This window comes from Heterocephalus glaber, unplaced genomic scaffold (assembly GCF_053883595.1).
Source record: "Heterocephalus glaber isolate CG9 unplaced genomic scaffold, H.glaber_assembly_v1.0 deba00001451, whole genome shotgun sequence".
Classification (NCBI taxonomy): Eukaryota; Metazoa; Chordata; class Mammalia; order Rodentia; family Bathyergidae; genus Heterocephalus; species Heterocephalus glaber.
In genome coordinates this window covers 7,020,454-7,302,095 of record NW_028258301.1, presented here as the reverse complement: position 1 = coordinate 7,302,095, position 281,642 = coordinate 7,020,454, and the positions used below count along the sequence as shown (strand labels likewise).

General features: G+C 41.5%; 7 protein-coding genes, 1 long non-coding RNA gene, 1 other non-coding gene and 1 pseudogene across 19 annotated transcripts; 6 read left to right on the top strand and 4 right to left on the bottom strand.

Moving 5' to 3' along the window:
* The first annotated feature begins 26,120 nt into the window (after window positions 1–26,120).
* Window positions 26,121–27,251, top strand: LOC101697006 (actin-related protein 2/3 complex subunit 1A pseudogene; annotated as a pseudogene).
* A 38,472-nt stretch (window positions 27,252–65,723) lies between these two features.
* Window positions 65,724–66,599, top strand: LOC147827327 (uncharacterized). Its single transcript, XR_015452664.1, has 2 exons — window positions 65,724–66,138; window positions 66,275–66,599. It is a non-coding gene; the product is annotated as an uncharacterized LOC147827327 (long non-coding RNA).
* A 2,696-nt stretch (window positions 66,600–69,295) lies between these two features.
* Hpdl (4-hydroxyphenylpyruvate dioxygenase like) lies at window positions 69,296–71,023 on the top strand. The gene has a single exon (XM_004872924.4). The coding sequence runs from the start codon at window positions 69,486–69,488 to the stop codon at window positions 70,599–70,601; it is 1,116 nt and encodes a 371-aa protein (XP_004872981.1). The 5' UTR covers window positions 69,296–69,485; the 3' UTR covers window positions 70,602–71,023.
* A 344-nt stretch (window positions 71,024–71,367) lies between these two features.
* On the bottom strand, window positions 71,368–80,951 carry Mutyh (mutY DNA glycosylase). 3 transcript variants are annotated; one of them, XM_087214900.1, is made up of 17 exons: window positions 80,778–80,832; window positions 79,951–80,098; window positions 75,312–75,432; window positions 74,640–74,788; window positions 74,511–74,550; window positions 74,324–74,397; window positions 74,147–74,188; window positions 73,993–74,064; window positions 73,803–73,916; window positions 73,620–73,717; window positions 73,393–73,537; window positions 73,253–73,316; window positions 72,900–73,091; window positions 72,664–72,800; window positions 72,427–72,579; window positions 72,200–72,241; window positions 71,368–71,543 (listed from the first exon to the last, which is right to left on the bottom strand). In XM_087214900.1, the coding sequence occupies exons 2-17, from the start codon at window positions 80,077–80,079 to the stop codon at window positions 71,436–71,438; spliced, it is 1,680 nt and encodes a 559-aa protein (XP_087071026.1). In that variant the 5' UTR covers window positions 80,080–80,098; window positions 80,778–80,832; the 3' UTR covers window positions 71,368–71,435. The 3 variants fall into 3 exon arrangements, with proteins under 3 accessions (XP_087071026.1, XP_021106468.2, XP_087071025.1); XM_021250809.2 differs by lacking the exon at window positions 79,951–80,098 and having other exon boundaries at window positions 80,778–80,951; XM_087214899.1 differs by lacking the exon at window positions 79,951–80,098 and having other exon boundaries at window positions 72,427–72,800; window positions 80,778–80,951.
* Window positions 80,907–84,604, top strand: Toe1 (target of EGR1, exonuclease). The gene is made up of 8 exons (XM_004872926.4): window positions 80,907–81,086; window positions 81,955–82,100; window positions 82,187–82,227; window positions 82,376–82,472; window positions 82,600–82,758; window positions 83,026–83,285; window positions 83,459–83,618; window positions 83,702–84,604. Exons 1-8 carry the CDS (start codon window positions 81,035–81,037, stop codon window positions 84,320–84,322), a joined length of 1,536 nt encoding a protein of 511 aa, XP_004872983.1. The 5' UTR covers window positions 80,907–81,034; the 3' UTR covers window positions 84,323–84,604.
* On the bottom strand, window positions 84,507–223,657 carry Tesk2 (testis associated actin remodelling kinase 2). Of its 7 annotated transcripts, XR_015452663.1 has the most exons (13): window positions 223,313–223,657; window positions 201,186–201,496; window positions 155,339–155,460; window positions 125,334–125,382; window positions 95,217–95,363; window positions 88,415–88,497; window positions 88,108–88,192; window positions 87,777–87,860; window positions 87,476–87,562; window positions 86,572–86,689; window positions 85,439–86,143; window positions 84,986–85,099; window positions 84,507–84,659 (listed from the first exon to the last, which is right to left on the bottom strand). XR_015452663.1 is itself a non-coding variant. In XM_013068545.3 (11 exons), exons 2-11 carry the CDS (start codon window positions 201,405–201,407, stop codon window positions 85,443–85,445), a joined length of 1,698 nt encoding a protein of 565 aa, XP_012923999.1. In that variant the 5' UTR covers window positions 201,408–201,496; window positions 223,313–223,657; the 3' UTR covers window positions 84,507–85,442. The 7 variants fall into 7 exon arrangements, 5 of the variants coding, with proteins under 5 accessions (XP_012923999.1, XP_087071028.1, XP_087071027.1 ...); XR_015452662.1 differs by having other exon boundaries at window positions 84,986–86,143; XM_013068545.3 differs by having other exon boundaries at window positions 84,507–86,143.
* On the top strand, window positions 135,659–135,764 carry LOC147827326 (U6 spliceosomal RNA). Its single transcript, XR_015452682.1, has one exon. It is a non-coding gene; the product is annotated as a U6 spliceosomal RNA (small nuclear RNA).
* Window positions 223,658–227,792: 4,135 nt separating the features above from the next.
* Ccdc163 (CCDC163 homolog) lies at window positions 227,793–231,507 on the bottom strand. Its single transcript, XM_087214809.1, is given in 12 exon segments — window positions 227,793–228,078; window positions 228,257–228,587; window positions 228,590–228,844; window positions 229,068–229,135; window positions 229,417–229,484; window positions 229,613–229,764; window positions 229,767–229,807; window positions 230,314–230,395; window positions 230,489–230,586; window positions 230,589–230,675; window positions 230,866–230,899; window positions 230,987–231,507. Coding segments are annotated over 12 exon segments (1,413 nt in total). The 5' UTR covers window positions 231,065–231,507; the 3' UTR covers window positions 227,793–227,959.
* Window positions 231,508–231,597: 90 nt separating this feature from the next.
* Window positions 231,598–237,663, top strand: Mmachc (metabolism of cobalamin associated C). The gene is made up of 4 exons (XM_004872927.3): window positions 231,598–231,804; window positions 234,979–235,173; window positions 235,861–236,013; window positions 236,881–237,663. The coding sequence occupies exons 1-4, from the start codon at window positions 231,724–231,726 to the stop codon at window positions 237,289–237,291; spliced, it is 840 nt and encodes a 279-aa protein (XP_004872984.1). The 5' UTR covers window positions 231,598–231,723; the 3' UTR covers window positions 237,292–237,663.
* A 543-nt stretch (window positions 237,664–238,206) lies between these two features.
* On the bottom strand, window positions 238,207–247,937 carry Prdx1 (peroxiredoxin 1). 3 transcript variants are annotated; one of them, XM_004872929.3, is made up of 6 exons: window positions 247,791–247,937; window positions 245,444–245,561; window positions 243,540–243,693; window positions 242,599–242,721; window positions 242,132–242,262; window positions 238,207–238,527 (listed from the first exon to the last, which is right to left on the bottom strand). In XM_004872929.3, the coding sequence occupies exons 2-6, from the start codon at window positions 245,547–245,549 to the stop codon at window positions 238,442–238,444; spliced, it is 600 nt and encodes a 199-aa protein (XP_004872986.2). In that variant the 5' UTR covers window positions 245,550–245,561; window positions 247,791–247,937; the 3' UTR covers window positions 238,207–238,441. The 3 variants fall into 3 exon arrangements, with proteins under 3 accessions (XP_004872986.2, XP_012924003.1, XP_087071024.1); XM_013068549.3 differs by having other exon boundaries at window positions 247,755–247,902; XM_087214898.1 differs by having other exon boundaries at window positions 247,625–247,847.
* Window positions 247,938–281,642: the final 33,705 nt, after the last annotated feature.

Sequence of the window (281,642 nt, the reverse complement as noted above, 5' to 3'; positions counted from 1 at the left end):
AAAATTGTTTTTGATCATTAAAAGATTCCATTTCAATACTGTGGTGCATCATACACTATATTTTAGTTTCTTGAAGATTGAATGGGAGAAAAAATGGGAACATATAAACAAAAATACAAGATAGAATGTATACAGTATTAGAAAAAACATGCATTTTCTACTTTGCTACTGGCCTTCTGCCCACAGTCTGATGTCTGGTAGCTGACTTACATCAGTCAGCTGGCCTCCAACATATACAGACAGTGCTGTCTATGTCCTAACCTGCAAGGCTCCTTCCTTGTCCATTCAACAGAAACATCCTCTCTGTTTCCTAGGACCGGTAGCTCAGCAGAGGTGACAGGCCGCTAGATGCAGGCTTTTCTTTGATTCAGCCCTTTCCTTTCTAGAAGATGCAGGCACTCCAGAAGGAGCTGGAGAGGGCTGGATCACCTTATGGTCAGCAAAGACTCTCCCACACCTATAAATTCTACTGCAGCCACTCCACAGAGTTTGACATTTTCCAGCCCTTGTGCCAGGCATCATTTATGATGTTTTCCTCTCAGAAGCTATAGAACCCTCCTTCCAATCTTTTCTCAGCTGGAGAAATATATTTTTTTCCAGAATTCAAATATGAGCTAAGTTCAAGTTCTCTCCTAGAGGGTTTCTGGATTTAAAGCAAACCAAAGATTAGCCAGTACACATTTTTTTCAGTGCCCAATAGCAGATCATGGATAATATGGAGAAAAACAATAATAATTAATATAAATTGAATATTTACTATATATCTCACATTATGCTAACTTCCTTAGACCAGTGAAGAAACTGATTTAGAAGTTAAATAACTTGCCCAAAGTAGCATGGTTGGTAAGTGGTAGAGAGGTTATTTGAACCCATGTGGTATTAAGTCTCAAGCTATTGCTAGGTTAAGAACAAAGAATTAAACACTGAGAAAAAAAAAAGTACATTGTCTCTGCCCTCAATTATCCTTCTTGAACTGAAATTCTATTTAATAAAAGGACTAAAATGTGAATAAAGCAAATGCCAAGAAAGAACAAGAACAAAATACATAAAACTGGGTAACAAAAATTTAAACAAACATCAGTTGCAATAGATGCAAGCAATTTAAAATCTCACATTAAAAGACTAAGACTGAGAAATTCCATTTCAAGCTGCTAATTTGGGGAAAAGAATTCAACTTCAACTGCCATCAGTCAGAGTCTGGTAAGGAAACAGAAACCACACCAGTAGTTAGAATAGGGAAAATTTAATATAAAGAGTTGTTAAATAATAAAAATAGTTAACTAGTAAAATAGTAAAGGAAACTTACACCATACAAAGTAGCATGTACAAAAAGTAACTACTGTCTTTAAGGCTGAGGATGAGTGAAGAAGGAAAAGATAGAGACTTGGGAAGGATACTCCTAAACTAAGACTCAGACCTTTTTGGAGAAGGGTAGCTGCCACAGGAACATAAGGCCTATGGGCAGTGAAGGAACTTGCCAGAGACTGCAAACCAGCACTGGCTCATAGAATTGTCTCCCAGATGGTGGAGAAACTTCCCAAACTACGCAGCCAAGCTGGATCTGATCTGTAGGAGAAAACAGGGTAGTAGAAAAATTTGTTGAAGTGTGCCAGTTGGTTGTAGCTGGTCAATAGGAGCAGCCTACTAGGTGGCAGAAACATGCTGAAGGATGCAGTGTTACTGAGGTGAGCACTGCCAGGCCTCCACCATGATGTAAAAGATGAGCTCAGTAGAACCAGGCAATGAAGTATCTTTCTTCTCCTATGGCCTTGCAGGGCTCCTCCAGAACTCTGTTGACCAAGACTAATATCAAGCTAACTTACAATGTAGAAATATTTATAAGGTTCATCTCCAGCATCAAAAAACAAGGCAAGATGAGTGAGGTGACACATGCCTATAATCCCAGCATTTGGGAGGCTGAGCCAGGAGGATTGCCATGAGTTTGAGGCCAGCCTGGACTACATACTGAGACCCTGAAAACAAAAAAACAGGACAAAAAAAGCATATTTGGGTCTGAGAAATAATAAGTTATTAACTTGCATACTCCACCCCTTTGGCTTCTACATGTGTACCCTTCTACACACATTAGAACTTCCATACAACAATAAAACCACTCTGTTTCCATCATTCAGCTATGCTTCAAACAAGTGAACTTCTTAGGTTCTCCCTAATGTGAGGAGACTAATATTTAAATAGTTATTATGCTACATTAATTGTATAGTATAGTAATACTATGATTAATAGTATAGTATATAATACTAAATAGTTACTATACTATATTCACCACTAATTCATCTATTTCTCAGATTTAGATACATTCCGACTGAATATTCTGCACATATTCACAGACACAATCATAAAGTTAACCTCTAATTTAAAGTTAACCTCTAACAACTTACACATAAAATAGTGAGATGTCTGTATTATATTTTAGACCTAAAATATCCCCAAATCTCATGAGTTTTTGGGGTGGTGGTGGAAGACGATTGAATCATATAGGCAATCCTGAATGTGCTTCTAGGAGTGGGGTGCAGTTGGAGGAGGTAGGTCACTAGGGGTGAGTCTTTGGAAGATACAGTTCCCTCCTGGGCTTTTCCTGTTCTCTCTACCTCCTGGTTGCCATGGATTAAGCAGCTTTCTTCTGCCACACCCTTCTACCATGCCATTTCCACCTTGAAGCCACCCAACAAGGGATTGAACCCTCTGAAACTGTGAGTCAGAATAAACCTCCCCTCCTTAAATTGTGGGTATCAAATATTTTGTCCCCATGACAGGAAAACTGACTAATAAACTGGATGTGATCGTACATGCCTATAATCCAAGCTTTAGGATCACAAGTTGAAGCCAGCCTGGGAAATTTAGTGGGCTCACCTCAAAATTAAAAAATTTTGGGCCAGGGATTTAGCTCAGTGGTTTCGCTGCCTGCTGCATAAGCCCAAGAACCCGACTTCAATCCCCAGTACCAAAAAAAAAATTAAAAAATTTTTTCAAAATAAAATTTAAAAAGGGATATTGACATAGTCCAGTGATAGAGTACTTGGTTAGCAAGTGTGAGGTCCTGAGTTCAATCCCTAGCAGTACAAAATAATAATAATAATAATAATCATAGGAAAAAGCAGATATATATATATATTTATATATATATTTATATATATATATAAATACAGGCAAAACTACTATAGTTCTCATATCTGTAATTGGTCGTGCCTCCTTCTTCTACTAACCATACTGGTGTTTCATGTGATGAGAGTGATCTGAACCTTCATACCTGAAAAGTCCTCAATAGTTCTGCCCTTTTTAAATTGCTATAGATTTTCATAACCTTTACTTTGAGTGTGGAATTATTAAAGGTAGCCCCAAAGAACCCCCTGGTTCCAACAACATTCTTTTTGCTCCATTGTATAGTAATAACTCAAATTTCCCGTAGTACTCAGGAAGAAATCATGCAATAGAATAATTATTTTATCTGCTCAGTGAGACATAAGGAATTCAAATAATCAAATGGAGTTTTCTCTTTCAATACATTGTTGTATTCCCATTAGAAAGTCATCAGAGGAATTGAAAGGGGAAGCAAAAATCTTGTGAGTGGGTTATTAGGTGTAATAATGAGAAGAAACACTCTCATTTCCAGATTTCACAGTTCTTATTATAGAAGAGATTGTACCACATAATGGTCTCTCTGTTTCAAAGTATATACTGCATGCTATAAGACAGAATTCCATCCTTTCAGGGTGTTGTTTCCTAACCTGATAATTCACAGTCATTCTCTAAGTTCCACTCAACTTCTTCAAAGATCAAACAAGTATGTCAAATATGGACATGACTGATACAAGCATCTCAGCTTGTTTCAAGTCTTTGATGGTGGGATTAATATCTGTAGTCCCTGTAAAGAGCTGTATTGATTATGGTTTAATATTTTGACAAACAAAATTAGCCCTTTCTACCACACTAGTGCACATAAACATGTTTATTCTAATTATAAATTCAGAAGATGGGGAAATAACCACAGGTTATGTCTATGGACCAACTGGCCTGCCTTAACTTAGGCCAAGATTCCATCCATTACCTACCACTAGTAACTTTCATGTGAGTCACAGTGTCCTTTTAGATCACCAATAATTAGCATTGATTCGAAGCAGTATCTGTTAATACGTTAAAGGTCTGGATATTCCTTTTTTGTGTGTGTGCACATCCCTTCTAGCAAATGGCTGAAGGTCCTTTTGGAAAAGGCCTAGATGATTTATAGTAGTCTTTTGACAATGCTACAGGACCACTCCACAAGGGAAAGAAGGCTTCAATTCAATCAAGGGACTCTATGTTTATGAAGTGGTATAATTCTGTAAACTGAGTGAGAGGCCAGGCCCATCACTGTGATATCAAGTCAGCATTTTGGCCACCAGAAATAGAACAGTTTGCTCATCGACTTTAAGAAACGTAAAACCAAAGGTTCTTATGTATGGACCTACTATAAACTAAATGTTTTTTTAATCCCCTGAAAAATTCATATATTGAAACCTTAATCTCCAATAAAATGGTACTAAAATGTGGAGCTAGCTGGGCATGGTGGAACACACCTATAATCCCAGTACTCTGGAAGGCTGAAGCAGGAAGATCACAAGTTCAAACCCAGACTCAGCAACCTAGCAAGACCTTGTCTCAAAATAAAAAATAAAAGAACTAGAAATGTAGCTCAGTGCAAAGGCCCTGGGTTCATTCCCCAATAACACACACACACACACACACACACACACACACACACACATACACAGTGGAGCTTTGGGGGAGGTGATTGGATCATGAGGATGGAAACTCCATAAATAAGAATTAGTGGCCTTACAAAGACTAGAGAGCCCCTATACACACACCTTTTCTGCCACATGAGGACACAGCAAGAGAACAACCATCTGTGAACTAGGAAGTGGGCCTTGATTAGCCACCATATCTGCTGGCATCTTGCTTTTGGACTTCCTTGCATCCAGAACTGTGAGAAATAAATGTTGTTTAACCACCCAGTCCATGGTATTTTTGCAATAGCAGTCAAGTGGAATAAGACAGGGCCAAAGTATTCTTATTATTGATAACATCCCTACTGCCCTTGACAGTGAATTCTCTGCCTTGTCTTTCATGGTTAAGTACTGTCACTTGACCTCTGCTACTTGGGATCATATCATTTCTAGTGAAATCTGTGAGTCCATCTCAATGGCAGCATCTTTGTGGTCATAACTTTTCCCATAAAGGAAAACAATCACAGGTCTCTCCAATGTACTTCTCAATGCCTTAGTATTTTTCCTCTCACTAATGTATTTCTCAGTCCCTTAGAGCTCTCCAGGTCTCCACAGGAATTAGAGTGGAAAATTTAGTGGGCACATTATAAGGTCACTCCAACTTTTCTAACTTTAAGTTTTTGGATTTCCTTCTATATTTCATGCCAGTGAAGTGCTAGTATCTCATCCTCCTTAGATACATGTCATCACTACGTCAAAATTTTAGCCAACCTTTTAATCTGTTAGAGCCCCTTGATCTACACAAATTAACACATTAAAGCCAGGGATTTAGCTCAGTGGTGCTGTGCCTGCCTTGAAAGCACAAGGTCCTGAGTTTGACCCCTGGTACCAAAAAAAAAAATTAACACATTAAACCTGGAATCTCTAGTAAGTGTCCCCATATCAATGAATCCTTCCCAATCCAGTGTCATAGTCTGCCTTCCTTGGTATGACATCCTTAGAATCTACCCCTATATGTATTCTCAGGTTTCTGCTAACACTGTATATTTTGTATAATGCTGTACACAATTCTTCCTTATTCATAGTTTTGATATCTCAATTTACTTACCTACATCACCCAGGGCCCCGAAAATATTAAATGACAATTCCTGAAAAAAATCAATTCATAAGTTTTAATTTATATGTCATTCTGAGTAGCATGATAAATTTTCATGCCACCCTGCTCCATCCCACCCAGAATGTAAGTCATCACTTCATCCAATGTACCCATACTATATGCACTATGTGGTAGTCGCTTGGTAGTTGTCTCAGTTATCAGATTGTCACAGTATCACATGGTTCATGTTCAAGTAACCATTATTTTACTTAATAATGGCCCCAAAGCATAGCAATAGTGATACAAAAGAGGCACCAGGGCATATATATGGTTCAGTACACTCTGAGGTTTTGGGCATCTACTAGGGGCCTTAGAATTGATCCCTCTTGGGCAACAGGAACTACTACATCTCAAACCACCAGCAAATATTATACACTAATGTTAAAATACAGAAACATTCCTACTAACCTCAGAAATACAGATTATCACCTATATTTTAGCAAATATGATACTAGCAAAAAAAAATAGATTGTTAGTATTGAATGTTGGTGAGAATATGAGGACATAGGCACTTTTCAAGACTGCTAATGAAAGAGCAAATGAAACCTTTCTGGGCAGTAATTTGACAATCTATATCAAAAACTTTAGAATTATTTGTACCCCCTCAACTGACCAATTTCAGCTCTAGAAATTTATTATGAAGAAATAATCAGGCAAGTTCACCTATACCCAGCAACATTTGTTGTAGTACTAGTAGACTGTGAAATGGGAAAATCCAATTGTGCATTTGAGGATTAGTTGAGGCATAGTTGTACTTAGGTCAGAACTTCATTGCCTTGGCTTTACCAATCTCTGTACCAAAGGAGGAGGGAGATTGGGAGGAGGAATAACCCTGCTCAAGAAGTTCTGCTCTGTGGTCCTTCCTTCCTACCTACAGCAGGTAGGCCCCAGAAAGCCGACTCTGGCCAACACCAACACATACTATCCACTCTTGCCAGTTATGCCCAAGAGTGTCAGGTTATACTTTCCCAAGTCAATAGGAATTTTTGTTTATTCCTGAAAATATAAGGGGCATGGAGTTTTAGAAGAGAAAACCTAATAGGGTTCAATTTGTCTTGGTTACCCCATTTATAAAGAACACTCTGATTTGGGATGAATGAAAGCTACAATTTTGAAAAGAGGAGTTTAAAGAAAAGACAACTATCAAGATTACTAGCAGTCTGGCTAGGAATTTAGCTCAGTGGTTCCACCATCTGTCTCGCAAGTGCAAGGTCCCAAGATCGATCCCCAGTAAAAAAAAAAAAAAAAAAAATTTACTGGCAGTCCAATTCCAGGACTCTGGAATGCTGAGACAAGATCACAAGTTCGAGCCCAACCTGGGCAACTTAATGACTTAGGAAGGGCCTGTCTCAAAAATTTTTTTAAAAGAGCTAGGGAAGTAGCTCAATGTGAAGGTCCTGGATTCAATCCCTAGTACAACAAAAAAATAGCAATTATGTTTAGTGATAAGTAGTGGCCTCCTTAGGTCAAAGAGCATGGGAAAATAGCATTATGAAGAAAGCACCATTGGAAAAATAATCCAGTCACATATTGTATGAAATTTTTAAGAACAAGGACATATTTACAGTGAACTTCTAATTCTAATTGGGCTAAAGGGAGAGGTCTGAAGAAAGAAAAATAACATATTCATCAGAGATATATAATTTGGAATGAAAAGTACATCTGGAATCTATGAATTGAATATATTCATATTTTCTTTTAGCTGAAGCTACACTTTAATTTACCCATTAGAAGTTACATCTTCTCTGAGCCCCCAAACTATGTCATTCACCTTCCTACTTCCATCTAAAAGTAAATTACAAGGCCCAGGGATTTAGCTCAGTGGTGCCACGCCCACCTCAAGTGCAAGGTACTGAGTTCAATCCTGGTACCAGAAAAAAAAAAAGTAAATTATGAATTAGTGACGCTTCTTAAATTCAAACCACTAACTCTCACCATAACTTGCACAGGTGTCCTTTCAAACTTAGTTACTCAGGTGGCAGGTGGTAAGTGGAGTCTTGACTGAAAGGACAGTAGAACTCCTTACTAGAGAATATTTAGCCAGCTAATTACTTTTACTCTGTAGTTTTATCAAATGTAGTTGCTCTGTGTGTGTGTGTGTGTGTGTGTGTGTGTGTGTGTGTGCATGCACGCACTAGAGATTGAATACAGGGTCTCATGCATATTAAGCACACACTCTACCACACACTCTACCACTGAGCTACACCCCCAGCCCCATCAAATAGAATTGTTTTTATGCTACAAGTTCTATGAGAATGTTTTAAAATACAGGAAATTTATTGGTTGAAGATATATTCAGACCTATAAAAGGCAGCCATGGGCCAGGGATTTAGCTCAGTGGTTCTGCTGCCTGCCTCACAAGTGCAAGGTCCTGAGCTCAATCCCCAGTACCAAAAAACAAAAAAAAAACCAAACCAAAGGGATATCTGTTCTCGCTGTATTTTTTAAATACAGTTTAAACAGTTCTGGATAATGTAAAAAAAAGGATGGATAAATATTGGGCTAAAAGAAATATTTATAGATGACATTGAGATAAACTATTTAACTAGAAAAGCCAAAGAATCAGCTTAAAAACTATTAGAATAGGTAGGGCTGGGGATTTAGCTCAGTGGTTCTGTCGCCTGCCTCGCAAGCACATGGTCCAAGTTCAATCCCTGGTACCAAAAAAAAAAAACTATTAGAAAAGGGGCCAGGGATTTAGCTCAGTGGTTCTGGCGCCTGCCTCGCAAGTGCAAGGTCCCAAGTTCGATCCCTGATACCAAAAAAAAAAAAAAAGCAAAGAACAAAAAAACAAAAGGCAGTCACTATATGTTTCCTCCCAGAAACAAAAGCTAAGAACAGGTAACAACGTTGAAAGGTATTCATCATTGCAGAAGAATAGGCTTGGAGTCTTTCCTTTGCTGCCAGAGTGGTGCTGATTTCAGCATTAAGGCGCCCTTCAGTTGAAAGGCTCTACCACTCATCAATGATGTTCACTTTGGTTAATTAAAAATACTAAAATAACATGGGAATAATTCTGCTAGCATAAAAGAGCATGAATAAATTATATAAAAGCCATGAGGAAACAGAACATCCACATTAGCTTCTCATAATGGTTCCCATCTCAACTTCACAGACTTGACAAGACTCCAGAATTCAATAGAATGGAAAGTCAGAATAATACTCAACTGGGCCCAATCACACTTCAGATCCATAACTAGCTCTTGTACAACAGACAGCATGCTGCAAGGGTAAGGGATCAATTTTCCTAAAATGTATTTTGGCCATGCTATCACATATACTTAAATAAGGGGTAAATTTTTGTCCAAGGGTGAAGTGTGACCTTAGAATAACTTTCTCTCATTGACCCATTTCAAAGGTCACAGGTAGGGTCAGAGAGACAACAGTTAAAGACCCTTTGTTTTTGTTCCAGAAAGATATAGAGTGTAGCCATTCTCACTAGAATAGATGTTCTCACAAAGGGGAGAACAGAGCCCTCTTGATATGCTCTCTCTTTGCCTCCTCCCTTAAGGGAGACAACCAGAAGCCTGATCAGGACTATTGTTAGGAAGTGAAGGGTACTAGGGAAAAAATTTATAGGGCTCTTGTCTATACAATAATTCAATTAACCTAAAATTAGCATGTCAATATCATCTTAGTAGCCCAACTTTGTGCAATTTAGTGATATACAACTCCATGCTGGCTAGAGATATCCAACCTCCAAGCCACTTTTCTGGAACTGGTACCCAGCCATACATCCCTAGAATGACCTCACAGCATGAGTCCATATTTCCTCAGAAGATCTGATCATTCAGTTTTCAAGAATATAAAAAACTATGAAATGCTTATTTGTAAATTTAACAAAGTATAAGTAAAAACTGTACACTAAAAACTATAAAGCATTTTATGCGATACTAAAGAAGTCCTAAATAAGTAGAGATATTTATCACATTCATAGATCATAAGACTCAATATTTTAAGGTGACAATTCTCCCCAAATTTGTCCTATTGATTTGATCAGGGCTTTTTTTTTTTGACAAGTAGTTTCTTAAGTGTACACGGAAATTCAAAGCACCTAGAACTGACCAAGCAATCCTGAAAAAATAAACAACCTACAAGACTTATACTAACTGATTTCAAGCTCTGTTATAAAACCATAGACAGGCATGGTGGTACAGGCCTGTAATCCCAGCACTTGGAAGTCTGAGGCAGGAGGATCCCAGTTCAAGGCCATCTTGGGTTACATAGTGAGTTCAAGGCCATCCTAAACTACATAGTGAGGCCCTGTCTCAAAGCTGACCCCCCAAAAAAACAACAAAAAAACCCTACAGTATTAAGACTGTGTGGTTTTGACATAAGGAAAAACATATAGACCACTGGAACTGAATACAGAACCCACAAATACACTGATGGGTATATAATGAGTCAAAGGCACCAAAGCAACCCAATAGGAAAAGGAAATCCTTTCATCAAGTAGTGCTATAATAGATAAATATCCATATTAGAAAATGAACTTCAATCCCTACCTCACACCATAAATAAAAGTCAATTAATGACACGCTTAAAATTATAAAACTTTTAGGGAAAAGAAAAGGAGATCTAGAAATAGACAAATTTTCTTAGACATGACACAGAAAACAATAATCATAAAAGAAAAAAGTTGAAAAGTTAAAAGTTAAAAAAAATAAATTAGATGGGCCAGGGATTTAGTTCAGTGATTCCACCACCTGCCTTGTGAGCGCAAGGTCCCAACTTCAATACCCAGTATCAAAAAAAAAAAAAAATTTTTTTAAATAAATAAATAAATAAAATAAATTAGACTTCATCAAAATTAAAACTTACCTCATAAAAAAAATTAGTAAGAAACTAAAATACAAGCCACCAATTGGAAGACTATATTCATAAAACATATATCTGATAAAGAACTTATATTCAAAATATATTGAGATTTTTACAAGGACCCAAGTTTGATCCCCGGTACCAAAAAAAAAAAAGAATTTTAAAAGTTAATATACAGGGACCAGGGATTTAGCTCAGTGGTTCTGCCACCTGCCTTGCAAGCACAAGGACCCGGGTTCAATCCCCAGTACCAAAAAATTAAATTAAATTAAATTTTAAAATAAAAGTTAATAGAGAGATTATTAGAATAGACATTTTTCAAAGGCCAATACTATGTGAAAAATACTCAACATCATTACTAACCAGCAAAAGAATAATTCAAACCACTATGAGATCTATTTAACACTAATTAGGCTGGCTAAAATATTTAAAACTTGAGATGTGGAAAACTTTAAATATAGAATAAATAGAACTCTCATCTGTGGTTAGTGGGAATATAAAATGAAACAACCACTTTGGCAATTTCTTATATCAAACATAAATTTACCCTTTAGCCATAATTTCACTCATAGATATTTAACCAAAGGAAATTATAACACATAGCTACAAAAAGATGTATACAAGTATGTTCATGGACAGCTTTATTCAACAACAGTGTAATATATCAAATCACCGAAAAGTTCTTCAACAGTTGATTGTATTAAAAATGTGGCACTTGGGCCAGGGATTTAGCTCAGTGGTTTCGCCGCCTGCTGCGCAAGCGCAACGACCTGAGTTTGATCCCCGATACCAACAACAACAAAAAAGAAAAATGTGGCACTGTGTTAGCTTTTCATTGCAGTACCAAAATACCTGACATAAATAGCTTAAAGGAGGAAATGTTTATTTTGGCTCATAGTTTCAGAGGTTTCAGTTCCTGGTCAGCTGGCTCTGAAGTAGAAATACCATGATGGAAGGACATGGCAAAGGAGAACTGCTCACCTCGTGGCAGCCAGGAAGCATAGATTAGGGTAAGAGTCAAAAGGAAAGGAAATGGGCTGTGTACAAGAATATTCTCTTCCAGGTTAGGCGCACTGCCCATGACCTACTTCGTGCAACCAGGCTCCATCTTCTAACAGCACATTCAGCTATGAACTCATCCATGGATTGATATACTGATGAGGTTAAAATCCCCATGATCTAATCACCTTCCAAAAACCCAAGTCTGAACACATGAGCCTTTTGGAGGACATTTTTGATCCAAACCATAACAGGCATATTCTTAAAATTGAATAATATTATATATTAAATGCAATGAAATAAATTATTGACACATGCACCAACATGGAAACATCTCACAAATGATGCTAAGGAAAAGAAACTTCACACAAAAGAGTACATACTATTCAATTCCATTTATATGATGTTCTAGAAAAAGCAAAATTAATCTATAGTTAAAATAATCAGGGGCCAGGGATTTAGCTTGGTGGTTGTGCCACCTGCTTCACAAGCACAAGGTTCAGAGTTCGATCCTCAGTACCAAATAAAATAAAATAAAATAAAATAATCAGAAAAGTAGTGCTTTGGGGGTCAGAGGGACAGATTGATGGAAAAAGGACACAATGGAAGTTTCTATATCATGATAGGGATATGGGTTATAAATGTGTATCCACTTGTCAAAATTGTATAATTAACTTTTTATATCTCAACATATGTAAACTTTACCTGAAAAATAACTGCAAAAACAAAATAATAGTAAAAAGAATTGGGGGCTGCTGGCAAGTGCAAGGTCCTGAGTTTGATTTCTGGTACAAACAAAAACAAAAGCAAAAACAAAACAATTGAGGGTGAGTAGGTAGAAACAGATAAAACAAAATGGCAGAATATTAATAATTACTGGAGGTAGGTGATAGATACATCAAGTTCATTATATGATTCTCTTTATTTTGTGTATGCTTGAAATCTTTCACAATTAAAAAATCTTTTAATATCACCAAGTCTACACATTTCCTAGTTATACCATTGTGGTCCATCAAAAATTCATTTCTCCACTTCTAAAGACCATTTCAAACCTTCTTATCCTCTTCCCTCTAACCTTACATCTGTGTTCATTCTCACAATATGACCTAGTCTTCTATGTCACAAAGCAAATAGAGCAATCTTTCTCCTCTGTCTTCTCTGCTAGCTCCTTTCCTTCAACATTCAACTACACTCAAGTCTCTGTTATCCTAAAAACAAAATAAAACAAAAAACTTTGACTCCACATTTTCCCCTACCACTATGTGGTCTCTCTTTTTCTTTCACAGAAAAATTTCTTGAAATAATTGTGATACTAATTGTCTTAACATTCTATTTCACTTATTCTTTGGCCACTTCATTAAAATGCCTCTTACAAGGATTACCAATGACCTCCAATGTCACTCAAACAATATTTTTCAGTCCTTATCTTTCTTGGACACTTGGTACTATTTGACATTTCCTTATCAAAAACTCTCTCAAAATTTTTGTAACATTACATCTCTGGCCTCAGTCTCTGCTAACTTTATCCTTCACCAGAGCCTTACATGGCAGAGTTTCACAAGCCAATGTCTTAGACCTCTTTCAACTCATTGTGCCTCTCCCAGGTGATTTCATTTCCTCCTACACATGTCGGGGGGACAGTCAAATGGTACCTCCAGCCCACATCTCCCTTTGGACTCCAGAATTGTGTATTCAGCTCTTTACACTGTTTTTGGTTTTTGTTTTATGTGAGTTTTTTGATACCGGGGATCGAACTTGGGAACTTGCACTTGCGAGGCAGGAAGTGGCACCACTCTTTACAGTGTTTTTTGATGCCCTGTGGTATCTCAAATGCTCATGTCCAAAGTTAAACCCTTGATTCTTCCAAACACACACGTCTACTTCTTTCTGGGACTTTCTATACCAATATCTGTTACTACTTTCCATACAATCACTTAAGCCACTGTTCTTGGAATTGAGTTTTACATTTCTCTACCTGCATCCTGTTAACCACCAATTTTTGGAGATTCTACTTGTTAAGTAGTCCTCAAATCTTCATTGTCTTTGCCTCATCCTAGTCCAAGCCACTATCCACTCTTCTTAGACTCTAGTAGTAGCTTGCCTATTGATCTTCCTTCTTTCTCCCACACACTCCTTCGGGCCTTTCCCCACACCAGCCAGAGTGCTCTTTTGAAATTTCTACTTAATCATTTTCCCCACATCTCCCCAGTCTGCTTAAAAGCATGCAATGACTTCCAGCTATCCTAGTGATAAAGTAAAAAATACTTGGAATGGTCAAGTATGGTGGCCCACAACTGTAATCCTAGCATTCAAGAGGCTGAGGTAAGAGAATCTCAAGCTTAAGGCCATCCTGCGCTACATAGTGAGTTCAAGTCTAGCCTGTACTACTTAGCAAGATTCTGACTCATCAAAAAATAGCATCACCTCCAAAGCCCTGCATGTTCTAGCTGTGCTTACTTCTGCAGCCTTATTTCATGACTTTCTCCTTTGTCTCTATTCTAGCTACACCAAGATACCAAGACAACTGTAGCAACTGAGTCCTCTAGGAAGCAGACACTGAGATGGAGTTACAAAGGCAAAGCGTTTACTGGGGAGTAACACCTAAGAAAGGCAAAGAGAGGAAGGAGGATGGGGCAGGAGGATCCTTGAGTACATATCAGCCAAAGCCTTTGCCAGTCTAATGGGAAGCTCTGAGCAAAGATAGCACATTAAAGGAGGCCCACATTAGGCAGAAACAGCCAGGTCTCTGTACCACAACCTTAGTCACAGGTTAGGGAAGGCCGACAGAGGAGAGCACAGCCTCTTCTCAGGAGGTGAGGCAGAACTGGTGGAGTTAACAGCTGGTGTTGCTGGTTGACCTTACTCCCTGTGGTTCTTTCTAGAAGTGGGTAGTCATTTCAGTGCCTATCACCTGAGGTCACAGAACAAAAGCCCTTTCTGAAGGCTACGGGATTAGGGAACACTTCCTTCAAAAGTGACATTTAAACTGAGACCTGTTGGCTAGATTAAAGTTGGCCAGGAATGGCAAGAGTATTTTGGACCAGGGAACAGTATGTGGGAAGGCTCTAAGTAGCAAAGGTGTCAAACCCTTGAAGTAATGAAAAAAACAAAAAAAACAAAAAACCTGTGCATTTAAATATAAGGTATTAACCGTAATGTTGGGTCCAGTGGACATCCATGAAATGAATCTTTTTCAAAGTAAGTGTAGAGCTGGGTGTGGTGGTACACACCTGTAATCCTAGCACTTGGAAGGCTGAGGCAGGAGGATCACTGCATGTTAGAAGCCAGCCTAGGCTATATAGTGAGATCAAGGCCAGCATTGACATAGTGAGACCCTGTCTCAAAAAAAACCAAAAAGGGTCGGGGATTTAGCTCAGTGGTGCCGCTGCCTGCTTCACAAGTAGAAGGTTCTAAGTTCAATCCCCAGTACCAAAAAAAAGAAAAAAAGAAAAAAAAAACCTGTGTGTACATAAGACTTTCTTAAAGTCCTCTAATTAAAAATAAATTCTTTGCACCCACCCAGAGATTCTGACTCGGTGGGTCTCATGCGTAGCCCAATACCTGTGCTTTAATAATCACTTCCCCCTTGGAGACCCCAAAGTAGGTGGCTCATGAAACACACTTTGAGAATTGTAATAAACAGTAGCTACTATTATTATCTCTTGTCTTTCTAAAATACTGTAGACTGCAAGTTTCTCTCACAGAGTTTCCTAGCATCAGGTATAAAATAAGCACTTGATAAATTTTAGAGGAACACATAAATGACAAAAAGTGGAGGTGAGGCCATGTAATAAAAGTCCAGTATCTAAAAGTACTTTGTAAACTATGTATAAAATGCAACTCTTTTGACCACATCCCATGGTCACCTGGACATATTATCAAAACAATCTACAGATTCAGTGCAATCCCCATCAAAATACCAATGACATCATTCAAAGAACTAGAAAAGACAATCTCAATATTCATATGGAAACACAAAAGCCCCAAAATAGCTGAAGCAGTTCTGAGGAAAAGAGCACTGCCGAAGGTGTCACAACACCCAATCTCAAAATAGACTACACAGCCATGGTAACAAAGACAGCACAGCACTGGCACAGAAACACACAGGTAGACCAGAAGAACAGAATACAAGACACAGAAACAAACCCACACAACAACAGCCATCTAATTATTGACAAGGAGAAAACAAAATACATTGAAAAAAAGACAGCTTCTTTAACAAATGGTGCTGGGAAAACCAGGTATTCGTGTGTAGAAACTGAAACTATATCCCTATCTTATCTTGTACAAAAAGTACTTCAAAATGGATCCAAAACCTAAATATAATACCTGAAATTTTGAAACAACTAGAAGAAAACAGGAAAAATACTTCAAGTCATAGGTACAGGGCAAGGACATCCCCAAAAAAGACTCCAATAGCACAGGAAATAAAAGTGAGAACCAACAAACAGAACTATCAAATTAAAAGGCTTCTGCAGGCAAAAGAAAGAATTAATAGAGTGGAGAGACAGCCTATAGAATGGGAGAAAAATCTCTGGCAGCTATTCAGACAGAGCATTAATACCCAGAATATATAAAGAACTCAAAAACTTAACATGAAAGCAAATCCCAATCAATAAATTGACTAATGAACTGAATAGACACTTCTTAAGAGAAGACAAAAAGAGAACTATAGGGTCGGGGATTTAGCTCAGTGTTTCCGGTGCCTGGCTCACAAGCAAAAGGTCCTGAGTTCAATCCCCAGTATAAAAAAAAAAAAAAAAAAAGACAAAAAGAGAACTAAAGGCCAATCTCACTAATGAACATAGATGCAAAAATCCTTAATAAGATACTGGCAAATAGAATGCAGAAGATCATCAAGAAGATCATACACCATGACCAAGTGGGATTCAGAGATGCAGGGATGGTTCAACATATGCAAATCAATAAATGTAATACACTATATCAACAGAGCCAAGGACAAAAACCATATGATCATCTCAATGGATGCAGAAAAAGCATTCGACAAATCAAACATGCATTTATGATAAAAACTCTACAAAAAATTGGAATAGACGGTCTCTACCTCAATCTGATAAAAGCTATCTAAGAAAAACCAACAGCCAATATCATACTAAATGGTCAGAAACTGAAATCCTTCACACTAAAATCAGGAACAAGACAAGGATGTCCACTATCACCACTCTTGTTCAATATAGTTTTGGAAACATTAGCCACAGCAATTAGACAACAGAAAGAAATAAAAGGAATCAAGATAGGAAATGAAGAAGTCAAATTGTCATTATTTGCAGATGACATGATACTCTGTAGAGAAGACCCCAAGAACTCCACCAAAAGTCAGTAAAGTAGCTGGATACAAGGTCAACACACAAAAATCAATAGCTTTCCTCTACACCAATGACAGACTCACTGAGAGAGAAATAGGGCAAATAATTCCTTTCACGGTAGCATCCAAAAAACTGAAATACCTAGGAATCAACCTAACAAAAGAAATCAAAGACCTCTTCTCTGAAAACTATAGCACTCTGAAAAGAGAGATTGAAGATGATATCAGAAAATGGACAGACATCCCTTGCTCCTGGGTAGGAAGGATCAACATAGTGAAAATGGCCATACTTCCAAAACTGCTGTATAGATTCAATCCAATCTCAATTGAAATCCCATCAGCATACTTCATGGACCTTGAGAAAACAATCCAAAAATTCATTTGGAACAAGAAGAGACCCAGAATAGCAAAAGCAATTCTAGGCAACATGAGACATGGAAGGGGGTATCACAACTCCCAACTTGAAACTATACTACAAAGCTACTGTGATAAAAAAAAAACCAGCATGGTACTGGCAAAGAAACAGACCTGAGGACCAGTGGAACAGATTACAAGATGCAGAAACAACTCTAGACACAGTCAGCCACCTCATCTTCCACAAAGAAGCCAAACACCCTCACTGGAGGAAAGATAGCCTCTTTAATAAATGGTGCTGGAAAAATTGGGTTTCAACTGGCCAAAGACTACAAATAGACCTATATCTCTCATCATGCACTAAACTAAAATCTAAATGGATTAAAGAACTAAATATTAAAACAGAATCACTAAACCAGCTGGAAGAGAGTTTAGGAAGAACTCTTCAAGACACTGGTGTAGGAAAAGATTTTATGAACAAAACCTCAGTTGCCCATGAACTAGCACAAACAATCAACAAGTGGGATCTCTTCTTACTAAAAAGCTTCTGCACAACAAGAGAAACCACCAACAGTGTGAAGAGACAACCCACAATGTGGGAAAAAATCTTCACCTGCTGTTCCTCAGACAACGGTCTACTATCTCAAATCTATAAAGAACTTAAAAAAATCTGACCTCCCAAATTTAAAGATCCAATCCAAAAATGGGCATCTGAAATGAACAGACATTTCTCAGACAAAGAAGTAGAAACAGGAAATAAACATATGAAAAATTGTTCAACATCACTGGTCATTTGAGAGATGCAAATGAAAACAATGCTGAGATTCCACCTCACTCCAGAAAGAATGGCTGCTACCATGAAATCAACCAGTAATAAATGCTGGCGGGGCTGTAAGGAAAGAGGAACCCTGCTCCACTGCTGGTGGAAGTGTACACTGGTGCAACCACTGTGGAAATCAGTATTGAGATACCTCAAAGAATTAGGACTGGAAGTCCCATTTGACCCAGCTATTCCCCTGCTGGGGATCTTCCCCAAAGAATTAAAAGAATCACACCATAGTGATATATGTGAACCCATGTTCATAGCAGCACAATTTATAATAGCTAAAACTTGGAAGCAGCCCAATTGCCCATCAACTGGAGACTAGATAAAGAAAAGGTGGTTTTTAATAAAACAGAGTACTACTCAGCCATCAAAAATGAGAAATTAGAGACATTTATAGCTAAATGGATGCACATTGAGGCGATACTCTTAAGTGAAATAAATAGGGCATGTGTGTAAATACCTAATAGTTTCTCTAGTGTGAGAAACTGAAAGTGTAAATAAGGACTAAAAGGTATAATAGATAATGTGAAATAGGAAGAAAAGGGGCAAAGGAAGGGGAAGTGGGAGGGGTAGGAGAAAGGAAAGAAGGGAATGGAATTAATATGAGAAAATGAAAAAATGGAAACAAAGTCTTTGTAAATAGGGAGGGATGGAGGTGTTGAAGGGAGGGCAGGGAAATGGGGAAAAAATAAGAACCAAGAGAGATTACGTAAAGGTTCAAATTTCCAATGATGAATGTCATTATATTGTAGACCTAAAATGTACCAATAAAATTAATTTTTAAAAATAAATATGGAAGTGAAAAAAAAGAAGACATGAAAATGGCTAATAAGTATGAATATGAAAAAGTGTTCAACATCTTTAGCCATTAGAAGAATGCAAATCAAAACTACACTGAGATTCCATCTTACCCAGTCAGAATGGTTATCGTCAAAAATACAATACTAATACTAATACTAATAATAAAAATACTAGTGGGGATTCATGGGGAAAAGAATCCTTCTATACTGTTGGTGGGAATGTAAATTAGTACAACCACTATAGAAATCAGTATGGAGGCTCCTCAAACAATTAAAACTAGAGATACCATTTGATCCAGCTATATCTCTCCTTAGTATATTCCTAAAAGAATTAAATCCAGCATAACATAGAGATACATGTATACCCATGTTTATTATAGTCTAACACACAATTGCTAAGGTGTGGAATCAGTCAAGATGCCCATCAACAGTTGAGTAGATTTTTTTAAAGGGAGTACATAAACAATGGAATATTATACAGCCATAAAGAAGAATGCAATAATGTCATTTACGGGAAAATGGCTGGAATTAGAGATCATCACTTTAAGCAATATAAGCCAAACTCAGAAAGAAAAATATTGCATGTTTTTTCTCGTTTATTTAGAGATTCTAAAAAAATCCCCCAAAGCAGAGAGAGATTACATGAGAGTAGAAGGAAGACTAAGTTAGAGGAAAAAGAAGAAAAAAAGGAGGAGAAAGGAAAAAAGAGTATAGGGTAACGAGAGGGTAAAAAATATTAAAGTATGTTATGTGCATGTATGAAACTGCCAAGATGAAATCCATTGATCTGTACAAATAATATTCATTAATAAAAAGGAAAAGAAGTACATTTTACATGTTGACCAAGTACATGCATACATGTGCGTGTAAAATAACTAAAAAAAGAGTTGCACATGCCAACATTTACCCTTACTGAAAGCAAAAGAGCTTGATATTCCCTATTCTTTTCTGTTCTTTTTCATTCTGCTTCAAAACATGTATTGTGTAAATGACCTATTAATGGGTCCTATGCAGTTTAAAAATCAGTGGGAGGCCAGGCATGGTGGCACACATCTGTAATCCCAGCAACAGGGAGGCTGAGGCAGGAGGATTGCCTTGAGTTCGAGACCAGCCTGGACTACATAGCAAGATGCTGTCTCAAAAAAAAAAAAAAAAAGAGGCTCTTTCTTTGTCACTATTCCTCACCTAGGCCCCCTCTCTCCCATCTATAACTTGACCTTATGACAAATACTGGGAACACTTAATTCTCAAATCTTGTACATGCAGCTTCCTCTGACTCAAAGGCCCTTTTCCCTCTCCTTACTTGAGAAACTCTCATTCGTTCTTCCTGTACTGTGCCCCGGGAATCTTTTCCTCAAATGGGCCAAGACAGCATAACATCATTATCTCTGTCAGAGCAGGAACACTATGTATGGCAAATGTCAGTTTACCTGTCCACATTCCTCAGCATGCTGTGAGGCCTCAGAACTCAAGGACTGGACAAAATGAGCATTCAAAAAACTCTTGTTGCCTGACATGGTGGTGCACATCTGTAATCCCAGCACTTGGGAGGCAGAAGCAGGAGGATCGCTACAAATTCAAGGCCTCCCTGGATTACATAGTGAGTTCCAGGCCAGTCTGCACTACATAGTGAGACCCTGTCTCCAAATCCAAGGAAACAAACAAACAAAAGACACTTGTTGAATATCTGGGTTAAATGTGAACTATTCTTGCGTGTTATTTTTAGAGGGGGAAATCTGGTTGCTATGGAAGGCAGAGGGCACAAGCTGACTGATGTAATCAGATTGTTTAAAGCATGAAACTTCTGTAAGCAGTCTAGGAGAAACCTCATTTTTTTTTCCGGTTCCCTCTAGAGTTTATGACTCACTAAAACTATTTACTACTTTGGTCAGGTTTTAGTTTAAATAGAGTATAGGTTTCTATAGTGTGATTTTCTTATAGACACTAAATACTTAAGAATTTTAAACAGAAATATTGATTCATAGAGAGACAATAAAAGCTTTGGTGGTGAAGTCAAACCAGATTGGGTAAAGCTCAAGGATGTAACATTTAGAGGGCTCAGCATGGCGGCTTTGAAATGAGATGGACACACAGTGCTTAAGGGAGTAAATGGCTCTGTTCCTCAGCACAGCCAAAAGACACTTTGGCCAATATCCATATACAAAGTGAAAAGTTGAAACTACAAGCTTCAGAATACAAAATCAACACACAAAAATCAATAGTGTTGGGCTGGGGATTTAGCCCAGTGGTTCCGGCACCTGCCTCACAAGCACAAGGTTCTGAGTTCGATCCCTGGTACCAAAAAAAAAAAAAAATCAATAGTGTTCCTGTATACCAATAATAAACCTACTGAGAAAGAAATTAGGAAAATAAAACCATTCGCAATTGCTTCAGGGAAATTTAAATACTTAGGCATGAACCTACCAAAGGAAGTGAAAGACCTCTATTATTAAAACTATAGTACTCTGAAAAAAAGGAGATCAAAAAGGACAACAGAAAATGGAAAGCTATTCCCTGTTCCTGGACTGGCAGAACCAATATTGTCAAAATGATCATATTTCCAAAACTAATATTTAATGCAATCCCAGTCAAAATATCACCAGCATTCCTCATAGAACTAGAGAAAAAAACAGTTCTAAAATGAATATGGAACTAGAAGAGACCCAGAATAGCAAAAGCAATCCTGGGAATCTGGAGCAAAGCAAGAGGCATCACAACCCTAGATTTCAAGTTATATTACAAAGTTACAGTCATTAAAACCAGCATGATACTGGCACAAAAAACAGAAATGTTGATCAGTGGAACCGAAATGAGGAGGCAGAAACAACCCTAGGCACATTCAGCAATCTGATGTTTGACAAAGGAGTCAAAAACACATGCTAGGGCTGGGGATTTAGCTCAATGGTTCTGCCGTCTGCCTCACAAGTGCAAGGTCCTGAGTTCGATCCCCAGTACCAAAAAAAACACACATGCTGGAGGAAAGACAGCCTCTTTAACAATGGTGCTGGGAAAACTGGTTATACATAAGTAGAACATTGAATCTAGATCCATACATTTCATGTACTAAAATAAAATAAAAGTGGATTCAAAACCTAAGTATTAAAAGAAACAATCCACTGGAAGATAAAATCAGTAAAACTCTTGAAGACATGGGCATAGGTAAGGACTTTTTATACAGAACTTCTGCACTAGAAATAACATTAGGAATCAATAAGTGGGAACATATAAAATGTAAAAGGCTTCTGCCCAGCAAGGGAAACAACCAGCAGAGTGAAGAGACAACCTACAGAATGGGAAACATTTTTGGCCACCTGTTCCTTGAACAGGATTAGTGTCTAGAAGATATAAAGAACTCAAAAAAATTTGACCTCCCCCAAATAAACAACCCAATCAATTAATGAGCAACTGAAACGAGTGGAACTGCTCAGAAGAAGTATAAACAGCCAATAAATATATGATGAAGTGTTCAACATCTCTGGCCATTAGAGAGGTGCAAATTAAAACAACACTGAGTTTATGAACAAAACCTCAGTTGCCCGTGAACTAGCACAAACAATCAACAAGTGGGATCTCTCATTAAAAAGCTTCTGCACAGCAAGAGAAACCACCAACAGTGTGAAGAGACAACCAACAATGTGGGAAAAAATCTTCACCTACTTTTCCTCAGACAAAGGTCTACTGTCTCGAATCTATAAAGAACTTAAAAAGATCAGACCTCCCAAATTTAAAGACCCAATCTGAAAATGGGCATCTGAAATGAACAGACATTTCTCAGACAAAGAAGTAGAAATACCCCAGAAAGAATGGCTGCTATCAAGAAATCAACAAATAACAAATGCTGGTGGGGCTGTGGGGAGAAAGGAACCCTTCTCCATTGCTGGTGGGAGTGCAGACTGGTGCAACCACTGTGGGAGTCAGTATTGAGACACCTCAAAGAACTAGGACTAGAGGTCCCATTTGACCCAGCTATTCCCCTGCTGGGTATCTTCCCAAAAGAATTAAAATAATCTTACCACAGTGATATATGTGCACCCATGTTCACAGCAGCACAGTTTATAATAGCTAAAGCTTGGAAGCAGCCCAAGTGCCCATCAACTGGAAACTGGATAAAGAAAATGTGTTTTTTTAATAAAATGAAGTACTACTCAGCCATAAAGAATGAAAAACTAGAGTCATTTATAGCTAAATGGATGCATATTGAGGCCATACTCTTAAGTGAAATAAATAGGACACACATGTGTAAGTACCAAATAGTTTCACTAGTGTGAGAAACTGATAGTGTAAACAAGGGTTAAAATGATTAAAATGAATAATTGATAATTTGAAATAGAAAAAAAGGTCCAAAGATGAAGGAGTGAAGGGAGAGGAAGGGGAAAGGAAAAGAGGGAAAGGAAAAACTATGAGAAAAGAAAAAAAATGGAAATGAAATCTATATAAATAGGGAAGGGCAGAGGGGGTGAAGGGTGCACAGGTAATGAGGAAAAAAAATAAGAACCAAGATATATCATGTACAGGTACAAACACCCAATGATAAATGTAAACTAATTGTATACCTAAAATGTACCAATAAAAGAACTAAAAAAAAAAAAAAGAAGTAGAAATAGCAAATAAATACATGAAAAAATGTTCAACTGGGCCGGGGATTTAACTCAGTGGTTCCTTCACCTGCCTCGCAAGTGCAAGGACCCAAGTTCGATCCCCGGTACCAAAAAAAAAAAAAAAAAAAAAAATGTTCAACATCACTGGTCATTTGAGAGATGAAGATGAAAACAATGCTGAGATTCCACCTCACTCCAGAAAGAATGGCTGCTATCATGAAATCAACCAATAACAAATGCTGGCAGGGCTGTGGGGAAAGAGGAGCTCTGCTCCACTGCTGGTGGGAGTGTAGACTGGTGCAACCACTGTGGAAATCAGTATGGAGATACCTCAAAGAACTAGGACTGGAAGTCCCATTTGACCCCACTATTCCACTGTTGGGGATCTTCCCCAAAGAATTAAAAAAATCATACCACAGTGATATATGTGCACCCATGTTCATAGCAGCGCAGTTTGTAATAGCTAAAACTTGGAAACAGTCCAAATGCCCATCAACTGGAGACTGGATAAAGAAAATGTGTTTTTTTAATAAAATGGAGCACTACTCAGCCATCAAAAATGAGAAATTAGAGACATTTATAGCTAAAATGAATGCACATTGAGGCGATACTCTTAAGTGAAATAAATAGGACACACATGTATAAATACTGAATAGTTTCTCTGGTGTGAGAAACTGAAAGTGTAAATAAGGACTAAATGTATAATAGGTCATGTGAAATAGGAAAGAAAAGGGCCAAAGGGGAAGGAAGTGGGAGGGGTAGGGGAAAGGAAAGAAGGGTATGGAATTAATATGAGAAAATGGAAAAATAGGAACAAAATCTTTGTAAATAGGGAGGAATGGAGGGGTTGAAAGGAGGGCTGGGCAAGAGTGAAAAATAAGAACCAAGAAAGAATATGTAAAGGTGCAAATTTCCAATGATGAATGTTATTATATTGTATACCTAAAATGTACCAATGATTAGAATGAATAATCGATATTGCAAAATAGGGAGAAAATGTCCAAAGGGGTAGGGGTAGTGGGAGGGGGAGGGGAAAGGAAAGAAGGGAAAGGAAAACATGATGAGAAATGGAAAAAATGGAAATAAAGTCTTTGTAAATAGGGAAGGGTGGAGGAGGTGAAGGGAGGGTTAGGAATGGGGAAAAAATAAGAACCAAGATGCATCATGTAAAGGTACAATTCCCAATGAGAAATGTAAATGTGTTGTATACCTGCAATGTACCAATAAAGCAGCACTGAGATTCCAACTTACATTAGAAAGAATGGTCATCATCAAAAAAATCAAATAGTAACAAATGCTAGTGAGGCCGCACAGAAAATGGAACACTTCTACATTGTTGGTGGGAATGTAAACTATTGAACCACTATGGAAATCAGTACAGAGATTCCTCAAAAAACTAAAAATAGAAATTCCATTCAACCCAAGTATTTCCTTTCTAGGTATCTTCCCAAAAGAGTTAAAGACATATTTCCATTATAGATAGATAGATAGATAGATAGATAGATAGATAGATAGATAGATAAGATAGATAGATAGATAGATAAATAGATAGATAGATCCCTTCTTACCCTTTTCTCATTCTCCTCTATTTAATATGAGGTATTAATATCGATTAACCTACAATTCAATATATCAGTTTTTACAAGATGTGAAAGTGGGATTGTGTCTAAGGTTAAAAAAAAGGAATGGACACTCCTAGAGATGACTAATGTGGGATTCTGGGTCTTCTGTTTTGGGGAGAGAATGGAGATATCTTTGTTACTGGGGATAACTGTATCATGCTAGAATGAAGTATGTTTTATTTCCATTTGGAAGTTAGTGCAGGTAAAAAGGGTGTGGGTTTATATTGAATTGGTAGCATGTGCACTGTACCAGACCCTCTACTATATCTTATGCATCATATAAAGATAAGCCAGGCACTACATTATCCAGATTCCCTTCCTGGTTGGGCTGCAGGTTACAATTTACCAAAAAGATCCACTTGTGTGAGATCTGGAGAGCAGGAGAGAAGAAGCCATTCCTCCCTAGAGGTAATCGCCCCAGCTCTGCGGGCAGACATTCCCAGGGAGCCCTTGAGAAGGACCTGCTTCCACTTCACTGCCGCAGACTCCTAAGGCACTTGGCGGAGCTTCTCTGGTTCTTCCCAGAAAGCTCTTGAGAGTCACTCATTATTGGTGTTTTGGGGTGAGATTTTGGGCGGCACTTTTCTGATCTTTGGTGGTGGCTTTTCCAGCCTTTGTTCCCCTGACCTTCTAATTCTTGTTAGGCCCCCAATTTATGTATTAAATCTTTCATACCTGGAAAACAAAGAATGGTTTCTGTTTTCTGACACAGAAATTTTCAACTTCAAATGGTTGTATCAATTTATTAAGCTATAGACCATTTGGGTTCCTCTTTTAAGAATTAGTAATTGCCTCCGGCTATGCACACACACCGGAGCCTGTTCACGTCAACTGACCAGAGTTGGAGAATTCTCCAGAGCTCCTCCAGACCGCCCCAACTTCAGCTTTCTATGCTTTGAAAACACTAAGACTATGCCCCCGCGTCAGTTTTTACTAGAGCCAATCACCTGTCATGCCTGGAACAAGGACCATACCTAGTTTGCCCTTAGCCCCAGTAATCACAAAGTTTGCATCTATAAGAAGAATGGGAGCCAGTGGGTGAAAGCTCATGAACTCAAGGAGTACAATGATACATCACAGGTATTAACTGGGCTCCCAAGAGCAACCACATTGTCACTTTTGGAGCTGACCACAAGGCCTACATCTGGAGTCCAAAAGACGGCGCCTGGAAGCCGATCTTGGTGACCCTGAGGATTACCCACTCAGCCACTTTTGTGAAGTGGTCCCCTTTAGAGAACAAATTTGCTGTGGGAAGTGGAGCGTGACTCATTTCTGTTTGTTACTTCCAGTCTGAAAATGACTGGTGGGTAAGCAAGCATATTAAAAAGCCAATTCACTCTATCTATGGGCCTCAGCTTGGATTGGCATCCCAACAATATTTTGTTGGCAGCAGGATCATGTGACTTCAAATGAAGAGTGTTTTCTGCCTACATTAAAGAAGTGGATGAAAAGCCAGCCAGTACACCCTGCAGCAGCAAGATGCCTTTTGGCCAGCTGATGTCAGAGATCGGTGGCAGTGGCACTGGTGGCTGGGTCCATGGCGTCAGCTTCTCTGCCAGTGGGAGCCGCCTGACTTGCATTAGCCAGGACAGCACCATGTCTGTTGCTGATGCCTCAAAATGTGTGCAGGTCTCCACTCTGAAAACTGAGTTTCTACCCCTCCTGAGTGTGTCATTTGTCTCCAAGAACGGAGTTGTGGCTGCTGGCCATGACTGTTGTCCAATGCTCTTTAACTATGATGACCTCAGCTGCTTGACCTTTGTCTCCAAGCTTGACATTCCAAAACAGAGCATCCAGCTCAGCATGTCTGCCATGGAACATTTCCACAACGTGGACAAGAGGGCCACAACTGAGGACCACAATACAGCCTTGTAGATACTGCACCAGAATAGCATCACTCGAGTGTCTATTTATGAGGTGGACAAATAAGACTGTCACAAATTCTGCACTACTGGTATCAATGGAGCCATGACAACTTGGGATTTCAAGGGTCTCACTAAGTTGCCCAGACTAGGCTCGAATTTGTGATTCTCTGGCCTGAGCTTCCCAGAATGCAGGGATTACAGACCTTAGAGTGTTCAATCCAGGGCTTCCAAATAATGTGAAGGTGAGTGACCCCAATATCCAGCATGAGAGCGGTGGCTGAGCGCAGTCCTGCCATTTGCATAATGGTGAGGAAAGCCAGCCCAGGAAACACTGTAACACAACTGTGCAAATACTGTTTTTGTTTGAATATAATCAGTGAAAGTGTTGGGGTTTTTTTAAAGCAGCAGTGGTTTGGTTTGATTTTTACAATTTCATTCCATTCTTGACCAAAGCTTCTCTTTAAGTACTTTATTATGGAATTGTCACACTACCTTAAAGGAAAGGGTGAAGGAGGTATGTAAATTGCCTGCTAGAAAATTAAATAAAAATCCTGAAGGTTAAAAAAAAAAGAATTAGTAATTGTTCTTACTATCTACCCACTTTTCTGTTTAGTTGGTGTAATTGTTAGTTTTACTTTACTTGGCTAGGCTGTAGAGTTGAGTTTTTAAACCAAACATTAGTCTAGGTGTTGGTGTGAGGATATTTTGTAATGTGGTTAGTATCTACAGTTGATTGACTGTTTTGTTTGCTTGTTTGTTTTTGCAGTATTGGAGATTAGACCCAGGGCTTTCACACTGGCTATATCCTCAGCCTTTAAAAAAAATTTTTTTTTTTTAATTTTGAGACAGGGTATCACTAAGTCACCAAGTTGCCCAGGCTGAGCTCCAATTGTGATCCTTTTGCCTCAGTCCCCCAGAGTACTGGTATTACAGATATATACCATCATGTCTGGTTCAATTGATTGACTTTAAGGGATATTACATTTCATAAATTGAAAAATTATTAGATCAAAACCTAGGGCATCCCAGAAAACAAGAAATTGTCTTAGCATTATCTATCTATCTATCTATCTATCTATATATCCATCCATCCATCCACCTACCTACCTATCTATTTTCTATCTGTCTTTCTGTGTTTCTGGAAAATCCTGACTGATACAGATTTTTAGTATCAGGAAGTAGGCACTGCTGTAACAAATACCTAAAATTATGGAAGTAGCTTTAAAAATGGGCAATTAGTGAAGGATGGAAAAAAGTTGAAACACATGATAGAAAAATCCTAGATTGCCATAAAGATAATTTTTTAAAATATGGAGCCTAAGGTGTTTTTGGTGAAGTCTCGGATGGAAATGAGAAACAACATGTCATTGGACACTGAAGGATGGCTTTTCACATTACAAAGTGGCAAAGAACTTAGCTGAATTATGTTATTGTTAGGTATAAAACAGAAATTGTAAACATTGAAGTTGGATATTTAGCTCAAGAAATTTCTAAGAAAAGTGTGGAAGATGTGTCCTGGTTAATCATTGCTGCTTATAGTAAAGTGTGAGAAGAAAAAGATAACTGAGGAAGGAATTGTTAAGCAAAAAGGAGCAGCACTTGGCAATTTGAAAATCTGTCGATTCATTCAGAGAGTATACTCTGGTGGAGCTGGACAAACTTTTGCTGAAAAGATTAGATATGTGACTTATGGATCTAACCAACTATCTCTGTAGAATCCCGGAATAGAGATGAAGTTATTCAGGAAGGATCTACGAAGAACCGCTTGTGGAATGGTGTGTTCTCTGTGCCATCCACAAAGATCAGCAAGGTTTCTGAGAATATGAATATCAGCAGAAACACTGACATCTTGGACTGAAGGGAACAGCACCAGAATGAAAGGAAGGAGGGCAGTCAGAGATCAGGGAGAAATGAGATGATAGCATTACTCAGCTACACATCTGTCAAATTATTCAACAGAAAGGAAGAATAACACTGAGGGCAGAACCAGAGACACAGAAGTTGTAGCCAAAAGGCCTTGTTGGGCACAGAGAATTAGTCTCAGATCTTGAGACCTAGTGGGATTTTTCCTACTAGGTTTCAAATTTAACTTTAGACTAATGACCCCTTTATTCCTTCCATTTTTTCCCTTCCAGAGTGGGAGAGTCTATCTTATGTGTGTTCCACCATTATATTTGGAGGCAGACAATTTGTCTTGTGTTTTTATAGTCTAAAAATGGAGAAGAATGTTGCTTCAATATGGGCCACACAAAGAGTCTCATCTGATTTAGATGACGAGATTTTGGATCTTTTGAGTTGATATTCAGATGAGACATGGGATTTAGAGTTGATGCTGGAATGAGTTAAGACTTGGGAGAATATTGAGATGGGATGAATGTATTTTGCACATAAGATGTACATCAATTTGAAGGGTCAGAAGGCAAACTATAATGGGTTGAATAGTGTCTCTCAAAAATCCATGTCCACTGGAAGCTCAGAATGTGGCTGTACTTGGAAATAGGATCTTTGCAGATGAAAGCAAGTTAAGAAAAAGTCTTACTAAATCAAATTGGGCTCAAAATTTTACTGGCATCCTTCTAAGAAATCCATAGAGTGCCTAGAAAGAAAATCATGTATACACAGGTGGAGATTGAAGTAATGCAGCTATACACCAAAAAACAGCTACAATAGGTGACAACTGCAACCAGCTAGTAGAGAAGCATGGACCAACTGTCCCCTTAGAGCCACCAGAGCACTGCTGACATCTTTTTTCTTTCTTTCTTTGAGACAGGGTCTCACTATGTAGTTCAGGCTGGTCTCGAACTTGAGGGAATCCTCCTGCCTCAGCCTCCTGAGTGCAGGGATTATAGGCATCCACCACCATGCCTGGCTCTGCTGACATCTTGATTTTGGATTTCAAACCACTAGATCGGTGATAGAATAAGTTTCTACTATTTTAAGCCATCACTTTGTAGCAATTTGTTAAAGTGGCCTAAGAAACTAATATAGTCACATTTGTGAATAGATTAGAACTTCTGCATTGTATTCTAAATACATATCTCTTGTTGGACATCCAGGTCACAAGATCACTTCTTCCACTCTGCCCCTTAGCTTTTCACTTTGTCTATAATGACATTGTAATTTATGTAACATTTTCTTTTTTTGCCTTTTAAACATTTATTTTAACTGATACATAAAAACATAAAAATTGTACATATTAATGGAGTACTATGTTTCCAAAAATGCATATTTTATGTAATGTTTAAGGCAGGTTAAGCATATTTATCTACTCAAACATTTATCACTTCTACATGGTAATAACTTTCAAAACCCTTTCTTCTGGCTTTCTGAAATGTGCAGTACATGATTATCTGTGGTCACCCCACGTACAATGGCACACTGGAACCTCTTGCTCCTATCTGACTTTAACTCAGTATCCATGGATCCACTCTCTCCATTCCTCCCCTTCCCTACTCCCTCTGACCACTTGTAACCACCATCCCACTCTCAATTTCTATGAGATCAGCATTTTTAGAGTCCACATATGAGGGAGATCATGCATTATTTGTCCTTCTGTACCTCACCAAACACAATGGTCTCTAGTTCCATTCATGTTGGCACAAATGACATGTTTCATTCTTTTTACAGCTGAACAGTATCCCATTGTGTGCACGAATAATGTTTTCTTTATGCAACTGTCAGCTAATGCACACTTAGGTTGTTTCCATTTCTTGGCTGCAGGGAGCAGTGGAGTGCATATGTCTCTGATTTCATTTCCTGGGGGTATATACCCAGAAGTGGTGTTGCTGAGTTATATGGTAGCTCTGTTTTTAATTTTTTGAGATTTTTCCATAATGGATGTACTAATTTCCATTTCCATCAATATTGTGCAAATGTTCTTTTTTCTCCACATCCTCCCCAGGACTTGTTATCTTTAGTCTTTTTCATAATAGCCATTGTAACTCTGGTAAGGTGATTGATCTCTTACTGGAAGAGGTGGATTTGATTTGCAGTTCCATGGTGATTAATGATGTTGACTATTTTTTCATGCACTTGTTGGCCATTTGTATGTCTTCTTTTACTAGTTTTTTTTCTCTTTTTTTGGTACCAGGGATCAAACTCGGGACCTTGCACTTACGAGGCAGGCGCCGGAACCACTGAGCTAAATCCCCGGCTCATGATAGACAATTCTTAAAAGAAGACATACAAGGGGCCAATTCTTAAAAGAAGACATACAAGGGGCCGGGGGGCTGGGGGTTTAGCTCAGTGGTTCTGGTACCTGGCTTGCAAGTGCAAGGTCCCAAGTTCAATCCCTAGTACCAAAGAAAAAAAAAAAGAATTGTCTATCTACTGCCTATTTTAACATCAGGTTATTTGGGTTTGTTTGGGGTTTTTTGCTATTGTATATATGTGATTTTAATGTAAAATATATAACTTTTTCCTTCATGTTTTATGTTTCTTGTGTCCTATTTTTAAAATCCTTCTTACCCAGAGTTGGATGTGATGGGACATGCCTGTAATCCCAGCACTTTGGAAGCTCAGGCAGGAGGACTGGAAGTTTAAGCTCAGCTTGGGCAAAAGAACAAAACCCCATCTCAAGGTGAAAAGTTTTTAAATGAGCTGGGATGTAGCTCAAAGCAAAGGCCCTGGTTTCAATACCTAGTACCACCAAAAAAATGCACCCTAAAATAAAGATATTCTCCTGTTTTCTTGTAAAAGTTTTTATTGTGTACAGGGTTGTGTAAGTGGATAGCAATGTTCATGAAAAGACCAACAATTTAATCTCCTTTTGTTTAAAGAAAATACGTGTCATTTGTATCTGAATTAATAGCAGGAAGTCTGTGATGAAACAGCAGAATGAAAGCAACATTTCAACCTCACTGTGCCTTTTAGAAGTTTGGAATGAAGACCTACATGGTCATTAAGTTCTCTCTGTGGTAGCAGGATGGATGCGTTAGTCTCAAACCATCCACAATAGATGGGGGTCTTGTCTAGCCTTAGAAATCAACTCATGTGATGATCACTCCCAGCCTCCCTCGCTAGTTCTTAAGTGTTCCTAGAATTTTAATGTTTATTAAATCCAAACCTCATCAACTTATTTCCAAAGCCCAGACAATGCCAGGCTAAATCTTTTGTAATTGATTCATCACCTGTCCCTTGCCAGATGCTCATCTTAAATGCCAGGCACCTTCCAATGTCAAACTATAAACTACTTCCTTTCCTTCCTAATTGCCAGGCTTTCTTCTACATACTTAGTCTTATATCACCTCCTCCCTTCCTATTCTCCCTCTAACATCCTTCTCCTTTTTTAGGTGTTTAATTCTCAGACTCCTCTAGATTCAATTTTGGGAACACAGAAATAAATCTAAACTGAAATGAAAACCTGATATACTATAAGGTGAGGGAAATGATGAATTAGTAATAAATGATTTTTGGTAATTAGTTATCTATATGGGGAAAAAAAAGATCCCTACCTCACAGTATTTATAAAAAATTAACTCCAGGCCAAAGATTTGAATATGAACCCAGCCAGGAATGATGGTACACAACTGTAGTCCAAGTTACTTGAAAGGCTGAGGTGGGAGGATTGCTTGAGTTTATGAGTTCAACACAATGGAGCAAGTGCGTCCCCAAAGAATTCACAACAGAGACCCCATGACTGAAATAGTCAGATTCAAATGCCTGCCAAGACTGTATTTTGTACCTAGAAGACTACTGCAAGTGACCAGAAGCCAGGCCCATGATCCCAACACTTGGAAATGGGACATTCTCAAGGTTGAGCCCAACCTGGGTAATTTGTCAAGACATTTGTCTGAAAATAAAAAAAATAATAATTTTTTAAAAACGGATTGATCAGAAAAGTTAGAAGACTACTCTAAATTTTATCTAGGAGCAAGGGAAGAATTTTCTCTGCAGAATAAATTTAAGGGATCAATGGAAAACAAAAATGAGGGTAGTTGAAAATGACCCCCCAAATGTTGTACTTGTTCAAAGTTTTGGTTGCATTGGGAATGCTACACAGTAAGTAATATGGTTAAACCAAAGGATTGTATTTCAATATAGGTCAATCTTTAAACTAGAATGTTGAGGGCCGGGGATTTAGCTCAGTGGTTCTGCCACCTGCTTCACAAGAGCAAGGACCAGAGTTCGATCCCTGGCACCAAAAAAAAGAAACAAAACAAAACAAAAAAAACTAGAATGTTGAATGAAAAGAGAAAATTGCAGAAGTATAAGCATAATATGATACCATTTATATAAAATGTTTGAAAATACATAAAACACCACTGTATTAGGGTATTACAGAGAAACTATTTATCTATATACAGTGGTACCTCAGTTCACAAACTTAATTCACATACCAAGTTGGACAAAAACCAAATCAAATTCAGTTAGGTTCAATGTTGACCTTATGGGGAAATTTGATTTGGTTCTCATCCAATTCGGTTTGCAGCCAGAATCGTGGAAAGGACTAAGTTGGTGAACCAAGGTACCACTGTGTGTATGTGAGTATATATTATGGAAATTGGCTCACATGATTATAGAGGCTGAGCAGTGCCATGTTCTGCCACCTGCAAGCTGGAGAAGATAAAAGCTGGCTTTGTAATTCAGTCTGACTCTAAAGGCTCAGGAAGAAAGACTATTGATGTTCAAGGGCAGGAGAGGATGGATCCTGCAGCTCAAACACCTTCCTCTACCTTTTTGTTCTAGTCAGACCCTCCTTCAACAAATTGGACAATGCTCACCCCAATGGTGAAGATGGATCTTGTTTATTCAATCTACAAATTCAAATTATATACATATATATGAAAGAGAGAGAGAGAACCCAAAAATATATATAAACATTTCAGCAGTTTGCCACACTAATAAATAAATGTCTGGAAGCTAATGGTTACCACTTTGAGTGCCTCTCTTTTTTTATTTTGGGGGATTTTGGGGCCGGGGGTGAATTTTTTTGAGACAGGGTCTTACTATGTAGTTCAGCTTGGCCTTGAACTCACTGCACTCCTCCTCCCTCAGCCTCCAGAGTGCTGGGACTAGAGGCATGAGCCACCATGCCCAGCACCTCTTGTAATTGTAAAAGCCAAAGGTAACTTGTGTTAATCTCATGATGTCTCAATAAATTTAGTATTAAAATATTTATACAAATTTTATACATTATTTTGGTGGACTCTGATAAATTGCTGTAGCTGCCATTTTGTGACAGTTTGTAATCTAATCAATATGAATAGAACATCTATTATATGCCAGGAACATTACAGATACTATTTTACTTAATCCTTTTTTAAAATTTTCAGTGGTGCTGGAGAATAAACCCAGGGCCTTGGGTATGCTAGGGAAGCCCTCTACCACTGAGCTATACCCCCAGCCCTGTTTTATTTAATTCTATTTTATTAATTCTGACAACTGATTTATGAAGTAGGTATTGTTATTCTCATTTCACAAGTGAGAAAACCAAACTTAATGTCACCTTCAAGGTCACTCAGGAAATGATAGAGCTGGAATTTGAACCCAGGTCCATCTGATCCTAAAATGTGTCTTTTCATTACAGCAGCCTGGTCTGCCCTGGCAACCCTTAGCCCCACACTGAGCCCCACAGTGCTCAGCTTCTGTTCTCTGATGTAGTTCAAAATCCACCTGCTTCATCTTCGGGGACACAGCTATTCATCTGCCCATGTATTGAAGTTGTAACAGAAGGTACTGGTCCCCTACTTGTATGCTCTTGGTCTAGGCCCGAAGGCACCTAAAAATAGTGGATGGCTTTTCCTCAAACACCTGCATTGCTCAGCCTCAGTGCTTTATCTGGCCACAGGAGGCCTCTGCCCATGTGGAAGGCAGGCTGAGGTACTGGGAAACTAGCACTGTCAAGAGAAATTCTCTGCCAACACCAGGTGAGTCTTGGAAGAAAATAGTACAGCTTCCTCAACCCTTGATTGCATGATTCTGAGGTGCGTTCCTCAGAGGATTTCCTCAGAGGGTACCCAGCAGGATGGAGCCCTCTCAGTGCCATAACTTTATTGGTGTTCTTCACTTCTCTGTTTTACTTTTCTACTCCCTCACAGTATTTCTTGAGATCACCCTCAAACAGGCTACAGGGCAACAATTTGTTAGATTTAATTATTAATCTTGACAGTTTTCATTTTAAGTCTGTTCACATTGAGTGCTTTGATTTAGGGTGTGCAGATGGACAGAGGGAACTGTTGATTACAGTCATCCCTTGGTATTTTCAGGGATTGATTCCAGTATACTCCCTTAGGTATCAAAATATGCAGATGCTAAAGTCCCTTGTATAAAATGGTGTAATATTTGCATAGAACCTCCCATATTTGCACAACCTCCCATATACCTTCAATGAACTCTAGATGACCTACAATGTCTAACACAATGTAAGTACTATGTAAATAATTGTTCAACTGTATTATCTAGGAAATACAAGAAAAAAAATCTATCTTTTCAGTACAGATGCAGTTCTTTTTCAAATACTTGTTTTGTTTTGTTTTTTCAGTACTGGGAATCAAATTCAGGAACTTGTGCTTGCCAGGCAGTTGAGGTGCCACTGAGCTACACCCCCCCACCTCTAGTTCTTTTTCAAATACTGTATTTTCATGTGTGGTTAGTCAAATTAGCAGATGCACAACCCATTAATATGGAGGGCTGACTGTAATTTTTGTTTATTAATAAAATGCAAACTGCAGACATGTGGTGGTGCACACCTGTAATCACAGTACTTGAGAGGCTGAGGCAGGAGGATCACCATGAGTTCCAGCCTGAACTATATAGCTAGCAAGATCCTGTCTCAAACCTCCCCCCACAAAAAAAAGAAGACATATTGCTAAAATGAAGACAGTCCCAGATCCCAGAGATATCTAAAGAGAAATGTGTTCTATTGTTTTAGTGAGGTACCTGTATGAGGCAGCACAGAATGGTAGATAACAGTATAGGGTTTTTTTGGTTTCTTGGGGGGTTTTTTGGGGTTTTTTTGTTTGTTTGTTTGGGGTTTTTGCAGTACCAGGGATCGAACTTAGGACTTTGCACTTGCAAGGCAGGCACAGTGCCACTGAGCTACATCCCCGGCCCAACAGCATAGGGTTTTTTTGTTGTTGTTGTTATTTTTGTTTTTGAGACACGGACCTGCTATATTGTTCAGTCTGGTCTTAAATTCATTGTGTAGCACAAGGCTGGCCTCAAACTCTCAGCAATCCTCCTGCCTCATCCTTTCCAGGGCTGGGATTACAGGCCTGCACTGCATCTAGCTAAGAGTATACAGTTTTGAAGACAGCCTGCTTCTGTCTTCATCTTGGCTGTACCACATACGGCCCTGTATCTGACCTGGAATAATGTACCAAAGCCCTCTGCTTCTTAGTTGCCTTAATTATAACATAGAGATAACAGCACTTAGCTCATGTGGTTGGTGTTATTGAGAAAGCAAGCAGGGATGATGATATTGCTGTTGTTTTTGGTTCATTTCTGTTGGCTTCTCATGGCCATCTTCTTCCTCCTTCCTAGCAGGAAGCATCAGAGAGCATCCTACTCTGCCTGTCACCCACTTCCTGGATCCTTCCCCTAACGAGCCACTTCCTCAACCTCTTCCCTTTTCCCTCACTTACCTGGGTCCAGCACAACATCCTTCTCCATCACTCTCTTGCACCCCAGCCTCCATCACACTCCACGCCTCCCTCTGCCAACCTCATTTCTCTTCTTCAGTTGCAAAACACAGGTAGAGAGGAGAAGCATGTCACGAGGTCTAAAAACTGATGCACAAGAAAGTACAAGAGAATGGTTGAGGAGCAAGGCAAGGCAGGAGGATGGGGGTCAGTTGAGGGATGCATAGAACAGGTGGGAAGGAGTTAGGAAGGAAAGGTGAGTCTAGTGAACTCGATTTATGCTAAGAGCCACTTGCAGGGGGAAAGAACTAACTCTGACCCTTTTTCTCTTAGCAGACGCTTTTCTTTTCCTACCCAGGGCCTGAGGTACACCTCTTATTACAGATGTCTAGAAGAAGTAATTGAATTATAGTTACCTGTTTCTCTCACAGATAAAGGTGGCAGTTTTTACTTCTGAAGAGCAAATATTAGGAGAAAAGCTCAGCTCCTCTAGTTTTTCTCCTACCCCAGTGCTGCAGTATAATCTTGGCTGTATCTGGAAAGTGGGAGATAAGAATATTCTGTTACTTATCTACAAAACACTGGCTCTCTGGCTGTAGATCTAATTTAGATTGCAACTTTTTAGAATCATGTCTAGCAGTGTTGCATAGAAGAAAACATAAACTGTAGTGTCAGAAAGACATAAATTCAATTTTCAGCTCTGCCACTCATCGGTCATATGACTCTGAGTAAGTCATTTAGCCTCTCTGAGCCTCTGCTGCCTAAGGGAAATTAAAGTATCTACCTACGAGATTTGCAGAAGACCTAGATGAGATGCTATGCAAAAGATCCATAATACTGTGAGGGCTGTGGCTGTGTCAGTTCGCTCATGATCACCGACCTTCACTCACCTGGAACAGAATATACCCTCAATTAAATGACTGTATAAACATCTAACAGAATACAGCCAGGTGTACCTTTGTCCAGGCAGATGTTTAGTAAGAATTCTGGCTGATGGTAATGCTACTTTGTCCTGAGAATTTGAAAAAAAAATCACTACATCAAATTCAGGGATAGCAGCATGCTAATCTAACCTGCCTGGTGTATTGCATATGTCCCACAGGCTAAAAGGGGTATAAGATACTTCTATAATAAAGAACACCTGAAGAAATTCATGACCATCAAACCAGCACTCCAAAATGTTCTGAAGGATATTCTAGAAAAAGACAATGAAGACAACAATTCCATGAATCCCAATAGAATGAATCCACCAGGCAAGGCAAGCAATTAAACAGAGGGGAAAGAAAGGGAACAGACAATAAGAAAATAATATGACACGGATAAGTCAATACATATCAGTTATAACCATCAATATAAATGGTCTCAATTCACCAATCAAAAGAACAAGATCCAACAATATTCTGCACAGAAGCATCACATTTAACTCAAAAAGAAATGCATAGAATGAAAGTCAAAAGACAAAAAACAATCCTCCATGTGACTGGAACCTGGGGAAAAACAGGAGTAGCTACTCTATTTGCCAGCAAAGTGGATTTCAAGTCAAGACTGATCAAGAGAAACCAAGAAGGTCACTACATACTTGTTAAGGGAACAATCTAAGAGTAAGAGATAACAAATACAAATATATATGCACCAAATACTAATACACCCAATTATATAAAATAAACATTAATGGACATGAAAAATCAAATAAGCATTAATCAGTTGTAATGGGGGAACTTAATACCTCATTGTCACAAGAAGACAGATCAACTAGACAAAAAAATCAACAAAGAAATATCCGAGCTAAACAAACTTTTGAATAAATGGAATTAGTAGATATCTACAGAGTGTTCCACCCCACAAGAACAGAATACACATTTTCCTCAGCTGTACATGGGACTTTCTCCAAAGTAGACCACATATTAGCTCATAGAATATGCTTAAGTAAATGAAATTATACCATGGATATTACTAGATCATAGTGGAAAAAAATTGGAAATGGCAAAAGAAACCACAGAAACTGTATAAACACATGGAAATTAAATAACACCCTCCTGAACAACCAATGGGTCAGATGAAATTAAGGAAGAAATTAGACAATTTCTACAATTAAATGATAAGGCCAATAAAATATATCAGAACTTATGGGATCCAATGAAAGCAGTCCTATGAGGCAAATTTATAGTGGTAAATTTCCCAGAGAAATAGAATATGGAAATAAGGACTGAAACATATAATGGATGTTGAGAAATGGGGAAAAAGTGTTCAAATGGGAAGGGCAACAAGGAGGAGGGAGGGAGAAAGGAAGGAAGAGACAAGAAAAAAGTGAAAAGAGAAGAGAAACAGAGTGAGCTCAAATAACCTAATGTTGAACCTCAAGCTTCTAGAAAAAGAAGAGCAAGTTAAACCAAAAGTGTGTATGAGGGAGGAAATTGTAACAATCAGAGCAGAAATTAATGCAATTGAGACTAAGAAAACAATTCAATGAATTGAAGAGTTGGTTCTTTGAAAGATTAAATGAAATAAACCTTTAGCCAACCTTATCCAAACAAAGGAAAGAAAAGACTCAAATCTATGCAATTAGGAATGAAAAGGGTGAAATCACATGGATCCTGCAGAAATCCAGCTGATCACCAATACCTACTTTGAGAACCTATACTCTAATAAGATGGAAAATGCAGAACAAATGGACAGATTCTTTGATACATGTGAATTACCAAAGCTGAATAAGAAGATATAAAAATTTGAAATAATCTGATATCAGTTAATTAAATTGAAGGCATAATTTAATGCTATGAACAACAACAATAAAAATCCCACTGCTGAATTCTACAAGAAATTTAGAGAAGATCTAATGCCACTACTCCTCAAACTCTTTAATGAAGTTGAAAGAAAAGTAGTACTCCAAAACTCATTCCTGGAATGCTTGCTTCCAAAACCAAATGCTTGATACCAAAACCAGGGAAGGACCCAGTCCAAAAAGAGAACTACAGGCCAATCTCCTTTATGAACATAGATGCAAAAATCCTGAATAAGACACTGGCAAACAGAATGCAGCAAATCATCAAGATTATACACCATTACTGAATAAGATTCATCCCAGGGATGCAAGGATGGCTCAATATACACAAATCAATAAATGTAATACACCACATTACCAGAACCAAAGACAAAAACCACATGGCCATCTCAATAGATGCATAAAAAGCAGTTGACAAAGCCTAACACCCATTCATGATAAAAAAAACTTTACAGAAAATTGGAATAGATGGTCTTTATCTCAATCTCAAAAAGCCAACTACGACAAACCAACAACCAACATCATACTACATGGTCAAAAATTGAAAGCTTTCACTCTAAAATCAGGAACAAGACAAGGATGCACACTATCATCACTCTTATTCAATTGTAGTTCTGGAAACATTAGCCAGAGCAATTAAACAAGAGAAAGAAATAAAAAGATAGGAAAGGAAGAAGTTATATTATCCTTATTTGTGGATGACATGATACTCTACATAGAAGACCCCAAAAACTCCAACAATAGACTTCTAGATTTGATAACCAAACTCAGTACCATAGCAGGATACAAAATCAATACTCAAAAATTAAGAGCCTTCTGTACACAAATAACAAACTCACTGAGAGAGAAATTAGGGAAACAAGACCTTTAACAATAATATCAAGAAAAATGAAATACTTAGGAATCAATCTAATGAAGGAAGTAAAAGACCTTTACATTGAAAACTACAACACTGGAAAAGGAGACTGAAGAGGATATCATAAAATGGAAAGATATCTGTTGTTCTTGGATAGGCAGAACCCAATAGTGAAAATGGCCATATTTCCAAAACTGTCATACAGATTTAATGCAATCCTGATCAGAATACCAATAGCATACCTCACAGAACTAGAGAAAACAATCCTAAAATTCATTAGGAACCAGAAGAGACCTAGACTAGCAAAACCAATCCCCAGGGATTTAGCTCAGTGGTTTCACCAGCTGCCTTGCAAGCGCAAGGTTCAGTTTGATCCCCAGTACCAAAACAAAAAATAAAAAACAGAAACAATCTACTGGAAGATAAAAATAGGTACAACTCTTGAAGACATAGGTGTAGTCAATGACTTTATGAACAAAACCCCAGTTGCACAAGAAATATTTCAGAGAATCAACAAGTGGGATTTCATCATATTACAAAGCTTTTGCACAAAAAAAGAAAGCACCAACAGAATGAAAAGACAACCCACAGAATGGGTTTACCAGCTATTCTTCAGACAAAGGACTAACATCTGGAATACATAAAGAACTCAAAAAACTCAAGCCCCCCAAATTTGAAGACCCAATCCAAAAATGGGCATCTGAAATGAATAGACATTTCTCAGATGAAGAAGTACAAACAGCAAATAAATATATGAGAAAATGTTCAACATCACTGGTCTTTTGAGAAATGCAAATTAAAACAACACTGAGATTCCATCTCACTCCAGAAAAAAATGACTATCATCAAGAAATCAACCAGTAACAAATGCTGGTGGGGCTGTGGGGAAAGAACACTTTTCTACTATTGGTGTCAGTGTAAATTGGTACAACCAATATGGACATCAATATGCAGATTCCACAAAACTAAAACTAGAGGTTCCATTTGACCCAGCTATTCCTCTTCTTGGTATCTTCCTGAAAGAGTTAAAAGCATCATACCTAAGCAATGTACGCACACCCCCATGTTTATAGCAGCACAATTTGTAATAGCTAAATCTTGGAAGGAGCCCAAATTCTCATCAACAAATTAATGGGTAAGAAAATGTGGTTTTTATATACAGGAGTTCTACTCTGCCATAAGGAGAGATAAACTTGAGACATTTTTAGGTAAGTAGATGCACCATGAGACCATACTTTTAAGTGCAACAAATCAGATACACGTTTAAACATTACATTGTTTCTTTTCTGTGAGAAATCAAAAGCACGAATAAAGACCAAAATGAATGATAGATATTGGGAAGTAGGGAGAAAATATGGGAGGGGGAACAAGGATGCGGGGAGGGGAAAGGGAAGGAAAGGGAAAAAAAGAATTAAGATGTATTATGTACACATACCAACTCCCCATGATGAATGTAATCATTATGTATTGCATACATGAATAAAAATTTTTTAAATAAAATCCATTAGATGAAAATTTTTTAAAAAGACAAAGACAAAAGAAACAGATACAAAAAAAAAAGAAACAGATACAGTTTTAAAGAATTTCCAATATAAAGCAAAACAATAAACAAAACTTAACAAAGCCTGAGGGACTGAAGAAAATCTGATTTCCAGAGTCGCCATATTATTAGATTCAAATGTCCGATGTTTAGCAACAACAAAAAAATCACAAGGTGGGTGAGTATAATAGTACATACCTGTAACCCCAGCACTCAGGGAGGCTGAGGCAGAAGGATCACTAGTTGGAGGCCAGCCTGGACAACTTAGCAAGTTAGCAAGACATTGTCTCAAAATAAAAAATAAAAGAGCTGGGGATGTGGCTTGGTGTGAAGGTCCTGGTTTTAATACACGAGCTGCAAAAACAAATAGAAAAACTACAACAGAACAGACTGACAGAATGGATAAAAACACATGATCCAACTATATGTTGTCTACAAGAGACTTTTTTTTTGAGACAGGGTCTCACTGTGTAGTTCAGGCTGTCCTTGAACTCACTATGTAGCCCAGGCTACATAGAGAGTTCTAGGTTGGCCTAGAACTTGCAGCAATCCTCCTGCCTCAGCCTCCCGAGTGCTAGGATTTCAGGTGTGAATCACCACACCCAATTTAAGAGACTCATTTTAGATCCAAAGACCACAGACTGAAAGTAAAAGCATGGAAAAAAATATTCTGTCCAAATAGTAATCAAAGACAGCAAGAATGACTCTACCTAGACAAAATAGACCAAATTTTTAAAAAAGTTACAAGAGGACTGGGGACACAGCTCCATGGTAGAGCACTTGCCTGCAAGCATGTAGGCCTGAGTTCAATCCCCAGCACAGAAAACATAAATTACAGGGCCAGGGATTTAGATCAATGGTGCCGACACCTGCCTCACAAGCAAAAGGTCCCAAGTTTGATCCCTGGTACCAAAAGAAAAAAAGAGAGAGAAAATAACTTACAAGAGACAAAGAAGGATATTACATATTAATAAATACACATACAGTATTCAATGCAGAAAAAAGACATAGCAATTGTAAACATTTTTATACCTGTTGTGGCTTAGATCAACCATGTCCCCCAAGGCCTCAGGCACTACAGGTGGGTTTTGGAGGATAAATGGGTCATGGGCAGTAGAGTCGAAGCGTTCACCTCCCTTCCCCACTCCTCACTCTGCCTCCTGGCTGCCATGATGTGCACAGCTTTCCTCTAACCAGGTTCTTCCTCCATACCAGTTCTGTGGTTAAGCCTGACCAACATGGACTGAAATATCTGCAATGTGAGCCAAAATACACCTCTCCTCCCTTAAATTGTGGTTGTCAGGTATTGTGTCCCAGGGACAAGGTGAGTTACTAAGAAAACACCTAATGATAGATCATCAAAATAATATGAAGCAAAAACTAACAAAGTAAAAACAGTACCAATCATCTCCTAAATAATTGATTCCAGCATCTCATTCATCAACCACAATGCCCTCTCACTCTGACTCATTTATTTAAGAACCCCATGGAAGACATTCTTGGTCTCATCAGGACCTCCAGCTTGTTGGCTCTGTTCTGCTGTCCATCAGCATCCTCCTCATTGTGGTTTTCATTTGCATTTCCCAGCTAGGTGTGGTGGCACAAGGCTGAAATCCCAGAGGAGGCTCTAGAGGCTGAGGCAGGAGGACTGCAGTGAGTACCAGGCCAGCCTGGGCTACATAGAGAGACCCTGTCTCAGACTAAAAAAAATTGCATTTGTCTAACTTGTGATATTGAGTACATTTTTGTATGACTGTTGGCCATTCATAGGTCTCCTTTGGAAAAATGTCTATTCAGACACACATTCATGATAAAAACCCTGCAGAAAGGCCAGACATTTAGCTCAGTGGTTCCGCCGCCTGCCTCACAAGCGCAAGGACTTGAGCTCAATCCCCAGTACAAAACAAACAAACAAACAAAAAATCCATAAAAACCCTGCAGAAAATTGGAATAGATGGTCTCTATCTCAATCTGATAAAAGCCATCCATGAAAACCAATAGTCAATATCATATTAAATGATCAAAAACTGAAATCCTTCACACTAAAATTAGGAACAAGACAAGGATATTCACTATCACCACTCCCGTTCAATATATTTTTGGAAACATTAGCCACAGCAATTAGACAACAGAAAGAAATGAAAGGAATAAAGATAGGAAACGAAGAAGTTAAATTGTCATTATTTGCAGATGACATGATACTCTATATAGAAGACTCCAAGAACTCCACCAAAAGTCTTCTAGACTTAATAACCAAATTCAGTAGAGTACCTGCATACAAGGTCAACACATAAAAATCAATAGCTTTCTTGTACACAAACAACAGACTCACTGAAAGAGGAAATAGAGGATCAACTCCCTTCACAATAACATCCAAAAAACTGAAATACCTAGGAATCAACCTAACGAAAGAAATCAAAGACTTCTACACTGAAAACTACAGCACTCTGAAAAAAGAGATCAAAGAGGATATCAGAAAAAGGAAAGACATCCCTTGCTCCTGGGTAGGAAAAACAATATAGTGAAAATGTCCATACTTCCAAAACTGTTATATAGATTCAATGCAATCCCAATTGAAATCCCAACAGCATACTTCACGGACCTTGAGAAAACAACCCAAAAATTCACTTGGAACAAGAAGAGACCTAAAATAGCAAAAGCAATTCTAGGCAACAAAGACAAGGTAGGGGGTATCACAATCCCCAATTTGAAACTATACTACAAAGCTACTGTAATAAAAACAGCAACAGCATGGTACTGGCAAAGAAACAGACCCAAGGACCAGAGGATCCTCTGACCTTTTTTAACCCGGTTTTTGTTTTGTTTTGCTATTGAATTGTGTGAGGATATGTTATTTAATTGTTTTCCCTTCCAAATCAACACAAAATAAACTGAGTTAATAACAATGGGCATCCAAATGAGAATAAAAAGTCAGCATTTCCAGCATAACCTAATAGTAACTATTTTATCCCAATCATATGAGTTATAAGACATACCTTTTGTCATCACCGTTAGCATTTTTATTTTTCCATTTTTAACTTTTTGTAGAAGATACCAGTAAAATGCACAAAAAATCAAATAGTTGTATAGTCCCATAACAACAAAGTTTTTAAAACCACACAATTGTTTAGCACAGTATTGTAGGTCAAAATACTCACTTATCCCCAGATATACAAACATCCAAAGTGTTTTATTTAAAAACATTAAAGTGTAATGTATAAAAATACAAGTTGTAGGTAAGTCAAGAACCACTTCTGCTGGTCTTTTGACAATCTTTTCTAAAGTTAATATGAACAATAAATTTTGGCAACAATTATTCACCTGAGGCTATTAAGCAGACAGTGTGTGTGTGTGTATGTGTGTGTGTGTGTGTGTGTGTGTGTGTGTGTGTTGCAGATGCCATAGTAGCATTTGAGGCAAGTGTGCTACCACGGAGCTACATCCACAGCTCTGGGCAATTCTTTTTAATGATGCTGACATAAGGGAGCAGAAGAAACTACTGGGAAGAGGGCACTAGACACCAAGAGCATCATTTCCATAGCTATGAAGGATTTTTAATGTGCTCAGGCAGCACCAGTACATGAGGTGTGCAGCCATTCTAACATAAATTGGAAATGGATATTTCGAGGGCTAGTATGTGTAAATACCTTGTCTAAATTGAGGATTTTTTTGTTTTTTCCTAGAAATGTTTTTATAACAAAATTTTCCCAGACCTCACCAGCCTACAGCTACAAATAAGGTCACCTCAACAGTGATCACACTCTTCACTCAAGCCCACATGCTAGTCTGCAGGTAGCTAGATGGACAAAGGACCAGGAAGACTGGGTTCCCTGTGAACTTGACAGTTTATTAAAAGGTTACAGTTGGGCCATGGATTTATCTCAGTGGCACTGCACCTGTCTCACAAGCGCAAGGTCCTGAGTTCGATTCCCGGTACCAAAAAAAAAAAAAGATTACAGTAAGGACTCAAAGGGTAATAGAAAATTTAAGTGCAATGGCAGAAGCACAGGTACCACCACATGAGGAGGGAGGGCAGTTACAGCTTAAGTGTATGTTGCAAGACTGCAGACAGACAATTTCTGCAGCTTGTCTATTTGTGACATCCAGACTCCGATGATTCAGACATCCAAAACTTTAACAAAGGTTCAGGCTAATCGAATAAAACAAGTCACTCCAATCCAGGTGTAGAGGTGCATGCCTGTAATCCCAGCACTCTGTGAGGCTGGGACAAGAGGATCACAAGTTTGAGCCCAGGCTGGACAACTTAATGACTAAGCAAGACCTTGTCTCAAATTAAAAATAAACAAGGATGGGATGTAGCCCAGTGAAAAGGCCCTGGCATAGTGTGTTTTGTTTTGTTTTTGAAATGGAGTCTCCCTATGTTGTTTAGGTTGGCCTCAAACTCATAATTCTCCTGCCTCAGCCTCCCGGCAGCTGAGATTACAGGTGTCACTGCACCTGGCTCAAAGAAAGAACATTACTATTGCTTTTTGTTTTTAGAACAGGATCTCACTGTGTTACCCAGGCTGGCCTCAAACTCCTGGGGTCAAGCGATCCTCTTGCAACAGACTCCTGAGTATCTGGAACTATAGGCAGCATACTATTACCACACCTGACTAGTGCTTTTAAGGTACATCCAAGTAGTAGCATAAGAATAATATTCCATTATATAGATATGCCAAAATTTGTTTGTTTATTCATCAGTTGATGGACATCTAGGTTGCTTCTACTTTTTGGCCATTATAAACACTACCACTACCAAGCCAGGCATGGTGGAACATACCTGTGATCTCAGTCTTATGGGAGGCTAAGGCAGGAGGATAACAAGTTTGAGTCCAGCCTGGGTAACTCATCATTGTAGTGAGACTCTGTCTCAAAATAAAAAATAAAACGGTCAAGGATGTACCAAGCCCCTGGGTTCAATTCCCAGTACTGCAAAAGGAAGGAGGAGGAAGAAGAGAAAAAGGAGGAGGAGAAGGAGAGGAGGAAGAGAAGGAAGAAATACTACTATTAAATTTATGTAAAAGTTTTTATGTAGACATATATTTTCATTTGAGTTCATACTTAGGAGCAGAACTATTAAACTATATGTAACTACTTGTATATGTTTAAATTGCTTTTTGTTTGTTTGTTGTTGTTTTTTTCCCCTACAGGGGATCAAACTCAGAACCTTGTACTTATAAGGCAATCGGGACATGATTGAATTAAATCCCTGGCCCTATGTTTAAGTTTTTTGTGGGTTTTTTTTGGTACTGGGGATCAAACTCGGGTCCTTGTGCTTGCACAGCAGGTGGCAAAACCACTGAGCTAAATCCCCGGCCCTTATTTAAGTTTTTTAAGGTACTATCAAACTGTTTTTTCATAGTGCCTTCACCATTTTATATTCCCACCAACAATGGATAAAGGATCCAATTTCTCCGCTGCCTTGTTAAAATTTATTTTCCACTAAAAAGAAAAAATAATAGCGATCCTAATGGGATCCCATTGGGGGATCAAACCCAGGGCCTCATGTATGCTAGCCAAGAGCTCTATCCCAGAGGTATGTCCCCAGCACCCCGTATTGTGATTTTGATTTGTATTTCCTTAATAGCTAATGATATATTTTCATATGTTTGTTGTCTGTTTGTATATCCTCTTTGAAAAAAGTCTATTTAAATTATTTTCCCATTAAAAAAATTTGAGGTTTGTTGAGTTATGAAAGCTCTTTATTTATTCTGGATGCTAGGTTCTTATCTGATTGACAGATAGATAGAATTTTCTCTCATTCTGAATTATCTTTTTACTTCCTTAATTGTGTCTTTTGAACTACAAAAAGGGTTTATTTTGATGAATTTCAACTTATCTATTTTTTTTCTTTCATTGCTTGGACTTTTAGTGTCATATCCAAGAAAAAAATTGTATAATCCAACATAAAGAAGATTTTCATCTATGTTTTCTTCTAAGAATTTTACAGGTTTTTGTTTTTTGTACTGGGGATCAAACTCAGGACCTTGTGCTATGAAGCAGGAGGCAGAACCACTGAGCTAAATCCCCAGCAGATTTTACAGTTTTAACTCTTAGTAACTTTGGTCTTTTATCCATTGAATTAAATTTCATATAGTAAATGCTAAGGACTCAAATTAATTCCTTTGCATGTAAATAGCCAATTGTCCCAGTGTCATTTATTAGAAAGACTATCCTTTCCCTACTATATGGTCTTGACACCCTTGTCAAAAAATCACCTGACGGGCAAGGATGTAGCTCAGTGGTGCCGTGCCTGCCTGCCAAGCACAAGGTCCTGAGTTCCATCACCAGTACTAGAAAAAAAAAATCATTTGACCACAGATACACATATGGGGTTATTTCTGTACTCTCAACTCTATTCCATTGATCTGTATGTCTATCCTATGCCAGTAGTCCTTATTTTCTTATGCCACCTTACAAATGAAAAACACAAGCATTAAGCAATTGAGAAACTTGCCCAATTTCCTGCCGTGGTGGCACATTCCTGTAATCCCAGCACTCAGGAGGCTGAGGCAGGAGGACTGCTGTGAGTTTGAAGCCATCCTGGGCTACATGGTGAGTTCACAGCCAGCCTGAACTACATAGCAAAACTGTATCTCAAAAGCAACAAAGAAAGAAATTTTCCCAATGCCACATAGCTAATAATACATCGCTAGACTGAGACAGTCAGGAAAGGTATCTTAGTCACTTTCTCATTGCTGAGACACAATATCCAATACCCACAGCTTAAAGGAGAAGAGGTTTATTTTGGCTCATATTCTAGAAGTTTCAGTCCTTGCATGGTTGGCAGCATGGTGGAAGGGCCTGGGCAGAGGAAAGCTGCTCCCCTCAGGGCAGAGAAAAAGCAGTGTGTGAAGAGAGGAGGCAGGAAGGGAGATATACCCTATCAGGTTGCACCCTAGTGACCTGCCTCTCCCACCCAGACTCCACCTTCTAACAGCAAGTGAGCTATGCTTCCCGCATAATTCAATCACCTCCCAAAAGCCCCACCTTTGAGCACACAAGGCTTTGAGGGCACATCCAGACATAAAATATAACGCCATGTTCCAACCCTGGTCCCCAAAAGACTCATGCACATCTCTATGCAAAATGGAGTTAGTCATCTCTAAGAGTTGCCAAGCATTATTGAAAAGTTCAAGTCCAAAGTCTTCTCTGAGACACAAAGCAAACTTGCAGCTGTAAACCCCTGTAAATATAAAAAAGAAGTTAAACACTGCTGACATAAATAATGGCACAGAGTAAACATTCCCATTCCCAAAGGAAAAAGCAGGGAGATATAAAGGGATGCCACCAAAACAAGACTGAAACCCAGCAGTGCAAACATTAAACCCTATAGCTCCAAGTCCAGCACCCAAGGCAAGCTGTGGTGAGATGTGAACTCCAAAGGGCTCAGGCAGCTCTGCCCCTCCAGCACTGCCAGTGGTTGTGGTTTTTGTGGCTTCTCTTTTGAGTTGACTTTGCTTGCTTCCTGCAACTTTCCTCAGATGATCTGTGGGGTCTCCAACCTTCCGGGGTCTCCACTGCACTTGTGGCTTCACACTCACAGCTCCACACACTGCCCTCTCAGGGGCACATTCCCTGGCCTCCCAAGCCTTCTTCTGAAATCCGAGTGGAAGCCCCCCTGACCCCACAACTCTTGCATTCTGCATACACCTAAAACAAGCACCAAGTGAATGATGCCAAGGTTTGCCACCAGCTTGAACATTAACTGGGATCCCTTGTTTCATGGTTGCAGAGGTATCCAAGTGCTTGGATGGCTGAGTGTTATAAACAAAGCCTAGGGAACAAATTCCCTAGCCATCCCTTTTTTGAGCATGATGTCCTCAGGCTGTCTTCTCAAAGCAAAGTCTTTCACTTTTACAATTTTGAGTCTACGGGCCAGGGATTTAGATCAGTGGCACTGTGCCTGCCTTGCAAGTATAAGGTCCTGAATTCAATCCCCAGTACAAAAAAAAAAAACAACACAACAATTTTGAGTCTGCAAAGGGAGGGGTCTTGCTGATTTCTCACATGTATTTGTCTAACTGTCCTGTTGTAAAGTACTTGGCTTCTTTGTTGTTGCTGTTGTTGTTTATTTGCTTTTTCAGAAAGGATCTCACTATACGGTTTAGGCTGGTCTTGAACTCACTATGTAGTTTAGGTTGGCCTTGAACTCATGGTGATCCTCCTGCCTCAGCTTCTCCAGTACTGGGATTATAAGCATGCACCATCAGCCCAGCTGCTGGCTTTTTTTTTTTGATACTGGGGATCAAACTCAGGACCTTGCACTCTCAATGCAACTGCAGTGCCACTGAGCTAAATCCCTGGCCACGCTGGCTTCTCTTTAGTGCTAATCTTTTTAGCAATGGATCTCTCTTTTGCTTCAACTTTGCCAGCTTTCCTTCCTTTTTAGGGAAACTGAAAACATTTCAAATTGACATGAGCAAAATGTAGACAAATTTCTACTATCTAGAATATTTAAAGAATTGAAAAAAAGACCCCCCAAATTCAAAGACCCAATTCAAAAATGGGCATCTGAAATGAACAGACATTTCTCAGACAAATAAGTAAAAGCAACAAATAAATATATGAAAAAATGTTCAACATCACTGGTCAGTCGAGAGATGCAGATGAAAACAACACTGAGATTCCACCTCACCCCACAAAGAATGGCTGCTATCAAGAAATCAACCAATAACAAATGCTGGTGGGGGTGTGGGGAGAAAGGAACCCTTCTCCATTGTTGGTGGGAATGCAGACTGGTGCAACCACTATGGAAATCAGTATGGAGATACCTCAAAGAACTAGGGCTCATGGTCCCATTTGACCCAGCTATTCCCCTGCTGGGTAACTTCCCCAAAGAATTAAAAGAATCATACCACAGCGATATATGTGCACCCATGTTTATAGCAGCACAGTTTGTAATAGCTAAAGCCTGGAAACAGCCTAAGTGCCCATCAACTGGAAACTGGATAAAGAAGATGTGTTTTTTTTATAAAATGGAGTACTACTCAGCCATAAAGAAGGAGAAACTAGAGACATTTATAGCTAAATGGACGCATATTGAGGTGATACTCTTAAGTGAAATAAATAGGACACACATGTGTAAATACCAAATAGTTTCTCTAGTGTGAGAAATTAAAAGCGTAAATAAGGATTAAAATGATTAAAATGACTAATTATCCGGGGATTTAGCTCAGTGGTTTTGCCGCCTGCTGCGCAAGCACAAGAACCCGAGTTTGATCCCCAGTACCAAAAAAAAAAACAAAAAAAACCCTGACTAATTGATAATTTGAAATAGGAAAAGGTCCAAAGGTGTAGGTGTGGTGGAAGGGGAAAGGGAAGAAAGGAAAGAAAAAATTATGAGAAAAGAAAAAAAGTGGAAATGAAATCTATGTAAATAGGGAAGGGTGGAGGGGGTGAAGGGTACACAGGTAATGGGGAAAACAATAAAAACCAAGATACATCATGTACAGGTACAAGCACCCAATGATAAATGTAAACATATTGTATACCTAAAATGTACCAATAAAAGAATTAAAAAATAAAACATAGACAAATTTTCTGACAGAGCAAAACACACATGACCTAGAGCACAACTGCTAATGGAGTCCTTCTTCCCAGCTGAAACCTCCTGAGCCTGGTCTTTATCATCTGCCTCTTTATCAGTATTGTGATCCTCTGAGCTCTGACCAGAATCTCAAGCTTGACATACAGCATTCTAGGGCTGTTTCTCCAGCTAGCATCTCCAAACCTTTCCAAATTCCTTCCTCAAACCAGTTCCAAAGGCATCTAAACCACATGGTCAAGTATAGTCACAGTGATGACCCCACTCTTGGTACCAAAATCTGTCTTAGTCACTTTCTTATCACTGGGACAAACACCCAACACCAACAGCTTAAAAGAGGAGAGGTAGGGCCAGGGATTTAGCTCAGTGGTTCCATCGCTTGCCTCACAAGCTAAGGACCGGAGTTCAATCCCTGGTACCAAAAAAATAAATAAATAAAATAAAAGAGGAGAGGTTTATTTTGGCTCATGTTTCAGAAGTTTCAGTCCTAGCATGGCTGGCCACATGGAGGAAGGGCCTGGGCCAAAGAAAACTGCTCACCTCATGGCACAGAGGAAGCAAAGTATGAAGAGAGGACCCAGGAGAGGAGATACACCCTGTCAGGTTGCATTCCTTGTGACCCTCCTCTTCCAACCAAACCCCATCTTCTAACAGCAAGTCAGCTCTACTGTCCCCATAATCCAATCACCTTTAAAAAGCTCCATCTTTCAACAGATGAGGCTTTAGGGTGACCTCCAGATATAAACCATATCTGAAGGCTTCTTTGAGACAGTAACACTTGAGATGAAGAGTAGAAAATAGAATATTGCTGTAGTTTCAATATTTGTGTCCTCTCAAAAATAATGAAAGTGACCTCCCAGGTTTCAAAACTACAAGAAAGAAATTTCTGTTATTAACAAGCTACCCGGTATGTGGTATTTCATTATAGCAGCCAGAATGGACTAAGACAACTATCCTGTGTGAAGATACTGCAGTAGGAGGGGACCCGGACATTTGAAAGATAGTGTGGGTGGAGCAGAGTAAGGGAAGAATGGGATGAGGCAGGTGCAGGGCAGGCAGGGCCTTGGAGGCCTCACTAAAGTTTTGGATGTCTTTTGTTTTGTTTTGTTTTGTTTTGTTTCGTTTTTAGGTACGGGGGAATCAAACTCAGGACCTTGCGCTTGCAAGGCAGGTGGCAGAACCACTGAGCTAAATCCCCACCCCCCTTGAATATCTTAAGAGCAACAAAAAGCCATCTTTTTATTATCTTTTGTTTTTTCTGATACTGGGTATTGAACCCAAGGCCCTTGCATTGAGCTACATCTGCAGCCTTTTTGTTTGTTTTTAACTTTTTATGTTTGAAACAGAATCTCACCTAAGCCACTAAATATCCCACAGTGGACTCAAACTTGCAATCCTCTTGCCTCAGCTTCCTAGAGTGCTAGAATTACAAGCATACATCTGTGGGTTTTAAGCAGGAAAATAACAAATTTGAAGTCCAAAAAGATCTAAGGGCAGTATACATAAAAATTTGCAGGGACAGTGAGATACAGGGCAGCCAATGGGGTCTAGGGTAGTAAACCAAGCAAGAGATGGTGGAAACATGGATTAGGAGAGCAGGTGAGACAGGAGCGGAAACGGAAAGAATGAAGGCTTGTATGAATCTCTAAAAAGAAAAATCAACAGCGTTTGATGATTGGATATGGACACGGAGCGATGAAAAGATTGAGGCCCCAGATTTCTGGCTGGTGCAGCTAGCTGGGCAATGTACATTTCACTCAGACAGAGGACACTGTACAAGTAAAATATGTGAGGAAAATTATGTGCTCTGCCTTAGACATGTTGAATTTGAGATAAGATTTCCCCAGTGGAACTATCCAGAAGGCAGTTGGATGTGAGAGTTTGAAGATCAAAAGAGAGAGGAACATTTGAGAGTTGCATCCAGGGCCAGCCCCCACAACCAGGCCCAGGAGGCACAGTGCCCCAGAACAGCATTTTTAGAACTCACAAAAAATAATGCTTCAGGGCCGGGGATTTAGCTCAGTGGTTTCGTTGCCTGCTGCACAAGCGCAAGGACCCGAGTTCGATCCCTGGTACCAAAAAAAAAAAAGAGAGAGAAAAAATAATGCTTCAATGTCTTTTAAAATCAGAAGAAAAGGGCCAGGGATTTAGCTCAGTGGTTTCGCCGCCTGCTGCACAAGTGCAAGGACCCAAGTTCGATCCCCAGTACCAAAAAAAAAATCAGAAGAAAAAAGCCTAACTTTTAGGTCAAAAAAATGTCTTTTAATATATAATATTGGGCTGGGGATTTAGCTCAGTGGTTACGCCATCTGTCTCAAGAGCGCAAGGACCTGAGTTCGATCCCCAGTACCAAAAAAAAAAATATATATATATATATATAATATTAATATACTCACCTTTATACTAATCCAGTCATAATTTTTTTAATTTGGGGGGCTGGGGATATAGCTTAACGGTAGAATGCTTGCTTAGCACATGCCAGGCCCTGGATTCCATCTCCAGAACCCCAAAAAAATTATATAGGAAGGGTTCTGCAAAAGTCATAATGCCACCCTCATTGTGTCAGTAAAGATGGTTTCTACTACAGTAATGGAAACTCCACTCTTGATGTCTCCAGCAGAGACCATGTTTAACATCCCTTACCCTAGAAGCTCAGCATGAGTGTGGCCTCCGTGATTGGCAGATAGAGTGCTGTCTGGGACAAAGACTCTTTCCAGCTCTCCACCCTGTCATCATTACTTTCAGCTCATCCTCAGCTATCAGCAAAGCAGCTGAAGCAGTTCCTGGTACCTCCAAATTTGACAACATGCACAGGAAGAATACCGTTGCTTCCAGTGGTTCTCTCCTAGGAGTGAGGAAACCAATACCAGAAGCCCCCAGCAAAAGCCCTAGGTAATGGGCTGTTTGTTTCATGTGTTGAAACCCTAACCACCAAGGTGTTGGTATTAGAAGGTGGAGCTTTGGGAGATGAAGGGTGGAGCCCCTGTCACTAGAAGATTACACCCTTATAAAAGGCAACAGAGACCTCTTTCTGGCCCTCTTCCACTGTGTGAGGACCCAGCAAAAAGAGCCATCTACAGGACCAGGGATTTAGCTCAGTGGTTCCACCTCCTGCCTTGCAAGCACAAGGTCCCAAGTTTGATCCCCAGTACCAAAAAAAAAAGCCATCTATGAACCAGGAAGGGCCTCACCAGACACTGAATCTTTCAGTGCCTTAATCCTGGGCTTCCCAGCTCCCAGAACTGTGAAAGATAAATGTTTGATTTATCACCAAGCCTACAGTGTTCTGTCATAGAAGCCCTAAGATAGTCCTCAATCTTACTGAACAGGGTAAGAGCATATCCTCACTCCTAAGCCAATTATAGTCCAGTAGGATGGAATGGACACAATAGGCTCAGACTAGTCATCTGTGTAGTAGAGTAGGGAGCCAGCAGTGTGCCTGCTCTAGAAGTCTTCCTCCAGGAGGTGGGAAGAGAGCTGAAAGTATGCAGGAGCCCAGACAGCATCCAGAGCAAGAACCACAGAGGACCAGGAGCTGTAGCTCTCCAACTCTGCTGGGAGGCTTGAAGAGCAGAGACTGAATGCCTTCCTGCTACAGAGGGGCCTCCTTTCTGATGGAAGAGACATACCACTAAACTCAGCTACAGATACACCTGAGGTAGATCTGCATGAGCCTATGAGAGCAGACTGGATTGGAGTCCCCAATAACTGTGATTTTCAGCGGGTTACTTAACCTCTCTGCCTCAGTTTCCCCCCATAAAGGACCCAATACATAGTAAATATCAAATAAGTATAGCAGTTATTGTCTACATCATTTAGGTTGTGGGAAGCCATTGGGAGGAATTTAAGCAGGAAAGTGTGCTGATCAGATTTGTGTCTTAGTTACATGGCTTAGGCAGTCTATGCTCTGCCCTTGCTTGGAGTTGTGTCTTTCCTTGGTCACCTTGAGTGCATATCCAGCATCATCACAAAATCTCTCTGCTGATTTTAGCTAGGCTCCTGTGCCTCGAAATCAGGATAAATTACATCTCTTGCCTCACCTCTGTCCTCTTGCACTGTTGCTGCTCAAGAAATTAATCAGGTTGATTAAGCATGACCTCTCTTATGAGCCCTGCCCCCAGTCTGCTGATCTGTACCTGTCTGCTGCTCTCCTTGGCTCCAATCAAAGAGGCCTCTGCGTCCCTTAGTTCTCTGATGGGGGCAGGGACAGCCAGCCGGGTGGCCACATCTTTTGTTGTTTGCAGAGACTGACACACCAAGCTGGATCGGACAAAGGCAGGATGCTCCGCTACAGAGAGCACAAGGCCTTTTGTTGCCATGGCTATGGAATAAAATAGGAACGAAAGGGATAAATGTTGCATCCAAATACGCTAATAATTAACACTTAGCACCATGGATATAAAAAGCACTTAATGCTAAATTACAATGATCATAATAGCTATTCTTTATTCAGGCCCACTCCATATGGCACCATGGTTTGGCAGCTCAGTACAAGTGAGCTGGAGCCTATCTACCGGGGTCTAAATCCCAGCTCACTGTTTAACAACTCTGTGACCTTGGGCAGGTTACTTAAGCTCTCCAGTTTCAGTCTTCTCATCTATGCACAATGAAAATACACAACTCATAGTCATATGTGTTCATATTATACACATATTTTGTGTATAATATGAACACCAGATTTAGGGTTTTATATGCATAGGTCAGTATACTTAGACCTCAAAGCAAACTTGTGACATAGACATTATTATTATCTCTATTTATCAGTTGAGGAAATCAAGACTCTGAGAGGTTGAGTAACTGTCACAGATCACCTGGCAAGAAAGTAGCATAGCCTAATTGTGTCAGACTGGAAAGCCATGTGTGGCCATCAGAGCTTTGACCAGTGCCCATCCCAGTCAGGCCTCTGTAGCTCTTGTTTAAGTACTCAAATGCAACTTGGTTCCTAAATGACCACCTGGGAAAAATAAAACTCAGGCTTCCAATAATTCTGGGAAGGAGGAGAGTCTGGTCATATCACGAATTGCAGCCATTCACTGAATCCAAATTTTGGGAAAGGCATTGTCCTTCGCATGAGCCTTGTCAAAGCCCCACATATCTCCTTGCACCTCACTTGACCCTTCAGTTTATGGCTAACTCCTGATGACTTTTCCCTGTACCCTTCCCATGTCCAGATATCCAATTGCAATCGGGTAAGTGCTGGCCGGGTCCATCCTGAACTCTAGGAAACACAGCTTAGTTCCTCAATGGGGACACAACCTGGTTTCAGGATAATGACTCCTGAAGGGCCTTCCCTGGACATCCCCAGGCTATGCCCACACCTAGCTCAGTGAGGCAGAGCCCACTCAAAAGTAGACAGGCGAGCTATCAATCCTGTGTCCCCCACTGAGCCCTAATCACAGACCATTTCTCAATCCTTCCACCTGCACCTCCTCTTACCTCCCATTCTCATCCCTGGAATGGTTGGTAGATGAAAGTGTCAGATGTGGGAAAGGAATCTAGGCTTCCCATAGTCCTTCCCTGCTTGCTGGGTAGGTAAACCAGGCTGGACACCACTTGGCTTCCTGGGTCCCCAGCCAAGACCTGGTTAAACTGAGTCCAATGATGACACCTAGAGGTCATATGACAAACTGCAGTCTGAGTATCGCCCAGCTGGTCCTTAAAGGCTTAATTGGTTTATTAATATTTACTGAGCTCTGAACGCATGCCAACCCTTACTTTAGACACAGAGCATAATTCTCAGGGGTCTTGGAAGGCATCCCCAGGCAAATAAAACTTATCTTGAGGTCTACTGGTTGAGAAAATGTTAGGCAGGAGGGAAAGAGAGAGTAGGCCAGGCAGGATGGAACAAAAAAGACAAAAAGCTGTCAGTGGAAAGGAATGCAAAACTTTCCCCAGAAACTAAGTACGGTATGGGGAATAGTGGTGGCAAAAACCCAGACAGTATGTAAGGACTTAATCAGCAATGGGAGTGTTTTCTATCTTGATCCTAAGAACAGTCAGAACTTATTGAAGCGTTTGTGTTGGTTGGTTGATTGGTTGGTAGTTTTGCAGTAGTGGAGATTGAAACTGAGGCCTTCAGATTGAGCTAAATCTCTAACCCTTTTTTATCCATTTTTTTCCTTTTTGAGACAGGGTCTTTCTATGTAGTTCAGGCTGGCCTTGAACTCACTGTGAGGCCCAGGCTGGCCTTGAACTCATGGTGATCCTCCTGCTTCAGCTTGCCAGGTGCTGGGATTACAGGTGTGCACCACCAAGCCTGACAACTAACCCTTTTAATCTTATTTTATTTATTTTATTTTTAAATTTTGAGACAGGGTCTTGCTAAGTTGCTAACTTGCCTAAACTAAGTTTGAAATTGGGACTCTCCTGCCTCAGCCTCCAGAGTGCTGGGTTACAGGCATGCACCACCACACCCAGTTTAGTGAAGGGTTTTGAACAGGACAGAAACATAGGTAGATTTACCTTTCTCAATGCTAACCTTGGCTACAGGATGGAGGGTAGCAAGATAAAGCCAGGGAGGCAATTAGAAGATTATTAGAGCACCCAGTGACAGAGAGACAGCAGTGACCAGGATTTGGGGCCAGGACTGTTAGTTTAGAGAAGGTATGGAGATTGAATGGGTAGGGGCAGGGTGATTGGCTGGAGGGGAGAGCTGAAGTATAGGAAGGTATCTGGCTCCCTATAGGTTTCTGGCTAGGACACTGGAAAATAATAGGACAGCTGCTGAGAAGAGGAAGAACAATGTTGGGTATAATGGATGTGAGGGACCTGCAGGACACCCAAGTCAAGATGGCAAATAATGAGTTGAATAGTTTAGGAAGAAAGAAATAACTGACTTTCTGAAGACGGAGGGTCCCCTACATGTAAATGGTAGCTGAAGCCTGAGGAACACTAACATTTAACAATAGGCAGAGAGAGAACATGGCCAGAAGAAAACAGGGAGAGTATAACATTATGACAGCTGGTGCAAGACTGTTTCAGAAAGAACAGAATAGTCAATTGTATTCAACCTTTTGAGGAAGCAAGGTAAGATGTGAAATTATCCATTGGACAACATGAAAATCATTGGTGACCTTGGAGCCTTTTAAGATGGAGTGATGGAAAGAAGTCAAATTTGAATGGGTTGTACCGTAACAGGTAAAAGATGAAGAAAGCAAAATGCAGACAATCTGCATACATTTGGCTGAACTATCAAAAGTCACCAGTGGAATTGCAAGTAGGTACAATGTGTGTGTGTGTGTGTGTGTGTGTGTGTGTGTGTGTGTGTGTGTGTGTGTATAGAACTGGGAACTGAACTCAGGGCTTCACACTGAGCTACTTCCCCAGCCACTTTTAATTTTCTATTTTGAGACTGGGTCCCACTAAGTTTCCCAGTCTGTTCTCAAACTTGCAATCTGCTTACCTCAGCCTCCCAGAGTGCTGGCGTTAGAGGCATGCATCACCACACCAGGTTGGTACAACTTTTTTAAATGACATCAAGGCAGAATTTATGAAAATTTAAAATACACATTGTCTTTACCCCAACAATTCTACTTCCAAGAAAGCCTACAAATGTATTTCAGTTACCATCTACATACAAATGATCCTCATAGCTATGTGTCCCTTCCTAAACGTTATGTATAGAGGCCTATAGATATTTACTGTGGCACTTTATGAATGGCTAAAATAGAATACAACTTGCATGTTCAACAGAGGGCTAGTTAACTTAATTATTACACATGAGGATATTACATAGCTATTATAAATATAAAGATTTTAACGAGATGGAAATGTATCCAAGACTGGATGTATAAGGATACAGTAATGTATATGGTTTAATAAATTCATACAAAAATGCTTTAAAAGAAAACGTACATGAAGGGCAACCCACTTTCAGGTCCCTCCTGTCTCTCAGGAGCTATTCCTAGTCCCCATTCCTATTCTCCAGTAAATTTACCTACTCTTAAAAAAAAAATACATGAAGGCCAGGGATTTAGCTCAGTGGTGCCACCACCTGTCTCACAAGTACAAGGTCCTGAGTTTGATCCCCAGTAACAAAAAAACCCAAAAACATGAGAAATCTTTCAGATGTTGACCTCTACAGGGTGATCAGGATAAGAAGAATTTCACATATTTTCCTATGTTTGGGTTATTTTGAGCATGTACAATTAACTGTTTGTAATTTATCTATCTTTAAAAACAAATTTTTAGGGGCCAGGGATTTACCTCAGTGTTTCCGTCACCTGCCTCACAACTGCAACGTCCCAAGTTCAATCCCTGGTAGCAAAAGAAAAAGTTTTTAGGCTAGAGGAGTACCTTAGTGGTAGAGCACACCCTAAGCATCCCGGAGGCCCTAAATTCAACCACAGTATCAAACAATAACAAAATCCCCACTCATTTTTAGAAATTTGTCTATCAAGGTGAGGAGAAAAGTGAAACAGCAGGTGTAGGGTAAATAGGACAGAGGGAAGGATTTTGTTTTTGTTGTTAGGGAGCCTTGAAGATCTCTCTTAAAAAGTGAGAGTGAAAATATCAAAAGGAAAAAAAAAATCAGGAAAGTGTCTCATGGATGATGTGACTGGAGGTGAAATCCAGACCCCTTGTGTAGTCTTATCCAGGTGAGACTCTTCCCTCAGTGACTGGAGGAGGTGAGAGCGTTAGCACAGATCTCCACATCTGGCGGCAGGAAGTTGAAGCATTAGTTACCTGGGGACATAACATATTTTTTGTCATAAAGGTGCATACACACAGGTGTGTCAAACCCACGTTCATTCTTTAGAATATTTCTATTGAGTATTAAGGTTAATGTTATGCATTTTATTATATTTTAAATGAGTGCTTAACAGAAAAGAATCACAAAAATGACGAATTGCATTTTTAATGTTTATTGAGGTTATAAAAAAAAATCAAAGTTGTCAACATCAATTGGTATACAAAGTCTAAAAAAGAACATCAGTGCCGGGGATTTAGCTCAGTGGTTCCGCCGCCTGCTTCCCAAGCACAAGGACCCAAGTTCAATCCCCGGCACCAAAAAACAAAAACAAAACAAAACAAAAAGATAAAAAAGAACATCAGAAATAAAAGCCTATGTGAACTACAATGAAAATACCAATAGCACTCTACAAAAAAAAAAAATCTTCAATTATCACACCTAAGGCAGTCTTCATACATGACAACATTGTTCATACATAACAACAACTTTAAGGGTCGGGGATTTAGCTCAGTGGTTTCGCCGCCTGCTTTGCTGCGCATGTGCAAGGACCCGAGTTCGATCCCCGGTACCAAAAAAAACAAAACAACAACTTTATACACTGACAGCACATGTATTCTGCTTTCCTGGCCTTTTGTAGGACATACCTGACAACTCACGAGTCTTGCTGTTTCTGTCAGGAAGCTATTATATTATACAATGTGTAGTTAACAGGAACGTAAAAGATCAATAAACTATTAAATTCTTAATATGTATTGTGCATTTAGAATAAACATCAACATTTTCACATTAGCTGTTTACTTGCTTACAAAACCTAAAAGATAATATCGGAAATAAAAACCTATGTGAACTACAATGAAAATACCAATAGAACTGTAGAACAAAAATAACCTTTGCTTCAACTGTCACATCCAAGACAATCTTTACACATGAAAATTGCATGTTCCATACACAAGTATCACTTACACTGATAGCACGGATTTTTTTTCCTGGCCTTTCTTGTTGGGCAAAATTGACATCTTTTTGGTTTTCCTGTTGTTGTCATAGGTCTTTGGGATGCTGCACCTGCCTGCTCACTGGTCAGCTCACCAGTGTGCTCCAGTTTTTTTGTGTTTGTGTAGTTCCCTGGGCAGAAACATTTTGCTTTTTCTCTGCTGTAAATTGTCTTATGAGTTCCAGTCCCAATCCTCTGAGAAAATTTCTCTGTGGTATTTTGCACTTATTTTCTTTGTAAACTATCAAACTATTTATGCCACACATATCTAGGATTGAGCAAAACACAACCATTGACCAATGCTTTGTATTTCCAGTGACATCACATTTGCAGCATAACTCATCAATAACATCTACTCCCCCTTTGGTTTTGTTGTAGAAAATTTCCATCTCAGGCTTCTGTTTTGTTGAGGTTTCCCTATAGATATTTCCATCATGGTGCAATGTTGATGTCAGCAGTACCAGTTTATTTTTCTTTGCTATATACAAGGCCAATGTAAATCTTTCTCAAATCTAAAGATTTTACTATACAATTCTGTTTGGAAATTACAACATTTCCTTTGGAATTTCTGCTTTGTTCCTGCATACATTTCCTATGCTGGTCAACTTGTGCTCTGTTAGCAAATGTAACAACTATTGAAAACTGGTAAACTAATTGCTGAATGTCACATTCTGATTAGTTCGAGAGATGCGAGCAACAAGTCTGTTCACATCATCATTTGGTTTATTACTATATTAATAAGGATCTGGTGGCTGAGTTCCAGGATAAATTTCTAAATTGAAAGCATAATAAGTCTTCGCATCTACAAGGGCATAAATTTTTATGCCATATTTTGAAAGGCTTTTTGGCATGTACTGCCTGAAGCGACAGTGCCCATGAAATACTGCAAGATGTTCATCAATAGTCATGTATTCAGATGGTATGTAAATTGGTTGACAATTACAAATCTGTCAAACAATGACTGTTACCCTGGTTAGCAGCCAGATCATCAGTTCTTTTTCTTTCTTGACAGGTGGTGTTGCCATCAAATCTTAGGCAATTCTGAAGGAAACCAAATATCCTCAGTGTCATTGTTATTCTACAAACCTCAAGACCACAGAGGTTACTTTTCCATAAGTCATTTACATTCCTGTGATTACCATAAGAAAGTCCTGTTAAGTACAGCAGACCTATGAATGTTTTCAGTTCAACTAATGAGGTATCATAATAAATATATTTTTGAGTATGGCTATTGGTGCATATAGAATGTTTTACTTGCATTTCAGCCTTTGTGTATTTCACACCTTGTAACATTTTATCTGTCACAATTTTCAACATTGAATGGCAGTGCTGGCATTCTATCCAATAGGTTTCACCCCTGTCAAGACCCTCACTATATTTTCAGACCTAGTTCTAACTCTGGATCATTCCATTTGGTTGCATGACCATTTTGCAACATTTCAACTAGTCAAATATGCACTCACATTGCTCTTTTCTCTGTCATCTGAATCAAGGAGATCTGCATCCCCTGTGTCTGGATCAGTCTATTCTTGCTCCATTTCACTGTCACAGGGACTTTGGCTCACACTGATATAGGGTAAATAGATGTAACTCCCAAACCTACTAGATGTCTGATGTGCTGAGTTCATGTTCCCCAAAATCAAGAATGAATTCTGAGGAATGACAGAGGTTAAGAGTAAGAAATTTTAGGGGGCCAGGGAAGTAGCTCAGTGGTGCTGTGCTTGCCTGGCAAGTACAAGGTCCTGAGTTCAATTCTTAGTACCGAAAGAAAAAAAAAAAGTAGAAAATTTTATTGAGGGAGACAGCTCCTGAGAGAGACCCAGAGAGTGGGTTGCCTCAGACTCCACTTACAGGGGAGGTTTTATAGAGCAAAATCAAGGGGTGGGTAGAAGGTGGGACAAAACTACAATCAACCAATAGGATTACAAGTATAGTCTCTTAGGTAACATTGATCCAATGGGGAGGCAAGTCAGGTAGCAAGCATACATGGATGACAACATTAACCTTGATTGATAATCCATAGTTTTAGTCTTGTCTTTGTTTTAGTAGTCTTAGTCTTAGTGGGTAGGAAAAGATGGCCTACCCTTAATGAGATAATGGTTTTATTTATGGATCTCAAAAGGGTAGTGCTCAAGCTTTTGTTTATCCCTCAGAGATATGTGGGCATTTCATCTTAATCTTGAGGCCTGATATTCAACGGATACACCTCCAGCCACAGTTTTAATGTGTTATCTTCTGAACTAACGAGGGCCTAGCCCTGACTGCCTACAATGTTTCTACCTAATTTACCTGTCTCTATCAACATGGCCAACATCAAAGTTGTCCTTGTCGTCGTCATCATCATCATCATCATCATATACCCACACCATTCTTCTGTTATGAAAGCATGTTTCTTTTACTATAATGGATCATCATCATCATCATCATCATCATATACCCATACCATTCTTCTGTTATGAAAACATGTTTCTTTTACCATAATGGATCATCTTTATCATCTATGCATGAGTAATCTGATGACTGACTTTTAACCTCCTCTAAAACTTGCAAATCTGGTTTTTCATGTGCCATTGTAGCGAACCGAGGTACTTCCACCAGAAAAATCAAAAGAAAATTTTTTAAAAAAACAAATCATACAGCACCTGCCTCGCAAGTGCAATGTCCCAAGTTCAATCCCCGGTACCACAAAAAAAAAAAAAAAAAATCGTAGAAGCTGGGGATTTAGCTCAGTGGTTCTGCCGCCTGCCTCGCAAGTGCAAGGTCCCAAGTTCAAGCCCCTAGTACCAAAAGATAAAAATTTTAAAAACCAACATAAAAACAAATCCTAGAGTAGTGTATTATATCCTCTGTGATGCTCTAGTAAACATGAGCAAAACCTGTTTGACAGAGCATAATGTGAGTACACATCCTGGTTTGACACTTCTGCACAAGTGCACACACCTTGCCGTTCATCCTACCAAGTGGGTAAACATAAAGATTGCTTCCTGTATCCCTCAAGGAAACATACTGAGACACACAGTTGGCTATTATTACACTAAAGTAAAAATTTACAGTAGAAAAGGGATGGGTTTTTGAAACCCAATGTATAATGGTTCCCACCTCCCTTACACATTGAGCAAGGGCCCCACAGAGACTGATAGAAGATTCTGCTTTGGGGCTACGGAAATGAAAATCCACTTCTTCCCCCAAGAAATCCCCAGTCTAAGGAAGGATTTAATGACTGATCATTGTTAATCAGATTTCCAGGCTTTTACATAAGCTGTGCCCTTCCCTGTAACACATCACTCCAGGCCCACCTCCCAGTGTAAACAAGTTTTCACCTTGTCAATTCCAACTCAATCTGCTGCTCTTGACAGTCCTTTCCTCTGGGGAACCCTTCCCTGGTCCTCAAGACAATGTTGGCCATCACCTCCTCACTAGCCTCCCTTCTCTACCTGCTTCTCTCCAGCTTATTTTCAACACTGTCAAGGAGGTTCAGTAGAAATATGGTCTAGGCTCCCAAGTAGAGTGCAGTTCGAGGACCTGGATTCCAACCCAGCACCAGACCAAAAGAAAACAGGAGGGAGGGGAAGGAAAGGGGAGAATAAAAGGATTAAGATGCAATATGCATTTGTACCAATATGTATTTGTACTCTCCACGATATATTGTATATTGCAAACATGTACTAATAAAAAGGGGGTGAAATCAGGTCTGCCTTCCAATGGCGTGCTATTTCACTAAGGGTAAAAGTCAAGACTCAAGACGGGAATTACCTCAGTGGTTTCGCCGCCTGGCTCACCTGGCTCGAAAGCACAAGGTCCCGTGCCAAAAAAAAAAAGTCAAGACTCAAGATCTAATTGCTGCAAGATTTGACCTTACGAATACCACTCTCCTTACTCCTTACCTTCCTCCAGCTGCACTGACCTTTGATCTAGCATTCCCGGCACAGGCTTTTAGGCCTGTTCCTCTGCTGGGGAAGAAGTCTTTCTTTTTTTTTTTTGGCAGTACTAGGAATTGAACCCAGGGCCTGGTGCATAATAGGCAAGTGCTTTAGCACTGAGCTACACCCCCACCCCCAGAAGAAGTCTTTCTTACTGGCCATCTGGCTCACTTCTTTCAGGATAGAATAACCCCGAGGACATTATGCTAAGTGAATTTCTAAAAAGAAATACAGGATTTAGCTCAGTGGTTCCGCCTCGTAAGCCCAAGGTCCCGAGTTCGAACCCTGGTACCGAAAAAAAAAAAGAAAAAACAGAAATACAGTACTGGGGCTAGCTCAAAGGACCCCTGAAATTGATCCCCAGAACGGCAAGGAAAAGAACAACATATACTTTATTACTTTGGGATTCTACTTATATGAGGTTCCAGAATCGTTAAAATCAGAAAGAATGGTGGTTGCCAGGGACGAGGAAAGGAAGGGCCGTGAAGCGGGGAGCCATTGCTTAACGGGTAGTAAATACGTGTGTTTACCACACACAAAAATATAAATGTCATCTTTTCTAAGGCTTTCTGGGCTACCTCTTGAAAAAGGGAAAACTTTCTACAAGGACGCACAGAGACAGCCGACCGCAAGGGCAAACTCGGAAACGCGAGAGCTTTCCGGGTCAGCTTCCGGTGGAAGGGAAACCCTAAAGAGCTGGGGGCGGGACAGGAAGGGGTGGGTGCAGAACGGGGCGGGTTTCCGGGGTGGCCTGGAGCGAAGGCGGAAGGGCGAAAGGGCGTGTCCAGAGCAGCAAGTTTGGCCTGGCAGGGGAGAGAATGGAGAAGAGCCGGTTCTGATTTCCGACAGAGCGGAATGCGCCCCCGGTAGCGGCAAGGCTGAGGCTCCACCCCTGGAACTCCTCCCCTCCCCTTTTCGGACCTAGCGGGCAGAGAAAGCAAAAGTGGCCAGAAACTTCCAGCAGCTGCTCTGTCCCTCACCCTGGCCCCGCACGCCCTCCAGTGGCGTCCTCCGGTTCGCTTCAGTCTCCTGCCCTTAGCACAAGTAACTCAAGAGGAGGGCAGTCATGACCATGCTCCTAGGACCCATCTTGTGAAAGTTCCGTAGTGACTTGACCGTAAGGGAACAGGAGTCCGAGGTGGGTCATGGTCTGAACGTCAGCAGAGCTGGAAGGAGGTGGTGCAGAGGAAGACTGGCGTCTGCCCTCGCTCAAGGTCAACCACAATGCCCCTGCAAGGCAACACGCCCCAGCCCAAATTCCCCTTATCTTTCAGGCAGCCTCCACAAACCGTACCTACTCCGAGAAGGAAGTGAAGAACAATGAGCCCTGTTTCTGGTCTGGGGCCTAAGTAGAAACTCCTGAGGCTGAACTAACGGGCAGAGGCTCTAGAGCTGCTCACCTGGCCGTTGAGTATGAAAGGTCAAGATGGCCCATTCTGCCCAGCCCTCACTGAGAACTCTGTTCCCAGAGCCCCTTCCTCAGAATTCACCAAAATCCGGGCCCTCCAAGTGACTTCCCAGTGCTCAGACCTAGTGAGAAGTAGTTCTATGCCTGTTATTTCTGATAGAGTCTATTACAGCCATTTTTGTGACCCTGTTGCCTTTGCTGCTTAGTCTGCTCTGTCCGTCCGTCGCCGTCCCCCGTCCCCTTCCTGCAGCCAGGTCAGAGCCACCATCAGGCCCTACACAGGCCCAAGCTCACAGATTACAACCTAGGGCTCCTGCTAGGTTATAACTCTCCAGCTGCACACACTTTGTAACCTGAGAATTCAGCAGTCTATGATCTGATCGAGTAATAGACATACTTCCCTTTTGGCAGGGAGGGAAGATGAGGGCCTCTAGCTCCCTCCAGGATAGCCTTTCATTGGTCCTGCAGTCACTTAAGGCTTCAGCCCAAGACCATGGTTCAGTCTCATCCTGTTTACCATGAGGTATCCTGGAAAGGAATTCCTGGTTTGGCAGATGGGGACGCTAAGTGTTACTCAAGGGCATGTAGTTAGTAAGCAATAAAATGGGACTGGATAGGAGCTGGGCACCCTTCCACTATGGGTACCTGGGGCCAAGGGAGAAGTCTTGGGATGAGGATGAAGTAGGAAGGATAGGTATTAATGCTACCTGGAATTATCTGGAGTGAACCAAGGCTTCTTCTGAGCCATTACACAAGCTGCTCCTTGACAAGGCTGCCTGGCCTTTGACCTACATACTAGTGCAGTCCCTGCCCAAGTTCCTCCAGGAGGTCATATGATACTCTCAGGAGGTGCCACTGGCATTGTATGAGGTGTAATCAAAATATAAGATGTATAAATTTTTTAAAATGTGGCCAGGTGTGTTGGCACAGGTCTGTAACCCCAGCTCTTGGGCGATTTTGGCAGGAGGGTTGCCTTAAGTTCCAGGCCAGCCTAGGCTACATAGTGAGTTCAAGGGCAGCCTGAACTACATAGCAAGACCATGTCTCCAAAAAAAAGTGTTTTAGTAGGACACAATGCTCCTTAAATAACCACCACCACCACCACCACCACCCCCAGCTTGGAACACATTTATCCCATTGTTCTTCCCACTTTCTGAAGCATTTCTGAGTCCTCTTTTGTAGGTGTCTTTATGGGGTATGATCAAAAATACAGTGAATGCTGACACTGAATGCCATCCAACAGAAAGGCAGGTTGGTAAAAACATCACAGTGTGTTCTCATCCACCTTATTCATCAGATCTGGCACCGTAAAACTTCTGGCTCTTCCCCAAAGTCACAGTGACCATGAAAGGTAAACAATTTGAAATGATTCAGGACACCGGTGCACACTAAAGTCAATCACAATAGAGGCTTTCCCAGAACTGCATCAGAAAGTAGCAAGAATGATGGGATAAGTATCCCAAGCAAGGAAGAGTATTTTGAGGGGAATAAATGGCAATATTTCCTTTACTGTTACATATTTATTAAAACTTTTGGGGTTTTTTGTTTTTGTTTTTTGAGACAGGGTCTCACTATGTAGTTCAGGTGGCTTTGAACTCACTAAGTTGCCCAAGCTGGCCCTGAACTTAGGAAGATTCTTCTGCCTCAGGTTCCCAAGTGATGGCATCAGAGATGTGTGCTGCCACACCTGGCCCATTTTTTAAAAAATTTAAATGTTGACTGTATTTTTTAAAATCACATCTCATGTAATGCAATAGAATAAAACAATACAGTGCTGGAGATGTGGCTCAGTGGTAGAGTACTTGCTAACATGTGCAAGGCCCTGGGTTCCATCTCCAACACCACAAAAACAAAACAACAAAAATACAAGAGCAACAGCTACTACATATTTAGTGAGCATTTAGTCTCATTTAATCTCGGCAACCCTATGTGCTAGGGACCATTTTTATTCCAGTTTTTGCAGATGAGGAAACTAAGGCTCAGGAAAGTTAAGCAACTTGCTTAGTCATGCTAGTTAGAGTTAGAGGTGGATTCAAACCCAGGTGTCAGGTTTCAGAACTCATTCCCACATTCACTGATCTCCAGAGCAGAACTCAGTGTTTTCAGCAGCACCGACCATCTTCTGTATGTCTTTTCTTTTTTTTTTTTTTTTTGGTACCGGGGATCGAACTCGGGACCTTGTGCTTGCGAGGGAGGCGGTGGAACCACTGAGCTAATCTCCGGCCCAACTGACCATCTTCTGTATACTGACCTCCATCCTCAATTTCTCTGGACCACATTGGGGAGTGCAAATACGTAAGGTGAAACTTTTTTTTTTTTGGTACTAGCCATTGAACCCAGGGCCTTTGTGCTGAGCTACATCTCTAGCCCTTTTTTAGGTTTTTTTGGAGTTTTTGTTTTTTTGGTTTTTTGGCAGAGTCTCGCTAAGTCTCTAAATTCCCTAGGCTGGATTCAAATTTGCCATTCTCCTGCCTCAGCACCTCAGTGCTGGGATTATAGGCGTGCACCTCCACGTCTGGTTTAAACATGTTAAACAATTTAAAGAAATATTAGGATTTAAAGGAAAACTGAATTGTAACGTAAAAACATGAAAGTGCTAAGAAAGTCTGTACTTTTGAAAGGTCAATTCGGGCTCCTCCCCCAACTCGAGCCGAGCCCTTTGCTGAGGTCGCGGGAAGGGTGAGAACCCAGCGCCGAACGAAAGTGTCCCTTGTGAACCGCCCCCAGCAGGGCAGGGAGGCTCAGTGCCCGAGGGTGTGACCCGGCGGAGGCCCAGGGAAGGAGGCGGCCCTGGGGAGGCGGTTTAGGGCGGAGTCATGGGTCCCGCCCCTGCGGCGCGAGAGCCGGCTCCGCGTGGTTTTCGCAGCTCGCCGGGAGAGCTGATCGTCCAGAGGCCGCTCAAGGCTGGGGCTGCGCTGCAGGGAGACCCGAGCGGCTAGGGTGCGTCCGAGACCTCTCTCAGGGAAAGAGCTAGGAACACGCTGCTTGGGAAGAACTGGACTCCACTGGCTGCCAACGGCTTCGGGAGACCTCCAGCCCTCGAGTTCCAAACGACAAGGGTGGCCGTTCGGCCCGTCATGGCCGGGCGCGCCCGCGGGCTGTGCCACATCGCCTTCCACGTGCCCGCCGGGCAGCCCCTCGCCCTGAACCTGCAGCGCCTCTTCGGCTTCCAGCCCCTGGCGGCGCGGGAGGCGGGCGGCTGGCGGCAGCTGGCCCTGCGCAGCGGAGACGCAGTCTTTCTGGTGAACGAGGGTGCGGGGGCCGGGGACCCGCTGTATGGTGTGGACCCGCGTCACCCGGTGCCCAGCGCAACGAACCTGTGCTTCGACGTGGAGGACCTGGACGCGGCCGTCCGGGCGCTGGCGGCGCAGGGCTGCCGCGTGCCAGTGCCCCCAGTCAGCGTGAAGGATGTGCAAGGCACGGTCACCTACGCGGTGCTCAGCTCGCCCGCTGGAAACCTCAGCCTGACCCTGATGGCACGCGCCGGCTACCGCGGGCTCTTCCTGCCCGGCTTCCGACCAGTGCGCTCCGCACCCGGCCCGGGCTGGGTCAGCCACGTGGACCACTTGACCTTGGCCTGCACCGCCGGGAGCTCCCCTGCGCTTAGGCGATGGTTTCACGACTGCCTGGGCTTTCACCACTTGCCGCTGAGCCCAGGCGAGGATCCAGAGCTAGGCCTCGAGGTGGCAGCAGGGTCCGGGCGTGGGGGCCTGCGGCTCACCGCCCTACAGACCCCGCCAGGCACCGCCGTCCCCACCCTTGTGCTGGCCGAGTCCCTCCCGGGAGCCACCAGCAGACCGGATCAGGTGGAGCAGTTCCTGGCCCGGCACAGGGGGCCAGGCCTGCAGCACGTGGGGTTGTACACTCCCAGTATCTTGGAGGCCGCGAAGGGGATGGTGGTGGCAGGAGGTCGCCTCCTCACGCCCCCTAAGGCATACTACCAGCAGCCTGGCAAAGAGGGGCAGATCCGAGCTGCAGGGCACAAGCCGAGCCTTCTGGCCCAACAAGGAATCCTGATAGACGGTGATAAAGGCAAATTTCTACTTCAAGTCTTCACCAAGTCCCTCTTTGCTGAGGACACCTTCTTTCTGGAGCTGATTGAGAGGCAGGGGGCCACAGGCTTTGGCCAGAACAACATCCGAGCACTGTGGCAGTCAGTACAAGAGGAAGCTACCAGGGACCAGGAAACCTGAAGGGCAGAGCTGGGTACAACTCACCTGTCCTGGTGCTCTGGTGAGTCCACACAGGGTCTACTGGAACTGAGCCACACCCACGGAGGCAGCTAGTGAAAAGCTTTGCTCTCAGGGGCCCAGTGTGGCCTCCATCTCATCAGTACCTGCCAGCAATTGAGTCTCACTGGGCTCCAAAGAGGTGGAACTTTTTTTTTTTTAACTCTAAGACATTTCTTACAGTTTAATATCTAATACATATGCAAGATATAAAGAACAAGCAAAGATTACACAATTAGGTCACAGAACATAACCAGTATTTTTGAACCCTTTATATTTCTCTGATCACATTTCTCCCCTCCCCCACCAATTTTAATTAACTCTTTGCTTTTCTGTATTGTTGCACTACATATGAAATACATTCTTAAATAAAGATTTAATTTTTGAGATAGGAATTTAAGACTAAATCCTCCTCTGCTTCCCTTCTCCCTAGGGAGCAACCACTGCAGGTGGACACACTGAGCCTAGATTATAACAAATCACCTGCCCTAGAGTGATGCCTCGGCTCCAGTCAAAGCTGAGCTGAGACCTAGAATGGTGTTGGATGTCAGCCCCTGGCAGGTGTTCCCTGCAGCTGCCATCACTCTGCAGGGGAAAACAGATCCTCTGGAAGGAGCCCTATTTGCTCAGAGCTGTCTGGAAGCTCAGCCAGGGAATCAGGACTCACCACTTTCCCTCAGAGGTGAGAAGTGAAGGGGTTAGGGAGAGGGTAGAAAGCTCACCAAATGACTACAAAAATAAGCACTTTATTAAACCACAGGATTCTCAGAGGTAGGGTTCAGTAGGATTCCAGAGGCATTACTGGGCTGTGCTGCTAACAGGCTGGAAGTAATTATCCAGGACTTGCTGGCCCCTGCTGGGCTTTTTCCGGGTGGATGGAGTAGACACCTGGGACCTTTTGAAACCCTGTACAGAGGCCAAAAGAGGGAGCTAAGGAGGAAGCATTGGGGAATCCTCTCCCTTCTCCCTCCCAGTCTACTGATCTAGCTCAGGTTCTAGCCTGGAATGCTATCTACTGCCTCCAAATAACTGCCCCTTCAATCAACTCCAAATGGCAATACAAGAAAATTGTCCTAACGTGTATATCTCTCTTCTCCTCTCGCTAAAATGCATCAGCAGCCTGGTTCTCATACTCTGGCTGAGCTGGGCAGGTGCAGCTGACCTCTCCAGTCAAACTGCACACGGCTCCTTGAGGACTGCAGACTGCACTGTGCCCCACTTTTGCTCCTCTACTCTTGGGCCTGGGAAGAACATTCTTGCCAATTCCCCTCCAAAACTGGAGAAAATAACATTTCTAGGACCCCAATTAGCAACCACTTCCTCCAAGAGGCCTTTCCTAATTCTTTCCTCCCAGACAGAACTGATGGGTCCCCACTCCACGTCCCACAAAACCTAGCATGAACATTTCACACACCTCGAAGATGATTGCCTTGATCCCCCAATCAAGAACTATTCCTCTGTCCCTAATGAAGCCTGCAGAATGTGTGCCCAGACATGTGTCAAGAAATGACTGGAAAGTCATGGATTCAAGTATGGGGAGAGATGGCTGCCGTGAGACTCACCCTGCAGGTCCCAGGCTGATGGGCCTCATACACACGGAACACCTGGCCAAGAAGAAAAGAGAGGACTGGCACCTTCTCCAAAATAGCCAAATCCCCATGCTCTGCCCTCAACTTTATGCCCCAGCCCTTTTGTTTATGTCTTTTTCTGTTTATATAGTAAGTTCATGTAGATTTCGTTACGTGGAGGAAACACAGAAAGAGTTGATGTAGACAACCAAATGTAGTGCCTTTTTCATGGCAGTGGAGACGGCTGCAGTGTGAAATTCTTCCCGGGTAAGCCAGCGAGCGCCAGGTGGTGCAGCGGTCACTGAGGTCTGCCCTTCCAGGACCAGGCCGTATACTTGATAGGTCAGCTTGATGTGAGAGAAGGTGTGGACCACCTGGAGGGAGGAGTGAGGGCGTGAAACAGGCTTGTGACTGTGGCTGTAAAAACCATCATTCCTGGCCCCTCCAGGTTCACTTACTTCCCCAAGGTGCTGGAGGTAGGTGGCTGGGAGGGGCCCAGCCCAATTCTGTAGTTCCTGCAGCAGAGCCTTGCTGGGATGCTGTCCGGAGGGCTCCAGGCTCACGGTTGGGAATTCCCACAGTCCTGCCAGCAGACCTGAGAGAGAGAGCAGCCAGGCGTGGGTTAGGCCTTGGCTGCTGACTTCTCTGTCCCTCGTTGCTCATGCCACTGCCCTCCATGTCTAGTATCCTGTACCTGAGCTGGGCCTCTGCACCAGCAGAACTCGGGCACCCCCAGGGGCTCTGGGCTGTTCCAGAATGCAGGTGGCAGAGCTCTCCTCCCTGGGGGGCCTTCGGCTGGGCTTTCGGGGAAAGTTGGTCACTCCCAGGGTATGGTTCCAGGATTCTGTGTGAGGCAGGCACAGCTGGCACCGTCCAGTGTTGGGAGCTGGGGACAAAGATTCCCAAGCCCTGCTCAGGCCAGGGGGATTAGATGCCAAGCCCAGAGAGCAGGCTGGGCCTAGCTCCGTAGAGCCTCACTCAGGTTATAGGAACAGGCAGCTCCCTGACAGGGCCAAGAGGGCTGGGGTTAGTTAGGGCTGTCCTCACCGCACTCCTCCACGTCAGGAATGCCTGGTGGGCTCTGTGAGGCTGAGAGCTGCTCTCGCATCACCTGAGAATCACAGGTAGAGTGAAATGGGGAAGGGTCACTCCCTAGGACCCTGACTGCTTCTTCCCAGTGTGCTCACCCTCTGGTGTGCCCGACACAGGCTCTGCACAGGGCAGCTGCTGCAGAGAGGGTGCTGTGGGGTGCACACTGTGGCCCCCAGTTCCATGGCTGCTTGATTAAAGTCCCCTGGCCGGGCTGGGTCCACCAGCTGCTGGGCTAGGCTCCTACAAGAAGGGAATACTGCTAGGAGCCAAAGATTCTTTGAAGGGACCCCTCCTAACTTCCTCCGTTACCCTAAAATCCTACCAGAGCTGCTGAGAGACAAGGGTGCTGCTGGGATCAGCACCAACGGCTCGGACACGGCAGAGCACCCGTACTACGTTCCCATCCACCACACCAGCTGCCTGGTACAGAGGAGTCAATGAGTTAGTCTGGGCTGGGAAGAAGGTGCATGAGGACACACAAAGTGGTGGTAGGCTACAGACTCACCTGGCCAAAGGCAATAGAAGCAATGGCCCCAGCTGTGTACCGCCCCACACCAGGCAGGAGCTTCTGCAGGGTCTCTGCTGTACATGGCATGTGGCCCCCTAGCTCTTCTACCACCTGGTTAAGGTAGGAAAGCTCAAGGTTTTGAGACAAGCTTAGGCCCTTGGGCTCCTAGCCCCCTGCCACCCCTTACCTTTTGGGCTCCTTCTTGTAGCCGACGGCCTCGAGAATAGTAGCCCAGGCCAGCCCAGAGCTGGTTCACCTCCTGTGGATGTGGTCACAGGTCAAAGAAATCAGTGGTCAGTCCCTTAGTTGCCTCCATTCCCCTACCCAAGGGTAGCTCTCACCTCCAGGGAAGCACTGGCTAGGTCCTGCAGTGTTGGCCACTTCTACAGCCCCAAGGCGGCAAGAAGAAATGAGGTAAAGGATGAGGGTGATGAGGGAAGCCCACTTTATCCCCAATCCAAAGTATAGGCTTTTATCTGGGGTCTGGCCCAACCTTCCCCTCCCTCTCTGGGCATCACCTGCATCCATCGGGTATAGTAGTTGATCACTGTGGCAACCTGGGTCTGCTGCAGCATAACCTCTGACACCCACACTAGGAAGAGGGGTTGGCATGAGTGCACCTTGAAACTGCCCTGTTCCTGCCTGCAGCCCCCTGACGTGCAGACATCTAGGCAAAGCAGCCCCATTCTTGGAAGAGGTACTGACCAGCATATGCCCGCCTGTTCAGGTCCACCTCATCCTCTGCCTGTCAATGCAACCCCAGGTGGGAAGTCAGTGTGGAAGGGGTTGGGTGCCAGCCTCCTGCCCCACCGTCCCTGTCCTTTGCCCACTTACTCGTCTTCTCCAGGGTAGGTCCCGCTTCTCCCGGTCATACCAGCTCAGCAGGCTTCCCCGGAAGGCTATGATTTCAGCTGTGTCTCTGAATAGATGGTATGGGGATATGGGGGCCTGTGATACTTCCTCTTCCTGCTGTCCAGCTAGGCCTGCAGGGGACCCCACGATAGTCAGAGATCGTTCCTGCACAGGCTATGCACCAGGGACCTAGGACAGTGTGCTTCCACTTAGAGCTTCCCCCAGCTCAGCCCCTTGCTTCAGCTTTGGAGTGGAGTGAGACCAGATTCTGGTCCAATACCTGGCCTTAATTTTCTCAGTATGGTACAGCTGGCTCCATTGTTTCTGGGCCATAATGAAAACTCAACAGTTTCAGCCAGGCATAATATATAGCCATGTTGAGTTTCTTATTTACAAAACAGGTTCATAAACTCATGTGACATCATGAGAGCCACACAAGGGAAGAAATGCATAGACTACTGCTCCAGTTTCCTGGTAAGAAAGCAGGCAATCAGTATTTATCCCAAAGTCACACAGCAATACAATCAGAATTAGACCTTCAATTAATGTCTTGATGCCTTGCTATACACAATGCTCCCTTCCCAGCCTCAATCTGCCCCCTTTCATGGCCAATGAAACCAGCTTCCGAGCCTTCGGCTAGGCCCAGATCCTCACCATCAGGGGCAAGCGGCTTGGCCTGCCTGCTTCTGCGGGAATGTTGCTCCCTTCCCTCCTGGCTGGCTGCTTGCTTCCTGCGACCACTTCCTGCACCTGCTTGTGGCTTCCTCATGATGGCCTGGAACAGAAAGACCCAGACACAATAGTCACAGTGAGGCTGTCCTGGGTCCCCTCTCCCTACACTCCTCATATAGTGTCCACTTTTCCCTCAAGCACTCAAGATGCCCAGAGCTTTCCTCTTGGCTCTGATGGCACCAAAGTTATGACCAGGACAACTGAGTAAGTGGTCTCAGGGGCCCAGCATGAATACAGCCCTGGACATGCTCTGAATAAGACGCCAGGCCTCGGATGGGTCAGGGACCAAAGCCTCCCGGGAGGAGCGCTTGTGTATCCCTGCTTTTTTTTTCTGCTCACATATTAAATTTCTTTATTAGCAGTATATGTTTATGATGCATAAAATTACATTCATCTTGGGGAATTGGTACATCTACACGTTGCACCTTGATCATTTTTACTTCCCCTTTCCCCAGTCCTTCCTCCTCCTTTAGATCTCTTTCCCATCTCCGCAAATTCTACCTGTTTCCTACTGTCTTTTTTTTTCTTTAAATTATTTATATTTTGGGTTTCTCACATAAGAGAAACCAAGTCAAATGTCACTTTCTGTGTCTGATTTATTTCACTTAGCCTTATGGTCTCTGGATCCATCCATTTTCTACAAATGACTCAAATTTATCCTTCTTTATGGCCAAGTAGTCATATATATACATATATATTCATATATATATAATTTTCTTTATCCATTCATCTGATTCTACTTCCACCGTTATGCTTTCATTTTACTTGCCATCATTTTCTCTGCTACAGAAGAAGCTTATTCAACATTTCTTTTGCTATATTTGTGTTCACAGTGAATTTTTTCAGATTTTATTTCCTGAAAAAGTTACTGTTTGATCTATTTTTTTGAATGACATTATGCTGTCATTCAAAAGGAATTTTTTTTTAAAAAACCTTTTATACTGCACATTAATTTATTATTTTAATTGTGCATATATAAGGGTGCATGTGATAATTTGAGACATGTATACAATGTGTAACAATCAAGAGTAGTTATCATCTCCGTACCCCATAAATATGTAGTTATCATGTGTGCAAGGAGTTCTATGTTGAGGTTTTTTCTCTTTTTCTTAGTACCTAAAATATCATTGTTTCTACTAGTAAAAGAGAGATATTCACTAACTAAACCTATCTTAGCTAATGCAGCATATGTATTATTGAAACAATGAACCACAGCAACTCAGTAAATAAGAAGAGTAAGGAAAATGACTGGAAGATAAGAGAGAGCACTCCGAGGACTGAATAATTGGAAGTCTTGTAAAATTTAAAAACAGAGGTAGGGAGTCAGATGGGTAAATAATTCTAAAAGATAGAGGGATGGCACCAAAGAGAAGCTTGGATGGTCCTGCTGGAGGTGGGTGGTACTGAGCAGCCCTCTGGGAGGAAGCTGGCAGGCCATCTGCAGGTAGGTTTCACAGGACCAGAAAATACTTGATGACCCCAGCACTTGCTGGTCAAGAAGAAGAGAGCAGGTCATGGGTCTTGGTAAAATAATGAGTGGTGACAAAGAGGTCATTGTTGAGAATTATGAGGTTGGGCCGGGGATTTAGCTCAGTGGTTCCAGCGCCTGCCTCGAAAGCGCAAGGTCCCGAGTTCAATCTCCAGTACCAAAAAAAAAAAAAAGAGTCAAAAGGAAGAGAGAATTATGAGGAGGTGAAGAGTCGTATGGTTGTTGCAGTGACTGTGTCCGCCATTGTCATTTCTCTTTGTTCAGAACATACACAGGAGTGAAGAGAGGACTTTCAGCAGTGCCCACAGACTTGTAGCAGGACCCAAATTCTCCTCCGAAGGAAGTAAAACCCTTTTAATTACCATGAGGAATTTGTCAGAATATCTGTTTCTTTGGGGATTCTCCCACAACATATGTCGTTAAACCTTGGGATAGTACATCAGTCTCTTTTGGCTAACTGGTGCTTTATACTGGTTTCAGTCCATAGCTGGCTGGTTCCAAGGCCAGATGGCATGGCAGAGGAGAAGCAGCTCACATCATGGTGGCTGGGACACAGAGAGTGAGGGCTCCCTGATGCTTTTGGTGATCAATGTATGGATAGTGGTTATTTCAGGGTGTCTGGGAATGGGGCGTGGGGCGTGGAGGTTTCTCTGCTTACAGATGTAGCAAGGTTACACTACAAGAGCCTTTGATAGTCATCTAGTCCAAACCCTTCATTTGCTAGAAAGGAGAAACCAAAGATCAGAGTTGGGGAGTAGATGGCAAATCAGCGGGGAGACAGAGATAAGCTGCTTTTATTTCTAATCTTTTCTGGACCTAGTAAGTCATAACTGGTGACCATTACTAATGAGAAAACGTATCTGACTGATCTTCACTGCTCCCCAACTATTCTTTTGACTGCCTTTTCTTTTTTGATTTGAGTCAGGGTCTCACTATGGAGTTCAGACTGGCCTTGAACTCACTATGTAGCCCAGGTTGGCCTTAAACTCTCAGAGATCCTCCTGCCTCAATGCTGGGATTACAGATGTGCACCACCATGCCCAGCTTGGCTGCCTTTTTTTCTTTTGGGGGGCGGGGTGTTAAGACAGAGTCTCACTGTATAATTCAGGTTGGCCTCAAACTCGCAGCAATCTTCCTGCCTCAGCCTTTTGAGACCTGGGACTGCAGCTACGTAAAGCCTTTATCTCATTTTAGTCACTCATCAGACATCTGCAAGGCCAAATACAGGGTCAATGTTTTCAGTGAAAGTGGACTTCGGGTGCCTGGGAAGTCAGTAGCCCAGACAACACCACATGTCAGAGATGTTATCTTACAGCAAAGCTTGTGGGAAACTAATAATGTATTGTCTGGCTACGTCACCTCCAAAATTACTGATTTTTAAACAGACTGAGAGCAAGTGCAGCTAGAAAACTTAGATTTTCCCTTGGTAACAGTTCATTTCATTCAAACCTGCTTCTGTGTTTTATCAAGCTCACGTGACAGGTCTATTGAAACATGCCATGCTACGAAGGGTTTGTCAACCCATCAACACTGTCCTACCATGATGATCCCTATCTAAATCCTATTTGACTGTAAAAAAAACAAAACACAAAACTCCATGAGGGCCAGGATTCGGTCTCTTCTTTTAAGACTCTGAGAGGCTGCTGTTGCTGAAAGTCCTGACTCTTCAAGTGGGCCTGCAGATGCCCAATGTGTAAATAAAAGCAGGGTAAAAGCGTGGTACGGCTGTCTTCATTCTGCGTCTTTCTCCTTTACCACCTTAAAACTGTAGGTCGTGGGCCAAGGATGTAGTTCAGCGGCACAGCGCCTACCTGCCAAGCACAAGGCCCTGAGTTCGATACTCAGTACCAAAAAACCCAAAAAAAACCCTGCAGGTCAGTATTAGGAAGTACATGTTCAAATGGGAAGGGAAACAAGGGAGGTGGGAGGGGAAAGGAAAGGGAGGGAAAAGGGATTTAAAAAATAAAGAAGAATGGAAGGAAAACAATAGAAACAAAGTTTTGTAAAGGAAGAGGGGAAGAAGGATTGAAGGGAAGAGAAGGGAAGGGGAAAAAAAGAATTAAGATATAATATGTAAAGGTACAAATTCCCTATGATTAATGTGATCATTATTTGTCAAAAGTGTACCAATAAAATTAATTTTTTTAAAAACTGTGGGTCAGATTCCTGCTCAATTCTGCAGGTAGGCATGTTAATCATTTAAATAGTATTTACTGCTGGGTGTGGTGGTGCATGTTTATAATCCCAGCACTTGGTAGGCTAAGGCTGAAGGATCACTGCAAATTTGAGGCCAGTCTGGGTTACATAGTGAGTTCAATGCCAGCCTAAAAAAGACCTTGTCTCAAAAAACCAAACAAACAAAAACCCAGTGCTCATCTAAACTTGATAATCATCCTCCTTCAAAGCTGAGGACACCAAAACAAAAGTAACTAAGGGTGCTGGGCATGGTGGTACACACCTGTAATCCCAGCACTTGGAAGGCTGAGGCAGGAGGATCACTGCAAATTCGAAGCCAGCCTGGGCTACATAGTGAGTCAAGGCCAGCCTGAATTACACAGCAAGACCCTGTCTCAAAAAAAAAAAAAAAAAGAGTAAGGTATTTCCAAGACTGGTACAAACATCATAATCAACAGATTATCAAACACCAGCTTTTACAATGTCCTGTTTCAGATCACAGGGACAGCACCTAGAAGTCTCCAGTCATTGTCCTAAAACTGCCAGAAACAGTGAGTTTACAAGCAGATCACCCTATGATGAGATTGCCCCCCCAAACGGGAGCAATCATTCACCCCACGATGTGAACTGAGGCTGTGTGCGCCTCAGCAGGAACAATTATCCTGTGATGGGAACCCAAATGCATCAAGTGATAACCACTTCTCCAGCACCACCCCTCAGAACCAGACCTGAGAATGATCAACCTGAGGAGTTTGAACTATTTGTATCTTCTGCCCCTTGCCACAGTTCTTCACCCTGAAGCTCATGTCAGTACCCTCAAAGGCGGGGATGAGGACGCCAGTCCCCTATCTTCCCAGTATGGTTATACTAAATATTCCTTTCCCACGTTACCATTACATTTTCCGTTTTCTTTTGGGGCAAGTGGCCACACGTGGTTCTTTGGGACTCCCAGAAGTCAGACCCGCTCTGGCCTAGGCCTCCAGCAGCATTCTGCTCATTGCTGTGCCCTCTGAACCAGTCCTCCATAAACTGTATAAATCAGTACCTAGGGGAGGGTCAAAGGAAATGTTTCCCCTTCAGGATGGGGAAGCCCTGACAATTCTGAATGATGATGAAAAGGACTCAATAGAGAGAAAAGTTGAGGATGAAGTTAAAACAAGTGAGTAAACAAGGAGAAAGAATCGTGCTGAGAGGATGGGAACCAGGGCTCCTGGGGAGGGATCTGTCTCCAGTTCGGACACCTGCTTCACGGTAGCAGGAGTCATATTCAAACACCCCCTCTAGGTCAATTATACTTCCTATATCGCTATATTTTTTAGTACCGGGGATCGAACTCGGGACCTTGCGCTTGCAAGGCAGGCGGCGGAACCACTGAGCTAAATCCTCGGCCCTCCTAATCGCTTTATAAACTGTCCTTTCCTCAACACCCCTTCTACTGCAGCCCGTCGCTCTACACCCTATGCAGCCTCGTACTATGGGACGCTCCCTGGCCTCTTTAGCTTCGTGGAACGCCCTGCACGGCCCATCCTCCCGGGGAATTTGCTCCGACCCAGAACACTCTCCTCCATACGACCCTCTCCTTTCCTAATTTCTAGGTTAGCTTCACGCTCCGCTCAGGCAGCGCCCCCTCCTCTGGGATGCCTGGCCTGCTCATCCCCAATGGTGCTGATGGAGACAGCACACCACGCAGAGCCCTCACACCCCGGCGCGGGAACACAAATTACCTCCAGCACCGACTCCCGCGCGCGACGCCAGGGTAGCTCCAAGGAGAGCGGCTGGGCGGGAGCCGGACGCACCAGCCAATAGGCTCTCAGTGCGTCTGGCCGCTCCTCCCACCCGCTCCGGAACTGAAAAGAAGTCGGCTGGTACAGCGACCCGGAGCGGGATACCCAGGGCATCCGCTACCACGCGAGTCGATCCCTCAGACGAAGCGGAAGCCTTGCGTTCCCACAGACGACTCAGGCAAGGATCCTGGGGCGTCATGGCCGCGGGCAGTGAGGACAGCGCAGCTTCAGCTCCAGCGACCTCTGACGGTGAGCGGATTTCAAGAAACCGCCCTAAAAGCCTAGGTGCTGCGGCGGAGGGAAAAAGAGTCCGGCGCAGGGAAAAGAGTCCGGCGCATAGCTGTAGCGATAGGTCTTTTTCTTTTTTTGGTACCGGGGATCGAACTCGGGAACTTGCGCTTGCGAGGCAGGCGGCAGAACCACTGAGTTAAATCCCCGGGCCAAATCATTTTCTTTTTTTTTTCTACCAGGGATCGAACTCGCGTCTTTGTACTTTTGAGGCAGGTAGCAGAACCACTGAGCTAAAGCCCCGGCCCTATAGAGATAGGTCTTAATTTTCCAGGAACCTGTAGCTTCTTCCGCCAGAGCCAGCCATAAGGAGACTACAAATCCCGGTGTGCACCGCGTGTTGGGAGCAGTCAGGGCTGGTGCGGGCTTGTCGGGAGATGTGAAACGGATGGAGCGCCTGACTTGTGGTTTGGTAGAGTGTGGCAGGTTGGCCGTTATGGTCCAAAGGAAGTAGGATGTATTGGGAGCCCTGAGACCCATGAGGGGACCACAAGAACCGTAGTACAGAGCCTTATGGAATCTTAAGGGAGCTGAAATCCTCTAGACCTGCAAAACATTTCCTGCAGGGCGCGGGGAGAAAGAACCTTTAAAAATCTAGGAAATAATTTCCCAGAGTCTCACAGAAAGTCGCTGGAAAACCCTGGCTTCTGCTCTCAAATTCAGGGAACTGTCCACTCCAAGTCCTAAGTATAGAGCACTGTAGAATACATAGGCTTAAGGGAAAAGCTGAGTTTTCAGTGGTAACTCAGACTACCCCACCTTAGATTGGTGTCTTTTCTTGTGGGACCTTGGCAGAACAGGAACATCCATCACCTTTCTTTATCCCCAGGTGGTGTCAACAAAAGCCCGAAATCTAGGGAGGAGCTAGTACTAGTCCAGGTTCCTGTGGTGGATGTGCAAAGTGACAACTTCAAGGAGATGTGGCCATCCCTCCTTCTGGCCATAAAGACAGCTAGCTTCGTGGCTGTGGACACGGTGAGAGATGGGAAACAGGGAGAGCAGGTGGTCATGAAAGGGCTGGTGCTTGGGGCCCATCACAACCCTCCCTTTACCATCCATAGGAGCTAAGCGGGCTTGGGGACAGGAAGAGTTTGCTGAACCAGTAAGTACAAGCCTTCTCCTTAGTCCTCCTCCTGGCAGGAGAGACAGACTTCAACTCCAGAGTGGGTGTAGGGAGGTCCCAGTTTTGGCTGGTTTGGTTCTTCCATAAAGCTAACTCAGCCACAGGTATCCCCAAATGAATCCCCAAGGTGCATCGAAGAACGTTACAAAGCCGTGTGTCATGCTGCCAGGACCCGTTCTGTCCTCTCTCTGGGGCTTGCCTGCTTTAAGCAGCAGCCAAACAAGGTACGGGCTACCTTTCTCCCATTCCAGGTCTGTGGCTGGGGGAGGGAGGAAGGTTGAGATCCTGGGAGCACTGAGTGTGAGGTTTTTTCCTCTGAAATCTTAATAGAGCAAACCCTCTTTCTCTCAGGGTGAACACTCCTACCTAGCCCAGGTTTTTAATCTTACCCTGCTGTGCATGGAAGAGTATGTTATAGAACCAAAGTCTGTGCAGTTCCTGGTACAGCATGGCTTCAACTTCAACCGGCAGTATGCCCAGGGCATCCCTTATCATAAGGGCAACGACAAGGTAGGCCTCCGGCTTGCCTAGCCTTGAGGCTTTCATTTATGTGACTTCATTTCTTCCTATTCTAGGCTGTGTGGTTCGGGAGAATCTGCTTCTCAGTATGAGGAACACTTGTGCTGGGGCTGGGAAAACAAAACTGATACAAGTGTGGGTAGCATCAGGTTAGGTATCAAGGGAGCGCTTCTCAGGTGGGGGAGCCTGGGATAAGTGTCCTGCAGAAGATGCTCCTGAGGAACCGTTCTTCCCACTGACTCCTTTCCTTCCAACTAGGGTGATGAGAGTCACAGCCAGTCAGTTCGGACACTGTTCCTGGAGCTGATCCGGGCCCAGCGGCCGCTCGTGCTACATAATGGCCTTATAGACTTGGTGTTCCTGTACCAGAACTTCTATGCACACTTGCCTGACAGCTTGGGAACCTTCACTGCCGACCTGTGTGAGATGTTCCCTGCAGGCATTTATGACACCAAATATGCTGCTGAGTTTCATGCCCGCTTCATGGCCTCCTACTTAGAATATGCCTTCAAGAAATGGTGAGGGAATGATTGAGGGAAAGGGGTGAGGCCTGGTCATTCACTTAAGATATTTATTGAGCACCTACCATGTGCCAGGCACTGTTTTAGGTGCTGAGGATTCAGCAGACAAAAACCCCTCTTCTCATGGAGTTTATGTGCTAGTGGACCAATACACTCTTGCGCTATTGCAGTGAGCGGGAAAATGGGAAGCAGCGGGCAACTGGCAGCCCACACCTTACCCTGGAGTTCTGCAGCTATCCTTCTAGCATGAGGACCCATATTGACTACCGCTGCTGTATGCCCCCTGCCACCCACCATCCTCATCCCAGCAGTGTCTGTGACAACTTCTCGGTAAGAGCACTCACCCATTTCCTGGGGTGTGTGTGTGTGTCTAATATCCGGAACCTCTTTCTAAGCCTCTTTCCTACCTCTAGGCCTACGGCTGGTGCCCCCTGGGACCACAGTGTCCTCGATCCCATGATATTGACCTTATCATTGACACTGATGAGGCCATGCTGGAGGACAAGCGGCGACGGCGGCGACGTAAGGAAAAACGGAGGAGGGCTTTGTTGAGCATGCCTGGGACACGGACTTCTAGGGAAGCTGAGGATTGTCCTCCCACCAAGCAGGTCTGTGGAGACAGCCTCAAGACTGAGGAAGTTGAGCAAAAAGTAACTGAGAATGAAACTAAGGACCCTCCTGGCTCTCAGGAAAGTCACAAAAATGACTTGGAGATGGGGCTTCAGGCAATAGGCCCTGAAACAGCTGACATGCCTACTGTAGAAGAGCCAGGGAGTCAAGCCAGTCCTAATCAAGTGCCTGGGGATGGACTGCACCGGGCTGGCTTTGATGCCTTTATGACGGGTTATGTGATGGCCTATGTGGGAGTGAGCCAGGGACCCCAGCCCTGCAGCTCTGGACTCTGGCTACCTGAATGTCACAACAAGGTATATCTGAGTGGCAAAGCTGTGCCCCTCACAGTGGCCAAGAGCCAGTTCTCCCGATCCTCCAAAGCTCACAACCAGAAGATGAAGCTGGCTTGGGGCAGCAGCTGACCCAACTTCTACTTATCACTCAGCTCCGGAAGGAAAGCTGAAAAAACAGTTGTTTGGATCTCTAATCTGTCAACGTCACACTCTCAACCACTATAGAGTAGGGGGTGGGGAGTTCTGGCTGCATTGCCCCTGGACCTTTAACCAGAGGCTGAGGTATAAGGGTACAAGAAGGCTGACCAGCACCTGCAACACTGACTTTATTTATTTTTTAAATCTGAAAGTGTCTTGGGAAAGTTTTACAAAAAAACAGAAATGAGTTATGAAAATATTTGACCATCTTCATTCTTTGGTTGTTTCTTATTGCGGCTCTGTAAGGACAAACTTCCCAAAGCTCCAGCTATAGCAGGAAGGGGGAAAAAACAGTCCAAGTATAAACCATTTAATCACCTGCATGTATCTGTTCCCAAAAACACAGAGCAGGCCCTAAGGCCTACAAAACTAGCCCCACTCCCAACCACAAGGTTGAAAGTCTTATGAGGCAGAACATTAAGACTCCTTTATAAATATGAAAATAGATTAATCAACTGGAAAAGGTTTTTGAATAGGTTAGCTACGAGCCATGACCACCACACTGCCTTGCCCTCCCCTTGCATAGAAATGTAGTGATGTGGTCTGACTATGCAGTAAGTGCAAACAACAATTATTCAAGTGTCTTAGACATACTGGCAAGAAGCACCCCAGTCTTCAGGTCTGAGAAACAGTCATGCTCTTATGGCCTCGTGGTCAGCTCCACTTTCCATCTAGTAGCTTCTGTGCTCCAGAGAGGGCAAGAGAGATCTAGGGTAGTAGAAGAACTGGGTTGACAACAGCCTGCCAGCTCAGCCTAGAACTAGGAGTCTTCTGGTCCTGTCTGGGGAAGTGCACTGGCATCAGGTTGGTACCAGAGCTCCTTGCTGGATTTCATAGGCTTAGTATCAGCAGTTGGCCTAACTAGGAGGGGTTTTTGTTGCTGCCTCTTTTCATATCCAGCCATTGGACATTAAGAGCCCAAAAGTTGAGCATGGCTTGGCTTAGCCAGCCTGCACTATGGACTCCAGTGAAGAGTTAAGGCTGTGCACCAAGGGGGCTCTATGGCTTCAGCTGAATGTTCATCCCCAAGGTGAGGCAGGGACTAACCTCCTCACCCATCTTGCTCTCCCTGGGTTTGTAGGCCCATGCCTGAGATAGAGAAAGAGACTGGTGCCAAGCCTCTTGGCCTTTCTTCTACCTCTATCTCCTCAGAGGCAACTCCATAACATGGGCTGGGCCCCAAACCGTTTTCCTCCTGGGGGTTGCAGCAGTCCATAGCCTCGGCTGGAACAGCTGGCAGGGCAGATGCTTGGAATGGCGGGATCTCTCTCACTCTGTACTTGAGACTGCTGAGGCGTGGTGGAGGCCCATCCGATAGTGATTCTTCACAGCTCACAAATGGACAGACTCTTTGACGCAAGAACTCAGGTGAACCAGGCAAAGAACGCCATCTGCGAGCAGGTGGGGCCATGGGCTCCTGCCAGTCAGCTACAGTCACATTTCCAGGCCCTGGTGCATTCAGGTCAAATACCAGGGAGATGACAGACTTACTGGGGAGGTCAAAGAACTTGATCTTGCCACCCTTGAGGTCCTGCCGGGCACTAAAAGGGTTGATTTTGGGGGTGCGGGTAGCACCATCTTGTGGCCGGTAGTAAGGGTCCAAGACACTCACTGTACGTGGGGCCTTACGAGAGAAGATATCTGACTGACTTCGAGACAGCCAGATAGTACGTCTCGGATGAGGTGACTTGTGGGGAATCTTGTCATCCAGTGAGCTCAGTCTCTTCCCGCCAGGCACTTTCTCAAAGAGACCTGAAGAACAATAGTCAAGTCTAGGTTACTTACTAGTTACAGCAAAGTAGATAATCTTGTCCCATTTTATCAATGAGGACAGACTCAGAAAAAGGAAGTAATAGATTAAATCATAACTCAAGGGTCCAGTACCTTTTTCCCCCATGATCTCCTGTCCTTCCTTGCTTCCAGACCTGCTGTCTTGAGCCTCAGAGGGTAATGCCCCACAGTCATTAGGTTAGACTATTTGGGCTGACCTTTTTTTTTTTTCTTTCAGTGCTGGGGATTGAACTGAGGGCCTTCACACTGAGCCATATCCCTATTATTTTTGACACAAGGTCTCACTAAGTTACTAGACTGCCCAGGCTAGACTCGAACTTGGGATCCTCCTGCCTCAGCCTTCCAGGGTGCTAGGTTATAGGCATGTGTCAACACACCTGATCTCTTACCTTTAGTGGTAGTCTGCAGCTTCCTGTCTTTCTCTAGCTCTTCATCCTGTAGGTGGCTCATAATTTCCTCCAGGGTCTTCCCAATCTCCACAAAGGATGGGCGCAGTTTGGGGTCCATCTGTAGGCATCCATACTAGCCATGAGTCCTCCCCTCCATCTCCCACCCCAAAAACGGAGTTTGAGTCTCTGTCATCTTTTAGGATTCAGATGTGCAGCAAAGAGCTCTGTATTGAGGTCTCAGGCCATAAGGGTGATTCCCAGGGTTAAGATCAGGGAAGATGCTACTGTATATTAAACTTCACATCTCAGTCTTCTTTATATGTGTGTCCTATCCCCTTGTTTGGAACAGAACTCTCCAAAGGTGTATGCTCACATTGGTTCTTTTTTTGTTTATTTTTTGATACAAGGTCTTGCTATGTTGTTCAGGATGGCCTTGAGCTCACTATGTAGCCCAGGGTGGCCTTGAACTTGGGGCAGTCCTCTTGTCTCAGCCTTCCAAGTGCTAGGATTACAAGCCTGCACCCACCATGCCTGGTTCACAGTGCTTCTTGAGTTCTGCTGAATGTGATTTTGGGAGGTACCTGAACAAACCCTAGCTGTCCTTTGGTCATAACAGGTCTAGCCTCATAAAATGAAGGCTAATAAAGAGGCTTTCTCATGCTTAAGGATTGGCTGGATCCACAGTCCAACAATAAAACCTGACCAGAGCTCCAGCATCCAAGGCAAGGGGCATTAGGCGTACCTTGCAGGCAAAGCAATTTTGAAGGAAGTAAGGTTGGTTGTTACACATCCAGTAAAAATGAGGTCCCTCATGAGACTAATAAGCTCCCTCTCCCTATAGTCCTAACCAGGAAAAAAGTACTCATTTAGTCTCTGACTATAGCCAGGGGAGAAAGACACTCACATTACAGCAGTTGAAGGTGAGCTGCAGAAAGTCTGGGGGACAGTCTCCCACCATGTGCTGGAAAGCGTCATAGTCCAGCCCGAAATTCTGTGGATGGGTATGGCGGAGGGTACAGGACATATGGGTAGACAGGTCATTAATCCCCCCAACCATCCTGGCCTGCTCGTTAGAAGAGGCTGGAAGCTACCTCTAAGAAGTAGTCACAGCATGAGTCCCAGCAACTCTACCCAGGGACGAAACAACTCCGTAGCCTCAAACCAGCCCCATCCCAGCGGCACTGTTCCCCAGGCCTGCAGCTTACCTCTGTGCGGGGAAGATAGTCTGGATCGGCCTGGATGCGGGCAATGATCTCACAGAGGATGATACCATAAGAGAACACGTCTGCCTGGTGGGTAGTGAGACCTCGGTTTCCCTCTCTATAGAGTGAGGGAGAGGTATCTGCCCCCCATGTCTAACCACCCACATTTGGGCGCTCTTATTCAAGTCATTCTCTGGGCAACTGCAGATGCCAACCCTGCTCTTGGCAGGAAGGATGTCAATTCTTACTGTAAACATAGATGGTGATCTTAGGCACTAACTACTAGTGGAGTGGCTTCTAAAGAGAACCAGGCCTTGAGCTCCTCCAGACTTACCTTCTCATTATAAGGCTCATCTCGGAGAACCTCTGGTGCCATCCAGAAGGGTGAGCCCACCACAGCCAGCTTCTCACTCCCCATGCTGTGAGGCAGGATTATAAAAGTGAGCTTGCCACTGCCGGGCACAATAGGACCTTTCAACTGTTGGGAATTTCTTTCTCAAGGCTGGGTACAGATTAGGACTGACAAAATTCAGGAGGTGAGGATGAGCTGTGACCAAGTCCTGGGCTTTGAGAAGGAAGCTGGGTTTTCCCTCGCTTTAACTTCCCGCTCTGTGACCCTAGCATCCGTTAGGGCTGCTCACCTCACATCAGGGATCTTCTCAGCCAGGCCAAAGTCAGCCACCACTGCAGAGTAACCATTCTCATCTTTCTTTATCAGGCAATTCTAGGGTTCCCAAAGAAAAAGAAGATAGGATAAGGCTCAAAAGTGTGGTCAGCCAATATTAGAGTTACCACCATGTCTCTTTTCCTACCACGGGGCATCCTGTCTTCTAGTATTTTTGGTTGTTTTTCGCTTTTGTTTAGTGCTGGCGATTGAACCCAGGGCCTCATGTATGCTAGGCAAACACTACTACTAAGCCTTCCCCCTAGCCTTTTGCTTCCTACTGAATCACATTCTGAGGCTGACTCCAGTGGTCAGACTTCAGGGCCTTTTTTTTTTCTTTGGTTCTGGGGATTGAACCCAGAGCCTTCACACTAAGTTATAGCCCCACCCCACTTCCTTTTAATTTTTTGGTTTTGTTTGTTTTGAGACAGGGTCTTGCTAAGTTGCCTAAGCTGGGCTGGAACTTGCCATCCTCCTGCCTCAGCCTCCCAGAGTGCTAGGTTTAGAGGCATGTGCCACCATGCTTGGCTCAAACTTGGAAGGTTTAAAGATAGCCACGTGACGTGCCAGGGATTTAGCTCAATGGTTCTGCCGCTTGCCTCGCAAGCCCAAAGACCTGAGTTCGATCCCCTGTACAAAAAAATAAAAAATCCTAGGTTTCGTTCCGTCGCTTGCCTCGCAAGCACAAGGACCCGAGTTCAATCCCCAGTACCAAAAAAAAAAAAAAAAAAGTTAAAAATCCTAGGTTTCAATACAATTTTGCCAGGCACGGTGGTGCACACCTATAATCCCAGCACTTGGGAGGCAGAGGCAGGAGGATCGCCAGGAGTTTGAGGCCAGCCTAGGCTACAAAGTGAGTTCAGGGCCAGCCTGAACACAAAGTGAGACCTTATCTCAAAACAACAACAACAAAAAGATAGCCATGTGAGATGAGTTAGTTCTGGATCTTGAGTGGCTGTCCTAGGTTGTACTTCAGGCTCCAAACACAATATTTATGCTTACTTTCTAAGTACTAGGCATTTCCTCAGTGAACAAAACAGGAACCTTTGTCCTCTAGAAGCTTATAATCTGTTATAGGAGGACAGACTGTCAGTCCACTGGCCCCCTTTGCTCAGAGTGCAGAGACCCAACCCCCGGGCCTGACCTTGCCAATTGCTATAAGCATAGGGCAAGGATCCAAGCCTACACTTTCACTCCCCACAGATTCATGGAGTGATTCCCAGGTTTAAGATCTTCATGACAAATCTACAATTTGGCTAGGCATGTAGCTCAGTGGTAGGGTGTGTGCTCAGCATGCATGAGGCCCGGGGTTTGATTCCAGTACCACAAAAAAAATCTATGAACTGACTGCAGCCAATGGGCCCTACCCCCTACCTCCCTGTCCCTGTTGCCCCTATGCGCACCTCATTCAAACTTGTGACAAGGTTGACTCACCAAGCTTGAAAAAGCCCTTGGAACCTTTGCTTATACCATTTCCTTCTGAGTAGCATATTCACATTCATATTCATTCATTCAGTCCCCACCCCTTCTTCCCTCCCTCCCTCTCATGTTGGGGATTGAACCTAGGGCCATGCTTATGCTAAGCACCTACTTTACCACTGAGCTACATTATGAGCCCCATCAATTCTTTTTCCCCAAGAAAATTTTATGTCTTTTAAAGCAAGCTACCTTTTCAAACCTGTCCTCTCCAGCCCTCACCTTTATGTCTCCTTTTATTAACCCCTTTAGCTCCTCTATGCCACTTCCTCTTTCAGTCTAGCAGAGGCTGTAAGTGCCTGAGGAGCAGAGCAGGTTCTGGTTTGGGCTTTTCACACAGTTTTTGGTTCAGGGGAGAGATAGGACATGCTCACTGAACAAATGCTGCTGTCTGCACAGAAAGGATGAACTCAAGTGACCTATAAATAAATACAAAGCACCAACCAGTTCTCCCCAAATAGCTGCATTCAAAATAGCCCTACACCACTCTGACTCAAGACTCCTGCCCCTATCCCCTTCCTCCAGAGGTAGCAGAGAACAAGGCTTACAGAAAAATTTCTGGGGCCAACAAGGCTCTATTGAACCCAAACCAGCCCTCCCTTCTCCTTGCCAGCCTTAGCATCTAGTTGCCAAGTAACCTCCTGCTTACTAAACATCAGGTACAAATCAATTCCTTATTCTGACCTTGATGTGATCACACTATATTCCCTGATCTGGAAGGAGCCTATGATTGCATCACATCTACCCTGGATGAATGTGCGCTGCCTGGCTTCCAAGGACTGTCCTTGTGTTTGTCCTGGCTTTGGCCCTTCCATCAGTCCTGCTGGATCAGCAGCTCCCTGACTTTAACTGTGAGAAGATGGGCCCTAGGCCAACCTGCCTGTGAGCCAAAGCACTGGGTATAGGTCACAGCCAGTGAGGCAGTGGCGCCTCAGATCTGTCACCTCTTTCCCCTCCCCCTCCTATTTTACCAACAACTCAGACTCTGTCTCCAAGGCTCAGTCTAAAGTCCTATTTACTATTTGTTTTATGGTCCTCAGAAACAACCCTGTTAAAGTCAACTTGGGAGCAGGAGACTAAGAACAGAACATGGTCACTGTGCACTGCCCCTGTCAAAGCTATTCTATTTTTGCCCCACCTCCACATTCACGGAGGACTAATGTTCACTCATGCAGGCCACCCACTGAGTAGAAAGAGATTTTGGAGTAGCAACTCCACAAGCAGCTGAGAAATGGCCAAGGAAGGAACAATCAGGACCCTGCAATGTGGGGCAAGGCTGCCTAGCCTAGACTACCTGGAGTGAGACCACTTCCTCGCTCAAGGTTTCTCGTTCTATGACACTATGGTTTTGGTTTCCTTTGTCTACCTTTAAACTCTGTAGGCTTTTCATCATGATCTTCCTAAAATGTAAATCTGTGTTCTCCTCTATTTAAAAGCTGACCAAGGGCCAGGGATTTAGCTCAGTGGTGCTGCCGCCTGCCTCGCAAGTGCAAGGTCCCAAATTCGATCCCTGGTACAAAAAAAAAAAAAAAAAAAAAAAAGCTGACCATGACATATTATGTGATTCAAATTATATGAAGTATCTAGAATAAGCAAATCCCTCCCCCCCAAAAAAATTAGGTTAGTGGTTGCCAAGGCTGAAAGAAGAGAGGAATAAGGGATGGGTTTTTTTTTTTTGAGTGGTAATGAAAAAGCTCCAAAGTTGAATACTGGTAATGGTTGAAGATGCTAGAAACCATTAAAATGCGTATTTTAAAAGGATGAATTTGCTGTGAGTGTTGCTACACACCTATAATCCCAGAGACACGGGGCTGAGGCAGGAGGACCACAAGTTTGAGGCCAGCTTGGGTAACTTAGCAGGACAATGTCTCAAATTTTTCAAAAAAAATTTAAAGAGCTGGGGATATAGCTCATTGGTAAAGCTTGTCAAATGTGTGCAAGGCTCTGGGTTCAATACCCAGCCCTGGGTTGGGAGGTGAATTTTAGTATGTGCAAGACCCTGTGTTTGATCCCTAGCACTGTGAAAAATAAATAAATAAATAAATTTCATCCTAGGTGAATTATATCTCAAAAAAGCTGTTTCTTTTTAAAAGCTGGCAATGGTCCTTAATTTCCTATCTATAAAATAAGATCCAAGTTAGACAATATGATACAATCAGAGGTTTTTCTGTCAACCTTATCCCCTTCCACACTCAGCTCACAGCACACACCATACTGTTTATGGTCTCTATCTTTGCTTGCACCATTTCTTTTGTATAACCTAGAATATCACCTCTTATCTGCTGTATACTTATTAAATAGAATTCAATTTTCAAGATTCAGCTCAGAACCAGGTATGATGTTGTACACCTGTAATCCCAGTACTGAAGGAGGCTGAGGCAGGAAGATCACAAGTTCAGTCCCACCTGGGTGATTTAGTGAGTCCCTGTCTCAAAATTTAAAATAAACAAAAAATGGATTGGGGATGTAGTTCAATGGTAGAGCACCGCTGGGTTTGATCCTCATCACCGCCAAAAGGAAAAAACAACTGAGCTCAGGCATCATCTCTTCCAACAAAGCTTCTCTGCTCCCATGGGGTGGGGGTTGGGGGGGAATATCCTTTCCTCAAAGCTCTCTATGCATTCTTTCTCTTACCTTGCATTTGCTATATTACAATGAAAGTGTCTATGTTTCTATAGTTCTATCCTTTTTTTTTTTTGGCACCAGGGATCGAACTCGGGACCTTGTACTTTTGAGGCAGACGCCGGAACCACTGAGCTAAATCCCCAGCCCAGTGTTTCTATAGCACTGTACCCCCTAGACTGTAAGCTTTAAGAAAGCAGGAATGTCTAAAGGAGCCGTGGTCTAGAAAACACTTCCTAACCTCTTGGGAAGTAAAGTATTGCCTACTTCTGTCTGTGCAGTACCCAAGGACTTGTAAAACAATGCTATGAACCATTCTTTAGTTATTTCCCAAGAAGACTGTAAATACCTCTTTGGTCAGAAATTCTTTTTCTGTGGAGGATTTAGCTCAGTGGCACCACGCCTGCCTGGCAAGCGCAAGGCCCTGAGCTTGATTCCTGGTACCAGAAACAAACAAACAAACAAAAAAATTCTCTTTTTCTAATATTCCTTCATCCATGGAGTCAGACACAGGAGAATTCATTTAGGTGTGGGGGAAGTATCTGTGTGACTGATGCGTAACTTGTCACAGACTCCCTCTACCTTAGAAGAACTGATGGTCTAATGAGTAGGAAGCAAAGATTTTGATTTTAGTTGGATATCTGAAGAGAGACTATCAATTTAAGGCAGGCTTTGTTTAAATTGACACAGCTCTACCTATGTGCCTGGAACACTGGCAGTTTTCTTAGTGTTGCTTTTCTGAAACTTTTTTTTTTTTTTTTGGTACTGGGGATCGAACTCGGGTCCTTGCGCTTGCGCAGCAGGCGGCGAAACCACTGAGCTAAATCCCCAGCTCTGAAACATTTTTGAGGAAAAGAAAAGACTGAAGGGATAAAATACCACCTTCCAGGACTCAACTACCCAAATGTCCAACTCTAGAAGGTACTAATATAGATAAAGGGCTCCTTACAACCAGGCTCACTGGTTCCCCAGTCCTACTTGCCAATCTTGTGCTCCTTCAGAAATAGTATAGCTGAGTACAAATGGCTCTGCTACATGGGGCCCTACAATCACCTCAGCAATTTTTCTGTACAGCAATTTATAAACTGACGGCCAGGGTGCCTCAAGAACAGTAATGCTACCTAAAACACAAGAACCACTCCAATGTAAGTAGCCTCCCTGGTTCTGACAATACCAGCTGCTCTTGTTCCCTTTGGAATTTCTTCTTACGCCAGGCTCCCTCCCCCTCATCTGTGACAGGGGATTTAGGAGTATACATGCATGTATAAAGTGTGTTGGGGTGGCCGAGTGAAGGAACCAACAGCTGATTGGGGCAGGCACAAAACTCCGAGATAACTCCCTAGAAGTCTTTAACTTGGCTTTTGGGCAGAAGTCATATGAGATGTGTTAGTTCCCCCATCAATAATCAAACAATATTATTTGTAAGCCTGTAATGGTGTATACTGGGCCGTTTGGCCTTGAGTTGCCTGCTTTATAACATGGCCAACTTGCTCTGAAAGCAACTCTTTTATTAACCTGGTCACACAGCAATTTGGACAGGAAAAGAATACTACAGAAACCAGCTGATGCCAAAAAGGAACTGGCATGGTGGCAGAAACTCAACCACACAGACAAAAAATGGGCCAGTACATTCTGATTCACTGAGTGTTCAAAAACTGCATTCAAGTGACTAAAAATCACTGGACCCCTGGGTAAGAGCTACTTTTGGGAGGCCCTGGGAGAGAAAACTCATAGGCTTCCACAGCTCAAGAATATCTTATCTCTCCGCATGTTATCAAAGTCAAATGTAAAGGCTCTCATGATGTATGTATTACCTGGCTCAACATGGGAAAGTACCTGCTTTGAGCAGATACAGGCTTTCTCAGGACTAGCTATAAAGAATAGTAGATTACAGCTTTCAAGATGGTGCACACCTGTAATCTCAGCACTCAAGAGGCTGAGGCAGGAGGATCATTTCGAGTTCAAGGCCACCCTGAACAACATAACGAGACCCTGTCTCAATATAAACAAACAGAAAAGTGAATTATGTCCTCTGTGATTAAATGTTAAATTAATTTTTTTTTTAGACAGTTTTTCACTATGTAGTTCAGGCTGTCTTTGAACTCATGGCAATTCTCCTGCCTCAGCCTCCTAAATGGTGGGATTACAGGCATGTGCCACCATGCCCAGCTAAATGAATAAATGTTAAATGTGTAAGAGATCTCCATATTTCCAAACTCATTAATGATTGGGTTTATTTTGCTGGCGGTGGTAGTACTGAGAATTGATCCCAGGGCCTTTGCACCGAGCTACAACCCTAGCCCTTTTTAATTTTTAAAGCAGAGTATTAGCTGGGCTTGATGCCACATGTCTGTAATCCCAGTACTTGGGAGGCTCAGGCCGGAAGATCATCATGAGTTGAAGACCAGCCTGGGCTACATAATGAGTTCAAGACCAGCCTGAACTACAGTGAGACACTGTCTCAAAAAACTTAAAAGAACAAACAAACAAGAAAGAGTCTTGCTAAGTTACTAAGTTGCCCAGGCTGGGCTAGAACTTGCCATCCTCTTCCCTCAGCCTCCCATATTGTAGGATTACTGGCACATGCCACTACGCCCCAGTAATGATTTGTTTCTTAACACAGCTTTCTTGGTAAAAGAGGACAGTGTCTCTCAAGGGTTGCAAAAGTAAACCCTTCATACCTTTGATGTGAGGTCCCGGTGGAAAATGCCTTTGAAATGAAGGTAGCTGAGCCCCACTGCTATGTCATAGGCCAGTTTCACCCTCACGGTCCACGGCAAGTGTAGGTCACTGTCCAGCAACTGTTCCAGGTTCCCAGAGTTGATATACTGCAAAACACAAGGAAAAACCAGCTGGTATCTATCAGAAATGATTAGGCTGGTGGTAAAACCACTAGACAGTAAACACAGAAAACAGAGCTTGTGTACTTGTTTTTTCTTTTTAGTACTAGGGATTGAACCTAGATCCTTCTCACTGAGCCTTCATCTCTAGCTTTTTTTTTTTTTAAAGAATGAAAAACGAGTCATTTATAGCTAAATAGATGCATATTGAGGCCATACTCTTAAGTGAACTAAATAGGACACACGTGTAAATACCGAATAGTTTCTCTAGTGTGAGAAACTGATAGTGTAAACAAGAGTTAAAATGGAGTTGCGCGGAAGACGCCGAATCAACCCGCTGCAGACAGGCAGGTCCGTGCACGCCCCACCGAGGTCCCGAGTCGAGTCGCGCGGAAGATGCCGAACCACCCCGCCATGGACAGGCAGGTCCGCGCACGCCCCACCAAGGTCCCCAGCCCTGCGGAAGATACCAAGCCACCCCGCCACAGACGGGCAGGTCCGCCCATGCCCCACCGAGGTCCCGAGCCACACAGAGCACGCCGAACCAGCCCATCGCAGACAGGCAGGTCCGCGCACGCCCCACCGTGGTTCCGAGTCGCGCAGAAGACGCGGAGCCACCCCACCACAAACAGGCAGGTCCGCCCACACCCCACCGAGGTCCCGAGCCACATAGAGCACACCGAACCAGCCCGCTGCAGACAGGCAGGTCTGCGCACGCCCCGCCGAAGTCCCGAGTCGAGCAGAAGACGCCAAGTCACCCCGCCGCAGACAGGCAGGTCCCCCCCCCCCCCGCCCCCCAAGGTCCTGAATCGCACAGAACACGCCGAATCAGCCAGCCGCAGACAGGCAGGTCTGTGCACGCCCCACCGAGGTCCCGAGTTGCACAGAACACGCTGAATCAGCCCGCCGCACAAAGGAAGGCCCGTGCACGCCCCACCGAGGTCCCGAGTCAGGTGGAAGACACCGAACCACCCCGCCGCAGACAGGCAGCCACCCGGTTCCACACCACAAAGACGCAGAGGACACCAGACCACCAGACCAAGGCACCAAGTCCCGCTGCTCCCGGCCCAGAGGCAGGGGCCTCCGAGCCGTCGCCCCACAGCCACCATCCCCCCCCCCCTCCCCGCCGCTTCCAGCCAGAGGAAAGGGCCCCCGGGCCACCCTCTGTCCCGTCGCCCCTCGCTTTTTTTTTTTTTTTTTAACAAGTTCTTGCTAAATCTTAAATTGCTCAGGCTCAGCTTAAACTTGCAATCCCCTGGGCTCAGCCTCCCAAGTGCTGGGATTACAGACATGCACCACTATGTCTGGCTTTGTATACTTGTTTTAGTATACTTAGTAAATTGCTAAGGACTTACTCTGCACCCAAACATTTGGTAGGTGCTATACACAAAGATGCCTTCCTTTGAAGAGACCACAATCTATGACTGTATTACGTAGTGCTAGGGATAAAGTTCCTTAGTTTGGGCATGTCAGAGGAAATAAAGTAGTCAGAAAGGATGACTCAGGGCAGTGATGGCGAACCTTTTAGAGATGAGTGCCCAAAGTCCAACCCAAAACCCACTTATTTATCGAAAAGTGTCAACACTACAAATAAACCTGAATACTGAGGTTTTAGTTTAGAAAAAACAACTCACATTAACATGTTTTGTTTTAAAAGAAAAGCAAGACAAGAACCATACAGTCACACAGAGGGAGCAGCACGTGCACTTACAGCATTCAGGAACTTTATTCAATATGGCCAGAGTATATGGATAAGAGAGACAGGAAGTGAGGCTGATATGGTTGTTAAGATATATGGACTTTATCCGGACTCTTGGGAATAAAAGAAGCGTTCTACGCAGTAAAGCAAGATGGTCATATTTGTTCTTTTTTCATATTTGCTTTTTAAAAAAAGATTATTTTAGCAATGGTATGATGATAGGTGGATTAGAGCGCAGGATACAGAGAAGGGGACATAGGTTAGGAGGGTATTGCAGTAATCCTGGTAAGAGAAAGGCATCTGAGTTAAGATAATAGTGGAGCTATTGGAACAAGGGAAGGGTCAAAATTTATTTTGTGGGCAGAGTCAAAAAAAAGCCTTGATGATTGCAATGGATTGAGGGCTGGAGCATGGAAAGGTCTAGAATGACCCCAGGCTACTGGTCCCTGGATGTTATCATTAAATGTCCACAGATAGGGAGAAGAACAGGTTTTTAGGAGAAGAGGCAATGTTAAAAGATAGTGAGGTCAGCTAGGGTACAATGAATTAAAGGACAACTAAGGCAGAGATGTCCCTTAACAAGGTTACAGTTTAGGAAGAGTCTGGCAGGACAGTAACATTTAGGAGGCAACAACATTGAGCTGAAGGAGTCACTGTTGCCAAGTAATATAGGAAATTGGCCAGGAGTTAAGACAGAAGAGATTGAAACTCCAAGGAGCAGTAGAATTTAAAGAAAAAGGCAGGGGGAAAAAAGAAAGTCATCAAAAAAGGTAAAGAGAGGGCCGGGGATTTAGCTCAGTGGTGCCACCGCCTGCCTTGCAAGCAGAAGGTCCCGAGTTGGATCGCCGGTACCAAAAAAAGGTAAAGAGAAATATTCCGAAAAGGAAATGACCAACAGCATCAAATGCTACAGGTCAAGTGAGATGTGGCTGAAAACGTCCTCTGAATTGGCAACTAGAAAGTCCCTGGTAACCAAGGCCAGAGCAGTTTCAGTAAAGTGGTTAAGACCAGAGTGACAGCAATGTGAACTACAGAATAAAAGATAAGGCTGTGGGAAAGATGACGTGAAGATGTAGTCTTCCAAGAAATGTGGCTGTGCATCATTCCTATGAACCTATGAACACTTCTTTGTTTTGGAAATATATTTACATATCAATAATGATAATAGCTACTACTTTTGCAGCTAATGCATGTATTTACATAGTGCTTATATTGTGCCAGGCACTATTTTAAGAATTTATGTGTATTATCTCGTTTAATCTGTACAGTAACTCTTTTCTCTCTTTTTTTTTTGGTACTGGGAATCGAACTCGCGACCTTATGCTTTCGAGGCAGGCGGTGGAAGTACTGAGCTAAATCCCCGCCCAAATCTGTATAGTAACTCTATGATGTTAAGCATACTATAGGTTAAAGATCCCTTATCTGAAATGCTTGGGACCAGAAGTGTTTTGGATTACAGAGGGTTTTTTTCTAAATTTGGGATTGGTGCATAGCCTTCATCTGTATTATTCTCATTAAAGGTTAAACGTTTTACTCAAGGATACTCAATAAGCAGCAGAGAGAGACAGATAATACAGTCTGGCTCCAGTCACAGACTATTAACTACAATGCACTGGAGAACACAGCATCTGAGTCAGACAGCCTCATGCAGAAAGGAACTCAAAAATAAGTTTACTAGCTGGGCATAGTGGTGCATGCCTGTAATCCCAATACCTGGGAGGTAGAGGCAGGAAGATCATGGAGAGTTCAAGGCCACCCTGGACTACATAGTGAGTTCAAAGTCAGCCTGAAATACATAGCAAGATCTGGTCTCTAAATTAATTAATTAATTTACTTCCAGCCATAGTGTGCACACCTATAATCCCAGCACTCAAGAGGCTGATGCAGGAGCATTGCTGTGAATTCAAGGCCAGCCTGGGCTACATAATGAGAAGCTGTCACAAAAAAATAAAAATAAATAAATCCACTTAAACCTTATATGATATGTTATCTCCTCTTTCAAGAAATAAAAGGGGGAAATTTCTCTAAGTATAAAATTAATCTCAATACATTTTAGGGGGAGATGTTGAATTTACAAAGGACTAGGACACCTAGTAGAATATGAGGCAAGCGTTTGAATTATAGTCCAATTCTGCCTCCTAAGAGCCATTTAATTTTGGACAAATCAACTAAAAATGCTATATATATCCTTCAGTTTTCCCATCTGTCAGTTGGGTATGATAATCCCTGATCCCCCTAACTCACAATGTTATTATGAGAATCTAATAAAATACATGAAAATGCTCAGAAAAGAAAAGTCACAGGAGCTGAGATTTTTCTGACTTGGCAATATGAGCACCGAAAAGAACCAGCTGGGGGCAGCACCATGCAGCACATGAGATCCCTGTATAAGGTAGATCAGGTTTGGCAAGGCAGAGAGAATGGCTAAAAATACACCTTCTAACTTCTCAAAAGGGAAACCTATTGATTTACTTCACTCTGCTTGATAGTCCATCCTTGAAAATCTCAAAATAGTCCATAATGAAGCAGAAGCACAATGCCTTCTTTTTATTCTATTTGAATCTACCCAAAAGTTCACATTTGAGGTGTCCACTTGCTGAAAAGAAACTGAACTTGCAAACTCCAAGCCATATGGGGGCACCAAAACTGATCTTCAATCAGGCAGGCAAATTGCTTTAGCTTTGAGATTCAAAACATCAGAAGAGGCAGGTTCCCATCTTTGGCGTGGTGACTGTATGATATGGAAAGCTGGTCTTTCCCACCTGAGTGCCAAGTGGAAGCAACACCAGCAAGAGCACTTGTGTGGCCAGGGTAATTTAGCTCAGTGGTTCTGCCACCTGCCTCACAAGCATGAGGTCCCGAGTTTGATCTCCGGTACCAAAAAAAAAATAACTGTGGGTAGATCAGTTTCCTTACAAAAAAAAAAAAAAAAAAAAGAGCACTTGTGGACTCTCTGAAGGCCTTGTGTTGTGATTTGGAACTAAAATGTCCTGGGAAAGGCTCATGTGCTCAGAGATGGGGCTGACTGGATTGTGAAAGCTCTAACCCCATCAGTTACTCATCCATTGAACTGTTGAGCTTATTGAAAGCTCAGTGGGCTTCTTGGGAAGTGGACCTTAATTAGATGAGGTGGGTTTCCTGGAGAGTGTGGCTTTGAAGGGCACATTTTGTCCCTGGTTCCTTCCTGGTTTTGTCTGCCATGAAATGAGCAGCATTCCTCACCCATGCTGTTCAGTTGTAGTACTTCTTGTGCCTCACCATGTGCCTAAAGGCAATGGAGCCATGTGACCAGAGACTAAAACCTCTGAAACTGTAAGCCAAATTAAATCTTCTCAATTGTTTCTTTCAGGTATTTTGTCACAGCAACGTAAGAAGGCTGACTAACACACAGGTAAAGCCAACACTTTTGATTCTGGTGTAGAAAAACACACATGTAACCCAGGCATAGTGGCACATGCCTATAATCTCAGGACTCAGGAGGCCAAGGCAGGAAGCAGGAATATCATAGCAAGTTCAAGACCAGCCCGAACTACATGATCAGACCCTGTCTACACACACACACACACACACACACACACACACACACACACACACACACACACACCTGTTCAGCAATATCTCTGAAGGCCTAAGAAATCAATAGGCTCGGACTAATAGACTCAGGCTTTTGCAGGCAAGATAAGATGGAGAAAGCACAAACTAGTACCAAAGAGAGAAGCCAAATTTACAACCTGCTTTTTACAACCTATTTTTAAAAACCAATTTCTCTTACTGCTTTTGGTAAATACACTGGTACAACAAACAAGCCTCTGGACCCTCAGAAACCACAGCTTCTCAATGTCCCAAGACCTTTGCATGTATGAAGAAAGGAAGTTTGAAATCTGACAACAAGGAAGATTTCTAGGTTGCTACACGCTATGTGCCCATTAGAACAGTCACTTCCCCATAACTGACTCCCAGTGCAGACTCAGCTGTGTGGCCTCTGAACAAATCGCTCAGCAGGAAGCTGAAGACAGAGCAATTGTCCCAGCACATTCAGCTTTCCTGGATAACAGATGCTTCGCTTTCTATTCCAGTGTACTCCCTGGGGCAGTCCTGTGATAAAACCTAAGGCACTGGTGATGTTTCAATAATTTCGAAAAGTTTTAACATTTTTATTGTTATTTTAAATTTAAGTTAAAAAAACTATAACATAACAAAAACAAACAAACAAACAAACAAAACAAATTAAAAAACTATAACATCAGCCAATCAAATATTATGAGTAGGGCCGGGAATTTAGCTCAGTGGTTCTGCTGCCTGCCCCGCAAGGGCAAGGATGGAGTTTGATCCCTGGTACCCCCCCAAAAAAGAAAAAAAAATATTATGGGTACTTTCATACCTCTTTCATACCTAGTTACTGTTACCTATACCTATACCAACTTTACTCAGACCAAAACTTGCCTGTTTTCCTCCTGGTCTAAAGAAATATTATAACAGAATTTCTTTGATTTCATTTGTGTTTAATACTTGACTTCATTAAAGTTAATTGAACAATATTATGTAAATAAACCTTTACTACTAAAATATAAGAAACATGCTGTGTTGGTTACTTTTCTCTCATTGCTGAGACAAAATACCCAACACCCAAAGTTGGAGGGGAAGGGGTTTATTTGGCTTACAGTTCATAGAGGATTCAGTCCATAATCGGCTGGCTCCAAGGCAGGGATGACAAACAGGCCTCGAAGAGGAGAAACAACATGGCACGCACGAGGCAGCAAAGGTAACAGAGGGGTTAATAGCATCTCCCTGTCCCCTTTACCTTATTCAGACTACTTAGGGTGGGTAGCACTCACCCTTCATCCTAGTGCCCTTGAGCCTAGCATTGCATCATCAATCAATTCCAGCTTCACACACTCTAGATCAAGCCTATGACCACATGAGACTTTGGGGAGACATCTAGACCCAAACCATAACACATGCCAACATTCTAAAAAGAAAATCACAAAAGGGACAGCTAAGTGGATATTCAGTTATCTACTTACGAATATAAATTTGGGTCACTTCTACAAACATTTTGTTTTGTTTGAGATAGGGTTTCACTATGTTGCTCAGGCTAATTTCAAAGTTGTGGGCTCAAATAATCCTCCTGCCTTAGTTTCCTGAGTAGCTAGGATTGTGGACATACATCATCACATCTGGCTGCTTTTTCTTTTTCTTTTTTTTTTTTTTGAGATAGGGTCTTGTTATGTACTTCAGGCTGGCTTCAAACTATGTAGCACAGGCTCCTGCCTCAGCCTCTTGAATGCTACCACTCCCAGTACGTCTGGCTTATTTCTATAGAACAATTATTGAGCATTCTTTCCCTTACTGCTACCTCCATATGAGGATAAGAACCTCTCTGCAACAGGCGTGGTGGCACATGCCTGTAATCCTAGCCCTTAGGAGGGTGAGGCAGGAGGATTTCTTGGTGTTCAAGACCAGCCTGAACTACACAGTGAAACCCTGTCTCAAACAAACAACTTCTCTGTTTACATAAACATAATATCCCCTGTGTTTAAACACTGCCTGGGACATAATAAATGGGGGTATAGCCGGGCATGGTGGCACATGCCTGTAATCAAGCCTACCACTCTGGAAGGCTGAGGCAGAAGGATCACAGGTTCAAATCCAGCACTTGGAAGGGAGACCCTGTCTCAAAAAAACCAAGACTAAAAACAAAAACACCTGAATTCTTTTTTTTTTTTTTTTTTTGGTACCAGGGCTTGAACTCTGGTCCTTGTGCTTGCCAGGCAGGGAGCAGAACCACTGAACTAAATCCCCGGCCCTAAAAACAAAAGTAAACCCAGCAGTTGGGAGGCTGAGGCAGGAGGATCACTTAAAAAGTTCGAAGTCAGCCTGGACTACATAGTGAGCTCAAGACCAGCCTGAACTCCATAGCAAGACTGTGTCTCCAAAATTTTTTTAAAAGTCAAATACTGTCTTATTCCTCTTATATGATGTACTTGTAGTCAAAATCACAGAGTCAGAGAGCAAAATGGTAGTTACTAGGAGGTGGGGAAAGGAAGGAATGGAGAGTTGTTTAATGGGTAGAGTTTCACTTTTACAAGACAGTAAGTTATAGAGGTGGATGGATGGTGGTAACTGCTGCACAACACTATGAATGTATTTAATGCCATTGAACTGTACATGTAAAACGATGAAGACAGTAAATTTTATATGTATTTTATAGATGGGGGAAAGGAGAGGGTTGTACTAACAAAGGTCTGTGCATCCCTTTATCCATCTATCTACAGAATCACTGACAATCACTAGGTGAAAACACAAAGATAAGTGGCCCAGTCTCTGCCCTCAGTTCACAGTCCCCATCATATCCATAGAGGTGACGGATAATCAACTAACAACTTTCTCACACATGACAAAAACACGATCAGGTATGTTCCACAGAAACAGCATTCTAACTGTAACTGGAAAGGCCAGAAAGGAATTAAGGCTGGGGGAGTGGGCCAGCTTCTAGAACTGTCCAGGTGGGAGGTAACAAAGGCCTGAATAATGCAATGCAGCAAAAAGGGAAAGGAGGTTAATATCTGAGAGGCATCTCAAAGGTCGAATCAACAGGATCTGCTGTTTGACCAAAGGTAGAGTAATTAAAAAAGATAAGATAAGCAGCATCTAGCACAGCACCTGGCCCGCAGTATACAGATCACTCTGCTCACTGTCAGTATCTTACAGCACTAGCCCTCCCCTAGGTTATTCCACTTGCTTTCTAGTCTTCTTGCCCCCGTTGCATCTTGAAAAGATTCAGCTCTTACTTCAATTCATTTTCCACAACATAACCAAGAGGATCTTTCTGAAATGCCAATATGAAGTCACTCCTATTAAAAATTACTCAATGGGGGCTGGGGATTTAGCTCAGTGGTTTCGCCGCCTGCTGTGCAATCGCAAGGACCCGAGTTCCATCCCTGGTACCAAAAAAAAAAAAAAAAAAAAAATTACACAATGATGCTCTAGTATTATGTTATTAGAATAAAGCCCAGAATCCTGAGCATAGCATTCAAAGCCTCTCACTCCTGCTTATGAAAGTCTGAGCCCAGTTCACCCCACATTTGTTCACATTACCTGACACTCTTCCCCAACCTATGCCTGGCTACTACTCATTTTTGAGGATTTGGTGCCATTTCAAGGCAACCCATAGGCCTGGCTGGGGGTAAGAAAGACACTGTATGCAAAAGAAACACAAAGATAAGAAAGAGATTAGGAGTTATTTGCTTTTTGTTATTTTTTTAGTTTTTTCCTACATAAGTAAGGGAGAAAGGATAAAAGCTAAAAAGATAGGTAGTTACATACAGTAAGGCAGCCCAGACTGCAAAATCAAATGCCTACAACTGAATCCTATCTCTGACAACTATAAACTGTATAATTCTGGGTGGTTTATCCAATTATTCCCTCTCCCTCCCCCACCCCCTCTCTCCCTTTCTTCTGCACTGGAGATTGAACCCAGTGCCTTCACACTGAGCTACAGCCCCAGCCCTTTTTAATTTTGAGACAAGGTTTCACTAAGTCACTAAATTACCCAGGTTGGGCTTGAACTTGAAATCCTCCTCTCTCAGCCTCCCAGAGTTATGGGATTACTGGCATGTGCCACCATGCCCAGCTTACCCAATTCCTTACACATGTATGAAATGGAATAATTATGGTACCTAAACTACAGAATTGCTATGAAGGCTCAAGGAGTTGATGTATGTAAAATATGAAGAGCAAAGTCAAAGAAAGTTCTCAATGTCAGATTTTTTTTTTTTCTGGTGCTGAGGATCCAACCCTTGCATGTGCTAGGCAAGTGCTCTACCATTGAGTCACACTCTGAGCCCTGCTTTTTTTTGTTTTTGTTTTTGTTTTTGAGACAGTGTCTCACTAAATAGTTCAGGTTGACCTTGAACTCACTATGTAGCCCAGGCTGGCCTTGAATTTACAGCCATCCTCCTGCCTCAGCCTCCCCAGTGCTGGGAAAACAGCCATGCACCACCATGCCCAGCCCGTTGTTCTTATATTTATTATTAATGTAGAAGTTTGGAATACCAAGATGGAGCATCTATAGATTTGGTAGATCTTGAAGACTAATGAAGGTTTATAGGTAAAGATACAATATGATCTGAGGAAGGCTGAACTATGTTCTCTAAAAAGATATGTTCAAGTCCTAACCCCTAGTACCTATATAAATATGTGAGCTTATTTGGAAATAGGGTCTTTACATATGTAACCAAGGTAAGATGGGGTGTCTTTTCCCACCTCTGGGACACAATGCCCAACACCCACAACTGAAAGGAGAGGCGCACTTCAGCTCACATTCTCAGCCAAGGTTGGCTGGCCTTAAGGCAGGAAGGGGATGGTACAAGGGTCTGGTGGGGGAAAGCTACTCATGTCATGATGTCCAGGAAGCCGAGAGAGAAGGGAGGAGCCTGGGAGGGAGACACACCTTTCCAGGTCACTCCCTAGTGACCTGCCTCTTCGGCAGGCCCCACTTCCCACAGCACACTCAGCCTCTGAACTCACCAGTGGATGAATCCACTGCGTAACAGCGCCTCCGATCCAATCATCTTCCAAAAGCCTGGCCTCTGAGTGCATGTGGCTTTGGGGGTATGTTCTCAACCCAAAGCATAACATGAGGTCTTACTGGACCTCAAAGGGTGTGCCTTTAAACCAATACGACTGGTATCCTTATAAAAAGAGGGAGTAGAGAGACCCACGGGCAAATGTCTACGATGTGAAAATGTGATGATGGAGGCAGAAACTGGTGTGACACGTCATGAAACACCAAGGATTGATTGTCAACAACCACCAGAAGCTAGGAGGAGGTAAAGGAGTGTCTTCCCCGAAAGTCTTCAGAGAAAACATGGCCCTGCCCTGCTAACACTTTGATTTTGGTCTTCGAGCCTTCAGAACAGTGTTACAAATGGGGCCGGGGATGTAGATTCATGACACCACCCCTGCCTGGCAAGCCCAAGGACCTGAGTTCGATCCCCAGCACCAAAACAAACAAACAAAAAACAGTGTTTACGGGGCCAGGGATTTAGCTCAGTGGTTCTGGTGCCTGCCTCGCAAGCACAAGGTCCCAAGTTCGATCCCCAATACCAAAAAACAAAACAAAACCAAAAAACAGTGTTTACAAGTGACTCCTTTCCCCCTTTTCTTCCTTTTCTCCACTTCTCCCTCCTTTCTTTGCTCCCTCTACCCCATCCCTTCTTCCTTCACTCCCCTACCCTCCTTTCTTTTGGGATGTGGTCTCACAACCTCACTCAGGCTGGTCTCAAATTCCTGGGCTCAAGTGATCCCTAGGTCTCAGCCTCCTGAGTAGCTGGGACGACAGGTCCACGCCATCACACAGGCCTCTGTAAATCACTCACACTGAAATGTCTTGTTACAGAAGCTCTAGGAAACTAATACACAACCCAGACTGCATTTTAGAAAGATCATCTGGTAGCAGGTCACATGAGGAATTAGAGGCAGGTTTGAAGGGCACTGAAACAGCAAGATGAGATGTGACCTTGAAGTGATGTTATATGCATGAAAGAGAGTCAGAAAATGCAGAGGCAGAAGAATTTAGCAACTGAATGATAGATATGAGAACTGAAGAAAAAGAGTCAAAGGTAACTCAGAGATTCCAAATTGAAAAGTTGAGAGCAGTAATGAAAAGAGATCCCAGGAAGGTGTGGTGGTACATGCCTGTAATCCCAGCACTCTGGGAAGTTGAGGCAGGAGGACCACAAATTCAAGCCCAGTAGAGGCAATTTATCCACTTAGTGAGACCCTGTCTCAAAAACAGAAATTAAAAGAAGGGCTGAGGATGTAGCTCAGTGAGAAGGCCCAGGGTTCAATCCAGGAAAGAGAAAGAAAGGAGAGACAGACAGAAAGAATGACAGACAGAGATACAGAGAATGACAGTCTCTCTCTCTCTCTCTCTCTCTCTCTCTCTCTCTCTCACACACACACACACACACACACACACACACACACACACACAGAGAGAGACAGAAATTGAACTTTCTGTGCTACCAGTAAGTCAGAAACTGGCATCAATGTCCAAACATCCAAATCATTGGCTTGCTGGACCCCTGCTCTTTGCATGGGTCTTCTAGAGAGAAGAGCCTGAGCCAGACCTAGTTTTCACTGTAGCCCAACAATGTCTTTGTGCTGGCCACTGTCTGTTTGTTGGTTTGCTTCAAACACAAAGGCTACCAGACATCCCATCCTGCTGGCTTGTTTTAAGGAAGAAAAGAAAGCTTTGTTACTGCCCTGGGTAATTCCAGGACAGGCATCCCAAGAGCACCCTGTGGGAGGCTTGTGATCCAAAGGAGCCTCCTGTTCTCAACTCAAGGATCTGAAGCCACTATAAGCACAATCCATGCATCTGCCAAGGCCTGAGCTTGCCACTATACCACCTCCCCTCCAGGAAAGCCATTAGGGGATTTAGCTCAGTGGTTCTGCCACCTGCCTCACAAGCGCAAGGTCCCAAGTTCGATCCTCCTCTGTACGGAAAAAAAAAAGAAAAAGCAGACACTAAGTATACTACACAGTGAAGGTTTTTACTAATTCAAAATATGTTTCAGAATATCTGTGTTGTATACCTAAAATGTACCAATAAAAGAATTTTTTAAAAAAAGAATATTTAAGTATTTTGCTCTCCTTCCTTGCACACATGCTTACCTATGCCGAGAATATTCTTCCTCCCCTTCATAGCTTTAAACTTTTATTTGTCCTTCTAAACTCAACTGGGGCCTCTTTTCTTTTCTTTTTTTTTTTTTTTGGTACCAGGGATTGAAATCCCTGGGACCTTGCACTTGCTAGGCTGGCACCGGAACCATTGAGCTAAATCCCTGGCCCTGGGGCTTCTTTGCTGGGAAGCATTCCCTGATACTCCATCCCATACTTTATGCCACTTTTGCATCCTCTATGTATTTCTACTCTTGCTTAGTCATACACAGTGTACTTACTGTAACTTTGATGGCAGGAACCAGGTCTTTCCTTGGTAGGCCCAGTATCCAGTGAAGTAAGCAATAAATTGTTGAACAATTAAGTGCATAATAAAATGCATTTAAATAAATGAAGGCAAGTTTTAAGTTCCCTCATTTATTGGAAGCCCTTTCCCAATTAGTCATTAAAATGTAATTTAAGGGCTGTGGGTAGAACTCAATAGTAGAACACTTGCCTAGCACGAGCAAGGCCTCCCCCAAACCTGGAACAGTTGGTGGACAGTGACCTGCACTTGCCGTGGACTGTGAGGGTGAAACTGGCCTATGACACAGCAGTGGGCCTCAGCTACCTTCATTTCAAAGGCATTTTCCACCAGGACCTCACATCAAAGGTATGAAGGGTTTACTTTCTCAACCCTTGAGAGACACTGTCCTCTTTTACCAAGAAAGCTATGTTAAAAAACCAATCATTAGCCAGGTGTAGTAGCACATGCCCGTAATCCCAACACTCTGGGAGGCTGAGGCAGGAGGCTTATAAATTCAGAGGACTGCCAGTTTGAGCCCAGCTTGGGCAATTTAGTAACAGCAAGACACTATCTCAAAATAAAAATAAAATTGGGGGGCCAGGGATTTAGCTCAGTGGTTCTGCCATCTGCCGTGAAAGTACAAGGTCCCAAGTTCAATCCCCAGTACCAAATAAATAAATAAATAATAAAATTAAGAAGGACTGGGGCTGTATCTCAGTATGAAGGACCTAGGTTCAATTCCTAGTACAGCCAAACGAATACACACACACACACACACACAGAGAGAGAGAGAGAGAGAGAGAGAGAAAGGAGAAGTATGCCTTTAGAGGAATTTTTTTTTTCCTGGTACCAGGGATTGAACTCAAAACCTTGAGCTTTTGGGCCGGGGATTTAGCTCAGTGGTTCTGCCACCTGCCCCGCAAGCACAAAGTCCCCAGTTCGATCCCCGGCTCCAAAAAAAAGAGGAAAACCTTGAGCTTTCGAGGCAGGCACAGTGCCACTGAGCTAAATCCCCAGCCCACTAGAAGGATTTTTTGATAAAATACCATGCAAAAACAAATACTTAATAATGTCTATAATATAGCAGATACCTTGGTAGGTATAAGATATAAAGAGATATCCAAAACAGTGTGTCTAGCTGTTCTGTGATACAAAGTTCTGAGGATACTTCTACTACTACCCTATCAGCAGATTCCTCAAAATGGTCAGAATCGCATAGACTTAGAAAATATATGTGAGATCTCCTTTCAGAGACTATAGAAAAATATTTATCAGCAGCTTTAGCTTTAACCAAGCAGAAAGCAGCCATAGAGATACCTTCCCCTCTTTACTCCCACTTCCCACATGTGGATACAGCCACAAACAGACCCATTCATAGCTTTAAGAACATGTGTTTATTTAGTACACCTGAAGTAATACAAGTGTTTTTCTATGCATTTAAGCACTACAAACATCAATAAAGACCCTTTATGTAAAAGATTCAAAGAACACGATTGTGAACCAGGGGTACAGCTCAGTGGTAAAAAACTTGCCTAGCATGTGTGAGGTCCTGGGTTCAACCCTCAGCACTACAAACAAAACAAAGATTGTAATTTATTCCTCTCTCTCTCTCTGTCTCTGTCTCTCGGCAGTACTGGGGATTGAATCCTGGGCCTTTGCACTGAGCTACATTCCCACACCTTTTTAAATTTTAAATTGCTGAGTTGAAATTTGTGATCCTCCTGCCTTAGCCTCCCTAAGTGCTGGGATTACAGGCATGCACTATCATGCCTAGCCAGACTTAACTCTTGTATCAAACATTTCGCAATCAAAATCAAACGTTTAAAGTAAATATCAAAAGATAAATCTGTAGAACAAATTTTCTTAAATAAATGATCCAACAATCAATAGGCTCAGAAATTAATTATATTAATTAAATAATAATCTGTCTCTGTCTCTGAATCTTTCTCTCTCTGTTAGAGATTGAACCCAGAGCCTAATGCATACAAAGCACATATCACTGAGGTATACCCCTAGCCTCTAGATATGATTTAAACTGGGCCAGATCTCCTGATCATTCCATCTGGTCTATTTTTCTTCTCCAAAATCCACAGCAATTCTACCATCAACATGCTTGTTGAGGACTAGGGACTTATTCAAAATCACTCTCCTGGTTGCTGCCCACATCTGCCACAACCTGTACTCTCTGGATCTAGACAGGAACCTCTGACATCACTTAGTCGTGGAGCTCAAACTGAACAAAGCAATGTATCCTGCCAATGTATCCAACCCCCAGATTGGAGACTCCACAGTAGACAGAATGAAAAAGGAAACCAAAAGAGGTTAAAGTTATTTTGTTTTATTTGAGACAAGGTCTCACTATGTAGCTCAGGCTAGCCTCAAACTTGTGATCCTCCTGCCTCAGCCTTCCAAATGCACCAATGTGCCTAAAGAGGTTAAATTTTTAATCAAAGGAGATGCTGTCTTCAAATGAATTAATTTTTTCCTTTACCTCCTTAGCCTGTATCACCACACTACTTGGCCTCTCTATAAGGAAGTCCCCGGGCATGGTGGTGCAGGCCTGTAATCCCAGCACTCAGGAGGCTGAGGGAGGAGGATCACTGTGAGTCTGAGGCCAGCCTGGGCTACATAGTGAGCACAATGAATTCAAGGCCAGCCTGAACTAGTAGCAGACCCTGTCTCAAAAAATAAACAAACAAACAAAGATTTTTTTTTTTTTGGTACCAGGGATCGAACTCGGATCCTTGTGCTTTTGAGGCAGGCAGAGGAACCACTGAGCTAAATCCCTGGCCCGCAAATAAAGATAATTTTAAAAAGAAAAAGGTCAAGCAAAAGCTAAAGGCAGCAAACTCCAAACTCAAATGGTATTTTCTAATGGTAAAAGTAGCCATGGAGTAGAAGGGGACATGAAATTTCCAATTTTCCCTGGGCGAGACCTAGCTTCCCAGACCAACCATCACCGCAAGGACAGGCAGAAATCTTCTCTCAAGGCTAGAGGTAGGTAACCAGATACCCTCAACTTCATAGCAGGTCAAAAAGACAGACTACTTGGAATTATCTACACAAATGAAGGAGTGGGGACAGAGGACTCAGCCTCAACCAGCTCTGGTTCTACAAAAAAATAAATTTCAGGTCTGAGCACAAACAAATATCAGGAGGGGCCATCTACATCCTCAAGAGAAAAAAGGAAATTCTTTTCCTTAGTTTCGGACCATCTCAGGCATCAGAATGGTGCATCCTACTTAACGAGTAACTCCAGATGGACAACTCAGTGTGTGTGTAACTGAGGATCACAAGTGCCAGGTATGCACTTACCACTGAAACACACTCCCAGATGAATAAATCTAGATTTATTTTGGCATTTTTTTCAAAATCTTTTTTGTTGTTGTTACTGGAGATCAAACTCAGGACCTTGTGCTCGTGAGGCAGGCAGTCTTTTCCTGTCTTTCATTTGTACTAGGGATTTTTTTTTTCAACACTGGGTATTGAACCCAGGGCCTTTGCACTGAACCATATCCCCATCCCTTTTTTATTTTTTTTATTTTGAAACTGTATCTCACTGAATTACCTAGTCTAGGTTTGAACTACTGCCTCAACCTCCCAGAGTGCTGGGATTACAGGCATGTATTACTATAGCCAACCTTTTTTTTTTTGTACTGGGGATCAAACTCAGGACCTTTTGCTTTCGAGGCAGGCGGTGGCACCACTGAGCTAAAGCCCTGGTCCTATACCCAACCATTTTGAGGATTGAGCCCAAGGCCTTAAAATGAGCTAAGAGCCTGGCCAAACTTCTTTTGTTCTTTCTCACTTTTTTTGTCCTGGAAGTTGTAACCAGGGCCTCACCTCACACAGGCAAAACAAACTACCACTGAGTTACACCCCTGTCCACTAAGGCCAACTTTCAATTCTTGCAAAGCACCAGATCTGGATATAATGTCACTTAGAAGACTTTAGGGAATTTGAATTAAATTATAAATTTTTTTTCTAAATGATTGACTCTGAAGCCTTTTTTGTTCTTGTTTTTGAGACAGGATCTCACTATATAGTCCAGGCTGGCCTCCAACTCACTGTGATCCTCCTGCCTCAACCTCCTGAGTGCTGGGATTACAGCCATAGCCACCACACCCAGCTCAGAAATGTATTTCTATGACCTTTTTACATGATAAGTTAATATGACCTGCTACTTATTTGTTGCTAATGGTAAACAAAAAAGAAAATGATCCTAGATCCATGGAACTGACATACGAGAGACAACAAACAAATATTCGTATGAATTGAAAACTATAAACCCTAAAATAGATGGATCATAATGAAAAGGGAAAGAATGATATTTAAAAGAACAATAAGATACCCAGCTGGGTGTGGTGGCACACACCTATGATGCCAGCACTTAGGAGGCTGAGACAGGAAGACCAGGAAGATCCCCAGCCTGGGCTACACAGTGAGTTTATGACCAGCTTGCATAGTGAGACCTTGTCTCAAAAAAACAAAAAAAAACCCCGATAAGCTAAGGTCAATCTGCATGAGGGAGAAATCACTAGGAAAAGCAATTAAAATGAAGTGAAAATTGAAACTAAAACTTAAAAGTTAGAAAAAAGTGGGAAGAGAGGCTTTATTATTTAATCTAATTCTCAGTTTCCTCTTATATAAAATAGCAATAATAATAGCTACATCTCAGAGGGTCATAAAGAAAATGCTTAAATATTAGGTTTTTTTCTTTCATGACTCTACCTGATTTTATAATCAGAAAAAAAGTTCTTTTGAAAAAGTGTCCTAAACTGGGCATGGTGGTATACATCTGTAATCCCAGCATCTGAGAGGCTAAGGCAGGAAGATCACAAATTCAAACTCAGCCTGGACAATTTAGCAATTTAGTAAGACCTGGTCTCAAATTTTTTTTAAAAGGCTGGGGATATAGGCTCAGTGGAAAGGCCCTGGGTTCAGTCCACAATCCACAGTAACACACACACACAAAAGTATGCTGTAATAAAGGTGGGAATTTAGATACTTTGTTCATCTTTTTGGTTAGAAGGGGCAAGGAATAATATTCAGTCCTCCACTCATTTGTTTCCAATGCTGGAAATGGAAATGGCAAAAGTAGTCAAATTCATAGAGACAGAAAGTAGAATGGTGGTTACCAGGGGCTGGGGAAGGAGGAAATGGAGAGTTGTTATTTAATTGGTACAGTTTCACTTTTGCAAAGTAAAAAGGCTCTAGAGCCAGGCATGGTGGCTCATGCCTGTAATCCCAGCACTCAGGAGTTTGAAGCCAGCCTGGGCTACATACCAAGACTGTCTCAAAATAAATTAAAAAATAGAATAAATAAATAAAATAAAAGTATAGAATTTTTTTTTTTTTTTTGAGACAGGGTCTCACTATGTAGTTCAGGCTGGCTTTGAACTCACTATGTAGCTAGGCTAGCCTCAAACTCATGGCGATTCTCCTGCTGTGGCCTCCCAAGTGCTGGGATTATTATAGGTATGTGATGCTACACCCAGCTCCAAATATTTAAAATTTCAAACTATCCAGAATTTAACACCATATATGTTGCAATTTATTTTCTTGTCTAGTCTAATTCCTTTGGACTTCTTGCAATCCTTTGAATTACAAATGTAAACTCCATGAGAGGAAGGATTTTTATTATTCATTGTTATATTTCCAGTACCTGAAAAGTCCTGGACACATGGTAGGAGACAAATAAATATTTTTGGATTAATAAATGAGCCAGAAGAAAGCAGGCAAGCCAGGGGAAAACTGCTTTAAGGAGAAAGAAAATTAAATGAACTCTTCTAGTGGATTGGACTGGAAACTTCAAATTTTTGTTTCTCAAATGTCATAGGGAGTTACTAAAATAAGACCACAAAACATGTACTACTATATATTTAGAAATTTATCACTAAATAAAAAAAAAGAAAGAAAGAAATTTATCACTAAATGACCAAAGCAAAAACGCAAATAAAAGCTATCTTTTTATAGAAGTAAAGCAGATGCCAAATTGTATTTATAGGAACATTTTAAGCTATTTTTGCAAATAGAAATTTAGTTAAATAAACTTACTGTGAAAGGATTCGAAATGTGACATTTCACACTATTCTTGATTTCTGACTTTCCACCAGGGCTAATTCAGCTTTTCTAGAGCTGGGGCTGCACCAGACAATCAACTCTAAGTACACACTAGATACACACTATGGGGCCCATCACACGGCATGATTACAGGCCCTGTGCTGGAGGTGGGATTGCAGCACAGTGCCTGGGACTGGACACAGCTTAGGGGGTGGGGCAGCAAGAGGACAGCGGGGACAGTCCAGGCCTGAAAGTCGAGCCTAAAGCCAAGATGCGCATAAGAGAGCAAAGAGACCTGTCTACCAAAAAGGAGGATTTGTATTCTGAAACCAGATTACATAAGGTCTAGAATGCTAAACAGAAGTGTCTAGACAGAAGCATCACATTATCATTACTTTTGGGGGGGGGGGCGGTACATGGGATTGAACCTGGCTCTTTGCGCTTGCAAGGCAGGTGGCGGAACCACTGAGCTAATTCCCGGCCCCATACTGTCAATTATACCTGAAGATTATTCAGGCAGTAAAATATCAAAATGAAGCAAAGAAAGACTAGAGACATGAAAACCAGTTACAAAATATTTGTAGTAATCTAGGCATGGATAAGATCAGAGCAGTTGGAATGGAGAGAAAAGGATAATCAGAAAGATGCCATAACCCAAGGTGATGCACCCACCTATAATCTCAGCACTCAGGAACCTGAGGTAGGAGGAACACTGCCACTTCAAGACCAGCTGGGGATACACAGTGAGTTCAAGGCCACTACATAGAGAGACCCTGTCTCAAAACAAAAACAAAAAACCCAAAAAACACACATCACAAAGAAGAAAACAGTAAGACAGGACTAGAGACTGATTAAATTCAAGAGATGAGAAAAAGTCAAAACCCCTCATTTTTTACTTGAAAGTATAAGATTTTTTGCACACCTTTTAAAAAAACTAGTACCTATTTGCAGCACATGATTACATTTATTGAGGAGAAGTGGTATATATATATATATATATATATATATATATATATATATATCTCACATATTAAATCCTTTTACTTTTTACTTCTACTCCTTGCTCTCTTCATCTCTTGGTCCCCTTCCCATTTGGAAAAGATCTATCTCCATTTTATTTCCCATTTTCTATCTTTTATTTTGCTCTTTAAATTATTTACACTTTGACTTTCTCTTATAAGAGAAACCATGCAATATTTAGTTTGTGTTTCTGGTTTATTTCCCTTACAATCATGGTCTCAATGTACACCCATTTTCCTACAAATGGCTCAAGTTTATTCTTTTTATGACAGAGTAGTATACCATTGTGTATAAATGCCACATTTTCTTTATCCATTCATCAGTTGATGTATGTGTGTGTGTGTGTGTGTGTGTGTGTATATATATATATATATATATATATATATATATATATATATGCCATTTTTAAGATTTAGCTATTATAGAGGCCAGGGATTTAGCTCAGTGGTTCCACCACCTGCCTCGCAAGCACAAGGTCCTGAGTCCAATCCCTGGTATCAAAAAAAAAAGACTTAGCTATTATGAGTTGGGCTGCTATAAATATGGGTATGCATATATCACTGGAATATGATGTCTTTAATTCCTTCAGGAAGATACCTAGAAGGGGAGGTGCTGGGTCAAATGGAATTTCTATTTTTAGTTTTTTGATGAATCTCCATGCTGATTTCCATAGAGGCTGTACTAGTTTACAATCCTACCAACAATATAGAAGGAATTCTTTTACCCCATAGCCTCACTGGCATTTGTTATTATTTAATTGCTTGATGAGAGCCATTCTTTACAGAGTAAAATAGAATCTCAGTGTTATTTTAACTTGCATTTCTCAAATAGCCAGAGATGTTGAACATTTTTCCATGTATTTATTGGCCATTTGTACTTCTTCTTAGAAGTGTCTATTCATTTCAAGTGCTCATTTGTTGACTGGGTCTTTTATTTTTTTGAGCTCTTTATATGTTCTAGGTATTAGTCCTCTACCCAAGGCGTGCCTGGCAATTTTTTTCCCCATTCTTTGGGTTGTCTCTTCACTCTATTGTTTGTTTCCTTTGTTATACAAAAGATTTTTAATTTGATATAATCCTATTTGTTGATTCTTGATGTTATTTCTTGTGCAATTGGGTTTTTTGTTTGTTCACTTTTGTTTTGTTTTGTTTTTTTGAGACGGGGTCTCACTATACAATTCAGGATGGCCTTGAACTCACTATATAGCCCAGGCTGGCCTTGAACTCGCAGTGATCCTATCTCAGCCTACTGAGTGCCAGGATTACAGGTGTGTACCACCATGCCTGGCTGTGCAATTGGGGTTTTGTTCTGAAAGTCCTTGCCTATGCCTATATATAATTTTTATGCCTATGTTTTAAAGAATTTTACCTACTTTTATCTTCCAGCAGATCAAGCATTTCTGTTTTAACATCTAGGTCTTTGATCCATTTTGATTTGATTTGATTTTTTGGTATTGGGGATTGAAATCCAAGACCTTCATACTGAGATATATCCTTACCCCACTCCCCTTTTTTTGGTACTGGGGATCAAATTCAAGACCTTGCATTTGCAAGGTAGGCATGGTGCCACTGAGCTAAATCCCTGTCCCCCCCCCCCCCTTGGGTCAGGATCTTGCTAAATTATTAAATTGCCCAGTATGGACTCAAACTTTCACTCCTCCTGCATCAGCCTCCCAGAGTGCTAGGATTACAGGCATGTGACACCATGCCCATCTTGACTTTAGTACATAGTGAGAGATATGGGTCTAATCTCAATCTTCTGCACATGTATAGCCAGTTTTCCCAGCACTATTTTTTTTTCCTTCCTGGTACAGGAGATTGAACTCAGGACCTCGTGCTTGCGAGGCAGGTGCGGCGCCACTGAGCTAAATCCCCGACACAGTACCATCTTTTTTTAAACAGCAGCAAAGTTTTATTAAAGGTAGGAAAAACAAAACAAAACAGGCTCTTCAGAGAGCTTGGGCAAAGTAAAAGTAGCGAAAGAAGTATACTCTACAGTGTAAGGGTGGGCCACTGTGCAAGAGAGAACACGGTGGCAAAACTCAATGGCAGCCAGGCATGGTGGTACATGCCTGTAATCCCAGCACTCGGGATTGGTATTGTTTTTCCTAATTTCCTATGAGTTCATTATTGGTGTACAGGAAAGCTATTGACTTTTGAGTGTTGATTTTCTAAGGTGTGAAAACACAAGGATTCTAACAAGAGAAATAAAAAGATTTGAAAGTTCAAACAGTTTTAGAGGGTAACCAAGCTAATTGTATTTGAAATACTAATAAAATAATTAAGTGGGGGGGATATAAACTATAATAAATAACGACTATTAATATGTATGATGGCTGGGCATGGCAGCTTATAATCCCAGCACTCAGAAGGCCGAGGCAGGAGGATTGCCTCGCATGTTCAGGCCAGCCTGGGCTACATAGTGGACCCTGTCTCAAAACAATAACAATAAAAATCTATATATGTCTATGGATATCTCTCTCTACATATAGATATATAGATATATAGGTATAGCAATCTGAGAGTTCACAGCATGGGGTGACAGACTATATATAAAATATATATATAATATATATATCTATAGATACATATTCTAAAAGAGGGCACAGTAAGACATTTCTCGCTATTTCAAGCACAAAAATACTGAATTAATAAAAGATACCAGACTGGTCACTGAGATGGTTGGTCACTGAGAGAAAAAGTCGATTTCCCAACTCTTGAATCAGAGCTGGTGTTAATAACTTACTTGTAGAATGCAGCTTAAATGACATTCTGGAACATTCAAGGCTAGGACGTAAGGCATGCCAGCTCCACACTGGGTGGCCTGTACCACTTATCACATGTCTAATTATCCTGAGCTTACCCTGTTGTAGGAGGTCTAAGCCACATGGAGATGATCTAGAAGGAGACATCATGTAGAAAAAGAAGGAAGTGGAGGAGCAGCGTAGCACAGATGTGTGATGAAGATGAAATCTTGGAAGTGGGTCTGCCAGCTCAGCTACCCCAATTCACATATAGATCAAAGACCCAGTAAAGCCCTTCTGAGTGCCGGGGGTGGTGGTGCATACCTGTAATCCCAGCATTCAGGAGGCTGAAGCAGGAGGATCGCTGTGAGTTTGAGGCTAGCTTGTGCTATATAGTTTAAGGCCAGCCTGAACTACATAGCAAGACTGTGTCTCAAGCAGAAAGCACAACTAATGGCAATGTCACAGCACACCAAGAAACTGGATTGGGGTCTGGCTGCTTGATTTTATAAATAATGCATGAGTTTGGTCACTGAATCCATAGAGTTTCCTTTCACTGTAAAATGACTATGTAAGACTTCTTACAAGGCTAACAAAACCAACTCAGAAGCAACACACATATCAACTTACATAAACAAGAAGTTCCCAAAATAACTATTCCAATAAAGAAAGAAGGTTTATGGTGGGGCACAAATGGGGATTAAAAGGAGGATGAGGACCATGTGGGGGAAAAAAATACCTCTTGGTAGCAGCGTACCAGGCTGATCCATTCCATTACCTCATGAAATGAGAGCACTTCTTTCAGTACTAAGTATCTGCTTAACTGTGGGGTTTTTAAAAATTTGTGTGTTATTTTTATTTTTCTGAAGCAAAACCTTTATTGGTACATTTTAGATATACATAATGATAGCATTCATCATAGGGAATTTGTACCTGTACATGATACATCTTACTTCTTTTTTTCCTGTTCCCCCCTCCCTTCAACCTCTCTTCCCCTCCTTATTTACAGAAGTTTTGTTTTTATTTTTCCTTCTATTCCCTCTTTTTTCCCTTGCCCCTTCTTTCCTTTCCCCCTCCTCCTTCCCTTGATCCCCTTCTCATTTGAACATTTTCTTCCCATTTCCCAGTATCTATTACACATGTTGGTCCTTATTTACACTTTTGGTTTCTCACACCAGAGAAACAATGTTATATTTAAACATGTGTGTCCGATTTATTTCACTTTTTAAGAGTATGGTCTCAAGGTGCATCCATTTAGCTATAAATGTCTCAAGCTTATCCTTTTTATGATAGAGTAGTATTCCATTGCATAAGAAAACCCCATCTTTATTCATTCGTCAGTTGATGGACATTTGGGCTGTTTTGAAGATTTAGCTATTACAAACTGTGCTATTGGTTTTCTGATCAGGGCTGCATTAAATTGGTATAACAATTCTGAAAGTATGGCCATTTTCACTATATTGGTTCTTCTTACCCAAGAACAAGAGATATCTTTCCATTTTCTGATATTTTCTTCGATCTCCTTTTGACTGAGGGGGTTCTGCAGTAGAGACAGAATCACCCCAGAAGGCCAAAGGAACATTCTACAGTTTCAGAATTAGCTAAGTAGCTCTCATGGCCATAATGTGTGTGCATGGTGGGGGAGGTATTCTTCGTGGCAGAAAAGGCAAAACACACCTTCTCCCAAAATGTTCTACTAAGAAATTCATTTGTTGACTCCTTTAACCAGAGAGTATTGTCATTTGAGACCCACTGCCCCTATACACACACACACACACACACACACACACACACACATATATATCCACATATGTATATGCATATATATATCCCCACATATGTGTGTATCTCCAACCTATTTCTCAAATCCTAATCTTCTAACTACTAATAGTTTCTGCACTAAGAAGTTCTCAACTGCTTGATTATGAAGATATTTCCTTCTTTTTCCTTTCTTAAACTGAAAAGGAAAAACACTGCAAAGTAGGACATAATCTGTTTTGAAGCATTCTATTTATTCTTCTTTATCCTTGCCCACCTTGGTTTTTTCTTTGCAGTGCTAGGGATCAAATCCAAAGCCTTATACATGCTAGGCTAACACTACCACTGAGCTACACTCCCAGCCCTAACAGCTACTTTTTAAAATTATGAATAATAACCAACTTTAGGGTGAGGTTGACAAGATAGAGACAAGAGCAAAGGGATGGAAATAGCAAGGTGAATGGAGACTATCAGCTTATGAATTAAACCAACCCTTAAACTAATGAATTGCTGTAATTTCAGGTATATAGGTCATTTTGTTGTTTACAGCCACTTAACTATTTCTGTTGTTATATCTCAACATATTCTAATACACCTAACAACCAGGATAGAATACATAAAAAAGTCAGAATTCAATTCTACAAATACTAGATACAGTGCACATTAACAGAGTACCTGTGCTTAGTCCTGTGGGGAATATAAAAGGGAATTAAGAATAGCATACTGTAATGGAAAGGGTATGTAGACTTGCAATTAGATGAACCTAGATCCAATCCTACTTTGAAGAAGTTAATTAAATTTTTCTAAGCTTTCATTTTTTTTCATCTATAAAATGGAGGACATAGAACTACAGAATTTTTGTTGTTGTTGTTTTGTTTTTTGGTACCAGGGATCGAACTCGGGTCCTTGCACTTGTAAGGCAAGTGGTGGAACCACTGAGCTAAATCCCTGGCCCTAGGACTACAGAATTTTGAGAATCATAGCTGATATAAATGTACCAAGCATAACATCCCACCCACAGTGGGTGTTTGATATAGTCAAGCAAACTTGGACAAAAGCAGAGTCATGAGAAGCACTTATGCAAATGCGATGGAAAACAGTATACCCAGAGTAGCCCACTGGTCCCAGAAGGGATGACAAAAGCAAAGCGGTCCCAGCGAATCTAGCCTGGAGCAGGTCACCAGCTGACCTGCAGATTGTTGCCTGAGCCTGAGTCTAGCAGAACTGCCCAGTCTAGCTCAGTTCAGCTAACCCTGGAGATGTGCAAGAAATAAATGTTTTCTGTGTGCTTTTGATGTTTTATGGTTGGATAGTACATGAAAATAGCTGATTTATACACAGTGTTACATTTTCTGTCTTTAAATATCACTTGAACAAGTAAAAAAGTTAGATCATCTGAGTCAGGCATACTATGAGACATTTCTACTTAACAAAATATAGATTCTTTTTTTTTTTTTTTTTGGTTCTGAGGATCCAACTCAGGACCTTGCACTTTTGAGGCAGGCCCAGTGCCACTGAGCTAAATCTCCGGCCCCCAAATAAAGATTCATTTTTTTTTTTTTCGGTACCGGGGATCGAACTCTGGCCCTTGCACTTGCACAGCAGGCGGCGACTCCACTGAGCTAAATCCCCAGCCCCCAAATATAGATTCTTAATGCAACTCATTAAGCACAGAAGGTCCCATGTGATCTTTACCAGACTGCTTTTACTCTAACAAAGACTAGTTTGCTCAAAAACTTAGAAGTGGGGCTGGGGATTTAGCTCAGTGGTTCTGTCGCCTGCCTCAAAAGTGCAAGGACCTGAGTTCAATCCCCGGTACCAAAAAAAACAAACTTAGAAGTCTATCCTACTATAGGTAGCTTAAAAGCAAAAAGCTAATGCCAGGTTTTACTACAGGCAGCTTAAAAGCAAAAAGCCAATGCCAGGTGTGGTGGCGCACACCTGTGATCCCAGCACTTGGGAGGCTGAGGCAGGAGGATCTCCAAGAGTTTGAAGGCCAGCCTGGGCTACATAGTGGGTTCAAGACCAGCCTGGACTACATAGGGAAACTCTGTCTCAAAAAATCAAAACAAAACCAAACAAATAAACAAGCAAAAAATAAAGTGTCTGAGCGTTGGCAAATTGGGTTGTCTACAATTATAATGAAGACCCATGGAAATTGTTCAAGCCCAAAAAAGTCCAGATCACCACATATATGAGAAATATCCTCCCAAATACTGTCAATACTCCACAGGAATTAAAGAACTATGCTTATCTACTATAGTAGTAATAATAATAACAATAATAGGGCCAGGGATTTAGCTCAGTGGTTTCGCCACCTGCTGAGCAAGCACAAGGACTCGAGTTCGATCCCTGATACCAAAAAAAAATAATAATAATAATAATAATTGTGCTAAGGATTGAACCCAAAACCGTATGCATACTAGGCAAGTACTCTACCACTGAGCCATACTAAGCATCCCTACTGTAATTAGTGACAAATATATTTGAAGAGAAATGGGGAATGGTACTTGAAGGACAGGCATTCCACCAATTAAAAAAAATATTTGCTGAATGTCAGCCAAGTTTCAAGGGGTGTGTTAAATATTATTAATAATTTACTTTTATGATCTTTGATGAAACCAGCAGCTATGCTGCCAAGTCAAATTGTAAGGTAATTAAACCTAGAAGTCCCTAGAGACCTATGTCATCATGGCCTTTGCTGATTTCCTTCTGAAAATAAATATTTAAATATTTGGGCTTCACTGCTACAACTTATTAATATAAAAATTATTAATCTTATAAGCTATGTTAATATCTCATTAATTATACTAGTAACAGAGACAATATTGGAAACAGAGCCAGGGATAGTGGCACAGGCCTATAATCCCAGCACTCTGAGGCAGGAGGATTGCCACAAGTTCAAGGCCAGCCTGGCTACATAGCAAGATCCTTTCTTAAAAAACCAAAAACAAACAAACAAGCAAAAAAAACTTGGAAACAATAATAATTATTTCAAAAAGTACACACTGTATGTTGCATATGCCTATAAACAAGTATTTTTGGTTTGGTTTGGTTTGGTTTTTGAGACAAGGTCTTGCTATGTAGCCCAGGCTAGCCTTAAACTCATGGTGACCCTCCTGCCCCAGCGTTCCAAGTGCTAGGATTACAGGCCTGTGCCACCATGAAAGGGTTCCCCATCAACAAGGTAATAATAAACAGCAGAAAATATTATTTAAGTACAATATGGCAAGAAAAAATTGCATTATGATGACTCATTTCTGCTATTTCTACTACACTACACTTTCTTTTTGTTGTTTTTTTGAATCAGTGAGATAAGGTCTTGCTATGTAGTTCAGGCTGGCCGTGAACTCACTATGTAGGTCTAGGCTAGCTTTAAACTCACAGCGATCCGCCTGCCTCCACCTTCCAAATTCTGGGGATTGCAGGTGTGCACCACCACACCTGGCTACACCTCAATTTTAAATTTGTGACATGATTAAAGATCTTTTTTTTTTTTGAGACAGAGTCTCACTATGTAGTTCAAGCTGGCCTTCAACTCACTTTGTAGCACAGGCTACAAACTGTGCTGAACTTGCAGCAATCATCCTGCCTCACCCTACCGAGTGCTGGGATTACAGGTGTGTGCCACCATGCCCAGCATGATCAAAGATTTTAAAGAATGTTCTGTCAACAAAACTAAGAAAGAAGCCCTTCCAAAGAATTTGTATTTCAGAGGATAATCTAATTTTTTTAAATTTTGAGACAAGGTCTCACTAAATCACTTAGTTGTCCAGGCTAAATTCAAAATTATAATCCTCCTGTCTCAGTCCCCAAGAATGCTGGGTTTGCAAATGTTTGCAGTCATCCCCACCAACAGATACTTTTATACTTACTAGTGTCAGAGAGCTGATGGATAGAGGCTTAAGTGAGGGAGAGTTTATCTTTAATGAATTTATAGAATCATTTCTGAAAACAGAAATACAGGGCCGGGGATTTAGCTCAGTGGTGCCACCGCCTGCCTCGCAAGCACAAGGTCCCAAGTTTTATCCCTGGTACCAAAAAAACGTGAAAGACTCTAGGGCTCAGCTCCTAGCCCTCTCCTTTATCTACACTCCTTATAATAGGTCTTATTACTATTCTCCCCATTTTGCAGATGAAAACATTGAAGCATAGAGAGTCTAACTATGCTTTCAAGACTTCAGTGCCCATGTTATTAACCTTCTCACCATTCTACCTTTTTTTGGCCTTCCAAAAAAGAGGCAGGACATACATGTTATATATATTCCACATTGCAGTGCCTTCATTAACTGAGAAAACAGACACAGAATGAGGCATATGGAACCCTAATACCAGGTACCATGTCAGTGGGAAACAAAAATTCTGCAAATTCTGTTAAACAAGTTTTCTCTCTAAGTTTCTTCACTTTTTTTTTTTTTTTTTTTGGTACCAGGGATCAAACTTGGGACCTTGCTCTTGCAAAGCAGACAGCGGAACCACTGAGCTAAATCCTCGGCCCCTAAGTTTCTTCACTTTGTACTTCAGTACTTCTCAAGGAGAAATGTAAAAGCCGTAGATTCTCAAATCTAGACGCTTATGAGAATAATCTTTCAAGACTCCAGATGCGATCTGGATGTGGTAGTGTATACTTATAATTTCAGCTACTCTGAAAGGCTGAGGCAGGAAAATCACAAGTTCAAGGCCAGCCTGTGCAACTTAGTGAGACCCTGTCTCAAAATAGAAAATAAAAAAAGAGCTGATTTGGTGGCATGTGCCTGTAATGCCAGCATTCTGGGAGGATGAGGCAGGAAGATTGCAAGTTTGAGCCCAGCCTGAGCAATTTAACGAGACACAGCCTAAATTAAAAAAAAAAAAAAAGTAAAAAGAGCTGGGGATATAGCTCAGTGAGAAGGTCCTGGGTTCATTCCCCAGTACTGAAAAACAAACAAATGCATAAATAAACTTGATCTTAGCCAAAAGGCTGAGAAGCAAAAAAATAAAAAATGCCTGGGGATGTAGTTTAGTGGTACAGCACTGGCCTAGCAGGCATAAGGCCCACAACACCCAACACCAAACAAACAAACACAAACAAAAAACAGATGGTATCTATGCATCCCTATCAAACCTAGAAGATTCCAGGAATCTGTGTCTCCAAGGAGTATTCAAGCACATTCTGAAACTCATAACTCTATACCTCAATTTGGAAAGCCTTTGCTCTATGGGTCTTTGGTCCTCAGAAGATGAGTAATGAGGATCATATATTTAACTGCCTACCAAAGGCTGAAAATGAAATGTGAATGGAGATGTTAACAGATTCCAAAGTAATAGGACCAATCAGGAAACTGGAGCAGTAACTGGAATTGTAGATGAGGACACCAAGCATTTCCGAGGTGGTCCAGGAATTTGTTGTCAGGAAGAAAAGCAGTCCAGTAATGCCTTCCCTTGGCTCACGAAAAGAGTCATCCAGGGAGCAAGAAGCAATTTACCATCTGAATACTCATATTCTCAAAGCATTTACCAAGTGTTATGAGGGAATACAAGGGTATTAAGAGATATGGGCATTGTCCCATGCCAACAGAGAAAGCATCATTAATGCTGTCAGTTTTGTATAAACATAAACACACATAACATTTTACTCACATACACAAATAACTCTTACTATGGACCCATACATGCTGAAACTCAGGCACAGCAGTCACCTCCACACGCCTGCTGAAGGCTTACCTCTGTAAGCGCATGCAGCTGTCCTTGATGTACACACACGCCCATGAACCTAAAAAACAAAACAGATTTTTTTTGGTACCAGGGATTGAACTCAGGACCTTGAGCTTGTGAGCCAGGTGCGGTGCCACTGAGCTAAATCCCCAGTCCCCAAAACAGATTTTTAAACAAATTGAAAAAGATATGAATATAAATTCCATGTAGAGAAACTAGCTGAGCTACCCAGGTATTAGAAACAATCCAATACCTGTGAAACCTCCTGAGTTCCTGTTTGATTAGCCTGATTAAGAAGCCACACTGATAAATTTCTAAGTTTACCATGAAACATCTGGCAAAGGAGTTTGGTAAACCTTAAATATAGCATGGTAGCTGGGAGTGGTGGTGCATACATGTAATCCCAGCACTCAGTGGGCTGAAGCAGGAGGCTTGCCAAGAGTTCCAGGCCAGCCTGGGCTACATAGTGAGATCAAGTCCAGCCTGAACTACATAGTGAGACCCTGTCTCAAAATAATAACAACAACAACGAAAAGACTAACATCTTTAATTCACAAAGAACTCTTCCAAATATATAATAAAAAAGATAACCCAATAAAAAATTAAGCAAAAGTCATATACATGGTTTACAGAAAAATAAGTGTAGAGGGCTAATAAAATATCAAAATGTGCAGCTTATGGTGGCACACACCTGCAATCCCAGCACTTGAGAGGTTGAGGCAGGAGAATCACCATGAGCTCAAGCCAGCCTGGGCTATATAGCAAGACACTGTCTCAAAAAATAAAATAAGTCAAGTGTGGTGGTGCACACCTGAACTCCCAGCACTAGGGAGGCAGAGGCAGGAGGATCACTGTGAGTTCAAGGCCAGCCTGCACTACAAAGCGAGACCCTGACTCAAAAAAACAAAAATAAATAAAATAAAATAAAAATGTTTTCAAATTCACTCATAACTAAAGAAATACACACTAAAACAAAAAGCAACCACTTTTTAAATCAAATTGACAAAGATTAAGACTGATGATGCCCTGTATTGTCCAGAAGATGAGGAGAAAGGACATCACATAAACTGTACAGTTCTCAGTCTAACTTTTTCAAAGGATAATTGATTACATCTAGCAAAAATTTTAAATGCTCTAATAATTCTACTTCTAGGAATTTACCTTACAAATATATTCAGTTCAGGTGAACAAAAATATTTGTAAAGCTATGGTCTGAATGCTTGTGTCCCTCCAAACTTCATGTGTCGTAACAGTCCACAGGATGCAGTGGGATCTTTGGGAGGTGATTAGGTCGTAAGGACTCTGCCCTCATGAACAGTATTAGTGTCCTTACAGAAGACTGTGCCTAAGGGAGAGTGTTTGCCCTTTCTACAAAGCAGACACACAGAATCCAGGGGCTATAAAGCAGAAAGCCCTCAAGAGATTGTGAATCTGCTGGCATCTTGATCTTGGACTTTCCAGCCTCCAGAGCTGTGAGTATTTAAGGTATTATATTAATACCGGTCTAAGGTATTACATTATAGCAGCCCAAATGGACTAAGACAAAGAACATTTGCTTCCAGTAGTGTATATAAACCTAAATATCCACCAATAAAAGACTGTTTAAATATTTATGGTATATTCATAGGGTGGAATGCTATATAGCCATTACAAAAAATGAAGCAGATATTGAAACAATAATATGGGAAGAGACAGAACATATAGCGTTAAATGAAAATAATGAACTATAAAACAATACAGCATGATTCCATTTGTAGAAAAATATATTTTTATATTAACCAAAAATGTCTGGAAGTATTAATGGTATTGTACAGGAAGAAAAGTTGATTTTCATTTTTTTAGTTTACACACTTCTATTATTGTTGGAGTTTTTTTCTCAACCAATAGGTTATATTTATAGATACATTTTAACAGGCCATGGTGACATACACCTATAATCCCAGCACTTGGCAGGCTGATTGCTGTGAGTTCAAGGCCAGCCTGGGCCACAAAGTGAGTTCAAGCCTAGCCTGTACTACAAAGGAGACGCTGTCTCCCCCTAAAAAATTTGTTTTTCAATAAAAACCATAAAGCCAGGTGTGGTGGTGCATACCTATAACCTCTGGGAGGCTAAGGTAGCATACCACAAGTTTGAGCCCACCCTGGGCAACTTAGTGACTTAGCAAGACCCTGTCTCAAAATAAGAAGTTGGTTTTTTTTTTCCTGGTACCAGGGATCGAACTCAGGTCCTTGCACTTACGCAGCAGGTGGTGAAACCACTGAGCTAAATCCCCTCCCCCTATATTCCCTTTTTAAAACTTCTTATTTTGAGGGCCGGGGATTTAGCTCAGTGGTTTCGCCGCCTGCTGCGCAAGCGCAAGGACCCAAGTTTGATCCCCGGTACCAGAAAAAAAAAGGGAATATAGGCAGGATTCCAGTGTGAAGGTCTGGGTTCAATCCCTAATATCAAAAACAAACAAACAAACCACACACCCCCAAAAAACCTATGATTCTGACTGAGGAAGATCATAAGGAAAAGATAAATGTCATAAAAGCAATAACATGGGCATTTGGGCTGTTGAAAGAAAGCCTCACAGGCCGGGGATTTAGCTCAGTGGTTCTGCCACCTGCCTTGCAAGCGCAAGGTCCTGAGTTCCATCCCTGGTACCAAAAAAAAAAAAAAAACAACAACAAAAAGAAAGCCTCATAAACAATACCCAAGTCCCAGATCAGCTGTAAATTATGAGGGGGAGAAAGGGGAAGGAGCTAACTGTAAGGCAAGTTCAGGCATGGTGGTGGCTACGCTAGTGAAGGTTGTATCTCCATGAGGCACAGTCCATGGATACTCATTCTCTGCCGTGTTCACAGGCCTAGCAAACAGGATGCAAACTCAGCACAGTACTGTGGAATGAAAAGAACTGAGTAGGGAGGTTGTCTGGTCAGCTGTAACATTACAGCAGAGTTTGGAAGACATGCTGCTTCCAAATTTTAACTAATGTAGAAATATTACAATTTCTTCCAGTGGTGGTTTCTGGACTGCTAGCCATCTGTAAGTTCATCCTGAAACTTGAGGAAGGAAAAGAATCTGAGGCAAGATCTAGGTAATACTGAAAACAAGATGCAGGCTCCAATGACCGGCTAAAACTTACCTCCAGCTTGGGAAGAGATAAACAAAATAGCAGAGTAGTTAAAAGGCTCTGAGGACTGGGGATTTAGCTCAGTGGTTCCGCCGCCTGCCTTGCGAGTACAAGGATCCAAGTTTGATACTCGGTACCGAAAAAAAAAAAAGCTCTGAAGTTAGAGGGCATGGGTTCAAATTCCACTTCCACTTTTCACTAGGTGATCATTAGTTTCCCACTCTGTAAAATGGGGTAATGTTGTCTGTAACATAAGATTATTAGAGAGACCGAATGAAACAATGAATGTGAAGTGCACAGACAGTGCTGGCTCAGAGTAAAAGTTTTAAAAAATGTAAGCCATTAGAATTTAGGAGTGAACCACCTAAGAATCAAAGTTGGTCCCAGGTAGCTGGGAAGAAGCTGATTTCTATGTATCCATTCTCTTCTCTGTGCCATAACCATTGTCTGTACAGACTTCTACTCCTTGCTTTGTAAAAGTAGGACATTTGACTGTTTTCATCTGTTACTTTAATTATGAAGCTCACCATCTAGAGATGGGTGTGGTGGTGCACGCCTGTACTCTCAACTTCTAGGAAGGCTGAAGCAGGAGGATCACAAGTGTGAGGCCAGCCTGGGCAATTTAGAGAGACTGTTTCAAAACAAAAAGGGCCACGGATGTAGCTCAGTGGTCTGGTGCTTGCCCAGCATGTGGAAGGTCCTGGGTTCAATCAGAAAGAAAAGGAAGGGAAGGGAAGGGAGAAAAAACAAAAAGAAAAAAAGAAAAGAAAAGAAAGAAAACTCACCACCTAATATGGAAGAGAGTGAATCAAAGGAATGTGGAGCTGGTAAGTCTAATAAACAATGACTATAAGCAACACAGAACTCTGAAGGACTGTGTCTGGGATGCTGCAGCTGTTTCTGGCAGGCAAGGCACAGTGTCTGTGAGCACCTAAGAGTTTCAGTTAATGCCAGAAACCTTAGTTGAGTAAAGGAAAGAAAACTGTACCCAGGGATGGTGGTGCACGGCTAAATCCCAATGCACTGGGAGGCTACAGCAGGAGGGTCATAAATTCAAGCCCAGCCTGGAAAACTTAGGGACTTAATGAGACACTGTCTCAAAATAAGAAAATGATGGGCCAGGATGTAGCTCAGCAGTGCAGCACCTCCCTGGCAAGCACGAGGTCCTGAGTTTGATTCCCGGTACAAAAAAAAAATTCAAAATAAGAAAATGAGTTGGGATATAGCTCAGTGGGAAGGCCCTGAGTTTAATCCCCAGTACCACACACACACACACACACACAGACACACACAGACACACACACACACACACAGACACACACAGACACACACACACACACACACACACACAAAGAAGCTGCACTGGAACAAAGGAAATCCAGACAAGATGAATGAGAAGTCAATCTGGAGGAACTACATTTGCACAAGAATCTTTAAAATTAAGAATAGGTATCTTTAAAGGTTCACACAATTCTGAGCCATTATGCCATTCATTTTTCAAACAATTATTTACTGAGTAGCTGCTACATATGTACAAGGCATTAAGGATAAGAATGTAGATAAAACAAATTCCCTGCTTTCACAAACTTTTATGCTAGGATCATTCTGTTGGAAGGCAATTATAATAAAAAGATAAGTGGATATTACATAGCTATTGCATAGTTAAACTACATACAGAAATTGCTGTTTCTAATTAGCCTCTTTAGGAAAGAATGCTTCTGCCAGGCATGGTGGCACATACCTGTAATCTTAGCACTTGGGAGGCTGAGGCAGGAGGATTCCTGTGAGTTCAAGGCCAGCCTGGGCTACATAAGGAGACCTTGTCTCAAAAAAAAAAAAAAAAGGTATTTCTGCCTAGGAATAATTCTAGTCTCATTGTCTCACCATAGCAGTAAGAGTTAAATCTCACATTTTGTCCTCCATTAAAGCCTTCCAAACCATTACAGGCACTAGCAGGGGTTGGCTAACTGTTTTTACAAACTCAATCTAACTAACACCTAACTATGGCACTGTTCATTGCCGCTGTGGTGTAACACTGCCATTGGTGAGTAGCTGCGACAGACTGCATGGCTTCCACAGACTAAAATGTTTCCTGTGAAGCCCTTTACAGAACAAGTTTGCTGATCTTTGCCCTACAGCATAGGGATCTTTCCATTTCCACCTTGGAGACATTAAACAAATTATCTAATCTTACAAGTCTTAATTTCCTCATATGCAAAAGTGGAAATAAAAATACTATCTTAAAGGATTCTAAAAGCTGGGCATGGCGGAGTATCCCAGACTGGGCAATTTAGGGATTTGGGGAGATTTAGGGACATCTTCTCCTAAAATTTAAAACAAAATAAAAAGGGCTGAGGATATAGCTCAGTGGGAAGGCCCTAGGCTCAAACCCCAGAACTGCTCCCCTGCAAAAAAAAAGGAGGGGTATGGGTATTAAATGGAGTATTTCAAATAAAGTGCCTAACAATTTTCCAATGCATGTTCAAATAACTGTTAGTAGTTTTATTTTTTTAGTAGTTTTATTTTATTATTAATCTTATCAGGGTTACCTTTTCAAAATACAAAATATGTCACTATTCTATTCTTCATAACCTTTCAATGGCTGTCTTCTGCTTATGGAAGACTGTCAAAATTCCTTACCACAGCAGTTAAAACTCCACAATGAGCTAGGCATGGTGGTGCACACCTATAATCCCAGCACTTGCAAGGCTGAGGCAGAAGGATCACTGTGAGTTCAAAGCTAGTCAAGCCTACACAGTGAATTCCAGGCTGGCCTGAACTACATAATGAGATCCTGTCTCAAAGAACAAAAAAATTCCACAGTGTGCTCCAGTTTATCTTTGAAACCTCACATTTCCCCATGGACCTTATGCTTTATCCATCTCTCCATCTCCTCTGGTTCTACCCTTGTAGCCTGCAAACATACCTAAATTTCCCCCATTTTAAAAACTCCTTCCTGGCTATCATGCCTTTCCTCATGATAGCCCACCCTGCTTCCTCCAGGGTATAGTTTTTATATTGATTTTTCCTCTTTTACTCTGCTGGAGCTCATTCTACAGAGCAAGTTTCTCCTTCACTCTTCACTTCTACTTTTTCAAAAAAACTTTGCCACTGCTTAAAAAAAAAAAATCCTTCCCTGCATGCTCCCTTATACATGACCCTAATCCACACTTCATCTGTTACCAAACTTTAAGTTATATTCTGTCTACAGTTCTTTAACTTTCCCTCATTCCTAAACTCATTATTATCTGCCTTTTGGCCACATCATTTTTTTTTTTGTAACTTTCATTGCAGTACTTTTATTATAATCTTCTCTATGATGCTGTTTGCTGTGGAAAAAGCTTTTGTGGCAGATCACACAGCTCTTGATTAAAGTCCAAATCCCTCAGCATGTTATTAGAAATAATAATCACCAAAATAAGCTTCTCGATGTAAGCCTATTTAATAGGAAAGAACATTTACAGTACAAGACTGGAAAGCCAAGAGGTACTATTTGGTTTTATTTAATCAAATATTTATAAAGAACCCAGGCAATAGGGTTCCATTATAAAAACAATGGGTATATTTCAAAGTATGGGTCTTCCAGAAGCTGAAATCTGGCTTGGCTGTGATATGCCCTTGCTTCTCTTCCTCCCAAGCTTACCATGATCATGACCACATACTTCAGAGGTGTCACAGATAGTACATCTAAGCAGGCTGGCTTCATATGGCAATTTTCTGTTGGGCCTCTTCTCTACTGTCCCCTGCTGCCATCACCATATCACGGTTGTGTCACACACTCTACTTCTATGTGCAACTTTTCTGCCTGACCCATCCCACCTCACTCCTTACACAAACAGCCACCACCACCATGTCCAAAATGGTGTCAGAGAGCTGGGAAGCTACGAGAGGCATTAGCTTTATACTGGCAGAGGAGCTTGAGAAGGGTTAATCACGCCAATTGCTATAAACAATGTATTTTAAAGGGGAAATATCACTCTCCCTTGATAAGGAATTAGTAATGTGTCTAGAAAAAAGCATACAATATCAACAGTAAATTTTTACTGCAATTACTACTGCTAATTATGTTAAAATCTAAATTGTGGATGAACCCTCAAATATTTTTTAGTACAAGATAGGACTTAAAATATCATACCTGTATTCTGAATGATTCTTATTCTCCAACCCCATCTCCAAAATTATAATCGCTAGAATTACTGACTCAGGAAAGCAGTGCTTTTCCTTCTTTCCTTTCTGTCTTTCTTTTTTGGTTTTTTGAAATTGGGTCTTGCTATGTAGTTTAGGCTGAACCTGAACTTACTATTAGCCTAGATTGGCCTTGAACTCATGGCAATTCTCCTGCCTCAGCCTCCCAAACATTGAAATTATAGGCATGTGCCACCCTGCTAAAGCTCTTTCTAATCTAAACAAAATACAGCTCATCACTGCTCTAAAATAAGCCCAACTTTCAACTCTGATACTACTGGTACACTAGACTTTGATCAGATACTTCATTTGCCTCAATCTTTCCTGCAGCACAATTTACTGTTCTGCACTGATTATCATTCTTTTTTAAAAATTTATTTTATTAGTACATGTTTGTACTACATTAAGTTTACATTCATCTTAGGGAGTAGGGACATGTACATGATACATCTTGATTCCTTTTTTTTTTTTTTTTTGGTGGTACCAGGGATCAAATTCAGGACTTTGTGCTTCAGAGGCAAGTTCCTGCCACTGAGCTAAATCCCCGGCCCTCTTGATTCCTTTTTATTCCCGTTCTCTTTCCCTTCTTTTTTTTTTGGTACTGGGGATTGAACTCGGGACCTTGCACTTTCAAGACAGGCACTGGAACCACTGAGCTAAATCCCTGGCCCTCTCTTTCCCTTCTCCACTCACCTCCCTTTCTCCATCCCTAGATCCCCTTTCCCCATTTTCATTATTATTGCTAATTTTTTTTTTTTAGTTCATGTTTGCAACATACAATGTTTACATTCATTGTAAGTGTTTAGCATGTACATGACACAGCTTAAATCTTTTTATGTCCCCTTTCCCTTGCCCCTCCCTTTACTCTCAGTCTCTTGGACCCCTTCCCATTTAGAAAAGATCTATTCTTTTCCAACCTTTGCCTGCTCTCAAGCTGTTTCCATTCCCCAAAATGCTTCTCTCCTTATTTTCTTTTTTTTTTTTTGGTACCAGGGATCAAACTCAGGTCCTTGTGCTTGCACAGCAGACAGCGAAACCACTGAGCTAAACCCCCAGCCCTTTCTCTCCTTAATTCTATGCAGTTAGATTCTACCCATCCTTAATGCCTCGTTCAAATACTTTCTTCTCACAAACAAATTTGGTTCCTTCCAAATGATTTCTGAACTCACATGCTTGTGAGCTGGCGAAGCACTCCATCTACCACACACCATAGCATCGTCATTTCCTGCCTTTACTAGGTTTAGCCACACCTCCGATCTCTTCCTCTAGACCAATGCCTCCTAATTAGCAACAATATAAGCACTTGCTGGGGAAACTTAAAGCAACTCTGATCTTTCCGAAATTTTTCAGTATCTAATGTGTGCCAGGCACTGGTGATGATGATGACAAAGATGATGATGACAGCTAACTCTTTTTTTTTTTTAATTATTTTCAACTTTTAGTTTTTTTGTTCTTTGGGGGGGTTGTTTTATTTTCTTGAGACAGCTAATTCTTAATGAGACTGACTATGCAGATACTGTTCTAAACAATTCATATTATGTTAAATCATTTAATATTCACAATAACCCAGAAAACTAGTACTTTTATTACCTCAATCATACCAATAAAGACCTTGAGACACAGAGAAATTGAATACCTTGCCCCAAGTCATATAACTAAAAAGCAACAGTGGGCTGCAGTCTGTGCTCTTAAATTATGTGACATTACATCTCATGCAATTATAGAAAGGATATAAAGATGAATAAGACAAGACATAGATCTCTTCCCTATGGAGCTACTGGATACTGCAAAAGCTTTTGTAGCAGATCACACAGCTCCTGATTAAAGTCCAAATTCTTTAGCATGTTATTTAAACATCTGAACAATCTCATGCCTATCTTACCTCCTTTTATATCCACCTGCATCTCTGTATTTTATATAACTTGCCACTCCTAAATATGTCCTGAGTTCTCCACTTTTGTATCGTTGCTAGAATAAGTTTCTTTTTCTAACAGCTATTTTTCAAAGCTTTACCACTCCTTAAAAACTCAAGAATACCATCAAATAATAAGCATTTGTAGAGGATTTACTATGCCAGACATGGTTACATATTAAATCATTTTGGGAGCTGGTTATAATCTCTAATTCAGAGACATAATTTCAAATATTTCTCTGATCCTTCCAATCAAAATCAATTTCACTCTTCCATAGACACTCATATCAGCCTATTTTGAAACCTCTCTCGTAGTACTTACCAGGTCTATCTTCTAAATCCAGTTTGATCTATCCCTAGTTCTTTGACTAAATTAGGTTCTTGGGCCAGGGATTTAGCTCAGTGGTTTCGCTGCCTGCTGCGCAAGCGCAAAGACGCAAGAGCAAAGACGCAAGCTCAAAGACCCGAGTTCGATCCCTGGTACCAATAAATAAATAGATAGATAGATAAAGTTCTCAAGTGCAGAGATCCATGTGTGGAAAAGAATGTCTACTTATTCATCAAATTACTTCCCTTTTCCTTCTGAAGTAGATTGTATTTCCCAGTGTTCATTACAGTGGGTTATAACCATAACACTGAATTCTAGCTAGAAGTATAGGGACAGAATGAATGCGATCTGTCGAGTAAAACCTCAACAATGTCTTCCACACCCTTTTTTCATCTACCAGTAGATGCAGAGATCCAGTGGAGCTGAGTGTGGTGGTACACACCTGTAATCCCAGCATACGGGAGGCTGAGGCAGGAGGACTGCTGCAAGTTCCAGGCCAACCTGGGTTCTACAGTGAGTTCAAGGCCAGCCTGAACCACACAGCTAGACCCTGTCTCAAAAAAGAGAAGAATCTGAGATCTTATCCTGGATGACAAACAGCTCCCCTCCCAGCTCCATCCAATCTGCATTTAAGTGAGATAGGAGTAAGAAACAAGCCTTTAAACCCATGAGATTCTGGGCTGCCTGCTGCAGTAGTTAGCCACCTACACTAAAGACATTGCAGTTTTGCAACTCTCTATATACTTAAAACATTGCCTTCTTCACAGTGCTCAGTAAATAGTTACTGAATTTTGTACTCACTTCAGCAGCACATATAATAAAACTGGGAGGATACAGAGAAGATAAACATGGCCCTGCACAAGACTGACATGAAAATTCATGAAACGTTCCATAATTTTAAAAAATATTTACTGAATTTAATTAAAACTGAAAATTTGTATTCTAAGGTGGGATCTTTCCTAGGCCCTACTATCAACCAGCAGTCTCAACAAAGGGAATGAGCAACTTTATGTATTGGAACATGGGAGGAAAATTACATTTAAAAGAAAAGTTTAGCTTTTATTAATTATGAATTAATAGTGACAGGCAGGGATGTGCTAAAAAAATGTGTCCCTATGGAGATACTGTGGTAGGGTGACTAATGGCCTCCAAGAGATGTTCATATCCTAATCCAAGAAGCTGTAAGTGTTGTTATAACACAAGGGGAATACATGAGAGTTGCAGTTAGAATTAAAGTTGCACATGGGGAAACAAAGCTGCTAGTCCGCTGACTGTAAAATAAATTATCCTGGATTATTAAGATGGTTCTTTGTACTCTAAGGATCCTCACAGGTGAAAGGGAGGCAGAAGACTCAGATCAGAGGTGCAAGGTGCCAGTGCTGGTTTGGAGGATGGAAGGAGGCTACAGCTAAGGAACGGGAGCAGCCACTCACAGCTGAAAACAAGTAAGGAAAGAGCCTTTGATTTTTTTTTTGGAGTGGGGTGGGAATCAAACTCAGGACCTTGCTCTTCCCAGGCAGGCACAGTGGCTCTACTGAACCAAATCCCCAGCCCATGGAAAGAGCTTTGGAAAGGAACATAGCCCTATAGACATCTTCACTTTAACCCCGTAGACCATGTCAGACCTCTGACCTACAGAGTTGAAAGAGTAAATTTGAGTTGTTTTCAGCTACTAGGTTTGTGATAACTTATTGTAGTAGCCACAAGGAACCATAAAATTGTATGGGTCACTATCCTGTGTTATAACATTCTCAGATCTAAGGTAGTTTTTGGGCTTTGACTCTTTCTAAACAACCACAAGGGAAATAATATTAACATGTTCCTTGGTGGCATTCACATTGAGGCAGATATTTATTGAGCTCACAGTTCTATATACAGTTCAGAGTTAAACAGTAAAGTTTAAGTGTTGACCAAACTTGATTAACCTAAACAGCAAAGTGAAGAGTGGGGTATGACAGGAGGCTAAAACACTCAGCTGCCCTCATTCTGATTAAACAAACAAATAAACACTAATGCTACTGTTACCACTGTTCGACTTGTACCTACAGTTCTGTGGCCACTGTGTCAAAAATGTCAAGAAAGGGGCTGGGGATTTAGGTCAGTGGTTCTGGCGCCTGCCTCGCAAGTGCAAGGTCCCAAGTTCAATCCCCGGTGCCCCCCTAAAAAAAATGTCAAAATGATTATTTATTGCTCACCTATAATCACGTGCTCTATATGAATCACCTGAGAGGAAATTGCTCTGCTTCTATCATATAGGAAAATGAGGTTCAAAGGATTTAAGTGACTTAACAATGATTAAAGAGGATACTGGAATCTGGACATTTAGCTCCAAAGCCTATGTTGTGCCTATGACAATAAGAAAGAAAAATGGCCAGTTGTTCGATAATAACTATTTTTTATTCATTTTTTAAAAGTATTCAGCAGGGTTGTAGCTCAGTAATAGAACACATGCTTACCATGTGTGAGGCCCTGTGTTCAATCCCCAGCACACTCACTAAACTCATAACAAAAAAAAACCTTACCTATGAATCAATGAAAATTTCACTGATTTGCTTTACAAGCTCTTCTGCTACCACTTTCGTGCAATAAGCAGCATCCATATTATAAGTGTTCTTCTCGCCTGTACCGGTCTTTCTAGAAAAATGGTTGACTCTAAAGGTTATACTGAGCCAGGTGTGGTGGGGAACGCCTATAACCCCAGCACTTTGAGGCTGAGGCAAAAGGATTGCCCAAAGTTTGAGGCAGCCTGGTACATAGTGAGCTCAAGGCCAGCCTGAACTACATAGTAGACCCTGTCTCAAAACAACAACAAAAAAGATTATGGTGAAGCTGGGGATTTGGTTCAGAAGCAGAATGGTTGTCTAACATGTGCAAGGCCCTGGGTTCTTCCCTGGCACCACAAAAAACAAACAAAATAAAGGTTACAGTAATAACAATTAAGAGGTTTGAAATAAACCTATAATAGTGTATTAAAATATGGACAGAATTTTGATACTAATAAGTTTCCAAAAGGCCTACATCTAAAACACTGAAACTTAAACTGGTTTATCTTTACAAAAAAAAAAAAAAATACCTGGAAATAGTGGCACACACCTGTACTCCCAGAACTCAGAAGGGTAAGGAGGATCGCCACAAGTTTGAGGCCAGCCTGGGCTACATAGTGAGTTCCAATCAGCCTGAACTACATATATATACAGCAAGCTTCTGTTTCAAAAAAAAAAGTTTAAAAGTAGCTGGGCATGGTGAAGACTGCAGTCCCAAAACTGCAAGAGGTTGACACCAGAGGATCACAAGTTTGAGAACAGTCTGGACAATTTAGCAAACTAGTGAGACCCTGTCTTTTTAAAAAGTGGGGAGATGAACCAAGGATTTAGCTCAGTGGTTCCGCTGCCTGCCTCAAAAGCCCAAGGTCCTGAGTTTGATCCCCAGTACCAAAAAGAAAAAAAGTGGGGGTAGAGGATAGGGTTGTGGCTCAGTAGGAAGGTCCTGGGTTCAATCCTGAGGAGGGAGTAAGTTTGGGGGGTTTTTTTAGCCAATTTCCTCCTATAATTTTGGAAGGGATCTGTAACATACTCCACCAGACTCTACTAAGCTTTAGCATGTGGTAAAATGAACCGCTTTTCATTTTACTTCCAAATAAAGCAAAGATGCTATCACTTCAACTAGAAAAACTTAACCAATATTAAAAAAAGAGAGAGAGAATGTGCAATGGCACAGATCTCAAGTTTCAAAAGAACTATGAATTTAGACCCATAAAAAGGCAGTAAGAGCCTTCGTAAGGCTTGCTGGAGTTCAAACATGTTTTATAACTATTACATCATGGAAAACTGGTTGTGCTAGGTCCTAGATACGAGAACTCATGAGGAAAATTCAGCTTAACAGACATTAACCATTAGAGCTTCACATCAAGTGATACTGAACTGAAGGGGCTCAGTCTAGCTTTCTCTTTTCTGTCCACAATTTTCATAGTCCAACTTTAGCATCACCAAAGGCAGAATACACAATCAGATTGCTCAACAATCAGATCCTGTCGATAGCACTACACATAATAACAAGAGGATCAATCAAGTTCTTGGTTTAATTTTACATTTTTTTAGTGAGGCAATACAAAGATCTAGAGTCAGTTACGTAGCTCAGAGGTAGAGTGATACCTAGGAATGTAAGGCGCTGGGTGGGATCCCCAGTGGGGTGGGGGGAGGGGAGGGGGGAGAGAGAGAGAGAGAGAGAGAGAGAGACAGAGAATACATATATATATTGCCAAAATGCCTTTTTAAAAAAATTTCAGGGAGTTCATAAGAGAAATAATATTCACAAACCCAAGGATCTAAGTTGTGTTCCCCAAGCCTTGAAAAGCTTCCTCTTTCCCAAATTTATTCTTTATTCTAACATCACTTATAAACTCACACCAAAATAGCAATTTATATGAACATACACTCACTTATGTAAAAATACTGTCACAATGATTACTACTTCTCCCTCTCCCAAAGAGAAAGAAATGTATAGAAGGAAGAAACTTTCAATTTAATGAGCATGTATCAAGTAATTGCTATGAGCAAGACTGGACTCTCCATAGGAAAACAATTTTTTTTTTTGGTGGAGGCTGTTGAGAGAGAATCTCTCTACATAGTCCAGGCTGGCTTTGAATGCACTATGTACCCTAGGGTGGCCTCAAACTTGTGATCCTCCTGACTCAGCCTCCTGAATGCTAGGATTACAGGGGTGCACCACCACACACAGGAGAATTAAACATTTTTGTTGTTGTGGTTTACAGTGCTAAGGATCAAACTCGGCCTCACGCATGCTAGGCAAATGCTATACCAATGAGCTACACCCTAGGTCTATTTTCGGTTTTGTTTGATTTTTTGTTTTCATTTTTACTGCTTGTCTCATATATACTAAGCACAGTACCAGGCAAAGGGGATTAAGAGGGCAGTAAAAAAATAAACAGGATGGTTCCTTTTTCAGGAAGTTCACAGATAAGCCAGGCACAGTGGTGTGCATCCAGAATCCCAGCAGCTGAAAAGCTGGGCCAGGAGGATTTCAGTTAGAGGCCAGCATGGGCTACATGGCAAATTCAAAGACAGCCTGGATCTTGTTTCAGAGAGGGGGTGGGTCACAAAGAATGAATGATGTGATACAGAACATTTACCAAGCACTTAAGGATGTATCAGACACAATAAACTTTTAGTGCTTATCTCATTTAATCCTTACAAAAACAGTTGTGATAGGTATTATTCTCTCCATTTTAAGGACTGAAGAGAGATTAAGTAGCTTGCCAATGAGCACACAACTGGCAAATGGCAGGGTCGCGATTGGACCCTTACTTGGGGGCGGGGGGGGGGGGGCTTGCGTTTGCCAGGCAGGCAGCAGAACCACTGAGCTAAATCCCAGCCCTCGATCCTTACTCTTAAACTTCAAACTGGCAGTGGTGGCTCACAGCTGTGATCCCAGCAGGAGGGGTGAATGGCGGAGGGGGCTGAGGCCAGAGCAGCCTGGGCTACATAGTTAGTTCAAGGCCAGCCTGGACTACATGGCAAGGCTGTTTAAAAATAAATAAATAAACAAAACAAAAAACCCACAAAGATATTTAAAGCTATACAGCCTCAATATATGATGCTTCAGATTATAACAATAAAAATATTTAAGGCTGCCAGGTGTGGCAGTGCGCCCCTGGAATCCCTGTATTCTTGGAGGCTGAAACAGGACAACCACAAGTTAGAGATCAACCTGTGCAACTCAGTGACTTAGTGAGACTCTGTCTCAACATAAAAAAGGACTGGGGAGGGCTGGGGATTTAGCTCAGTGGTGTCTGAGCCTGCCTTGCAAGCCCAAGGTCCTGAGTTCGATGTCCAGTACCAAAAAAAAAAAAAGGACTGAGGATGTAGCTCAGTGCAAAGGCCCTGGGTTTAAACCCCAGCACCGATGGGAAAGTGTAGATTTAATGTGTTTGTACTGCAATGAACTCTTTATGTTCATTATTTCACTTAATCTTCCTGTCAATCTAGTACACTATATTATTATTACTCTCTACTGAGAAGAAAAAACTGAGAATATAGAGGTTATACAATTTGTCCAGGGTTCCCAATTATTAATGGGCAAACCATCATGGACTTGTTGTCTGAATTCCAGACACACTTATAATTGCCAACTTGCTATCTCCTGATCTCTCAGTCTTAAAACCTGTTCTTCACTAAGTCTTCCCCAGCGTAGTTACTGGCAATACAATTCTTCCAGTTTGTTCCAGGCAAAAACCTAAGCAATAGTCATCTTGACTCCACCCCGTCTTGTGCTAATATCCTACAACCAAATTCATTGGGAAATCCCAATGCCTCTTTCAAAAATATTTAGACTCCAACCCCTCCTGCTCACCTCTACTGCTACCATATGGCCCCAGCCTTAGTTTTCATCAGTCCCATATGTATATAGTTTCAAACAGGCATATAATGAAAGTAACAGTCCCTACCCCACCCAAACAACACTGAATCCTACTCCACTACCACTTTCACCATTTTCACCTGTTTCTTTCTTTTCTTTTTTTTTTTTGGTGCTGGGGATCGAACTCGGGACCTTGTGCTTTCGAGGCAGGCGCCAGAACCACTGAGCTAAATCCCTGGCCCTATCATCTGTTTCTTGTTCTTATCTGTTTCCATCTAGCTATCATCCTTATACCACTATTTCTGATCTTCACTACTGACTTTTCCCTTGAAGCTGAAGAGGTTAACACTCAAATTATTTCCTTTCCAGTACCGTCAGAAGACAAATTTGGGTAAGATCAATATTCAGGGGAAAAAACTGAGACTCAGCATTTATATTATCATGACATTATTAATCACTATTAGGGCACATACTCTACGATTATATTTTATTTTTTCTACAATTTTTTGCTTCTTCTTTCATTTGCTTTTTTTTTTTTTTGGTACCGGGGATCAAACTCGGGTCCTTGTGCTTGCGCAGCAGGCAGTGAAACCACTGAGCTAAATCCCCGGCCCTCATTTGCTTATTAAATACCTACCAGTAATTCTTCCCAAAGCCTCCAAAAGAATTGTAAAATTCTTCTGAATATGGATTTCCACCCTGCTAAACACATCAGGAAAGCTCTACCTCCTTTGCTCACACTCTCTCTCCAACATCTCTACTTACTCTCTTGCACAACAATCATCCTGGGGCTTCTTGTTACCTTTCTACTCTTTCTTCTAAATATCATGGCTTCCTTTATATTTTTACTTTGTTGTTCTGATGGGACACACCCTACAGTAGCTTTGTAAGGAAGAATACATCAGACAAAAACATTTTGAGACCGTGCCTGTCTAAAAATCTCTTGATTCTACTCTCAGTTTGTCTGGATATAGAAGTCTTAAATAGAAGGCTGAGGATGTAGTTCTGTCAAAGAACACCTGCTTAGCAGGTGAATGCCTTGAATATTCAAGTCAGTCTCTCTCAGTAGCTCTCTCTTCCTCCCTCCTGCTCTCTAACTCACTCTCTCCTTATGTCTCTGTCTTTGTCTCTGACTCTCTCTCTCTCCCTCCCCTCCCCCACCTTCCTCCCACCATCAAAAATCCTTTTCTCAAGGGCCAGGGATTTAGCTCAGTGGCACTGGCACCTGCCTTGCAAGCATAAGGTCCTGAGTTCGATCTCCAGTACCAAAAAAAAAAGACAAAAATCCTTTTTCTGAAATCTCTGTTCCACTGGTCTAACTTCCATAGCTCATGTTGAGATCTATCTAATACTACTTTGATTCTCAAATATTTGTATGAATCAGTCTGTTTCCCCACACACACATACGGGATCGAACTCAGGACCTTGCGCTTGCCAGGCAGGTGTGGCGCCACTGAACTACATCCCTGGCCTATGTATGAATCAGATTTATTTTTCTCTGTGCAAGTCCTTAGACTCTTCCTTTTATTATCTGTATTCTAAAATTTCATAATGATATCCTCTGAGATGGGTCTTTTTCATTCATCATGTTGGGCACTTAATAGGCCTTTTCTTTCTTTCTTTCTTTCTTTCTTTCTTTCTTTCTTTCTTTCTTTCTTTCTTTCTTTTTTGGTACCAAGGATCGAACTCAGGACCTTCCACTTGCAAGGCAGGCTGCGGTACCACTGAGCTAAATCCCTGGCCCTTAATGGCCCTTTTCAATCAGGAAGCCCCCACCCCACCCTTCTCTCTCTCTCAGTACAGAGGACTGAACTCAGGGCTTTTGCATTGAGCTACATCCCCAGCCCTTTTATTTCCCTTTATTTTTTTATTTTGAGAGAGTCTTGCTAAGTTGTCCAGTCTGAGCTCAAACTTGAGATTCTCCTGCTTCAGGCTTCCACAGTGCTGGAATTACAGGTGCATAGAACCACTGTGCCAGCTTAGAGTATGTTCTCTTATTAATTAAAAAAAATAGGGCCGGGGATTTAGCTCAGTGGTTTCGCCGCATGCTGCACAAGTGCAAGGACCTGAGTTCAATCCCCGGTACCAAAAAAACAAACAAACAAATAAAAAAATAATTTTAAATAAATAAATAAATTAAAAGAATAGACTTCCTAGATTAGTCTTTTAATTTTCTTAACTTTTATCTATTTTTATTTTTCCCTGTAATGGGGGATTTTCTCCAACTTTTATCTCTTTGACTTACTGAAATGGCTTTATTTATTCTATTTTTTTAATTTCTAAGAAAAATAATCATTGTGGTTCTCTATTCTTATTTTGTAGATGAAGTATCTTCTCTAGCCTCCTAAAAGATAATAAGCTTTTGGCCTTTTCTTTTTTTTTGAGACAGGGTCTCCCTATGTAGATCAGGCTGGTCCTGAACTCACTACCACATGTAGCCCAGGCTAGCCTCAAACTAGCAGTTTTCCTCCTGCCTCAGCCTCCAAGATTTCTGGGATTTCCAGTGTATCCCTCCATGCTAGCTTAGACAATATTATGTTAAAAAAAAAAAAAAAAAAAAAAAAAAAGTAGAAGCCTCTTGTCTCCCAGTTCCTTAGGAACCAAACTATACAAGAAACGGGCTGGCTGGGAATTTAGCTCAGTGGCACCGTGCCTGCCTTGCAAGCACATGGTCCTGACTTTGATCCCTGGTACCAAAAAAAACCCAAAAAAACATAACACTACTGGGATTTAGCTCAGTGGTTCTGCTGCCTACCTCACAAGCTCAAAGACCTGAGTTCAATCCCTGGTACCAAAACCAAACAAACAAAACAAAAAAACCCAAACAAACGAAAAACAGGGGCTGGAGGTATAGTTAAGTAGCAGAGTGCATGCCTAGATGCATAAAGCCCTGGATGCAATCAGTAGAGTGGGGAGGGGAGGAGGGAGAAAGAGGAAAAGGAAGGGAGGGAGGGAAGGAAGGAGAAGAGGGGATGGAGAAGCAGGTAGGGAGGGAGACTGGAGTGAAAGGAAGCAAAGACTGGCATAAACTAGTACTATGAGAATTTGGGAGGATAGTTTCCCAGTCTCAGTTGTTAGAATAACCATCTTCTCATAACCTATGCAGAAAATACCCAAAGTCATCTTTAATATTCTTTTTTGGGGGTTCCAGGGATCAAACTTGGGACCTTGCATTTGCCAGGCAGGTGGCGGAACCACTGAGCTAAATCCCTGGCCCTCTTTAATATTCTTTTATTCCTTGCTTCAGATTAGAAGTTAAGCCCCGCCTCCATACCGGAAACTGAACTCAGGACCTTGCGCTTGCCAGGCAGGCACAGCGCCACTGAGTTAAATCCCCTGCCCCACAGAAGTTAACCTTTGATTCTAAATCTTCAAGGACTTTTGCATCTGTTCTTTCTCATATATCTCTGTAGTGGGGCCTCTTTACTTTTAACTGGACTGAATTATCTTCCCTATATCTTTGCCCCTTTTTTTACTGGAGAAAATGAATAGGTCCAAATAAAGGAAGGCAATTTTTAAAAATAAAAGCCAAACCAGGAGTGTTGGTGCACCTGCAATTCCAGCACTTGGGGGACGCTGAGACAGGAGGATTGCTGAAAGTTCAGGGCCAGCCTTGGTTACATATGGTAGTGAGTTCAAGGTCAGCCTGAACTACAGAGCGAGACCCTATCCTAGAAAACAAACAAATAAACAAACAAATCACAATAATGTCTAGCACAGGGCAGGACTGGGCAGTTCTAAGTAAGCATTTTGTGAATCAAAGGCATACACTCCATTTAATCAAATGACAATAACATTGTTACAAATGCATTTTGAAGAGGACCTGAAGTATTTTGAACAAGAATTAGTATACAGAATGTGGCCCCCAAAAAAGTAAGGAAGAGAATATAAACAGCCTAAAAGAAATATTAAATTTTTCATGGCATGAAAAATAACGAGAGATGAGAACAAATCCTAGTGCAGGTCTCAGAAAGGCCATTGGGGAATGGAAGTGAACAGGGAGTTGAATTGGGTCACAGATCTTGGACGCTTCCTGGAGTAAACAACCTTATCCACAAGAGGCCCACACAATCAGTCCCTGCACTCAACAAAGTATTTCATTGTTCTTTAAAAAAAACAAACTGATAACTTAGAGCAACTGATAGTTAAACAACCAATCTTAACTGTACCAATGTATTTTTTTAAAAAGACATACAAACAAAATTTACACTGCTTCTGTAATGTACCAGGCCCACTCTTTTCCTTCCAAATAGAAATCTTAGGAGGGAGAGAGATAAAAGGAAAAAGGGAAGCAGAAAGGTTAAGGTCAAGAAAAAGAAAAAAACACTGCAAATGTCTAGCCTGCTCTCCTGTGGGCACACAATAGCCCTGGGCGCAGAGGAGAAGGGTGTCCCGAGGATTAGATGCCCGCCAGCTGGCAGCGCACACAGCCTCTGTCCCAAGTCGATTTTCCATACCACCAACACAGGAATCTTCAACTTCTCTTTTTTTAATCAAGAGACTATTTCTTCAAAACTCTTATACAGAAGTTCAATATAAAACAGATAAAAGGTGGAGCTGCTCTGGCTACATAAAGCCAAGGAGGAAAGAGAAGCCCCATTTGCTCACAACATCCCTCCCCTGGCCAGCTCCTCAGGAAGCAAATCTAAAAATAATAGGGTTCCAGGAGGTGGACGGTTCCCAATTTAGATCCAATAATCTTACTTTGGAGGGAAACTCTGCCTTATACTTCTGCTCCAGCTTCTATACCTGTAAAGGAGAGGTTAGAGGGGCCAGGGATTTAGCTCAGTGGTTCCGCCACCTGGCTCAAAAGGCCAAGGTCCCATGTTGGATCACCAGTACCAAAAAAAAAAAAGAGAGAGAGCTTAGAGTATGTATACTGCTGACTAAAAAACAGTAAGAAAAAGTAGAAGTAAAGTGTTATCAGTAAATTGCTATGACAACTAGGAAGCATTTAGGAAATACAAATAAAGACGTTGAGATTGGATCACAGTCATGCTTAGTTTGCTACTACAGGGTCCTAGAGAAGTATAATAAATGTTTCTACTGCTATTATTCCTCTGGAAACAAAGCCAAGAGGATTTGTTTGCTCTAAGTCACTGGTTAAGAAAACTTCCTTTTGCTATATTCAAAATATACAATAAGTAAAGACACAGATACAGGAAAGATATAAACAATTAGGAACATCTTTTTAAAAAGTCATCTGCAGGGCCAGGGATTTAGCTCAGTGGTTCCAGCACCTGCCTCGCAAGCGCAAGGTCCTGAGTTCGATCCCCAATACCAAAAAAACCCAAAAAACAAAAAACAACAACAACAAAAAAAGTCATCTGTAGGCAGCATGGTAGCATGGTGGTGTACGCCTGTGATCCCAGCACTTGGGAGGCTGAGGCAGGAGGATCTGCCACAAGTTCAAAGCCAGGCTGGGTTACACAGTGAGTTCAAGGCCAGCCTGAACTATATAGCAAGACCCTGTCTCAAAAGAAAAAAAAAAGTAATCTGCAGGGTATAATAGTATGTGCCTATTAACCCAGCACTCTGGGAGGCTGAGGCAAGAGGATTCCAAGTTTGAGCTCAACCTAGGCAATGTAGTGAGATCCTGTTTCAAAATAAAAAATTAACCAGGCCTAGGATACAGCTCAGTGTGAAGGCCCTGGATTCAATTCTCAGTACTGGGAAAAAAAAAAAAAAGTAATCCTCTTCCAGGCTTTTAAACTGCTGTATATTCGAGACAAATGGCTGATGAAGAACAAAAGTAGTCAATATCAGAGCACAAACCCACCATAGTTAAAAGTAATTATAATTTTTTCATATTATACATACAGGGCCGGGGATTTAGCTCAGTGGTTCCGGCACCTGCCTCACAAGCACAAGGTCCCGAGTTCGATCCCCAGTACCAAAAAATTAAAAAATAAAATAAAATATAACCTTTCATATTATACATACAGTGTGACAGTTCCTGTGCTAGAGGCTTTATATGCATTATCTCATTTGTTGGCTTATTGTGAACATTAAGTAGCACTATCTTTTACACATTACAAAACTCAGCTAAGAGCAAAGAATATTACTTTTTGTAATTTAAAGGTAGTGGAAATAATTAATTAATAAATTAATTAATTAAAGGTAGTGGGATGAGGATCATCCCTAAGCAATGGCGCCAGAAGAAAATAAGCTAGAAAGTACATCAAGGAGACATAAGAGTAGTAAGAGTAACATTGGTCTCAAAACTAGGCAGGAACACATATGTCTACGAAAACAAGGGTGAAGAGATAAGTGGGCTGTCACACAGCGCTGTCCAATACAATAGGTCACTAACTTCATGTGGTAAATTTAAATCAAATCCAACAAAAAATTCAATTACTTGCTTGCACTAGCCTCATGTCATGTTCATCAGCCATTGTGGTTATTATGCAGCACAAATACAGGACATTTCTATGACTGCAAAAAGTTCTATTGGACAGCATTGCTTTGGCAGAAAATCCTTGAATATATTAAAAACAGAAGAAGACACTCAAGTAATGTTTGGTGACCATATTAATCAGCTTTCCTATCACTGGACACAACACTCAACATCCACAACTTGTAGGAGACATTTACTTTGGCTCACAGTTTGGGGGGATTCAGTCCATGGTCAGCTGGCTCCATGGCAGGATCTTCATGGTTGAAGGGTATGGCAGAGCAGGGGAACAGTGGCAGAGAGAAAGGAGCCAGGAACAAGACAGAGGCCATGGTGCACCCCCAGACACACTCCACCACTCCCCTGGGGAGATCCAGAAGCCAATCAAGTCAACACAATCAAGCTTAACCATCACATGGAGTGAATGAATGAATTAAAGAAAGACAGACTTCAATAGACTTTTAAAAGAACAAGCCAGAGGAAAATAAACTAACAATAATAACAACTTACCATAAGCCAGATACTGTTCTAAGTCCTTCATATGTACTAATTTAAGTAACACTAGATAACAATACTATATGAAGTATTTACTATCATTACCCTCATTTTATAGATAGGAAAACTAAGGCTTAGAGAGGTTAAGTCATTTTCTCAAGATCCAAGATTTGAACCCAGGCAGTGTAATCTAGATTCTAATGTCTTCACTTTTAATAATCATACTATATTACTACTTTTTAAAAAAAATACAAGTGAGGCCAGGGATTTAGCTCAGTGGTTTCACTGCCTGCTGCGCAAGCACAAGGACCCGAGTTCAATTCCCGGTACCAAAAAATAAATAAGTCAATAAATAAATAATTTAAAAATTTTAAAATACATGTAGTAACAGTATATATTTATGGTGTAAAATGTGATGTTTTGATATAAGTATACATTGTAGAATGAGGTAATTACTATATTCATCATGTCACATCATTTTTTGTACAAGACATTTGAAATTTAGCAATTCAGAAAATTTATTTTTGGTGGTACTAGGGACTGAACCCAGAGTCTTAACACCAAGCTTCATACTCAGCCCTATTTATTCATTTGTGAGTTCATTTGTTTTTGAGACAGGGTCTTGCCAAGTCCCTAAGTTACCCAGGCAAGGCTTAAACTAGTCTTCATTCTGGGATTGCAGGCATTTGCCACCATGCCTAGGTAATTATTAATTATAGTCACCATTCTGTGCAATAAATCTCAAAAACCTATTCCTTCTGTCTAATAAAATTTTGTATCCCTTGGTCAACATCTTCCCATTCCTTCCTCATTCCTCCAACCTCTGTTGACCCATTACCATTCTAGTCTACTTCTACAAGGTCAACTTATTTAGCTTCCACATGTAAATGAAAACATGTTATTGTTTCTCTATCCCTGTCTGATTTCACTTAGCATAATTTCTCTGGATTCATCCAAGTGTAACAACGGACAGAATTTCCTTCTTTTTAAAGCCTATGGTATTTCTTTGCACATATATATCATTTTCTTTATACATTCATCCATTAATGAACACCTAGGCTGATTCCATATCTTAGCTATTATGAATACTGCTGCAATGAACATGGGAGCATGACTATGTATTACTGAGTCAGATGGTAGTCCGTTTTCAGTGTTTTGGTTTTTTTTTTCTTTTTCAGTTTACTCGGGACCTTGCATTTGCAAGGCAGGCAGCAGCATCACTGAGCTAAATCCCCAGCCCCATTTTCAGTTTTTTGAGAAACCTCCATATTGTTTTCCACAGTAGCCGTACTAACTTACTTTTCCTTTTTTTTTTTTTTTTTGGTATCGGGGATCGAACTTGGGTCCTTGCGCTTTTGAGGCAGGCGGTGGAACCACTGAGCTAAATCCCCGGCCGTAATTTACATTTTTATCAACAGCTTACAAGGGTTCCCTTGCCAACACCTATAATCTCTTGTGTGTGTATGTGGGTGTGTATCTGTGTGTGTTAGTAGAGATTGAATCCAGGGCCTTGTACATGCTAGGCAAGTCCTGTACCACTGAGCTACATCTCCAACCCTCATCTTTTTTTTTTTTTTTGTACCAGGGATTGAACTGAGGACCTTGCGTTTTCCAGGCAGGCGTGGTGCTACTGAGCTACATCCCTGGACCAGCCCTCATCTTTTTTATTTTTTATTTTTATTTTTATTTTTTGGTACCAGGGATCAAACTCGGGTCCTTGTGCTTATGTAGCAGGCGGCGAAACCACTGAGCTAAATCCCCGGCCCTTCATCTTTTTTAATAACAATCATTCTACAGGTAACAGGTGATAATCTCATTGTAGTTTTAAATTCATTTCCCTAATGACTGGCTGAGTATTTTTTTCATGAACTAGTTAGCCATTTACATGTCTTCTTTTAAGAAATGTCTATTAAAGTTTCCCCTCCCTCTTTTTTTTTTCTATGCTGGGGATCAATCCTAGGGCCTTGTGGATGCTACCAGGTAAGTGCTTTATCACTGAGCTACATCCCTAGCTTCATTCTTCATTTTAAAATCTGCGTTGTTTCTTGCTACTGAGTTGCTTGAGTTAGTATATATTTTGGAGGTCTGCCCCTTATCAGGCTGGGCTCAAACTTGCGATCCTCCTGCCTCAGCCCCTCTAGTGATGGGACGACAAGCATGTAATACTACACCTAGCACATTTTAAATATCTACAGCAGGAACTGGGGGGAGTGAATCTCTCAGAGGTACAGTGCTTATCTAATATGTGTGAGGCCCTGGGTTCAATCCCCAGCACTTCATTAAAGACAAACAAACCAATATATATATATTTCTCTTCTTAATTCCTTTTTCCCCACCAAAAACTCCTAGGAAAATGGGTAGCAGGTATGTGGTAACCAGGTGCTTTGGTCACTGGCTCTATCAGGATGGAAACACACAGTTCTACACAATCTGTACCTCTGTGGAAGTTTTATGTGGGCAGGTCTTGGTCCTAGAATTTTAAAGATCTGTCCTGGCAAAAATAATCAGTCATAGGCCAAGGATTTAGCTCAGTGGTTCCACCACCTGCCTGGCAAGCGCAAGGTCTCAAGTTCAATCCCTGTACAAAAAAAAAATCAGTCATGCTCATTAGAGAACAATAGGAAATACAGAAAAGTTGGGGAAACAAAAACACCTGTAATCTTATCATATAGACATATGTACCTACTAGCAATATTCTGGTATATTTACTTTGTCTTTTTTCCCCTAACGACAGAAAAACATACCCAGTGGTACCTCAGTTCACGAACTCTATTCTCTCCACAATTCTGGTTGCAAACCAAGTTGGATGAGAACCAAATCAAATTCAGTGGTTAGATTCAATGCTGATCTCAGGGAAAATTTGATTTGGTTCTTGTCCAGTTCAGTTTGCAACCAGAATCATGGAGAGAACTGAGTTCATAAACCGATGTACATAAATATACAGAGTCTCCCAAAAAATGTATACACACTTTAGGAAAAGAAAAATACTATGATTTTTTTTCAACAGATAGTGTTATCTTTTTATGGGGGACTGTAAAGGATGTCATACATTGCAGAAAAACCAGCACACTGCCAGCCATTAAAGAAGAAATTGAAAACACATGGGCAGCAATTTACCATACTACTAAATGTCTGGAAGCTAATGGCCACCACTTTAAACACCTCTTGTAATTGTAGAGGCCAAAGGTAACTTGCATTAATCTCAAGATGTTTCAATAAATTTAGTATTAAAATATTTATACAAGTTTTTCTTTTCCTGAAGTGTGTATACATTTTTTTGGTGGCCTCTCTCTCTATATATATATATACACAAATATACATGTGTGTGTGTGTATATATATATATATATACACAAATATACATGTGTATATATATGCAGTTATATTGATTATAGAATTTGAGATCCTGGTTTTTGTTTTGTTTTGTTTTGTGGCACCGGGGATCGAACTCAGGACCTTTCACTTGTGAGGCAGGCACTGGAACCACTGAGCTAAATCCCCAGCCCATAGATCCTGGTTTTTTTAAATTGAATTAAATAGTATTCAGCTCTTTCCCTTCCTTTTATTTATTTATTTATAAATAACACAGAATCTCACTCTGTTGGCCTCAAACTCCTAGGCTTATAAGATTTTCCCAAATCAGACGTCCAAGCAGCTAGGGCTACAGGCATCCACCACCACACCTGGTTTCCATTTATATATTTTAAATTCCAAAAAGATCTTTATTAATGCTATTCATAATTTGATTACTCTTAAAGTTTCCTTTTGCATATTTCTATTTAGTTATTTCTTGCAAATATTTTCTATTACTCTATGGATTGTCCCTTTGCTCCATTGTTTCCTTTGCTGTACAGAAGATTTTAGTTTGATACTGTCTCATTTATCTAATTTTCTCTTGTTGTCTATAACTACAGTTGTTCAGACAAACGTTGTGGAGCTTTTCCTCTGCTTTCTTCTAGTAGTTTTACTCTCTTAATACACTAGTTCTATTATATAACAATTATATTTAAAAATTTTGATGTAAGAATAAAATTTATTTAAAGCAAGGTTTGGGGTTTTTTTTTTATGCCTTGTTCTGTTTTGTTTTTGCAACAGGATCTCACTATGTAGTTTAAATTGGTCCTCCCTCATTATGGAGGGCTGGCTGGTCTTTAACTCACAGTGATCCTCCTGCCTCAGCCTCTGGAATGCTGGATTATAGGCATGTGCCACCACACCCAGTTTTAGGGTGAGGTCTGACCCCTAGCATTCCCTTCCCAAATTTTTTGTAATTAAAAGTCAACCTTCCATGTGTTTGTCAACTCAATTCACAAGAGAATAAGGAAATGTGAAATAAAAAGACTGGTAGGAAATATACCGAAATGCTAATAATAGTTTTATTCCTAAGTACTAAAACTAAGAGCAATTTTATGTTGTTTTTAATAATTCTATTTTGTGCTCCCAAAGTGATCATGTCTCACTTCTGTAATAATAACAAAATAATAATGATTTTTAAGCTAGATGAAAATAGAATCATCTTTAAAATTCCCAGCAGAATATCAAATTACATGCTATCCATCTCAGTCTCAAATATGACAGAAACTCCCTAACTATCTCTGGGCCCTTAGTCTCACTAACACTAAGCTTTTTTGTATCTTGTCATCAGTTGCCCTATCATCCTAATCCCTGCTCCAAATCTAATATACAGAATATAAAATACAATCTTCTTGGCTTTAGACAAAGCATTTCTAAATAATCTGGCACAATTGTATCTTTCCATATTTATCTACCAATACTATCTTTTTTTTTTTTTTTTGGTACAGGGGATTGAACTCAGGACCTTTTGCTTGGGAGGCAGGCGCGGAGGAACCACTGAGCTAAATCCCCAGCTACCAATACTATCTTATCAAATCCTCAGCTCTAGCAGAAAAAACCCAGGCCTGAGAATTACAGACCTTGGAGAATACATAATCTCTCAGCATTAGTTCCTTTAATGGAGAGAAGCTGTGAAGATTAAATCTTTAAATAAGTAAAGCACCAGCATACAAACCCTCAACAAGTGGTGTTTCTCAACCAGGCATGAGGGTGCACACCTGTAAAGCCTGCACTCGGGAGGCTGAGGCAGGAAGATCACTGCAAACTCGAGGCCAGCCTGGACTACACAGTGAGTTCAAGGTCAGCCAGAACTATATATCAAAACCCTGTCACAAAACAAACAAAAATCCAAAGCAAGGGCAGGGGATTTAGCTCAGTGGCACCGTACCTGCCTCACAAGCACAAGGTCATGAGTTCAATCCCCAGTACCAAAAAAAAAAAAAAAAAAACCACAAAACAAAAAGTAGACAGTATTTCGCATTAGCAAATGAGATTTTCTTCACTGGGTCCTCAGAAAGCTTTGTACTTTTACATATACACTTCATATTGTAGGACTGCATAACTCTGTAATCATAAAACTCCCCTAGCCCTAACTGTGATTGAATGTGAGTAAATAGATAAAGATGCTTCTTAGTTCCAGGACACTAGATAAGATCCGTATCAGCCATAATTATCCAACTCTTTGTTCGGACACCACTATCTATAGAACAATCTACAAAGCATCTGCTGACTATCAGTACATGTCAGGCTAATTAACATACAAATGTAAGACCACTAAACCTTTGTAAATTTCGCCTGTTAACTCCCCTGCAAGCCCCTATAAAAAGAGCCTTTGGACTCTGGACTACACTTCTCTAAGCTACTTTGCTTTGGGAGTGCTGTCTGGCCAGACTAAGGTCTGTTTCACTTTCCAAATTGTCTGGTGTGTTCCGCTCCTTGGAGCATTTGGTAAGGCCTTTGGTCTTACATTCTGGAGGCACCGCTGGGATCCCTGGGTGTGCTTCACTATAGTCAGCTCCTGGGAGCCTTTGGTAAGGACAGCGGTCTTACAATATGTTGCCATTTTGTTCCTTTTGAAATTTATTCCTCATCTTCTCAAAGCCTATTAAAATTCAAAGTCTAGCTCAAGTCCTCTCCTCTAAGAAGCATTCCCTGACTCTATCAAGTCAATACGGCCTCTCACCCTATGAACTTCTACAGCACCTGGAGTTTATTCTACCAAGTAGTGGTGTCCTAGTTCCCATTACATGTATGTAAGTCCTAGATTCCCAGGTAAGAATGCAAATTTCTTGCTAACAGCCACTCTATTTCATATAACCCTGTATACCTTTCTGCTGTCTGACACTTTACCAGGCATATACTATATTCTCAAAAAATGTGCTAAGTGGCAACGTGCCTGCCTTGCTAATCCAATTTATAGATTTAGATGAAAATCATTAAAATAAAAATACTGGCTGGATTTTTTTATAGTGGATTTGGAAGCTAATGATTCTGTATAAACAGCAAGTTTCAAGTAAGCACATAATTTCATAATTTTGTACCACCGACAAGCCATACATCAGCTATATTCTCTCTCTCTAGTCCAAAATAAGCATATTAAATATTAGCAATAGATGACCCTAAGAGAACTGCCCTTTTATCATCTCAAAGCCTCTTACATGTAAGTCCTAATTATATATTGAACTAAACTGGGGTTTTTTGTTGTTTAATTTTTTTTTTTTTTTTTTTTGGTACCAGGGATCAAGCTCCGGTCCTTGTGGCTCGCGCACCAGGCGGCGAAACCACTAAGTGAACTAAACTGTTTTATTTCATCTCAATTGGAAATATACTTGCTTCACTAAATTATTAAGATAATTAAAGTGAGAAATACATACTGATTACTAGAAAGTGATTATATAATTATATATAAAAATAATTCTCAAATGCAAACTGTGTCTCAAGTGAGTGCTAAAAGTTTAGTGTAGATAGCTTGAAGGTATACGTTTGCTTTTATTTTCATTGATTTAACTACATTTCCTCATAAAACAATTAGGAAAATGAGATAACCACATAAAGACCAGTCTTTTCTTTTTGATAAATTACTAATCAGCACTAGGAAACAATCACTCTAATGAGCTGTTACCAATGTTCTAATGAGAATAAAGCAACTTGAGTGACAGAGGAAGTTGCCTTCTTAAATCCAGTTAATTACTTGGAAACGAAGTCTCAGTGGAAAAAAAAAAGAGACCTAGAGCACAGCTAAACCCCAGCAAAATAGATTCAGCAAGATAAATCGTGACTCTCTTTCCAGCTGCCTGAGCCTTCCGTAATGTTGCAGCTTTTTCACCGATCCCCAGAAGGAAAGAAGCACCATTACCTAAGGATGTTGGGATGGGAGAGTCTGTTCATGAGCTGCACTTCTTTCAACATGTTCGCCCGGTTACTGCTCAATGTGTTCATTTTAAGAGCCATCACCTGACCAGAAGCTCGATGGCGCACCTAGAAAATTAAATAGAATAAGAAAACAGGGTCAAGGGGAGCAGCTGTATATGAGGTCAAAGTCTCCACACATAGAACTTGCCACGGTTAGTACCCATTTTTTAAATTTTTTTATTAGTAAACATTTTTGGGGGTAGAAGAGAAAAACATTTGTGATACATAATGAATACACTCATTGTGATAGGACCAGCTTAGATAAAATAAGTAATTACATTGGAGTCTTGCTTTCATTAATGAATTTATTCCATTCCAGACCAAAATTATTCTACATTGAGCTGGACAGAAAAATATTAATACCTTAAGAAATCAAATCCTTCTTTTGCAGGGCAAGGGTATTTAGTCACATAATTTTAATACATTTCTTTCCACACAAGACTGAATTTAAGTCTCTATAACATTTCCAGTTACAATAATAACACATTAATATCCCTTTTTAAAAACTTGAAAAAACCAGGGGAAATATTTTAGCCTAACTTCTGATGGCTGCCATTGGTAAGTCAGGATACAAACAGGAAAAAGTCCCTTGGTAGAATTTTCAGAGTCCACAAAGAAGACATGCAGCAGATACAGAATATATAATGGTTAATGAACTATAAAACTGTCTTTTTATAAGACACTAAATTCACAGACTTACAGCCTCCCTCAAGCACCATAAAAATGTATCCATAAGATAAAAGCAGAGGCTGGGGGTGCAGCTCAGTGGTAGGCATACTGGCCAGGCAGGGACAAAGCCCTGGGTCTGATCTCCAACACCAAGGGCTGGGGATAGAACAGCACTGCATGGTGAACACAGAAAGAAGTCAGTGAACTATTCAGAGCTAATATTGTGTGTAGTTTTTTTGGGTTTTTTTTGGTCCCGGGGATCGAACTCGGGACCTTGCACTTGCGAGGCAGGCAGCGGTACCACTGAGCTAAATCTCCAGCCCCTACAGAGCTAATATGGTAGTAACCCAACCCAAAACACCTTATAATCATTCGTTTTTTTTGTTTGTTTTTTTTTGGTACCAGGGATCAAACTTGGAACCTTGTACTTGCAAGGCTGGCAACAGAACCACTGAGCTAAATCCCTGGTCCTACCTTATAATCATTTAAACACATTCAAGTTAGATACAACAAACATGGGCCACACTACTATTATTTTTTTGCTTGTTTGTTTGTTTTTCTTTTTGGTTTTTTGAGGCAGGGTCTTCCTTTGTAGTTCAGGCTGGCCCTGAACTCACTAGGTAGCCCAGGCTGGCTTCAAACTCGCAGTGATCCTTCTGCCTCAGCCTACTGAGTGCTGGGATTATAGGCATGTGCCACCAGGCCTGGCTCACAATACTATTCTTATACACAAAGCAAAGTTTATTACTAAAAGTTATTCAACCTTTATAGAATTCAATCTATTTTATATGTGTAAACATTATTTTCTCATTTCAGAGCACACTTTACAGGTTTTGAAAACTAATACAACTGATCATAGTGGTGAATGCCTGTAATCCCACTACTTAGGAGACTGAGGTAGAAGGATCATGTGTTTGGGGCCAGCCTGGGCTGTGGCGAGACCCTATCTGAAAAAACAAAAAGCAAATCAAGCAAACAAACAAAAAAAACTGTAACACTTTACTTGAATATTAATTATTTTCACTTTCTTAAACACAGTGTCAGTACTAGCAAAATGAGACTGCCAGAAAAAATATTTTTCTTACCCAAAAGAAGCTCAATTATTCACTGGCATGTAAGTTTCCAGCTGAGGAATTAAGAATGAGGCAGCAGAAAAATCATAAAAGTCTCAAAAGACCTCACTTCTTTCTGGCTTTAAAACAAATCACTTCAGATCTCACACAACAGGGACATGTTATGCAAAATGTTACCATTCTATGGACTTCAGGAGTACTCTTTCCACCTTATACTTCACTGGCTAAAACACTCCAATAGAAAATATGACAAGCTAACTTTTCAGCCCCCAATAACAGTAGCCCCTTAGAAGTTTAATGTTAACTACTAATGCAGGACAGACCTCACAGCCTATCAACAGTGTTTCAGAGGGGCCGGACCAGAAGAGGGAACGCTTGGAGCCATAGCATCCTTGAGCAGAACAACTAAGGCAGGAGCTGGAGATGTAGCTCAGTGGTAGGGCGCTTGCCCAGCATGTGTGAGGCCCTGGGTTTGATCTCTCACACCACACTAAAAAAAGAAAAGAAAAGAAAGGAAAAACTGAGGTGGAGCCCTGACAGCCTCTCCTAGATCACTTGGTGAGATCTGGCACTTCACTCTCCCACTGCATCAATGATCCTGTTGTTGTGGACCTCGTGATTGACCAGAGAAGTGGCTTTCCTTTCCAGATCCTGCATGGATAAGTTAAAAGAAATACTGAACTCACTGACAGTATTTTTCCAACTCTATTTACACAAGATATCTGAGTTTTAAGGGCTCTCCACCTGAAAGTCACTTTTCCCACCCCATTATCAGAAAACAAAAAACGTTCACTCTTAAGAAAGTAATTAAGCTCCCCCCCCCAAAAAAAAAAGAAAGAAAGTAATTAAGGGCTGGGGATTTAGCTCAGTGGTTCCAGCGCCTGCCTTGCAAGCACAAGGTCCCGAGTTCGATCCCCAATACCAAAAAAAAAAAAAAAGTAATTAAAACAGTGTGTAAAATTCAAGCATAACCAGTCTGCTTGACAACCAATCAGATAAAAGTCAAACCAATCAGATAAAAGTCCATTTCCTCAAAGAGATAAGATGTTGAATATGTTTACAACTCATTCTATTTTGTGTTTCATCTCCATAAAATATTTTTTCTTTCCTTCTCTCCAGCCCCACAGCTACCCCCATTAAATTCTACTTATCTTTCAAGGTCATGTTCAAATATCCCTTCCTCTCTGAAGCCTTCCTTGACTTTCTCTAGAGACTATTTGTGCTTCCTTTCTTTTTTTTTGATATCAGCACTCAAACTCAGGACCTTGCACTCGCCAGGCAGGCACGGCACCACTGAGCTAAATCCCTGGCTCTGTTTCCTTTCTTTATACTATTACCTCAGCACTACATTCATAACACCAGTACAACACTCACTATATAACTGTGTATAAAAATATCTTCTCACTGGGCTAAAAAGCACCTCAAGACCGGGATGTCTCCATCCGGTATTCATCTTTCCCTTGCAATGCCTTCCCTTGTAATGCCAAGAGGGCCTGACATATCTTACAGCAGCAGCATTATAAAAACAATGGCAACAACAGTTACTTGATACTTCTAATATACTTTTGACACAACAGGGACTCATTTATTTATCCATATATTTTCTTGAGGGGGAGGATACCTTTTTTTGTCTGTATTTGGTAGCAAAGGTAAGGGGAAGGATATAGAGAAAAAAATTCTAAAAGATCTATGATTATAACACCATTATTCACAATAGCCAAAAGGAGGAAGCAACTCAAGTGGCCCCTGACAGATGCATAAACAAAACTGTGATACAATACAATGTTATGTAGCCTTTAAAAGGCAGGACATTTTGACACATGGATGAACTTTAAGAACATTATGCTGAGTGAAAGAAGCAAGCTACAGAAAGACTATATAATTCCACATATATGACATATTTAGTCAAAATTATAAAGACAGAAAGTGGAATGGTGGTTACTAAGGAATGGGAGAAGAGGAATGGGGAGCTATTTTATGACTAGTTCAGTTTTACATATGAAAATAGTCTGGAGGTTACTCAGACAACAATGTGAATATACTGAACTCCACTAAATTGTGCACTTAAAAATTGTTAAGATGGTAAATTTTATGTTATGTACATTTTAACACAGTTAAAAATAAATAAATGTCACAAAACCACCTTGGCTGGGATGCAAGTCATGGTAGAGCTTGCCCAGCCTGCATGAGGGCTTGGGTTGGGGGCAGGGGAGAGAGAGGGAAGGCAAGAAGAGAAAAAGCAAAAGAGAAAGAAAAAGAAAGTGAGAGGGGGAGAGTGAGAAAGGGAGGGAGGGAAAGAAAAAATCAGTAAGGTAGGAAAATGAGTCCTTAACTGTTTTTTGGGTTTGTTTTTATTTTTGCTTGGTTTTGGTTTTTGGCTGGTGGGCGTTTGGGATTGATGCCAGGGCCTCTTGCATCCTAATCACACACTTTCTCCACTGAGCAACATCCCCAGCCCTCTTTGACTTTTAAAACCAGCTGATAAAACCACACCATCTCCGGGACAGGGGATGTAGTTCAGTGGTTTCACCGCTTGCTGCGCAAGTGCAAGGACCTGAGTTTGATCCCCAGTACCAAAAAAAAAAAAAGAAAAAAAAAACACCACAGCATCTCCAAACCCAGGGTCTAAAGAGGAGCACAGCTTAATACCAAGGTCAAGGCTGAGTGGTGGACAAGGCACCACCGAGAACAGCTGACCTGAAAGGTGTGCTCTGTTCTGAATGTTCTCATTCTGAATCAATGAGGGTAGATCAGAAGTAGAAGTCTTCAATAAGATCTTTCCTAGAAATTGAATGTACTTGTAATGTTAGTGGCTTGGGGACTGAGACACTGTGAGACCTGCCAGTTTTGTCCCTCAAGTGTCAAAGAGGACAGTTTGATAACCACTGGAATAGACTATCCCTAATTTTAAAATACTGAAAGCTGGGCATGTGGCTCACTCCTGTGATGCCAGCACTTGGGAGGGAGAGTCAGGAGGACTGCCCCAAGTTCAAGGCAAGCTTGGGCTACATGGTGAGTTCAAGACCAGCCTGAACTGCATAGTAAAACCTGTCTCAAAACGGTAATAAAATAAAATACTGAGAGTCTGTGAATTTAATTAATATTTTAAGATTCACTTTTTTGAAAGTTTGAGATTCTACTTATCATTCACAAATGTATTTTATGTCAATTCTTTCTCTGAGATATTATTTTTCATGTCAACAACTAGTATGTGAACAAAAGAATATTTTCCATACCCTGAACTTGTAGGGTGAATTAGCCCTGAAGCTCTCTCTACAACCATTATTGTATTTGTCCCACATTTCATTCTGATGGAGAATGATGAACACCATTGGACCAAACAAAACTGAGGGATTAGGTAATGTCTGGATTAAATAATTTAAGTGACAGGCAGAGAGAGAGAGACAGAGAGAGAGAGAGAGAGGCAGAGGCAGAGTGGTAAAGAGCTCCAAATTTGGAGCTAAGAAGCCTGGATCCTACTTTACACTTAATCAGAGTGAGTTCACTTTGAAGTCTTCTTGTATAAAATGAAGGTAATAATTAAGTTTCTATCTCATAGAACTATTGTTATAAAATTAGAAAAGTGAGACAATACAAAGTAGTTAACATGGTGCCTGGTATATAACACATGTTCAACAAATAGGTATTATTTTAATAAAAATAAGAAACTATAAATGCATAAAAATTTAGCATATCAGATGAATATGTTACAGAAAATGCATATTGTAATTTTAAATGAAAATAGCAACATTCAAATTTGTATATGCCAAGATTATTTATTTTATTATTTATTTCTCATCTGTTCTGAGACAGTCTCTCTATGTAGTCCAGGCTGGCTCTGAACACACTATGTAGCCCAGAATGACCTCCAACTCATGATGCTCCTGCTTTAGAGGAACAGGATGTACCACCATGCCTGAAATTTTCCCCATGTTTTATTTTTTCTTTCTTTCTTTTGCTTTCTTTCTTTTGTTTTGTATGGTTTGATCTAGGGGTTTTTTTAAAGACAGAGTCTCGCTATGTAGTAGGCTGATTTTGAACTCACTAAGTAGCCCAGGCTGGCCTGGAACTTGTGGCAATCCTCCTGCCTCAGCCTCCAAGTGCTAGGATTGCAGGCATGTACCACCCACCTGGCTTTTTCTTTTTCTTGCCTTGACACAAGCTATGCTCCTTGACTTGGTATAATCCTTAATCCCTAAATCCCCTCCCAGTCTGAGATTGCTTTTAATTATCCAAGATATAGGAAACATCACTTTCCCTAGCAACCTCACTTCACCTCAAGGAAAAGTGGGTGACTCCACTGTATGTTCTCTTGCTACTCTGTCTGCTATGGTTTGGATCTAGAGTGTCTACTAAAGCCTCATGTGTTGAAGGCATGATCCCAAAGCACCAGTTTTCACAGCTAGGGCCTAGACAGGAGACTAGATCACACAGGCGCTACTCTGGGTGAATCCACTAACCAGTTCATACAGTAGCCAGCAGGAGTTAGGGTCCAGCAGGAGGAAGTGGGTCACTGGGGTGTGCCTTCAAAGAGTGCATCTTGCCCCCATCCTACCTCTCTCTTTTTGCTTCCTGTATGCCATGAGGTGAGCTGCTCTGCTGTACCACATGTTCCCTGCCACAATATTCTGCCTCACTGTAGACCCAGAAGAAACAGAGCTAAGTGAACATGGACTGAAACCTCTAAATGAGGTACAGGACAGTCTCTCACAGGGAAGCACTCTCCTATGGACTATATGAAATGCAAATGTCTTGCCAGACATTTATGTAAATGAAAAACATTTATTATTACCTAACTTGGATTCCAACGCTATTTTACATAAAAACAAATCCATCTTGATAGTTTTAATTTATCCTGAATTTTCCAGGAATGCAACTACAATATATATATATATATATTTTTTTTTCCTCCCTATGTATTTCAGGGTGTCCTTGAACTCACTACATAGCCCAGGCTGGCCTCAAACTTGCAGCAATCCTCCTGCCTCAGCCTCCCAAGTGCTAGGACTACAGGCATGCACTACCACATCTGGTTGATTGTCTTTTCTTAAATCTAAACATACAGTGGTACCTCAGTTCATGAACTTAATTCTTTCCATGACTCAGTTGCAAACCAAATTGGACAAGAATGGAATCAAATTCCATGGTTGGGTTCAATGTTGACCTTATGGGGAAATTTGATTTGGGTGTCATACAATTGGGTCATTTATAAGAGGGAAGGTCTTCCTTTAAATCTAAACATAGTCATTTATAACAAGATTTTAAAAAGCTGGGTGTGGTGGTACATACCTGTAATCTCAGCACCCCAGGAGGCTGAAGCAAGAGGATTGGAAATTCAAACCTAGCCTAGGCAGTTTAGTGATTTAGCAAGACCATCCATGTCTCAAAATGATTCAAGGCCAGCCTAAGAACTACATAGCTAGAGCCTGACTCAAAAAAAATTTTTTTTAAGTGCTGGGGATATAGTTCAGTTCAAAGATTCTAGGGGTCATTGGTGGTGAACCTATGATACATGTGTGACAGCTGCAGGCAGAACCCTTTCAGCACGTGAGCCAAGTCATTCCAGCAGCTGAGCATCGGATAACGGTTTTTTTCTAAACTAAAACCTCAGTGTTCAAGTTTAATTGCAGTGTTGGCACTTTGCAATAAGTGGGTTTTCTGCTTCATTTGGGCACTCTAAAATGTTTGCCATCACTGCCAGGTTGAACATCTAGTACCACCAAAAAAAAAAAAAAAAAATCTACTGACTACTTCAGTATGTCTTATAAAATAGTCATGCTCCAAATTTTGAAGATGAAAATCTATATTTTTACTAACAATTTTCTTTTGTTTTTCTTTACCATATAGTTAGGGTATCACGTTCATCTTTTTTAAAATTATGAGCAATAATAAACTAACTTACATATGAATTTTTCAGGGTAGTTAAGAGTTTGTTAAAAATGTTATTAGCCGGGCATGGTGACGCACACCTGTAATCCCAGCACTAGGAAGGCTGAGGCAGGAGGATTGCCATGAGTTTGAGGCCAGCCTGAACTACATAGGGAGACCCTGTCTCAAAAAACTAAAAATAAAAGTTATTAAATGGCAAAAATATAGCTAACATCTATAGTATTTGTTACATACTAGGTTTTGCTATGTAACTGCTTTGTATGTTTTAATCCTTTTTTTGTGTGGTGGAGGGGACTGGGGATTGAATTCAGGGGCTTCATACTGAAGTACACCCTCAGCTCTTTATTTTTTATTTTGAGACAGGGTCTACCCAAGTTGCTAAATTGCCTAGGCTGGGCTCAAACTTGCGATCCTTCTGCCTCACTGGAGTATTGGAATCATAAGTATGTACCACCATGCCCATATTATATTAACCCAATTAATCCTCAAAAGAACCTTGTGAGGTAGGTATTAGTAGTATCTTTTTTTTTTTTTTTTTTGGTACCAGGGATCAAATTCGGGACCTTGTGCGCTTGCGAGGCAGGTGGCAGAACCACTGAGCTAAATCCCCGGCTCTGTAATGTCTTTATTTTATAGCTGTGGAAATTGAGGCACAGAGACTAAATTACTTTCACTCTTTTTTAACAGTAGTAAAGCTTTATTAAAGGTAGGAAAAGAGCCAGGTGTGAGTTTGAGACCAGCCAGGGCTACATAATGAGTTTAAGGCCAGCCTGACCTACAAAATGAGACCCTGTCTCAAAGAAACTCTAAAATAAAATTTTAAAAAAAGCTAGGAAAAGAAACAGGCTCTGCAGAGCAAGTTTGGGCCAAGAAAAAGAACTACACCCTATCACATAAGGGTGGGCCACCATGGAAGAACAAACACAGTGGCCTAAATGGCTTTCTCAAGATCATACATCTTTTTGAACTTAGATAATCCAAAGAATATTGGGCCTGACAGGTATGGTCAACCAATCTGAGGAAAAAAGTACTGTGTGGACACTATAATTACTCTGTTAAAGAATAATGATCTTGTATGTATCTATCAACATAGCCTTGTAATACATAAAACAAAAACTGATAATGTAAGGCATATTTGACAAATCCATGATCTTTATGAGACGTTTTAATACCACTTAAGAAAGCTCTAGAAGACAGGAAATGAATAAAGATATGGAACATTTTGTTTTTTGTTTTGCTTTGTTGTTGGGGGAGGTTGGTTTTGGTTTTGGTTTTTTAGGTAATTTTTTTTTTTTGGTACCAGGGATTGAACTTGGGACCTTGCGCTGGCAAGGCAGGTGGCAGCAGAACTACTGAGCTAAATCCCCGGCCCCTTGGTTTTGGTTTTTTTTTGGATTTTTGACAAAGGGTCTCACTATGTAGTTCAGGCTGGCCTTGAACTCACTATGTAGCCCAAGCTGGCCTCAAACTTACGGCAATCCTCCTGCCTCAGCCTCCCTAATGCTAGGATTACATGCTTGGCTCAGGATATGGAACATTTTAATAATAAAATTAGTATGTTTGACCTAATATTGCCTCAAGCAAGATAGGGTTTTATTTCAAGTATATATAAAAAATTTACTGAAATGCACAGATACTACATCATAAAGAAATTCTCAAAAAACTTTATGGTATCAAAGTAATGCAAGAACCTCCATGGAGGTTCCCAGGCCTCCATGAAACAAAATTAGACAAAAACAACAATAAGAGGGCCGGAGATTTAGCTCAATGGTTCTACCACCTTCCTTGAAAGTACAAGGTCCTGAGTTTCATTCCCGGAACCAAAAAAAAAACAATAATAACAACAACAACAACAACAAAAACCCTGATTGCCTGAAAGCACAAGGCCCTGGGTTTGGTCCCCAGAACTGCCAAGAAAAAACAAATAAAATAAATAAAAATAAGCTTATCTATTTGGAGACTAAAACATACAACTGTTAAATAACTCAGAGGTACCTGGGTGTGACAGCAAACACATGAGGTCCCAGTTACTCTGGGAGATGAGGCAGGAGGGTTGCTCGAATCCAGGAGTTTGAGGCCAGCTCAGACAACACACAGAGAGAACTCATATCAAAAACAACAAAAACAAAACTACAGAGGCTTAAAAAAAAAATCACCACAAAAATTACAAAATATTTAGAAGTGAATGACAAAAGTATACATGCCAAAACATTAGTGACAGCTAATATGATACTTAAGAGGTAGTTTATGCCCCTAAACCCATCTATTAAAAAGAAACACACACAGATGAGGGGATTTAGCTCAGTAGTTCTGCCACCTGCCTCGCAAGCACAAGGTCCCAAGTTTGATCCCCGGTACCGCCCACCCCTCAAAAAAAAGCACAATGAACAATATTAACCCAACATCTTCTTTTTTTTCATAGATCAAACTCTAATTAGTGGCAAGGGGCCCAATTTAAACACTGAACAATCTGGTAATCTTCCTTCAGGCCAGGAGAGACCGGGTAACAGTCCTAGTAACAGAAGATCCAAGTGGGAATTGCCATGTGCGGGTGTGAGAATGCCATTATTTTTCTGATGAGTTTGTCCTTTTTCCTTCCTCCTTTTTACAGCCTACACTAAGCAAAGATGTGATATTTACATCAGGAGAAGTGATCTTGTGCTGTGGTTTAGGTGTGGTTTGTTAGGGGCTTAATTGTCAGATTGGTGATGAGAGAGGCGGTAGGATTTTTTTTCCCCACAGTGAGCTACATCTTAGCCTACCCCACCCCATTCCCCTTTTTGAGACAAGGTCTTGCTAAACTGCCCAGGCAGGGCTGGAATTTGTGATCCTGCTGGCTTAGGCTCCCAGAGAGCTGGGATTACAGGCTTCTGTCACTATACCCAGCACAGTAGGGTTTTTTTGGGGGGGAGGGGTTGGTACTGGGGATCGAACTCAGGCCCTTGTGCTTACGAGGCAGGTGGCGGAACCACTGAGCTAAATCCCTGGCCCCCAGCATGGTAGTTTTGAGGCAGGAGATTAGGGCATTGCAGAGTGACTAAAACACAAGATGTAACTTGTCAACTACATCTGTACAACAGGAAGTGACCTGTTTAATCACAGCCAGAATACATGGCCAGGACAACTTCAATGGGACTGGATCTGATAGGATATAAAAGATGGTAGCCATTCACTTTGCCAACACTGCCATCTTCCTGTTTTGCGGTCTTCCTGCTTCTGTGGTGGCCTGTCCTGAGTGTGAGATGTATCTTCACTTTTCTTGCATTTCTCCTTTTTCACCTTTTCCCTTTTCTTCTTTTACTTTAAATGAAAGTTCCTTTTACCTTCTTCCACTTTAAAATAAGTTACATTTACCTGTTCATTGGATATCCTGGCCAATTCTTTGGGACAGACAAAAAGAGCCCAAAATCATTAGACAGCACGCCATCAGGCAACAGTATGCAACTTTTAAGAAATGGTGCCTAATAGAGCCTAATAGGAGGTCCTTAGTTCATTCTGGGGTGTGGGGAATAAAGTAGTGGTTCTTAGGGATCCCCTGAGCTGTTTCTCTCAAGAGTGAGTTGTGCCAGGCATGATGGTGCACACCTGTAATCCCAGCACTCAGGAGGCTGAGGCAGGAGGATCGAAGTGAGTTCAAGGCCAACCTATGCTACATAATAAGTTCAAGACCAGCCTGAACTATATAGCAAGAATCTGTCTCAAAAACAAAAATAAGGGCTGGGGATTTAGCTTGGTGGCACTGAACCTGCCTCACAAGTGCACAGTCCTGGGTTCGATCCCCGGTACCAAAAAACAAAAACAAAAACAAAAAACAAAAGTGAACTGTTACCAATGCCTGAGTCTGACCTGTGAACCAAGTTGTTGCAAGCGGCATGCCCTTGAACCTCCAGAACCACGAGTGAAATACATTTCTCTTCTTGTTGTTGGGGGGTTTTTTGTTTGTTTTTTTGGTATCAGGAATTGAACTAGGGACTCCACTTGTGAGGCTGGCGGCAGAACCACTGAGCTAAATCCCCAGCTACATTTCTCTTCTTTACAAAGTGGCCTACATCAGGTATCTTGTTATAATAATGAAAAATGGACTAACACATTTTGTAAACAAAAGGACAAAGACCACACACTACAGATAGAGGAAGCTACCAGAAGCTTGGATTGTGGATAAATTCCTCAAACAACTGGGGTTTTCTTCCCCAAGATTTTCTTTTTTTTTTTTTTTGGTGGTACCAGGGATTGAACTCATGACCTTGTGCTTGTGAGACATGCACAGCCCTCCCCAAGATTTCTTAACAAAAATTAATCTCTTATTTGAATAAGGCTCTGTGTTCAAGTGTCTGTAACATACTGCCAAAGACAATACCAACTCATTGCAAAAGACTAAACACAAACGGGCCAAAGGACAACCATAGATAATAGAAAAAGAGTAAACCTAAGGAAAGTTTACTAATAAAGATAAAATCAAAATAATGAAGTAGAAAACAAATGATTAATAGAGAGGATCAATAAACCAAAAGTTAATTTTTGAGAGGAAAAAATTCATAAATAGCCACAACACTAAGTGACTCTCACCAAGAAAATATCTTCTATCTTCTGGCCCCCACCTACCCTTCTAGACTCATGACAGGCCTGCTAGTCCTTCATATGACCCACCAGGCTTGAAGCAAATCCAGTCTCTCTCCATTCCTAAAATATTCCATGTTGTTCCTCTGTACCTCTGCACGTGTGTTACACCTGCTTGGGAGTGTGATGTCCTTTCCTTGCTTGTTCTGCCTGACAGGTTCTTTATCCTTCAAGGAAACTCAGGGTGATCTCTGGAAAGCCTTCACTGACCTTTTCAAATAAGATTTGTATTGGCACCCAGTCCTATATTCCCTGCCACCCTAGGCATATTTTCGTACATTTAGCAACTATCTATTGAACAATTTTGGGCCCTTACTAAATGCTCTGTTTTAACAGATACTGCATTTTTAATGTATCTCCTGTCATCAACCCCAGGCAAAGAACTCTGTTAGGACAGGATTTTACCTTATTTCTCCATCCCTAACACCTAGCTCAATATCCTACACCTAATAAGTATTATTAACTAGATACCTACTGAGTAAATAAATGAATTGATGAGAGCAAATAATTACAGTGTTTATTACATGCTGTAATACAGGTCATGGGCACAGTTCTATGAGATTACCAAGGGAATGAACCAACCCTCTGAGTCTTCTCATTGAAAAATAATTCAATTCCAGCACAGCTTTTTGTAATAATCTTTCACGTGTCTCTACACGTGTCATCTACAGAAAAAACTTACAGGCACTGAATGAATCCAAGTTTCCTACACAACTTGGTATGCTTCCAGTTTTTGTTTTTCCAGCTGAACAATCAACAAAAAAACAAAAATGTGCTCAATTCATATAGACTGCATTTATGTTGACATAACACTTGTATTGTACAATTAAGATCTTCCTCTGCACTGTTTCCTTAGCCCCATTTTTTTTCTTTTTTTTTTTCTTTTTTGGTACCAGGGATCGAATTCAGGACCTTGCACTTGTGAGGCAGGTGGCAGCACCACTGAGCTAAATCCCCGGTCCAGCCCCATTCTTGATTTTGCAGGCTACCTTAATTCTCTGCCTACTTGAAGCAGTTTAATGCTGAAATGGCTGGTCTGTAACAGGAGAGTGACAAGCCCATACACACTAGCGTTGCTCATGGATATCTTGTGGGTTAGAGATGGTTCTGATCAATTCCAGAACTCACTACTTCACCCTCCAAATACCCTTAGTATATTCTGACATTCAGCGACAGCAAACTTGAAGTCTGGTATGTCAGAAATGTCAAACTGGCTTTCTCCTAACCTTTACCCTCATGTAGAACACCTACTACCTCACATCATTCTTATGCCAATGCTCAGCCTTCTTACAAAACCTGCTTTATATACCTCTAAGACTGCGGGGCTGACCCTGCCATAATGGCTATTAGAACCCTGCAGCATACACAGTACTGACGAAAGCACTCAGAGAGTCATATCGAGAAGCACAAATACAATCATGTGAGAAAACTCCTTGAGTATTTTATAGACTCAGGCTGCAATAACAGTCACATTTAAAAGAGAAAAGAAACCAGATATGGTTATGCATACCAGTAATCCCAGCAGTCTGGGAGGTTAAGGGAAGAGGATCTCAAATTGGGCAACTTAATGAACTAGCGAGACCCTGTCTCAAAATAAAGAAATTGAAAAAGGACTGGGGGTACAGCTCAATGCAAAAGCCCTTGGTTCAATCCCCAGGACTGAAAAGGGAAGGGGTCACTTTTTGCAAATGTAGCAAGTTACAGTTTGGAAGGTTTAAAAATATTTCCCAGGCATGGTGACACACGTCTGTAATCCCAGCATTTGGGAGGCTGAGATAGGAGGATCACTTCGAGTTCAAGGCCACTCTGGGCTACATAGGAAATTCAAAACCAGTCTGAACTACATACTGAAACCCTATCTCAAAAAAACCAAAATAATAATAATAACAATAACAATGATTACACTAAGCATGGTGGTGCATGACTTTAATCCCATCTCCTTGGGAGGCTGAGGCAAGAAGATTGCTTGAGTCCAGGAATCTGAGGCCAGCCTAACCAACATAAGGAAACCCATGTCAGAAAAAAAAAAAGCCAGCGTGGTGGCACACACCTGTGATTCCAGCACTCAGGAGGCTTGGGAGTTCAAGGCCAGCCTCAGCTACATAGTGAGTTTGAGGCCAGCATGGGCTATAATAGAAAGACCTTGTTTCAAAAAACCAAAAAATAAAATAAACTTTAAAAAGATATTATCAAGTTTTGGTATAATCAAGTCACTAAGGCTATCATAACAGCACTAGCATTTGGAAACTCAGCATCTAAATTTCACACAAAGCTACCAAAAAACATAAAACTTCAACTTCCTCTTCCCAAGCACAAAAACAAAACATCCTGGTACAAAATAACACTCACTTCCTAAAATGTCCCCCTTACTTTCCTTAAACCACAGCTGTTGGTACTACTAATTTAAGAGTTTGCATGACAAACTGCATGGGTACTAAATAATAAATGCATAACCATGAACATAAATCAATTTTTCAGTAACAAACAGATGGCAAATATCAGACACTTTTTTTTTTTTGAGCTCAAACCCCAGGGGCACTCTGTCACTAAGTTATATCCCCAGGTTTGTTAAAATTCTGAGACAGGATCTCACTAAATTGCCCAAGCTGCACTCAAATTTGGGATCCCTCCATCTCAGCCTCCCACGTAGCTGGTATTACAGGCACCTCTGCACCTGTCCTATCGGACTCTTTTAGGTTATGGTGTGTATTTTATTTTTTTGGTACTGGGGAACGAACTCGGGTCCTTGAGCTTGCAAGGCAGACATCGGAACCACTGAGCTAAATCCCCAGCCCTTCTTTTAGGTTATAAGTTAACCGATTCTTACAGTGTGGCATTCCCAAATGTAATGCTGCCGATTCAAAAACACGTAACAGGAGAGAAAGTAGGAACTTCAACCTCTATCTTATAACTAGTTTGATACTTAACAACACAAAATAAATCAGAAAAACTCTGTAAGTGAGAATACATAAATTATCATATTCTACATCCAGCATAAGCAGATAAAAATTAATAAGGCAGTATATTCCCTTCTCGTATACTGAAATAAATTAGATGAAACTTGCCATTCATCAATTAGGGGGGCTGGGGACTTAGCTCAGTGATTCTGGCGCCTGCCCCCGCAAGCACAAGGACCTGAGTTCGATCTCTGGTACCAAAAAAAAAAAAAAGGGAAATCATCAATTAGGTAGCTAGGAATTCAAATCCTAGCTGTACCATCTTTACTTGTTGTGGTACATCTGGTAAGATACCAAGTATCTTTGAACCTCACTTGCTCATTTATAAAACAGAAGTATAAATACTTCCAGGATTGTTATAAATATTATACAAGATAATATATATAAGTTCTTAACATAGTGCCTAGCACAAAGAAACAACTCAATAGATCTTAGTTGCCTACATAATAGAAATGAACTACCCCTGAATGTGTATATATTGTATATTTTAGCTATTACTCTAAGGCTTTACATATACTACCTCATCATATCTTCTCAATAATTCCAAAGGTAGTTACTATTACAATCTTCATTTTGCAGATGAGGAAACAGAGGAAGAGAAGTTACTTGCCCAAGGTTAGAAAGTTTACAAATAGCCAAGATTCAAACCAATTCAGTCTGTCTCAGAGTCCCTCTGCTAGTTGCCTCACAATGTATTTCTATACTTCACACACACACACACACACACACACACACAAACCACGTGCACACATATACATGCACACACACACTTATGTATATAATGCATAGATAATTTTTCTCTCATGCAACAAATTCTTAGTGTTCCCTATGTGGCAGAGTCTGCTCTGGGTCCTAAAGACACAGAGATGAAAGACAGAGTTTTGCTGGGTGTGATGGTGTGTGACTGTACTCCTGCTACACAGGAGGCTGACCCAGGAGAACAGCTTAAATCCAGGAATTCGGGGCCAGCTTGGGCCACATAGGAATATCTCATCTCTTAAAAAGAGGGAAAAGTGGCTTCTTTTTGTTTGTTTGCAATACTGGGGATTAAACTCAGGGCTGGGATTACAGGCATGGACTATCATGCCCAGCAAGAGTTTTGATCTAGGGTCGGGGATTTAGCTCAGTGGTTTCGCCGCCTGCTGCGCAAGCACAAGGACCTGAGTTCGATCCCCAGTACCAAAAAAAAAAAAAAAAAAGAGTTTTGATCTAACAGAAAAAGACACATACATAAACAGTGCCATTAAAAATGTATCAATGTTCTGATAAAAGACTGTATAAAATATATAGGAGGCACAAAGGAAGAAATGGTCAATTGTGCTATGAAAAAAATATGGTAATAGTAAGAAATCAAGGTATCTTATTTCACATAACCATCAAAATAAAACCACATCTAAAAAATAATGGTACCAAAAAAAATAATAATAATAATGGGTTGACCTATATTCAATTTTAAACTGTCACATAAAACTGAAAGAGAAAAGTAACAATATCAAAAAAAATTTGAAGGGCTAGGGATTTGGCTCAGTGGTGCTGCCGCCTACCTCACAAGTGCGAGGTCCCAAGTTTGATCCCCAGTACAAAAAAAAAAAGGCTGGAGGTGTAGCTTAGCATTCCCTGAGTTCGATTCCAATAATAATAATAATAATAATAATAAAATAATAAATTGTTAATTATAATTATATGATTATATTTTATTACTTATAAATATAATGTATAACAAATATACATAAAAACATTGTAACATTATTTTATTTTTTATTATTATTATTATTGTTGCCAGGTGTGGTAGTGCAGGCCTCTAATCCCAGCACTGAGGAAGCTGAGGCAGGAGGATCATCACAGGTTCAAGGACAGCCTGGGCTACATAGTGAGCTGAAAGCCAATTGGAAAAAAATAAAAATAAAAGAAACCCAGTTGGACCACATAGTGACAGTGTAACTGTGAGTGGGAGTGTAATTCAGTTCCTGCCTAGCAAGCACAGGCCTGGGTTCAATCTCCAGCATTCCAAAAAGTGGTAATAATAAGCTTGGCATGGTGCTGCACGCCTGTAATCCCACCACTTGGGCAGCTGAGGCAAGAAGGTAGCTGTGAGTTCGAGGCCAGGCTTAGCTACATAGTGAGATGAAGACCAGCATGAATTACATAGTGAGACCATGTCTCTAAACAATAAAAGAGTAATAATGAAAGTTATTACTTGTTATAGAGTACAGTAAAAAACAGAAACTATGCTCATTCATCGTAGGATCATATTTCTTCATCAAGACTCTCACGTACAAGCACAGACACACACCTGCACACTGGTTCTCTCGCCTCTCCTGTTACTCCTGTTTAGGCTCCCCTGCCAGTCTTCCTTTCCTCTTCAACCCTTAAAGGTTGGAGTTCCTCAGTGTTTGGTCCCAGGCCCTCTTATATTCTAAGGCTGGTTACAGTCCCTGTGTAATCTCATTCACATCCATAGTGTCAGCTACTCCATGTTAGTGGCTCACAAATCTACATTTCCAAGCCAGATCCATCTTCTGAGCTTCAGAATTTTTTTTTTTTTCTTTTTGAGACTGGGTCTCTCTGTTGCCCGGGCTGGCTCTAAATGCCTATGCTCAAGCAATCCTCCTGCCTCAGACTCCCAAGAAGCTGTATGCATGACCACACCCAGCTCTGAACCCCAGATCTTTATGAGCAACCATTTATTGATCATTTCCAAGTATAGGTCCCATAAGTGCCTCACACTCCAGTCCAAACCTGCAATTATCAAATATGCTCCTTCTCTAGGGTTCAAATATCCAGTGCTCAAACTGAAAACATCTTTGATCCCTTCTTCTCTTCATCATCATATATAACCATCCACCAAGTTACAGACAATACCTTCTAAATATCTCAGTTTTTACAACCATATGTAAATTGGTAAATTTAAAACTATGTTTAATTGCCAAGGATTTAGCTCAGCAGCACTGCACCTGCCTTGCAAGCACAAGGTCCTGAGTTCAATCCCCAGTACCAAAAAAAAAAAAAAGTCATAAAACTATGTTTAATATTTTGAGCCATTTCATTCTCCACCCTCCACATCATTGCTCCCCTCTCTCCTGAGTTATACACACGTCTTTCACCTGGACCTGTTCTTACCTTCTCCAGTTCATTTGAAGTCTTGCAATCTGAGCAATCTTTTTATAAAGCATCAGAATACACAACCCCTGCTTAAAAGCAACTCCTGTAAGATAAAGTCCAAAATCTTTATCCCTGATGACCTGTGTGGACGATGAGGCTCTCAATAACAAACTGCTCCTCGCCTCCACAACACCATTTCCTCAGGCAGCAGTCACCCTGGATCATTTGCCCCAGCCAGTCGGGACTTCTCTCAGATCCACAACTGCACTCAAAGACTTCAGCATCCAGACCTATGAATACACTGTGCATTCTGTCTGCAAGCTTATCTTCAACCTTCTCCTTGCCTGGCTCGCTCCTCTCACCCTCCAGCTCTCAGATGAAGCATTGCTTTCTCAGGAAGACCATTCTGCCTCCTCAGGTGAGAGTGTGGCTTCTGTGTTCCTTCTGCAGTCTGCACAGCAACCGGCTCTAGGTTACTCTCATGATTGCCACCTCCTGGTGTTCATGCTCTCATGTGACCCCCTCCCTCTGAGCAGAAGCAGGATCTGTAATTGACTTCTAACCAATATGGCAAATGTGACTTTAAATTAACTTAGAAATTAAAGCTGGGCATGGTGGCGCACACCTGTGATCCCAGCACAAGGGAGGCTGAGGCAGGAGGATCACTGAGTTCAAGACCAGCCTGAACTACACAAAAAGACCCTGTCTTATTGCTGACTGTCTCATTTGCTGACTGTGAAGAATCAATAACCATGTTGTGTGCTGTAATATGGAAAGGGCTACATGGCAAGGAACTAAAAGCCTCTAGCAAGAGTCTTGTGCTTTCTGCCTCAAATGAGACAGCAGACCTGGCTGATACTTTGACTGTAACTCTGTGAGATTCTAAACTGGGGGACCCAGGGACATCAGCTTTGGGACTCCTGAACTCAGGGTGTGGTGGTGCATGCCTATAATCCCAGCACACAAGCCTACCCTGGACAATTTAGGGACCTGGTGAGACTCTGTCTCAAAATTTAAAATTTTTAAAAGGTCTGGGAATGTAGCTCAATGCAAAGGTCCTGGGCTCAATTCCAGTACTACCAAAAACAAAACAAAACAAAAAGACTCTTAAACTACAGAAACCAGTACATTCATGGTAACATTACTATATAGCAATAGACAACTAATACTGTTTCCCTTTGTGTTGTACTCCTTACTCATAATTAAAGTTAAGTATCATGAGATTTACCATCGGTATTTTCTTTTTATTTTTTTTTTCTTTTTCAGTACCAGGGATTGAACTCAGTACCTTGTGCTTGCGAGGCAGGCGCAGTGCCACTAAGCTACATCCCCAGCTGGTGCCATCAGTATTTATCATTAGATTATAAACTCCATGAAGGCAAGAGTAATAAAACAATCGCCACTATATCTAAGCATCTATCATAGTGTCTGGCATAGAAAGGAACTACAGGGTGAGGCTGTAGTTCAGAGGTACAGCACCCTGGGTTCAAAAAAATAAAGAAATAAATGAAGGAACCACAATACAGTATACTGAATGAATAAATGAATGCCTACTTTTTGCTGGGCATATTTCTATACTCGGAGAAACAAAAGTAAATGTAGAAAGACACAGAAAGTAAAAAGACATAGCTCCTGCTTTTTTTTTTTTTTTTGGTATTAGGGATCGAACATGGGACCTTGTGCTTATGAGGCAGGCAGTGGCACCACTGAGCTAAATCCCTGGCCCTCTAGCTCCTGTTTTCATGAAGCTTAAAGTGAAGTGATAATTTCAGCACAATATGACAAAAGTAACACAGAATATGGGCATTTAACTCAGTATATAAAAGTCCAGGGAAGGTAGAGAAGAAAATCTCCCAAGAGCAGTAAGACAAAAAGGTGCCCCTGTAATCTCCAACAACCCAGGACACTAAGGTGGGAAGATTATGAGTTAGAGGACAGCCTAGCTCCTTAACAAGACCTCATCTCAAAAAAAAAAGGGGGGGGGGCGGTCCCGGGATTTAGCTCAGTGGTTCCAGCGCCTGCCTCGAAAGCACAAGGTTCTGAGTTCAGTCCCCGGTACCAAAAAAAAAAAAAAAATCACAAAAAGATTTTTTTGGTGAACAAATAGTAGTACTCATAGTACCATTCTCTCAGAGTTGGTTTCATAACTATACTCCCTTTTAAGTATAATCTATTTCCAAAATGACAGAGTATTTTAGAATGCTGAGTTTAAATATAAGCAGCCATACTTCTTGTTTTGTGGGAAGATGCATTTTAAGGACTGTGTGGCTTGGTTAACAAAAAAACCCTGAGGCTTTAATGAAATTCAGTTAATCTTCAGTGTCTGCAGATGGATTCTTTGGAGAGTACCTATGCAATCCAGATTTACATTGATCAGAGGACATGATCTTGTACATAGAAAATTCTGAAACGTTCACACACAAAAAGTGACTAAAAATAATAAGTCTAGCAAAGCTATAGGATACAAAGTCAATATATGAAACTCCATTGTGCCAGGTGTGGTACCACACACTTGTAAACCCAGCTACTAAGCAGGATGAGGCAGGAGCATTCCAAGTTTGAGGCCAGCTTGGGCAACTTAGCAAGACCCTGTCTCAAAATGAAAAATAAAAAGGATTGAGTTTGATTCCCCAGTACCACAAAAAGCAAAGAAGGAACAAGGGGAAGGAGGAAGGGAAACACAAAGGGAGGAAAGGAAAGAATGAAAATACAAATTATTCTAACTGTAACTTATGTGACCCACAAAATGCATAGTACAGACCATGAGGACTTTGCTAGTTATGGTTTTTCATCTTTTATAAAATACAGTATAATAGTCTCTGTTACTTTTGTAGAGCCAGGCTTCAGAACTAAATGAACAGTATAAACTAACAGGTAAACTAGGCATAGTGTCGTACACCTGTAATTCCAGCATTCAGGAGGCTGAGGCAGGAGGATCATTGTGAGTTCCAGGCCAGCCTGGGCTACATAGTGAGTTCAAGGCCAGCCTGAACTACACTGTGAGACCCTATCTTGAAAAGAAAAGAAAAAAAAATTAAGCAGATAATACAACTAAGGTTTATTTTTAAGAATGAGTGGAGGTCCTAAAATTCCAAACCCAATTATTTTAAAGGAATACAAATAAGCGACATAAATCTATACTCCTCAATGTAAAGTCATCTATCAACCCATCTTTCTTTTTCTATCAAGGGCAATTCAAAGTCCTTAAATTCTGCATAATTTTGTATTTCCCACAATAGAAGTCAAACATTTCCTTTCATTGAAATTGATACATATTTTATTTAACCTGACTTTTAAATATTTGTAAGGTTAAAGAAAAATTTAATTTTCTCTGTTAGAAGACTGTTGGACTAGGTGAGCAATAGTTTTCAACCCAGGGCAGTTTTGCCTCCCAGGGGATATTTGGCAATGCCAGAAGGAACTTCTGGTTGTTATGACTGAGCAGAAGGCTCTCGTGGCATTTAGTGTTTGAAGGTCAGGGATGCTGCTCCACGTCCTAGAAGGCACAAGACAGCTCCCCTATAGCAAAGAATTATCTGGCTCAAAATGTCAAGAGTGCTCAGGATATGAAACCCTGGCCTTAGAGGCATTAAAAAAGATGAAAGTAGCTTATGATTAATTGGGGAGGAAAATGTACTTTTAGAGGTAAAATACATTTGGTTTATATTTAAAACATTTTTGAGCTTCAAATATTTTCCTTTAGTAATATTTTGGTTTTCATTTTTAAAACCAAGATTATAGTAATTTCCTTGTTTTTAAGAACACTGTTTCTAACAAATGTTTCTGGAATGTGTTGGATGTTAGAGAAGTATATAGAAGAACTGAGGCATGTGTAAATGCTACCTGAGTACATTTGTTTATTTATTTATTTTATTTTTGGTACCGGGGATCGAACTCGGCTCCTTGCGCTTGCACAGCAGGCAGCAAAACCACTGAGCTAAATCTCCGGCCCTTACCTCTTCTCTTAACAAATGTACTCAGGCCAAGGATTTCGATCCCTGGTACCAAAAAAAAAAAAAAGAAAAAGAAAAAAAGAAGAGGTAAAACCAAATGTCTTATGTCCCCACCCCTCCCTTCCAATAAAGGAAAAACTGATCCAGTTCCAGACCAGGAGTGGCTAACAACTTGTATATAATTTGAAATTTAAAATACTGGGATGGGGGCCGGGGATTTAGCTCAGTGATTTCACTGCCTGCTGTGCAAGCACAAGGACCCGAGTTTGATCCCCAGTACCAATAAATAAATAAATAAATACTGGGATAAAGGATCTTCTTTTCTTTTTATACCAGTCCTTGTTTTGTTTGGGAGCCTGATAAAGTCTAATTTATCTACTTTACTGTTGTTGCTTGTGCTTTTGGTATAATATCTGCAAAATTTGCCAAATCAGACTTAGGATTCAACTATGTACTACCCATGCTGTACAGAAAGCCTGAATCAAGAAATCAAAATAAAGCCTTTAAGTTCAAATTCAGAACCTATATAGTGTGACCTAAGCAAATGCAAATGTGAGACCACTGTACTGGAATGCACCCACAGCCTGATGCATATCCGTGCTCTAAAACATAAGAACTGTGGGGTGAGGCTTAGTGGTACAGTGCCTGCCTGTCATGTGTGAAGTTCTAGGTGCAATCCCAGCAGAGAGGGGCAGCAGCAGGGGCAGGGGCAGAGGCAGAGAACATGAAAAAGGACCAGCAAACACAATGAGCAGTGGGATCCACACTCAAGAGTTGCATTCAGGGCCGGGGATTTACCTCAACGGTTCTGTCATCTGCCTTGCAATCAAAAGATCCCGAGTTTGATCCTCAGTACCAAAAAAAAAAAGAGTTGCATCTAATTTGTGAGGGATTTAAACAACAACAAAAATCTTAATGGTCAAATTCTACTTAGCTTTATGTAAGTGTATTAGAAAACCTGGGCTGGGGATTTAGCTCAGTGGTTCCACTCTCTGCCTCAAAAGAGCAAGGTCCTGAGTTTCATCCCTGGTACCAAAAAAAAAAAAAAAAGAAAACCTGTAAGAAATAATAATTTTCTAGTAAAAATATAATTTAACAAAACTGACTTGTAAAGAAATAAAATTCTCAATAGACCAATTACACTAGAAGAATAAGAAAATTTGTCAAGTACTTGGCGCAAAATTTCACAGTTAAATTCAAACAAATATTTAAGGAATAAATCATTCTAATACTACCTGTTCCAAAGCATGGGGGTTGCCCAAATTATTTTTACAAAGCAAGCATAACACATACCAAAATTTTAAAAAAGCATAAATAAGAAAACCACAGAACATTTTCAAAATACCAAGGCAAAAGCACCCTACCCCCTACCAAAAAGAAGTTGACAGACACAATGATACACATCTGTAATCCCTTCTAATTGGGAGGCTGAGGCAGGAGGACAGCAAATTAGAGCCTAGCCTGGGCAACTTAGTGAAACCTCATCTCAGAATACAAAAGGGCTGAGGATGCAGCTCAGTGAGCCAGGTGTGGTGGCACATGCCTGTAGTCCTAGCATTTGGCAGGCTGAGGCAGGAGGGTCGATGAGTTCAAGGCCAGCTTGGGCTATACAATGAGTTTAAGGTCAGCCTGAGACCCTGTCTCAAAAAAAAAAAAAGGAAGTAGAGTACCTCTGGGTCCCCAGTACCAGGAAAAAGGAGGAAGAGGAGAAAGGGGATGGGAGAGAGAGTGAAGGGAAGGAGGAGGAATTTTCAAATCCATTAAATAATATATCAGAAATGCAAGCATGGCTTGTTCTTAAAATATCTAATACACTTTACTAAGAGATTAAAAGAGAGAGAGTTCGGGGGGGGGGGATCAATAAGATACAGAGAGGGAAAAAAGGATTTGTTAAATAGAACTGGCTCACACAGTCACGAAGGCTTAAAGGCCCCATGCGCTGTAGTCAGCTTGTGCAGACTGAAGTGAGGTAAGGAGATAGATTCAGTTCAGTCCAGAGGCCTGAGAACCAGGATGGCCTATGTCAGCTCCAATCAGACAGCCAAAAGCTCAAAGCCCAAGAAGAGCTGATTTTTCAGCTCTATTCCCAAGGCAGGAAAAGAGTAAGGTCCCACCCAGCCCAAGCACTCACGCAAGAGGAGTTCCCTCTTACAGAATGTTCAGCCTTTTGGTTCTGTTCAGGCTTTCAAGAGACTGGCCGAGGGCTCCCAAATGAAGAGCAGTGTTTGACCAGATAACTGGGCATCCTAGGACTGGATTAACCTGATACATAAATCAGTTCTTCTGTTTTCTTTTCTTTCTTTTTTTTTTTTGGTACCGGGGATCGAACTTGGGACCTTGTGCTTGCGAAGCAGGCGCCAGAACCACTGAGCTAAATCCTCGGCTCAATCACAATAATTCTTAATGAAACAGAGACTTGTTAAGATTTTGAAGATCTCTGAGTAAGAAATATCTATTTCAGCCCCCAAATCATGTCTTGTTTAATTAAGAAACATTACAAGTATTCCAACTAAAGGCAGGAACAGAACAAAAATGCAAAATGTTAATGTGTTAGGAAATATCACTCAATGCAATCTGCTAAGAAAAAACTGAGTTATAAAACCATAAAATGATAAATGTAACATCATTCAGAGGTGATAACTGAGGCAGATTAGGTAGTGGCCAAGTGCCTGAGCAAGTGGGCGTGGCCTGTCAATCACGGAGATCCTGGACACATGCGTAGAACATGGTTCCCAAGCCCTGTATCTGGGACCAATCAGAAAGTGCTATCTTCCCAAGTTCAATCCCCAGTACCAAAAAAAAAAGAAAGAAAGAAAAGAAAGTGCTATTTTCAATTCTTCTGGTGCAAAATCAAGCAGGTTTTTGGTTTTTGTTCGTTTGACTGATTGGTTGGTTTTTTTTGAGATAGGGTCTCACTATGTAGTTCAGGCTGGCCTTGAACTCACTATGTAGCCCAGGCTATTCTGGAACTCACAGTGATCCTCCTCCCAAGTGCTGGGATTACAGGCTTGCACTACCACACCCACCTCAAGCAGGTTTTAGATCTGATATCAGCCTGAAGAATGAGCTACCCAAAAGACCTCTACCACTCACCTCGTGGCCACTGTGAACCCTCTCAGTGACTTGCTTTCACTCTGCACAGCTTACTTCTTTCCTATCTTTAATAAATGTAAAACCTCACTATCTTTTTTGAGTATCTTGTTCAGTTCTTTGTTTGGGACACCAAGGACCTGAAAGAGTCTAGAGAATCCCAGAATCTGATAACAGACTATAAAGATGAAAAACTAAAGCAAATCAACTGAAAATCTATTGCAAAAATTAAAGAAATTCACTACACAACCCATATAAAAAATTAATGTATAAGCCAGGTGCCACGATGCCCATCTGAAATTGCAGCTACTGGGTGGCTGAAGAAGGAAGATCACAAGTTTAAGGTCAGCCTTGGCAATTCAGCAATACACTGTCTCAAAATAAAAAGGGCTAGACATGATTGTGCAAGACCACAGTGCCTATGCTCCCAGCACTCTGGGAGGCTGAGGCAAGAGGATCCCAAGTTTGAGTCCAGTCTGGGCAACATGGAGAGTTAATGAGACCCTTCCTTGTCTCAAAATTTTTTTAAAAAATTTTTTTAAAGGCTGAGGATGTAGCTCAGTGTGAAGGAGCTGGGTTCCATCCCCCATACCAAAAAAACAGGAGAAGGGGGATATAGCTCAGTGGTAGAGCACCCCTGGGTTCATTTCCCCCAGTAGCAAGAAGGCCACCAATGTGTAAAAATCAACAACCTTTGTATATACAAAGAACAACTAGTTACAAGATGTAATGGAAGGTGGTGATGCACAACTATAATCCCAGCACTTGGGAGGGTGAGGCAGGAAGATCTCTATGAGCTTGAGGCCAGCCTGGGCTACATAGTGAGTTCAAGGCCAGCTTGAACTATATAACAAGACTCCTGTCTCAAAAAACAAAAAACAAAACAAACACACACATATATAATGAAAATTCCCATTTATAATTGCAACAGGAGAGAAAAAATAACAATAAACATCATAAATGCTTATAAACATGTTTTTAATATCTACCAAGAGACATAAGCTATTAGAACAGATATAAAGGCATGCCATGTGCTTACATAAAAATTACATCGTGGGCCAGGGATTTAGGTCAGTGGTTCTACCACCTGCCTCGCAATGGCAAGGTCACAAGTTTGATCCCCAGTGCCAAAAAAAAAAAAAAAAAAAGAGAGAGAGAGAAAGAAAAATTACATCATAACGATCAATCCCTCCTAAAAACAATCTTTATTATAATATCATTTACAATGGCAAGAGTCTGTTTTTTTGAAACCTGGATTCCTAAAAAAATACATTTAAAAAAAAAGAAATGCCAAGAAAATTCTAAAAAAGAATAACAATAGAGAACTAGACAAACCAAATATTTTTGGGGTTTTTGGTACCAGGGATCGAACTCGGGACCTTGAGCTTGTGAGGCAGGCACCGGAACCACTGAGCTAAATCCCCAGCCCAGCAAACCAAATGTTAAAATAAAGCTAGAATGATTAAATTATTATAACAGTGTATACTGGCACAGGAATAGACAGATCAATGGACTAAAAGTTGAGAAAAAGGCCAAAATATACTGTACAGGAAAATTTTAGAATAAAAGTGACATTTCAAATAATTGGGAAAATGTATTAAGTACATAATAAATGTTGCTAGTACAGCTGGGTAGCCATCTAAAAAAGTGAATTCCAGGTAGAGGAAAATTTAATAATAAAATCATTAAAAATTATTAGAAAAATGGCAATGTCATTTATAATACAGTACAAGAGTACAGAAAGCCTTTCAAATAATAAAAATATGAGCTAAAAATGAAAAGATTAAGATAGTAAACAACAAAATGAACTGTCTCTATGTTGCAAAAACTGCTACCAGCTAATTTTTAAAAATTGAAAAGTTTGGAAAATATGTACAATTCATACATAGATGATTAATTTTCCAAAATAAAAGGGAATCCTACATATCAGCAGAATTACAAAACAAGTTTGTAGGAAAATGAGTACTATGTACCACAGTACTGTGCTCTAGGCACAGTACACAAAAAATAAAAAGAGATAAAAGTCCCTGTCCTGCATGCTTTGGCAGACAGGCTGCAGGTGCTGGGGGCTCTGTTCCTCCAGGACTGCACCTGACTCGTTGCTGTTCCTGCTCACAAAGGAACTTGGCAAACAGGAAGCCGTGCAGCAACTCTGGCTCTCAGATCCCAGAAGGACACTCACGGAACAGAGATGACAAGCCACCAAATTCGAATTACTATAACCAGCTACAATTTAAATGCTAGAGAAGAAAAATGCCTGGTTCTAAATTATTTTTCTCCCAGACATGGTCTCACTATGTAGTTCAAGCCGCCTTAAATTTGATCCCACCTTCTATAAAAGCATTAATACATAGGATTGATAAGTAAATAAACAAATACATGGAAGTGATTCCAGATGAGAATCTACAAACAACTCTGAAGTGCACAGTCCTTCTAAAATTGTTAAACAGTTGAGTGTGGTGGTGCATATCTGTAATCCCAGCACTTGGGAGGCTGAGGCAGGAGGATTGCCAAGTTTGAGGCCAGTCTGAACTACATAGTGAGACTGGCTGAAAAAGAAAAACACACACACACACACACACACACACACACACACACAAGACTGTTAAACGGATTACTTCTACCAGTATTTGGGGGGGGGGGGGAGTTGAGACAGGGTTTCACTATGTGGTTCAGCCTGGCCTTGAACTATGTAGCCCACCCTGGCCTCAAATTCACAGTGATCCTCCTGCCTGAGCCTCCCAAGTGCTGATTACAGGTGTGCGCTACCATGCCCAGCACTTCTATCAGTATTGAGCTAGGAATTAATGTTGAAGTCCCTATTGCAGATGGCTGAATCAACTATTTTAATAAATTATCAGTTGTTTAATAAAAAAGTCAAGTATGTTGGCAAACACCTATAATTCCAGAGCTCAGGAGGCTAAGGTTGGAAGACTGCTGTGAGTTCAAAGCCAGCCTGGGCTACACAGTAAGTTCAAGGCTAGCCTGGAATACATAACAAGACCTTGTCTCAAAAAAACCAAAACAAATTAAAGAAAAAAAAATACAAAAAAGAAAAAGAAAAAAAATGCCTACCTTCACAGAACTTATACTGTAGTGCTGTGTGCTCTTCTATCTTGACATAAATAAGTAAGTAAATAATAGGTATTTTAGGGGCAGGTGCTGGAACCACTGAGCTAAATCCCCGGCCTATAATAGGTTTTTTTTAAAAAAAAAATCAAGGTGCAAATCAGATCCTTTACCTTTCTGCCAGGAAAAGGTTCTTATTTATGCACACAATATCTAATAATACAATACATATAAGAAAATGTTAGTTAACAAAAGAGGAAAACTGGAGGGAGAGGAACAGATGAAGGTAGATGACATTTCATCTAACCCTTTTATACATTTTATACCTTTGAGTTTGTACCATGTTGTCTTAGTCCATTTTCTCTTGTCAATCACACCACACCACAATCTGAGTGAACAATAAAAAGACTCCTGATTCTGGTCCAAGGTCAAGAGGCTGCATCTGGTACTGGCCTTGCTTGCAAGAGTCCAAAGGCAGCACAGCGTATCACATGGAGAGACAGGGAAGGTGCACATGTGTGTACCTGCTGGTCTTTTTTTTTTTTAATGGTACTGGGGATCAAACCCAGGGCCTCACATGTGCTAGGAAGGCATTCTTTTACTAAACTACATCCCCCCGGCCCTTCTTTTTTTTTTTTTCAATCCCCGCCCTTTTAAAAAATTTTTATTTTGAGGTAAAGTCACATTAAATGTCCCAGGTTACCCTGAAACTATCAGTCTTCCTGCCTCAGCCTCTCATGTAGTTGGGATTACAGGTGGGCCCCACAACTTCTGGCTTCTCCTTTCCTATAAATCTACCAGTATTCAACAAAGGGGGCACCACTCTTATGACTTTACCTAGCCCTCATCACTTCCCAAAGGCCACTTCTTAAACATTATCATGGATTGTTTCCACCCTCTCGGCCTCACAGTGAGGATTAAAGTCCAACGTGAGCTTTGTTGGGGACAAACCATATTCAAATCACAGCACAGGTGAACATGGCTTTAAAAATAATTTCAACTAAAACTAAACAAAATTAGATACTTGCCTGGCATGATGTCACATACCTGTGATCCTACCTCTCCAAGAAGCTGAGGCAGGAGGGTTGGAAGTTTGAAACCAGCTGGGCAACTTAATGACTTAGCAAGACCATGTCTCAAAATAAAAACTAAAAAAGGGTTGGGAATGTAGCTTAGTGTGAAAGCCCTGGGTTAAATCCCAAGTCGTGAAATAAAATTAGATACTCAAAGCAAAACAAAAGACATTTTAGCCAGGTGTGGTGGTATACCCTGTAATCCCAGCACTTGGGAGGCTGAGGCAGGAGGATCTGGGTGAGTGAGGCTACATAGTGAGACCCTGTCTCAAAAAAAAAAGACATTTGAAAACAAGAGAGATATATTTGGTTTTTTGCAGTGCAGACTGGCCTTAAACTCACTATGTACCCCAGGCTGACCTCAAACTTGTACCAATCCTCCTGCCTCAGTCTGTCTAGTGCTAGGATTACAGGCATGTGCCACCCTGCCTGGCTCAAGAGAGATATATTTCAGAACAACAAACAGAAATCTAGAAAAGAAAAGTATAGGAATTAAAATTAAACAACAGGCTGGTCATGATGGTGCATGTCTATAATCCCAGCACTCAGGAGGCCGAAGCAGGTGGATCACTTTGAGTTTAAGGCCAGCCTAGGCTATATAGTGAGTTCAAGGCCAATCTGAACTACATAGAAAGACCCTGCCTCAAAAAACAAAAAAAGGCCGGGAATTTACCTCAGTGGTTCTGCTGCCTGCCTCAAAAGCTCAAGGTCCCAAGTTCAATCCCTGGTACCAAAAAAAAAAAAAAAAGACAAAAAAAGAAATTAAACAACAAAACCCACAATATAGGGCAACCCACTACGGACCCCTCCTGTCTCTCAGGAGCTATTCCTATTCCCCCTTCTTATTCCCCATTCCTATTCCCCAATAAATTTATTTACTCTTTTAAAAAACCCCACAATATATAGTTAAAACAATACAGTAGACCCAAATGAAAAGAGAATTAGGAACACGAGCTGAAAATCACCCTCTCCCTCCAAAAAGAAAGAAAAGGTACAAAAAGGCAAGGAAATTTAAAAATATGAAAAGTAAATTAATAGATGTGAAAGATAGCACAAATAATCTAATATGTATATAATAGGACTTCAACAGACCAGAGGAAAAAACAGAATTGAAAAGATAATGCTCAAGAATCCTCAGGCTGGGGATTTAGCTCAGCAGTGCTGTCATCTGCCTCACAAGCTCAAGGTCCTAAGTTCGATAGCTGGTACCAAAAAAAATCCTCTAGAATTAAAGACAGAAACGAGATCTTAAGCTTAAGGAGTATACCAGTTCCTAAGAAGAAAGAAAAGGCTGGGGATTTAGCTCAGTGGTTCCGGCACCTGCCTTGCAAGCGCAAGGTCCCAAGTTCAATCCCCGGTACCAAAAAAAAAAAAAAAAGAAAGAAAGAAAGAAAAGGCTGACTACTCCCCACAATGAATGTAATCATTATACACTGCAAACATGTACTAACAAAAATAAAAATTAAAAAAATAAAAAGACTGACTAAAAACAAGTAACAACCCAGGTGTGGTGGTATATGTCTATATTCCCAGCACACTGGAAGGCTGAGCCAGGAGGATCACAAGTACAAATCTAACCTGGGCAACTTAGTAACTTAAGAAGAAGAACCTGTCTCGGGAAAAAGAAAAAAGTGGGGGGACTTGGGATGTAGCTCAGTGTGAAGGCCCTGGGTTCAATCCTCAGTACCAAAAAAAAAGTTAACATAAGATAGATATAAAACACTCTATACAGACAAAATCAAAACAGAGGTAAGACATACTGAGAAAATACTAATCAAAATAACAACTGGCCAGGGATTTAGCTCAGTAGTTTCACCGCCTGATGCACAAGCATAAGGACCCAAGTTCGATCCCCGGTACCAAAAAAAAAAAAAATAACAACACAGGCAAATACTTATAATGAGGAAGAAAATATGTGATACTAGTAGAAAATAAAATAAAATAAAAGCAGAACATAGACTAAAGACATCTCATATACATGAAGTGTATAATTCATTTACAATATACAATATAATAATAATCATAAACTGCTAGGTTTCTTTTCCCCCAGTACTGGGGATTGAACCCAGGGCCTGAGCTACACTGAGCTACATCTTCAGCCTTTTTTATTTTAAGACAGGGTCTTGGTACATTGCCTGGGTTAGGCCTGATCTTGTGATTCTCTTGCCTCTGTCTCCCAGATAGCTGGGATTACAGTGTGCCTTGTGCTCAGCAATTGTGAGCTTCTCTTAATACATATAAGATGCCCTATAAACAAACCAAACATTCACAAAACACAGGGAAACCCATGAACACACTGGGAAATTCTTAAACCAAAATAAAACCACTGAACATCTGAATACCAGGGATTTTTTTTTAAAGACCATTTAATAGAGATGTAAATGAACAAACAAAAATAATGATGCATATTCATTTCAACCACATTTGCAGCATTCAAAAATTCTCATCATTCATTAGGGCAAAACAAAACCTAAATATATTCCAAAAGCCAGACGTCATAAAGGCCATTTTCTCTGATGATGTGGTACTAAAATTAAAAGTTAAATGTCAAACTAATGAAAAAATTCACCATGTGGAAATTTTTAATAATTTTTATTAGTACATGTTTGTACTACATACTAATTACATGCATCATGAGGACTTGGTATTTGTACATAACACATCTTTCTTCTTTTCTGCTTAATCCCTAGCACTGCAAAAAGAATAATAAAATGGGGGTAGATATAGATAAAGTAGGTAATTAATACATGAGTTTAAATTAGATTTGGCCACAAATAACAAATATCAAAAATTTTTAAGTCTTAAACAAATTTTCCCTTTCATGTGGTGCTACCTTGAGATGCAGGCATAAACGACTTTCATTCCCAGGGTCACCTCGTGACCCAAGATGTCCACATCCAGCCCAGTATGAAGGAGAAAGGGGCAGAGAAGATACAAAGGAACATTTCTAAAAGCTGCCGTATAACACTTGGCTTACATCTTACTGGCTTAGCACTAGGCATACTGTTAACCCTACCCATAAGGAAATCTGGGAAACGATACCCATATGCTCAACTGAAGGATTTATTAACTTGGAAGAAAATACAGTCATTTGGAAAACTAGAAATCTGAACAGCAACCATATCATCTTTCTGCCTTTAAATCTGAAAATCTCAATGAGATTAATTTTACTCTAAAACATAAATTTAGGGCCAGGAATGTACCTTAGCGGCACAGTACCTGCCTGGCAAGCATGAGGCCCTGAGTTCGATTTCCAGTACCAAAAAAATTAAAAATTAAAATAAAAAATAAGCCAGGGATTTAGCTCAGTGGTTTCACCACCTGCTGCGCAAGGACCCGAGTTCGATCCCCAGTACCAAAAAATAAATAAATTAAATAAAAAATAAATTTAACAAAACGTAAGGAAGAGAAAAAAACCTGAAAAAGCTTATAACCAATGTGTTGTTGTTGCTGCTGCTGTTGAAAAGGCTCTAGAGAATCTACCCTACAAGGTCCCAAGCCCAGATGGCTTTACACCAAAATCCATTAAATCTTCGTGAAATTTCTATGCAAGATGAACTATTTCAGGGCCAGAGATGTAGCTCAGTGGTGCCATGCCTGCCTGGCAAGCACAAGGTCCTGAGTTCAATTCTCAACACCAGAAAAAAAAATGAACTATTTCATTATGTAAGGGAAAAAAAAAAAAAACTAGAAGGCTTCCCAACCCTCTCTACGAAAGTAGCATAATTCTAATACCAAAATTAAATAGAATGTAAATTAAAATTAGCCAATCTCTCTCTTGAACCTAAACATAACATCCTAAATAAAATTAGCATTTTTCCTCCTTGATCTTGTTGCACTGATATCTAACACGAAGTTAAACGGGGCAGATAAGGAGCTCAGGCAGCTTTAACTTTACTAAGTATAATAACTTGCACCATCTTACTGGAATGGTTTTTATATTTTATATTTACTAAGTATAATATTGGGAACCTGGTGTACACCTTCATTACATTGAAAAAAGTTCTTTTTATTTTGGGGGGTTTTTTTTTGTTATTTGGTTTTTTGAGACAGGGGTCTCACTATGTAGTTCCGGCTGGCCTTGAACTCACTATGTAGTCCAGGCTGGAACTCACAGCAATCTTCCTGCCGAGTGCTGGGATTACAGGCATGCGCCACCACATCTGGCTCTTTTGTTGTTGTTGTTGTTGTTGTTATTGTTACCAGGAATCAAACTCGACCTTGCAGCTTTCGAGGTAGGCGGAGGAACCACTGAGCTAAATCCCTAGCCCTCTTTTTATTTTTTGAGATAGTGTCTCGTTACACTGTCTGGCCTCAAATTTGTAATCCTCTTGTCTCAGCCTCCCAAGTCACTGAGATTACAGACATGTGCCACTGCACCCAGCTGCATTTTTTGTTTGTTTGTTTGTTTTCTGTGGTACGGAGATGGAATCCAGGGTCTTCACACTAAGTTATATCCTCAGCTCTATTTTAATTTTTTATTTTGAGACTAGGTCCTGCTAAATTGGCCAGATTGGACTCAAACTTTCAATCCTCCTGCCTCAGTATCCCAGAATGCTGGGTTTCAGGCATGCACCACCATACCAATCTTCCATGTTACTTCTGTACCATGATAAAGTAAAAAAATTGTAAGTCAAGGCAGGCATGGTGGTGCACACCTATAATCCCAGCACTGAGGAGGTTGAGGCAGGAGAATTGCTCCAAGTTCAAGGCTAGTTTGGGCTACAAAATTAGTTCAAAGCCAGCCTATACTACAAAGGAGACCCTGCCTCAAAAAGCAGAAAGTTGTAAGTCAACCCATTGTAAATTGGGAACCATCTCTATATTACAAACACTAACTAGATCAACTACTAAAAACCTTTTAAATGTAAAACTGATATGCTAAGAAAGGAGAAAATGTAATCATGTGAAATGTTCAATTAAAACCAAAGAAGGGGGCCGGGGATTTAGCTCAGTGGTTTTGCCGCCTGCTACGCAAGCGCAAGGACCCGAGTTCAATCCCTGGCACCAAAAAAAACCCAAAAAAACAAAAAAACAATAAAACCAAGGAAGGGGCCAGGGATTTAGCTCAGTGGTTCCGTGCAAGGTCCCGAGTTCGAGCCCCGGTATCAAAAAAAAAAAGGAACAAAGAACAAGGGCAATAAAGATCAAACAGTAAAAAATGTGGAGATATTAAACTACATCAATAATCACTTTAATTGCTGCTATCAAGAAATCAACCAATAGGGCTGGGGATGTAGCTCAGTGGTGCAGCGCCTGCCTTGTAAGCATAAGGTCCTGAGTTCAATCCCCAGCACGGCAAAAAACAAAAAAAGAAATCAACCAATCAACCAATATCAAATGCTGGAGGGACTGTGGGGAAAAAGGAACCCTTCTCCACTGCTGGTGGGAGTGTAGACTGGTGCAACCACTGTGGAAATCAGTGTGGAGATTTCTCAAAAAACTAAAACTAGAGGTTCCACATGACCCAGCTATCCCTCTTCGTGGTACCTTCCCGAAAGAATTAAAAGCATCATACCACAGTAATATATGCACACCCATGTTTATAGCAGCATAGTTTGTCATAGCTAGATCTTGGAAACAGCCCAAACGCCCATCAACTGATGACTGGATAAAGATGTGGGGGTTTTTTATGCAATGGAGTACTACTCTGCCATAAAGAAGGATGAGCTTCAGACATTTATAGCTAAATGGATGAACCCTGAGACCATACTCTGAAGTGAAATGAATCAGACACACATCCTTAAATACCGCATTGTTTCTCTGATGTGAGAAACTGAATGTGGAAATAAGGACTGAGATGCATAATGGATACTGGAAAATGGGAAGAAAGTGTTCAAATGGTAAGGGGAACAAGGGAAGAGGGGGGAGAAAGGAAGGGACAAAAAAAAAGTAAAAATAGAAGGAAGAAATGGGAACAAGGCTTTTGTACATAGGGCGTGGCGGGGGCTTGAAGGGGGGAATGGGATAAAACTTATTTTAAAAAATTAAAAAATGGTCCAGGTATTTAATTCAGCGGTTCTGATGCCTGCCTCGCAAAAGCAAGGTCCCAAGTTTGATCCTTGGTACCAAAAAAATTTTTTTTAATTTTTTAAATTAAAAAATAATAATCACTTTAAACATCAATGGTGTATATACACCAATTAAGGCAGAGGTTGTCAAAATGGATAAAAAAAATCAAGATCTAATAAAGACTTATATAGTCTACAAAGGAAAAAAATATTATATGCTAACAGCAAGAAGGCAGGACAAAAAAAACAAGTCAGGTGTGGTGGCATGCACCTATAATCTCAGCACTCTGGGAGCTGAGGCAGGAAGATGCTGGGGATGCAGATTATTGTAAATCCCCTAGGTTCAATCTCCAGTACCACAAAAAGGGGGGCGGGTTCAGGAGTAGTCATATTAATTTCAAAGACAGCTGACTTCAGAGCAAGGAATATTTTATCAGGAATAAACACAGGCTTTATATGATAAAGGTATGATACTGCAAGAAGACATAACAATCCTTAATGTGTATGCACCTAAAAATAAAGTGTCAAAATACATGAGGTGGCCGGGCATGGTGGCGCACGCCTGTAATCACAGCACTCGGGAGGCTGAGGCAGGAGGATCACTGCAAGTTCAAGGCCAGCCTGGGCTACATAGTGAGTTCAGGGCCAGCCTGAACTACAAAGGGAGTCCCTGAATCAAAAAAACAAACAAACAAGGGCTGGGGATTTAGCTCAGTGGTTCCGGCACCTGCCTCGAAAGCACAAGGACCCGAGTTCGATCCCTGGTACCAAAAAAAAAAAAAATATATGAGGTGAAACACTAATAGAATGTGGGCTGGAGATGCAGCTCAGGCCTAGAACACTTCCCTAGCATGCACAAGGCCCTGGTTTCAAAATCACAATATTATGAAAAATAAATAAAACTATTAGAATCCAAAAAGAAATGGATGAATCCATCCTCTATCAGAGATGGCCAGAGACAGCAGACAACTAGAAAAAACAGAGTTGACTCAAGAGTACCACAAATCAACTGGATGAAACTGACATCTATAAATTTCATCCAACAACAGCAGATTACACATTGTTCTCATGCTCCCATGGAACACACCAAAACAGAACACATTTGTGGCCATTAAGCACAATTTAGCCAATTTAAAAGAACAATAATCATACATAGTATACTTTCAGACCCAAAATTAAACTAGCAATCAGTACCAGGAAGATAGTTTAGAAATCTCAAAATACTTAAAACAGCACACTTGCAAATAAAACAGGTCAAAAAAGACTCAAAAGAAATTTTATACTATATTACACTAACTAAAAATGAAAATAAAACTTTTCAAAATTTGTGGGATGCAGTAGAAGTAGTGTTTAGAGGGAAAATTATGGCATTGAATACATATATTAGAAAAAAAAAAAGAAAGCTTGATGTGGTCATATATACCTGTAATCCCAGGACTCTGAGAGGCTGAGACAGAAGGATTGCAAATTCAAGCCCAGCCTGGGCAACTTAGTGACTTACCATGATACTATCTCAAAAAAAAAAAAAAAGGCAGAGGACGTAGCTCAGTATGAAGGCTCTGGTTTTAATCCTCTTTACTGAAAAAAGAAAAGAAAAAGGACAGTATCTTTATTTACACTCTTGTGGCTTCTCTGACATTCTGAGTTAATTTCAAACATTTTGGTCATTTTGACTTTGGGGAAGAGTCAGACACACATGGTGCCAGATCCAGTAAACAAGGTCGATGAGGAAACACAAGCCTACCTTTCCACTGGAAAGGTAGCATTGCAGCAGCATTCACCATATTTTTGATCCCTTATAAGACACTCTTTATTACAGAGGACTTCCAGAACTGCTTCAGAAAGTGGCAAGAATGATGGGATAAGTGTATTCAAAGTGAAGGGAAACATTTCAAGGGAGATTAATAGCAATGTGTCTTTTACGGTAATAAATTTTTTAAATGTAAACATTCATCATATATTTATATTACATGTCCTATGTAATTCAACACAGTATCAATGTTATGATTTAGATCTAAAATGTCCCTGAAAGTCTCACATGTTTGGAAGGTGACTGGATTATGAGGGCGCTGTACTCACCAGTGAATTAACCCACTGATTACTTCAGTAGCTGAACGTGCTGCCACAATGTGAGTCCTGGTTGAAGGTGGTCACTGGGGACAGGATCTGGAAGGGTGTATTCCTGACCCTAGCACCTCCTCTCACTCTGCTTCCTGGCTGCCATAGGTTAAGTAGCTTTCCTCTTAACCCATGCTGTCCCATGATACTATTTCTTCCTCAGACCCAGCCAATCATAGACTGAATTCTTTCCTCCTCCAAATTGCAGGTATCTGGTTTTTTGTTGGTTGTCTGTTTGTTTGGTTTTTTTGTACCAGGGATCAAACTCACACCTGGCACTCGAAAGGCAGACATGGTGCCACTGAGCTAAATCCCTAGCTCTTTATTTAATATTTTGAGGGCCTCTCTAAGTTACTAAATTACCCATACTGGGCTCAAACTTGCAATCTTCTTGCCTCAGACTCTCACTGTATTGTGATTACAAGCATGTGCTACCATACCTGGCTCCAACAGCATTATAAAGCTAAAGTAATCAAGACAATGGAGTATTAGCAAAAAAGATAGATAAATAAATAAATAAACAAATAAATAGAACAGAATAGTGTCCAGGTATAGACCCATATTTATAAAGCTACATGATCCTTGACCAAGTAGAAAAGGCAATACAATGAAGCAAACACAGTCTTCTCAGCAAACAGTGCCAGGACAACTGTACATTCATGTGCAAACAAATAAATAAATTCAGACATTGATCTTACACTGTTCACAAAAATTAGCTCAGAGTATCTGGGGATTTAGCTCAGTGGTTCTGCCGCCTGCCTTGCAAGCACAAGGTCCTGAGTATCCCTGGTACCAAAAAAAAAAGAAGAAAGAACTCAGAGTGAATCATAAATCTAAATGTAAAATGTAAGCCAGGCATGATGGTGCACACCTATATCCTCAGCACTGGTAGCCTAAAGTAGGATTACAAATTCAAGTCCAGCCTGGGCAGCTTAGTGACTTATCAAGACCCTATATCAATATAAAAAATAAAATACCTAGAGATGTAGCTCAGTGTGAAGGCCCTGGGTTCAATCCCCAGTAACACAGACACACACACACACACACACACACACACAGAGTAAAATATAAAACTATAGCCGAGGATTTAGCTCAGTGATTTTGCCACCTGCTGCGCAAGTGCAAGGACCCGAGTTCGATCCCCAGTACCAAGAAAACCCATATATATATATATATATATATATGAAACTATAAAACCCTTATAAGACAACTATAAAATCCTCACAAGACAACATTTCCTACATAGTCTTGGAATGGCAGTAACTTCTACAATACAACACCAAAGAAATGATCCTTCAAAGAAATAACTGATAAATTGGACTTCAGCAAAATTAGAAACTTGGGCTGGGGTATAGCTCAGTTGTAGACTGCTTACCTAGAACATGTGAGGCTCTGGGCTCAATCTCCAGCAATAAATAAATACATAAATAAATAAAAAGTTGTGCTCTATGAAAGGCAGTGTCAAGAGAATGAGATGATAAACCACAGACCAGATAAAAATATCTGCAAAGATACATCTATCTCAGGAAGTACTGCTACCCAACACATACAAAGAACTTTTACACTCAATAATAATAAGTAATTTGACTTTAAAATGGGCTAAAAAATCCAACAGACCACTCATTAAATATGATATTCAGATGGCAAATTGAGCACCCCTCATCCAAAAATCGGAAATCTAAAATGCTCCAAAATGCAAAACTTGTTAAGCACTGACAACACAAGTAAAAAATTTCACACTTGGGCCGGGGATTTAGCTCAGTGGTACCACCACCTGCCTTGCAAGTGCAAGGTCCCGAGTTCGATCCCCGGTACCAAAAAAAAAAAATTTTTCACACCTGATCTCATGTGACAGATGATGGTAAAAATGCAGGTCCACTAAAAACACTGTATAAACTTAGCTGTAATCCCAGCACTCTGGGAGGCTGAGGCAGGAGAATAGCAAGTTTGAGCCCAGCCTAGGCAGTTTAGCAACTTAGCAAGACCTTGTCTGAAAATAAAAAATTTTTAAAAAGGGCTGGGGATGTAGCTCAGTACAAAGACCCTGGGTTCAATCCCCAGTAATGAAAAGACATTGTATAAAATTACCTTCACACTAAGTACATAAAGTATATATGAAACATATATAAATTTTGTGTTTAAACTTGGGTCCCCCTCCCCAGGACATTGCATTATGCACAAATAAATATAGTAAAATCCAAAATCCAAAGCACTTCTGGTCCCATGTTTTTCTGGTAAGTCATACTCCACTTGTATTACTATATACAATTAAAAACAGCCTGGTGCCGAGGATGTAGCTCAGTGGCACCATGCCTGCCTTGTAAGCGCAAGGTCCTGAGTTCCATCCACAGAACTGGACCAAAAAAAAAAAAAACAAAAACAGCCTGCTGGGCATGGTGCCACACACCTGTGATCTGAGCACTCAGGAAGCAGAGGCAGGAGGATCACCACGAGTTGGAGGCCACCCTGGGCTACATAGTGAGACTCTGTCTCAAAAAACAAGCAATAGCCAGCATCCAAAACACTGGTAACACCAAATGCTGGTGAGGACTCAGTGCAACAGGACTGAACGCTCATTCAGTGCTGGTTGGAATGTAAAACAATAATGTGGTTTTACAAGTATGTGAACATACTTTCACCCACCATACAGCCCAATAATCACCCTCCTTGATAGTTCCCAAAAAGAAATGAAAACTGTGTTCATACAAAAACCTGTGCTGTAATGTTCACAGCAGCTTTCTCCTGTACCACGAGTACTGGGGTTTGAACTGAGGATCTTCACACTGAGCTACAACTCCATCCATTTTCAATTTTTTTTTTTATATTTTGAGACAAGGTCTCACTGAGTTGCCAAGGCTGGGCTTGAATTTGTAATCCTCCTGCCTCAGCCTCCCAGAGTGTTGAGATTACAGGTGTGTGCCACCACAACCAACTTGTGACTGCTTTATTTATAACTGCCAAAACCTGGAAGCAACCAAGGTGATTAGATAAATAAACTGTGGTACATACAATGATTTTTTTTTCAATGCTAGAGACGGAACTCAAGGCTAAGCACATGCTTAACCACTGAACAATTCCTCAGACAATGAAACATTATTCAGCACTAAAAAGAAATGAGCAAGCCATGAAAAGACAGAGGAAACTTAAATGTGTACTATGAAGCTAAAGAAACCAATCTGAGGGCTGAGGATGTAGTTCAGTGGCAGAATACATGCTCAGCAGCCACAAAGTCCTTAGTTGATCTACAGTACTGCAAAAAATAAATAAAATCACTGGGTTATACCCTTAGTCCTTCATTTTTTTTTTCTTCACTTTTTGTTTTAAATGAATTGTCACTGTGTTACCCAGACTGGTCCTGAACTGGGGGGCTCGGGCAATCCTCTTGCCTCAGCCTCCCAAGTAACTAGGACTATAAGGACATGCTCAGAACTTGTAACAAATCATACCTTTATAAAATTCTATTGCATAGACTGAAGGTGTAGCTCAGTAGCAGGAGCACTTGCCTGGTATGCCTACGGCCATGGGTTTGATCCCCAGCACTAAAAATACACCAAAAAAAAGAAAAAAAAAGTTTGGGGAAATCTTCATGACACTGGATTTGGAAATAATTTCATGAATATTATATCAAAAGCAGCCGGGTATTTAGCTCAGTGGCATAGTGCCTGCTTCACAAGCGCAAGGTCCTGAGTTCGATCCCCGATACAAAAAAAAAAGGATTTCAAAAGCAGAGGAAATAGAAGAAAAAATAGATAACTTAGTCAGAACTAGAAACTTCTGTGCAACAAAGAACATTATCGAGAGTGAAAAGCCAGGCATAATGATGTGAGTTTATAGTCCCAGCTACTCAGGAGGCTGAGGCGTGAAGATCACTTGAGCTCAGGAGTAACAACCCAGCTGAGGTAACACACCAAGACTCTATTTCAAAAAAAAAAGAGTGAAACACAAACCAGAGAATGGGAGAAAGTATTTGCAAATTATAAATCTGATAAAAGTTACATAAATATTGCTTAAATATAAAATATATAAACACATCTAATTCAAAAATGCAAAAAAGCCTTGGACATTTCTCCAAGATACACAAAAGGTTAATAAGCATATGAAAAGATGCTTTGCATTGCTAGTCATTAGTGAAATACAAACCCAAATCATAGTAGGATACCATTTCATACCCACTAGGATGGTTATTATAAAAATTTTTATATTGGGCCAGGGATTTAGCTTAGTGGCACTGTGCCTGCCTGGCAAGCACAAGTTCCTGAGTTCAATCCTCAGTAACAAAAAAAAATTTTTTTATAAAAAGAAAGACAAGGGTGAAGGGCGCACAGATAATGGGGAAAAAATAAGAACCAAGATACATCATGTACAGGTGCAAGCACCCAAAGATAAATCTAAATGTATTGTATACCTAAAATGTACCAATAAAAGAATTTAAGAAAAATAAAATAAAAAGAAAGACAAGTATTAGTGAGGATGTGTGAAAACTATAAGGAGCATTTATGCATAGCTCACAGAAATGCAAAATGGTACAACTACTGTGGCGAACAGTTTGGGGGTTTCTTAAAAAATTAAATGAAATAAGGTAGTCGTAAAAGGCAAATACTCCGCTTTCATATACATAAGTTATCTAGAGTAGTCAAATTTCATAGAAACAGAAAGAATGGCAGTTGCCAGGTGTTGGGGGAGGGAGAAATGAAGTACAGACTATACAGTGATAGAAAGTTTCAGTTTTAAAATATGAAAAAGTTCTGGAGTTTGGTTGTACGACAATGTGAATACACTTAATACTACTTACCTGTACACTAAAAAAATGATTAGGATGATAAATTTTGTTGTATATTTTATCACAATTACTTAAAATCAAAAAGTTAAGCACAAAATTACCATTTGACCCAGCAATTTCACTTACAGTTTTGAAAGAACTGAAAGCAGAGACTCAAAAGAACTGAGAGACTCAGATACAGTACTTGTATACCAACATGCATAGCAGCATTATTCACAATAGTCAAAAGATAGAAATAACTTAAATGTTCATAAATGAATGAGTGGATAACAAAATACAGTAAGTGCATATAGTGCAGAAGTATTTAGCTATAAAAAGGGATGAAATTCTTTTTTTTTGTACCAGGGATCGAATTCAGGACCCTGCGCTTGCAAGGCAGGCACCGGAACCACTTAGCTAAATCCCCGGCTAAAGGGATGAAATTCTGATACAGTAAATGATCCAACACAGATAACCCTGAAAATGTTATGCAAAGTGAATCCAAACACAAAAGAACATTGTATAAACCCACTTAAATGAGGTTCTTAGAATACATAAATTCACAGAAACAGAAAATGGAATAGAAATTACTAGGGGCTGGGAGAAGAGGGAAATGGTGAGTTAATATTTAATGGCAGAGAGCCAGACATGGTGGCACACACCTGTAATCCCAGCACTCGGGAGGCTGAGGCAGGAAGATCTCGGCAAGTTTGAAGCCAGCCTGGCTACATAGTGAGTTCAGGGCCAGCCTGAATTACAAAGGGAAAGCCTGTCTCAAAAAACAAAACCAAAAAAAAAAAAACATTTAATGGTACAGAGTTTCTGTTTGGGATGATGGAAATGTTCTGAAAACAGGTAACATGGTTGCATAATACTATAAATGGAATTTATGCCATTGAGTTGTACACTTAGAAATGGTAAATTTAGCTGGGCATGGTGGCACATACCAGTAATCCTAGCACTTGAAAGGCTGAGGCAGGAGGATTGTCACAAGTTCGAGGCCAGCCTGGGCTACAAAGTGAGTTCAAGGCCAGCCTGTACTACATAGTAAAACCCTGTCTTAAAAAATAAATAAATAAATAAAGTGTATGTTATGTGTCTTTTATCACAATAATTTTTTTAAAGACAGAGAGACTAGGAGAATAAGGAACTGGAGATGGTACGCAGAGACAATTTTATGGAGTCATTTTGGTTCAAAAGGTAACAAGACATAGAAAAGTATAGTGAAAGGGAATATTCAAAATAAGCTCTTTTTTTTTCATTAAAAGAATATTTTTCAGGTATGGATGGGAATAATTTAGTAGAAAGTGAAAATATAGGAAGGATGGGAGAATTCTTAAGTAATTTTAGTAATAAGTAAATGGAAATAGGAATGATAATACCAAGGGAAACAAGGACTTAGGAGCATGGCCAGTGCATTCACAGTAATGAGGCAAAGGCTGAGCAAGTGTGTGAAGAGGTGAGCCAGTAGCTGCCTGTAGCAACAGGAGTCCATGGAATTCTCTTCTGCGTTCTTCAGTTCTCTCAGTGAATTAGAAAGGACATTCCTCACTGAAAATGAGAACTATAGAGGAATACTGCAATTTGATGAGAGAAGAAAAAGTATGAAATAAGCTGGGAGAGTGAAGGAACTAGAGGAATATGATTGCTTGAGAGTACTAAGGGCTCCATATTATAAAAAAAACAAGCAAACAAGCTGTGAGTGGTGGCACTTGCCTATAGTCCCAACTTCCTGGGAGACTGAAGCAGGAGGATTGCTCCTGATAAGAAGGACAGCTCCAAGCCACAGTCAGATGGTCTCAAGTAAATAAGTACATACATACATACATGCATGTGCATAAACATACATACATACATACAAACAGGCTCAGAGCATAGCTTAGTGGCAAGGTGTGTGTTCAGCAAACATGAGGCCCTGGGTTTGATCTCCAGCATGACAAAAAAAAATAAGCAGGCAAAAACTATTGTGTACCTGTATGTGCATTCAGGTACAAATATATGTAATTTAAATATATATATATGTGTATATATGTATAAATACAGAAAAGGGTCTGGAAGCATATACATCAAATGACAAATAGTGATATTATTGGAGAAAATATACACATACACACACACACACACGAACATACATAGATATATACATACGTGAGGGAGACGGAGAAAAGAGAAACATCTCTTTAAATTTTTTTGTAGACAGTATGATTATATATTTGGAACAACCAAAATAACTGAAAAAACATATACCAAGGGCCAGGGATGTAGCTCAGTGGCACTGCACCTGCCTGCCAAGCGCAAGGTCCTAAGTTCAATTTTGGCACAAAAAAAAAACATACACCATAGGAAAATTCAACAAAATAAATATAATATAAAGAAATCTTAGGGGCCAGGGATTTAGCTCAGTGGTTTCGCTGCCTGCTGCGCAAACGCAATGACCCGAGTTTGATCCCCGGTACCAAAAAAAAAAAGAAATCTTCTATATTCTTTAAATTTTTAGCAGCCTGGTTTAGTTTGGTTTTTTTTACACTTTCCATCACATTAATCTGTACTAGGTTATCCTATTTTTTTGGTTTTGCTTTGTTTTCTGAGGCAGAGTCTCACTATATATATAGACCAGGCTCCATTCCTCTTGCCTCAGCCTCAGGAGTCCCAAGATCACAGGCTTGTACCACCGTACCTGGCAGTAATATTCCTTCTTACATGTATCAAAACTCATACTGGGGCCGGGGATTTAGCTCAGTGGTTCCGGCGCCTGCCTCACAAGCACAAGGTCCCAAGTTCAATCCCCAGTACCAAAAAAAAAAAACTCATACTGAACAATGAATTCTGGGTTGCAAAAGAGGATTTATTTTTTGCACTTCTCCAATAAGTCTTAGTCCACAAAAGCCTGGTTTAGTTTAGTTTAGTTTTGTTTTGTTTGCAGTACTGGAGAATGAATTTAAGGCTTTCACACTGAGCTACATCCCCTGCCCTTTATTCTTTCATTTTGAGACAGGGTCATGCTAAGTCACTACATTGTCCAGGCTGGGCTCAAACTTTCAATCTTCCTGCCTCAGCCTTCCAGAATGCTGGTATTACAGGTGTGCACCACACCTATTTCAGCATGGTTTTTTTTGGGGGGGGGGGGTGACGGGGCAGGGCAGGGGGTGTTGGTACCAGGGATTGAAACTTGCACTTGCGAGGCAGGCGGCAGAACCACTGAGCTAAATCCCCGGCCCAGCTTGTATTATTTTTACAATTAAAACAAATTATCTCACAAGTTAAGAAAGAGCTTGTGAAGATTAGAACAGTGTTCAATATCCAGAGCACTTTGACTAAGCAAAACCTATGTTCTATTTAAACACAACTATTAACTCTTCAGTGAATCAGACATCAGCAAGACAATAAGAAAATTGCTGAGGTGTCACTCACCTTGAACACTTCAGAGAAGAAGCCAGACCCTATTTTTTCACAGGTGAAGTCATCCAAACGTGTCAGTCTGGAAAAGGCACTTATAAGAGCTCGATAGGAAGACGGCCAAACTCTTCCTGCCTGGATTGTGTTCCCATCCCCTCCACCACCTCCTTCAAACTCTTCGAGACGCTCCACTCGGGGGGGAAATCCTGCAATTGAATTCCGCTTGCTCCGATCCATAATCTAGTAATCACGTTTTTCTTCTTTTTAAGAAAGAACTTCACACATAGTAAGTTTTTGTTGAATTTTACTTCTCTTCCAGTTTGACACTAAGCAAGAGACAAAAAAGTCCATTAGAACCATAAACAAATATATGCAAATCAAAAAACTATCAATATAAAAATATTTCCTTTCATATTCTATCTCCTGATTTTCATTATCTAAAAAATACTTTTATGTTTTAAGCTTGAAAAAACACTGATATACTTAAAACTCAAAATGTAGTCACTCTTTATATAAGTAGAGTATAATGAAGATCATCAGTTACAATCTAAGTAACAAAATAACAATGATAGCATCTCATTCATTAACCACCTACTTCCCAGGAAACATGGTAGAAGAGCATGGGCTGAGGCATACCTCAGTGGTTGTGTGCATGCTTATTCTAAGAGCTTTACCTATATCATGTCGCATGATTCTCAAATAAACCATGATAAAGACTAGAATGTTCATTTCATAGAGAGATCACTAAATGTTAGAAATAAAATTATAATGCAGCCATGCACAGTGGCACATGCCTGTTATCCCAGTTACTCTGGAACGTGAGCTGGGAGGATTACAAGTTCAAAGCCAGCCTGAGCAATTTAGTGAGATCCTGTCTCAAAATAAAACATAAAAAGGGTTGAAGATGTAGCTCATTGGTCCTGGGGTCAATGACCAGTACTCCAAATTTTAAAAAAGAGCAAGACTGATTCAAAAATCTGTGTTCCTACTAGTGGTCTTTACAGGCTCACATAATTTTCTCCTAATTTGAAAAATTATTAAGTCCAATATAAATCAAATATGACAAAGATTTCAAAATTATGTTATAAAATATTGGAAAAAAGCTATAAAATATAAAAAACAGAATAAAACTATATCTAAAAGTAATCTAAAAATTCACTATGGAATAAAGAACACAGGCAAGTAGAAATGACTACAGAAGACACCACCCCATCAGTATTCACATAACTAAGAATAAAACTATAAGCTCATTTTTTATTTTTGGCTATCTCTCCTATTTCTATTTTTTCTATGATAATCATAAAGGTCCTACGCAAAATACAACATTGTTTTTATTTTGTGTTGGTGTGTATGTGCACTTTTTTGCTTTTCATTTGCAAAATACAACATTGTAACTGTTTAGTGAGATGGTTTCATAAATATATGAACACCTACCCAGCCTACCTCCTCTCCCTCCAACCATGGAGAACTGTAGCAGGGCTCCCAGGGCTATCTTGACAGCCTAACCCTGCCTCTTTTGTCACAGCCAGAAACAGAGCTCTGCCCTATATGGACCAATCACCATTGCTTTTTGGCAATTCAGAATTGGAATTAAGACACTGAAGCCTCAATATAAGTACTTTCTAAAACAGAAGTTGTGTACGGGCTGGGGATTTAGCTCAGTGGAACTGCACCTGCCTTGCAAGTGCAAGGTCCTGAGTTTGATTCCCGGTACCTCAAAAAAAAAAAAAAAATTGAAGCTGTGTAAACTTAGGAGCTGTTGGCCATAACCATTTTCTCCCACAAAGAAAAAATGAACAGACTTGAAGTCAACTTGCAGAGAGATAGAGATAGAAATAGACATAGACATAGAGATAGCGTTAGAGACAGTGATCAAGAGAAAGTCTTGATTTTCCTGTTATGCTATAGTTCCCAATCTGAGGCTTAACTGCATTCTGGCTTAAGGTTCTATGAAATATCTGTCTTTAAAATAAGTGATCGGGCCAGGGATTTAGCTCAGTGGTTCCGGCACTTGCCTCGCAAGTGCAAGGTCCCAAGGTCGATCCCTGGTACCAGAACAACAACAACAACAACATAAAATAACTGATCTTTGCTTAAGCTAGTTCTGCCAGTCTTCACAGAAAAAATGATCCAAGCTCCCAAAGAATAAAAACATTTAAGTACCTCTATTGAAAATCTGCCAAAAACCGACATTAGGACCACTAAACCAAAAATTTAAGATCACAAGAACAAAACTTTAGGGCTATAAAGCCAAAAGTTTTCATTTTATAGCCAGTAGAGATCATCAAGTACAGTCACTTATTTTATATTTGAGGAAACACAAGGCTCATAAAGTAGAAATGCTCAACCGGTGTGATGGCACCTGCCTAGGGAGACTGAGGCAGGAGGATCAGAGTTCGAGGCCAGCCTGGGCTATATAGTGAGTTCAAGGTCAGCCTAAACTACATAGCGAGATCCTGTCTCAAAAAAAAAAAAAAAAAAAAAGACAAAAATGCTATAAATAAATGTTATATAAACTATTAACAAAGCTAGCCTTAGAACCAAGGAACCAAAGCAGTGCATTTTTCAAGGTATGTCTGTTGATCACTTGCTTCAAAATTACCTGAGGAGACTGTTTAAAACCCAGAGTTCTAGCTGGGCAGAGAATACAGGAAGATCATCAAGTTCAAGCTCAGCCTGGGTGACCTAGCAAGACCCTGTCTGTTATGGTTTGTGTCTAGATGTCCCTCCAAAGGTTCGTGCAATCATAGGGCTGAATAGTGGCTGAATCTGGAGTGTGTGATGCTGGGACTAAGGGTGTGTGATAACTAAATTAGTCCATTGATTGATTTGGCACTACCCTAATCCTGGTAGTCTGGATAAAATAAAAGAGGCAAAAAGAGGCTGTTAAGGTCCCTTGTTGTGTTTGCTACTGTGTGGGCACCATGAACTGCTTCTCCTCTAAGATGCCCCTCTGCCATGTGCCACTGGCCTTGGAGCCAGCCGATTATGGACTGAAACCTCTATAAATTGTGAGCTAAATAAACTCTTTCCCCTTTAACTTTGGGTGTCAGGTATTTTGTCTCAACAACAAGAGAAAAGTAACTAAGATACTGTCTCAAAATAAAAAATATAAAAGTTCAGTATGAAGGTCCTGGGTTCAATCCCCAGTACAAAAAAAAAAAAAAAAGTTCTGGGACTCACCAATGACCTACTAAATCACTTGGGAGGAAGCCTGAAAATCTGAGCTCCACAGTGATTGTTACATACACTAAAAACTGATGATCCTATACAGGAGAAAAGTGGAATACTAATAGCTTTTTTTTTTTTAAAGCACCAGGAACTTTACTAGCATGTTCTCTTTTAATCTTCAAAACATACCACCAAAGCAGGTGTGATCACCATTGTGGGATGGAGGGGACTATTGCTGGGGACTGAAGCCAGGGTCTCACACACAGTAGGCAAGCATTCTACCACTGAGCAATATCTCCAGCTCCTTTTATTTGGACAGGGTCTCACTAAGTTGTTCAGCCTGGACTCAAACTTGTGATCTTCCTGCCTCATCCTCCAGAAATGTGATATCCACTTTACAGAAGAAGAAAAGTAGGCTCATGGTTTTAAGTAACCTGTCTAAGCACACACAGCTGGTAGAACAAGGATTGGAACTAATCTCTACCCAGCCCCAAGGCTTAGAATTTTTCTATTATTTCTTAGTTCAGTGTTTTTCCATGAGTTGTAAGGAGTTAAACTGGTCATCTGGGTAGAAAAGAGGACAGAGATAAAGTACAGAAGACAGCCAGATTGATTATAATTTGGATGGAGACAGAAAGGAAGGAAAAAGAAATAACTTCAGAAAAAACCATATTAACATGAAACTGAATACATAAAACACAGTTGCCTGCTAAATTAACTGTTCACTTCGACAGGTTTGCCATCTACTGACTTTTTTTCCAGTAATGGAGTGTGAATCCAGGAGCGCTCTTCCACTGAGCTATACTATCAGCCCTTTTTACTTTGTGTTTTGAGACATGGTCTTGCTAAACTGCCTCAAACTCAAGATCCTCCTTCTTCAGTTTCCTCAGTACCCAGCTTACATGCGGTTTTCCAGCCCACCCAGGACCATCTACTGACTTTTTCAATGTTTGAGATTCAGTTTATTTTTAATGAAATACATTATTAATCTCAACGCCCTCAGGGTTAATGGGGATGCCAGGTCCTAGTTCTCTACACTGAAGGATGGAAGACAAAATTGTTGCAGCTCAACAGTCTGGTTTTACATTCACAGGTGGGCAGAAGGAGGTAGAAAATTGCTAATTACAACTGAACTGGTTTGATAGGAGTCCTGTTACAAGTTTTACAGTACCACAACTGAATGACAATTTTGATATTTTGATTTTGAAAAATAAATAACATTGTATCTTTGCTCACAATACTTTTTAAGATGGAGAAAAAGTATTTTTTAAGCTGTACCTAAGGGCCGGGGATTTAGCTCAGTGGTTCCAGGGCCTGCCTTGAAAGCACAAGGTCCCGAGTTCAATCCCCAGTACCAAAAAAAAAAAAGAAAAAGTCATACGTTAAGAGAACTCCTGCTGCTAAGTAATAGGAAACCTAAACAAGGATATTCATTTTATTTTACCATTGTATGTACTGGGGGGGGGGGGGCAACAAGCTGAACTTCATCTATAGGAACAGATAAATTGAACTATACAGCATTTACATAAATAAACTATATCTAGCAATGACATATCTAATGACATAAATGAATTGTATCTACCAATGTGGATATATTTCAAAAGCAATGTTGGGGGAGGGACAGCAAGTTTAGTTGGTGGTATTGTTAAAATTTCATTCAAATCATCCCCCACCCCCACTGGGGACTAAGCTACACCCCAGCTATTTGAGACAGCATCTTGCTAAACTGTTACACTGCGTAGGCTCAGCTGGATCTATACTCTGCCTTAGTCTCCCAGGGCACTAGGATTACAGGTGTGCACCACCATACACAGCTCAAAAAAGCTTCTAAATTGGGCATGGTGCCACACACTTCAGCTAGTTGGGAGGCTGAAGCAGGAGGATTTCAAGTTCAAAGCCAGCTTACGGAGACCCTGTATTTTTTTTAAAAATGTTTAAGGGGTTAGGGGTATAGCTCAGTAGTAGAGTGTCCCAATACTAACAAAAATAATTTAAGTTATAAAAAAATTTGCATGATCACCCCCCATAGTATACTACATATATGGCCTCTAAAATAAACAGTTTGAGTTCAATTTTCGCTCCATTAATCTGCAGTTGTATGAACCCAGACATTTATTTAACCTTTCTACATCTCCAGTTAACCAGCTGGAAATAAAAACAGTAGTAACTCAATGGTAGAGCATTTGCCTAGCATGTGTAAGACCCTGGGTTCAATCCCTAGTACCAAAAACAAAAACACTACCTACATTACACTATTTTATATATTAACTCATTCAATCTTTATAACGATGGGGTTATTGATTAGATTAAAAGCAACTGGTAAGCAGTAAATCTTCAACCCCTGTCATAATTATCAAAGATATTTATAGTGAATACTTAAAAGCATGAACTAAAAAGATGATACATTCATAGTATAATTGTGTTGGTGGGAAAGAAAAATGAGAAACAAAAGATTTCAACTATAGCAATAATCTTGTTTCCTTTTATTATAAAATAAACCCACATGGGTCCAGGGATTTAGCTCAGTGGTTCTGCACGAGGACCTGAGTTCGATCCCCGGTACCAAAAAAAAAAAAAAAAAAAAACACCACAGCAAACACAAAATGATGTTTGCTATTTGTTATTTTTTTAAAATTAATTCTTGTTAATTCTAGATGGCAGTTATATTGTACTCTTCTACATTTTAAAATTTTTGAAATTGATAGAAGTTTAATTTTTAAATAAGCTTATTGTTAATACAACAGTTATGCAGTATGCTTAGGCCAAGAAACTGAAAACAATTTGGCAAATAAATAGCATCCCAGTGGCAGGCCAAGCCTCCAGATTCTCAGACTTTTATTCTGCAAAGTTCCACTATAGTTTTTGGTGCAAGGAGTATTTATATCTTAGGCTAAAACCTCAAAAGCATTGGGGAATTTTTTGGATAGCCTTACTCATCGATAAATTCAAAATAAAAAGAGCTTATAACAAATATGATATATACTGTAGAACTCCTCTTACACACAAAAGTCATACTAACTACTGAAAAGCTCAGATGAGAGGCAAAAAGTACAGTCCCCTTTGTGGAAATAAGAACTTTATTAATACATATTGGAGAAGTACTGAGCAAGGGAAAACTTCCAAACCATGCCTTCTGCTCCCTTGGACAGCATACTAAATAACAACATTTTAAATGAAAGCAACTAAGCTAAGCTAGAAATAGCATTCATTATGTCTGGCAAATTTTAAGCAGCCATAAAAGGGAATAAAGTTGTGCATTACTACATTCTGAAACCACACCCTACTTTTTAAAATCTGAAAAAAAAATTTTTTGTTGTTTTTTGAGACAACCTCATTATGTAGTCCACAGTGACCTTGAACTCACTATGTAGCCCAAGCTGGCCTTCAACTCATGGCAATCCTCCTGCCTCAGCCTCCCAAGTGCTGGGATTACAAGTGTGCACCACCATGCAACCAGATTATTTTTAAAATCAGAAAATACATTGTTTGAAATGTGTGAGACTAGCTGGGCATGGTGGCGCACGCCTGTGATCCCAGCACTTGGAAAGCTGAGGCAGGAGGATGGCCATGAATTCAAGAACAGCCTAAAATACATAGTAAGACTCTGTCTAAGAAAAAAAAGAAAAAGAAAAAGAAAGAAAGAAATGTGTGAGATTATAAAATGTTTTCTGCCTCTGGATTACCTCTTAGTCTTATTTATGGAATACTACTTCTGATACTAGTAGTGCCCCTCAAAGTATACATTTTTTGTGAACAGAGACAACTAGTTACTCTTACATTTACTAGAAAGAGATAATGATTGAAAAAAATGAAATTTTATCTGTAAAGAGTACTTGGCCCAAGAGATTATACCTAGTTGATCAAGAAAAAATGGTTAATTTTAAGCTTGCAAAAATTTGGATTATTAAAATGAAAGCCAATAATACTTGATCAGCTTCACTAAAAATATTTCAAGTGGAGTCCCAGTGGTTTGTGAATTTTAGCGGGAAAAGTAGGAGAATGTGCTCAGGGAGGCATCATCTTCCCAGCAGTGGAGGTGCGGGGTAGGCAATACTGGTATTTCAGTAGGCGGGGGCCTGGGAAGCCAAATGTGCTACAATGCACAGAACAGGACTGCACAACAAAGAAATGTCCTGCCCTGAATGCCAGTAAAGCCCCGGTTACAACACTGTGGTAGAAAAGCTTAATCACTTTTGTTCTTAAACTAGGAAACAGACTTCAGCGGTCCTTCAAAAATGCCAAAATTTTGTGTAACTTTCAAGGACATATACAAATAATTCTGTAGTAACTGTGTTTATAAACTTGAAAGTTCAGAACTTTTCTTTCTCTTCTCCACAGACAGGTTTTTGGGGTTTTTTTGTTTGTTTTTTTGGTACCGGGGATCCAACTCTGGATCCTGCATTTGCATGGCAGGAGCCAGAACCACTGGGCTAAATCCCCAGCCCCCAGACAGGTTTCTTTTCCCAGGTTATTTGTCACTTATATTGGGGTCGATTTGTCCTGCACAAAGAAAATACAATCAAAAGTTTCTGTTTTTGTTTTATCCCTGGTACTGAGGATTGAACCCAGGACTTTCACACTCAGCTACATCTTCAGCCCTTATTTTATTTTTGAGACAGGGTCTCACTAAGTCACTGAATTGCCCAGGCTGGGCTCAAACCCAACTCACTTAAAAGCTTTGACCAAAAAAAATAATTTGAAAGGTTATCCATTAAAAAAAGTTAGTGAGGGCCGGGGATTTAACTCAGTGGTTCCGCTGCCTGCTTTGCAAGCACAGGGTCCTGAGTTCGATCCCCGATATCAAAAAAAAAAGTTAATGAACTAGGTGTGATACCACACACCTGTAATCCCAGCACCAGAGAAGCTGAGTCAGGAGGATCACCACGAGTTTAAGGACACCCTGGGCTACTTAGTGAGTTCAAAGCCAGCCTAAACTACATAGTGAGACCCTTGTCTCAAGAAAACAAAAAGTTAATGAACAAAATACCTTATATCCAGTGTTATATATTTTATTTTTCCAAAGTAAAAAGAATTCCACAGGTCATTTTTCAGAGAATTAAGGAGATTTTAGAACTCTCAGATCATATTCTTGTCTGAAATATTTCTGGAAATAACTGCAGCCATCCTTCTGTGGCCCATGCATTCTGCCAAGTGTTTTATGTATGTTACCTCTAGTCTTTGTGACAACTCTGCAAGGTAGGTGTTATTATCTCCAGTGTAAAGAGGAAAAAATTAAAACTTTCTCAAATACAATAATGAGTGACCAGCTCAGGATTCAAATCTGGTATTCCCAAATGTAAGCACTTCCCACTGTAACACATTACCTCCAGAACAACAGGTAATACCTGTGAAAAAGTATGAATCAGCTATAGAAAGCTACTACTACTCTCCACCCTCCCTTCATTTGATAACTTCAGACAGGCCGGGGATTTAGCTCAGTGGATTCGCCGCCTGCTGCGCAAGCGCAAGGACCCGAGTTTGATCCCCAGTACCAAAAAAAAAAAAACTACAGACATAAAAATTAGCACTATGCAGACTTTCTAAGGAATGGGTTCCAAACAGGAAAAATGTGCCAAATCACAATCATTCCTACTTTTCCATTCTAATGTACAGTATTTGTTTCTTACAGCTTCATTTCACAAAAATGCAGTAGATGAAACTTCACAACTGTGTAAACACAAACAAAATCCTGCAATGCATGAAAAAGTTATCAACCAATAAATAGCAGGATATGGTAATACAGTATCACCCAGTGACCAAAAATCTTCAATGTCCACCCAAATATGGAATCATGTGTGTACAAAGCTGGTAATGAAGTTTCACAAAGTAAGTAAAATGGCTATCTAAAATTTCAGTGAACTTTTACACCCTATGTATAAAGAGAAGGAAAAAACAAACATAATATGCTCCTATTTTTTCTATAATCATAGAAAGTTTCCGGAATGGTGGCTCACGTTTATAATCCCAGGACTCGGGAGGCTGAGGCAGGAGAATCACCATGAGTTTGAGGCTAGCCTGGACTAGTGAGTTCAAGGCCAGTCTGAACTATATAGCAAGACCCTGGTTCCCACCCCACCCCCCAAAAAAAATCAAAGAATGTCCCTAACCTAATCCAAGATGAAATAAGGATTCCTTATGAGTGATATGTAGTTCAGAAAACTGGTCATTCATTTTCCAGACTAAGAACACTATCAAATCTAATAATGGTGTATCAAGACCAAACACATGGCAACTCTACATGACAGGTCTGCTCAGTGATTACTCTTTCTATAGCCCAACACAACAAATACAGACACATTTCAGGATGATTGCCTAATTAAAAATAAAAGCACTGTTGAGCTTGCCATCTTCCTGTGAAATAAACTGTGGTTTCCATTCAAACCAAAGGCATTGTAGCATAAAGATTGGCAGCCCCTAATTAATTAGCCATGAAAATTCACAGTGCCTTATATTAGTGCCAGACTGATCAAAAGCCAACTCTTAAAAGTATATTGGCTTTTTTGGATAAGCATCCTGGTTGTTATGAACTAAAATCCCAGTGGCTGGGCCATGACATAAAACAGAAACTTAGGTTGAAAGTTGTAAAGGCAGTTAGTGGTTAACTAGTTCAATTTTTTGACCAATTCAGGAATCCCATCTTTTAACTCACTCAGATGTTAACTAGGTTCCTACTAGGTGCAAGGTATTACAATAGGTTCTATCATATTTATTAAACATTTATTATAACCTAGATACTTTTCTAAGTGCTTTTTATTTAATATTCATAACAGTTCTATAATAATACTACTAACCCCCTTTTACAAATGTGGAAACAAAGCCATGAAAGAATTAATTAACTTGCCTAATCTCATAGCCAAGAAGTGCTAAGAGCCAGAATTCAAACCCAGTGCGAGGCATGCTGGCACATGCCTGTAATTAAACCCAGCACTCAGGAGGCTGAGGCCAGAGGAGTGCTGCAAGTTCCAAGCCAGCCTGGACTACATAGTGAGTTCAAGGCCAGCCTAGAATATATAGCAAGAGACCTTGTCTTAAAAAACTAAAAACAAAAAGAAAGAATTAAAACCCAGCCTGGCATGGTGGTGTAGGCCTGTAATCACTGTGAGTTCAAGGCCAGCCTGGACTATATAGCAAGACTCTCAAAAAAAAAAAACAACAAAATAAAATGGCAACCTGGGCATGGTGGCACACACCTGTAATCTGAGCACTTGGGCAGGAGGATGACAGCGAGTTGGAGGCCAGCCTGAACTACAAAGTGAAACCCTGTATCAAAACTATAAAAATTTTTTTAAAAATACAAAAGTAGGGCCAGGGATTTATCTCAGAGGTTCTGCCGCCTGTCTCGAAAGTGCAAGGTCCCAAGTTCGATCCCAGGTACCAAAAAAAATTAAAAATACAAAAATAAATCCAACAGTAACAAAAGCTACAATGGTAAAAAAAAAATTGCACTGGGTGTGGTGGCACAGACCTGTGATCCCAGTACTCCGGGAAGCTGAGGCAGGAGTATCACAAATTAAGAGCCCAGTTCAGGCAACTTCAAAATCTTGTCTCAAAATTAAAAATAAAAAAGGACTGAGGATATAGCTCAGTGAGAAAGCCCTGAGTTCAATCCCCAGTACTCCTTCAAATTATATATGTATATATAGTTACATATATGATCTACCTAGCACACAATTCAGTAGAACTATTATTTCTCACAAACTGCAAAGAATATAGTTTCTGATCTTCAGTGTACTCTAAGTGTATCTATTACTTATATGCTGGAATATAAAATGACATAAACTGGTACTGAACCCTATTCAATTGATTTGACATGCTAAAATACTAAGGAGATGTAGAATTTTGAGGATATCTTTTTTTTTCGTACCAGGGATCGAACTCAGGACCTTGCGCTTGCAAGGCAGGCGGCGGCACCACTGAGCTAAATCCCCAGGCCTGAGCATATCTTTTTTGATCAATTGTCTTATTTGAATTTAAGAAGCTTTAAATGAGACCACATTGAGCAGATAAAGCAACTCACTTCTAGCTCTTTTTTTTTTCAGAACTGGGGATCAAACTCAGGACCTTACACTTGCCAGACAAGCTAAACCTCCGGCCCAACTCACTTCTATTTCTGATGTTAGAAGGCTATATCAGAGCCCGTGGGAAGAAAGCAACCAACAAGAAAATAGTTAGGTTCCTGGGGTTAGGGTGGGCGGTTGTATAGTTTACATTACACTGATTAAAGAAGAAATTAGAAAGGTAAACAAAATCAGTAATATGAAGGATTACCTAAAGTTCAACCAACAGTATTTTTCAACCTTCTTTTCTTTCTCAACTATATTATTTCTGCCAAAGGGACTATCTCATAGCTATTAAAAGTGACAGTATGAGGACCAGGGATTTAGCTCAGTGGTTCTGCTGCCTGCCTCACAAGTACAAAGTCCCGAGTTCAATCCCCAGTACCAAAAAAAAACAACAACAAAAGTGACAGTATGGGGCCGGGGATTTAGCTCAGTGGTTTCACTGCCTGCTGCGCAAGCACAAGGACTGGAGTTCGATCCCCGGTACCAAAAAAAAAAAAAAAAATCAAAAGTGACAGTATGGGGGAGGAGTGACAGCACGCACCTCTAATCCCAACACTAGGAAGGGGCTGAGGCAGAAAGATCACTGAGTTTAAGTCCAGCTTGGGCAATTTAGTGAGACCTTATTGCAAAATAAACATTTTAAAATAACTGGAGATTTAGCTCAATGGTACACCACTTGCCTAACATGCACGAGGCCTTGGGTTCAATCCTCAGTATCTCACACCAAACACACATGCACGTGCACATGCGCACACGCGCACACACACACACGTCATTTTTCAGTTCAGAATTTCACTCCTTTTTAAATACAATTTTCTTTAACAATATTTCTACTATTTCATAGGCATGAAATATTTCAACACAATTTCACACTAACCAGAAGGAAGTAAACTGCAATCTTACCAAGTTTCACATAACAAATGACAGTTTAAACTCTTCAAGGATATTTGCTGCTTACAAAATTCCTGAGCCTGATATTCAAGGACTTGGCTCTACTTAAACAACCCTAGCTGACACCTAGCTCTTTGATGTGTTCTTTCTGGATTCTTCCACTAGGCTCTTCCAGTAATCATCTCCTATGAGAAGTATTCTATGACCCCTCAGTCCTTTTTCTGTTCTTTGATAATGCCCTGCTCAAATCTCCGTTACTACCATTATCAAATAGCATTTTAATTACTGCTTATCTCTTTCATTGGACTATGAGCTCCATGAAGTCTTGGTTTAACTTGTTCACCCTCAGATAATTATGGCATATAAATTTTTTTTTTTGGTACCAGGGATTGAACTCAAGACCCTGCACTTACGCGGCAGGCGGTGGAACCACTGAGCTAAATCCCCAGCCCTGGCATATAAATTTTAATACAGTGATATACATCAAAATTTACAGTGCAAGGGCCAGGGATTTACCTCAGTGGTTTTGCCACCTGCTGTGCAAGCACAAGGACCAGAGTTCAATCCCTGATACAAAAAAAAAAAAAATTTACAGTGGAAGGGCCAGGGATTTAGCTCAGTGTTACCTCGCCTGCCTCACAAGCACAAGGTCCTGAGTTCAATCCCCCCGCACTGCAAAAAAAAAAAAAACTTACAGTGGAGAAAAAAAAGAAATAAGGGGCCAGGAATTTAGCTCAGTGGTTCCAGTCCCTGCCTCGCAAGTGCGAGGAGCCGAGTTTGATCCCTGGTACCAAAATAAAAAAGAAATAGGAATTGAAATTTTGTAAAAAAACAAAACAAAAAACCTTCTTTTATTCACTCAGTAACAAATATTTATTTAGCACAGCCCAGGAGCCAACCACTATGCCAAGCCCTGGAAAGTTGGGTTTTAACAATGTAGACACACACAGAGTAAGAATTCTGAGAGGATACTGTCCAAAGTGCTACATTCATTATTAACTCATTGATTCTCGGGCAGGTTATAAAAATGTTTTAGCTTTTCCCTTGAAATCTACTCTATTTACCAATTCTTCCTTAATGAATATGCAATACTTTGATGATGACAAAACTTTTTTGAGTTTTCCCTAATTATAAATTCCTGCCAATCAGGATTAGTACCCAAAGTAAATAGCATTCAAATTTATGAACCACAGCTAATGTGAATGCAGAACAACTGAGAACTGCTAGTCAGATTCTAATGCAAGGAACAGTAAGACTAAAATATGCAAAAATGGGCCGGGGATTTAGCTCAGTGGTTCCACTGCCTGCCTCGCAAGCGCAAGGTCCAGAGTTCGATCCCTGGTACCAAAAAAAATAAAATAAAATAAAATAAAATATGCAAAAATATTTCAGGATTTCCACAGTGAAATCATTGTGAAAATCATTTGAAAAAGATCCCTTGCAAATAGTCCAAGAGAAACACTAGCCATAAGATCAATACCATCTTACTTTTCCACATCACAGAAAATTATATCATTCTGTTCTATTAATGCAGAGGAAGAGAGCTGCTGTACAGCTTGTTTAGAAGACAAATTAATAAATAACACATTTCATCTGTATAATGATTTACAGTTTACAGTTCACAAAGCACTTTGACCTTCACAATAAATTTTGTTTTCTTATTCCTGTTGGACAGATTAAGAAACTAAGGATTGAGGGCTAGGGCTGTAACTCAGTGGTTAGACAGCTTGCTCAGCATGGACAAGGTCCTGGGTTCAATCCCCAGCACACAAAAAAAATAAAAATAAAAAAGAAAGAAAGAACCAAATAAAATAATAAGTAAAAGAAACTAAGAGTTGAAAGAAATGTAGACAGCCTTTCTAACTAAAATTCAAAATCCAAAAGCGATGAAAAAAAAGATTGCAAAGTTTGTCTTCATAAAAAAGAATAAAATAGCCGAGCATGGTGGCTCACACCTGTAATGCCAACGCTTGGGAGGCTGAGGTAGGAGAATCACCATGAGTTCAAGGGCAGCCTGGATGACATATGGAGACCCTGTCTCAAAAAAGAATAAAATGGGGCTGGGGATTTAGCTCAGTGGTTCTGCCACCTGCCTCACAAGCACAAGGTCCCAAGTTCGATCCCCAGTACTAAAAAAAAAAAAAAAAAAAAAGAATAAAATAAAAGTCAGCAGACAAATACAAAACTAGGGCTGTGAGTATAGCTCAGTGGAATTGTGTGATTAACCTGTAAGAGGCCCTAGCTTCCCTTTTCAGCCCCAAAAGAGGCGGGGAGAGGAATACTTGTAAAACATCAGACAAAATATTTCACTTTTTACACATAGAGAGTCTTAGAAATCAATAGGAAAGAGATTTATGACTCAACAGAAAAAATAGGTAAAGAACTTAAACAGGTAGTTTACAAAAAAGGAAATAGAATGACTCCAACATATAAAAAGATACACAAACTTAGTGTAATTTTAAAAAATTAAAACTACTCTGAGGTGGGCTGGGGATTTAGCTCAGTGGTTTCACCGCCTGCTGCGCAAATGCAAGGACCCAAGTTTGATCCCTGGCACCAAAAAAAAAACAAAACTACTCTGAGGTATCATCTCTCACTATCAGATTGGCAAAAATTCAAGTTTGACAACAGCAAAACATAATATTAACAACATGGATCCTGTAGCCAGTATTTAAATTTCTGCCAGTTTGTAGCTGTGTGATTTGGGCAAGTCATTTAAATTCTCTATTTCTTAGTGTATTTACCTGAAAAACAGAGATAATAATAGTACTTACTTCAGGGCTGGGAATTTAGCTCAATGGCACTGCGCCTGCCTGGCAAGCACAAAGTCCTGAGTTTGATTCCCAGTACCAAAACAAACAAACAAACAAATAATGGTACCTACTTGAAAGGGATTTTACTAAGGTTAAATAAGATAATATATAAAAAAATCACTTAGTATCCATGGGACATAATAAACACTATAGAAGTATTTGTTGTGATAAAGCCAATGTTAGTGTGTAAATAGACACTCATATTGGAACAACCCCTAAGGAAGGCAATGTTAGCAATATATTTCATAGTGATAAATGCATATGTATTTTAACTTAGAAATCCTGCTTCTGTGAATTTATCCTACAAATCTTCTTGCACAAATGTAAAATGACATGATCAAGTCTTCATTACAGCATTGCCTATATTATTCAAAGACTGATGTCAAAAGAAGTCCCATACTGTATTTAAAAATGTCCAAAATCTTAATCCAGATAGGGTGGCACAGGCCTGTAATCTCAGTACTCAGGAGGCTGAGGCAGGAGGATCACACCAATTTTGAAGCCAGCCTGAACTACACAGTGAATTCAAGGACAGCCTGAACTACATACCAAGACCTTATCTACAAAAAAACTAAAACTATGGGACCGGGGATTTCGCTCAGTGGTTCCAGTGCCTGACTTGCAAGTGCAAGGTCCCAAGTTCGATCCCCGGTACCAAAAAAGAAAAAAACCAAACAAACTAAAACTAGAAGTACCATTTGAGTAGCATATGGTGGCACATGCCTGTAATCCCAACACTGGGAGGCTGAAGCACAAGGATCAAAAATTCAAGCCAAGGGCTGGGGATGTAGCTCAGTGGTTTCGCCACCTGCTGTGCAAGCACAAGGACCAGAGTTCGATCCCCGGTACCAAAAACAAAAAAAAGTCCAGGGCTAGGCATGGTGGCACATACCTGTAATCCCAAACCCAGCTTGGGCGATTTAATGGTTTAGGAGACCCTATCTAAAACAACAACAACAAAAATTTAAAGGACTAGAATTGTCAGTGAGTACAAAGCCCCTGGGTACAATCTCCAGTGAGAGAGAGAGAGAGAGAGAGAGAGAGAGAGAGAGAGAGAGGCAGGGGAGAGGAAGGAGAGAGGGAGAGAAGGCAGGCATGCATGGCTATTTGATCTTGCTGTACCACTCCTTGACATATTCCCAAAAGAATTAAAGACAAATGGGCCAGGGATTTAGCTCACTGGTTCCAGCACCTGCCTCACAAGCTCAAGGTCCCGAGTTTGATCCCCAGTACCAAAAAAAAAAAAAGAATTAAAGACAAACACTATAGTGATACATGGATACCTGTGTTTATTGTGGCACAATTCACAACAGCTAAGCTGTGCAAACAGCCTAGATACCTGTGAACAGATAAATATAGAAAACTATATATACATATTTATATATATATACACACACACACACACACACACACTATTATTCACCCATGTAGAACAAAATCGCCTCATTTTCAGGAAAATGCATGGAATTGGAGAGCATCATAGTAAGTGAAATAAATCAAGACTCAGAAAGTTAAATACTGCATGTTTTCTCTTATATGAGCAATCTTTTTTTTTTTGGTACAGGAATCAAACTCGGGTCCTTGCGTCTGCATAGCAGGCGGTGAAATCACTGAGCTAAATCCCCAGCCCTATATGAGCAATCTTAAAAAATAAAAATAAAAAACAAAGTAGAGATCACAGGAACTAGAAGGTAAACTTTTAGACCGAGGAGGGGGATGGGGAGAGTGGAGAAAAAAAGAGAAGGGAAGGTAATGAGAATTAAAATATTCAAAATATGTTATATGTTTTGATCCCCGGTACCAAATATATATATATATATACACATAAACACACACACACACACACACATATGTTATATGCATGTACCAATACACAAATACAAATCTCATTAATCTCATTATTCTGTATTACTAACATGCACTAATTTAAAAATTCCCATTGTAAACAAAGACTGAACCAGGGCCGGGGATTTAGCTCAGTGGTGCTGCCGCCTGCCTCACAAGTGCAAGATCCTGAGTTTGATCCCTGGGACCAAAAAAAAAAAGAAGATTGAACCAACATGCCTGCCATGTGTGGTGGCACACACTTGTAAGCCCAGCACTTGGAAGGCTGAGGCAGGAGGATCACTATGAGTTCAAGGTTAGTCTGGGCTATGTAGTGTGTTCAAGGACAGCCTGAACTATATAGCAAGACCTTGTCTCAAAAAAAAAAAAAAAAAAAAAAGACTGAAACAACATAAATATCCATAATAAGGAACTAGTTAAATAAATTATGACACACTATTCAATGGAATTCTATGGAATATTAGGCAAGAACTTCTTGAAAAGAAAAAACAAACAAGAATGAGGAAGCTCTCTATGCATTGATCTAGAAAGGTCTCCAAGATATACTAAATGAAAAAGCAAAGCTGGGAGAGGGGGTGGGGATAGGCAGTGTAGCACAGTGGAGGCCATAGACTTTTGCAAGAAAAATGAAAAAGGGGCCGGGGATTTAGCTCAGTGGAACCACACCTGCCTCACAAGTGCAAGGTCCTGAGTTCAATCCCCAGTACGAAAAAAAGGACTATATATTCATGTTTGTAAGTATTTGCCTTAAAAAAAAAAAAGTAGACAGACTGGAGTTGCTGCTCAGCTGAAAGCAGCAGAGCACTGCCTACCATGCAGGAAAACCTGGGTTAACCCACTGCACAGGGGGAAAAAATGGTTGGGAAGGGGCATATGGGGAACAGACTTTCTACTGTTAATATAAAGTACATAAACATGTAATCTTCACATATAAATATATACTTATATAAATATTTTATATATAACTACTTGAATGCATTATCTTTTGAAATGATAAATTTTTTTTTTTTTGGTACCAGGGATCGAACTCGGGTCCTTGTGCTTTTGAGGCAAGTGTCGGAACCACTGAGCTAAATCCCCGGCCCTAAAATAATAAATTTTTTAGAAACAAATTAATCCATCTGCAGCACTGCAAAAAAAACCTCAAATACAAAACTTACAAAGAATAAGTAATTTACCTATTATCATACAATTAATCATTACAAGTTTGACCACAAATAGGACTTCCAATATTTTTCCTTTAACATGCTGCATTTCTGAAATGTTCAGGAATGGGAGATTTAAAGTTATCACAAGTAGCATTTTCTGTGAAACAACCACTCCCTCTTACAGCAAAAATAACATTAGTGAGACCACACTGACAGGATCTCCATTTGATGACGAGCATAATAGTATAATATTCATGGTTGATCCAAAACATTCACCATCACCCACATAATACAATAATAATTAGACCTCATCTACTAGAAAGATGAATTCCCATAAAGATTTTGTCACAGGTTTCGAATTGCAACAAAACAATTTTACAGGACAAAATAAAGCGTATGACACTAAGAATATAACTATAAACACTTTAACTCAGGTAGGAAAGAGCTTTAAAAGCAACGGGCCGGGGATTTAGCTCAGTGGCACCATGTCTGCCTCACAAGTACAAGGTCCTGAGTTCAATCCCTGGTACCAAAAAAAAAAAGTCCAGGGCCAGGCGTGGTGGCGCACACCTGTAATCCCAGCCCTTGGGAGGCTGAGGCAGGAGGACTGCTGTGAGTTCAAGGGCCAGCCTAGATAACATAGTGAGTTCAAGGCTAGCCTCAACTACATAGTGAGACCCTGTCTCAAAAAACCAAAAAAAGGGGCCAGGGATGTAGCTCAGTGGTGCCTACTGCCTCGAAAGCACAAGGTCCTGAGTTCGATCCCTGGTACCAAAAAAATATATTTTTTTTTTTAATTAAAAAAAAATAAAAGCAAGTCTAACTTTCTACTTTAAATAAACAAGGGGATAGGCCGGGGAATTAGCTCAGTGGTTCCGTCCCCTGCCTCGAAACCGCAAGGTCTCAAGTTCAACCCCTAGTACAAAAGAAAAAAAAAAAACAAGGGGATAAGCACATGAAAATTGTAATTATGCCGGGCATAGTGGTGCACAGCTGTAATCCTAGCACTTGGGAGGCTGAGGCAGAAGGATTGCCATGAATTTGAGGTCAGCCTGAGCTTCATAGTAAGTTCAGGGCCAGCCTGAACTACAAAGCAAGACCTTGTCTCAAACAACAAACAAACAAACAAAATATTATTGGAGATCCTGGAGATGGACAGTACTTAGCTTCACAGCACATACTTTTTTTTATACGGAATATGCCAAATCACAAAGGATTTGTGTTTAAGAAACCATCCTAAATATCTATCTGTATAAGAGAATATCTTGTCACATATCCAGGACACTAGGGACCTAAGAATCTCACTGTTTGCTCACATATAACATCCATACTATCCAGTAGAATGACTTTCTGACAAGTGCCAAGGAACCTCCAATACTACTCTAGGCCCCTCCTTGGTGAGCAGCTCGATCTACAGGACTTAGCATCTCCTCTGCTCTATCTTCTGCTATCATACTGGATAAGTAAGACATCCACACTGATGATCCATTCAACATAGCCTCTTATCTTCCCACTACAATAACCTGCACTTTCATTCCCGTTCAACAGTACTAATAGTTACATTTTTTGTCTTCAGCTTTGAAATACTAAACTCTGAGGTTTCCAATTATGAATTTTATTATAAAATCTGGTCTTCAAACACATTTCTAATTATCTTCTATTCTCCAAGTATGCCAGCCTCTCTGCAGCTTTTACTTCTTATCATTCCCAGCTAAGACCCTCAGTGTCAATCCTATCTCCCACATTATGACTAGCAGTGTAAAGATGTTCCCTATTTTATTGTTCTTTCTTCCAAACTCCCAATTCTGGATCAAGCCAACCATCTTTTTTGCTCTCTTGCTTTTAGGCTGTTGGAGAATGTAAAATCTATGCTACTGGGGCTCATTACAAATAAATTATTTCTAACTGGGCCCTCAGTGTGGTCAGCAATCTTAAAAAAAAAAATCCTTAATCTATTCTTATTTTCCACTAAAGATTTCCAAAGCCATAATAATCCAGTCAGAAACTCACCATAGTTCCTTCAATCTCCAGAGATAATTGATTTTTCCACAGGTAACTGATCACATCAAAATAAAGCTATCTGTCAAACTCCCTCATTGTTTTTTTCCCTATCTCCACACCATCATCCGTCTGTATTCTATTCCTCTGGTGTCAAACAAATGCTCAACATATTTCCTAGATAAACTTACTAGTCAACCTACAAAGCTGATTCACCCATATGAAAAAGAAATCACACACGCATCATACTGGAAAGAACATAAGTTTCAGAACTAGTCAGACCTTGTTCAAATCCTTGCTTACAGTCTTCCCAACTATATTTTATTTTTATAGTCCCCCTATTTTTATAGGGGATCAAACCTAGGCCCTCAACCATACTAGGCAAATATTCAAGGTGCAAGTTCACTGAGATGCATATTTAGCCCCAGCCTTTCCTACTGTGTAAAAGAGGGATACCAACACCTAACTCCCACAGTTTCTGTAATCTATGAAGCATCTTTATGGTAGCAGACATACAGTATAGTCTCAGTAAAGACAAATTTCACTATTACACCTCTCCTTCACAAGAGTAATTTTACTGCCTCCCATTTACACCTTAATCCAAGATCTGACTACTGTCATCACTGCCATCATCACATTGTCACAACTGCCTTTCAAAAGAAACAAGGTGACTTCCTAATTGCTAAATTCAGTAGCTTCTTTCTAACCTCATTCTACCTAACCTCTGTGCCACCTGACACTGATAGTCATTATCTAACCTGCCCTCCCTTTTTATTTCAGTACATTGGGCCTTGCAAATGCTAGGCCACTGCTCTGCCATGGAGTTATAGCCTCAGCCGCCCCCCCCCCCTTTGAAACAAGGCCAGGCTAAATTGCCTAGGCTGACCTCAAACTTGCAATCCTCCTGCCTCAACCTCCCAAGTATCTGGGGTTACAGGGTTGCACCACCATGTCTGGTTCCCCTCCCTTCTTGATACTCTTTCTTGCTTTGGCTTCTGTAATAATGCCACTCTGTTCTAGTTCATGTCCCATTCCTTTAACTCCTCTTTTTTTAGTGTCTATTATCCTTCAAACAATGATGGTCCTTCTGGTCCATAGCTCTTTTCTTCTCTTCTTTCAGTATTACCATCCCACATTAAGGCTTCAAATATCCTATGTTCTCTCTTGACTCTCAAATTTATAAATTCGATTTCAACTTTTCTCCCAACTTTCAGACCCAAATTTCCAGTTACTCAGTCATAATCTTTAAAAAACTAAAACTAAAACCTCAAACTGAACTTCAAAGACAAGTTCATTACCTTTCCTCAAAATTGCTTCAAAAATTTATATTCTCTTTCCATTAAGCCCATCAATTTACAGCATAAGCCAAGTCACAAAACCTCTTACTAAAAATACTTTTCTACAAAAACCTCTCGATTCTAATTTGAAATCTCTTGAAATTTCGTGCTATTCTTTTCATTGTCTTGTCACTGTCCTACCTAGCACTGCCCCCATCACCACACCAGCTTCCTGCCTACCTAGGCCTTCTGCCTACCTAGGCCTTCACTTTCCACACTCTCTCAGCATTTTCCACCAGAGACAACGCGACCCTACCAAGCTCCTGCTACAGACCCTGAAGGGCTCCCTGTGCCTGCAGAATAAAGTCCACATTCGTTAGCAGGTTTTTCTCAAGGGTACACATTAAAAAGTTTTTCAATTAGACAATCCTGGGTTTCACTTCTGGCTAACTCTGAATAGTGGCTTAGTCCAGAGTCTTCAAAGCGAAGGGGAAAGGAGAGGGGATGGCGAGGGAAGGGAGGGGGAGACCGTGGTGTCCGCGGAGAGAGAAGTAGCTCTTGAGGGTGGAGAGCATGTTTTCGAGGGAAGAGCTCTGGAGGGAAGTTCGAAGTCTGGACCCCAAGGGAGGCTGGCTGCTCAGCCGGGAAGGCGCTCGTGGGGAGGTGGAGGTCTCCGCACGCGCCTTCCCGGGAAACGAAGGCTCCTGAAGTAAGGAAGGTCGCCAAGGGGGCTCAAACACTACCTCCCCGACTCTAGGTGACTTCTGACCGCTCCCGGCCCCTGAGGGAAGCAGAAGGGGAAAGGTCGAGCCGGGGGAGTGTCCCCTGCGCGAAGCGGAGGACTCCGCGGAACCACCGCGTACGGACCCGAGCGCCAAGGCCGGACCCAGGAGGTGCCGCAGCCGCGACCCCCGAGTTCGCGCCTCCCGCGGTTACCTGAGGCGGCACCGAGCGGCCGGAGCGGAGCCTGAGCTGGCTGGGGCGGGAGCGGGAGGCGACGGCCCAGGGCGAGCATAGTAGCCCGCTCGGCTCCGAGGCGGCAGCGGTTTCTCAGCCTGCGGAGGCGGTGGGGGTCCCTCGCGCGCACGCCGGCGAGTCGGCGGGGGTGGCGGCGGCAGAGGACGAGGAGACCACTGCCATTCCCGCCAGTCGGGGCCGTTCCCTCCCCCCCACCCCGCGCCTCTTGGCGGGGCCAGGAGGACGATCTAACCGGCTAGACCGAAAGGGCAGGTGAACGCTCCTCTAGGGCTCCCCGGCCGCGAGCAGCTGAAACCCTGGGGCAGGCGAGCTGGGGCGTGGCCAGTGGTCACGCCCCTTTTGTGGCCCCGCCCCTCTCGGGCCCTCCCTCAGACCAGCCAGTCAGTCGTTAATCTTTGGTAAACGAACTAGTGGAATTGCCCAATTAGCGTTAAGAATGCCACGTGGTATGAGGGTGGGCACAACGGGCGTATAGAGAAGCCAATCAACAGCCCTGGGCGCCAACTCTTTGAGGACGAAGAAAACCAATAGGAAGGAAGTGGTGGTAAAAACAGAAGAGGCAGTGTGTCGGAAAGGAAGAACTCAAGAGCAGAGACTACTCCTGGGGAAAACTCAATACCAGGACTTTCTCAGAAGGCGAAACAGCAACCCAGGATGGACAAACCAAAATGTCAAAGACAGAACGATTGGTCATTGATAAAGCCAATTAAAAATGGAGTAGAAAAAAAAAAAATGGAATAGACTTGCCCGGCTTTTGGGTTGGTTAAAGTGTAAGCTGAGAAAGGAAAAGCCATCTGGCGTGGTGGCACATGCCTGTAATCCCAACACTGAGAGTTCGAGGGCAGCCTGAACTACACAGCGAGACTTTGCCCTAAAAATAAATAAAAATAAAAGAACGAAAAAGGAGGCCCGGGGATTTAGCTCAGTGCTTCCGCCGCCTGCCTCAAAAGCCCAAGGACCCGAGTTCGAGCCCCGGTTCCAAAAAAAAAAGAAAGAAAAAGGAAATCCGTATGAATGCAGTGTCCAGCATCCCCGTGGAGCAAACAGAACGATGGGGGAAAGATTATTGTAGACTAAAAGATTAGACACGGTGAAGGCGTCAGAGAGGTAACACTTCCAGAGGGCATGGTAGTGCACACCCATGATCCCAGCACTCCGGAGGCTGAGGCAGGAGGATCGCTGCGAGTTCGAGGCCAGCCTGGACTACATAGTAAGTTCAAGGCCAGCCTGAACTACAAAGTGAAAACCTGCCTCAAAAAACAAACAAAAAAAAGAGGTAACACTTCAACTCGCCTGAAAGTAGGTTTTTGAAAGAACTGTGTGAGAAATAAGAATTCTAGGGCCGGGGATTTAACTCAGCGGTTCCACCGCCTGCCTTGCAAGTGCAAGGTCCCGAGTTCAATCCCCAGTACCAAAAAATAAATAAATAAAAATTCTATCCAACTATTGAGGTACAGCCAGACAAGGTTTTGAACGCCTGTAATCCCAGCACTCGGGAGGCTGAGGCAGGAGGATTGCCACGAATTCAAGGAATGCCTGGGCTACAAACTGATCTCAAGGTCAGCCTGAACTGCAAAGCAAGACCCCGTCTTAAAAAAACAAAACAAGGGGGCCGGGGATTTAGCTCAGTGGTTTCGCCGCCTGCTGCGCAAGCGCAAGGACCCAAGTTCCATCCCCGGTACCAAAAACAAACAAATTAAAAAAAAAAAAAAAAGGGGGGGGGGGAGTCAAGGGGCTGGGGATTTAGCTCAGGTGTGCCTTGAGGCCAGGCCTGCCTCACAAGCGAAAGGTTCTGAGTTCGATCCCCGGTACCAAAAACAAAACAAAAAACCGTGTACGTATTTCCTCACACCTTCCCGAGAGCTTCTAAACTCATGCCTCAGCGGACTGCCGCAGGCAAGCAAGAGCAAGCAAGACAGTGGAGGATAGGCCTTAATGCACCAGCATTCCCTAGTGTTACAAACCCCCTTCAGATATCTTTAGGTGCCCCTCCTTCTGGAAGAGGAGGCTCTTGACGATGAGTGGGATTTAAATAATCAGAGTACTGGTTTAAGAAAGATGTGTGGTTAAAAAAAAGACAGAGGAGGCTGAATGTGGGTTGGGCTTTTATGCCAAATTTGTCTTTTTTTGTTTTTTATGCTCTGAATACTATTCTTGAACAGAAGCATAATCTAAACAGGGCACTGTTTTAGGAAGATTAATTGGTAGCTCACAAAATCTCTGAAAGGAGAAAAGATATCACCACTGTCCAGTTCTCTGTTGTAAAGCATTTTCAGTATCATTCTCAGGCAACAAATCATGTGCTGCCACCTGGTGACAGTTCAAGTACTACTGTTCCAGGGAAAAGAAGGAAGAGACAAGGAAAAAAAAAATAGAAGGGAGAAAATGGAAACAAAGTTTTTGTAAACAAGGAAGGAAAGAGAGGTTACAGGGAGGGGAGGGGGAGGGGAAAAAAGAATCAAGATGTGTCATGTACAGGTACAAATTCCTTAAGATGAATGTTATCATTTTGTGTATCTAAAATGTACCAATAAAATGAAAAATAAAAACTACTGCTCCACATTGCTGTTTAATATTTCTGTTGGGAGGGGTTGGGGATTTAGCTCAGTGGTTTCACCGCCTGCCTCAAAAGTGCAAGGTCCAGAGTTCAATCCCCAGAACAAAAGAAAAAAGAAAAAGGGGGGGAAAAAAATATATATATATATATGTATGTATGTATGTATATTTCTGTTGGGAAAGATCTTGCACCCCTGCAAGCCTATCTCTCACAGAATTTGAGGCAAAGTAGTTGATAAAGAAGTAGAGAAATCAGTTTTAAAACACCACCGTGCCAGATAAATCACCTGCCCAACGAAAGATGTGAAAGATACTGGTTCCTTGCACTGCTTCAGCAGGAAAATGAGGTTGGATGGGAAGTTTTCTTTTCTTTTTTTTTTTTTTTCAGTTTTCATTTTTTTAAAGCTGAGTCTGTGGGGTTTAAGTCACTGTGGGGACCTTTCTACAAGCCCACTGCACATCTTACCTCAGGGCAAATACATACCAGGACTGCTCTCCACGGTATCTTTTTGCCTACATTTAGCAGTGGAAAAGGCCTCCTGAGGCCTCTGTGAGCTGCTGCTGCTTCTTAAGAAACCTTGGACTATAGTATCTAAAACACAAAGCCCAGGTAAGGAGAAATAAAACTGTCCCTGGCTAGAAAAATATACTTTCCAGACAGCCAAATTGTGGGAGGGCCAAATTCATTAGCCATAAGCATTTTTTAATGAAATATAATAGAAATGGGCTGGGTATAGCTCAGCGGCATAATGCATGCCTAAATGCATAGGACCCTGGCCTTAATCCTCAGCATCAAAAAAAGAAGGAAGAAAAAAGTATCAGTGCATCACTCCTAATAAGTATTGAATCATGAAGTTTTTATTTCAGTTAGCAAATATGTGCATGTATCTTTACTGGAGGTCACAGTCAAAAATCTCTGACAACAACTACATTGAAGTCAGAGAGACTTGAGACCAGGAAAGAGGCCGCTATAGAAACACAGGCTTCCGGGGATTTAGCTCAGTGGTGCCACCAACTGCCTGACAAACACAAAATCTTGAGTTTGATCCCCGGTCCAAAAAAAAGAAACATGGGCTGAAATATTCATCTGTAATTCTTGTCACTTGGGAGTGGGAGTGGGGTAAATAAACTGCACCACAGTGCGAGATGTGAGACTATTTGTATAGAGATTGTCATCACATCATGCGCATAGTTCAGAACCTGTTTTATCTAATGTGCCATGTTTACAATTTTTATACACTGTACCTTCATTGGTTCCTGTAATGTATAAATGTATTAGGTTAAAAAAAAAAAAAAAACAGGCTGGGCTGCTGAGGATGATGAGGTATGGAGAGGCTGGAATAAGCCTCAGGAGACTGAAGCCAGGGATAAAGAAAGGAAATTTCTAGGGGCTGGGATTTAGCTCAGTGGTTCCACCGCCTGTCTCGCAAGCGCAAGGACCCGAGTTTGATCCCTGGTACCAAAAAAAAAAAAAAAGTTAAGAAAGGAAACTTCTTACTGTGCAACTCCAGGGTCCACCAGAATATCACTGTCCTCTGTGACCCCATAGCACTACTGCCCCACAGCAGGATCCTACTTCATTCAACTCACTAGAAGGGGAGCTTCTCTCTCTTTTCAACTTCACTTGAGTGCGTAAGTAGAAGGTATAGCTACAGATGTCTCAGATTTAAAAGATAGAGATCACAAGAAGCAGTCACGTAACAGGAGGGCTGGGATTTAGTTCAGTGGCACTGCACCTGCTTTACAAGCTCAAGGTCCTGATTTCAATCCTCAGTCCCAGAAAAAAAAAAAAGACAGAGGCCAGCAGTCACATAACAGGAAAAAAAAAAGGTACAGCTGAGTCCATTTCATGTGAATCATCACTCACAGAAAACACATCAGGGAAAGTTAAGCCACTTTATTGCAGCTGGAGAGGAGGGATAGGTAGGCAGTGAGAAGTCTTGGTAGAGAGGCCACTTCCCAGATGAATCAAAGGGGATGGGAGGACTACCCAAAAACAACCTTGGGGGGAGGGTGGGCAAAAAGCTTCATCACACTATTCACAAGTCCTCATGGGTCACTCAAGAGCATCTTGTGGTCCTGGAAGAATAGGTTCTCTTGCTCAAGACTCTGGGCATGGAGACGAGAGCTGCCAGGTCTGAGGTTAGAAAGGGTGCTCCTCTGGAGATCTAGGAGGAAGGAAAAGAGAAGAGAAAAACCATCAGCAAGCACTATGATATGCACAGAGCCAGGCCCTGGGCCTGTTTGATGGGCAAGACGTGTCTAGCCAGTGCCAAACATTTGGCAGCTGTCATCCAGGTACCATTCAGATTCAGCTTCCCCCAGAACCAGGATCCCTGACATTACCCCTACTTAGGTTCTTTAAAAGTTCCCAGCTACTGTTACTATTTGGAAGACTGACTTTAGTAGATAAAGATGGAGACATGGTGAAGGTGATGGTGGCCAGCGGCACTTTAGATTGGAAGACATGAACGGAGGAACTGGAAAGGACAGAGTCAGAGGTAGAGATGGCAATGATGGGTCTAGGGGACCCTCCCAGCACAGAAGTGTCCTTCTTCCTGAAGCCAGGATTCCAGTCTCCTCTCCCTTTAGCATCTAAACATATAAAGGTATTCAGTGATCCTGGATCACGAACGCCCAATGTTGCCCCTATGGACTCAGATTGCCCCTTCAGGCCAAATTTAGAATAGCTGAACTTTGGTGCCTGTGCTTGACCTCTGTAAGACAAATCCTCTCCACTGTCCCAGCACCCAAACCTCCTGACCTGAGGTTGTACTCCCACAGGGCATCCCAGGCTTCTGTCCTGGAAACCTCCAAGATGTGATCTTTGCCTTCCTGACTACTTTGCTGCTGCTCCAACATCTGCCAGACCATGAGCCCAGGTAAGATGAAACCTCTCCTTCTACAGGAAGAAAGTCTCTCCATATAATTGGCCTAATCAGCACACTTGAAACCCTCATGTGGGCAAGGACAATTTCTCATGGCTTAGAGCAAAAGGAAATGGGAAGAAGAACTTTGGAGAGAGGTAAAGTCAGCACAGGGAAGAAATGGGTAGAGATGGGGTGGGAGATGGTATCCTGGCCCATCTATAGAACAGACAGAGAAAGGATGGCACCTCCATTGAGAAATACATAGACAGGTCTGATCCTGGTCCTACCTTCCAGCTGCATGCCTGACCCTGCCGGGTCTCAGCCATATGTTTCACTAGCAGCCCATGGTGCTGGCCTGTAGATGAGGGAGAATGTAAAATGACTGTTCTCCAACTTCTTCCTTCCCTTGTGACCTGCGTAGTGCTGAAAACTGAGATAAGAGCATCCTGGTCCAGTTGTTGGAAAGCTTCCAAGCTGACTAGAGACTAAACTCACATCATGAGAGGCAAACAGCAAGGTGAAATACCAAGCCAAACTTCTCAATAGCTCAAACAGGGAGGGCTATGACCACTTGTTAGGAGGCATTCCAGAAAAAGGGACAAGGAAACACATAATCACCCTCAACTTTTTACTTACTCAGCTGGTCTCCCAGCAACTTTAGTTCCTCCTGCAGAATCTCAGACTCCCTCCATAGCAGTTGCCGCCTACATGAGTGATAGCAGTGTCATTCTAATCAACAAACTCAGAGTGAGGAGGCCATTAGTCTCCCAGAACACCAAGAGTTCCGAAGCCTCAAGAAGTTCAAGAAGTTAAGGCCTTGCCCATTACATAATCAATCTGCAGCCGCTGATGAAGACCAGTGGTAGTACTGTACTCTCCTGGTCTTGATTCCTGGTCTTGGGGTTGGGTGTGGGCCCTCTCCTATAACTGGATCTGAAGGTCCAGCAGTTCCCTTCTCAGATCCTCCAGGAGTTGCTCTAGGAGATGGGCTTGCCTTCTGAGGCCCTCTGCAGCAACTTTAATGATGCTACAATGGGACAAGTGAAGAGACAGTCCCTCTGAGAACTTCACATATGAGTACAGATGCCACTTGCAAATTAAGACATGTGCACAGAAGAGGTGTGCTGAAAAACTGTGTGCACAAGCTGGGCCTGGTGGCACCCATGCCTGTAATCCCAGCACTTGGGAGGCTGAGGCAGGAGGATCACTTCAAGTTCAAGACAAACCTGGACTCCATAGTGAATTCAAGGTCAGCCTGATAGTGAGACCCTATCTCCAAAAAAAAAAAAAAAAAATTGTGTGCACACATACAAAGGACTGAGAGTATAACTTAGTGGATGAGCACATGCTTAACATGTTCAAAGCTCTGGGTTCAATCCCCAGCAACAAAACAAAACTGTATGTATAAAGAAAAAAACTGGCAGGCCAGAGATTTAGCTCAGTGGTTCTGCTGCCTGCCTCTCAAGCAAAAGGTCCTGAGTTCGATCCCCAGTACAAAAAAAAAAAAAGAAAAGAAAAAAACTGGCCTGATACCTTCCAGGGCACTGATCTTTTACATCTGCTGCTATCACTCTTTCAGCAGTCCCTGTACAGCCTGCTTCAGTGCTTCAGTCACCTACCAGGCAGAAAAAAATATGAGCTACTGTATAAGAGGGTTTTCCAACTGTGGTAGTCTCATCTCATAAAAACCTACAATTCCAAGCCTTACCTGAGACTGAGATTGAAGCTGAGATTGGAGAATAGTAACTTCATCCCAGAGAAAGGATGGTCTATAGGCTTCAGCCCAGCTCAAACTCTCTCGGACGAGGGAGTCTCTAGAGCCCAAGGCTGTTTAGCTTGGGCTTCTAATTGGGTAGGCAACTGACAAGAGGAAATCCAGGGTCCAGCCAGGTCTCCTGTGAGGGAATAAGGAAGGTACAAGGACAAAATCTACGTGGGAAAGAACTGTGGGAGAACAGAATGTGGGGGAGAATATTGCTCAGGAAAGAGTTGGAATTTGGAAGGAATAGTGGATGGTACAGGCACTGCAAGAAGGCAGATCTTGGACAGAGAAAAGGCTAGGGAATAGAAAGGGTCAGTAAGTACCTGTGATGGAGACCCCCAGGGGATACAGCTTCTGCTACAAAAGAAATAGTGGCACAGGCCAATGAGCTCTGACTGTCCTTTAACCTGTCCTGCCTACGAACAACAACCTGTACCTCCTCACCTTCATCCGGGCCGCATTTCCATCAGTTGCCTTCAGAAGTGCATCAAGCTGCTCAAACCAGCTCAGGTTCCTACTCATCCTGTGGTGGGGGTTTAGCTCCCTGGGTTCTCCTATCCCTGCTCTCCCAGGAGGCTACACCCAAGGCACAGTACAGGAAAGGCGTTAGAATGGAAAGAGGTGAGTGAGGATGCAATAACACCAAAACTGTGACTCTGGCACTAGGCAAAGGAGCGGCATTTTTGGGAAACCAGGAGGAAATCGAAATACCCTGACAGGCAGATATCAAGTGACTGGAGGAGGCGCCGAGACTCTGGCGACATCACGCCAAACCTGTGTGAGTGTTTACTGCCGCCTCTAAATTCAAACCCTGCAGTAAGTGGAGAAAGTAGGATTTCGGACTGGGTATGGCAACATCACCCAGGAAACTGAGCCCGCCTCTTTTAGAGACAACCAGCGCGGGGCGGTGGCCGACCTACGTTTCCCCCGGAAGATTACGTGTTTCCCACCCCCACCCCCACCAAGAAGCTTGTCGGGACACCGAGTCCTCTAAATTCTGTAACAATGGGCTCCGAAACACAAATGGACTACCAGTCCCAGAATGCACGGCCCAGCTCCAACGCTACCCGCGGCTGTTCCTAGTAGCTTCTGGGAAATGGAGTCCAAACTATTTTAGAAAGTAACGGCCCAGTTGTCCTTGAGACTCCATTTCCCAGAAAGCTCAGCGTGTAGCGCGAGCTATGGAGCCGCCTGCAGCAGATCTCAAGCAGAAGATCGAAGACACGTTGTGTCCTTTCGGCTTCGAGGTTTACCCTTTTCAGGTTGGTTTATTCCTCCTGCGGTTCTAGGGTGAGGTGTGCGATTGGCCTCGGTGGAACTGGCTTGAAACCCCGGTAGCCTTTTGATCCTTCCCAAACTCCTCTGGGGTGACTAAAGATTGGGACAGTGTGTCAGCGAGGACACGCGTTTAAAAAAAAAAAAAAAAAAATGCAAAGAAGCAGCCGTACGTTTGCCTTTTACCCTTATATGAAGTCTTTTACCACAATGCGATCCTGTAACCTGTGTGGTTTTGTTACCTACGTAATTTACAAGAAGAAAGGTACCTATGGGGTCAGAATCACCTTGAAAGCTCCTAAAGGAGTTAGGAAAGGGCAAGACGTGAAAGATTGGCACGGCTGTGATTTAGGTGAACTAAGACAGGAAGGGCATTCCTGATGTTGAACAAGAAACAGTTGGCTGGTTTGTTCCATGTACCAACAGAAGGGTAATTCATGATGTTGCTGACCGACAGTGCTGGGCTGAGTACAGAAATTATGAGCTCCCGCCTGGCACAGAAGTCTCGGCCACCCACCCCTGGCCTTTTTACATAAGTTCATTTCCCCTACCTCAGTGCTGGCTGGACTAAGCCGTACACATAAAACACAAAGTTAAATCGACTTGGCGTGAGTGCTTTGCTTGCTGCTTAAGAGGCAGCCTTACTTCCTACTCATTCCACTGAGAGGGCCGCAGCAGTGCTGCAAAGAGAATTTAGAGTGTGAAATAGGTTGGATGTAGCTTGAGAAAGGACTTGACAAGAAAATGAAGTTAAGGGCTAGGGGTGTAGTAGAGCACTTGACTAGCATGTTTAATCCTCAGCACTGGAAGAAAAAGAGGGGGGTGAAACTGAGCTACATATGAAAAGCTGCACCAGGCGTGATGGCACAGGCCTGTAATTCCAGCACTTGGGAGGCTGAAGCAGGAGGATTGCCATGAGTTCGAGGCCAGCCTAAACTACAAAGTGAGACCTTGTCTCAAATAAAAAGATAGGGGCTGGGATTTAGCTCAGTGGTGCCTCTGCCTGCCTTGCAAGTGCAAGGTCCCGAGTTTGATCTCCGGTACAAAAAATAAATAAAATTTTTAAAAAATAAATTTTAAAAAGCTGGGGCAGAGGCAGGATGATTGCTGCGAGTTTAAACCCAGCCTGGGTTGCATAGTGAGTTCAAGGCCAGCCTGAACTATGCAACACGATCCTGTCTCAAAAAAAAAAAAAAAGGAAAAGGAAGCAAATTAGAAGGAAGAAGGAGTATCTACATCCCAAAATTCAATATGAGTAAAATTATGGAAATAGTGATGCATGGCAGATGTAGAAGAGAGTGAGAATGCCTATCTGGCAAGTCAGGTAATCTGGGTAGTAAGAACTATTGTGCTGAACAGAATCAGCTCCAGCCCTGCTAGTTATTGTGAACTCCTACTCCTCACCTCCCCAAACCTACATCAAGTCAGCCAGCAAGATCTTTGTCTCCTGAATCTTGCAAATCCATCCCTTTCCATCCTTCCTATCTATGCTCTGGTCAAAGCCACTGTTGCTCATTTGGGTTACTGTAATAACCTCCTTACTGTCATCTTGCCTCCAGTCCATACTCTACACTTCAGCCAGATCTTCCTAAAGCTGATTTTGTTTTGATACTACAAGCATGCTAGGCAAGTGCTGTACCACTGGGCTTCATATGCACCGCTCACTTTACTCTTTAAATCTGCAGTGGCTCCTCATTGTCACCAGATTAGATCCACAGTCCTTAAATTGGTGTTCAGGGTTAGTCACAATCTCACTCCTCACCTCTCCAGGTTTCTCTGTTTTCTTTTTTTTTTTTTTTTTTTTTTGGTACCAGGGATCAAACTTGGGTCCTTGTGCTTGCGCAGCAGGCGGCGAAACCACTGATTTAAATCCCCGGCCCTCTCTGTTTTCTGATATAGACCCTTCACTTCCACTAAACTAGTTTGCTCTTTTCCATATATGCTCAGTACTTTTCTACCTCTGCCTTTGCTTATCCTGTAAACTCTGTTTAAAATACATAATGGGGGTGAGGATAGGGATTGAAAATGATTAAGATATGCTATATAAGTACCAGTTCCTCAAAGTGAATAGAACTACTATGTATTGCAAACATACACTAATTAAAAAGTTAAAATATTGTTAAAGGGATAGATATTAATAACATAGATGGGAACCACTGAGGTTTGGGTTTTTGTTTGGTTTGGTTTGGGGTGGTTTTCTTTTTTTTTTTTTTTTTGGTCCCAGGGATTGAACTCAGGTCCTTGCACCTGCACAGCAGGCGGCAAAACCACTGAGCTAAATCCCCGGCCCTGGTTTTTGGTTTTTTTGAGAGAAGGTCTCACTTTGTCATTGAGGCTGTCCTTGAATTCACAATGTAGCCCAGGCTGGCCTCAAACTCATCATCCTCCTGCCTCAGCCTCCCACGTGCTGGGATTACAGACATGCACCACCACATCCAGCATGTATTTTACATATTTTTTTAAATGCTCAAAATGTAATACTGCCAGGTGCATGCCTATAATCCCAGTTCTTGAGAGGCTGAGGCAGAAACATCACCACTAGTTTGAGTCCAGCCTCAACTACATAGTGAGACCATCTCAAATCACCCCCCACCAAAACCCCAGAAGTTTCTCCCTCCCTGTGTCAGCTTTCAGTTTCCTTACCAGTCTTCAAGACTGAATTTCTAAGAAAGCCTTTTCTAATTTCAAAGAACTGTCATTGCACTAATCATAGTATGATCGATTTCCATTGTTATTAGTTTATGGATTTTTTTTTTTTTTTGGTACTGGGGATCGAACTTGGGACCTTGCATTCGCGAGGCAGGAGGTGGAATCACTGAGCTAAATCCCCGGCCCTGTTATTAGTTTATGAACTCTGTGCCTCTCTATTGTATTTTGTAGTGCTGGGGGTTGAACCCAGGGGTTCGAATATGCTAGGCAAGTACTCTACCAACTGAGCTACATCCCTAGCCCTCTCCTCTCTCTTTTAAATCCCTGTCAAATTCAGATGAGTTGCCCATACAACAGACTGTGGATACATTACACAGCATCAGTGAAAATTTATTCAATGAGATGGCAGCTGAGGCAAAATGTATGAATCTTGAATACTAGGCAAAGGTATGGAAGTGGCTAAGGCCTAAGCTGGCTCTCTGGCCTGGCTTAAACTTTTCTTTCTATTCCAGGTGGCCTGGTACAATGAACTCCTGCCTTCAGCCTTCCACTTGTCCCTGCCGGGACCTACCCTGGCCTTCCTGGTACTCAGCACACCTGCAATGTTTGACCGGGCCCTCAAACCATTCTTGCAGAGCTGCCACCTCCAGCCACTGACCGACCCTGTGGATCAGTGTGTGGCCTACCACCTGAGACGAGTTATAGAGGTGAGCAGGGCTCAGTTTTCCCCAGCCCTGAAACTTACACCTGCTTCCATCTTCACTAAGATCAATCCGAGATCTAGACCTAGGGCTTGGAGCGACTTCACAGGTGAAATGATACCCTAAAGCCAGATTTGACTTTCTGTGGTTTCACCCCATTCTGCTTCTCACACCCAGGTTCTACCCCTTTAGCAGATCCCCAGTATGAAATTAGTCTCACTCACCCTACACTGATGGGCAACTCTGTGAACTTGGTGGCAGTCATCATCTCCAGACAGACTAGGAAAGAGCCTAACATCCTCTAGGCATTTCTCTCCTGCTTTACCCTAGATTTCCAAGCTTTATGCAATGTGTGGGGACTTTAGAGAACAAAGCAATATTTCACCACCACAAACTCACATATACACAGATTTGTACACATTCTGGGTGTTGCCACACTGAGATTCTGAAGGGTAAGGCTAAATCACTGTTCACAATGGAGGTTACTGAGCAAGACTTTGTGCATTTTCCGTCAAACACGTGTCCTCAGAGAAAATCTATAACTTCACTTTGGAATGTCCCACATAAAGGTCATGTTTTCCCTTCAAACAGGACTTCTGAGGACAGAACCATGTTAGCAAACACACAAATTAGGGCTCCAGGACAAAAATCGCAATTCCCTTTATGCTGACAGGAGCCTGTCTTCTGTCTCAGAGCCTTCCAGAGCTGCAGGTGGAAGTCATTGCTGACTACGAGGTACACCCCAATCGGCGTCCTAAGATCCTTGCCCAGACAGCAGCCCATGTGGCAGGGGCTGCTTACTACTACCAGCGACAAGACGTTGAGGCTGACCCGTGGGGATCCCAGGTCAGACAGCAAGTGTGTATGAATGGGGGTGTACTGAGGGAAAAGGTAAAGGCTTCTCAAAATAGCCCAATCGGGTCCCACATACCACCACCTTCCCTGGATGAAACTGATGCACGTTAGGACAAGGCATTAATTCCCTGGCCAGGGGCCCAGCCCCATGACATGCCTTTTGGAATTTACCCAGAGACACATCAGGTCAGAAAACCTGATCTAATCCCAGCACTTGGGAGGTTGAGGTAGGAGGGTCGCCATGAGGCCAGCCTGGGCTACATAGTGAGTTCAAGATCAGCCTGAACTACATAGTGAGACTGTCTCGAAAAACCAAAAAAGGAAGAAAAAGAAAACCTGGTCTGTTCTTAAAACCCTGCCTTACAGGGCTGTCTCAAGATGGAGAGACAGAGCCATAATCAAGAGACCAGTGGTAGGACTGAAATTTGATTTGAGGTTCAGCCTAAGGGAGCCCTTCCTCATAATCAGAATGAGTTTATGCAAGTGTTGTCCACACTGGGCATAGTGACACACACCTGTAATCCCAGCTTCTCAGGAGGCTAAAGCAAAAGGAGAGTAAGTTTGAGGCCAGCCAGGGCAGTTAGCAAGACCCTTTCCCACAATTTAAAGCGGGGGGGGGGGGGGGGGGCGCGCGGGGAGAGGAGGGGTGGCACGATGGTAAAGTATTATACCTAGCTAACACAAAAGGTCCTTGGTTGAACCCCTGGTACTGCACCAAAGGGTAGGGGGAATGAAGAGAGGCCTGTGGAATCATATACACTGAGTAGGAGTTAAGTAATCAAGGATAGCTTGTAGGAATAGTAGTTGGATTTGGTGCCAAGCTAACTTCCATGACCATACTTTTCATGTTTTCCCCAGCACATAGCAGGTGTGTGCATACACCCCCGATTTGGAGGCTGGTTTGCCATCCGAGGGGTGATGTTACTGCCAGGGATTGAAGTGCCAGGTCTACTACCCAAAAAACCCACCGACTGTGTACCTGCAAGAGCTGACCGAATTACCCTGCTTGAAGGCTTCAATTTCCATTGGCAAGACTGGACTTACCGGGATGCTGTGACACCCCAAGAGCGTTACTCTGAAGAACAAAAGGCCTATTTTTCCACACCACCTGCCCAACGACTGGCCCTGTTAGGCTTAGCCCAATCCTCCCAGGAATCTAATGAATCCCCTGAACTCTTTAACAAGCTCACCAAGAAGCCACAGAATCCCCTCAGAGGCCGAAGCTGGCTCAGCCCCAGTATCTCACCACCTGCATCCCCTGGTCCTTGATCCTATCATCCCCTGTAGGATCCCATTTATGGTGGTGCTTGCCAGGACTTAAATTGGCTTTGGCACAGCAAAAGGTTTTATTTCCCATACAAAATAACTAGTTTTTGTAAATAAGTCTTCAATAAAGAGTAAAGTTCAAGTTAGGTTTTCAAGAATTAAAGACCCAAACATCGAGAAACCACCTGCCTTGGAGTATAGGACTCTGCCTGTTAGTTCTAAGTAGTGCTCCTAAGGTTAACTAGATAAGAGCCTGAGGGGCAACTATCCTGTAAGTTAGTGACCACCTGAGCTGTGGGGACTGAATAAATGTTAAGCGCTTTGAAACACATGGTAAGGGCATGCTGGCTATCACTAAAGGCCCTAGGAATCCTTTACTGTTGTTTGGCTCAGTCTGTTACACGGAGGGGTGGACAGGCTGGAGTGGTTGATAAAATGACAAGTATGTGTGAAGGCAGTTGTGACACATAAGGTGGCAAAGGGGAGAAATGATTGAATTCACAATTATACTTCTACCCAAGGCTTCCAGTGCTGCTGTCTTCTCCCTTTCAGTTCCAAAGGGAAAAAAGCCTCCAGTTCTCTTCTTTTACAGGGCAGGTATTAGGCATATATCTTAAGAGGCCAAGCTTCTGGTTCCCATGCAGTGCTCCCAGTTGTGTAAATGTAGATGTCCAAGTAATCTCATTGCAACCTTAACGTGTAACCATCTATTGTGTATGTCGCACTGCCCTGGCCAACGCTACAGAGTATGGCTTGTTCTTCTCCCCTAGGTGTAGTAAAACAGTAACACCATAGTCCAGTTCCTTGGGTCTACCTGTATCCCCTCCTAGTATAATTCTGATTCTGAGGCAGTTCTCATTTCCCTCCCGAAGGAGGGAAAACCCAAAGTTATCTCATTTAAAAAAACAAACAACAAGGTCTCAGTTCAAATTTAATGACTACAAAAGGTCACTGAATGGGCAGATGCTCTGCTACTGTTGCATCATACATTATCAGATGGTCTACCCCACAGCACAGCTCAGGCCATTACCACCAGGAAAAGAGGAGAGGGTTTTCCCAAAACCTGTAGGAAAGGCATATATTGCCCCATACATCTCATGTTTAAAGCATGAAAAAAAAATACAAAAGAGCTTTTGTTCTCATGGCCCAGTGCTCACTTCTGCTTAGAGAAATACTCTTTGCTCTTCTGGACATCAGGCTTGATAGTATCACTGCCAGGTTTCCACCCAGCTGGGCATACTGCAAGAAAAAGGAACAACTAATTAATAACCTGCTCAGTGGTGTGTACCACTCTGTTCCCATCAGTAGTGGGGTTGCCTCATAACCAATCTGAGCCTTACAGTCTTGGGCGCAGGAAACTTACCCTGCAATCTCATTCAGCCTTTTAGTGTCATGTTAATTACTTTACAAACATAGTGTAATCCCGGCCTAGCACATTTATATCTCATTCATGTACCAAAATTAAATAACTTCAATTATACTTTTTTTTAGTTTAAGGTCAGTCTGTCACTAAATCAGAAGGAGGCTGGACACTGGGCCAATTAGCATAGGGCTGCAATCTTAACACTGGGACGTTAAGGTAGGAGAGGTTGGAGCCAGCCTTGGCAGGTTGGTGACTTAGTAAGGCCCTACCTCAAAGAAAAAAGGGGGTGGGGGCTGTGGATGTAGCTCAGTGGTAGAATAGCCCTGGGTTTGGTCCCTAGGACTACAAAAAAAGAAATATTGCTAAATGGAAGAAACTAGAAATAAAAGGACAATGATACTTCATTTCACTGGCATGAACAATACAGAATAGGCAAATTTAGAGACAAGGTAAAATAGATCAGGAGCTGGAAGAGGGAAATGAGTAGTCACTTGTTAACATTTGACTTAGATGAAAAAGTTGCATAAAATAGTAGTAGTGGATACACATCATCAATGTAATGAATACCACTAAACTACAGTTAAAATGGTAAAATTTGCCAGACACAATGATGCATGTAATCCCAGAACACTAAGAGGCTGAGACAGGAGGATTGCAAATTTAAGCCCAGCCTGGGAAACAGCAAGCCCATGTCTCAAAATATTAAAAAAAAAAAAAAGTTGGGCCAGGGATTTAGTTCAGTGGCATCATGCCTGCCTGGCAAGTGCAAGGTCCTGAATTCGATCCCCAGTACCAAATCATAAATAAAAACTTTTAAAGTTAAAGGGGGGCCGGGGATTTAGCTCAGTGGTTCCGGCGCCTGCCTTGCAAGCAAGTGCAAGGTGCCAAGTTCGATCCCAGGTACCAAAATAAATAAATAAAGGGGTAGGGATGCAGCTCAGTGCCAAAGTCCTAGGTGGCTCAATCCAATACTGGAGAGAGGTGGAGGGAGCTTAAATGATTTTTCCAACACTCCACCCTAAACAAGAAAAAACTAAGCTAAGACTAAATAAAACAATATCTGGTGCTTCCCTCTGATAGCAATCACAGTCAGCCTTCTCAGCAATTTTTTATTATGCCAAACTACAGAAGATCAGGACCTCACCACATCACACAGCCCTGCTTACTTCATTAAATTGTCTTCTTTCTACCCATTAAACGTAAGCAAAAGGCAGCTTTTGAACTTTTCACAACTAGGCACAAAAAACAGCCTTTAAACCTTTCCTAAAATTGCAAACTACCAATGGGGGTTGGGCTGGTCTGAGGAAAATGAGGCAAGAGAACTAATCTGATCTTCCCATTTCCATTTGCTGGTGTAGAAGACCGACATTCACCAAAGTCTGATAGGTATCTCATTTGCTCAACTAGGAGACAGAAAAGCTTTTAGAGTTCAAGGATACTGCAGCCTCAGATGTCAGATTATGCATCGAACAAATACTAAATGGGAACCCCAGCTGCCATTGTCCTGATCTCTCCATCTTATTGGTAGTTGTTAGCTAAAGCTGCAGAACAGGCATCATGAAAACAAACACTAGGCCAGAGCCGGTCACAAGTTTGCCAGTAGGTGCTTATTTAGGGTCCAGTTTCCTGTCTAGGATGACACAAAGAACCAGGCCTCACAGCCTTTATATCACTACTCGGTACAGAAGATGTCCACTTAGACATACTCATACACTCAAAACTGGCTTTTCAGAATCACCAAGGATCCCAACAGAAATGGCTGGAGCCCATATAAAACAGCCTTCAGGTACAGCAAAGTGCCATCACCATCCCAAGAGAAAACTGATGCCAACCTCAGTAAGACAGAACTGCCCCAGCACTGAAAGCCTTAAATCTCACTATGAATAAATGATGTATTTAAGTACTTTACTGGTCCTTTAAAAAAAAAAAGTAGGCTTAACCGTCAGGCATGCCTGTAATTCCAGCCCTCAAGAGGCTAGAGAGGCAGAGGATCCCCCAACTTTTAAGGCCAGCCTGAAACAGCAAGACTACCTCAAAATAAACAAAAAGGATTAACTCTCAAATAAACGATATATCTCGGATAGTGGTTAACATTCATGGGAAACGAGACCAACACACAATCATGGACGCTTGGGTTCAAGAATCTGGTGTCCACTCTGCTACTCCCCCCCCCAGCCTTCTGTCTTCATGCTGAACCTCATCTCCCACAAGGGGGCAGTCTCAGGAAGTATCAACCAATCCATTTGGCCTAATTAATGGCCACACAGGCTTCTGCAAATGGCGACTCTCTGCTACCAGTGTTCACTCATCCCCAATGATCATTCCACTCAAGCACCTCTGGGTTCCCCACACACAGCACTAATTTTTTTTTTTTTTTTTGGTACCAGGGATCGAACTTGGGACCTTGTGCTTGAGAGGGAGGCGGCAGCACCACTGAGCTAAATCCCTGGCCCCAAGTGCCTCATTTCTTGAACTGAACACCCACTCTTGACTCAAGTGTGTCTTATTATTGTAGATAGCTAAGCTAGTTAAAAAACATTATAAGGCAGTTAGGCAGGGGTGGGCCCAATACAAAAGACAATTGTGGCCTGAGGCTCATTTACTGAAGCCAGCACTCAAAAAAGAACTACACCCACATACTTTCCCTAGGTATCATCTTGGGTGGGAACCAAAACCTCCCTAGCCCATTTCTTCTAACTGGTAGGTTCCATATACCCTTGCTAAAAGACCCCGTGCGCCACCCCCCCCCCCCATAGGGTTTCACAATGTACTCCAGGCTGGCCTCAAACTCATGCAATCCTCCTACCTCAGCTTCCCCAAGTGTTGGGATTACAGGCATGTGCCACCACACCAGATTAGCTTCCCTATTTGATCGCCATTTGCATGTGATCTCCATTTAATCAACATTATCTAAGTGTCTATACTTGTTATAATCTTATTGGTTGATCATAGTTTTGTCACACCTTGTGATTTCCCATTCCATCAATATTATCTAAGGGTCTGTACTTGAAATCTTAGTTGACTAGTTTTGTCCCACCTTGAACCAGGCTCACTTCTGGGCTTTGCTCAATAAAACACCTTCGAGAAGCAGGGTGGTCGGGCAACCCACTTCCCATTCCCCTTCTGTCTCCCTTAGAGAAGCTGGAGAAGCTATGTTTTTCTCCATAAATTCTTCCTACTCTAAACCCCCACTGTTTCTAGAATTCATTCTTTGATTTTAGGGAACAAACTTGATGTTTCAGGTATCTAGCAGGTTGGGAGTTATATTTCCCTTACATTATTTAGATTATTTGGAGGTCCTACATCATAGTCACCATATATCACTGTATCTACCTCTAATCCTCTCATACCTTTTACTGAAGTGTCCTGAACACTATTTTTTTTTTTCTGAACACTATTTTTCTATGATGGGAGTTGGTGAACCTGCATACTTATGTGAAAGGGGTGGGTTAAGTTCCTCATTTCAGCCTGTGACATTACCTTCTCCATGTTTGTCAGTGAACTGGAAGGCCTGAATGAGTCTCAGGGTCTCATCTACGGAGCGGCCAACGGGAAGGTCATTTACTGTGATCTGCCGAAGGATACCCTTATCATCAATGATAAAGAGGCCTCTGGAGGTAAGAGATTGAGGGAAAAGCAGTACAAGTTAAAATTTTGCTTTGTTAGGATAGAGAAGCTTAAATTCTTAACCAGCCGTGCTAATAGTGAGGACCATGCATAAAAAATGAAACTGCATGGGCCGGGGATTTAGCTCAGTGGTTTCGCCGCCTGCTGCGCAAGTGCAAGGACCAGAGTTCGATCCCCAGTACCAAAAAAACAAAAAAAAACAAAAATGAAACTGTGTTCTCCAGATCAGGACTCTTAGCATTCTCCAAACTGCCTTCAACCTACAGGATAATTCTCCTGATGAATTCCAGTCCAGTCCCCCTACCTGAGAAGGTACATACCTGAATGAGATGCCTTCATCAGCCTTTAAGACCCCATAATCCTGAGCAATGGTGCGCTTGGGATCTGACACCAAGGGAATGTTCATAGGCCCCAATCCTCCTTGTTTCCTTGGTGTGTTGATCCTACAGCAACAGGCACATATCAAATCACATTCATTCAAACTCTTGTGTCACAAGAATATTAACTACCTTGTCATGCCTGACCTAACTAAGTAAATTCTTCACAAACAAGTAAGACAAAAGCAAACAGGTCTTTCAGCAAGACAGGCTTTTTCTCAGTAAATAGAAGACAATCTCACAGGCCACCAAGAAGACCAGTGATTACCTACACACCTGCAGTGTCCTTGGACTCAATCATAAACATTTCATGCAGATTCCTTAGCCCCTTCAGTACCTATATAAGTCTAATTCCTTTCTCAGTTGCTGCTAATATCTCTGCCCTGGTGTTAGCCCATCCACTCACAGATGAAATCTCTGCCAGCTAGCTGCTATTTCTCTCTCCCAATGTCAGCCCATCCACATGCTGATGTAATAAACTCACCTTTTCCCAGCTAGCTGCTAGAATCTCCCTGATTTTAGTCTCTGTTCAATAGAATAAACTTTTCCTCACAAAAAAAGCCTATTTAAACAAGGTTTCATGTGTGCCATCTATAACACCTATTCCTTCCTCTCCCCATATTCTTTATCTAACATTCCCCTAAAACTTCAGACTTTTTCCAGCAGTAAAATAAATGTTTGAGAACATTTAAGAATGGTCACTAGTGTACACTCAGCTGCAACTGAAGCTGCTTCTCCTCTGCTGCCAGGTAATAAGAGAGCACTAAGAGGAAGTCAGCTTTTGCACTCCTTCCATTGGAGCCAGAAGTCAACACTTGAGAAAAGTCTATTGCCAAAACCCAGTTGCTTCACAGTCCACATGCCAAATGGACCAAAAGATTTACCATGCCAGATGACAGAAGTGAGAATCCACAGAAGCACCAATCACTTGGCAGTTAAGTTTCTTAAATTCTTCTGCCCTGTCACTGAAAGCAATTATCTCCGTAGGACACACAAAGGTGAAGTCAAGAGGGTAAAAGAAGAACACAATATATTTTCCTGGGAGGAAAAAAAGGAGTTATACAGGTTAGTCTTGAAACAGACTTCCTTGCTTTATACAAAATAAGTCAATGCGCCCTTCCTGGCAATCACAAGGTCCTGAGTTCAATCCCCTGTACCAAAAAAAGAAAGCAAGTCAAAGACATTTTCCTATGGAAAAAGAGGCCTTTTATAAAATTGATGACAGGCCCAGTAATACCTCAATGCTAAGAGGCTCAATATACGTATCTCCTAGCAGCTACTTTTATAAGCTGTTCCAGCAGAAGAGCAGAATGAAAAGTTCTAGTTCCATGATTTATTCTCCTGCTTCCATGTTCTTAGCTAGGAAGTACAGAATAAACACTGTTCAAACTAATTTTGATCTTCTCTATTAGCATAAACCAAGTTCTTTAATAAAAAAAGCAAAAGCAAGAATACATTTACTAGACAGTCTAATGCCAATGCTTACAAACAGTGCTCAGAAAAAGCTGAGTTAGAATTATTGGGTTCTCCTTGGCTGCAAAGTGATAAAAGACCAATAAGTGGAAGTGAGACCCTTTGCACTTCTTTCTTCCATGATGAGCCATAGGAATGGGATGGTAAGGTTTAAGTGATCTCATGAATCACAATAAATGTTCCTAACAAGCCTGACAGGACAGGACAAGAAAAATTTTATAAGCAAAAGTTCCAAGAGTCCTAATCAGACTTTTAGCTGCAATTTTGCTCATCATTTAGAATACCATTGAAATACACCTTCAAACTGGTCATGCAACAACCCTCTCACCATACCTAATGGGATGAGCTACTGGAACACTTCCAAATATTCACTGATTTCCAGGTAGCAGCAATATATGAAAGTCAAAACAACCAGACCTCCAATCAGCTAAAAAATCTCTCCAGGGCTTTGTCTAACAAGCACTTTGAAGCTCCAACAGATCAAACCCTAGAGGGCAGAGAGCAGCTCCTCCTCGATCATGTCCCTATACCTGTGAGCCAGGTCACTTCCCTATGGTACTATTTACCTTGTTTACTAGGAAGAATTCCTCCACAGGGCCCCACTTACTGCACTTATCCAACAAAATGTGATAACTGAAGGTTTGCCCAAAAGTGAACTCCAGGAACTGATGACTAGGTCACTAAGGCACAGTGACACTAACATTCAGATTTGCGTTCTAAGTAATCTACAGCCTCAATTGTCACAGAAAAACAAGTTAAGACTGCAAGACAAGGAAGAGTCTTGACAGAACTTAACAAGTGTCTATACCAAACTATGACAACAGGAATGGGAGTCGTTCCAACAGTCAGCCGTAACACTGACTCTTGTCTGGGGCAAAACAGTCAAGGGAAATGAGCCTAGGCCCCCTGGATAAGAGTTGTGATGCACTCATTTCAAAAACGGAACAAGCAAAGTTACAGCTCCAAAGACTTGAGCTATGAGGTTCTCAATGTAGAAGTTCTCTTGTGACAAGAGATAATGAGAATTTCTCCAATATAACCAGGGACAAGTATACTGAAAAGATAATTGGGTTAGTATGTCCACATACGACAAAACATCCTTTCTCCATAATCAATTTGGACCTAGGACCTGAATCTATCCTTGTGATCACTCTCCATAATTACTACTAAGACAAAGGCAACAGCCTTCTGCTCTCAACTCTGTCCTAGGAGACAAAGAGAACATTTTATAGTGAAATGTAACAGACAAATCTAATAAACCATACCTAGATTATAATATGATTCCTCTTTAATAAGCCTATGTAATTAATCTTACCTTTGTAGTCAGACAAGCTGATATCTTTGAACTGACCATCTGGCATAACAGCTGTGGCCTGAAAGCTGGGGGCAGGGTGCCCAATTTTGGCATTTCCTGAAGACATCTTGTTTATCAGCTGGAAAAGAAAACAGAAATTAAAAATTAATTTTTCTAGAGAACCAAAAGCCTTCATCTACTTAGAAACTTAGCTACAGATGAATCAAGTGCTGGGTGTGGTGAAGCATGCCAGTAATCCCAGCCCTCAAGAAGTCTAGGCAGGAAGATTGCTTCAGAAGCCAGCCTGGGCTACAAAGTGAGTTTAAGGCCAGTCTGAACTACAGTGAGACCCTGTCTCAAAAAACAAAAACAAAAAACAGCAAAGTGAATACATAAATTTCATATTTGTAAGAGACAGGCTGGTGGTCACGATCTTAAGCATTCTAATTTCTGGACCAAACCAAGTCTCTAAACTTCAGCCTTTGTTTTCATTTAAAAGCAGTTTGGCAATTTCTTTATAAACCCAATCACCTACCATCCTTTCTGAACGATCCTTTGCACAATTGCATTTTGTTCTGCACATTCACAAGACCAAAGAAGAAAGAAAGGGGAGGAGGTAGAGTCCAACTATAACCCACAAGGCACAATGCCACAAACACCAAATGCCTAGCTCCCCTAAACCGTCATGTTATCTTTTCTCTGAACTCTGCCTACATCTGTTTCATAATATGGGATGCAAATCTGACCTTCTCCCAGGTAGCCTTGTCCAAGAGAGAAAAATGTAAAGCCACTCCCAACTTTAAGAGGCAAGTGCAGTATTTTGGCATCTGCTCAGTTTCAAAACTTTAGGTGTTCTGTTCAGCCAAAAGACCTTTCAAAAACAGGTTTCTGGGCCAGGGATTTAGCTCAGTAGTTTGACCACCTGCCTTGAAAGTGTAAGGACCTGAGTTCCATCCCTGGTACCAAAAAAAAAAAAAAAAGCCAGGTTTCTGGGGCCAGGGATTTAACTCGGTGGTTCTGCCACCTGCCTAGCAAGCGCAAGGTCCTGAATTCGATCCCCAGTACCAAAAAAAAAAGAAAAATAGGTTTCTGGCCACACGGGGTGGGTGCACGCTTGTAATCCCATTACTTGGGAGGCTGAAGCAGGAAGATCTCTCCAAGTTCGAGGCCAGCCTGTTACTACACAATAAGACTTTGTCTCAAAAAACAAAAAAAGGTTTCTGATCTCAGGGTCAAGCCCACCAAAGTTAATTTATTGCTAAAAAGCAACAATGGATTCACCCAGGTCAACAACAAGAGATTTAAACCATCAAGCTGCCCAGGGTGTAGGCAGTACACTGTCGGCGTAACAAGCCAAGGCCCAGGTTTCCATTCCTGGTACCAAAAGAGAAAATAGCTAAAAAAAAAAACTAGCAAGTCATCCATCTGAAAAGTTCTGAAAGCCCCAAGAAACTATTTTCCAAGTCTCTAAGTTCTTGGTTCATAATACCATAACCAGAAGAACCGTTGCGATTATCAATCATTGCGAATTTTTATCATTAAAAAAAATCTAGGCCAAGTGTGGTGGTGTAATCCTGTGATCCCAGCACTCTAGGAGGCTGAGATAGATGTACTCCAAGTTCGAGCACAGTCTGGGCAATTTGGTGAGATCATGTCTCAAAGATAAAAGTATTTTTAAAAAACCAGTGGAAGGGGCATGGATTCAATCCCCAGTACTGAAAAACATTTTTAAAAAAATCTTTTAACACTCTAACAAGAATAAAAAATTAGGCATGCTGCAACTTAGTGACAAAGAGTGTAATCCTATCTATCATAAACGGTCTCCTCCTCCAAACCCGCTTTGCTAGGTGGCCCCCACGTCCGCAGGCTCAACCACACCCGGGAAAGGCTAACTTCCGCCCAGTGCCGGTCCCCTTCACAACCTCTGCCCAAGAGCCCCGGTGAGGACCATATCCCCAAACCCACTTCATATACTTCCCTGCCACGCCCACATCACCCTACCCTAGCATTTATGGAAAGCCCGGGCCAACCAGCACAAGGTGTGCGAAGTCAGAGTTAACCCTAGCTGGCAGGTCGGTAGGGGAAAAGACTCCACTGTCACCAGCCCACCTGGCCGCGCCAATCATCGCATGTTGCTCGGGCTGCCAGGGGAAGAGGAGACTCGAAGTCAACCATAGGGCTCTTCTAGGACCCCGCACTTACGCGAGACATGCGAAGTGCGCGCACAGCGCCGAGTACGCGCGGGCACCAGGCCTAGCCCGGCTGCCTCACTCCACAGCAGCGTCGGAACCGGAGGAGGAAAAGGGGACCTGCGGGACGAGAGGCAGCCTACCTGACTCCAACAAGGCAGAGCTGCCCGCACACTCACCAGTTCCCACAACGAGGTCTCTTAGCTACAGGTCACTCACACCAGGGAGGAAGAGGACGCGCAAAGAGCGCGCGTGTGCCGCTGCCTTTATACCCTGCTGCGTTCTCGCGAGAGTCTGAGCGGGCTGGGGGTGCGGGAGGAGGGGAGAGGAGGGGAGAGAAGGGGGACGTGGCGGAGCCCCGCCCCTCCTGGTCAGTCCGGCCAAGATGACTCAGGTGTTTTCTTCGGTGGGAGCAGAAGTGGACCCAGAAAATACCCGTACTCCCCACCGCCGCCGCCCGTGCCTGAGGTCTGAGAGTGAGGTGCCCCAGTGACGTCCCTGTCCTTTAATCAGGCATCTGGGGGGAATCGAGACTACACCTCAAGGACCCCTGCATGCTGTGTCCTCTACAAACAAACATGGGTGAGGGTCCTCGCCGCTGCCTACGGAAGACCACGTCTAACCACTCGAAGTCCTGACAACAGCCTAATAAATACTTCTCAAGTCTCTACCGGTCCCTCAGCCTCAGCCCGAGGCTGATCCTCAGTAACCCTCTGCATGGAGACAGCCTCCCACATTGTTCTCTGGAAGACAGGGATGCTTCTGTCTCCCAATGGGCGGTTCCTTACGCTAAAGGAAGTCTCTGAATCTGGTCTTGTCACTCCTCTAATTTGTAATTTAAAAACGGGTTCTGTAGTCAGTTTCCTGAGTTAAAATTCTAGAGTCATTTTGCATGTGAGTTTAGGCAGATCTTAACCCAATTAAACGTTAATTTTCTCACCTGTAAAATGGGAATAATACTTATACTTCACTGAGGCAATCAAGTACTTTATTCAGCACAGACCCAGGTTCTTATTACACAGTGAAAAGGTTAGCTATTATTACTACTATAACTTTTCTGTCCTCATTGGATAACATGCAGAACAGTGTGACCATTACAAGCCTGTTAGCTTTTTTCTTCTACACTCCCTTCTCTGATCCTGGGATTGTATCCTAGGAACTCACTCATGCTACATCTTGCCCTTTTATTTTATTTTATTGGCTTTTTGAGACAAAGTCTCACCATGTAGTTCAGGCCAGTCTTGACCTCACTATGCAGACCAGGCTGGCCTCAAATTCACCTCGATCTTCCTGCCTCTGTCTCCAGAGTGTGTGATTGACAGGCATGCTCCACCACGCCAGGCTCTAGCCCTTTTATTTGAGGCAGGGTGTCTTTAAACTGCCCAGGCTGACCTCCAGAAACTGACTCCTCCTACCTTGGCCTCCCCATACCTGGAATTACAGACAACTCTTGTCTTTTATTCCAGAGGGAAACTCCTTCTGCCCTAGTTGACCTAGAGGAAAAAAAAAAAACCTCAGCTGAAGCATTACTTCCTCTAAAGTTGTTCCTAACCTTGTTTCATACCCACAATTCTTCTAAAACTTTTACTGAGCTTCCTTATTCCTTAAATTTACCATTGCTTTCTCTATGTACAAATAATACCCTCAAACTGTACCACCAAAAACACTTTCGAGGTACTGTATTTTACTTGTTTACATGTCTGTTTCTCCCTGCTAGACTGACTTTCTGAGGGGTAGCATTTGAGTCACATCCACCTGTGCCCCTCAGTCACAACACAGTGCTTGATATAAAATAGGAGCTCAGTTTGTTGTTTTTGAGACGGTCTCACTATGTAGGTCAGGCTGGGCTTGTTGGTCCCCCCACCACCACCGCCGTACTAGGGATTGAACTCAGGACCTTGCACTTGAGAGGCAGGCACAGTGCCACTGAGCTAATTCCCCAGCCCTGGCTGGTTTTGAACTCATTATGTAGCCCAGACTGACCTTGAACACACTGCAATCCTCCTGCCTCAGACTCCCAAATTCCGGGATTACAGGTGTGAGCCATCATGCCTGGGCTGCATTTAACACGGAATTATGTCCCTCTCTCTGCCCCTAGCCTAACATCCTTGGCCCTTATAGTACAATAAGAAATGGGGAAGTGCTGTGTCATGCTGGCTAAGCCTCTCAACTTTTTGGTATATATCATCCTTCCTTATGACAGTAGTGATTTTTTTCCTTTCTCTGCTAGAAGCAGAACAGTTATTTGGCATTAATCATTTCTTTCTTGAGGAAGCAAGGACAGCAGAGGTTTTGAAGTAAATAATGGATGGCTGTTGCTATGGTATGCTAAACCAATAAAACAATATAGTCTTGCCGGGGATTTAGCTCAGTGGTTCCACTGCCTGCCTACCTGCCAAGTGCAGGTTCAATCCGAAGTACCAAAACACAAAACAAAACAATACAGTCTTTCAGCAAGAGAAAATTACTATCAAGTGTATCCATCACAGTGAAGACACTGAGCTGGACACCTGTTTATTTGCCTCATTTAGGAGTGAAAAGAGAGGGCCAAGCATGGTGGTGCATGCCTCGAATTCTAGCACTCAGAGGATGAGGCCGGAGGTTCAGCCTGGGCTAGTGAGTTCAAGGCCAACTTGAACCACATGACAAGACCGTGTCTCAAAACAACAACAACAAAACAACAACAACAAAACAACAAGAAGAGAACAAGGCATTGTGGCTATGCCTATCATCCCAGCTATGTGGGAAGCTGAAGCTGGAAGACCATAAATTCAAGGCCAGAAAAAAATAAAAATTCAAGACTACCCTGGGCAACACACACACACACACACACACACACACACACACACACACACACACACAGAGAGAGAGAGAGAGAGAGAGAGAGAGAGAGAGAGAGACCCCGAGACCCTGTCTAAAACTAAAAGCCCTTGAGTTCAATCCTTAGCAATGAAGGAGAGAAAAGAAGACAAATGTGTATTGCGTACATTTTTACTGATGAGGCTTGTAGTGTCCAAAAGCTGAAAGTAAATTGTCCAAGGTCACGGTTAATGGGTGTTGGAGCCAGATTCTATACCAGGAAGCAGAGCCATTAAGTTACACAATTGCAAACTTGATATTTATATAGCTATAGTGTGAACTGTGACCCCTGGTGTTGTGCTCCTAGGGTTCTGACCAAGCTGTGCAACTCTGGAACTCATCATATTCCGGCCTCCTCTTTTAAGGCAGACAAAACTGTGATACTCCAGGTGGAGTTTCTGGAGTTCACCTTTAGAAATGTAGATTTTAGAATTAGCAACACAGAAATTCATTTAGCATGTATTGTGCTTCTATTTGCAGTAGGCTTGGACTTTATTTCCTGAGTGTTTTGAAGGATCTCCGAAAAGTTAGCTAGTTATAGAGAGGTAAAGGAAGTTTCAAACAAACGAAACACCCAGGAAGATAGGTAGGAAACAGTTTTGTTTGTTTAGAGAGCTACAAATACACCAGTATTAGAGTATCTATGAGAAAAAATAGAATGGAGGAAGAATGTATACGGAGCTGGGTTTTAATATATTTCAAAAGCCAGGCTAAATAGTTTGGGTTTTATCCCAGGGTACAGTAAGATTGAGTATGAGGATGTAGAAATAAATTAAATTTGAATAGGAAAACAGCCATATCAGGTTTTTTTGTTTTGTTGGAATTTTTGTGGGGTTTTTTTTTTTGGTTTTTGTTTTTTTAGTTAGAGAGGGAGTTTGTTTCGTGGTAAGAACTGGAGATTGAACCCAAGGAATTCTGAGCTACATCCTCAGCCCTTTTTATTTATGCATTTATTTTATTTTGAGACAAGGTCTCTCTGAATTACCCAAACTGATATCAAACTTGTGATCCTCCTGCTCCATCTCCCAACCAAGTGGGATTGCAGGCATCCACCACTAAGCCTGGAAGGTTGTTTTTCTGATTATTCTAGAAGCTGCAGAGAGAACAACTTTAAGGAAACAAGAAGCTATGGAAGGAGCTGGGGGTGTAGCTCAGTGGTACAGCCCTTGCCTGGTATGTGTGAGGCCCTGGGCTTGATTGCTAGCATAACAAAAAAGAGAGGAAGGGGGCCGGGGATTTAGCTCAGTGGTTTTGCTGCCTGCTGCGCAAGCGCAAGGACCCGAGTTCAATCCCCGGTACCAAAAAAAAAAAAAGAAAAAAAAAAATCACAGAAGTGTTGTGAAACAGATTTGGAGGAGATGGTGAAAGAGCCCACTTTGGGGGCCTGATGGATTTAGAGTTCCAGCCAGAAGTGTGGAAACTTGAAGGAGATGTTACAGCAAAGCAAAGACGTTTCTCACTTTGTCCACTGTATGGCCCTAGCAGCGTGCTACTGGGCACAAGGCAAGTGCAATAGATATTTGTTAAATAAATTAATGAATTGTACTGATTTTGACATTATCCATAATATTAAGGATACTTGAAACTGTGGGAATAAATGAAATCCCTGAGAAAGTGGTAAGAGGTGAGCTAAGACCAGAACCTCAGAATTTCTGTGGGAATGGGAAGAGGGACAAAAGCAATCAAAGCCAATTAAATAAAAATTAGCCTTTTGTGTGTGTGGTCACTCATGAAGATAAACTGTTTCCATCAAAACTAATTCCCTTCAGAGATAGAGCCAATTTTAGCATATCCATGACCCTGGGTTCAATCTTTAGCACTAATAGATAAATAGATAAAATAATTTCCTCTAATAGACAGAAAAAATAATTTCCTCTGTCTAATAGATAGATAAAATAATTTCCTTTGTCTCTACCATCAGCATTAACGTTTATTGAATCTGGGAAAAGGTAGCAAGAAGGGAGTTAAGGAGTCAATTAGCAGATATACAAGCTGTGAGCCTTTCCACCCGCCCATGCTTACCCTGTAGAGCATACCTCATTTCTGCCTTCAGGAAATGTACACCTTTGCTTTCATTTCTGTGTGTCTTGTCCAGTTCTTCGTTTGGGACACTAAGAACAGGGAAAAAGGCCCCAAAGGCCCCGCCATAAGGTAACATTTCTTGGTGAGCCCAGCCTGAACTTCCTGAGACACAGGACCACCCAAAAGAAGAAAGCCACCCCTGTGAACCTCTGGAAGATCTGAGGGTCCTCTGCAAAAAGCAAGGCTACAGCACTACTCTGGGTGCAGGCAAATAGTCATAATGACCCCAACCCAGCACAGTGTAAGTGGGCAACTGTCTTGAGACTGCTGTTTCTGGCAGGATCCATAATGTGAGTAATCCTGCTAGGGCTGCGCATCTCAGACTCTTGGTAATTGATCTAAGATCCCTCTTCTCCATGCTTTCCTCTCCACTGAGAGCATGGGAAGAAAACTCATTAGTAAACTTCTTCTTAGTAATCACAGCGGGGAAATAATCTCTCTCCCTGCTGGATCTGTCATTGTCCACCTTTTTTTTTTTTTTGTACCGGGGATCGAACTCTGGTCTTTGCGCTTTCGAGGCAGGCAGCAGAACCACTGAGCTAAATCCCCAGCCCAATTGTCCACCTTTTAAGAGAGACCAGAGGGCAGGGGATTTAGCTCAGTGGCATGGTGACTGCTTCACAAGCACAAGGTCCTGAGTTCGATCTCCAGTACCAAAAAAAAAAAAGAGAGAGACTAGAAAATATTCTAACCTGCTCCTGAACATATCTTGATCCTCTTTAATCTTCCTAAAGTCACTTGTGACAGGTCCCCCAAGTCGGACCCTGGAGCAAGCAGACCATTACCTGCATCCACAGGAGCACAGAGATAACAAGAAGCCAGCAGCCGCCCTGCTGCTCTCACCACCACCGTGTTTATCGGGCAGCTCCAGGCCTATCATCTATGGGACTCTAAAATTTTCCACCCTTTTGACCAGTGCCCCCACCCCAACTAAAATGCCCCATATAACCACGAGCACCCTCCTCTCAGTGCTAATGGCCTTCTCGCCATTAGCCCATCTGCACCCAGATGGCAGTAAACTCATTGAATGTTGCTTAGACTTTGCCTGCCTCAGTAGTCTCAATCCTGCCTCAGTCTGACCTTACAACTTGGGTCCTTCCTCTCTTGGGATCACTAGTGCTCATCCTGTTCCTTCTCATATTCCCCACCACCACCACCACCACCACTTCAACCTAAAAGTAAAACCTGTCCAGTCAAGGCTTCCAAAGATCCACCCTTAGAAGACGGTCCAGACTATATCCTAAGAGTCTCCTGACAAATTCACTGAGCTTTCTCCCATTGAAAAGGCAGCTCAACAGTTCCTGGCACACAGGCACCAACTCCTTTCCCATCATCTTCTGACAGGTTCTTAGCAGCCCCACTGATAAGTCCTGACATCCCAAGGCAACCAGAGAGCACCTCATCTCCAGTAGGTGAGGCCTCGGCCACTGTCAGCAGGAAGCAGCTATAAAGAATTGTGGGGATTATGTCTCTTGCAGGGTGGGATGAGGTAGGACATTAGAGCTGGGGCAAACCAGACAACTAACTGGGTGGGATATGTCAAAGGTCATAAAATCTCCTGGTTGATAGATTGAGCAAGATATTTTCTAAAGAGGACATGCATTAAAAAAAAAAAAAAAAAGAGGACATGCATAGAACACAGGACCCAAAAAGATGTCAGGATATGGTTGAACACTGTGGACTTCCATGCCTGACCTAAATGAATCCTTCACAAACAAACAGGAGAAAAGCAAACAGGTCACTTTCAGCAAACAAGCTATTCTCAGTAAACAGAAGACAGTCTCCTGGGAGCCAAAAAGTCCAGTAATTGTCTACACACCTGGCAGACTGTCCTTGGACTCTTAAACATTTCACCCCAGATTCCTTAGCCCCTTCAATGCCTATATAAGCCTAATTCCTTTCCCAGTTAGCTGCTAATATCTCTCTCCTGGTGTTAGCCTATCCACTCAAGTATGAAATCTCTCCCAGCTAGCTGCTGCTATTTCTCTCTCCCAATGTCAGCCCATCCACACACGGATGTAATAAACTCAGGTTTTCCCAGCTATCTGCTAGAATCTCCCTGATTTCAGTACCTGATTTTAGTCTCTGTTCACTGGAATAAACTTTTCCTCACAAAAGGACCTGTTTAAATGAGTGGATTCATGTGTGCGGTCTATAACATGGACCAATCAGAAAAGTGTGATTTTCAGTCCTTCATTTGAATCTGGCAGTGTTTGTAAGAGCAGCAGAAGATGCTATTTTCAGTTCGGCATGATCCCACATGCCTATAGTCCTAGCACTAAGGAAGCTGAGCAGGAAAATCATCACAAATTTGAAGCCAGCCTAGGATACATATTAAGTTCAAGGCCAGTCTAAGCTACCTGGCAAGAACTTGTCTCAAAAAAAAGGAAATAAATAAAAATTTTTTAAATGCTATTTTTAATCCTTCATTTGCATGTGAGCACAACTAATGGAAGCTGGGGGTGGTGATGCGCTAATCCCAGCACTCAGGAGTCTAAAGCAGGAGGATCACTGTGAGTTCCAGGCCAACCTGGGCTACATAATGAGTTCAAGAGCAGCTTGCACTACAAAGCGAGATTCTGTCTCAAAAAACAAACAAACAAAATAAAAACTCCAAAAAAAACTAATGGAAAGACACTGTTACTGATCTTTTATTTATTTATTTTTTTGGTACTGGGGATTGAACTCGGGTCCTTGCACTTGCAAAGCAGGCAGCGAAACCACTGAGCTAAATCCCCAGCCCACTGATCTTTTATTTACATGTGGTGGGACAATAATTGAATCTTCACTGGGGCAGTTTAAATCTGGCATGACACCAAGTGAATTTTTGATAGGACAAATGTCCCAATGCCTTATTTGCATGATTGGGAAGCCAGTCCAAGAATTTTGATACAACAGACCCCTTTACCTGGCCATGGTAGGGCACACTTGTAACCCCCAACACTCAGAAGGTTGAGGCAGGAGGATTGTCACAAGTTTGAGGCTGACCTGGGGTACATAGTGAGTTCAAGGCCAGCCTGGACTACATAGCCACATCTTTTTTAAAAAAAAAAAAAAAAGCAAAAGATCCCTTTTACTTATCCTTGGGCTACTGTGAGCCTTTCTCACCCTGTAGAATGTACCTCTTTTCTGCCTTTGATAAATATACATCTTTGCTACCAATTAAAAAAATTATGGCTTGCTACCCTAATAACAGCCTACTATAAACTTATAAACCATTACAATTAAACCAATATGCTTTCATGTATTTATAAAAACAAATGCAAAATAAAATAATGGAAACCAAACTCATAGAACAGCATTCATTTATGAGATCATCCAGATGACTCAGAATATATGTTCAATTTTTTTTTTAGGCTATGTATGATGGTGCATGTCTGTAATCCTTGCACTTGGGAGGTTGAAGCAGAAGGAGCAGGACCACTGCCAGTTTGAGGCTGCTTGGGCTACATAGTGAGTTCAAGGCCAGCCTGAATTACTATATATAGCATCACCCTGTGTTAAAAAAAAAAGACAGAAAAAAAATCTTAGGTTATCACTGAAAGATAATACTAACAGTTCATAAAAAATATTCAGATCAATAAATGTATAAAGGGTCAATTTGTAAAGTTATATTTAAATGCACAGTGGCTACAGACACCAATTTGAGAAATACTTAGCAGGGATGATATATTTGTTAGAATGGAATACAGGGGCTGAGGATTTAGCTCAGTGGTTTCGCCGCCTGCTGCACAAGCGCAAGGACCCGAGTTCCATCCCCGGTACCAAAAAAAAAAAAAAAAGAATGGAATATAGATGAAAGTAGCAGATAAGCTCGACTAACAACCTTAACGAAATAATTAATTTTTCCGATTTAACAAGGCTGGTGTGAGTAGAATGTGGTGGTACACGCCTGTAATCCCAGCACTCAGGAGGCTGAGGCAGAAGGATTGCCACGAGTTGGAGCCAGCCTGAGCTATATAGTGTGTACAAGACCAGCCTGAACTACATAATGAGACTCTGTTTCAAAAAACAAAACAACACAACAAGGCTGGTATGGTAATTCCATACTACTAACAGGGGCTAGGCTAATTTTAATTTCCTGTTTCCAAACGCAGCTTTTTTTTTCTTTTTTTTTGGTACTGGGGATCAAACTCAGGTCCTTGCACTTGCGAGGCAGGCAGCAGAACCACTGAGCTAAATCCCCGGCCCTCCAAATGCAGCTTTTATTCTTATGATTACCTAATAATCACAAAGTGTCTGCTCTACTCCCAGCCCTATGGATATATTCCTAGAAGGGAGAAGGAAAAGGTGACCAGAAGGATAGGGAGACCATAATAAGGAAACAACCCAATCCAGAAACCCTCAGGTTATATATCTTCTTCAGAACTACATCACAAGGCTCCTCCTAACTGTACAGGGGCTGAAAATTGTGTCTATTAGTTAGCCATAGTACTACTCCTAACAAAATTTGAGATTTAGGAAGGAAGGAAGGGAGGGCTGGGGATTTAGCTCAGCGGCACGGCATCTGCCTCATAGGTGCAAGGTCCTGAGTTCAATCCCTAGAAGAAGAAGGAAGGAAGGAAGGGAGGGAGGAAAAGTGGGAGGAAGACTGGATAGGAAACCAGAGTACCTGACCTTGACTGAATTTGAAAGAAGTTTGAGATTCTGACAGTGGCTAGAATATGGAAACACCAGAGAAAAATAGACTCAATTTTCTCATGTGGGTTTTTTTTCCCCCAAGTCTTTTTTTTTTTTTTTTTTTTTGGTACAGGGGATTGAACTCAGGACCTTGGGCTTTCGAGGTAGGCGGCAGAACCACTGAGCTAAAACCCTGGCCTGCCCATGTCTTGGTAGAAGTGTTAATTTGTTTTATTAAAATTATCTTGAGCTAGGGCCAGGGATTTAGCTCAGTGGTTCCTGACCCTGCCTGGAAAGCACAAGGTCCCAAGTTCAATCCCCGGTCCCCAAAAAAAAAAAAAATTATCGGGCTGGGGATTTAGCTCAGTAGTTTCGCTGCCTGCTGCGCAAGCCCAAGGACCAGAGTTCGATCTCCAGTATCAAAAAAAAAAATATCTTGAGCTGGACGTTGTTTGTGCCACAGGCCTAGTAATCCCAGTTACTCAGGAGGCTAAGGCAGGAGGGTCCCAAATTTGAGCCCAATCTGGACAATTTAGCAAGATCTCTGTCTCAAATGTTTAAAAAAATAAGTTAAAAGGTTGGGGATATGACTCAGTGATCCCTGGCTTCAATTCCCAATGCAAACAAACAAAAATTACCTAGAGCTGGGTACAATGATAGCCCCCTCATCTACTCTAGAGGCTGAGGCAGGAAGATGGCTTGAACTCAGGATTCAAACCCAGCCCAAGCAATATAGTGAGACCCCCATCTCAAAAACATACATAAATAGGCCAGGGATTTAGCTCAGTGGTTCTGCTGCCTGTCTCAAAAGGACAAGGTACCAAGTTCAATCCCCGGTACCAAAATAAATAAATAAATAAATAAAATAAAATTACTTTATGTTTATAATACAAATCTCTGAATTGCAGAACTTCAGGCAGTGATATTCACATCAAATTCACCACGAAAAGTGCTGCAGGAATTATGTGACAAGGCAATCCCATTTGCTTTGGTTTGCAGGCCTTTCATGAAATGATATATTCAACTGCTGATTACTTGCACAATTATATATTTACTTGTCAACTATAACATCCTTGAATTATATATAGCCCTAGAGCCTCAAAGTTGGAAGGAACCTCATGCAACTAATTCAACAATTCAATTCCCACCATGTGCCGTGCAGTAGGAACCCCTCATGAACCCGTGGGCTCAAGTGGTCTTCCTGCCCGAGGTTCCTTAGTAGTTGGCACTATAGGCACCTGACACCATCCCCAGCTATACAATGGATGTGTGTGTGTGTGTGTGTGTGTGTGTGTGTGTTGTGTGTCTGATGCTGGGGATTGAACTCAGGGCCTCGAGCATGCTAGGTAAGTATTTTACCACTGAGCTACATCCCTAGCCCTATTTATTTATTTTGGTACTGGGGATCAAACTCAGGACCTGGTGCTTGCAAGGCAGACATAATGCCACTGAGCTAAATCCCTGGCCCATTTATTTATTAGTAGTAGCACTGGGGACTGAATTTAAGGCTTTTGCACTAAGCTATATACCCAGACCTTTAAAAAAACTTTTTTGTTGTTGTTGTTTGGGTTTTTTTGTTTTTTGGTTTTTTTGGTACCGGGGATTGAACTCGGGTCCTTTCACTTGCATAGCAGGCGGCGAAACCACTGAGCTAAATCCCCAGCCCTGTTGTTTGTTTTTTTGAGACAGGGTCTCGCTATGTAGTTCAGGCTCGCCTTGGACTCACTACGTAGCCCAGGCAGGCCTCAAACTCAAGGCGATCCTCCTGCCTCCTGCCCAGAGTGCTGGGATTACAAGCATGCACTACCACACCCGGCTCTGCTGTCCCGTTCTTTATACTGAGCTGCTCATTATTAAACAAAGCATGTGTTTTAGGGTAGTGAAATCTGAATTTCGAACCTGAGTTTTCATTTTCCTCTTGTACTTAACTAGTAATATAAAATATTGATTCATCTGTTCTTTACCTCTCTTCATCCCCAATTTTAGAAGATCCAGAATGAATGAAGATATTGTCCAGACTAGAGGAGTAAAAGGGATCTATCTACTCACACCAAATCAACCATGGGGTAGTTTTGAGCCAGATTAATCAGGGGCTTGCAGCATAAGTTTATAGAATTAAAGTTGGTTTTTACCTCCAGCCCTCTGATGCCCTCAAGGACTAGCTAATTCTCAGATTCTGTTTTCTAGAACCAAATCATAAGCATAAATATTTTTCCACAGAGTATTTCTCACTTTCAATACTATTGACATTTTAGGTCCACTAATTTCTTGTTATAAGGGACTGTCCTTAGCCTAATAGGATGTTTAGCAACATCCTGGCCTCTGCCCTCTAGATGCCAGCAGCACCCATACACACACATTGGCAACTGTACCTCAGGAGATGAAATCACCCCAGTTTAAGAACCACTGAGCTAGAGAAAGTCAAATAAATGACTGGTGGATTGGTAGCCTATTTGACCTTTGACCCATTTGTCCTGCGTAGCAGGGTTGGCTCTCTTGCCAGGAAGAGAGGGAAAAAAATCCTTTACTTCTTCTTTTTGGTACCGAGGATCAAACTCAGGACCTTGTGCTTTTGAAGCAGGTGGCAGAACCACTGAGCTAAATTCCTGGCCCTTTTTTTTTTTTGGTACCAGGGATTGAATTTAGGACCTTGCGCTTGCGAGACAGGCGCCAGAACCACTGAGCTAAATCCCCAGCCTTTTTTTTGAGACAGGATCTCACTGTATAGATCCTGTCTGTGTAGCCCAGGTTGGCCTTGAGCTCCTGGCAATCCTCCTGCCTCAGCCTCCTTGAGGGCTTGGATTACAGGTGTGCGTCATCACACCTGGCCCTTTACTTCTTTCATGCGTTTAGAACTTCACTTCTAGGCATCAGTCCTGGCCAAAGCTTCTGAAAAGGGTGCTGTGGTCAGCAGAAGCACTGCAGTCAGGAGACCAGTAATGCTGAGACTAGAAAGTCTCATACACACTGTTATGTGCTCTTGAGAGCCACTCTGCCATTGACAAGAGAGGGAAAAAGGGACAAACTTAAAAGGCATTCAAGTGAAAAAGGAGAGCTTCACCTCGGGCAAGAACACCTCACTCTGATTCACTCCTGGCTCCACCAGGTCTCTAACCACAAGTTGGGACCCCGCCTTTCACAATATCCTTAGTCATGTTGCCTTGGCAGAGTGGAGGCCATAATTCTGTAACTAGCAGCATCTTTACTCTCTCTCCACTTTACCCAGGAATGTGAGGGAGGGCGGAGATCCTAATGGGAGAACTCTTAAGACCAGAACAGGTTCAGAGGCAAGACTGTTCACAGGGTGCACACTGCGGGGCACACTGGGGACAAAGGAGGCTGGCAGAGGTCTGGTTCGCTGAGCCAGGAGAGAGGTTGGCCTTTTCTATTTCTAAAGTAAAATAAATTCAGCAGTTTCAAAACCAGATTTTTCTCTCTTAACTCTCCTCAACTTAAACAATCCTACTGTTCTCAATCCTGTATGTGACCTGGTTTCCAAAGCCCTGTGGACAAACCCATAGCATTTAGCTTAGCAGAGTTTAGCTTCCTTCCTTCGCTTGCCACACAAGGCCCTCCACCATCTGACCTGGCTCTCACAGCTCACACATGAAGGAGGTGTGTGTAACTCCCTGAGCGTGTCAAGACACTGCAGATCTCTGCGCTCTCTGGTGTCCTGTTCCCGACTCTCACACTTAACTCCTGCTTGGGCTGTGTTGCTAGTTCTGGAACGCTTTTCCCGACAGCCTCCCACTCCCACCTGATTTTTAGCACTCCCTCTTCTATATTTCCAGCATACCCTGTGTATATTTCCATCACAAATAGCACTCATCACATCCTTCTGTTTTTCTCTTCCCAGAAACAGAACATGGTCTTTGTGAGTCAAGGTTACAGTGGTTGTGAGTGCCTCAGAGCATTGGAGAGGAACAGACTGAGAACATTTACACTGAACTATCACACTTTAGGGCGAGCTACACCTTCACTTCCAGAATCCAGTACACAGACTATAAGCAGTTGGTGCTCAGACAATATGGAATGGATGCATGATTGCTTCAGGCAGCAGAGGATTGCTTTCAGGTGTTGCACTGGCTTTTCATTACTATACCAAAACATGGGGGGCAGGCTATCTTTATGATGAAAAGAGGCTTGCTAGGTGCAATGGCACACATCTGTAATTTCAGCTACTTGGGACACTGAGACAGGAGGATCCCAAATTCAAGTGCAGTCTGGGTAACTTAATGAGTCCCTGTCTCAAAATAAAAAATAAAAAAGGGTTAGGGAGTCAGGCATGGTGGCACCTGTAATCCCATCACTCAGGAAACTGAGGCGGGGGGACTGCTGCAAGTTCAAGGCCAGCCTGAACTACAAAGTGAGACCCTATATATAAAAAAGATATCCAACCATAACCATTGTGTTCTGGATGATGATCCAGAACTGCTGACAAGAGGGAGTTTTACTGGGGGGGAACTAATCTAGGCCTAAGAATCTCAGTATTACTTCTACCACCACCACCCCCAGTACTGGGGAATAAACCCAGAGCCTTTGCACTGAACTACATCCTCAGCTCTTTTTTTATTTTTTATTTTGAGATAGGGTCTTGCAAAGCCATTAAATTACCCAGGCTGACTGAGTTTGCAATTCTCCAGCCATTGCCTCCTAGATAGAGTACTGGGATTACAAGTGTGCATCACCACATGTGGCTCTATCCTTTCTTTCCAGGAAAGCAAAAACAAAAACAAGCAAACAAACAAAAAGACCTACAGGCATTTTCTTAGCTGTATAAGGATTGAGTATTGGGCCTGGGATTTAGCTCAATGGTTCCGTTGCCTGCCTTGCAAGTGCAAGGTCCTGAGTTTGATCCTCAGTACCCCAAATAAAGAGTATCTAGCCAGGCACAGTGGCAGACACCTGTAATCCCAGCATTTTGGAGGCTGAAACAGGAGGATTGCCAGGAGTTCAAGGCCAAAAAAAAAAAAAACAATTGGGTATCCAGTTAGTACTTTACAAACCGAGCATGATGGAACACACCTATAATCCCAGCACTCAAGAGGTTGAGGCAGGAGGATCACTGCAAGTTTGAGGCCAGCCTGGACTACATAGTGAGTTCAAGGCTAGCCTGAACTGTATAGCACCATCATGCTCCACTTTTCTTTTCTTTTTCTTTGGTGCTAGGGATTGAACCCAGGGCCTTCTGCATACTAAGCACATGCTATAGTACTAAGCTCCATCCCTAGTCCCCACTGTGAGAATTTTCACTGGCAAATTTTTTTTTTTTTTGCAAATGTTTTTGATCAGCAGGAAGCTTCAATTTCCAGAGAGCATCTCAGCAGGTCTCAGCCAGGGAGTTCCAGAGCTCTAATTAGCTACTATTTGGCCATTTAAGTAATAATATCTTGGTCTGTCCCATGCTCAGATTCCAAAAAATTTTATCTAAACCAGGCACAGTGACGCAGGCCTGTAATCCCAGCACTTGGGAGGCTGTGGCAGGAAGATCACTGAAAGTTCAAGGCCAGCCTGGGCTACACTCACAAAAAAAAAAAGAAAAGAAATTATAAAAAATTTATCTAATGAAAAAGTTATTTGGTTTCCTAAGACCTTACTGGAAGGCCAGGCTAATGTGAAGCTTGATTAGTGTTTATCAGATGCCTACCATTTTACTTCTTGGGACCCTGAAACTTTGTATTCTGTCACTCAGAAATGGACTCAAATATCTTCCCTCCAAATGGGTGAGGGAGGATACAACCATGCCACACAGCTTGGCTGTAGTTGGTTTTTTCTTTTTTTTTTTTCTTGCAATACCAGGGATTGAACTCAGGACCTTGCGCTTGTGAGGCAGATGTGGCACCACTGAGCCAAATCCCACCCCCTGTAGTTGTTCTTTAACTAAAAGGGGACCCTTATGACCAAGGTTTATCTGCTACACTGCTACATTCCCCAGAAAAAGGTAATGAGGATCCCAAAGCTCTTCGCTAACAGAGCTCAGAGCAGTCACTTTCTTAGCCTAATTTTGGCTGGAGAAGGAGAAACAGCCTCCAGGGCAGGGATCTGGCTCCTAGGCTCAGTCCTGATGAGAGGGAGCTAGAGAAGAAATCCATACACCCGCCCAGGCTCCTGACAAGACTCCTTCCCATCTTACACAACCTTGTTCTGGGGGCAGCGCCTGGCACCCTGGCCTTTTGAAGCCCTTGGACTTTGAACCTTGGAGCTGAATAAGCTGAACACGGTCAATGTCCAATTCCCTTTTGGTAACCTGTACTTGTTTTGCTCCTTTTTTTTTTGGCACCGGGGATTGAACTCAGGACCTTGTGCTTGCAAGGCAGGCAGCGGAACCACTGAGCTAAATCCCAAGCCATTTGTTTTTCTTTTTTCTCATTTAACAACATATCATGGATGTTATTCCATGACAGTACTTATATATCTACTTTATCTTTGTTGTGATTGTATGGTTTTTGTTGTTGTTTGTTTCATTTGGTTTTCTGAGACAAAGTCTCACTATGTATCCCAGGTGGTCCTCAACCTTGGATCTTTCTGTCTCAGCCTCCTGAGTGCTGGGATTACAGGCTTGTACCACCATGCCTGACTTGTCTATTGTTTTTGGTTTTTTTGGTACCAGAGATCGAACTCGGGACCTTGCGCTTGCAAGGCAGGCTCCAGAACCACTGAGCTAAATCCCCAGCCCATCTCTCTTCTAACAAATACAATAAACTCCCTTATCCTTGTTAATATTGTTTCTTTAGATTAAATTCTTTAAAATTGCTGGTTCCAGGCTGGGGATTTAGCTCAGTGGTTCCGGCGCCTGCCTAGCAAGTGCAAGGTCCCGAGTTCAATCCCCAGTACCAAAAAATAAATAAATAAAACTGCTGGTTCAGAGAATGTAACTCAGGAGTAGGACACTGGCCTAGCATATGTAGGGTCCTCAGTTTGATCTCTAACACCAGCACCACCAGAGAGAGAGAGAGAGAGAGAGAGAGAGAGAGAGAGAGAGAGAGAGAACAGTACAAAACTAGAAAACCCAGGTCAGAAAGGATGCACATTTAAAAATTTTAAATTTAGCCAGGCATAGTGGCACAAGTCTTGGGAGGCTAAGGCAGGAAGATTGCTGCGAGTTCCAGGCCAGCCTGAACTACACAGTGAGTGCTTGCTTAGGGAGCACATATACTAAAATTGAACTACATGGTGAGACCCTGTCTCAAAAAAAAAAAAAGTAAAACTGAAAAAGAGCTGAGGATGTAGATCAGTGTTCAGTCCCCTAGATTAAAGAAAAAAAAGTGAAACTCCTACTACTCATACTAGTGTGAAAGTTGTTGGAATAAAAATGAGTTGCTTGTGTCATTCTTATTCCTGATAACATGAACTATCACAAAGGACTCACACAAAGCCTATGGCAATCCTACACAGAAAATATGTTTGCTAGGACATCTGCCTCACAGACACCACCCTCATTACTGATTCTTGTAGGCAAGGATTATTGCTTCAAAATATTTATGTAAGTCTCCTCCTTTTTTTTTTTTTTTTTGGCACCAGGGATCGAACTTGGGTCCTTGTGGTTGCACAGCAGGTGGCGAAACCACTGACCTAAATCCCCGCCCAAAGTCTCCTTTTGTTTTCAGTCACCCTTGAGCAGTGTTGGTGAACCCTTACAACTGTATGTCATCACTGAAAGCTCTAAAAGGTTTGCCATCACTGCCCTAGGGGTTTTTTTGGATGAGGGAAATTGTGAATCAGTAAAGTGCAGATCTTCTAGTAGCCCTGATTTACCAGATACTGCTGGGTGTCAATATCTGTTGATCTCTGCCGCTGCCAGTCGCCGCCTTCTGATGCCAACTTGTGCTGGACAACATAGGTTGATGCTACTGGGTGCTCGTCTTTGCCACTGGTGTTTGTTGACTGCTGGTCTGTAGCATGCCAAGCATGACACTGGATCCAGTGGACCCATCCCTTACTTTTCTACTGTAAATTTATACTTTAGCGTAATAGCAGCTGGCTGTCTCAGTACCTTTCCCTGAGGGAAACAGGAAGCAATCTATGTGTTTACCCACTTGGTATGTCGAATGGCAAGATGTGTGCACATGGGCAAAGTGGGAAAATGAGATTTTTACCCACATTATGTTCCAGCTAACTGATTTTGCATATGTTTTTCTTTTTTTTTTGGTACTGGGGATCAAACTCAGGACCTTTCACTTGCGGGGCAGGCTCTAATCACTGAGCTAAATCGCTGGCCCTTGCATATGTTTACCTGAGCATCACAAAGGGTCCAAGAGACCTACATCACTCCAGGATTCATTAAAAAAATTTTTTCTTTTGATTTTTCTGGTAGAAATAGCCCCATTCAGTACAATGACACATGAAAAACCAGATTTGCAAGTAATGGAGGAGGTCAAAAGTGAATCATCAGATTACTCATGCATGGATGATGAAGATAATCTTTTATGCTAAAATACATGTTTTCATAACAGAAGAGTGGTGTGGATGGATGATGATGACGACGAAGACAAGGAAGGCAACTTTTTTTTTTTTTTTGGTACCAGGGATCAAACTTGGGACCTTGCACTTTTGAGGCAGGAGCTGAAACCACTAAATCCCTGGCCCCACATTCTTCAATTTTAGAGAACATAAACTCATGTTTCAGATATCTAGTAGGTTTGGGAGTTGCATCTCTTCCCCTCTTCCCCATGTCATTCTGGAGGTCTTCCACTGAGATTACTGGTCGGAGGTAAGAGTTTTCTTTCATAGGTTCTAATTTTGGTCTTTTTGCTTCATAGTTGTAATTTTTCATTTCATAGGCTCTGGCTATTTGTTTCATAAATTCTGGTTTTTGTTTTATAAATTCTGGCCTTTGTTTTGGCTTTTGTTTCTACCCATGATGACAATGCCTGGTACCTACTGAGGGCCGTTAGATAGACCTTCTATAGAGTAACTCTGACTGCTGATCACAACTACGACCCTCTTCGGCTGGAATTAGTCAGAATGGTCTTCGCCCCTTGCCCCCTCATGGCAGTTAGGGGTACTTCTTCAGAGGGGAGAATATTGTAGATAGGTAAGCTAATTAGATTATCTTCTAGGCATTTAGATATTGCCTCCCTCAAGGAGCCAACACAGCCTAGGAGCCAAAATGGAGAACAATTCAGGCACATTCACTAGTTAGCATTATAAAAAAGGAAAAGAGGTACTACTTCCCCTAGAGATGAATAGCAGTGATTAATTCTCTAAATGGGAAATTCCTTGTATGTGACTTGTTTTCCTCTTTGATGCCCATTTCATCAATATTACCTGGGTGACTATACTTGTAATCTTATTGGTTGGTCATGGTTTTGTTCCACTTCATGCCCACCTTGTGATTTTCCATTGGGTCTTACAGTTTTGTCCCACTTTGTACCTGCCTCGCCTCATGACTTTGCTGTATAAAACATCTTTGAAAAGTGGGGTGAGCAGGCAACCCACTTTCCGGTCCCCATTCTGTCTCTCTTAGACAGAATCTTTCTTTCTCTCAATAAATTTTTCCTCTCTTACAAAAAAAAAAGAAAATGTTGATGTCTATTCTATTTTTTTTTTTTTTGGTACCAGGGATGGAACTCGGGTCCTTGTGCTACGTCTATTCTAAACACACAAGAATTAAGAATTTAGTTTCTTGCAGAACCCAGAAGGAAGCTCCCCCACTGCCATCCCAAGCTCCTAGGGCAGAGAAGGTGAGCTGCATGGGTGGGTGCCAGAAGCACCCCCTGCCCCCGTGGAAATGAGAAGACACATAAACAAGCCTCAAAAACAGACTTCCAGATCACCTACAGTAACCCCAAAGGGAAACGAGACGCAACACTCTGATATTCAACCACCTGGACTCTCTGAACTGGCAACAAAAGAGGATCTGGGAAAAATGAAATCAGAAATAATTACTCAGATAACAGCAAAGATTTTGCTCATGGTGCAAGACATGATTAATAAATCTAGAGAGGACACAGATAAAAAAAATAGAGGATCTGAGGAACATGATGGAATCCCAACATAGGAAACAAATGGAATCCATAAAACAGATACAAACAGATTTCCAAGAGATTAAAAACTCCATCAAAAGTCTGTGCAGCAGAATGAACCAATGTGAGGATAGAATTTCACATATAGAAGATAAGATTGCAATTAGTGAGGAGGAAAAGAAAAATTGCTTTAAAATTGTAAGGGAACATGAGAAATCAATCCAGCAGCTGCTAGACAATGCAAAGAAGAATAACATAAGACTGATTGGAGTCAATGAAGAAAGAAGAGAGAGTGCAGATGACATAAAAAAACTCTTCACAGAAGTGATGGCAGAAAACTTCCCAAGCAGGGGAAAAGAACTTGACATACAGATAAGTGAGGCATATAGGACTCCACCTAGCCTTAATCAAAAAAAAAAAAATCTACACATAGGCATATAATAGTTAGGATTCCAGAAATGCAACAGAAGAATAAAATTCTACAAGCAGTGAGAGAAAAGAAACAAATCACATACAAAGGAAAGCCCATCAGAATCACAGGAGACTTCTCAATGCAAACCCTCAAGGCAAGAAGAGCTTGGAGTGATGTATTTCAAGTCCTAAAGGAAAACAGCCTCCAACCCAGATTGATGTACCCTGCAAAACTATCTTTCAAGATTGATGGAGAAATAAGATACTTTGATGATAAAGAGCACCTCAGAAACTTCATGAATACCAAACTGGCACTCCAAAAAATTTTAGACAATACCCTAGGAAAAGACAATGAGGATCACAACCCCAGGAAACCCAGCAGAATGAATCCATTGGGCGTGACAAATTAAAAGCAAAGGGGGAGAATCCAACAAAAAGAAAAAGTCATGACAAGGCTTTTAAAACTTTTGACTTCATCTCCCTAATGAGTGTATAATTCAATCTTATTATTGTACTGATTAGTATTTTTCTGATTCTAGAATTGCATAGCATTCCTTGTGCTATCCTGGCTATTTATCATCTTCTTATGTCTACATTTTAATTGGGTTGTCTATTAATGAGCTCTAAGAATTCTTTAAATATTCTGCTCATAGGATATATGGATTGTAAATACAGTCTGTTTAAGGACTACTTTTCATTTTAATGATGTCATTTAAAGTTCTAAATTTTGATGGAATCTCATTTATCAATTTTTTTCTTTTATACATCATGTTTTTTGCATCCTAGGTAGTTCTTGCCTACCCTGAATTCATAAATATTTTCCCTTATAATTTCTTCTTAAAGTTTTATACTTTTAGGGTTTCTTATTTAGGTTCATAGATTCCTTCAAGTTATTTTCATGTATGGAAAAAAAGGGTTGAGGTTAATTTTTTATATATGGATACCAGGTGTTCTAGTGCCATTTGCTGAAGACACTCTCTCTTCCTCAGCTCTTGAATCGAGTTTATATTCTATAAAATGCTAATGTTAAATAATCTTTCAAAACTCAGTAGACCATATATGTGTGGTTCTATTTCTAGATTCTCTGTTTTATTCAAATGATCTATATGTCTTTCCTTACACCAACACTGCCTTGATTACTGTGGCTTTAGAAGAAGTCTTAAATTGGGTTCTAAACATCTTCCAACACTGTTTTTGTTTTTGTTTTTGGCTTTTCTGGGTCCTTTGAACCCCCACATAACTTTTAAATTTCAATATCCAGTTCTTCATTTATAGCAAGTATACACAGACCTGAATTTTTATATACACCTTGTGTTTTCTAATCCTGCTAAATTCAAGTACAAGTTCTAGGGGCTCCTAGAGATTTCTTAGTATTTTCTCTGTAGATGATCATTTCATCTACATATAAAGATTTTGCTTCTGCCATGCCAATCCTATCCTAGTTGTGTCATTTTATTGCCAGACTATTTTGGTTTAGACCTGTGTTTCAAAGTCTAATGGACAGATGCAGAGTAGGTATATATGCCCCTGTTCCCCACTTTAGGGAGAAAGCATTGTATCATCTCCATTCATAGAAGGAGTTTTTGTTGGAAGTATGAAGTACATGTCTTTGATCTGTTGAGAAGGTTCTGTTCTACTTCTAGTCTCCTGATAGCTTTTACCATGAACAGCTGTAGAATTTAGTCCAATACTCTTTCTCCAACTAGTGACAGGATCATATGGCTTTCTCCTTTCCTCTGTTAAAATGATTACTTTTGGGGGTGGATCTTCCAAGGCTGAACCAACACTGCCATCCCTACAATAAAACCACTTTCTACATACTGCCAGATCTGACTTCTAAGAGTTTGTTTTGTTAAACAAATTTCTATCTATGTTTATATTTTTTTCTTCTATTATCTTTATCCAGTTTTAGGGTTAGCACAATGTTGATTTCCTAAAATGAGGGGAGAAGTGTTCCTTCTTTTTTCTGCTTTAAATGTTTGATATAATTTATCAATTAAAATGTTTATGAGCCTGCTGTTGTCATATAGGTAGGTTTTCAAGCTAGGAATATACTTTCTTTAATAGGTGCTATTCAAATTTTATATTTCCTCCAGAGTTAGTTTCATTAATTTGTCTTCTAAGTTACTTCTTAGAAGTTGTCAAATTTATTTAAAAAAGATTTTTGTAATATGCTTTCTATATCCTTTTAAATTCTGTAAAATCTGTGGTAATGTCTCCTAGATCTTGATATTGTAATTTAAAAAATGTATAACTGATATTGTGTAACAGGAAGAAAAGGTCTAAAAGAGGAGGGGAATTGGGAGGGGTAGGGGAAGGGAAAAAAGGGAAAGGAAAAAATATGAGAAGAGGAAAAAAATGGAAACAAGGTCTTTGCAAATAAGGAAGGGTGGAGGGGGTGAAGGGAGGGCAAGGGAAGGGGAAAAAAAATAAGAACCAAGAGACTCATGTAATGGTACAAGATCCCAATGTTGAATGTAACTGTATTTTATACCTAAAATGTACCAATAAAGTTAATTGGGAAAAAAAAAAGAATTTAGTTTCTTCACAAAAGAATTAAAAGAATCTTACCACAGCAGTGTATGTCCACCCATGTTTATAGCTGCACAGTTCATAATAGCGAAAGCTTGGAAACAGCCCAAGTGCCCATCAACTGGAGACTAGATAAAGAAGATGTGGTTTTTTTATAAAATGGAGTACTACTCAGCCATAAAGAATGTGAAACTAGAGACATTTATAGCAACATGGATGCATATTGAGCCCATCCTCTTAAGTGAAATAAATAGGACACACATGTGTAAATACTGAATAATTTCTCTAGTGTGGGAAACTGAAAGTGTAATTAAGGATACACATGGATGAAATTGCCTAATAACATATTTCTTGGATTGTTTCCATTGCGTGTCATATGCCTGTATTGAAATTTAAATTAGGGAGAAGTTTGGCTTTTGTGGAGTCTGCTAACTGGAGTTTTTTTCCAGATCATTATTTGTTCAATGTTGGTTCTGGGGATCTTTTCTGAAACAAGTCACATCCTCTGGTGTCTTGTTGGTGCTTGAGATGCTTTTTTTAGTTATATGGAAAAATGGTTAAGTGCTTTTCAGTTTTGTTTTGGTTGAGTTCTACTGTATTTGAATATTATTGTAGTTTTTTTCTCCTTGCATTGCTCTTCTTTGAATGGTTTTAATTTTTTGTATGTATGTGTGTTTGATAATAAAGTTATTTTTATTAAAAAAAGAATTTAAGGGCCGGGGATTTAGCTCAGTGGTTCCACCGCCTGCCTCGCAAGCACAAGGTCCAGAGTTCAATCCCCAGTACCAAAAAAACAAAACAAAAGAAAACAGTGAGACCAAAGAGGTGTCAAGTATGTCCTACAAGAAGGCCAGAAGAGGGGCCGGGGATTTAGCTCAGTGTTTTCGCCGCCTGCTGCACAAGCTCAAGGACCTGAGTTCAATCCCCGGTACAAAAAAAAAAAAGTAAAAAAAAAAAAAGGCCAGAAAAGCAAAACACATGTGCTGTCAATTTAAGTGATACATGTGTATGGAACATGCTGTTGTCATGTGTGATGACTACCTTAGGTGCAATAATTGAAGTAAAGATTTTTTTTTTTGTAAAGTGCTATTGGTATTTTCATTGTAGTTCATATAAGAATTTGTTTGTGGGCCAGAGACTTAGCCCAGTGGTGCCACACCTGCCTCCCGAGTTCAAAGTCCTGAGTTCAGTATCAAGAGAAAAAAAGAAAAAAAAAAGAATTTATTTCTGTTGTTCTTTTTTTTTTTTTTTTTTTTTTGGTACCGGGGATTGAACTTGGGTCCTTGCGCTTGCAAGGCAGGCGGCGAAACCACTGAGCTAAATCTCCGGCCCTCTGTTGTTCTTTTTTACACTTTGTACACCAAAAAACAATCCATGTTAAAAAAAAAATTATATTGAAAATTTTGATGCTTTTTTATAAACACTCAATAAATATTAACAATTCAATACTTTATTTGTGATGTTTTTCCTGTCAAGTACTCATTGTTTAATATAATAAAATTAAAATTAATAATTTATCAATAGAAATATTCTAACAGACCCACGTTTATGCACTTTTATGGGCTAGAGCTCTTTGGTGAGTGTTTATTGTTCTTTCTTTTGAAACAACCACAATGGCCACACTACTCAGGAAAAAAATCCCAAGTAGATTTACAGGACTCTGGGGGCCCATATTACCTGAGAAATAAATCATAGCAGGTTTGCAGGAACATGAAAGCAAGTCTTTATTTTAACAGGTCCTGTGCTGCAGCTCAGAGAGGACAGTACAGAGGGAGGGAGCCCTCCTAGACCAACACGCAGAAGGCGCAGGACGCTCTCTCTCACAGTGGTGTACTATCACCCTATAGAGTGGACTTGCTCTGCAGAGCTTGTTTCTTTTCGTACCTTTCACCCATGTAAAACCTCACTAAAAAATAAAATAAAACCCAGAAGTGGCTGTGGGGTGGGGCTTATATAGCAGCTTCGGGCCTATTTCAGAAAGGGGCAGGGCTGAAAGCTTCCTGTGAAAGTGGGGTATGCAAGAAGGGGTCCAGATCCCTCCCTTCCTGATCTTAGCTACCCCAGGATGTGCTCTCCTTTCTCCAGAAAACCAAAGGTATCTCTGAAGCTGCAAGAGATACCTGTCCAGCTGCACTCATGCTAGAGTAAGGAATAGCAGTTTGATAGCCATGGAGGACACTGAAGCAAACTGTTTCAGTCCACTGGGGGACAAGAAGGAGGAAAGGGAAGGGCCAGGGGAGACAGCTGCTGGCTAAGCCCCACCTCACTCCGCCCCCTGCCAGCCAGCGTGGGAAAAGTGAGTTAGGTCCTTCTCACTTTTGCCTTTAAAAACTTCCCTTGCCAAGCCAGACATGGTGGTACACACCTGTAATTCCAGTACTCGGGAAGCTGAATCAGGAGGATTGCCCTGAGTTCAAGGCCAGCCTGGGTTACAAAGTGAGTTCAAAGCCAGCCTGAACTACAAAGCAAGACCCTATCTCAAAACAAAACAAAACGAAAGTGAAAATAGTGCAGCAAAAGACATCACAAGCAAGATTAAAAGACAAATAACAGGGGTCAGGGATTTAGCTCAGTGGCACCATGCCTGCTTTATAAGCACAAGGTCCTGAGTTCGATCCCTGGCACCAAAAAAAGCAGGAATAAAAGACAAATAACAAGCCAGCATCGTGGTATGCACTTGCAGTCCCGGCACTCTTTGTGGCTGAGACAATAGGATCACAAGTTCAAACCCAGCCTGAGCAATTTAGCAAAACCCTGTCTCAAACTAAAAAAATAAAAAAAGGTTGGGCTGGGGATTTAGCTCATTGGTTCTGCCGCCTGCCTTGCAAGCACAAGGACCCAAGTTCAATCCCCAGTACAAAATTTAAAAAAGGGCTGAGGATGTATCTCAGTACAAAGGGCCTTAGTTCAATTACACACAGGCACACACACAGATAAATGACAAACTAGGAAAAGAATGTAATATTTAATGGTCACATTGTTAGCTAAAAGTCCTCCTACTGCCATGTCTGGCCCCTGGTCAGGGAACCAAAGATATGGCATCTTGGGGAAGAGCACTGCTGCTCTGTTCTCCAAGCAGCCCACTGGAATCATAAACTCAGCCCCAGTAAAAAATTAGTGGGCCAGGCTGGGGATTTAGCTCAGTGGTTCCGCCGCCTGCCTTGCAAGTGCAAGGACCTGAGTTCAATCCCTGGTACCAAAAAAAAAAAATTAGTGGGACAAAGTTTAATGGAAGGAAGACTTCAGTTGTAAAGAGGAAAAAGAAGGGTAAGGAAAGAGAGGAAAGATAGCTACCCTGAAAGAATCAAGGTAGGGGCTCCGGAAAGATGGAGGACCTGTGGGCCCTTTATTCCCAGCTACTTTTATAGGGGAGTGAGTGACCCTTCCCCCCAACCTGGAACTTGCCATAACTGGATTGGTTTCCAGGCACCTCTGCCTAACGTCATTTCTTCCAGTGGTCTATGTGCAGCTTCTTTGTGTCTGTTTGCTTATTTGTCTTTGACTTACCTTTTAAGGCCTTATCCTTAGGATGGGTGGCTAGTTGACAAGGCAGTCTTTTTTTTTTTTGGTACCAGGGATCGAACTCAGGACCTTGTGCTTTCAAGGAGGCAGCACCACTGAGCTAAATCCCCAGCCCAAGGGGGTCCTTATTTATGGCTAGCTTAGAGTTAGTAAGCAGCTGTGTGACTATCTATTGGACTCTATGACTCTAGAGTGAATAGTGACTTTAGAGTGAATATATCATATAAATATAGTCTATATATATGCTACATACTGTAGATATAGTATATATAGCATGATATATAATATATATGATATATATAGAATATATACATAGAGTATGTATATATATTACTGCATAGGTGTGAGTACATATTGCCTTAAATTTTGTTAGCCCCCCGGTGTGTGTGTGTGTGTGTGTGTGTGTGTGTGTGTGTGTGTGTGTGTGTGTATATATATATATATATATATATTTTTTTTTTTTTGTACCGGGAATCGAACTTGGGTCCTTGTGCTTGGGAAGCAGGCAGCGGAACCACTGAGCTAAATCCCTGCCCCCCTCCATATTTTATTAGAAGTAGGGCCAGCTTATTGTTTGTGCACTTGGCTTTCTCTCTATGTTCTATCAGTCAGCTTTTTCTGGTTTCTCAGTGCAAGTTCAAGGCCATTTGGTGCCTTTCTTTGTCAGTCTTTTCTCTTTTTCTACTCCCATCCTTGACTTGCTTCCCAAGGGAATTTCTCTAGTAAAGTTTGTTTTTAACTATTCTAGTCAGGATTAGCTAGAAGACCTAATTTGATTTGGTTTTTTTGAGACAGAGTCTTGCTATGTAGTTGAGGCTAGCCTTGAACTCACTATGTAGCCCAGGCTGCCCTGGCACTCACATTGATCCTCCTGTCTCAGCCCCACAAATGGTAGGGTTATAGGTGTGTGCCACCAGGCTCTAAACTCTATAGCCATTCCATCCCTAGGCCCAACCTCTGCCCACTACTTCAGACTTAAAAGCTGCTGCTTGGGCTGGGGATTTAGCTCAGTGGTGCTGCCGCCTGCCTTGCAAGCACAAGGTCCTGAGTTCAATCCTCAGTAAAAAACAAACAAACAAACAAAAAAAACAATTAAAAGCTGCTGCCTGATAGACCCAGGACAGGGACACTGCCAGCTCCAATAAGCCCACCCGCCATCTTAGAGAGACACAGGTTTCATTTTACTTAGGTCATAGAGAGCATGTCAGTAGGTCACAGAGGTCAGCAGGCCATGAGTCGTCCCCTGAGGACATGTCAACAGGTTACGGAGAACACAGACACATCAGCAAGCCACAAGCCTGCTGTTTCTCCAGCCCACCTCCTCAAAAGCCCTCCAAAGAATGCTGTTTAAACAAAAGCCTCTTCGCCTGTAAGAGACACCTTCTGTGTTCTGCACAGAGAGATCCCTCTCAGGTTTAGCAATAAACTGCTTGGCCTGTTGAGTTTGTGGTCCCTCTTTCCCACTCACCGCCCTGGGAAGTGGGGTGAAGTCTCCAGACCCCCAACATGCTGCTGTACTTGTGGTAATCAATCTTTCTCCCTTGATGGGTTTTCCCTGAGTCTTAAATCTACCTAACAAAAAGGTTCAAATCTTTTTTTTTCCTCCAAAACTGAAGATTGAACCCAACATCTTTGCACTGAGATAAATCCATAACCCTTTATTTTTTATTTTGAGACAATTTCTGACCAAGTCACTAAATAGCCTAGGCTGGATCAGACCTGTGATACTCCTGCCTCAGCCTCCTAGAGTGCTGAGATTACAGATGTGCCCCACGATACACACCAGTTATTGACCACTAGTTATCCAAACACAGTAATGTTCATGTAAGATTCTTCCCAGTCTGGTGCTTCCTGAACTACCTCTCCAGTTTCATCTCCCACTTTTCTCTCTGGAACTCTGTCCTCCCTCCTCAGCAAACATGTAGTCAGTAGAACCAAACTGTTTCATACCTTCACAACTTGTCACATATTAGTTCCTCTCCCCAGACTTCTCTCAGATTCCTTTAACTCATTCACCAACAACTTTCTGTCCTTCTAAAAAACCCCCGCCACATGATAGATATCATAGGCGCCTGTCAGCTGACCGAATAAATCAATCCATTCCACTCACTTTTGACACTGCAGTGTCTGTGGGTAACATGTGCAATAGAAAGACACACAATTAGGAAGTGAAGACAGCAAAGGAAATCCACACTGCCATGTGACTTGGGCTCTCCCCCTCCTCTGTGGTTCTTCCCTTGCCTGGCCAGCCCTGCCTCTTCCTCCCGACTCCGCAGCCCTGGCCTGTGGTTTCACTCAGCTGGAGTCTCCTTTCCTCCACTGCACTGCAGCGCTCATCTCTGTAACCATGTTTCCTGCCCTGGTGTAACTATGGCTTCCAGGCCAACAGCTGCAGTTCTACCTACACGTGCGCATGTGTGTGTATGCATGTGTGTGTTTGTGTGTGTGTGCACACACATATACATGTGCAGAGTCCCCCGATGTCCCTACATCCCTGTTGCCTCTATGAGGCCAGGTAGCAGCTCTCAGTACTCTCACTGGGTGGAGTGGAAGAGAGGAAAGGGTAGTTTCCTTACCCCAGAAGACTCTATAACAACCTACCCTGAAAACAAATAATAATGGTGACCACTCCTTAAATGCCTAAATATGCCACCAGGTGCATTACAGTCATTGTTTTATTTACTGCAAACATCTCATCATAATGATACTGAAATCTTCACTTTATACAGGTGAGGAGATTTGCCCAGCGTCACACAACTACTAAGGGACACAGTAAGAATTTACATTCATTATTATTATTAATTATTTTTTGAGACAGGGTCTCATTTTGTAGTGCAGGCTGACTTTGAACTCACTATGTATCCCAAGCTGGCCTCAAACTCACTATGATCCTCCTGCCTCAGTCTCCTGAGTGCTGGGATTATAGGTGTGCACCATGCCCAATTTAAATTTTTTTGTTGTAGTACTGAGGATTGAGCTCAGACCTTCACATTGAGATATGTCACAATTTCTTTATTTTTATTTATTTATTTTGTGGTTTGTTTGTTTTTTGTTTTATGCTGAGACAGGGTCTTCCTGTGTACTCCAGGCTGGCCTTGACCTCACTATGTAGCCCAGGCAGGACTGGAACTTCATGGGGATCTCACCTGCCTCAGCCTCCCAAGTGCTGGGATTACAAGCATCCACCACCATGCCCTGCTTTTTTTTTTTTTTTGAGATAATGTCTCCATAAATTGTCCAGGCTGAGCTTCCTGCCTCAGTTGCCTTCAGTGTGGGGATTACAGGTATGTATTACTGCACCCAACTGTTAATTTATTTGAGATGTGATCTCTCTATGTTGCCGAAGCTGGTCTCAAAGGCCTGAGCTCAGGTGACCCTCCTGCCTCTGCATCCTGAGTACCTGGGAATACAGGTTCATGCTTGGCTACACAGTAAGGATTTAAATATATATTTTTTTCTTTCCTAGTATTGGAGATTGAACTCAGGGCCTTGTGCACACTAGGTAAATGCTCTAGCACTGAGCTACATTCCCAGTCCAAGACAAGGACTTGCTAAATTGCCCAGACTGGCCTCAAACTATCAACACCCTGCCTCAGCCTCCTGAGTAGCAGGGATTACAAGTATGCATAGCCATGCTCATCAATATATTGATTTTTCTAATTTTTCATATCAGTCCGTTTTGAGTTTGTAAATGCTGGTGAACTCCCTTGAGTTAAGATTCCCTAACATGGGTTGTTTTAGGCTTAAGCCCTGGGCTACAGGGATCAAGCAAAGTCTTCCTCAGGCATCTGGTCTGCATCCCTGGCTCCTGGGTGAATAGTTACAAAGGTCTAGGATTAGATCATACTGGAAGTGGTAAGGCACTACGAACTGGTTAGATTTAGGTGGTACCAGGGATTTGAACCAAGGGCCTTGAGCATGTCAGACAAGCACTCTAACACTGAGCTACACCTCCAACCCTGGATATATTCTGAAGAGAGAGTTGAAAGGATGAATTAGGTGAAGGATATGAGAAAAAAGATGATTTGGTGGGATTTTGTACTAAGAAACCAGGAAAGTTGTGTACGAGTAAAAAGAGTCCTTTCTGGACAAGTTAAGTTTGGAATGCTGATAAGATAAAATAGGACAGCCAAGTGGGCTGTTGGATGTATAAGTCTGGGGCCTGGTGGTGAAGTCTAAGCTGTATAAATAACTAAATTCTTTTTTTGTTTGTTTGGTTTTTTGAGACCAGGTCTCACTATATATTCTAGACTGGCCTGAACTCACAGTGATCCTCCCGTCTTGGCCTCCCAGGTGTTGGGATTGTAGGCGTGTGCCATCATACAAGTTTAATAACTAAATTCTTGAAATTAGATAAACTCACCTAGGGAATTAGTGAGACAAAAGTGAAGAGAGGATCTGGGGGGTCTTGCAACACTTAGAAGTCAGGAAAAGGACCCAGAAAAGAAGCTACCAATAAAATGAAAGAGAAGTGAGGAAAGTGCAAAATCCAAGAAGAAAAAACAGAAACAAAAACAAAAACAAATAAAAGTCTTTCAAGAAAGGATGAACAACTAGGACAAATACTACTCAATGGCAGGCAAGATAAGGACTGCACTTTGGTCATTGGATTTGGCATAATGGCAGCCACTGGCAGTTTTGACAATAAAGGCGTCAGTGACCTGGAGCAGCCAACATTTTTTTTTTTTGGAGACAGGTACTCACTACGTAGGTCAGGCTCACCTCCAACTTCCAGCGATCCTCCTGCTTCAGCTTCCCGAGTGCTTGGCTTACAGGCATTTGGCACCACCCCCGGGAGCAGTCAAAACTTGATTGAAAGCCAGGGATTTAGCTCAGTGGTTTCGCCGCCTGCTGCGCAAGTGCAAGGATCCAAGTTCGATCCCCAGTACCAAAAAAAAAAGTGTCTTAAAAAATAAGTCACTTTCCTCTCTTTGCTGAGACAAAATATCTGACATCTAAAGTTAAAAGGGAAAGGGTTTATTTATCTCATAGTTTGTAGAGGTTTCAGTCCATAATCATCTGGGTCCAAGGCAGAGTGGCATGTGGCAGAAAGGGGCATCAAAGAGGAGAAACAGTTCACAGTAGCAAAAGCAACAGGGAACCTTAACAGAATCTTTCTGCCCCTTTTATCTTATCCAGACTACCAGGATTAGGGCGGTGCCAAGCCAATCAATATACTGGTTTAATAATCACCCACCCTTAATCTCAGCATCACACACTCTAGATTCAGCCACCTCTGAAAAAGCCCTATGACCACATGAGGCTTTGGGGGGACATCTAGACACAAACTGTAACAATAAGTAAAAGGGGCTAGAAATGTAGCTCAGTGGTAGAGCACTTGCCTAGCATGTGCAAGGCTGTAGGTTGTTCAACCCCCAGTACCATACAGAGTGGGGGAGGGGGGGTGGCATATTTTCCTGGCATTAAGGAGTATAAGAAGTCAAATATTCGGCCGGGGATTTAGCTCAATGGTTCCAGCACCTGCCTCGCAAGGGCAAGGTCCCGAGTTCAATCCCTAGTACCAAAAAAAAAAAAGAAGTCAAATATTACTAGGAACTTTGTTTTGATGCGTATAGAATCAGGGAAAAAGGCCAGGGATATAGCTCAGTGGTTCCACCGCCTGCCTCTCAAGTGCAAGTTCCCGAGTTTGATCTCCGGTACCAAAAAAAAAGATTTGAGCTCCAGGGATTTATCTCAGTGGTTCTGCCTCCTGCCTTTGAAGCAGAAGGACCTGAGTTCGATCCCTGGTACCAAAAGAAAAAAACCAAAAAAAACTCACTGCTGAATCAGGGAAAAGGCAATGAAATCGTTCTGAGGACCACTTCACTCTGGCTTAAGGAAAACTACGGGCTCTCAGGCCTACTATTCCTCCCTTTCATGCAACAAACAGCTCAGTTAATTTGTCATCATCAGAACGCTGCCAGTTAAGCTGGCTTCCTAGGAATGCTTTGATGAGTTCTAGTTTCTTAGAGTTTTAGCTGAAGATATGCAAGACTCTGCTATCCTCACAGTTATAGAGGAAAGAAGCCTCTGTCTTTTGACTTATAGAGTACATGAGGATCATTTGCCAATGTGTCTAATTTTTCACCATCAAGAAGGTGTTTTAGTTTGATCCCTGGTACCAAAAAAAAAGAAAAAAAAAAAAGAAGGAGTTTTAGCTGAGCATGGTGGCACATGCCTGTAATACCAGCACTTGGGAGGCTGAGGCAGGATTGCCATGAGTTCGAGGCCAGTCTGGGCTACATATATAGTGAGTTCAAAGCCAACCTGAAGTAATAGCAAGACCCTGTACAAAAAAAAAAAAAAGTTATTTACCTTCTTTCAGCAAAAAGTACTTCTAATTCAAACTTTTTATACAGGCTTTCACTTGCTGTTTCCTCCTAATTCCCAACAGTTACCCATTTATTTTTCATATTCTCCCAATTAATTTTCTTTTTCTTTTTTTTTTTTTGTACCGGGGATTGAACTCGGGTCCTTGCGCTTGCGCAGCAGGCGGCGAAACCACTGAGCTAAATCCCCGGCCCTAATTTTCTTGATATACTCCCCTTGATATGTCTTTTCCCTGCTGAGAAACTTTTGCTGTGTCTGCAAAGTCCAAACTTCTCAGCGAAGCAATCAATGAACCTTTGCACCAGCTGAAAGGACTGGCTGGCTGAACACACCTTGATCCTTCCTGCCAACATGTGTTTGCTAATTAATGTTCTGAGGATGTTCCCTCCTTTTCGGCCTGTCGAAATGACCCGGGGGTTGGTGGTACAGCTCAGTGGTAGAGTGCTTGTTTCCCATGCTACTACATTAGGAAATGGGACAACAATGGCCTCTCTCCACTCAGCAGGTGGCCAAGGGGCTGGAGCAAGTGATCCAACTGAACCTGGAGCTGCACCAAACTGGACTGATCGATACAATAGCTGTTTCAAAAACTTGATAAATATTGAAGAAAAACTACTTATATTTCTACTAGTTGTAATTAATTAGTTTGGTAGGTTTCCATCCAGGTTCTTTCCGTAAATACGTAGGTTTTTGTTTTGGAAGGTTTTCCTTTTCCTTTAGATAATTTTTTTTGTTGTTCTATTTTTGTTTTTTCTTTTTTTTTTTTTTTTTTTTTTTTTTGGTACCAGGGATTGAACTCGGGTCCTTGTGCTTGCGCAGCAGGTGATGAAACCACTGAGCTAAATCCCCAGCCCTCTATTTTTTTTTTCTCTCTCTTTTTTTTTTTTTGGTACCGGGGATTGAACTCGGGACCTTGCACCAAATATCCCTCTTTTTTTTTTTTCTGGTACTGGGGATCGAACTTGGGATCTTGCGCTTTCAAGGCAGGCGCTGGAACCACTGAGCTAAATCCCTGGCCCCTCTATTTTTGTTTTTTGAGACAGGGTCTCACTATGTAGTTCAGCCTCACTTTGAACTCACAGTGATCCTCTTGCCTCAGCATCTCGAGAAATGCTGGAATTACAGTCATGCACCACCACGCCCAGCTTAGTTAATTTTTAAATTTAAAAAATTTCTGGGGCCAGGGGTTTAGCTCAGTGGTTCCGGCGCCTGCCTCAAAAGTGCAAGGTCCCGAGTTTGATCCCCGGTTCCAAAAAAAAAAAAAATTTCTGAGACAGAATCTCCTGTGTTGGCCAGGCTAGTCTCAAGAGTCTCAAGCTCCCATACAAAAAGGACCCTCTTATCAAAAAAAAAGGATCCTCTTGCCAGGGATTGAGTTCAGTGGTGCCGCTGCCTGCCTCACAAGCACAAGGTCCTGAGTTCAATCCCTGGTACCAACGCCCCCCCCCAAAAAAAAAACCCAAAAAGGATTCTCTAGCTTTAGTTTCCTGAGTAGTTGGAATTAGAAGCCCAGCAAGTTTTCTTTTCCTCTTCTTTTTTTTCTTATTCCTTTTCATGGTACTGGAGATGGAGTCCAGGGGTGATCTACTACTGAGCTACATCTATCTTCTATTTTAGAACTCTCTGTGATTTACTTCCCTTTACTTTTCTTCCTGAAACAACGAATACTATTTTCACTCCTTTATGTTTATGTTTCTTAGGTTCATCTGT

Coding starts and splice junctions, on each gene's coding strand:
- Hpdl (XM_004872924.4), top strand. CDS start 69,486: ATGGCCGGGCGCGCCCGCGGGCTGTGCCACATCGCCTTCCACGTGCCC.
- Mutyh (XM_087214899.1), bottom strand. CDS start 80,951: ATGCCCTGGGTATCCCGCTCCGGGTCGCTGTACCAGCCGACTTCTTTT. Junction 73,317..73,392: donor TGTGTCGGGCACACCAGAGG/GTGAGCACACTG, acceptor TGTGATTCTCAG/GTGATGCGAGAGCAGCTCTC. Junction 72,242..72,426: donor TCTCCACTGCCATGAAAAAG/GCACTACATTTG, acceptor CTTCTTGGCCAG/GTGTTCCGTGTGTATGAGGC.
- Toe1 (XM_004872926.4), top strand. CDS start 81,035: ATGGCCGCGGGCAGTGAGGACAGCGCAGCTTCAGCTCCAGCGACCTCT. Junction 81,087..81,954: donor AGCTCCAGCGACCTCTGACG/GTGAGCGGATTT, acceptor CTTTATCCCCAG/GTGGTGTCAACAAAAGCCCG. Junction 83,286..83,458: donor GAATATGCCTTCAAGAAATG/GTGAGGGAATGA, acceptor GCGCTATTGCAG/TGAGCGGGAAAATGGGAAGC.
- Tesk2 (XM_013068545.3), bottom strand. CDS start 201,407: ATGGATCGGAGCAAGCGGAATTCAATTGCAGGATTTCCCCCCCGAGTG. Junction 88,498..95,216: donor ACCGGGACCTCACATCAAAG/GTATGAAGGGTT, acceptor TGGGAACCCTAG/AATTGCCTGATAAAGAAAGA. Junction 86,690..87,475: donor TCACCTTCAACTGCTGTAAT/GTGAGTGTCTTT, acceptor GGATGCCTACAG/ATGGACCCCAAACTGCGCCC.
- Mmachc (XM_004872927.3), top strand. CDS start 231,724: ATGGAGCCGCCTGCAGCAGATCTCAAGCAGAAGATCGAAGACACGTTG. Junction 231,805..234,978: donor TCGAGGTTTACCCTTTTCAG/GTTGGTTTATTC, acceptor TTTCTATTCCAG/GTGGCCTGGTACAATGAACT. Junction 236,014..236,880: donor CTGACCCGTGGGGATCCCAG/GTCAGACAGCAA, acceptor TGTTTTCCCCAG/CACATAGCAGGTGTGTGCAT.
- Prdx1 (XM_087214898.1), bottom strand. Junction 242,722..243,539: donor CACTTCTGTCATCTGGCATG/GTAAATCTTTTG, acceptor CTGTTGCTGTAG/GATCAACACACCAAGGAAAC. Junction 242,263..242,598: donor GATGAAGGCATCTCATTCAG/GTATGTACCTTC, acceptor TCTTACCTCCAG/AGGCCTCTTTATCATTGATG.